Below are 217422 nucleotides of genomic sequence, written 5' to 3' on the forward strand. Positions count from 1 at the left end.
CTTTGTTCCTTAGCTGAGAGAAGAGGGTAAAAACAGAATCCCTCCTCATCAGGTTGTTGGGGACACCCGAGGCCACACACGGAAAGCGCTCCATGTGTGCCTGGCACCTACTGACCCCGAATCCTCACAGTCGCTCTTGGGTGGGCATTGATGGTGCCATTTTGCAGGTGCAGAGGTGGAGCCTCTGTTCTCATTGACCCACATCCAAGGCCCAGGCCACCTTCCCTCCCCAAGCCTCCCCGATCTCTCCACCCTACCATGACTTCATCTTTGAGGGAACGGCTGAGAGGTCAGAAGCTGACCTCCTGAGCTCTTCCTAGGTGCCAAGTGCCTTTCTTACACACGTCATCTCTGACTCTCACACTCTTCCTCTGGGCTAGGTGACACCATCGCCCAGATGAGGAAACTGAAGGTCAGAGAGGCTCACTAGGTCAGGAAAGGGTGGAACGCAGGCATTGTCCTTACCGTCCACTCCCTTTATTTGACACCTGGAACATGCCAGGGAGGGTTCATTACCTGTCCTCCATAGGGATCCCTCAGGACAGGATCCAGGCCTTACTCATCTTTAGCAGTGTTAAAAGGTAAACCAAGGAACAATAAAAATCTTACATTGATTTGAGAGAACAGCAATCCATGAATCAGGAAGCACCAAACTGAAAGAGGTCCGAGGCTCCCCTGAGGGAACCCAGACTTGTATAAGGCGGGTGCAGAAGACATCTCATTGTTGCAGTTAAGTAGCTGCCCTCTTTAGCCTAGGTCACTGGAGGTCCCTAGGTGCACAGAATAGTTAGCAGTTTCTGATTCGCGAAGATGAAGTTTTGTTTTTCTTTACTAGAGGCATTTACAAGAAACAGTACAAGGTAAGACGTGCTCATGTTCGTAATCAAGCAAGGTTGAGGTACTGGTTTTGTCTGCTTGGAGAGTCTCTGGACTGGGTCTCTGTTTTAATCCATTTAACAACACCAATAGTGTTATACACCATGTATAACACTAATAGTAACACTAATAGTATTAGTGCACCATGGGTGTTATACACCATGGGGAAAAGTCACATTTGGTTGTTGTGAGTTTTTTTAATTAAAAACTCTATTTTTTGGAGTAGTTTTAGGTTCACAGGAAATGAAGCAGAATGGGAGTGCCGATAGTCCCTGCTGCTCCCACCATGCTCAACAGTCCCACCCCAGCTCCCATCCTCCACACCCCCCTCCACAGTGGCCCATTTGTCACAATCAGTGAACCTGTTAATATGTCATCACCGCCCAAGGTCCTCGGTTTACAGCAGGGATCACGCGTGGCGTTGCACATTCTAAGATCTGACAAACGTACAGGGATGTGCATCCACTACCACAGAATCACACGGATCACTTCTGCTGCCCAAAGATCCCCTGCGCTTGCTTATCCCTCTCTCCCTCACCGTGATTCCTGGCCAGTCCTTTTCTTGTCCCCATGGTTTGGTCTCTCCCAGAATGTCATCAGTTGGAATCATGTAGCATGTAGACTTTTCAGAGTGACTTCTTTCACTTGGTAAAATGGATTTTCCTCCATGTCTTCTCGTGGTTTGATAGCACAGTTTTTTTTTAGCACTGGACGATATTCCACTCTCTGGAGTTTATTTGTCCATTCACCTGCTGAAGGACATCTTGATTGCTTCTCGGCTTCTGCAATTATGAATACAGCTTCTATAATCAATCACGTTCATGTCTTTGTGTGGACATAAGTCTTCAGGTCATGTGGGTAAATACCAAGGAGTCCAACTTCTGGGTCATACGGTAAAAGTATATGTAGTTTTGAGAGAAACTGCCAAGGTGTCTTCCAAAGAAGCCGTACATTTTTTTTAATTTTCTATGTATTTACATACTTAGTGCTGGAGGTTAGATCCAGGGCCTCACACGTGCTATGCAAGCACTCTACCACTGAACTATATCCTTACCCCATTTTTTCATTCTTAACATCAGTGAACGAGGCTTCCTGTTGCTCCACATCCTTACCAGCATTTGGTGGCGTCAATGTTTGGATTTTAGCCATTCCAGTAGGTGTGCAGCAGGAGCTCATGTTGCTTTAATTTGAATTTCTCTGATGACATCTGGTGTGGAGCATCTTTTCATATACTCATATGCCACCTATATATCTTTGGTCTTGTGTCTGTTAAGGTCTTTGGTCTATTTTTAATCTGTTGTTTATCTTCATACTACTAAGCTTTGAGTGTTCTTTGTCTACTCTGGGAGAGAGTCCTTTGTCATATGTATCTTTTACAAGTGTTTTTATAACACACAACATAATAATTTGGTCTCAGTTATCAACCCATTTTGACGGTCTCTGTCTTTTAATTGGTAAAATTAGACCATTGATGTTTAAAGTGATAATTGATATAATTGGATTAATAGCTATTATACTTGTTGTTTTCTGCTTTTGTGGTTCTAACTGGGAATTTTGTAAGACTTGATTTTTCTCCGTAACATATCTTTCCTTCCTCTTCCTCCTTTTTTCTTTCTTTTTTTTCTTTTCTTTTCTTTTCTTTTTTTTTTTTTTTTTTTTTTTTTTAGTGTGTGTGTGTATGTGTATATGTGATTGCCATAGATTTTGCAAGATAAATTTATAACTAATCCAAAAATCACTTTCTTCTTCTTTCTTCTTTACTGGGGATTGAACCCAGGTGCTCTTTACCACTACTCTACTTCTCTGGTCCTTTTCATGTTTTATTTTGAGACAGGTTCTCAATAAGTTGCTTTGGGCCTCACTAAATTGTGGAGGCTGGCCTCAAATTTGCAACCCTTCTGGCCTCAGTGTCCCAAATCGCTGGGATTACAATTGTGCCCCACTGCACCAGCTCTCCAAGGCCACTTTCAAAGGACAGTGGATAGCACAAGTGCTTCATAATAACAAAATATCCCTCACTTTCCCCTGCTATTCCTGGTATCCCTGCTGCCATCATTTATTTATTTTACTTACAATGGTTTGACTTGTAAGTTTTTAACCTTGTGATGATTCAAAAGCAATGTGAATTCAGTAAGAAACATACTTTGGATTTTTAACCGTCATCCTTACCCAGGCTGGTGATAGTGGTATAACACGCAGGGGGTGCCGGATGGGCAGCAGCAGTGAGCGGCTGCTCCGGGTCAGTCCGGCGGTTGTGAGCATGCGCAATGGTGCTCCGCAGTGTACGGTGTGGCTGAGCTCCATTCAGTAGCGGAGGTGGAAGAACACTTATAGCATTTTCAATTTACAATGGGTTCCTTGGGACAAAACCCCCCACAGGGTGAGCAGCATTCATAGACATAAGTATATACAGTCAAATGCAATTTTGCTATTATTATTTCAAACAAAACACTGTTAGATCAATTAAAATAAAAGAAAAAAGTTTTCTTTCATTTTGGCTTATTCATTCTGACTCTTCTTCACGTGGATCCAAGTTTCTGACTTTTGTCATTTTCCTTATCACTGAAGAGCTTCTTTGAACATTTCTTGCCAGGGAGGTCTATCAACAAACTCCCTCAATTTTTGTATCCCTGAGAAAGACTTGGTTTCTTCTTAACTTTTGAAGGATAATTTTTCAGAACCTAGAATTCTAGGTTGGTGTTTTCTTTTTCCTCTCAATATACTAAATATTTCCCTCTACTCTCCCCTTGCTCTCGTGGTTTCTGAAAAGAAGTCAATATCCTTAATGTCTGCAGATGAAGTGTTTTATTCCCCTCTGGTTTCTTTCAAGATTTTTCTTTACCTTCAATTTCCTGCAGTTTAGACAGGATATATATAAGAGCTGCTTTTTGGTATGTGTCTTTGATATTCTCTGAGCTTCCTGAATCAGTAGTTTGGTGTCTGGTATCAGCAGTTTGGGAAAATTCCTAAACATTCCTCCATCACTTCATTCCTCTCTCTCTTCTGCCTCTGGAATTCCCTGATGCACATTACACATTCTGTGGTTGTCCCACATTTCTTAGATAAGAATATTCTAAGTTTTTCAGCCCCAGTCTTTTTTCTCTTCACTTTTCAGTTTGGGAAATTTGTTTTCCCTCAGACATTCTTTCCTCAGCTGTGTTCAATCTACTAATGAGCCCATGAAAGGCACTTTGTGTTTCTGTTACACAGTGTTTGATCTCTAGCAATTTTTGGTTCTTTCTTAGAGTTTCCATCTCTCTGCTTTCATTGCCCATCTGTTTTTTCTTGCTGTCTACTTTTTCCAATAAAGTCCTTAGCATATTAATCATAGTTTTGTTTTTTTCATAAATTCCTGATCTAAAAATTCCAACATCTCTGCAATCTCTGGTTCTAATACTTTTTCATTCTCTTCAAACTGTGGGTTTTGCCTTTCAATGTGCCTTGTAATTTTTGGTTGAAAGGTGGATACAATGCACTAGGTAAAAGGAAGCAGGTTAGAGAAGACTTTGGTGATGTAGTCTGTGTCCCATGACAAGGTCTCAGTCTCTAGTGATGATGTGTCCCTGGACTGTGAACTTCAGACACACGAAATCTTTAAACTTAATGGAAGTATAAATTTAATCCCAAAGTTCTCAAACTTTTAAATTTGAGTTCTCAGTTTCAATTTCTAATAATATTATAAGTGTTGATAGCTATAACCCACATAAATAAAAGCTCTTGGGTTTCTCAATAATTTCTAATAGTGTAAGGGGTTCTAAAACCAAAAAGTTACACTCCTGGAAATTCAAATAGAAATTTTTAAAATATTTATTTGTCAGTTCATTCAAAATAACAATAACAAATCCATTACATATCAACATATAAACATTTCATTAAAATTAATCATATTCCCAAATAAAAAATAGCAAGAGGAAAAAAATCCATTGATTCACATTTTTGCAAATGTCTTTAATGTCTAGTCCAATAGAGGACCCGGGTCCTCATATCTGCTTCTGTATTCAATCTATTCTGATACACTGTTTTGGTTGATCTATATGAAGAAAATCCAACCTCACACAGATATGTAGTTGGCAAAAAGAAGAGTATTTTAATAACCTTTCAGAGAGTTGTGGGCATTCTCCTTTGATATTACACCACTTTCAATATTTTCCTGAAGAGTGTTACAATATGGAAACTAAAAATATATCAATGAATTTTCCATAACTTGTTCTATTCAAACCCGTTGATCAACTTCCCATTTTCAATGCATCTTTTATCCATGCATGATTTCATAACATCTGTAAAACACTGGCTCACCTAGGTGTGAAGATCTCCCAATTGTTGATACATTGCTTTACATATTTTGTGAAAATCACATTATTTTAATATTACCATGGTTATGAGAAAAGTCTTCAAATACCAGAAAACCATCAAGCTGCTAGTGACAGATACACTGGTCCAAAGTTCTGATTTCTGCTGGGCTGGGAAGCTCAGGTGTTACGAATTTACTTAGCAAAATACTTTCTGTGGTTTTCCCTGCTAGGCTTATTTGACTCATTTTTTAAGAAAACATTTACCAAATTACCCAGGTCTAAATAACTATGGTTTGTTGACCATTCTTTCAAGTGAAAAGGGTGCTCCAGGGACAAATCTCAGTGCATCTTGTGACACAGAGCACTAGTGCTTCCCCTTGGGACAGCCACTGCACACAGTGCTGTGTGCCTCCCTCCCAGTGCAGAAACAGAGCGTGAAGAGGAGGAGCACTCGGAGGTCAGGACTTAATAAAATCAGTAACTTCTACTGCTGCATCAAGGACAAGAGCCCAGCTGATTTTAGACCGTGAGTCCTTGCGATGGAAAGTATGGCGGCTAGCTCGGTTCAAGGGCGCTGCCTGAGCCCTGTGGAGCACCCTCAGTCTTGCACCACTGCAGGTGTGAACCTCAGTGTGAACCTCAGCACAGGAAGCGGCGATGCCTGAGGGTCATAGTGGAAGAAGTTTTCACCCTCGTATGGAGCGCCAGACCCCCGAAGGTCTGCATGTCACTTTGGGGTACAGTTGATCTAATTCCATTTCATCGTTTTATGTGATGGGAAAATGAGACACAAAAAGATTGTGACTCTTCAGAGAAGTTAAGCCTAAGTTCCTGACCCCCAAGAGTTCTCTGGGTCTCTCCCTGCCGTGTGAGAACACAAAAGGAAAATGACAATTGTCAAGCCAGAAGAGAGTCTTCAGGGGACTCCAACCCTGCTGGCATCCGGATCTCAGCCTCCCAGCCTCTACAACAGAGAAGCGAATGCCGGTCAGAGCTCAGCAAGATATTAGGGTTTTATTTATATGCCCACATCTAGTCTTACCAAATTCAATGACAGGAAATAAGCAGAAACTCCGGGGAAACAACCCAGGGACACACAGCGGTAAGCGGCAGAGTCCCACCCGACTCATAATACGGTCTGCCGCAGAAGGAGCCCGCTTTCCAGGAGCACGTGCTTCCCCAGGTGGAACGGAACCTGGAGGCTGAACTCGCTAGCAGGCTGGAGCTCGCGGCCCGCGTTTGCCCGGGAACTCCCTTCAGGGGCGGGTCCTCCTGTTCTGGAGGTTCGCAGAGGGGAGGAGGCGCTGGCTCACCGGGCAGCTCGCCCAGGCTCCGGGCAGTGAGAGGGAGGGAGCGCAGGCCGCGGGAGCGGATGGAGACCAGCAGCCCGCGGTCCCCGAGGCCCAGCCCCAGTCCGGGGCTCAGCCTGGACGCCCGGCTGGGCGTGGACACGCGCCTCTGGGCCAAGGTGCTGTTCACCGCGCTCTACTCGCTCATCTTCGCGCTGGGCACCGCGGGCAATGCGCTGTCCGTGCACGTGGTGCTGAAGGCGCAGGCCGGCCGCCCCGGGCGCCTGCGCTACCATGTGCTCAGCCTGGCGCTCTCCGCGCTGCTGCTGCTGCTGGTCAGCGTGCCCATGGAGCTCTACAACTTCGTGTGGTTCCACTACCCCTGGGTCTTCGGGGACCTGGGCTGCCGCGGCTACTACTTCGTGCGCGAGCTGTGCGCCTACGCCACGGTGCTCAGCGTGACCTGCCTGAGCGCCGAGCGCTGCCTGGCCGTGTGCCAGCCCCTGCGCGCACGCCGCCTGCTCACGCCGCGCCGCACCCGCCGCCTGCTGTCGGTGGTCTGGGCCGCCTCGCTCGGCCTCGCCCTGCCCATGGCCATCATCATGGGCCAGAAGCACGAGCTGGAGACGGCGGGCGGAGAGCCGGAGCCCTCCTCGCGCGTGTGCACGGTGCTGGTGAGCCGCGCCACGCTGCAGGTCTTCATCCAGGCAAGTGGGCGGGTCGGGGGAGGGACCTGGCCCCCTTCTTCCCCGGAGGGCAGAGGTTTTCAGCTCTGAAACTCGCGACCACCGGAAAGCTGGGTCTTGTTACCTTCTTTTACAAATGACGTGGGGAGAGTGTTGACCAAGACAAGGCACTGAGAAGAGTGCAAATTTGAACACAAAATTAACTCCAAAGTCTGTGGTCTTCCCAGTCTTGCAAGAGTGGTGCTCAGACGTTACTGGGTATGAGAATCTCCCCAGTGACCTGGGGAAATGCAGATTTCACGACCACCTGCTACAGCAAAACCACCACCACCACCACCATTGCCACACTGCTTTGGAGCCAACCTCCCGGAGGCGGGGCAGGGAAGGGGACCTGTTCTTCCTTCGGGAGAAATCAGAACTTGTGGGAACTGGCCAGGGCTTCACATTTCGTGGGCGTCCAATGGAGCCCATGCTTCCCCGTCCTTGAAAAGGGACTTTCCTCTAGGGATAAGGCGGCTATGGCCGATGAAGGTTTATCTATTTGTTCCTTTGTTTATGGATTTCTTTTAAAAGGAAATTGTCATTTAAAGTTTATACTGTGTCTGGGACGGGGATGTTTGGGGCAGTCCTGGGCACTGGGGAAGGAATCAGGTACTCACTGGCTCCCAGGAGTTCTCCTGCCCCTTGCCATCCTTATTGCATCCCTGACTCAGAAAATACGGTGTTCACATGTCAGTGAGTAGGATTTGCACACTCGGGTCTGTACACCTGGCAAGAACATGACGCCAGCATCCCCTTTGGTAATTAAACGTGATCATGTGAAGGTGTCCAGAATGCGGCTTAACGTGAACTCAGAAATGCTGCCTTCTTCTTCCCTTCTCCTACTTTTTTCCTCTGGGAGTTTATCTCTAGCTTTCCTTCCCAGACTAGTACACTGCCTGGCTCATACGTAGACAGTCAGGGCTGCTACCTGAGACGGAGTGTCCCCTCCACTCCCCTCTCTCTGCCTGCTCTCTTGTCCCTCCTCCCTCACTCCTTCTGCTCTGTTCTCACCAACTCTCTCCTCCTGCCTCCTTAAGGAGTTCACCTTCCTCCCATCCCTGGATCTTTCCTGAGTGCCCTCCGTCCCTGGATCTTTCCAGCTCCTTTTACCTTCTCTCTACATTTACTTTTTTTAAAAATATTTTTTAGTTGTAGATGAACACAATATCTTTATTTATTTCTTTTTATGTGGTGCTGAGGATCGAACCCAGTGCCTCGCACATGCAAGGCAAGAGCTCTACCATTTAGCTACACCCCCAGCCCTCTCTACATTTACTTTTAAGAGCCTTTTTACTTTTAAATGGAAGTTGTACATGTACATTTGTGTGTGTGTGTGTGTGTGTGTGTGTGTGTGTGTGTGTGGTGCAGGGCATCAAACCCGGGACCTCACACAGGCTAGCCAAGTGCTGTACTGTTGAGCTAATCGCCAGCACCTGTATATCTGCATTCTTATAAATTCGAAATCCTTGATGTCTGAGCAAATGGGCTAATGAGTTAAGAGATATGGGGTTGTGGCTGACATGAGAAACCCTCGGTAGCTGTCACTGTGGCCTCCAGGGCAGCAGCTGCAAGGACCAGTGAGAAGAGAGCCAGCCGGGAAGCATAACTCCCCACCCTCAGCTCTCTTTGTGAGCTCCTCCCACTTCAGCCCATGTCTCCTAGGTGCCTGGGCTCTCTAAGGGGCACTATCTTCCGCTGGCTGCATCCATCTGGATGCCGTCCGTTGGACTGGGAGGGGATGTCCCAGGGCTACAGCCTCTCCCTGCAGTGCCTTGCCTCAGCCTCCCGGCCTGGCTTCCCAGCCTCTGAGGCGGTGACAGTGGACTGCCACTTTAGAGTGAATCTGTCCAGCACGTGGGAGGCGTCTGAGGGCCTGTTTGAATACGAACACTGCTAAGAACGCTGAGGCACTTGGGTCATGTCTGCAAAGCCAAGAAGAAAGGAACCACTTTTTCTCTTTGGAAAGTGGTCTGTCTCGTGCTGCTAGGGAAGGATGGCTTCTGCATGAGTTCTGGCTTGAACAGTGTCATGGAGCTTCTAACTCGAGACGACTCAGTTACCTGGGAGAGAGTGAAGCCATTATTGCATCAGATCCTAGATGGGATTTGCTACCTATGTGCTAATGGGTATTGCGTAGGAATATGGAACCTGCCGATGTTTTTTGTTTTTGTTTTTGTTTTTTGTTTTTCGTAGGTTTTTTTTTTTGGAGGGGTAGCCTTACTGGGGATTGAACTCAGGGGCACCTAACCACTGAGCCACATCCCCAGCCTTATTTTGTATCTTCTTTAGAGACAGGGTCTCACTGAGTTGCTTAACACCTGGTTTTTGCTGAGGCTGGCTTTGAACTCCTGTCTTAGCTTCCCTCAGCCCCTGTGATTACAGACGTGTACCACTGTGCCTGGCCCTGCCAATGTTTTAACTATGGGGGAAGGTGCCAAGCAAAGAGTCCAAGGTGCCAATATGGGCTGTCCTTATTTTTCTTCGTGTGTCTTGAAATCTTTAGAATCAGCAGGTGTGACATTCTGGTGCAGAAGTCCCATAAGCACGCATTGCACAAGGCATTGTCCCGAAGTGGCTGGTACACGAGCTGAAGGATGTGTTTACAGAGTTACCAATGTCAGAACTAATATTTATTATCATCAAATCTAGTAATCTCTATCCCCCTGAAAAGTCAGACAGAACATCCAGTTTAATGGGATTTCATGCAGATATAATAAGGAGGCCAGATCATTCAACATTATAAAGGATTCAAAAGGAATTCATATGCCAGTCACAGCTTTGGCAAGAGTATGGAAGGATGTGCAGTTAACAACTCAAAAAGAACACCCCACTTGCTTTAGAAGGCACTTACTCTAGCCTCTATAAAGATGATTGACTCAGAACTGACCGGGCAAGATCCCTCGTTTTTAGAAGATTTGGGTAAAAGGGTAAAGGTCTAGATAAAAGGTCTAGGAAAAAAAAAAAAAAGCCAAAACCCCAGCAGCAGAGCAGTAACCAGACTCATGCAAACGCAGCCCTCCCCCTGCATCAGGTGGACCTTCCGTGGCCTCACACCTCAGTCATCCTGTCCGTATGCTGCCTGTCCCTGCTCTGGCCCAAGCACATCTTTGCAAGCACAGAGGATCATGGACTCTCCTATGCCCCCAGCAGCTCCATGTGTTTCCAGCCTGCCAGGAACAGCCGGAGCATTGCTGCTCAGGCCTGACCGTGCAGCTTTCTGCTGGGCAAGCCATGGCAATGACCTGGACAACCAAGTGCCCAAATGCCCAAAATGCCAGGTTCTGCCTCTTGTCACAGATGGGGTGTGGCTTCCATGCTCTATCTGTTTTGGAGTCAGACTTTTAAGAATGGAAGGACCCTACATAATTTGGGTTGGAATGTTCTGCATACACAATTCCCTGGACATGGGGCAGAGGCCCCTGCAGCGAAGCCATGAGATGAACCAGAGGCCAGCTCTTGACCTTATATGAAGCAAATTCTCTCAAAGTAACAGCATTATTCAGCAACTAGTACATAAAAAAAAAATAATAAGTTTAACTTTCAACATACAGTATGTGTTCATACAAAATTACCAGACCCAAATTAGGATTATCTTCACCCACTTTTTTTTTCATGTCTTATCAGTGAGTTGATTTGTTGTCCATATTAATGACTGGGTTTTTATTTTTCCCCCAAGAAAATTGCTCGTGGTTTTGAAAGTACAAAACACTATACAGTTTTCCCAGAAAGATTTCAAACTCCCTATAATTAAGCACTAATTTATGAATATATTTTTTTTCTTTCACTCTGTGTATTGACCAATATAAAAGCTACAATTTGATAGCAATTAAGTATGTTGCCGTTGAGATAAATCTTCGGTTCCTCAGCAAGCTACGATGACTGTCATTGTAGGGGTTTTATCTTTCCCTTGGTGTCGCTGATGCGTGATCACGCACTGAGATGAAAAGCAGGAGCGATAGCTCCTCAAAAAGTTTTGGTGCCCAATTCAGATACTTTGCACTGAAGAGAAAGCTGTTTAAAAGTGGTTTTTAAATATTGGCCAGTTTTTAAAGTCATCTTGCAAAGCGAAAGGCATACGAGAGGCTTAGAATTGAAGAGAGAAATCCTAAAACACATACCATTGTGTTTCAATAATATATACTGAATAATAAACATATCATTGTGTTACAACAAAAAAAATGATCTTTTAAAAATTAAACACTTAAAACACAGGGCATCATGTAATAAAGTCATTTTTTTCCTAAGTAAAAATAAAATCAAATAATAAATCCAGGCCTGGGATGTGAAGCAGCAGTCCCCGCCCACTGGCCCACACTGCCTCGATTTCCCTAGTGAAGAGGCAGGTGCCACCTCCGGGGCTCTTGCCGCCCTTCGCTGTGCGCGCATCCACTGTCCTCTCCTGCAGGAGCTGAGCCAGGCGCTCTCCACGCGACGTGCTCACCCCTCTCTGACTCCCTTCCAGGATAAGTGTGTCGCTGCTAGATCTGTGTTGTGTCTATACTCTTGTGACTGCGTGAAGATTCTTCACAGGGAGACTGTGACTTTCTTCATTGAACTTTCCTTCTAACATGACCTTTGTTTACCTCAACGTGCACATTGCAGTCTTTATTTCATTTGCTTAACTTTCTGAGTGTCTATTTCTAATTCATTTTCAACTTCTTTAACCAGAGGAATAATGACCATTCAACATGTTCGGACCCAGCAGAAGCCTCTGAGTTGCATCTTTTATTTCTGTCCTCCCAGGGGTCCTCTCTCCAACTGCCCATCCCTCCTGGTTGCTCCCCAGACTCCTGCACAAGAGGGCACCTGGGAACTCCCTCCATGGCCCTTCGCTCCTCTCGTGGGTACCCAAGCCTTATTCCAGTCCCTCTCCTGCTCCTTCGACAGGGTCTCACTAAGTTGCCCAGGCTGACCCCAAAGTCATGATCCTCCTGCCTCAGCCTCCTGAGTCACTGGGATGACAGGTGTGTACCACCGTGCCTGACTCCAGCTTTTCCTCTTGGTTTCTAAACTTATTTTGATGGAACATATGTCTTTGTGACCTCCTGAGACCTGAAGAAAGGCCCACAGAAACCTTGGCCTGGGTCTCTTTCCAGCCGTTATTCCGGCACTCAGGCAACCTTTCAGCCTAGACACTCAGATTCCTCAATTTGGGGAAAACTTTTTTTGAATGTGGGATTTTCCACATATTTCCTCCCTTTGTTTTCTGTATCCTTTCCCCTCTGAATCCCCGCCGTGTCCTTACCTTTTCTCTCCTCCTTGCTCACTCCCGACTTTCTGAGAGTTCCCCCAGACTTAGCTTCTGGCCCTTCTGACCCTGAGCTCAACAGATGCAGATTCTGGGCCGCAGGTGCCCAGAGCCACAGGCCCTTGCTCGGCCTCCATGACCCTGGAATCACCTCCACAGGTGAACGTGCTGGTGTCCTTCCTGCTCCCCTTGGCGCTGACCGCTTTCCTGAACGGGGTCACCGTGAGCCACCTGATGGCCCTCTACTCCCAGGTGCCATCAGCTTCTGTCCCGGGCAACTCCATCCCCAGCCGCCTGGAGCTTCTGAGTGAGGAGGGTCTCCTGGGCTTCATCGCATGGAGGAAGACCCTCTCCCCTGGGGGCCAGCCCAGCCTGGTGAGACACAAGGATGCCGGCCAGATCCGCAGCCTCCAGCACAGTGTCCGGGTTCTCAGTTAAGTCCTCTGTCATGCTTCCTGCGGGAGAGGGACCTGGGTGCCAGGGCTGCCTCCACCAGACCCTGGCCAGGTGACCAAGCAAGGCTTAGACCTCCTTTTCCTCTGCTTCAGGGGAGCTGTATACTCAACCACAGACTTCCTGCAAAGGCTCAGCGGGATGTTGCACTTTTTTTCCTTTTTTGTGGTGCTGGGGCTTGAACCAGGGCCATGTGCATGCTATAGGCAAGTGCTCTGCCACTGAGCCACACCCCCAGCCCATCAGAGGAATATTAAAGGAAGAAGTGGGAGATGTGTTCATGAAGCCCCATCTGCCCCAGGGGTACCACACTCAGACAAGCAGAGACCTGGCCTCTTTTTGGAGGTTGGACTGTGTGAATGAGTCCCAGGAGCAGCAGGAGTGAGAGACTGACTGGGTCCCCAAATCCAGCCCCCCTCGTCCTCCCTTTCCTCCCTGTGACACTGATCTGTCTGCTCGCTTGCTTGTTTGTATCAGGGTCTGGGACAGTTCAGCTCTGTAACATTAAAAGGCACAGGAAAGCAGGTCTCTTGGAGCACCCGCTACTCACCGAGTAGGAACTAGATCTGCCCTAGGCGACGTCCAGGTCTTGTGCATGTCAGAGAAAAAGAACTGGGCACCACGCATGTGCTCAGTAGCAGAGTCAGCACTTGAAGGTGTCAGGCTTTGCCGTAAAGACGACAGGCAGATATCAAGAGTCACTGTCCAGGAATGACAGGGGAGAGTCCATTGTGAGATCTCTTGCCTCAGCAGCTCTTTGGAGGACAGACAGAACAGTGCTTCTCAATGCAGGAGTGTTCTAGAGCGTACAGGGCCAACCCAGACATGCCGACTCCTGGTCTGGAGTGACCTTAGATTCTGCAGTTCTACCAGGATCCTCATGGTTGCTGCAGGGGCCGTGCTGGTTAGAGAAGGAGTTTTCCACTGGGGCAGGGGAAAGGAGGAGAGGGAGGTCGTGGACAGTTAGGAAGCAGTCATCAGAGTCCAGTGAGAAGGAGACAGGAGCCCCTTGGGGGATGGGGAAGGAATGGAGGGGAGAGATGGCGAGAGGCACTCTCTGATAGATGGGATTTAGGAGGAAATAGAAAGATAAAAGGACTTTCTGGAATGTGGCTGGCTGGGTGGCATGCGGTGCTGCGAAGGTAGTTAGCAATCAGGAGAGACTATCCAGCCCCGAGCTGGGGGCACGTTCTAATAGCTAGGAGGCGACTCTGGAAGCATGTCACGTCCAGGTCATGGTTGAAGTGGACGTTCACCCGGAGAACGAGGTGGTACCAAGTTCAAGAACAAATTCAGATGGGGGCGGGTCAGGTAACTGCAAAGTTCTCCCCCTGCCCTCCACTCCAGTTACAAGTCACAGGGAAGTGCTGCTCTCACGCTGGGGGTCTTCCTCCCGTGGAGATGGTGCAGCTGAGAATGTGTTTCTGTCTTGTGCTCTCCCCGCTGCAGGAGCCATCGTGGCTGTGTATGTGGTCTGCTGGATGCCGTACCACGCCCGCAGACTCATGTACTGCTACGTCTCGGACGAGGCATGGACTGAGTAAGTGTGGGTGGAGCCCTGGCCATTGTGAGAGATGGATGGCTGCGTTCAGCTGTACCTGGGTCCCCCACTGCTGCCCAGAGAGACCCTCCATTTCTGGAAGGACCTCTGGATCTCTGGCCTGCGTTCCAGCTGGTCCCGCACTCTCACGATCTCCCAGCTGGGGATGAGAATCACAGTATTCTCTAGAAATATTTCTGTCCCTGTTGGGCCCTGGGAGTGAGAAGCCTTGTAGGTGGTAGTCGTGGCTGTGGGCATCCTGAGTCTAGGGTGGAGAAGCCTGCAGGCCAGGGATAGGAGTGAAAGCCATATTAATACAGACAGGGCCAGTGGAAGACTCCAGATGTGGTTCCATGAGCTAACCAAATCTCCGTCCTGAGACAGAGACCAGGACATGCACGCCCTTTTACGACATAGTTGGAAAAGAGAAAATTCATTATCTTCCTTTTAGAAACCACTAGGCCTCTGATTACAAGTGGAAGCCAAACAGAATGAAGAACCCACGTAGGCTCCAAGGATACAGCTGTGTCAGTTGAGGCCTCCTTCTCAGAGCCCCCCGCACCCCTCACGCACACGTGCACACGCATGCACAGGCCGAGCCCTTACTACTGCAGAGAAGTCCTGCGAGAGGAGCACGGCTTCTCAGAGAGACTCAGCCCTTAGTGGAGCCGCGTCTCCTGCCGCAGCCATTCCCTCGGGGCTCCAGCATCTGGGTGGATACTCCCCCATCATTCAGCAGGGTCATCCTCACTGTACAGGTAGCCAGGAACTGCAGGAGAGATGGCGACGTGTAGAGGCAAGGCGGACTAGCTCAGCCAAGGGCAGCGGGGCGGGGGGGACGGAACGTTGCTTCCTGGCAGCAGAACACAGGCCTCCCTCCCCTGGGCCTGGGGGAGACGGCCCTCTGCAGAGGAAGGGCGACGGTGAGGAGGACGGCCCTCTGACCAGGACCCCGGACTTCTCTTCCAGCGCACTCTATGACTTCTATCACTACTTCTACATGGTGACCAACACGCTCTTCTACGTCAGCTCGGCAGTGACACCTGTCCTGTACAACGCGGTGTCCTCCTCCTTCAGAAAGCTCTTCCTGGAAGCCCTGAGTGCCCTGTGTCGAGAGCACCATCCCATGAAGCCATTGCCCCCGGAAGCCCCAGAGTCCCACCTCAGTGGGGACAACTTCAGGCCTTGGGGGTCCCCCCGAGCTCCTGACCTGGATGAAATACAAGAATGACCAGAGCAGAGAGAATGTCCGGGTGCCCAGTCGCCTGCATATCGGATGAACCCCATCATCACTAATAATCCCTGCTTTGCAGCCAGAGGGACTCCACTGACCCCAGCTCTGCCACTTACAAGCCATGTGCCTGCAGGCAAGTCACATAACACCTCTTGGCCTCAGCTTCCCATCTACATAACAAAGATGAAGAACAGAGCCCATGCTTAGTGACCCCTGAGGTCAAAGTGCATAGCACTGCGGTCATAACCACCCTCAATAAACTTCAGCCGGTGCTATTTTGTTATTGTTGTTGCATTACTAATGCTCTCCTGCTCTCCTAGGAGCTTTGGTAGCTTCATGCTCATGGGATTTACGCTCAGATGTCCTAGGAGTTTTTACAAGTGACAGACCAGTAGTGCTGTCTTAATGGTGACATCGCAGGGGCTGCACAAAGCTCCCCACACTCTTCCAGCTGGGGACAGCAGTTGACACCGACAGGAGCATTCTATAGGCTCTGGAAAGCTGGGGCATCACTGGCTTCCCCCTAAATGGCCTCAGGCCTGTGCAAGGCTTGACCTGTGGCAGCCGGGGCCATGGCAGCTGGACAATGGCTGTGTAGCTGACCGGGAATGGCCACATGCTACCTGCCTCAGAGGATTGGCCCAGTGACCTACAGCCAGCACCATGTTGAACAAGGGGTAGATTTCAGAATTTTGATTTTCAGAGTAGGACGCTCAACCTGTATAATCAGCACCATTTATAAGTGGGAAAATGGGAACCGGGAAGTTAATAAGGTTCTTCACACACTACTTGATAACTCAGGGCCAGGAACCCAGACTGAGGACCAGGGAGCTTCATGCTCAAACCCTGTAACTTGCTGCTTCCCAGGAGCTTGATGGCAAGAGATGCTAAAAGTTTATAGGGCCGACATTATGGAACTAAGGGAATCATAATAAAGTACTCAATATCCTACTTGTTAGGCCACCATTAACAAACTGTTGAGTATAAAACTTATTTCCTGACATAAACGTAATGTGGTTATATTGTTAACTAGAAGAGCTAACAGGAGACAAAATTATACCATGACGTTATGTACAGATCACACAGATGTAAAGAGGAAGTCGGAATGAAGCTCGTCCAAGTGGACACTGTGGGCTTGCTAGGGAGGTGAGCAACCCCAGAATAGGACTGGTGACTCCTGTCTTTGTCCCACACTCTGGATGCAATCATGCCAGGCGCTCAGAAACATCTGGAGAAAGAAGCGCTGTAAAACCAGTTTTGTTTTGTTTTACTTTGTTGACATAATACTATTTCTGTGATCTCTAGAAAACAAATTTCAAATAGAAATTGAGTTCCCCTGGCCTTGTCCAGGGAGGTGGCACTGAGCATTGTCAGGAGAGCGTAGGGACAAGGGTCAGACAGGTCTGGAGAGGAATCCTGCCTCTGCTACCTACTGGCTGTGGGATTAAGCGAGTTCGTCACCTGCTCAAACCCCTTTCCTACATCTAACCCGGGGTAACTCTCATGACAGCCGTGGGTTTTCAGAGTTAAATGACATCATAAATATGGAAAAATGCTTAGTGCTGCACCTCCCCACCCAGAAAGCTCACCGAATAGTAGCTGTGACGATTAGAGAAATGTAGACAATGGTCATGATTGCCAGGTCCCCAAGATGTGGGGACAGGGACAGGGCAAGAGGTGGGGATGGTTGTGAACATGTGATAAGAGGGATTCTTGTGGTGATACAAATGTTAAAATTCTATGGGGTACACAGTGACTCTTCATATTATTTTTTAAGACTACAAGTGAATCTGTCATTATCTTCAAATTTTAAGAAAATGAATGAAAGACAAAGATTGTGCCTAGTGCCACCATACAGATAACTACGATTAAATTTGGGGTATACATCCTCCGAAAAAAATAGTAGCATCATCATTTTAAAGGGATGCTGCAGGCTCCTAAATGCAAATTATAATTCCATATTTCAAGACCCTGAGCCACCCTGTTGCTGTGTGCTGGCTGGTCTGATGGTTCGCACACCTGGCCAAGATCAAGAGAGTCCCTACACGTGCCTGTTTCCTCAGACTTCACTTCAGGGCCCCTGGGTCAGTCAGAACCCTCCGTGGCCAAGACCAAACTGAAAAAGGAAGCCAGCATTTGGCACCTGGATTCCTTTCTTGTGCTGCCACAACAGACCAACACTGACCACCTGGCCTAAAACAACAGACATTCCATCCCTCCGAATCCGGGAAGCGACACATCTCAAATCAGGCGTTGAACCTCTGAGGACTCCAGGCAGGCGCCGCCTGGCTCCTCCAGTTTCTGCTGGGCAAACCTGGCTGCTCCCTGGCTCCACGCCCTCTCTCCATTCTTGGCCTCTGTTCCCACACAGCGGTCTGTGTCTCTTCTCATAAGGACACCTGTCACCCTCAAGTAGAGGCTCCCTGCTCTCCAGGATGATTTGTCTTCACTTAGCTAATTACACATGACATCCCTATTTCCAAATAAAGTCACAAGGATCCTAACCCCTTGAGGTGCCAGGGGTTAGGACCCCTGGGAAAGACCCTTTTATAGAGCAAGAACTAACACGAGAGTGGCCCCGAGTCCCAGGCAAGAAGAATGAGCGTGCACCAGCGTCCAGAGAGAAGGAAGGGAATCTGGGACAGCATGTTCAGCGAATGACAAATGCAGCCACAGAATTCTGGTATTTTCTCTAGACGCGAAAGGCTTGAGAAACCAGCAATGGCCTTTCCAACTGCTGGTTCATTAAAATGCTAATTCCCTCTGAGCTGGGAAGTCTGCCCGAGCAAGGAGAACCAGCAGACAACTGAAAGCTGTTGACACTGGGGCACCTGGGTTCCTGGTCCACCCTTAGAGCTGCCTGCAGGATCTGAAGCCAGAGCTAAGAGGGTTCGTGCATCTTTATTCAAAATGACTTCTGAACTTTCATGCTGGCATTGCCCGGACTCTGGATGGCACACGGTATGGTATATTTGGCGTATACCTACACCCAGCACCACCCCAACAGGCAGCCCAACCAGCTTCCCCAGTGAGAAAACCCTAGATGGTTCTTGTGTCCTGTCCTGGGGGGGCCTCAGGAGCCTCTGTGCCACAGGTTTTTTTTTATTTTTTTTTTTTTTTGGGGGGGGGGTTACCAGGGATTAAACCCAGGGACACTGAACCAGTGAGCCACATTCCCAGCCCTTTTTTGTATTTTATTTAGAAACAGGGTCTTGCTGAGTTGCTAAGTGCCTCACTAAGTTGCTGAGGCTGGTTTTAAATTTGTGATCCTCCTGCCTCAGCCTCCCAGCTGCCTCTGTGCCTCTAGTGAGTGGTGTTCAGTGGAAATGAACTGGTTGGTGGGAAGCAGCTACAATGGAACTAAGATCAAACCTGCAGGCACCATACTGGCTTTTCCTGTCAGTGAACAGCTGTATGACCTCAGACATGTCACTTAACCTCTCTGAGTCCTGTTTTTTTTCTTCTGTAAGATGGTCCCAAAATATCTAGAGTGTTGCTGTAAAAATTAAATAAAATAATGGCGGTATAGGCATGTGGCAAGGCCTGGTTCATGGCAGGAGCTCAGAAGGGTTTGCTACTCAGCAGTGCTCAGTTTCTAGCTAACACAGTCTCTGGGGGCTGGGTGACTAGCCAAGGAATAGAGGCATGAGCCCAAATCCCCTGATTCCCGATCCTGTGCCCTCTCCACTGCTAGGACCCCACCATGGGAACCCAGCATCCACAGATGAATGTTGCTCTGGCAGCATGATTTCTCCCTTATTGTAGCATTTCTTAAATTGCTGAAAATAGAGGATTGTTTTCTTTTGGGGAGCCATGTCAGATGACCAGCACAGAAGGAACTATGTAATTAACGGTGCCACTCATGTCACGCATCACGAAGACCCGCAGCCTCCCCCTGGGACCTGGAGTGCAGGCTGAGCTGACTTTGCTCTTTGGTTTGGATCATGACTCTTGGGCTTTGAAGATTTCCTAATTAGTTAGACTTGAACCCAAGACCTCTACGACTATGATATACAGACTCGGGTGAGTGAGGGCCCTGACACACCGTATTCTGGAAGGGTTCTCGGCAGGCCTTGGAGGGCTCCCCATGAAGAAATAGGGGGGCTAATAGCTATGCTTGGACTGGCAGAGAAGGGACCGGGCTTCCTGTCCCACAGGACATCTGGCTGAGGCCTTGATGCAGCTTTTAAAGACAAAGTAGGGAAGAGTCCAAATGTCGGGAAGAGCAAAGAATGGGAACTAGAAGCGGGAGTCTTCCTCTTAACTATAGACCTACTGAAAATCTTCAATTAATACTTAACAAATCCTCTATGGGCCACACAGCACACCTTCCAGCCCCAAATAAACTGGAAGTTGCTTAATTTCCTATCTCCAGAAGTAGAGATGGCAGCAGGTGTACCCCCAGTTTATGCCTCTCCCTCAGCTCCCCTTCAACATTACTTTAGAAAGAACCAGGTAAGAGCACACTGATCCAAAAGGACAGGTCTGGATCTGGACATAAGCCCAGGAACAGTGCACGCCAACCAGCACTGACCCACTACCAGCGGAGAAACCATCAGCTAATTAAAAAGCAAGGCCGAGGGCAAGCTCTGCCAGTTAGGAAAACGGACCTCAACCAGACTTGTCTTTGATTCATGAATAAAAGACTCAGCTACACATGGGACCCACAGGCAGGAGGTGCTCTGCCGGCCAGGACACGGATTTGCCCCCAGAGTCCAGCATTTCCTGGCCTCCACAGCTGGCAGGAGAGCATGGCTGCCCAGGCTAACTCCCCTCTCTCTATGAAGTTTCCTATACTTTTTCTGAGTCGTGCTTGTCCATCAGGCTCACCATGCCCCTCCTGCTTCAACCTGGGTGCAGCAGGCCAGCTGCACAGCCCAGCAGATGGCTGGCACTTGGAAGGTGGCAAGAGGAGCAGAGCGGACTCCGCCCCCTGGCTGGCAGCTGCTTCCCCTCTTCCTTATCCCGACAAGCCGGGGCCCCATCCACCTTCAGCCATTTTGAAGCCAGTGCCTCAAACCATCTGTCCTCTGGGAAGGGCTTCTCCGCAGATCTTGAGCTGGGTCCCCCGCCCCCCGTCGTCTTCCTGCACACCCCATTCGCCTGCCTTTCTCCTCAGGAGCTTCTCAACGTGCCACTCTCCCCACTTCTACGGCTCTATCTGATTCCATTTGCAAAACTGTCTGAGATTTTAAGCAGGGAAACCCCTGGAGAGCTCTGGTCAGGCCGCTTCCTCTCAAAACGATGCAATCAGTACCCACCAAACAATAAGTGCATGATAAGTTTTATTTAAAAGACAGGAACAGACAAGAGAATTTGTTTGGGTTTTAGGGTTTTTTTTTTTTCAAGTTTAAATTAACTAATAAAATGGAGAGAATGACACAGATCTGCTATTTACAAAAGGCAGGTTTAACTGAAGAAGGTCAGTTTTTATTCCAAAATAGGAATGATTACATATACAAAGTGATCATTTTATAAACATTGATCTAAATCCTTTATACCAGTAGACTTTCTTCCATGGAAAAAGAGATTAAAAGGAACTCTTTGGCATCGTTTTAAAAGCAGTTTCTGCTCCAGTTGTTACCGTTAGAGTGCTTATAAATGTTTAAGGTGGACACAGAAGAATGCGTTCTGATGATTAATTTTTTGATGTCTTATTTTTAGCTGTGGGCCACTTCAAACGCAGTGGGACATGGGGAAGAGTCCTGGACCGTGGGGTCCTGAGACTAGTAGCTAGAATTGTGCTTCAAGGTTGGGATAGCTCCCAACTCACAGGCTGTGGAGAGGATTCGGGATGACCCTGGAACAGCACCTGGCACGGAGGTGGCGCTCAAGGATGCTGGTTTCAGCAGCGCATCGGGGACTAGGAAAGTGTCACTGGGGGCACAGGCTCGCTTCTCTCTGGCACTTCCTCTCTGGTCAGGGGAGACTTTCCCCAGAGGAGCCATGGGAGCAAACAGGCTACCTAGGAGCTGCAGACTGGGCTCTGTTAAGTCAGTCCTATGTCTAGTTCTTAACTATGTCGTGCATTCCTTTGGCGATTTTTGCTTGTTTTTTCAAGTAAGCAACGCTGTCCTTTCCTTTGTAAGGCCAATTTTGGGTCAACTTCTAGAACTCTAATTTCCTCCCTAAAGCCTTTTCGTTTTAAAGACAGCTTCTTTTTAATTTTGCCCTTTCTAAGAGGTAGGGTATTTACCCGATCCTATTTTAATAGAGTCAATATTTGCTCTGAAGTAAAAGAATTCATTTCACCTTATTAAAATGATCTACTTCTTATTTCATCTTGTCGCCTCTTTGCGGATAAATGATCCCACGGAACACGGCACTGTAGGAAGTTGTGGGGAATCTGCCTGCGGCGTCCACGCCCACAGCCTGAAAGGCTGGCGCCTCTGCAAGGTGGTCCAGGACCGCAGAAGGAAGACATCAGGGCTGTCCATGGGAGCACCGGCGGCAGGAGAGTGGGCGAAGCCCCCTTCTTCACAAAATGGACTTCACAGACCCAGGGCTGCGGGTCGAGTGGAGCCACAGGGTCTTGGTTTTCAGTCCTGCCCACCAGGGACGCATCCCGTGGCTCCCAGTCACCGCCCAGCGTGCAGCCACAGGGCACCCGGACCCGGGGTGCTGCCCAGCGAGTCTCTGGGGCTTGTGTCAGCGCTAACACCCCACGGGCCCAGGATCTGTGGCCCATGGCAGGCGGGCTCTGCCCACCCACTCTCCGAAGCTCTGGGCAGCTCTCAGATATGCCGTCCAGTCAGAAAAAAGAGCGGCCTGTCCTCCTTGGCGTTGGCCGTCTGGAATTCATCCCGCAGCCGGAACTGCCACTCGTCTTCCAGCTCCAGGCGGACAACTGTCTGGCGGAGTGAGTTCCGGTCCTGACAGATCACGCACAAGGTGGCTCCTGTGGGGTGACGGCAGGACGGGAGGAGAGAGGTGAGTTTCTGCAAAGGGGAGCACCTGCCAGGCCCCACCTGCCAGGCCCCACCGGCGAGGCCCCACCAGCCTGGAGTCCTCCTCAGTAAGGAGGCTGCTGGGCAGGAAGGGCCCAACGTCCCGGGGGTCTCCCGCTCCTTTCTGAATGATGTACTGTCGCAGCCAGATGGTGCGACTAGAGTGGGCAGGTTTGGTGGGAAGACAAAAAGGCAGAGGGAAAGTTGAGGAGCAGAACACAGGAGGCGAGGGAGCGAAGGAGGTGGAAGGAGAGAAGAGTCTGAGCACAAGCCCAGCATCCTCCGCGGCATCCCTGGGTGCACATGTCCCGCCGCACGGCTGAACCCTGGTCCCACTCATCCAGGCCCGGGGCAGCTTCCGCCCTTCCCCACACCCCAGCCACGGAGCGTCTCTCTCCCCTTGGCTCCTGGAGTACAGCAACCCCATTCGGTGTTGTTCATATCTCGCTCTCTCCTTCCAACCCACACCCCCATCCTCCCTTCAGAGCAAACATCTCCCGAGGGCAGGGAGGGTGGTAGACACCTGGCACCGGTTCTCAGGCCTTATACCCTGCTGCTGCTCACTAAATGCCTGCCAGAGAGGAAGGTCAAGGCAAAGGACAACCAAGGGGACAGCAAGGTCAGCTAGGGATCTGAACAGGACTGGAAATGCAGGTTGGAAATCATCTTTAAAGGCATGGGGAGCAGGTGTTGGCCAGTCTCCACCACTCTGGCAGCAGGAAAGAGAGAGAGGACAAAGGAGCCTGCAGGACTCTCCTCCCAGGAGGAAACCTTGGGGACCCGGTGCTGATGCACATGAAGAAAAAAAGAATACAGAGGGGAAAGAATATCTGCCACTCACCCAGAGGAAAGGGCAGGTGTCTCGTTTCTGTTGAACAGGCAGAAGGGAAAGAGAGCCCCCGGGGTCCAGTCCCAGCTCTCTGGTACTTTCCTGGATGGTTGGAGCAGTCCCCGTCCCACCCTTAGCCTCAGTTTACCCATTGGCAAATAAGGACCAGGACGAGAAGCCCTGTTTTCAGTGACACCAGGTAACAACAGTCATTCAAGTCAAGGTCCAAGATAGGAGTATTACCTTTCAGAAAATGAAACTTTTTCAAAAAGCTAGCTCCCACAAAAGAGTCACAGAGGTACAGCAGCAGCCCACTGAACATCAGGTCAGAGCAGCTGATGTTCAAAGAATGGGGCCTGGAGCTCACGTAGCAGACAGAAATCTGCAAGAGAAGCAATCCAAGAGAAACATGGCTTTCCACAAAGTGACCAACAGTGCTGTGCCAGGGGTTCAGCTCTAACGGATTCCACCTGCTTAGACCAGCTGGCCATGGGAGGGAGGCAAAAGGCATATTCAGGGTATTTTCCAAATCTATATCCTAAAACTCAGTTCCAGGAGGTCTATCCAGATTCATCTATTCATAAATTTCTTTGAGAATCAGAAATATCTTGACATCAGAATTGGGTCTGATTTCTAACATCTATTTAGGCAAACTAACCTGCACTATTCTGTCAGCTCTCTAGTGGGGTCAACACCTCTGACCAAGTATGAGTGCAATCAGCCCTACGTATCTGAGGTTCCGTTGGTGTCTACAGATGCAACAGACAATGGATGGAAAATACTCGGGGAAAGAAGTTGTGTCTGTACTGAACACTCACAGACTTCTTTCCTGGTCATTATGCAATAACAATGCAGCGTAACAGCTACACACACAGCACTTACACTGCAGTAGGTGTGGTACGTCATCTAGAGATAAAACGTAGGAGGTGTGCATAGGTTACATGCAAATGCGACACCGTGTCACAGAAAGGACCCAAGCAGATCTTGGCACACAGGTTCCTGGAGCCAATCCCCAGGGAAACCGAGGCAGCCTGTGTTCATGGTTCAGAGTCCTGGATGCTAGTCCGCCTGACCTAGGGGTTCCTCTGCCTCGAGTTACCTGAGATCCCAGGTTAAGGTAGCAGTCCACGGACAGCACCGGGTGGCTGTGGTTCTTCAGGGACAGCGGGAAGAAGCGCTGGCTGTGGTACTGGAGGAACTTCTCCAGCAGCAGCTGGGCAGGGGCGGCGAGGAATGTGTGCTTGCTGTCAGGGGCGCAGATGTACTGGGCCGGCACAACCGCCGCGGAGCTGTCGGACACCTGCATGGGAGGGATGGATCTCAGGCACCCCTTGCCCCCAGAGCGGCACTGCCCACCCCCGGGATCCGGCCACAGGAAGCCCCGGGCTGAGGAAGGTTCTGTCCTTTAGGGTGATGGTGTGAGTTGAGAACACATACTTCAAGAGTAAAGTTCTGTTGAGAAAAATCAGGTTTCACCAAAGAAGGTCTGTGCTCACAGATCAGTAGGAGCTGCAGCCACGATCGTGCCACGCTGTCTGGTCAAGAGAGCCCGCGGACCTTAGGAACTCTTCCCCAGACTCATAGATGCAAGCGCCTGGGCGTGGCAGGCCTCGCCCTGACCCAGGATCCTCTCTGCTCAGCTCTGCCTCCTCACTGTCTGCTCATCCACTTGGTCACCAGCATGTTCTCCGCACTGCAGCCAGAGGGCTGCTCAGGACAACCCCCGGCTCCCTCGCTCCTCCTCAGCACCTCCGCCCTGGCCTCCTTCCCCGCTGCCGGGTGCAGGTGCTCTCGTCCTCCCAGTCTCTTGGGGACCCCCTACCACCCCGCCCCTGCTGCATTAGGTCCCCCTGCCACACACGCTCCACCTTTGTGGTGCTTCTCACAGAGACCTTGCACTGAAGGTCCATTTATAACTTCTGCCTCGGCTGCAAGGCCACGCTCTCCCAGAGGGGACTGAGTGCTCAGTATGTATTTAATTAAATGGGTAAAAATAACTCGGTGAAAGATCATAAACATCACTGGCTTTCCTACATATAATCAATATGCAATTAAATCTAGTAGACATAGGGTCATGTTCTATATAGAAACGAAAGTAAGAGACCTAAGAGTTTAAAAATGACCCAGAGAAGCAAAAGAAAAATCTGTGTTAAAGGCACATCAGGATCTTTGGTTGGAAGACTCACTGAGGTAAAAACTTGGATTCTCCATAAATCAAACCTCGAATCTAACACAATTTCAAGTTTAGATATCACAATTGTAGGGCTGGGGTTGTGGCTCAGTGGTAGAGCACTTGCCTAGCATGTGTGAGGCACTGGGTTTGATTCTTAGCACAATGTAAAACTAAATAAACAAAATAAAGGCATGAGTCCATCTGCAACTAAAGATATAAAACAAAGAAAGTCTCCACTGTGGCAGGAGTTGGGGTTTAACTCGTGACTCCCAGGCTCCTCTGTGGGACAGGCTACTCTGAAGGTCTCTACTCTGCAAGAGAACTAAGGATGGAGGAAGTGGCAGCCCTTGCTTGTGCTGGTCACTAGCCCCAGCTGGTGGCTGGATGCAGGCGTGGCCCTGCTCAGGGCAGGTCACCGTGCGGGGAGCTAGTGCAGACCAGGAGGGAGAGGCTGGGAAAGACGACTGGTATCAGAACTAGCAGATGTCATCAGTGAGAGATTTGAGACAGAGTGACAAACAGGAGACAGAAGAACCTTCAGGCAGAGACAGGTCAGCCTGCCTGGTTTCCTGAAGGCGGAACTCTCCAGCATCCTCAGTTACCAGGGCGTGGCCAGGGAGTGCTCCCTGGGAAACGGTCATACGTCTGTCCCACCAGAGGCGGGCTTGTGTGCCAAGCCAATGCTTCTCGGACGAGGCACCATCCCAGAGCCTGGAGAAGAGTGTGGAGCCACAGCCAGCCCTGCTGGGGCAGAGGGGCCTGGCGGTCACCTCCCGTTGGACAGCGGTTTACAGGACGCTGGCTAGAGCTGGAGTGAAGGGTGACTTCTGGGACACAGTGCGATTAAACATCTTTGCTGACACCACCTGGTGGCGAGCGAGGCATCCACGGCAGCCCTGGTGGCAGACCTACACGGCCTGCTGGCCACGCTCACCTTGGACGTGATGTGGAAGGACCTGTGGCCGCCCACAGCGATCTGCTTCTTCATCACGCTGAAGCGGTTGAATCGGCAGAGCAGGAGGCCGGCACTGTGCACCCGCAGATTGAAATCCACATCGTCACAGGTGAACCTGAGGAGGAGCAGATCTGACGGGCACAGCTCACGTGCCCCACCGCACACATGTGGAGATCTGGAGCGGACCTGTCCTAGGGGCTACAGAGGCGCAGTGGTTTCGTTCCTGCCTCAAGATCTTATTCTAGGAGGACGCAAGGCACAGCAGGCACCGTCTATTGCAGCTGAAGCTTCGACCCTTGGAAGTCCACGTGCTGAGTGCCAGGCACCACGTGGAAAGCTTCAGGCACGATTCCATTTGATTGTTGCAAAGGAAACAACCACAAACCTCCCAGGGTAAAAATGCCAGCCACTTCCTACAGCCCAGGGAACGGGCCGAGAGGGGCACCTGCCTGCTGCAAAGCTGCTGGGTAGCAGGTTCCAGGAGGTGGGTCAGCCTGGCTCCTAAGTGGACACTCCTAAGCAGGCCATCTTGGGCATGGGCCCACTACCCGGCATACAGAGACACTCGAGAAACACTTGGTGATGAATGATTCTCGAGAGGTGACACTCCTGTGACTAGACATAGAAAGAAAGCTTCCTTTAATGCTTATGCCCCTAAAAAGCTGTGCAATCAAAGGGGACGAAAACCACATGGTGTGACTCACTAAAGCATTCTGTGAATTGATGAAGTGACCCCAAGCAAAAACATGACATTATACAGCACTATATCCTGAGGAATGAGAGCTGGCCAGGCGAGTGCTGTGGGCAGAGCCTCTGCTTCGGTGGGCCCTGTGGGGCGGAGGTGAGGGAGCTCAGGACTCCAGGCCTTGGTCCCCACCGCGGGCAGGAGCTCACCGGTTCTGGTTGTACTGCACGTTCTGGGTCAGGTCCACGTTCAGGATGATGAAGTCGTGCACATGGCAGCGGGAGAAAGGCTCCCGCACCTGGCCGCCCCTGGTCTTGCTGGCCCACTTGCGCAGGCCGAGCAGGGCGTAGCGCGTGATGTTGGGGGAGGCCTCGATGTGCTGCATGATGTGCTTCAAGGAGACGTTCCTCTCTGACCAGGAAAACTCCCTGCTCAAAGGAGGCGGATGGTGACCCCCACGCAGGCCAGCCAGAAAACACCTTCCCGCCCAGTAGGAGGTGCTGGACCCGCTGATGAGGCCGGATACCAGCACCACCCCCAAGGGACGCCAGACACCTGCCAACCACTGCCTCTTACGACCACTTCTTTGTGTGAAATGCACTCATATTCTCTGTGCAGAACAGTTGACAGAATGCAACTTAGTTACACTCACAACTCTAGTCCAGATACTAACACACAAAGAGGAGGAAACCAGAACCCAGACAGTTAGTCATTTGCCTGAAGTCACACTGCAAATCCAAATAAAGCCCGAAGTTAGAAGTTAGGCTGGGGGCTGGACAAGGCTGGAGGGCAGCCATCGGGGTAACCCTGAGGGCTGAAAGGTTGTGAAATTTTCTAAATACATGACATACCTTCCTCTTTGTGTACATATGAATCACACTAAATCTACAGCATATGGTTTTCTGTATGGATTACACCTCAACGATTTTTAAAAATTAAAAGAAAGCTGAGCTTGGAATGTGGCCCACCTCTGCCACCTCCAGGGCTCTGGCCTTGTGACGTGAGGGGCCCTTAGTGGTCCTCTCGGGTGAGAGGGATTCCCTGTCCCAAGAGAGCATGCTCCTGCCTGATGTCCATGGACGGAGGGAGGCAGGAGCGCAGGCCACTCACCGGCTCCGCTCCCCCGCACAGTCCACGTCCACCACGTTCCACATCACGCAGGAGTCATCTGAGATCACGATGAAAGGCCAGATGTCCTGCGGCTTGATCCCAAGCTCCTCCTGCCGGTTCCGTTCCAGCTCCAGGTTGTGGTAGGACAGCTCCTTGATTAGGAAATGGGCAGCCCCTGGAATGGCAGAAGGACCCGGCTCAGGTCTGTCCCATACCCACAGGCGCCCCAGCCCAATAGGCACCCGCCCCACGTGTCCCCACGTACATCCCTCCTCCACCGACTGCTGCCACTGAGGAGGAAAACCCCTCTCCAATTCCTGTGCACATTTGTCCTTCCTTTCTAACAACTGGGAAAACAACTAAGTTAACAACCAAACTTTTTTTTTTTTTAAAAGAATATTCGTAAAAAGTCAAGTCAAAATAGCTTTAAGAATTGCAAAAGACTGGATATAAACTCTTTCATCTCTAGAATATTCTCTCCAGTCTCCATTCATGAAAAATTTTACTGAGCAGGGTCTGTGAGAAACACCCACCAACTCCAGCGCTGTTGAAAATGCTCGGGAGCACCAGCATGATGTGGTTGGGCCAGTACTTCTTATAAATGGCCATTTCGTACTCCTTGACCACCAGCACGTGCAAGTGACTGGCGCCATCCATCGCGTGGTACAGATTAAAGAGCCCGTGTTCGTGTCGACCAGTGGTTGGCGTGAATGTGGGGCTCTTTATGTATTCGTGACTCTGTAAAGTACAGGTAGAACAAGGTAGAGTGTTTGCAAATGTGACTGTCCCCCTCCTTTGAAATGTGACTTTTCAGTGGGTCCTATGGGAAGATGGAGTTGATTCCCCCTCTCTTTGAATGCAAGAGCAGCTTGATTTTACCAATAAAATGTAGGGAAGCTGCTGCTGAGCCCAGCCTCAGGCACCCCACTGAACCTCCCCTGAACAAGCCTGGGCCAGCCTGCTGGGGGCAAGATACCACATGGAGCAGAGCTGGGCATCCCACTGAGGCCTCCCAGATCAGCAGCCCTCCCACCAGCCACCAGTCCATCCAACGGCCAGCACAGACACAGAGTGAGCACAACCAACCAGAGGGACCGTCAGCTGAACCTCAGGCAAACTGCTGGAATCAGATGCTAAATACATCCTTCTCTGAGAATGGCTTGTGCAACTGAAACCAACTGGCCCACGTCAATCAGCCAAATCCATTCCCCTCTATGTCACTGTCTCATGCTGTACTCCTCTATGTCACTGTCTCATGCTGTACTCTGAACAGATGTCACTCCTGTTTATCTTCAGCATCCACATACAGTAAATGGAGGACATCCCCCAGTGGCCTGCCCATGACACCCAGCCGTGCATACGCTCCTGTTGGGAAGTCTTCTCTATAAATGACTATGCTTTCTGACCCCTTCCTTCATTTGGGCAGCTGGCTGAGCTGGGGCTTCTGCTGCCTCTGAATTCCTCAGAGCCCCTGCTACAAAGCTGACAGGGAGGAGACTGGAAAAGTGAGTGGGGTCATGGGTGAATGTGCTCCTGGGCTGCAAGACACCTATCCCAAAGCTCTGGCACTTTACAAATGTTTGCATTGTTTGGCAGCAGGCTTGGCAGCTGCCTGGCTCTCAAGAAGGAGAAAGAAGCAACCTAATCCACCGGGTGCATGTTGCTGGGCTAGGCAAAGAGCAGCCAGTCAGCTCTGAGGCTGTCGGGCTAAACCTGTTAAGCCAACAGCCCTGCAGGGAACATCTCCATTAGGAGAACAGTAGTCACAGGGACAAGGGATCATTAAGCACAATCTCTTCACAAGATAAAAATGTATTTGTTAGAGATATACCTGTAGTTACTTATGGGTGAAATGCTATGATATCAGGAATTTGCTTCCAAATGGCACAGAGAGGGAGAAGCAGAGAGAAGACAGATGAACATGGCCAGCTGTGAGTTAGTTAATTATGGAAGTTGGGTGACGGGCCTAAGGAATCCACTCTCCTGTTTTCTCTACCCCAGCTTATTCAAACGTTCCACAACAGCACTATAGGAGAGAGGCACCTGTCCTCTTCCAGGTGCCTTGTGCCTGTCATTTGTTATTTCAGATAATTCTCACAACAAGCTTTCTCAAGAATCATCACCCAGCTTTTCAGGTGAGGAAACTGAGGCTCAGAGACCCTAAGGGACAAGTGAATCACACAACCAGTCAGTGGTTAAGCAAGCCTCAAACTGGAGCCTGGAGGCCCCAAAGCCATGCACTGCACTAGCCTCCTCCAGTTCAGGCGCCATGTTGCTTCTGCACCACGTGCCCTTAACTTCAGACAGCTCATCGAGGTCCCCAGCTTAGTGATCACCTGAAGCCACTTTGATTTGCCCATAGAACTCAGACCCGGTACCTTGTCTGTGACGAGGGGAAGGCGCATGCTCTCCAGCTGGCCTCCAGGTTGGCTGAAGACAAAGTGGTGCTCCTTGGACTTGGGAATAATGAAGTGGAGCTGGATCTCCTCTCCCAGCATGGAGTAAGAGAAGGCAAAGGCATGCAGGGTGGATTCATACAGCTGAGGTGCGAGGGGAAAGGACAGAGCTTGTCATCAGAGTCAGACTCACTTCCTAGAAGAATCCAGGCCTAGCCTGGCCATGACCACACACAGGTCACACCAGGCCACTTCTGCCCCACGGTACAAGAAACCCACAGGGTGCCCCCAGCACAAAGCACGGGCACCCAGGTCTGGCTCCCGGGTAGGCATACCCGAGGCCACACAGCAGCTAGAGGCTGCCCTGTCCTGCATCCTGATGGTGCTTCACCTAGGCTTGTCACCTTGGCACCAAGTGTCTGAACTCTGGATTTGACCTGGAGTCCCAATCTGGATCGCCAATGAAAACATTCACACTACAGATCTCATTTCTAATTCTGATATATTTCCATCACAGGCGTGGGTAGTACCCATTGATCAGATGACAACACCCGCGTAGCTCGTACTCGGCAGCACCAGCATTCATCAGGGGCCGTTCTGTCCCCTTCCCGTCCTAATTAACCATCTTAGGAGGCAGGTGTGTTGTCATCCCACTGTACGGACAGGGAAGCTGACATTCAGGGCTTATTCCTGTTCCCAGGTCTAGCCTCGCTCTAGCACTGCCCCCAGCCCCTCCCCACAAGCCAGGCACCCCACACCCCATATCCATGCGCATACTGCTCTCTCTCTGGCACAATCCCCAGCCTGGCTTTGCCCTGGGCTCTGGAAGCCTTGTAGGGGACCACCCTGTGACCTCATCTCTCTCACCTGACACCCTTCTAGGTGGCTCCACACTCCAAGAGCTGGAGAAGGAGGTGGTGGCGCAGGACACACAGTGTCACACTCCCTCCAGGCTCTATTAGAGCCACAGAGCCAGTTGGGAACAAATATAAAGAAGTAAGAGATTGTAATCAGGTGCACACCTGTAAGCCCAGTGACTCAGGAGGCTTAGCCAGGAGGATCACAAATTCGAGGTCAGCCTTAGCAACCTAGTGAGGCTCTAAGCAACTTAGTGAGACCCTATCTCAAAATAAAAAATATAAAGGGCTGGGGATGTGGCTCAGTGGTTAAGCACCCTTGGGTTTATCCCCAGGTATGAAAAAAGAAAAAGGAGGAGAGAAAAAGAAATTCTGACCAGAGCAGTGTGGCAGATGGAGAGAAAAAGAATCATGTGAGGAAGTAAGTTTCATTCCAAGGACAGGGAGCCTCAGGAGAGGCAAGAAGGACACAGGAGCAGAGGAATGGGGACGTGGAACCTGCCTCAGGAGACGGCATTGCCTCAGCGTCGTTTGCTGGGCTGGCTTCACGCCCCCTCACCACCCCGGACACACTGCTCTTTGTGACCCCAGACCTCACACTGGGCTAAACAGGCCAGAGTGGCCCAGCAGGCGGACGGAGGACCACTCTCCTTCCTCGCCTGTGCTCTGGGCTGCCATTAATGCCATCAGAGGGCAGGAGGAAGTCTTTAACCCTGAATTTACTAGATTGGAATAAATTGCATGAGCCCTTTGCAGTTCTTTAAATTTCAAAATCAAGAAAACATATTCACATAGTTTTTCTTTAAGAAAGTTTTTCTTTAAGAAAGTTTTTTCTTTAAGAAAAACTCCATCTCCAAGAAAAACAAAGGTTAGAAGAGTTCATCTGGAGCAAATGGGATTACTGATTATTCGGATCTTTTAAAAAATTGCATATATGTACTTTCTAATTTCATCTCAGTAAAAGTGCACACTTAAATACATTAGCATCAAAGAGGCCAGGTGCCGGGGCTGGGGCAGTGGCTCAGTGATAGAGTGCTTGCCTTGCACGTGTGAGGCCTGGGTGCAATCCTCAGCACCACATAAAAATAAATAAATACATAAATAAATAGAGATACTGTGTCCATCTGCAACTAAAGAAAATTTAAAAAAAAGGGGGGGGGGCAGGTGCTGCTTCTTGGGCAGCTAGCTCAAGACCAGGCAGGCAGGAGAATGAAAGCCACTGGCTGCTGTTTGCCTCTGAAAAAGGGATGAAGGGAACAAGCAGGCACTGCTACCCCAGGCCTTCCTGGGAGCCACCATGGACATCAGCTATCCTGCTGGCCTCTGCAACCTATCTAGGTGCCCACTGGCTCCCGCCAGCTCTGGCTCTCTTTCCTACCCTCTTTCCCTCACTTGGGTGTGAAATGAAAAGAGACACTTCAATATGGTAGTATAAATACTACCATCTGCTCATATGTAACCACCCTCCCAGCCTCCTGGAAACCTCCACCTGGCTAGTAAGAGACTAGTCTAGACACAGCCTTGCCCTGGGTGGGCCTCACTTAGAGTTCTTGCTGAAGGTGCCCACGTTTCCCTCCTAGGACACAAGACCTCTGCCCCAGGCTCCTGGCTCCTCTCCTGAGACCACCTATCCCCTAGTACTCTATCCCCAACAACACTCAACCAAAGTCACTCCTTAGCCCCCGTGACCCCAGGCTCCCTATTCCTTCTCCTCTCATCTGTCTTGGCCCCTTAGCAAATCCTACTCATCCTCCAAAATCCTTTCTCTGCTCCCCACCTAAAATAGAGGTTGCATCTACTCAGGACCAGATTTAGGAGTTTTTGGATTTGGGAACACTAGTTCAGACTTTACCAGTTAAGCATCCCTAATCTGAGATCCAAATGCTCTGAAATCCGAAGGTTTTTAAGCACTATGTCAATGCTCAAAGAGCTTCAGATTTCAGGGCATTTCAGAGTTTGGATCTTCAGATCAGGGAAGCTCAACCTGTCCCTTCATTTATAAAACAAGGACAGTGAGCTTTGGTGAGAATTTAGTGGGAAACCGGACAGGACAGTTTCCTAGCCAGTGCACCTTGAATGGATGGTAAGTGTGGCTGGGACGCAAGCCCCCAGTGACCAGCAGGTAACCAGCCAGAGCCTGAGCCAAAGCCTTGTCCATTTGTGAACCCAGGACAAATGTCCTCTGTCACGTACGAAGGCTGGGAAGGACTGGCAGGTGGGGAGCGCCCAGGCCTGCCACCCATCCTGCAAACCCCCCTTAGCTGCGTGCTCTCTGCACCTCACCCACCCGGACCTCCCCACCTGCACCACACTGTTTGAAATCTCACACCGGTGCCTCTCCCTCCCAGGCCGTGAGCCCCGTGGACGGGGACAAAGTTTGTTCAAGTCTGTATCAGGGCACTCAGTGAATGTCGATGGCACCAACTAACGTGCAGAATCTCTAGGACCTGAATACGATGATGACACCCGCAGAGAGCATGGCCGCAGGTGTGCACCCAGCCCCAGGAATGCAGGGCATACACAGACCAGGAAGCAGGGGCTTCCAGAGCCCTCCTCTCCCACTCTGAAATGAAAACTTGGAAAAACAGGGAAACACAAGAGTAAGCCCAGGAGACACCACGGGAGCTGCCAGAAGCGGACTGAGCCGAGGACCAGCGCCCCTGCCTACCTGGTAGCGGGGGTGGAAGCCCACGTACTGGTGGCACTGCCTACCTGGTAGCGGGGGTGGAAGCCCATGTACTGGTGGCACTGCTCGCAGTGGTGGTACGTGTTGTATGCCGCGTACTTGGACAGTCTCATCCGCGCTGTCTGACGCCGCACGTAAAGTTCCTCGGGCTTCCTGGAGAGCCCCCTGTCTGCAGGAAATTCCCCAGTGTTAAGGAGCAGCAGGGGGCGGAGCAAATGTGTCGTCCCCATGGGCTGAACCTCGCACTAAGAGGAACCTCGCGGTGAGCAGCGGTGACAGGGCTCTGCGAGGACAGTGAGCCCTGAGGTGACATCCAGGCAGAGGACAGCAAGACACCTCAGTGGATAAGCGAACAGAGGCTCACACCATGTCCTAGCTGTGGACCTGGAAACGCCTTAAAAGCACATATTTAAGAATCCACATGGTAGTTTACATCAACTGCCCACTTACTATGCAAATACCGGAATGCCAATGAACTCTTTTTTCTTTTTTTTAAATGATGTGGCAGAATTAAGCTTTTAGCACTAAACCTTCATTAGAAGCCGGTCTAGGGGAAGGACCCTCATCTATTCTGAACGCAACGAAGGGAAGACCACTGGTCTGTAGCAGAGCAGTGTGCCGTTCTCTGGGGCAGCAGTGCCAAGCTCTCCCGATCTGCGCTCATAGTCCCACTGGCCAGTGACACGCACATTGACTTACGCTGCCTTGACCCACCATGGAAGTTACTGATGCCTAAGAAGGAAGGGGAAGGTGAGAGGCTTGGGCAGGAACACATGCACCCACTGGGCTAGGACAACACCAAACTCATAAGTAGAAATGCACAGCTTTTATCTTCCAACAACCAGAGAGTGCAGAACACCCGGCCATGACGAACCAGCAAGCAACTGCCATTCAGCACCTCCTGAGCAGTGAGTCTCCCTTTGGTGGGCTCTGGGGTGGTGCCCTCATTATACAGGCAGGGGGCCTTCTTCGTTCTGAACGGGGTTTTGTGGGTTGTTCACCACCAACATTCATCTCTAACAAGATGCTCGGCCCAGCTGCATTATGGTGACACAGAAGAGGTGACGCCCACCCACTTTAGAAGAAGCTGAAGCAAGAGATCCGAAGTCTGACCTTCGCTCTTGATGCTCTGATGGTGGGCACAAATCAGACTGGCATCCTCATACTTGGGATCATGAATGATGTAGTCAAATGGCATCTTCTGGAACAGCTCCAGGTCTGGCCAGGGGTCACTGAGCTGGAGGTAGTGCCAATCGGATTCTTCTCGGAGGCCTGCGGGATGGGTCGAAACACGATGTGCACAAAACATGAGAAAAGGACCCACTCTGTGCACGAGGACGATGCTTGAGCAGGAGTTTGTTAACATATGGGTCACTGGGGACCCTCTTCTTTCTCAAGGGCTTTCTAACATGGATCCACTTGGGGGAGGATCTAATGAGGCAAGAGTATGCATTTAGTCTGTCTGCACCCAGAAGAATAACGTGCACTCTTTCCTACAGACACCTCTTCCTGGAGTCCCGACCCAGCTGACCTGACACTATGCACTGTGGACTGTTAGGTTCCTTTCTTCTTCTAGCTGTGTAAACCCCCCCATCAACAGGGCTCAGCTCCTACACTTCACCCCTAGAAAGTGCCTGGGCCATTGATTTCCCCGATGCCAGCAACACTTGAGGCCCAAAGCACATTTTCACGTTCGCCAGCATCATCTGTCACTGTGACAGGCACAGCCTGTGGGGCTCACGGTTTTGCCAGCTACAAGAAAAAAGTCTAGTTGTCCAACTCAAACTGTGTGACACGTTGACATTCCACACCCTACGTTGTGTATGATATGTAGATGTGAATTTCCTTTGGTTCCTGTGCAGTACGTGTGTCCTGCTAGGTTGAACGCAGGGGCAGAGAACACGTCCCTGAGGAGCCAGGGGAGGAAGCTCACTGCTACCAACAGGTGCCCAGCCCGCCACAGCACCCAGCACAACAGGAATTATCCCTATTGCACAAGAGGAAACAGAGGCAATAGAGAATATTTAGGAGAACGAGCTTTGAAATTTGACTGAGTGGGTTCAAAATCCTGTCTTTATCATTAGTAGACCCAAGCCAGTGAGGCTGAGCTCTATAGGCAACGCCATTCCCGGTCATGGGGAAACTGTGGAAATTCCCCATCCTTCACAGGAAGGCGAAGGGCTGGGTGGGCTTCCTCCAGTCAACGTTTCCTCCAAGTTAAAATCAAGTGCTGCGGAGAACATTCATGGACAGCCACTGGGATGCCAACGTGGTCCCTGCCACAGACAAGGCCCTCACAAAAAGGTACCAAATCCATTTATCAGGTCAAAACTATGAATGCCAGGGGGCCAGAGGAGGAGATGGGGACATGCTTTCCAGCCAGCAAAAAAGGGCTGTCCAGGGAGTCCAACCTCACCCAGGGTAGGCCTGTTCAGGAAGCGAGGAGAGCAAGATTTCCCCATGTCCCATATATTTCTGTTTTGCCCCAAGATGCTGACCTGTGTGTTCAGCTGCCTGACTCAGAAACCTCGCTGATGGACAGGGCCATTTTCTGCAGGCCACAGTCAAATGCAGCTCAATTCCTGCTCGGCCCTCTCCCTGCTGGACTCCTCAGCATCTCACTGGTGGGAAATGGGATAACAATATCTATCCCACCGTGTTGTACAGATCAAACGTGGTGACTTGTGTAAAGTACCTAGCACGGTGCTTGACACATGGAAGGAACGTGGTGGGCACCCATTCCTTTAGCATTAGTCATTTTATCCCTACAGAGTTCTCCGAGGTGTGTTCTGATACTGAGAAAAATGAGCACAAGAGGAAGATAAAAAGTGACCAAGAGCTCATCAGGTCGAGCCAAGTTGGGAACCTGAGAGCTCCGTTCTGAACGTGGGACAAAGTCACCAGAGACGCTGTGACCTCAGTTACAGATGACTCACTGATATTGATCTCTTCTTCATCATAAACATCCACTTCCGTCAGCCGAACGAGCATCCTGGACAGGATGCTGAGAAATTGCAGGTAGGCGCCCGTCTTCCCAATCTGCAAAGATGAGCCACAGGCAGGGGGCATCAGAGTCGCAGGCAGGGAGCCCTGCCACGCACCAGGCGCCAGCTAGAACACAACTGCCTCCTGCCACCCATCTCACTGAACGGAGAGCCCACGACACCAAGACATTTGAGGGGAAACAGGGCCCAAAGCAGCGTGCCAGGTAGACAGACCGCAGGAGCAGGAATTGACCCATAGGCACTGAGCACCCAGCCCCTTTTCCTTTTTATTTTTTGAGACAGGATCTTGCTAAGTTGCTGAGGTTGGCCTTGAACTTGTAATCCTCCTACCTCAGCCTCCTGAGTCCCTGGATGACAGATGTGTGCCACCACACCAGCAACCAACTACATTTTTCTTTTCACATAAGGGAGCAAACAGAGTGTCTCCCTGCAGGGTAAGAGAGAAAATGAGAGGAAGAGAAAGGGAAAGAGAAAGGGCGCCCGCTAGAGAGAGTGGAAAAGGGTGGAGGATAGAGAAAGTGAGGAGGAGAGAGACAAGCATGAGAAAAGACGGCGGGGTAGCTACCGTGAAGCAGTTGAATTCCACCAACTACATTTTTAAGAGGAGTTTTCGCAAGCTGAAGTAAGTTTGCTTCCAAAAAATAGGAACTGACCATGTAAAACATGATGTCTTAAAAGAATCTTGTACAATTGCAAATTCCTGTCTCCATTAGTATGCCCACAGTAAGATATCACAATTCACTGCACAAAACATAAAAAGTTGACATCTAATTTCTCCTAAACTCAGGAAAAGAAAACATGGCTTTTTTTCTTCATCCTTCTCTTTTTTGCTAGAGCCCCCCTGCTCCCTTGGTCCTGCGCTGGGCTAGGGCACTCACTATTAATCTCAGTCCCTTTTGGTTACAACTGATTAAAGAGCTACCGGACAGCTGGCCTAGGTCCCCCGCATGCTCACCACACAGTCACCCGAGGGCATGTTTTCCTAGTACTGAACCCAAAACCTGGCTCACAGCAAGAACTCAGCAAGTGCTATTGAATGGAAATCACTAACTTTAACAAAGAAAATATACAACCAGGGAGGAGCGCCAGAGAAAATATTTGCAATACATATAATAGACAAAGGATGGAAATCTGTAACATTTTAAAGAGCCCCTCCCATCAACAGGCAAAGGTCAGACTGCCTAACAGACAAACGAGCAAGAGTAACAAACAGAAAATCATTGAGGAAGAAGCACCAATGACCAATGGATATGAAAAATACACCCCATCTCTCTAAAAGCACTACCATCTGCTATTTCTCTCCTACCCGAAGGCAAGAGTTCTAAAGACACACGAAACCCAACACGAGTGACTGTGGATAAATGAAGAGGCTCCCTTTTAAGAAATGTTTTCTTTTTTTCCCATTTTCTTTTAAGAAAGTCATATATGGTCATTTTAAACAGGCAAAAAATGCAGATGGATAATAAAGTGGAATGTTACAAATCTCACTCCCCTCTCCACATAATGATTTAGTAGTAGCCAGCCTCTCAGAGATTCTTTTAAAAGCATTTTCATATACAGACTTTTTTCCTGACATTACGCCATATATGTTATTCTCCAAATTGATTTTCATTTAAATATGTTGGAGAAATTTCAGCGATCTCTCTCAAATTTCTGCAGTTCGATTCCATGATACAGTTGTCCCCAAATTTATTCAACAAACACTTGACCGGTGAATTTGTCCCCAGTTTCTTTCTGATCTTTGTAAACAATGCTAAAATGAGCATTCTTACACATCTGTTGTGGGTCTGTATTTCTTGGATGGTTCCTGGACACGAACGGGCTACTTCAGAGACGCCTGTGGGGAGCTCGGCCAGTATGGCCGGCAACAGTGATGTGTTTGGCGTGCTGCTGGCAAGGCAGGCCACAGTCCAGGAGTCCTACACCTACTCTCCGGTGGCTTCCTACGTTGCTATGAGACACCATTATACCTGTTGTTCTCAGGCAGACGCTGAGGCATGGAGAAAGCTAAAGGAGGAGCCCATGCTGGTCCGAGCCCTCTCTCCAATGCCCACCATGCTGGACACACCTGGAGCTTTCTGCAGCTCCGTGAGATGCAATGGCCGGCTAGGGAAACAGGGAGCTGATGAGGGCTGAGACGAGGAGACAAAGCCCCAAGATACTCAGTTAAACCATCTCTATTAACCAGTCACCAAGATCTTCCTGTGCAGAACCAGGGAGTTTCTAGTTGTTAGGTGGCGTGGAGACCGCAGAGTGGCTGTGAGAGCCGAAGCGATCGTGTGAGAGGTAAGTCCTAGTCTGAGATCGCGAGAAGCACCCACAGAGACGTCCCCTCTGCCCCCACAACTCGCCATTGAGGAAACTGAAGTTGGACGGTGGGAGTAGTCTAGCTGTTAGTGATGGGTGAATCCTGCTCGCCAATCACCTGCCTGCTCCCAGCTACCACAGAAGATTCCACCACAGGGACCACAAAAACAGAATATGGCCAGCCTGAAGCCTGACCTCTGGCTGTGACCACAGGATAACTGGAGTTTAGGGCCACTCAAGAGGACAGGGGGCACAGCACACACCTGAGGGGGCCCGCTGAGCAGCAGCCTGCGGGGGTGGAAGCTGTCCACACGGCCTTCAGCCCGGTTTCCATAGTCCATGTGACTGGGCCGGGGAACCGTCCACTGCCGGTAGTAGAGGGATTGCTCTGTGGACGTCATGGTCTTGCTGAGCAGGGGACGGAAAGAGCTGGTCCACATGACTGAGGGGGCCGGCAAGAGTGAGGCGGCCTTGGGCAAGCCGCTGCTATCGGTGGACAGGAGCACGTCGTACACCAGCTTGGGCAGGAAGACGGTGGGCGGCTGCCGGCAGGCCTTGGTCACAGAGCACTGTGAGGCCTGCAGGACGAGCGTGCCCGTGGCTGGCGCCGTGGACATGGAGGTTGCGCCCAAAGAGGACAGCTGGGAGGAAGAGGTGACCGACACCTGCAGGCTCCTCTGGCTGGTCCTGAGGCTGCAGTCTGGTTGGGGGGTGAGCACAGGGCCATGCCTGCTGATGACCGTCGCACCCTGACTTGCTCGGAGCCACTGCTTCTCCCCAGTGGCCTTGGCTTCCTCTGCAGGGCCGCAGGGCAGGGGTGATCTGGCCTGCTCTCCCTGCGGGGGACCAGGGACCTGAGCCAAGGTCTCACTACAGAGCGCTGAGCCTAGGGAGAGATGAACCTGGTCAGCACCATCCCAGGGACGACCTTGTGCAAAACCTGTTGGCCCTGCTGCTTCTCCGCTGGCTTCCTGTGCTGCTTTGGCCGAAAGGATGGCAGTGGCGGCAGCATCTGGCTCTCATGACCAACCTGTGACTCTGAGCCTCCTTCAGTCGGAGTGCCAGGCTGAGCCAAGGGGCCACATTGAGCTGCAGGTGAGCAAGACCCCCACCCACCCGGCTCATGGTTGCCACGGGCTGCGGGAAGCAAGGAAGAAACCAAGACGCTCCCCGCCAAACCTCCAGCTGGGCTCTGAGCTCTTTCCAGCCCTAGATCACACACGGTTTCTCGGAACCCCCAGACCTCAGTCAGGCCCCACTGTTCCCGGCAGCCACCGCTGGACCCCTGCCTGCACCCTGAGCCCCTCAGCCCAGAACACGTGCACGCTGGGAATACCTCCTCCTCCATTGCCCAGGCATGGGTGAGCGGCTCTCGAACTGTGGTGAACACACCTCCCCCTAAGTCACCTACCATCGGAGACGAAGTTAATTACGTCCTTGTGCACGCACCCATAACACACACGTGTGTGACGGTGCCCTTAGGAAGTAAAGGGTTAAAATCCTGCAGGATAACCTGGCTTTGAGGAAAGCTGAATTGATGGAGGGCAGAGTCCATATCAAATTTGTCCTTCAATACTCAGATTCAGATTACAGTGGAAGTCCCAGTTTGATAAATGCTTCTGGTGGGTGCGTGGGTCTTGGCTGCTCTTGGAGACCCAGGGATCCCTCGGGTAGAGCCCCATGAGGTTTCTAAGCCTCTTCCCTCCTCCTGCACAGTTTGGGTTCAGGGTTCAGGGCTCTCATTGCTGGCTGCTGTTCTCCCAAGAAGCGTCCTGGGTCTGCTTCTCTGGACAAGAATCCCTCACCTCAGCTCACATCCTCCCCAGGCAGGGATTACTCAATTCAACAGCTGCCTCAAGGCCACCCGAGGACACCCACACAGCCAGGACTCGACAGGCCACGGTCACGAGAGCAGCTGGAACTTGCAGTCAGGTACTCTTCAGGGTCTCCGATCCCAGGTTCACCCCGTTACTCCCGGGAAAGCTCATTCTGCCCAGATTTTCTTCCCTTCCAGTTCTGATTAGCGCAAACAGCCCTCTGTCTCCTCCTATTCTCCGAAATCAGACTACCAATTATGTCACAGAGCCCATGTGGAGACTTACTGGACGCTTTGGAGGACAGGGAGGAGGACGCGGAGTCGTGGGAGCAAGACCGCTCCCTCTTCACGGGGCTCCTCTTCTCTGAGGTGGAGCCTGCTTCAAAACACACTGAGAATGCACTGGAGTCACCCTCCTTCCCTCGCCCGCGCCTCGCGGCTTATAGAGTGCAGGCAAGCACGCAGCCGTCTCTCCAGTTCTTTCACCCATTCCTCCATTTAGCTGCCATTTTCCATCCCCACCCTGACCCCCATCTCTCTCTCTCTCTCTCTCTCTCTCACACACACACACACACACACACACACACACACACAGCGTGCTCTTGGCCAGACTGAACTCACAGTGGAGTTCGGAGTCACTTGGGACCCACCAGGGAGCACACTTACACCACAGGCACAGGGACATGGGACACATAAGACCTGGGCCACGGTCACGTTTTGAAAGACGGCTACAGCAACAGGGAGGCCAACGGGCAGCCTCTGTCCCGTTTCTACAGCTCCTGTCACATAGTGAGCAGGCAGAGGAGGACGGGACTCTATGTCCGTCTTTCCTTTCTGCTATCCTGCGCAGATCCCTTGTATCGCTAATATCATTGGCTTATTTTTTCCTGCCACACTGTTGGGTACAGCCCAGTGCCTTCCTCTACTCTCATCTATGTGTCCCATGAAAAATCAGGCATCAGATTTTAAGAGTCTGCAAATGAAACTGGACTGTTTTCATGTATTTTAATAATGGTCAGCGGACTGTTGAGCTGATTCATACACAGTTGAAGGGATCTTATCCCACCAACAAACTGAATAAAACATGAACTTGAACCCTAAGAATTGCAGTTTTTCTTCCTATTCTTGAAGGACTCTAGAGTTTGGAAGCACCTCCAGGGACTTCCATCTTCCCATACCACCAAAAGGGGGAAGAGCCAGATCTCATCTTGACAGGTCCCTGCACCTGGAAGGTGGCAGTGCATGAGTGGAGAGCGCCCTCACCTTCTGTCCCTGGCTCCTCGTCCTCATTGTCCGTGCTGCTCGGCTTCTCCCCGTCACTCTCCAAGGCCTCATTCTTGGCTCCCTTCTCCAAGGGAATCTCACTGCTCACAAAGTAGGCGGCCAGGCCCAGCTCCTGCTCCAAGGCTGTCCTCACCAAGCAGGAGGAGTTTATTAGACGCAGGTCACAGTATCTCAGGGACCTAGGAGGTCAAGTGAGGTGCTTACCCTGTGCCTTCTGACGTAAGATGTTGCTCCTGGTACCAAATGGTAGCGAGATTGGGAACATGCCTGCCTTCCTCAGTAGACCCCAGGGCTCACACACCTGGGAAAGCGCTAATGTGAGCTCTCAGCAAAAAAGAGGGCTTCAGAGTAAGTCTCTGGGGCACCTACAAGGTATTTTTGCCCTGCGGATTATGTCATCAAAAGAGCACTTTCAGGTTAGAGAGGAGTGGGGCTTGAACCTTAGCCCTGCCACTTCCCAGTGATGGAAGCTTGGACCAGCTTTGCAATCCTCCTGAATTTTATGTTCATCTGAAAGACAGGAAGGAATATGAACCACCCAAGAGCGCTGTTCTGAAGATTAAATGTATTCAGGGGATGTTCAATCACTCAATCCACACTGAACACATGCCAGAGGGTTTGCTGGATACTGAGGATATGAAGCAACCAAGTCAGGCAGGCACTGCTGTGTCGGCCTTACAGGAGGCCCAGTGACCTTCCGTCCCAAGTGCCTGGCTGTTGTGGCCTAGAGGTCCCTGGGAGTTGCCTAGTGGACACAGCTACAGCGGCCTTCCACTCTGTGTCAAAACGACTGCCCCTTCCTGAGCAGCTTCACTGCCTTCCCTCCAACCACAGGAGTGAACTGCTGGCACAGCAGTCTAGCCCCACCCCCAAGATAATGCCACCCTAGGCCACATGGGTGCCCTCCCTATCAGTGACCCCCAACTGAGCTCAGGAGGCCCTAAACCCCAACTCTGTCTGCAGGCCCTCCCTCCACAGCGCCTGGCAACAGCCCCCCACCAGCCCAGTGGTGCCTTCTGGGAATGGAGAAAGCTCTCCACACCCAGACCCACCACACTGCCATCTGCTGGAAAACTGTTGTAAAGACACAATCGCACTGACCAGAAGTGTGAATGACACCACCTGGAGGGGGGCGTGGCAGGCCAGCCTGGCTCCTCCCCAGCTGCAGCTGCAGGTCAGGATGAGCCCCAGCACTCACCTCGGCAAGGACTCTCCATGCGGGTCCATCCCACTGAAGATCAGGATACACGGCAGGCCCTCCAACTCCAAGTACGTCTGAGGCCTCCACTCTGCATCCTCAATTTTCTGCCACATCTGCAGATATTGAAAAGAAAGCCCTGTGTTGCTACTCTCTAACTGGACCAGCTCCAGGGGAAACCTGAGGTCCTCCACTGATTTATCATGTCCTCTGATAAAATGGGAAGTTCTTTTTGCTGCAAATAAGCACTTTGTGAGCTAAGTATTTTCAGTTAGGTGTGAGTGTTCTACTCCTGAACACCTCTATGTGTTCCAGAAGCATCTGTAGACTGACTGATCCTCTGGAGCAGGTACCGCCCCTGCGTTCTCTCCTGGTGTTCACATTTTCCACTCATTTGTTCCTTCAAGTCTTTCCCTGACCCTTTTGCATGCCCTGTCATGGAGGGTTAGTGAGAGCCCACCAAGGGCCAGGCGATGTGCTCAGCTTTGGTGGCTGAGAAAGGTGGGGTGGATTCTGCCCCTGCCCCACTGCCTAGGGAGGCGCTGAATGATGGGATGGGACCTGGCCCCAGGTGTGGGGATGGTGGCTTCCTAAAGAGGGAAAGGACACCCACTCAGTTCTGTAGGCAATAAGCTAAACAGGACAGATGCACCCTCAGGAAGAAAGAAAAGTGGCTACAACCCAAAGGGCTGAGACTGCGTTGGGGGCACACAGGAGTGCCATGGGGGGAAGGGGAGCAGAGGAGGTGGAGGAGGCTACACTGGCCATCCCCAAGGGTCTGCCACCACCCCTCCAGAGCCCAGGCCCTGTGGCTCCCTGGCCACCCTCGTGCCCTCCTGCCCCTGAGCACATGCCCACCTTGAGCTGCTTCACGAAGTGCTTCCCCACTGTGATGCCCGAGCTGGGGTTGCCCAGGATGATCTCGAAGTGGTCCTCCAGGGCCAGCCGCGCCCGCACGTGGGCCAGCCGCTCATAGGCCACAGCCGCCAGGGGCGAGCAGGGCACCCGCAGCAGGACCATGAGGCCGTGGCCGCAGGGACACTGCTTCGGGGCGTTGAGGAGGTTCTGCGTGATCTCCAGCGTCTCCACCGACGTGTGGTTCTTCATCTGCGGGAGGCCGCTCACGGCCATCATGGCGGCGGCGTAGTGCTGCACGAGAACAAAGGTCCTGATCACCGCGCTGTGCAGGCGGGGGAACCTGCGGGAACAGAGAGACCAGGCCGTGACCCCAGGCCCGCAGCCTGCCCGCCTCGCCTCGGGACCAGGGTCCGCCAGATCAGACGGGTGTGCGCCCAAGAGTTGGCTCTGGGGAACCTGAGACCCAGGACACGCTGTTTCTTCCAGCTGGGGAGCTACAGCCTCAGTCTGCAGCTAGAAACAGCATCCCCGCACTTGCTCTTTGCAGCTGCTCAAAAGCTATCTCCACGGCCTGAACAGATGAATTTATGAAACAAACACCTATCAAGTATCATCAGCTTAAGGCAGAGGTCCCTGAGAAGGCAGGGAATTTGCCCCAGGTGCCCACTAGGAAGAGGAGACCCCCAGCAATCAATGTGTAAATGTAGCTACCACAACTCCCAGATTTGGGGGACAGTCCTAAAGGCACCGCTGTGTTCATGTCAATTACAGTGAGGTCTCGGAAAGATGAATGAACCTGATTTAACTCGAACCAAGAGGCCCAGCTTTTGCTTTGGACACATGGTTACCACGTGTCCCCACATGAAGGTGGCAGCTGCTCCTATGGCCATGTGCACTACTGGGGTCAGAAAGAGACTCCCGGGGTACCACTGGAAAAACCCAGGTCACTGCAGAGCACGGTTTCCCAACGGAAATAAATAAACTGACATCCACTTTATACCTGATGCTCTTGTGGGTTTTTCTAGCTGGAATAAGTCCCCAGGAGCCACACCACGGAGGGCCAACCCGTGTGTTCTTTCAGGGCAGCCAGCTCAGCTTGCACGGCACTCTGACAGCACCCCCGGCCTCCTGTGCACCACCTGCTCCCTCTCCCTGCCCAGCCTCCTCACCTGCTCCCTCTCCCTGCCCAGCCTCCTCCTTCCCTTCGTGCCAGCCTGACCACCTCAACCTGGAGGGCTGGCCTGGCAAGCATGCCACTCGCACTGTTGTCTCAGGAAAGGACAGTTGGCCCTAGAATTCTTGCATGAAAGGGACATGGTGGCCCAGGGACTGTTCTGCCCTGTCCTGGAACCCTAGCCGAACAACACCCTGAAAGAAAGTGAGAAGGAAATGTGAAAATGGGTTCTGCTCTGCAGACAAGCAGCACTTTTAGCCAAGACAGAGCGACAGAGATCAGACTTGCCTCCCGCGTGTATGAAACGACAGTGCTTCAAAGCACAGGGCGTCAGTCGTGAACTCTGAGCCCGGTGACGCAATGAGGTGAGCTCCTGCCTGAAAAGAGTTTCTGGGACGCGCTCAGGAGGGGAGTCCAGCCGAGGCTCAGAGGTCTCCCCAGGTTAGAGGCAAAGGAGCCCCAGGAAACAGGCGGCAGAGAGCGCAGTGCAGAGGACCAGAAGGGCAAGAGCTGCAAGGACCCAGAGTTCCAGACACCTGCAAAGTCTCCAAATCGGCGCGGACCAGAGCGAACACACGAGGAGACTACCCAAGGCCAGGAAGAGAGTCCTTTGGCTGCTAAAGTATTAACAATGCCTTAAGCTCGCACAGGGCAGGACTGGTTCCTGCAGCCACAACCAATGGGGAGACCTGAGCTGGGGACACTGCAGAGGATTTCCTCAGAGGGTTTGCTCAGTGGTGGGCAAAATATTAGAGAAGGATCACTCTGCTGCAGCCTAGCAAATCTTAAGATCAAGACCTGAAAGGATTATTAAAGTGTTTCCAAATAACTGAAAACGCAAGAGTAACAGGAATGAAGCATCAACACCTGACGAGTTTAAATTCATAATATCTGGCATCTTCTCAAAAATTACCAGATGTGGGCCGGGCTGTAGCTCCGTGGCAGAGCATTTGCCTAGCTTGTGTGAGGCACTGGGTTCGATCCTCAGCACCACATAAAAATAAAACAACTAAAATAAAGGCATTTGGTCCATCTACAACTATAATTTTTTTAAATTACCAGATATACAAAGAAGCAGGAAAATATGACCCAAAATAAAAACAATCCACAGAAACTGACTCAGGCATGATGCAGATGATGGCATTGGCAGACAAGAACAGTAAAACAACTGAATCACTTATGTTTAAAAAGTTAGAGAAAATGTTCAACATGTTAAATGGAGATATTAAAAAAAGAAAACACACAAATTTAATTCTAGATATGGAGACTACGACATTTGAGACAGAAGATAAAGTGGATCTGGATATTTCTGGAAGACACTATCTTTGTAGATGACCTTGTCCTGCCAGCCACAAGAAGTGGGTTCAGGGAACATGACCCAGGATGGGGGCCAGTCTTTCCTTGATATTTTTCAAAATAAGAAAAATCAATTCTCTCTGGAAGCTGGAGATTATGTGGCTCAGCAGTAACCAGGGGTGATATTTTTAGCACAAGGAGAAGGCTGGTGTGCAAGACATACCATGAAGCCAACAGAGACGCCACAGACGAGACAATGTGTTCTTGAGACTGTCTGCACACCTGACTTAACCGGTTCCTGCTGTTCTATGACTTACGTATTCAGACTTTTAGATCATGAGTCAAGACATCACCCTTTTTCCTCAAGGAGCTCAAGCTGGGTTTCTGTTACGTGTACCCACGAGTCCTGACCGATAACCCAGCACAGTGATCCCATCGGCCCATCAGTGTGATGTGTGCGGATGCACGTGCTGCCTGGAATGGTCTCTTTTCTCTTAGGAATCCTGTCACAACACTACTCTGCCTTTGTAAAAGTTAAAAGTAACTGCATAGGATTCACACCAGACTAAACACTGTAGAAAAAATTGATAAACTTGAAAATGTGGCAATAAAAACTAAAATCAAACAGAAAGAAAAAATAAAGAATGGAGCCTCAGCAAGCCACAGGACAGCTGTGAGCAGCCTGATACATGTCACAGGGCAGGGGTCGGGTAGAAAGCAAGGGAATTTTTTTTTGAGGAAATAAGGCTGAAATGTTTTCCTATTTGATGAAAACTCAATCAACTCAAGAACATGAAGACTACACAAAGACATCTTAATCAAATTGCTTAAAACCAGAGATAAATTTAAGTTTCTTTAAAGCAGCAGGGGGCAGGGGAGGGAGCATTATCTAGAGAGAAACTTAGAAGTGAGGAGAAAGCAGATGGTTTGTTTAAACAAACATGTCAGAAAGCAAGGAAGCTACATCCTTGAGGTACTAAGAAGCAAAACGAGAAGAAAATTCAAACTAGAGTTTTATCCTTCAAAGACGAGGCAAGGTCTGAGCTGGGGTGTAGCTCTGCAGCAGAGCGCACACTCAGGGTACACAAGAACATGAGTTCAGTCCACAGCAAAGCAAAATAGGGACTTTTTCAGACACACAAAATGGGGAAAGAATACAAGTTGAAGACACATCTGTAAAGCAAACTAAAAACTGTGAAACGTAAAAACTAAAAACTGTAAACTGTAAAGCGACCACTAAAATTCACGAGTTAAAACAAGAGACAGAAAAAAAGGGATTATGAAAAACAGATGGTACAACATGCAAGATGGTAGATAAAAACCCAGCGATCAATAACCACATTACATGTAAATGAACTGAATATCTCAACTAAGTAGAGATTGCCAGACTGGATAAATAGGAAGATCCTACTATAAACTGACTATAAGAAAACAACTTCAAATACAAAGACACAGTGGGCTTAAAATGAAAGGACAGGATGTTATAATCTATGCTAACACTAATCAAAATCAAGGCAGAGAAACTCAATTTTAGACAAAGTAGATTTTGGAGCAAAGAATATTCGGATCATCTCATAGTCGTGAGGGAGTTGATTCACCCAGAAACATCAAAGTGTCACAAATGGTGACATTCATCACTGGAGAAATTCAGATTAAAACTATAATGAGATACCATTTCATACCGACTGGAGTGGCTAACACCAAATAAAAACATGGAGCACACACATGCTGGACAAATGTGAAGCACTGGAATTCTCATACACACAGCTGTGGGAAATAAAAGGAATCACTCTGGAAAGCAATTTAGCAGTTTGTTAAAAAGTTACATGCTGCATGACTGTGATTCAAGTTACTCAGAGGCTGAGGCAGGAGGATCACAAGCTTAAGGCCAACCTGGGCAACTTATCAAGAACCTGTCTTAAAACATAAAAAGGTACTGGGGATGTAACTCAGTGGTTGAATACCCCTGGGTTCAATCCAAAAATAAATAAAAATTAAATTAAGCATAATAAAGAAAATAGTTAAACATATAACTACCACATAACCCAGCCATTCTATCACTGAGTATTTACCCAAGAGAAATAAAAGCATATGTCTAAACCAAACCTTGCACTGTTTCTAGAAGCTTCATGTGGAATAGCCAAAACTGAGAAATAACATAAATGCTCATTAGCCAGCAAGTAAGCAAACTATATAAAACCACACAACAGTACTGTACCCTGGAATACCAGCAAACAGGAACCACTGATCCACCAACAACACAGCTCCAGCTGAGGAGGAAAAGCCAGACCAACAGAGTGCCTGCCATACGATTCCATTTACATAAAACTCTAGGAAACACACACTCTGTGAGGAGGAGAGGGCAGGAGAGAGGAAATGCCCAGGGCAGGAGGGAACGTGGGTTCCTGTCTTAACTGTGGTGAGGGTTTCCCAATGTGTACAAAGGTCAAAACTCTCTGAGTGACTTAAGCAGGTGTGGGTCCCTGGATGTCACCTATTCCTCAGGGAGCTGTGGTTTGGAATAAGACAAGCACATGGGAGACAGGAACTGCTGCCCAGCTCTATACAGCAGCCCCCTGCCAGGCCCAGTGACGTGGCCAGCCTGGCCCAGCCTTAGGCCCTGTGGTTCACCCTAACAAGGATGCTCCACAGAAAACATGCCAGGAGAAAATGACTAAATGTCTAATATTTCACTTTGAAGTTACAGAGGTTGGTGTCAGGTCTGTAGTCCTTCCATAAGCGAGTTTCTCAGCCTCATGCAGGTGTCTGTGACACGTGGCAAGCTAACAGGCTGTGACCTCTGTGTTTTCACTTTCATCTCCTTCCATTTACCAATTCTGGGAGAGTTTTCCAGACAGATAATTCCTAGGTAGGACAGCTTGGCATAGTGGAAAGAACCCCAGACCTGGCTATAGTCCGGACTGCCACAGATAGGCCAGGTGAACTTGGGCAGACCACTCTCCCTCTCTGGGCTTCTGTGATTGGGCTGAATGATTCCTAGGAGTTCCTATGAGTGCACACACCCCAACATTCCAGGGTTTACATTCTCTTCTCACTCCCTGAAACATAAATGTAATCTCCAAGCAACATTTCTAGGTTAGCAGAGGGGAAGAGAGAAGAGGGGCAGAACCAGGACTCAGACCCAGACACTGAAGCCCGAGCTGTCTGCATGCACCTGCTACTGAACCTGTGAGGTGCTTATAAGAAGCCACTGGGAGAGAAGGTTCACTCTACAGGTCAGGGAACAGAGGTTTGGGTAAATTAAATGATTTGCTCAAGGTTAAAACTAACGAAGGGCAGAGTGCATATGTGTGGATACAGTGGTCAGAATCTGGCTTTTTACTAGCGTGAGACCTTGGTCAGTATGGCTTAGTGGTTATGTGGTTTTGGAGTCAAGTGACCAGGATCTGGGTCCAGTTTCACTAAAAACTGCTCACATGACCCTGGAAGTGATGTAACCTGCCTAGGTCTCAGTTTCTTCATCTACAATATGAAGATAATAGTACCTGTACTGTCAGAAGGATTGTTTTGATAAACATGGGATTCTAAACACAAGGTCTACCACACACTCCATCCTAGATTTAGACCTGCTGCAGAAGAAGCCAGGGAGTGGGCAGAGAGGCAGAGGCAGGCAAAGGCCAGTTTCAGTATGTGGTATAAGCTCTCCATGGGCTTCTTCACCCAGTGAGTTCATGAGAGCTCAGCGGCCAACCCGTGAGCCGGAGAACGGCCTCTCGTCTCCATCAGCACCACAGAACTGCAGTTAGCAAAGAGATGTTGCTTCTCAAAGGGTATTCTGGGGAACGCTGATCCCAAGAGGTACTGGACTTCTCCAGCAAGGGCATGTGTGGGCACAGACCGCTCTGAGAACTTGCATGGAAAGAAAGTCTATTGTTAACCATAATGTTTCTCCAGCACCCATGGCCCTGGAACCCCTCCAGGCTTAAAAGCTGTAAGTATCCAGCCAAAGCAGTGGACCTCAGAACACAGCTGGAGAAGCATGTCTAACTCAGTCCCTATAAAGGGGACACATGGGCACAGTGAGAGGCAGATCCACTCATGCTGACAGCCAGTGGCAGAGCCTCTGGTATTGTTCTGTAACAGAGAGGCCAGAGAGCATGGCCCGGCTCATGAGGCACAGGCTCTGCGGACATCATTAGGAAGCCCAGACTGAACAAGGCCTAGTCTGTGTGGACGTCATCAGACAGTGCAGGAGCACAGGCATGGGCTCTGTAGGCTCTGTCAGAGGACAGAGGACACAGCCCAGCTCATGAGGCAGCCTCTGTCCTCGCTTTCCTCATATGTAAAGAGGGACCCTTTAAGACAGCATTAAAGGGGCTCACTGTGCAGCCAGACTCACTCTGGGTTCTCCCTTGCTTCTGCCACTTGCTAGACCTTTGGTCCAAAAAAGTTATGGTGTCTGAGTCTCAGTTTCTTCATTTGTAAAATGGGGATCATAATAGCAGCTGGCTGGGGTTGGGGGGACCAAATAAGATGAGGGGCTTTTACAAAAGAAGCACTCGCTAGATGATGCACATTGAAATAAATATGGAAGCCAGCTGCAAGGCCACCCTGGCTCCCTCCACACCTTCTGGTACTTGGCTTCCCGCTGTCCTGCCCACCATTGATGTGCACACACAGGCCCACATTCCAGAATATTTCTGCCCATTCTTATCTCCAAAATTTCCTGGAGCAATAGCATGCCCAAGACATCACTGACCCAAAGTGATTCAAACACAGAAGAAATAAACAGGGTCCCTCCAGCAGAGGGACCCAGTCACCAGGGAGGGAGGGACATGCACTCCCTTCCCAGAACTCCCATGCACGCCTTCACAGGAAGCCGCTGAGCGCTTCTCATAACTTCAAAAAGAGACACGTACCTTTTTCCTAATGCTGTGACCATGGCTTCAAAGGAGCTGTCATATCTGAGCAAGGGAAGGCTGTGTCCTGAAAGGGTGGATTCGATAAACTCCGACAGCCCGAAGTACTTCTTATTTTCGTGGTACAAGTCCACTCCCTGAAACAGACAAGAGTGTGACTCACTCAAAGGCTGCACTCTCGGGAAAGGACAGGGATGCAGGCCAGGCCTGCGGACATCCGGGGCTGGCACCTTGAACTAGACTGTGCTCACTGCAGTCCCTGGGGCGCACCTTAGAAACCTCACCCTGCAGCCCTTCTTTGGGGGCAGTGCACCCCATTCACTGAGTTTCCCATTCTTTTGGCCCCCTTGTATTCACCAGGGAGAAAAATCCAAGATGTGGGTTTTTTTTTTTTTTTTTTTAAACATGCAACTTTCTTTGTTATAAATTTTTCCCACAATTTTAATTTGGTTTTAGGAACAGGTGAATCAACCCTCTTGCCATTAAAATCAGTAGGGAAAAAACCACATTTATCTAACCAATCTTACAATGACATAAAATTCCTCCCAAACCAATATCGGAGCTTCTCTACCCTCAGAGCAGAGCACAGCTGGGTGTGAAACTCGAAGGCGTAAGTTCTACCCTCACACAGCAGGGTGACTCAGGGCCAGGGTCTCAGGCCAGTGGTGAACCCCTGCCTCATTCTCCCTGTTGGTCCATCAGACACCTTCCCAGCACCTGGGCTTGCATGTGCTCAAAGGCAGAAGCCCTCAGGGTTCAAGGCAAGTGCCACGTCAACGGTGGCTGTCACCTCACTGGTTCGGAGCCCATAGGTCTGCAGGTGGGTGAGCATTTGTGTCTTTAAGTGCCTCAGATGACTGAAGCACTCTGAAGAAGTTCAGAATTCTATGATTACTTATTCCCTGTGTAAACAGCTAGAATCCAATCACCCAGAATTCTCAAACTACCAGAGCTGGTTTGGTCTTCCACTTTGATGAGAAAATGGCAGGTGATAAACAAAACCTACCAGGTTGGAGGGCATGTGTTCAGTTTGAATAAGGAGATTTGGAGCCTGCCAGGCACAGCGGCACACACCTGTAATCCCAGCTACTTGGGAGGCTGAGGCGGGAGGATTGCAAGTTCAAAGTCAACCTCAGCAACTTAGGGAGGCCCTTAAGCAACTCAGCGAGACACTGTCTCTAAATAAATATTAAAAAGGGCTGGGGATGTGGCTCAGTGGTTAAGTGCCCCTGAGTTCAATCCCTGGCACACACACACAAAAAAAAGTGAAAGCGTTTTGGAGTCTGGCTGCATAAGGATGTGGAAATAGGAAAAGCAGGAACATCTCTAAGGCTGCAAGCTGCCCATAGAGGTGTTCTGCAAGGACCCACACCCCCCAGCCCCCGAGGCTGGATTTTCAACATCTCCACCCCAAGCCACGAAAGCAAGTGTTCAGAACACTGCTCAGAGCACATGAGGGGAGAAAGGGCCACCCACCACGCTGCATTACTGAGATGGGTGCAAAGTGACGGACCTCAGGAAGGTCTCCAAACAGTACCAAGAAGGCTGTAAAACTAACCCTCGGGGGAATCACAGATCCAAGGCGGGAGCCCCCGCCTCACTCCAACCACACAGGTCGACTTTTGCTAATTGTGACCACTTCTCTCAAGCACCCTCGGCCATGGCACTCACGTTGCTGTAGGAGACCGGCCAGTGGATCTCGTTGTAGGGGCTGATGAGGGTGTGCTGGGTCTGCAGCGCGTAGGGGAAAGAGGTCACGTGAAGGGTCACGATGTTGGGGGCTTCCTTCACCTCCCTGCAGTTGAGTAACCGGTCCACCAGGCCCGCAGGTGGGTCACTTTGAGAATAGAGGTTATGAACAGCGCTACTGAGGGGGAATGGAGAGAAAACAGGAGAGAGCATGACTAAGGCTGTTGGCAATTTTATAAGGATACAGCAATTAAATACATTCTCAACTAGAAAAAGACAAATGCTTGGACTTCAGACACCTGTCAGGGACTCCCTGACGCTCCCTCCTTGTGCAAAGGTGGACTGGGGTGGGGACAGTAACTACAGAGGATTCTTACAAGACACCTCGCAACAGCGACTCGTACCCAGGAGTGCCCAGGGTCACACTTCCACCTTCGGCCCAATTTGACTGTGTACTATCCCCTTCAGGAGATGGTAGCAATGCCGGTGAGGATGGAAAGAGGCTCAGGGGCCAGAGGAACCTCCCAGGTATCCTCCAAAGAGGACAGACAACGGCAAGTGCCATGCCACACTTAGAAGAGAGCACTACTGGGACAGAAATGGGAAGCTTTGAGGCCAGGGGTCTGGAAGACAGGCCCAGCGTGGCCTGGCTGTGAGACATGGCCTCAGCATACTCTAGGGGAGAGAAAAAAATCAGTGCTTCACCTTTTGGGTGGCAGGAAGCTACTGTGAGAAATCTACCTCCAAAATGAAGATTCAGAGAGCTTCTGCTATCATTTCAGAATGATCAAACTCAACGAGCCCACAGCCAGATGATGCATTATGAACCTTGACCCATGTGGTCCTCCAGGCCCTGGCCAGCCTTGCTCTGTGACCTTCACCCACTTCAGCATAATATCCCCGGCATAACCCCAAGGCCAGTGCCCCCGAAACAACACTTCCCAGTGAACAATCAGCAGATCCTGCAGTTTCTGGCTGACCTATTCAACATTCATCTGAGTTGACATTCATTTCAATTTGAATAAATTTCCCCTCGAGGACACACACCGGCCATGACCCATGGTCCGTCACCGAGGGGTGGAGCTGGGCTTCTGCTTGTTGCCATTGGGTCAGGGAGAAATGTGTCAGGCTGCAATTCAGGGGCCCTGACTGCAGGCCCACTCTGCCTCTAACCCCTGAGCCAGCCCGGCTCTGGGTTGGTCTCTCCTTTCCAGCCCTCAGCTTCCATGATGGTGAACTTGAGAAGCTGTGCTGATGATCCCTGAGATGATGCCCTAAGATTCTGGAAAGCACATGGCACCTGCCTACAAACACCCTCTGTCTTTTCTAAGACGTTTTGCCTCGGCCCCAAGCATCATCTGTATTTCAAAGGCAGCACATGTCAACTGTCATAGACCATTTGCTCTGACCTCACAAGATCCCAGTGGGCATGATCATGGATTAGCACAAAGAGCGTATGTGGGTTCTGGAAGGAGTTTTGCAGAAAGGCCTTAAATTTTGTCTGCGCCTCTGCATCTAGCTTCAGAACGTACTGCTCCACCCGCTGCTTGGTCATGGGCTCCTTTTCCAGGCCAAGTTCCAGTAAAACACCTGCAACACAGTGAGCACATCAGCAAATGCACACATTACAGGCTTCATTCACTGCAGCCAACTGATGACCATCACCTACACAGCAGGCCCTGGGCCAAGCCCCAGGCCACAGGGATGCATACTGCAGAGATGCTTGGGCAGAGGGCTGATCCGTAACTGCTCTGCATGGAAGCCGGGAAGAGGCTCCGCTGTGTGTGTGGCAGCCACCTGGGGCACAGCAAAGCAGGCTCCATGAAACCAGGTGAGACAAAAGGGGAGGCAGAAGTGTCACACCCAGAAGTCACCTCTCTTCTGAATGCATAGATCCTACACCGGGTGATCCCAACAAGTGACTGCATGGTGCTGAGACACCAGGGAAAACATGTTAAGTCATTGGCTGGAGGGACACAGAGGAGGTTCAAGTCTTGGCTCTACCTTGAACAGATTCTAAAATCTTAGGCAAGTCTGAGCATCAGTTTCATGATCTACAAAATCGGGGCAAAAATACTTGCTCATATTCTCAACAGCAAGGGACACTCTTAACACCCAAATTGGGAGTTTAGGGGGATACGAGCTCCTCCATGCAGGCCCCACAACTTGTCCCTGAAAGGCCCCATACCTGAATGCCAGACATGGAACAGGGTCTGCTGGTAGGTCACTTCTGATGGTGGAATGCAAATTAGAAAGTCCACCTTCTCAAAGGAGCCCAGGTCCAGGTTCTGGGAGCTGGAGTCCGCGATCGAGCACACGTGGGAGAGGAGCTTCTGGGCCACTGCCAGCTGGAAGGGCCGGACGCCTCGCGGCTCCAGGTGGCAACCTGCAGCCAGAGCCCCAGGCGCCAGGTGAGCCCGGAGCAGGGGGCTGCTGCCAGCCCTCAGCTAGGGAGACGAGGAGTGAGCCCCATCGTGGGGAGGCCCACCCAAGGCCAGAAGGGAAATCACATCTGCCCAGTGCCACTCTGTGCACCAGGGAATCACCAACGCATCCCTCTTCCTTGATAATGCAAGTATCGGCCAGGAGAACCTCAAACAAAGAAGTGACGACTCTGCCTGGAGGAAGGACGAGGGCAGCACCCAGGGGAGGGAACAATGCAAATGGACTGTGGAAGAAGTCTGCTAGCTCCCCAGGAAGGAAGGGACTATCAGAGCTCCTGAGAGCTCAATGTAGATTAAGAATCTCAACAACACAACGAGAGGGAGGAAATCGGCACAGAGCAAGGGGCAAACTCAGGAGCAGCGCACAGGTGGCTGCGGCAGGAAGAAAGGAGGGCCTTTAAAGCCCAGAGTTAAAATCGAGCATCAGGTTCCCTGTGAATCTAAGGAGACGCTGCGCCGTCCATAAGCACCCGGATGTCACCTCCTCGAAGCTTCTGGAGCCCTTTGAGGGCAGCTTCAAAATGAAGCCCGAACGAGCAGCTTCCTTCATTGCACACTGTACATGCCTGTGCTCCCCATCACCCACTGTGTCACCTGAGTCCTCAATCACCCACTGTGTCACCTGAGCCCTCCATCACTCACTGTGTCACCTGAGTCCTCCATCACCCACTGTGTCACCTGAGCCCTCCTTCACCCACTGTGTAACCTGAGCCCTCCATAACTCACTGTGTCACCTGAGCCCTCCATCACCCACTGTGTCACCTGAGCCCTCCATCACCGACTGTGTCACCTGAGTCCTCCATCACCCACTGTGTCACCTGAGCCCTCCATCACCCACTGTGTCACCTGAGCCCTCCATCACCCACTGTGTCACCTGAGCCCCTACATCACCCACTGTGTCACCTGAGTCCTCCATCACCCACTGTGTCACCTGGGTCCCTCCATCACCCACTGTGTCACCTGAGCCCCTCCTTCACCCACTGTGTCACCTGAGCCCTCCATCACCTACTGTGTCACCTGAGCCCTCCATCACCCACTGTGTCACCTGAGTCCTCCATCACCCACTGTGTCACCTGAGCCCTCCATCACCCACTGTGTCACCTGAGTCCTCCATCACCCACTGTGTCACCTGAGGCCCTCCATCACCCACTGTGTCACCTGAGTCCTCCATCACCCACTGTGTCACTTGGGTCCCTCCATCACCCACTATGTCACCTGAGCCCCCCTTCACTCACTGTGTCACCTGAGCCCCTCCATCACCCACTGTGTCACCTGAACCCCTCCATCACTCACTGTGTCACCTGTGTCCCTCCATCACCCACTGTGTCACCTGAGTCCTCCATCACCCACTGTGTCACCTGAGCCCCTCATCAACCACTGCGTAACCTGGGTCCTGCAATCACCCACTGTGTCACCTGTGTCCCTCCATCACCCACTGTGTCACCTGAGTCCCTCCATCACCCACTGTGTCACCTGAGTCCCTCCATCACTCACTGTGTCACCTGTGTCCCTCCATCACTGTGTCACCTGAGCCCCTCCATCACCCACTGTGTCACCTGTGTCCCTCCATCACTCACTGTGTCACCTGTGTCCCTCCATCACTGTGTCACCTGAGTCCCTCCATCACTGTGTCACCTGAGCCCCTCCATCAACCACTGTGTCACCTGTGTCCCTCCATCACCCACTGTGTCACCTGTGTCCCTCCATCACCCACTGTGTCACCTGTGTCCCTCCATCACCCCGTGTCACCTGTGTCCCTCCATCACCCCGTGTCACCTGTGTCCCTCCATCACCTCGTGTCACCTGTGTCCCTCCATCACTCACTGTGTCACCTGTGTCCCTCCATCACTGTGTCACCTGAGCCCCTCCATCACCCCCTGTGTCACCTGTGTCTCTCCATCACCCACTGTGTCACCTGTGTCCCTCCATCACTGTGTCACCTGAGCCCCTCCATCACCCACTGTGTCACCTGTGTCCCTCCATCACTCACTGTGTCACCTGTGTCCCTCCATCACTGTGTCACCTGAGCCCCTCCATCACCTACTGTGTCACCTGTGTCCCTACATCACCCACTGTATCACCTGTGTCCCTCCATCACCCCCTGTGTCACCTGTGTCCCTCCATCACTGTGTCACCTGTGTCCCTCCATCACCCCGTGTCACCTGTGTCCCTCCATCACCCACTGTGTCACCTGTGTCCCTCCATCACTGTTTCACCTGAGCCCCTCCATCACCCCCTGTGTCACCTGTGTCCCTCCATCAACCACTGTGTCACCTTTGTCCCTCCATCACTCACTGTGTTACCTGTGTCCCTCCATCACTCACTGTGTCACCTGTGTCCCTCCATCACCCACTGTGTCACCTGTGTCCCTCCATCACTGTGTCACCTGTGTCCCTCCATCACTCACTGTGTCACCTGTGTCCCTGCATCACTCACTGTGTCACCTGTGTCCCTCCATCACTGTGTCACCTGTGTCCCTCCATCACTGTGTCACCTGAGCTCCTCCATCACCCACTGTGTCACCTGAGTTCCTCCATCACCCACTGTGTCACCTGTGTCCCTCCATCACTGTCACCTGTGTCCCTCCATCAGCCACTGTGTCACCTGTGTCCCTCCATCACTCACTGTGTCACCTGTGTCCCTCCATCACTGTGTCACCTGAGCCCCTCCATCACCCACTGTGTCACCTGAGTCCCTCCATCACCCACTGTGTCACCTGAGTCCCTCCATCACTGTGTCACCTGAGTCCCTCCATCACTGTGTCACCTGAGCCCCTCCATCACCCACTGTGTCACCTGAGCCCCTCCATCACCCACTGTGTCACCTGAGTCCCTCCACACCCACTGTGTCACCTGTGTCCCTCCATCACTGTGTCACCTGTGTCCCTCCATCACTGTGTCACCTGAGCCCCTCCATCACCCACTGTGTCACCTGAGTCCCTCCATCACCCACTGTGTCACCTGTGTCCCTCCATCACTGTGTCACCTGAGTCCCTCCATCACTGTGTCACCTGAGCCCCTCCATCACCCACTGTGTCACCTGAGTCCCTCCATCACCCACTGTGTCATCTGAGTCCCTCCATCACCCACTGTGTCACCTGAGTCCCTCCATCACTCACTGTGTCACCTGTGTCCCTCCATCACTGTGTCACCTGTGTCCCTCCATCACTGTGTCACCTGAGCCCCTCATCAACCACTGCGTAACCTGGGTCCTGCAATCACCCACTGTGTCACCTGTGTCCCTCCATCACCCACTGTGTCACCTGTGTCCCTCCATCACTGTGTCACCTGTGTCCCTCCATCACTGTGTCACCTGAGTCCCTCCATCACCCACTGTGTCACCTGAGTCCCTCCATCACTCACTGTGTCACCTGTGTCCCTCCATCACTGTGTCACCTGTGTCCCTCCATCACTGTGTCACCTGAGCCCCTCCATCACCCACTGTGTCACCTGAGTCCCTCCATCACCCACTGTGTCACCTGAGTCCCTCCATCACCCACTGTGTCACCTGTGTCCCTCCATCACCCACTGTGTCACCTGTGTCCCTCCATCACTGTGTCACCTGAGCCCCTCCATCACCCACTGTGTCACCTGAGCCCCTCCATCACCCACTGTGTCACCTGGGTCCCTCCATCACCCACTGTGTCACCTGAGCCCCTCCTTCACCCACTGTGTCACCTGAGCCCTCCATCACCTACTGTGTCACCTGAGCCCTCCATCACCCACTGTGTCACCTGAGCCCCTCCATCACTCACTGTGTCACCTGAGCCCCTCCATCACCCACTGTGTCACCTGAGTCCCTCCATCACCCCCTGTGTCACCTGTGTCCCTCCATCACCCACTGTGTCACCTGTGTCCCTCCATCACCCACTGTGTCACCTGTGTCCCTCCATCACCCACTGTGTCACCTGTGTCCCTCCATCACCCACTGTGTCACCTGTGTCCCTCCATCACCCACTGTGTCACCTGTGTCCCTCCATCACCCACTGTGTCACCTGTGTCCCTCCATCACCCACTGTGTCACCTGAGCCCCTCCATCACCCACTGTGTCACCTGTGTCCCTCCATCACCCACTGTGTCACCTGTGTCCCTCCATCACTCACTGTGTCACCTGAGCCCCTCCATCACTCACTGTGTCACCTGGCTCCCATCCATCACTGTGTCACCTGGGTCCCTCCATCACTGTGTCACCTGGGCCCCTCCCTCCATCACTCACTTGTGCACACAGGTATCCTGCTCCCGTCCAGGCCTGCTGCTTGAGTGACAGAGGCAGCAGTACGTGCAGAAGAAACATGGCCTTGATTTTCCTGGTGAAATTTGTCCAGCAAAATGTCAATGTCACCCTCTGCCCAAAACAGAGAACAAACAGAAATGGTTTCGGTGAAATTCAGCAAGCATCTCTGGGCCAGCTGCTGTATGTCTGGTGTCTTCCTGGGGCCCCGGTAATGGGATATGGGCGTGGCCATCCATGGAGGAGTCCACAGCCCCGCAAGGATGCAGGTATCATACCATGACGGGGCAGCTGCTCCGGCAGAGTAAGAATGGAGCTTGAAAGGACAGAGAGGAAGGTCCCAGCCCTTCCTGAAGGAGGGAGGGCCTTAAGGCTCACTAGGGGGACAGTGTAACCAGGCTGGGGGTGGAGGGCGGCTGCTGGCAGCACAGAACTCGTGGGAAGAGCTCTCCAGGGAGAGGGAGGTGGGGTGGCTGGAGAGGGGGTGCAGCACTAAGACAGGAAGCACTTTCCCAGTCCCCTGGAGAACTCCACAGCCCCAGCAGGAAGATATAGCCCACACACACAAAGTAAGGGACGTCAGCACTAGTGCCCAGATCGGGGACTGCTGCACCCATGCTTAGCCCAAGGCGGCCAGGGACACCACGGGAGCACCCTCGTGCCCACCCTGCACTGACTCCTGTCTTTTCAACAGCATCACACTGGCCTCGCAAGCCTACCTGGGCAGAGGGTGCTAAAAAAGGCCCCCAAGGAGTCCACCTTCCCTGTCACCAGCTCGTAATGGACTTCTCTCTGGTACTCTGCTGGGCTGAGGAGACTCTCGGAAAGGATCCGGGCTTGGTATTTTCCTGGAAAACAAACCACAGCTTCTACTGGGCCCTCCACTTGGAACCTCTGATGGCAGGGTCCTGCCTTGGCATCTCTCCCCCACCCCACGTCCACTACCACACCTGGCAAAGAGCAGGTGCTCCTGTTGGAAAAGGAATCAATGGCTTATGCCATCCTGTCCCAGGGTGATGGGATAACAGGAGGTCTGGATATGACCATTGCCTTCATCCAGGTGCATCACCTTGAACTGGCCACCTACCCTTCTAGACCCACAGACCTCATCTGCACCAGGTAACTGACAGCAACCTTGGCCTCACAGCTTCCTGCCAGGTGGCGCAAGACAAGGGTGGCAGACACACAGAGACTCCAGGCTCATTACTGACTGCACTGCTCGAATTCAGGTGAAGAATTAGTAAAAAAAAAAATGAGTTTGGGGTCAAGGATATTAAAGGTAACTGAGACACTGCATAGGAACAAGGTGCATTTTTTAGGCACACAGAGATACAAAAAACTCTTGTTGAAAATACTCAACCTCTGGGGAGCTAGGAACCAACCCAAAAAACCCTGCATTTGGTGCCAACTTCCCCACCCAGAACCTTCACTCCAGGAGAACACTTGGATCCCCGGTCCCTGAAACAATGGCGTGACAGTAGGTTTTCAGAGAGTGTTTTTATACTTAATCAGCAAGTTGGATCATTAACCCCCAGTACTAAAAGGTCATTGTGGCTTATCTCCACTTGACCCTTGAATACACTGAGGGCCAGAATCTTGGTCAGCCACAGTGCCAGGGTTTGGTGGAACTAAGTTTCCAACCAGATCTCTTCCGACTCCACAGCTGGCCCCGCTCTCTCCAGGGAAGGGACAGGAGCCAGAACGGGACCAGGGTGAAGCACAGCCTCCGGCCTTCGGCAGAGCACCGACTGCCCTCTGAAGCCGCAGCTGGCAGACTGCAGGAATCACCAGCTCTTGCAAATCCAGGGTCCCCAAGGAAAAAGGGAAGGCCCCACCAAGGACAGGGCCTGGGAAAGGGAGGCAGCTGGTTTCCCACCAGCCAAGAGGTGGCCAGCTCACCGGTGACAGCGATGCAGGAGTCGATGGCGGCGTTCCGGCAGGCGCAGATGATGACCACGTAGTTGGTCTTGGCGAGTTTGCCCTCAATGAGCAGCCGGAACATCTCAGAGAGCCCCTCTGCCAGGGAGTAGGCACACTCGATGACGTGCACGCTGTCGTTGCAGGAGCTGGCGGCCAGGCCGGCCAACCAGGGCAGCTGTGCAGGGGTCACGGGGGCAGCAGTGCTGGGCACAGGCGGGTGGGGCTGGGCCGGCGCCTGCTGGTACTGCCGGATCTCAGTCAGGTGTGACTCACGCCAGGAGCGCAGGAAGATCTGCTCCAGGTCCTCCATCAAAGGCACCTGGTCCGCCGCTGCAGAAGGAGGCGGAAGGCGTCAGTGCGGGCGTGGTGCGGGGCATGGCAGCCTGACACCAGTGCAAGGCTTCTGGGTACACTGGCTCACTGAGGGCAGCACGCCACGGTCAGCACGGCTGAGCAGCAGCTCCCACAGCTGGAGAACCGCGCCTCTCCTCCCTCCCCAGGTCCACAGGTGCTGCTTCTCCAGGTCCAGGTCTCCACTCAGAGGCTTTTCTTGTGACCCTCAATCACCCCCCGCAGACCCACACTCCTGCCTTCCGTCTCTTTCCATTTGCTTCTGTGTCTCTCACACTAGAACAGAATCCCTCACGAGGGCCGAAGGCCTTTTCTCCTGACAGCAGGTGACCGGTTTGGGAGCCCATTTTTCCAACTCTCTTCCACCCCGCTGTGTGGTGACCGCTACAGTGACCCCTCGCTGTCCCCCTGGGGCTGTAAGCACATCCCCGTATTTCATCTCCAGCTGCACAGGGTCCTTGGGATAGGCAAGGTGTGCATCTGGGCCGGACGACTCCTCCCTGGCCACCATCCCTGGGTGGCAGGAACAGGGCTCACCCAGCTGGACGAGGTAGTAGACAGTGAGCAGCAGCTGCATCTCCTCAGAGATGGGCTGGATGGTGGAGGCTCCGTACTGTTCATACGCCCTGGAGATGGATTGGGAATTCTGGTAGCACGTGTACAACAGCGGGCTGACCACCACGTCGCTCAGGTTCCCGCAGAGGTAAGGGAAGTTCCCGTGGCCTAGGGGAGGGACAGAGGCCACTTGGTAACCAGCCTCGGAACGCTGTGGCTCCACTCACGCAGGCTCTGAATGAGATGGACAGGTGAGCTGCCCTGGGGTCTCTCAAGTGCCCCTCTCCAGGAAACCTCAGGCTCTCAGCCCTGCAGGATTTGGTGCACCCGCTCTGCCCTCCTGGAATCTAGAATGACAGTCATGACCTCTGATAACCAACCATTCACCTGTTCACTTAGGCCAAGCACAGAGAGAAGCCACTCCTGTGGAGCCTACAGCCGTGGCCAATGTCACTCTTGGCAGTGACTTTGGAGCACCCTGTGCCCCGACTGGTCTCTGGTGGTGCTGCTTACCTTCCTGACACCAAGCTTTGCAACCGCCCCCCCCCCACACACACACACATCTGGGGCTCTCTGGCCAGCTGAGTTAGGAAAATATGTCACACTGTCCAGGCAAACTGAAAGCCCTTGACATAGACTTCAGCAAATATCAGAAGATTCACTGATGTCAACTCTCAGGGACAGAACTACCCAGCCAGGGTCAAAGCCTGGCTTCATGACCCAATGCACTCAATTCGCCTCTCTAAGCCTCAGTCTCTGCATTTATAAAATGCAGTAAAGACATGGATGTTCATGGAGTGGCTGAAATATCAGCTGTACATGTGGGTGGTGTCTTGTACTCGGAAGGTTCCCCATCTTCACCAAAATAATACTTAGAGTCCCTCTGTGTGCTAGTCACAGATCTTGTGCCAGACTCCAGAGTACATCTGGTGTCCAAGACACACGTTGTGTCTTTGAGGAAACTGCTTCTCAACACTTGCTAAGACACACCGAGTTTTTGGTTCAGAATTTGGACCTAGTTCTCACTGAGGTGGATTGCCAATTCTCCGCTCTGCTGGGTTACTGACAGGGAACACAGTTGGTCACAATGCTCACAAACAGGGTGGCTTGTAAGAGACAATGTAAAAGAACTGCCACAAAAGGATGTGGCATTTGTCCTAAAAGAGGCTTAGAGAAGCTTCCCTGGGAGCCAGATGAAAGGGAAACCAGCAAGACCTCATGGAGGAGGTGCTGGGCTGGGCCTTGAAGCCTGGGGGTCAGGAATCAGGAGCAAGCCCTTCACAGGGAAGGCCTCAGCTTACACAGAGGCAGAGACAGGGAACAGCATCCATGAGAACAAGGGAGTCTGTACTCTGAGGCCCTTCAGGGTCTGCAGGGCTCCCTCCTCTGGACTGCAGGCTCGGTGGGTGAAGCCCCGCCCCTGATCTGAGCCCCTCAGTCTCCCCCAGCTCTGCTCAGCCCCGAGATCTCAGCACCAACCGCACTCACATAAGAGCCATGCGCAACAAGACCAAACGCCAGCCTTCATTTTGGTGAGCCGATAGGGGTCCAGCAACCCTAAACACTGCCCCAGCCTCCTGCCCAGTCCACAGCCTAGATTTGCACCCCTGAATTTCATGTCCTTTTGTTGTTCTTGGGTTTTTTTGGGGGGGGCGTGTTTTTTGTTGTAGGAAAATAAAGAAAAGGCCTCTGTTAATGAGCAGTAGGCTGGTATCCAATGCCCCACGGAGGCCCCGAAGGTGTCCTCTGTTCCTGTCTGTGCTGCTTCATGCAGCACACTGCCCTTGGGGCAACATCACCAAGTGACCCCTGCTAAATCCTCATGCAGCTTCCCATTTCAAGGTCTCTGACTTCACTGGAAAGGGATTTCCTTGATGGAGTCAAACATCTACTTCCCTGTAGCATCAGTTAGCCACCGCACGAAACACATCAATCTAATTTGGTTTATAGCTCAAACAGTGGTGGCCAGGGCTGTCCTCGCCGGATCAGAGTCAGGTGCTACTATGGTGGGGCCTCAGTGGAGCTGGGCTGGTGAAGACAGGAAAGGACACACGAACAAGCCAGCAAACGGCTGGCATGGAGTGAGACCCCTGAGCTCAGGCCCATGTGGAAAACCAGTAAGCTCTAAAATTCTTGGCATGTGACGGGGGCTAACCTAGGGGTTGGCTCTGCTTCCTTCTTTCACTGCCCTGGGAAGAGTGTCAGGTTTGTCTCAGGAGGACACATGCATAACCAGGTCCCGGTTTGGCCTGGTTCTGGTGGCTTTTCCAGGCTCCTGCCGCCACAGCCGGTGCACGCCGCACTTGCCTTTAAATATCACTGGCTTGGCTTCACATATCTTCAGCAAGTTGTCAGGAACCGACACTGGTTCTCCAGATGCCACGACAGGAAAGGAGACTGAGGCTGGTCCCACCAAGCCCGCTTGAGGCACACAGGACACGCCTGCACTCTCTAGGAATACCACAGAAGTGTAAGAGAGACAAAGCAGACAAGGTGGCTGTCCCCAACCAGCCCCATGCCGGGCCAGCAAACAAAACCGCCAACTGACCCAAACCCACCACAGCACACCAACACCTTCAAGCTCATCCAGTCCAGTCTTCCCCTCCCAACATCCTGGTCTCCTCCTCTTCAACTCCCTATCAGGGGGAGTGGCATAGAAGCTAATCTTTAGACCTCCCTGGGATCAGGGCCCTGCTCTCCAGGACTCTGGGCCTAGTCCAACAACTGACATATAAGTAAGAAATCGTTTTGCTGTGCCACCATCTGTCTCCCCAGAACCTGCTCCCCAACGCAACGCACAGGTGGGCACATGCACACTGCAGAAGCAACACCATCCCAGGCGCCCAGGGACTTGGTTTTGGCAAGACAGGGTCACTTACCGTACTTAGCTCTGTTCCCGCCACCCTGAGGACAGGTGCCATCTGCAGCTGACGGAGACTCTGGAGACCACCCTTTGTGGCGTTTTTTGGGGGGCCCGGAGTTCGACAAGATACCTAGACAACATTCAGAGCATGGGTTAGGTTAAGCTGCCACCAGAAATGAACCTCAATACAACTTTCTTCTGATTTAGAGAATACTTATTTGGTATTTTGGTGGATGATAATCACAGTTTTAAAATGGATTTTAAGTATCTAGCGAAGTATCTAAGTGAAAGGGAACATTCTGTCAATTTTCACAAACGTTCCGCTCCAAAGTCATGCAGGAGTTTAAGCTTTATCTCTCTGACCTGAGCTTCAGAGTAGGTCTGCAAAGTGGTTTGATCAGGACTATAGAGCGTATACGTAGTGCACTTCATACAATCCCTAGCAGAGAGTTGGGGCTCAATAAATGGCAGCCACCACCAACCCCATCATCACGGTCTTCATTGTTACATAGATTGCATGTACTTTTTGAAGAGCTGGATTTTTTGTAGACCCGCAGCCGCAGCACTCAGTGCACCACCACACTATCACCACGTGGGGGCAGTATTGATCCACCTGTTACTGACACCACCCCACCCCCACCCCAGACAAGAAGTCTAGAAAGCTAATTTCAGACTGAGAAAAAAAATCAAGGAGGGAAGCTGGACCCACTGCAGCTCACGAGTCAATCCTGCCCACTCCAGGTAACAGCATGTTCATGACTCAAGCTATGTACGTGGATTCAAAATATCAAGAATTGGTTGCCATAGTTTCTTGAACAATCTGACACAAAATGTCCTCTACATCCGGAACTCCTTGTCTCAATCCTAGATACACATTAAACTCGCCTGGAAACTGCAGTCTCTCTCTCTGAAAGCAACCCCATCTCAGGTCACCCAGTTCAGTACAGGGAGTCCGGGCAACTTGACACCTAGGAGCTCCCTGGAGACTCTAACCCACGGCCAGGGTGGGGACTAGCCACCCGGGAGCAGCGGTCTCCTCAGCCTGGTAGAGGTTCCTGAGCCTCTCTCTGAGTTAGGGAACAGTCTCTGGCAGTGACTGTAAGAGAAGGATCCCCACAGACTCCCAGTTATTCTGAAGCTCACTGCAATTTGAGAATGACTGCTTCAGAGTCTCTTGGAAGGAACCCCAAAATATTTCTACCTCTCCTTTAGACTGACCAAAATAGAATAGGGAATAAAAAGTCAGAAGCATAAAGTCCTTTCTGACAAAGAGCTTTCAAACTTTCATCAGCCCTGCCCCCAACCTTGGGCAGGACGGCCATCATTGTTCCCATCTCATCTCCAAGCATCCATCCCAGACCAAGTGGCCAGCTCCTCAGGACTACAGAGGGGGCCTGAACTGAGCACCAAGATGGAAGGCTAAGATAACCCCCTCACTTTGGGAAGCTTAACCCTAAATGTCTCCAAGCAGACTCTAAGCCCACGAGCCCTTTCAAAATATCACCAGGAGCAACCACTGGTATGGGAGGGACCAACTATTTCTTACACTGTCTCTTGAGGAAGGGGGCACAATCTGGAGTTTGGGGGAGACGGCTCTTACTGCAGGACACTCAGCACCCTGCCCACCCCATCTCCGCAGTGGCGTAAGACAATCACCCAGCTCTCAGAAACCTCTCATCCTAGAGAGCCACTGGCCAACATCCACAGCTGGCAGGGGCAGGGGGGGGCCTGCAACCCCAGAAGGAGTCCTCATGCAGGGAGAGGGCCCCTGAGTTCAGGTGGGGAAGCGGGAGCAGGATGTGGGCGGGGGCAGCCATCACGGGAAACGAGGTTCAACAGCTGGCTGTGGACAGGGTCCCGAGGGCTTAGGTTCCCACAGGGATTTGGGGGATCTCCATTTCCCACAGCACTGGAAAGTTCCTTCGGTCCGGCCAAGAAGGAAACTCTGCCTGCTGGCTTCCCCAAGCCAAGGGCATAGGATCCCGGGCACGGGGCGGCCTTCGCTCCCCCATGCAGGCTGGAGGGTAGGCACCCACAGTCTCAGCTACGAGAGGGAGCCATCTCCTGAGCCACGGCCACCCCAAGTTCAGCACCTAGAGGAGAACACCACAGAATGAGGGCGGAAGCTGGCCGGGGTTCCTTGTGCATTTCAGGCTCCAGAGGGGAGCCCCGGTCAGGACGGGAGCCCCAGATTCAGCTCAGAAGAGTTCTCCCCCAGGGAAGGGTTAGGAAATTCACAAGATGAATCCCCTGCACAGTGGAGACAACTCCAGCTCGGCCCTGCCCCTCTGGACCTCAGCCCCCTCAGCAGGTGTGGGGCTGGATGCCTCCTAGGGCCTTTCTTCCTGGGAGGTGGCTGGGGACCAGCGATCGCTCAGGGAGAGCACAGCCCCTCCCGGCCTCCCCACCCCACCTGTGAGGAACACTCCCAACGCATGTCGCAGCTCCGCTATCACCTCCTCTCCTCTGTGACCCGCTGGCATGGATAGCAATGCCAGCCAGCACCAAGGGGAGCAGCCAGGTGGGTGGAGAGTTTCAGCAGTACCTCCCCATCTCTCACCTGCCTCCAGGCTGAGCCTCCTGGAGTCCTGATCCTCTGACTAGTGGCCACAGAGCTGGGTTTTAAATTCAGATTCAAAACCTTCATCAACACCTCTGCCCCTTTGTCTCCAAGATTCCACACCCTCCTGACCTGTGGCCTGAGAGATCACTCACTGTCACCACGGGGGTCTCACACGTCTCCCGCATGAGACACACAGCACCAGGGCCTGGCACACCCCAGACACAGGAGGCACTGCCAACCTGGCCTGATGCTCCCCAAAGCAACAGAGGACTCCAGGAGGCTCAGCAGCCCCAGCTCTGTGGCTCCTGTGTCCACGCAGGCCTGGACCCGGGACCCCAGGACGGGCAGTGCTACCTAGGGCCGAGGGCCGCGGCAGGGCCGACAGGCTGTTCTTCGCCAGCTGCTGGTGCTTGGGCGAATCTTTGCCATTGAAGACAGCTGGGCCCAAGGCTGAGGTCAGCGAGGGGTGATCGGAGGCTGGTCCTGAAGCAAAAGGAAGGCAGGGAGGAGGGTCAGTCCACAGGAGGCTCCGTGCCCTGGGCGAGCCCCACCAGGAGGTCAGACTTTTTATTGGTATTTTTTATTTATTTTTATTTGGTGGAGGTGGTGCTGGGGAGGGCACCCGGGCCTTGTCGTGCTAGGGAAGCGCTCCACCACTGAGCCACATCCCCAGCCCTAGAGGCCAGGACCCCGCATAGGGTGAGTCTGCCTCGCTGGGAAGACAGACACAGGAGCATGCACAGGAACACGTGTACACACACCATGCACACACAGTGGACGCCAACTGGGTGAAAGGACCAGGGGGACATGAGCAGCCAGGGGCCACTCCAGGGCCATGCTTGAAACAGATCTGCCTCCTTCCACCTTCCTTTTCCTCCTGGATCCCAGGAAGGCTGTGGGGTTTGCAGCCACCTGGGTCTGAGCTGCTTGTGGGTCCTGGCTCCCCATGTCAGAGATAATTCTGGGGACAATGTGGGTTCAGGCCTCCGGAGGCTGCCTGACGGCACTGTTTGAGTTGTCCAAGTCTCCAGAATGTTCTAGAAGGCTCCAGAGCCAGGAGAGGCACTGAGCCTTTCCTATGGGGGCAGCAGCATGTAAGGGGGTGTTCTGAAACCAGATGACCTATAGCCGAACCCCAGTCCCATCACTCATGAGCTAAGAGACCTGGGTCACTTACTCAACCTCCCCAACCTCAGCATCCCCTCCGTGAACGGGGGTGGTGATCACAGCAGCCCAGGGAGCTACTGTGCAGAGGACCTGAGTGAGCAGCCGTCCAGCACGTGGACAAGAGCCTGGCACGGAGCAAGCACTGCGCATGCCCACTCCCACTCTGACCTCATCTAGTTCTTACGACAGAGGGTCCGAGAGCTCAAGGAAGTTGCTACAAGTCATTCAGCAGAGGGTGGCGGGCTAGAATTTATGCACAGGTGCTCAGAGGGCAGAAACAGAACACGCCTCAGTCCAGGTGGCAGAGGGGAGGAGCAAGTAGGCCAAGGGACAGCAGCTGCCACGTGGACTGGGCCGGGAGCCTCAGCAGAAGGGCACATCCCAGCCCAGGGAAACAACACATGACCTTCCAGCGTCCTTGAGAAGGCCAGTCTCCCTGGATAACAATCATCCTGTTTTGAAGGTCTGTTCAGCGTGGCACATGCCAGGCACAGGAAATAGAAATGCCTGCCGTCAAATCTTGGCTGCCTCTGCCTGGGAGGTCCCTGCCTAGGCACTCGCCTGCCTGAGCCTCGGTTTCCAGTCACTGAGCTGCTCAGTGTCCGATGAGACACATGCCGGCGGGAGCCCAACCAGCACCCAGCAGGCAGCAGGGGCCTGGGCTCCCCTGCCCCTTCCAGAGATTCAGCTCAAATGGGACTTCGTACCCATTATGTAATGAGTTCTGTGCTGCGAACTGGGGATGCAGAGGAAACCGGACACATGACCCCACCACCAAGGGATTGCATTACACATCAGAGGGCAGAAACCATAGATTACAAGTTCAAAATGGCACATGACACGGTGCTGGGGGAGACAACGTGCCAGCCTGCCCTGCATTCATTTTGCAGAATGCCAGACTCCTCTGTGAACAGGCTCGCAGAGACATGCCAGGCCTGTGGCCTCGGCACCTGGGGCACTCCTCCACCGCCTCACCTGCCTGTTGGGCTCCCATCAGGACGCCGGGGTTCGTCCCAGGAACAGACTCGCTGGGGAAGGCAGCCAGAGACCCCGAGCTCTCCAGTGGTGGGAAGAGAGAGCTGGAGCAAATGCCAGCAGAGGCGGGACGGCTTCTGAACTCTAAGGGGCAAGAAGCACACGTGAAAACCAACCAACCCACTCTCTTCCAACAGTTAGGAAACGATTTCCTCGACTAGTGTGTGTCCCACAGGAGAGTGGGATGTGCAGACCCCGAAGACGCCACAACCATGCTAGCCTTCACTGAGACAGGAGGGGTGTGGACAGCACACCACTGCACCATGGTCCCTGCCAAGGGGCAACAGGCAGGGGAGGGCACCACAGCACACAGAACGAGCAGAGCATCCAAGCGCACCCTCTGAAGGAAGGAACCGGACACGCGGGAAGGAAGGACGGCTCTTCTGGCCATGTCACTGGAGAGGCCCTCCAAGACATGCCTGTCCACCTAGGGTGGGCCTCAGAACGCCCGCTCTTTCCTCTCTCCCTGAAAGCTGACTGGGGTGCAGGGGAGGCCAAGAAGGGCCACAGTGGAGCCTCTCCTGAGGGTTCAGGAGGCCGGGCCCTCAGTTCCTCAGGAACCAGCAGAGATAGCTGCTCTTCCTGGACAGAGCTAACGGGGTCCCGGGGTGCAGTGGGGTGACGTTATTCAAGCCAAGCCTCCTCTGATCGGGGTTTCTGGGCCTCGGCTCTGTGACATTCTGAACTGCATCCTTTGTGCTGGAGGCTGTCCAAAGCATTGCAGGATATTTAGCAGCATCCCTGACACTCGCCCAGGGAGCCAGGAGCACCTTGGCATGATCAAAAAATGTCTCCAGATGTTGCCAAACATCACCTGGGGACAAAAATCACCCCCAGTTGAGAACCACTGCCCCAAACACTTGCCACAAAGAGGCACAGTTGGCCTTCTGTCAACTTCTAAATGTCCTGTGCACTCTCTGTTGCTCTAATAGACACCGGTAGTATACAGGTGTGTCTTCCACTTCACAGGCCTGGTCTATGTCACAGGATGGCAGCCCCTCACACTGTCAGGCACCTGGCCCACTGGAGACATTCCCAGCACCCAACACTCCCTCCAGAGCCAAACTCCTCACCTGAGCCCTTCCAGCAGATCAAAGGTCCCTTGGTCAGCGTCCCCTGTGCATTGCGGACCAGGTAATACTTCAGGTGCTTCTGCTTCTTGGGCTGGGTGGTCAGTCTCAGGTTTATGTGATTGGAGAAGTCCGTGAAGTAACAGAAGCCTTTCTTTCCACAGCCCACGCAATTCCCAGAGAAACCTGGAGGCGGAAATGAGCTGTGAGCCTTTCCCACTTACCTCCAATGTCCCCTTCAAACAGTACCTAGTTCTTCAAAACCCAGAACATTTGCATCCTGGACCAGCAGCTGGAAAAAGCCACCTGCCAGTCAGACCAGCCCAGGAGCCCAGACAGCCTGGACTCAAACAGAAGGTGAGAAGACCTAGCCCCGGAAGGGAGGGCAGTGAGCCTGGCAAGCTTGGAAGACGAGGCGGCGTAAGGGTGGGTGGGTGTGTGTGTGTGTGTGTGTGTCTGGGGGTCCTCTACAACCAAACTACATCCCCAGCTCTTTGTTCTTATTTTGAGACAAGGTCTCATAAGTTGCTAGGCTGGCCTCAAACTTGCGAGCCTTCTGCCTCAGCCTCCCGAGTCACTGGAATTGTAGCCATAAGCCACCATGCCTGGGTTAAGGGCGTATTAAAACCTATCTTTGGAGTAAACTGTGAAGAACAAGAACAGTCCCACTCAACTGTCTGCAGTGAGGGAGTACAGGCTTCGTGTGCCCCTACTTCCTTGGCACTGGCCAGGTACGGAATTTCCAACCATTGGCCCTGAGCCTGGCTATGGTGGGAGACCTCCTGGGTCCTAGCGCCCATCCTGGAGCGGAGCTAAGCCGATAAGTTGCTGAAAAGAATCAGAGAGCCTCATGATGCGTGGAGGGGACCCAGCTAGTGGAGGCGCTGCCCAGGAATATGGCCGTCTATGGGGTCAGCATCCTCCTGCCTGGCAACAGGCCTTCCCAGGAGGGCATGGAGGTTCCCTCCAGCTCTGATGCTCTGGGCAGCGTAAGGACAGGAACCTCCTCGTATGAATGGTCAGCGTTCAGAACACACACGTGAGAAGATTTTACGGAGTGTGAAGCCCACTGGAACTGCACTCACAAGTGCTTGGCCAGCAAGACTTCTCTCCCATCTGTTCCTGTCTAAACTATCACCAGGCCTGCTCTGCCCACTGATCTGTCTGGTTTCTATGGGTCCAAGGTCCTCCGCTGGGGGAGACCCTGAAGCTGAGACGAATTTACTGTCTTATTCTCGGCTGACACGCCTGCAAGATCGTTCCACCTTAGGACAGTCACGTGTCTCTGCACAGCTCAGCCCCGAGAGCATCCCTGGGTCTCTGGCCAGAGTTCCCAATAAGCCCCGGGAGTGAAGGTTAAAACATCCACAGCAAATAGGACGCTCGCCTTCGGAGTCTCTGAACTATGGGTTTTAAGTTAATTTAATATTCCTCCAAAGGCCTCAGGAATGAGGACAAATCTGTAGCCTAACCCTAGGACAGGTCCAAGGCAAGCTCGCCTCCACAAGCCCACCCCAGAGCAGACAATTAAACCACTGGATTCCACATTTACTCGTTCGGATGGGACTGGGAACTGATGTGCAGAGAGAACCAGGGTGTTCTCACCCTCATCTTCAGCACACGGGACACTCAGCCCAACTAACCCCCACAGCCAGCCAGTACAGGGCCCCATCTCCAGAGCAGAGCAACTCTTCCTGCAGTCACGACCCCTCGGGAGGGTCTGTAAGCGCGCTCTCCCAGGGACACCCACCGCCGCACCGCGGGATCTTCTGCCGCATTTGTCTAACAGGCCTGCCCTGAATGGATGTCTGCGCGTGCGCGCCACTGAACACAGCGCCGCTCCTGGGCCTCCGCTGCCCTCACTTGCAGTGGACCTTGCGCAAAGTGGAAGTAAGAGGGGCCTGGGTTCGAATTTTGACTTAAGGTGCGTGGCTCTGGGCGAGTGAATTACCATCCCTGAGGTTTTCTTTCCTTACCTGAACAGTGTGGCGAGGGCCAGCACGAGTGCGCACCCCTCCTGCCAAGCACCGCACGGAGCACTTTACGTGACACACGTGCTCTTCAGACCCTCACGGAGCCCTGCAAAGCAGTTCACGGCCCGGTCTCCAGTTCACAGTTGAGGGAATCTAGGCTCAGAGAGGAGGAAACTTACCCGCAGGTATAGACAAAAAGTGCTAGGCTGGGATTTGAACCGCTCTGCTAAGCCGTCTCCTCCAAAAATTCACCTCAAAAGAGCGCTTCAAGTGTCAAGTATGTGCTCGGGCTAACAGGTCCCAGAGCGCTCTAGGACCAAGCTGCATTGGGCAGAGGAGTGCAGCTGAGCCCAGCACAGCCCGGCACAGCAACGTGACATGGGGAGTGGTGCAGTCTCTCTGGGCTTAAGGCTAGTACTTCCGTCCAGGACCAGCGATGTGATTCTCCTTGGAAGCATCCACAGGTGGCTTTCTCTGCACTCAGTGGCAGGTCTCCACGCTCACAGCTCATGGCAGACTGGAGGTGGCCCAGGGTTCTTATTGCCAAAGCTACTCCCCTTTGCAGAGAGGGTCCCCTACCGACCCTCAGAAGGGCTTGACACCCTCAGAAGCCCACTGACACCTGCCATTTATCTCCTGAATCACAGTCCTAGGGTCCCTCCTGCACAGCCACCAAACTAGTTCTGAGTGACCACGACATAGGCGCCCAGGTGTGCTGCCTCACGGAAGCTTTCCTGGGAGTGCAGGTGCTCAGAACAGCCTTGACCTAGGCAGTTACTGCCGTGTGGATGGCCACGTGGCCGACTCATCAAGCCTCTATGAAACGCACACACATAGCAAATCTGTTCTGCTTACAAAAATGTTGGAAGCCCTCATTTGAAGAACAGTTACTAGGAATTAAACCAGGTCTCTGAGGAAGCCAGAGATTAAAAACCCAAGGCCCCTGAGAGTTAGGAGGATAGGACAGACACAGCTGAAGAACTCCCGACCCAGGGAGCGACAACAGCAGTTCCTTACACTTGGGTGTCATGCATAGGCTGGCTTGTCCTCAAACACGGTCGGGTAGAGCATGTGTCACTGTCCACTCTTTAGCTGGAGAAGTTGAATCTCCGAGACAGGAATCCTGTCTCTGCTAATCTAAAACTTGTTTTTCTAACACGCTGTGCTGTGGGAAGGAAGGGGAAAGGCCTCAGAGAGTCAGGAGGGATTCCAGGAGGACTTGCTGGCAAGCAGGACCTGACCTGAACTGGACCTCAACAGAGCCTCTGTGCTCCTTCCAAGGAATGAAGAGTCACAGGTGGCACACACTACACCTGGCAAGCTGGATGGCCACCCTCCAGGTCCCTGGAAATGAACAGGACAACCACTCCCATCTTTGGCCCACAGCAGCCCATGGCGTGATAAAGCAGAGCCCAGCATCAAGTCTACACTATAATTATCAGCTTGTCAAATTTACTTTAAACCCTACCAGGGTGCTGAGTGCAAAAGACAAAGGGTAAAATAAAATGGGATGCTCATTTTTTTTTTTTTTTTTTTTTTTGGCAGGGCGGGGGGGATTTGGGCAATCTGTCCTTCTTAGTTTTTGGATTTCCACTATCCCTATCACAATCCTATTTTGTGGAGGTAAATATGGCCTAACAAGTGAGAAAAAAAAAAAAAAAATGTCCTGCCTTGATTATTTTGGTCAAATCCCAACCAATGTTCAGCAATGGCCCACTTGTGCCAGGAAAGCACAGGGAGCCAGGTCCAATTCCAGATGAGACAAGAACCCAGCTAGGTCCAATTCCAGATAGACAGGCACCCAGCTAGGACAGTGATGGGGAGAGGGGATAGCGGAGTCACAGCAGGTACCTTAAATCCTCAATAGCTCAAAACTCAGCCCCCTGCCTCGTTTTCTCTTTTGATAAAACTCACATATGTGTGGGACAGCCAAGAGGGCAGCAAAAGCAAAAATTAAAACATGGCAGCTGCCTTATTTTACACCCCCCAGTTTTCTTGAAAGTACAAACTGTAAGGGGAAAACGAGGGAGAAAGGACCTATAGGTTAAGACTGAAGAAACCAACCAACCAAATGCTTTACAAGAACCTGTTTGGGTCTTGATTTTAATAAACCAACTGTTTAAAAAGCCAGGTGTAAGATAGAATTTGAACACACCAGATATTGGACAACATCAAAGAATGCTATTAAATGTTTTGATGTGAATATGGTATTGGATCTCCAACAAAACCCCTTGTCTTTTAGAAATGGATAACACTCTGAACCACTGACAGATGAAATGACATGATGTCTGGGGGCTTCAGACTCATCCTGGAGGTTGGGGAGGAGGGTAGAGTTCTGAATCAAACAGCCCCAGTCACCGTGGGAGAGGAAGAACACCACTGCTGCAGTTTGAAGAGTCTCCTGGCTACCGCACACCACCTTCCCAAGCAGGACCCGTCTGAAATTCGCGGCCTCGGCTCCAGCCTGTGCCCACGAGCCCAGCTCTGGCCATGGAGAGCTCTAGCCATCTCTCCAGCCTGCCAAGTTCATAACACAATTCCCTCTGCCTGAGATGCCCTTCATCCCCTAGGATGTGAGCAGAAGGACCAGATCGTGGGGATTCAAGTTCAGGGTCTACCAGTTACAGCCTGGGTGGACTTAAGCCAGTCAGTCAACCTTTCTGAGCCTTCACTGCTTCACATATTAATGCTAGGTTTTACTGTACCCACCTCACTTGTTATTTTAACCTACTTAGAACAGTTTCTGGTCATGATAAATCCTGGATAAATACCAGCTGCAATTAGCATTTAGCTGCTATTATTCTCCAACTAGCAAAATGTCACTCATTTTTCAGGACCCAGCTTAAACCCCACCTCCTCTGAAATACCATCCCCATTACCAGTGTTATGTGTGACCTTCAACACCCATGACCTTCAATACTACCATAGCCCTGTGTGAGACGCCACCCAAAGACAGGCTATAAGATTTATGGACCTGGTGTTTTGTCCTGGACCTCGGAGCTGGTTCTCCATTAGCCTGTGTTTCCCACCACCCTGGGGGCTCAGAAGGGAAAGGCTGGGTCCCACGTGGCCCCAGGCAGAGTTCAAGGGCCAGCCCTCCTTCTGAGGTTAGACATTCAACAAATGCTTGCTCAATTACTTGCCTACTGACTGAACAAAAAATGCATTTCCTGCTATCTAAGAAATGAACATTCTAGCAAGACACGTTTTCTTCTCTTACCTCTAAGCTATCACCTAATTTAGGTGAATTACTAGCAAAAACCTGGAAGACACCATGGATTTTAACCTCTCAGCATGACTTTGAGAGGACTCAAAGACACTCCTGAAATAATAGCTTCCCCTAGATATCCCACTGGCCTCCGTTTTATAGGTCACTAAAAAGCACTGAACCAGTCACTGGGGGCTTTGAGACCACCTCCCCCTGGCAGCCATCAGGGTTAACCTAAACACTGTTAAGTGTGCAAGCCCAGAGCCCCAGTGATTTCCAAAGAGGAAAGTGGCGGTTATTACCAGCCAGCCTTCTGACCCACCATGGATGGCTTTTTGCAGGCAATTAACAAAGCTCGCACTTCCCGGGCACTCGCCCATCACAGAGGAGCTGAGCATCCCCGCCTCCTCAGCTCCAGAGGCAGAACCCCCTGGGTTTACTACCCTGGCAATTCTCGTAAGCACAAGTGGCGGAATGCAGGCAGATCCCCAGCAGCAAGCACATCAAACGCCAAGGTGGGGTGGGGCACCATCTCCCCAGCCTGTGTGCACCCCGCAGCCTGAGATGCAAGCATCCCTCAGCTCCTTGGGTACAGTGACCTTTCTGGGATTACTCCTAGTGTGAAGAACAAGTGACGGAAGTGCACAGGCGGCCTAAGGACGGCTGGCCCTTGTCGCTGTCACCATGCAGGGTGGTACGGGCCTCCTTGGAAGGCTCGCCTGTATTATTTTGGAGTGTACACACGCAGGTCTCCACCCCTCCTCCTGGCAGGAACCACTCCTTTTCTCCCCGGCGGGCCCTACTCTTCCCTCCACATCCTTCACTCCTTCCACAGGACCACGAAACACAGTATGCTCAATAAATACCACAGAAATGAGTTTACCTCCCCAGCCACTGGGCCCACTTCAAGCACAAAACCAGAGGTTTCACATGCTGACGTGGGAAATAAGGAAGAAATTGTGAGGTTTTAACCAAGAAAGTTTGACCCACAAACTTCCTCACACTCAAGCTCACTTCTGCAGTGAAGACTGCTCCCGAGGCTCCATCGGGAAATAGATCCTCACCACGCCTGCCAGACTCCAGCCAGATGAAGGGGCCAGACCCAAAGGCGCAGGGCAAGAACAGACTGGCATAGTGCTCCGGGAGCATGCACGAAAACCCCCCACCGCTCACGGACAAGGACACCAAGGCCCAGAGGCCACAGGGAGACCTGTGATCAGACTCAGGACTAGAACCCAGATCTCTAGGTCTCAGCCCAAACCTGGGATCTCCCCTGACTTTGCCCCACATCAAGGAGGAAGCAGAGGGGGCCTGGCCCACAGCAAGAGCACAGTAATGTCATCTGGAAAACAGAAGCCAGGTTTGGGGGGGCCAAGCCTCAGCTCCCTTGAGGTCAGACAGGGCCCTAGTAGGCCAGGGACTGTTCAAGAGAACAAAGCCCAGAGGTGCCAGGAGCCTGGGAGGAAAGCTGCCCCATCCTGACCTCGACAACACACAAGCCTGTGCACAGGGGCAACTAAGGGCAGAACTTGGAGCCAGGGAGGCTTGAGTTGGGGCTGGCTCTGTCTCCTTCCCCACGTGCCCCAGGGCAAGTAAGTTAATAGGGCCGAGTCCACCTACAAAACTGGGACAATAAAGGTCGCCTCTGAGGCTGAGGACAGACACAGGGACAGCAGCTAATTAAGATGCCCACATCTGGGGCTGGGGAGATAGCTAGGTCGGTAGTGCTTGCCTTATGAGCACAGACCCTGGGTCGATCCCCAGCACCCGCAAACAAAAAAGAAAGGTGCCCACATCCTGGAGGCTGGAACCCATGCTCTGCCTCGGTCTTCATCTCCTGAAAGGGGTCTAGGACGGGGTCGTGACCACTACTGACAAGGGGCACTTGAAGAACAAATGCATGATAAACTTAATACTAAATGGTGGCCTTAAAGACAGTGGAATTCACTAGACAGCACCTTCCTATGTTCATATATGAATACACGACCGCTGTAACTCCACATCAAGTACAATCACAAAAATGGGAAGTTATACTCCATGTATGTATATGTCAAAATACATTCTACCATCATATATAACCAAAAAGAACCAATAGAAATTTTTATTTTATTTATTTATTTTTTTATTTTTTTGAGGTGGTAGTCTTTTACTTTAAGATGGAACTAGGCAGAAGATTCTCCAAGGTGATTTGGTTCACATGCATGCAGTATGCCCTAATGGAAGTAACAGTTTTAGACACTTTTATCACCTCATAAAAAAGTGAATGCCAGATATACAGAACAAGTATATTAACATATAGGCAACAATTATATACATCAGTTGGATCCCTGGTAAACTGAAAGCAGTTTTAAAAAATATTCCCCAGCATCCTTTGAAGACAACTTCCAGGATACCCAAGAATAGGAAGCCACCACATTAAAATGAACTAAGCTGTGAAAAATAAAAAGGGCCACAACCTTTATTTAAAAGTATGGAAAGGTAGTAAAATATGTACAGGTGGCACATGGAGCCCAGCTTATTTGCAGATACAGTATTCCCACTCATGTCTACAAGTTACACCTTTGCCACAGCCGTGGCTAAATCTTGAACTAGTGCAGAATTCAGCTGTGCAAGAGTGCTGATCTTTGCATGCTTAGATGTGGTATACTTGTGGAAAAAGAATTTTTTAAATGGTGGCTTTCCTACAGGAAGGCTGTCATATTTTAAACAAATCCCATTTTCATCCCATTCCACATAGAAATCACTACGAAAACATAAACAGAGCCATCTGACATCCAAGATGGTCTCTCCACTGCCATGGTGGCCACTGTCAAGGCCTCCCTGGTCCCTGCCCCACCCCACGCTGCCAGAGAGCCACACATAAAGACAGAGGAACTCACCAAGCAGAGCATTGTGGCCGTTGTCATCCGGCAAGAACCGCTTGTCAACTGCACACACCAGGAGGTGGTCCTGCAGGCTGGGGGACTTGGCACCCACGAGGAGGAAGCCTGCAGGGACGTCGATGGGCTCACTGGAAATGGAGACGAGGCGCAGGTCCTTCCCGGCCTGGCAGAACCCTGGAGAGTGGATGAGGCTCACACACTGCTCAGGACACCTAAGACCAGGGTCTCAGGAGCAAAGTGGGAACCCTCAAGGGTCTTCTCAGGAATAGCCCTCCCCTCTGGGCTACGGTTCACAATAAATTAGCTCTGAGGCCAGAATGAAGATCGTGGCTGTTCATGACGCTGATCGCCTTCATTATTTGTCTATCAGGTGTTACCATATAGTGCACGTTAATATGAAAATGAAGCTCAGCAGGAAAAAATTCAAGCAAATAATGACGAAATAAGATGGAGACAAGATGAAGTCCTAAGCAGCTGAGAGTAACTGACCGTCTTCTTCCATGCTGCGCTCAGCAGGGTGATGGACGGGCCAGCGCCCAGGATGAAGTGAGATCTGGGCTCCCCAGCTTCTGCTGGAGGGAACCCGGAGTCTGGACGCAGGAGGGCTCAGGACCATAGAGAGACTCTGCCTGTCTCTTTTGGAGCTTTTGTATTTCAGAACCTTAAAATATATTTCCTATTCAAACTCTAAGTTTCCAAAACTATTGGGACAAAAGGGAAGAAGAGGGAAGCAGCTGGGACTAATCTGGTCACGGCCTTCCGGGTCTTGCTCTGGATGAGGACACCCAGTCAACCTCTTGCTGCTGTTATGGCCACCAGACAAAGCTCGAAAGCCAAGGCTGGCCTTCCCACAGACTCTGCAGCAGTTAAAAAGACTCCGGGCTTTCCCGCCAACATGGCCAACATAGCATCTCCTCCAGGAGGGGAGCCAGGCTGTGCCCGAGCCAGGGAGGCTCCCTCCTCCACATGAAGGTAGCCCTGCCTTCTGGAGGGAAGCCGGCGATGGTGGCCACAGGACTCACTAGGGGACTCTGTGAAGACCACTCCAATGACCCCTGGAGGGTTCACCATCGTCTCATGTCACTCAGGGGATACCAGATGTCCTAACGCATGAACAGCCAGTGTACTGACCTGGCCACTCCCAGAGCAGCCTTGCAGAGAGACCAGTCCTGCCCCTGCCAGCCATCATGCTCAGAGTCAAGTCCAGGCCCCCAGTGGGGTCCGTGGGGCCGCTACAACCATGTCTGGTCGCTTCTCCAAGCCCAGCCCCACCACACCTCAGGCTATAGCCTGCGGTTCCCTGGGTAGACCTGTCGCACCCTCTGAGTTCTGTACACACCGTCTCATCTGGAAGTTCCCAGCCTCCCCGCCCTATCTGTCTCCTGCTCAACTCCTACTAATCTTCCAAAACCCAGACGAAGGACTGCCTCCTCCAGGGAGAGAGAATTGTCCGACAGTGTGTGGCAGAGCTGGAAGAGGGCACCAAGCCTCTCCGGATGCGAGTGCAAGCCCTTGCCCCTGGCCTGAGATGCCACCCTCCCAGCATCCGCTGGCCTCAGGTCTGCAGTCACAAGATGGGAAGAGGACTGCTGATTTCACAGAATTCCTAAGGCAACATTTACCCACTGTTCAACAGTGACGTGCTCACAGACATGAAAGATAATTCCTACGGATCAATTCTGAGTCAAGTATGCTGGGCTCGCAGGCCTGAGCAGGAAATGTATTCTAGTATTCAAAAAACCAACACAGAAAAATGCACTGTCGGGTCCCCAGCCATCTTCAAAGTGGAGGCTGTCTGGAGAGGCTGAGGGGATATGAGCCGACTTATCGTGCTCCACCCAGGTTGACGGAGCACAGCTCACAGGGCACGGAGGACCCCATGGCCTGGCACGGCGCAGCTGCAGGTTCTGGGCAGTGGCCCCCGGCGCCTTCCGGGGGAGGCAGAGCCTTACCTTCCGTAGTGCAGCAGCCTTCGGGTGCAGGGGGCAGCTGGTAGGGATTGGGGGCACCGTTGGGTTCTGGTCCTCCTTCCCCCTCTTCCTCTTCTTCCTCATTGTCCACACGGCTGCCACCTGGATGGGGAAAGAAGATCAATGATTCGTAAGGCAGTTGCTTCCCCGGGGCCTTTCATGGACCAGGAGCCTCAGGATCACACCGTTACAGGGTGTGTGGGGCTGACCCCCAGGAGTGCCGCCCGTCACCTAGTGCACTCAGCCATCTGGCAACCTCGGAATTCACCAGACCTTACCGACACTCTGGGGGCCAGGCCATCCCTCACTGGCAGGAAAAGCCAAGACTCCCTCGGGATGGGCATCCCCACTCCCCACTCCCCATCAGGCCGAAAACCCAGGGCTTCAAGTTCAAGTTCGCTCCTCTTCCACCTGCCACAGCTGTGCACGTCTGCACACGTGCTTGGCTTTAATACGTAGACAATTGCTTGGCGAGGACTGAGCCCCAAGCCGATACACAGTAGGCAGTCCAAAACTAACTAACATGTGGGGGCACCTTGATGGAACATGTAGGCCATTTTACAAGTAAGGACACTGAGGCTCAGGAGCTCCAATATGGCCAGTGCTGCTCAAGAGCTAAGCAACACCGCCTGGGGGGGTCCCTGTGGCACCTGATGCCCAAGCTGGTGTTCTTGCTGCTAAACTGCAGACTTAGTTCAGAAGATGGAAGCAAAAGTAGCGTGAGCTGCCTTCACGTGGCATGAAGGAACTTCACCATGGGAAGAATGCACGTGCACTGTTCTAGAAACTGGTTGTACGCATATGCAGGAAAATAGGCATTCCAGAACATTCCAGAAGAAGACCGGCAGGCTGTGGCTTTAGGAGACTCTTTAATCTTTAAGTAAAATAGTACTTCTGGGGGAACACAGCAGAGCCCAGAACTGGTCTTGGAAATGTCACCTCTCTGGCGTGCAAGGCAGCACTGCAGAGAGACCAGCTTCTCCCGACCTCCGGAGCTCTGCCAGGCAGGCCCTCTGTACTCGCTCACCTCCGCACCCCAGGCACCCAGCAAAATGCCCCATGCAGCCCCGCTCCCTAAGGATGCGCGGTCACTCCTCACCAGCCAATGAATTTTCAAGCCTTTGAAGTTTATCTTTTCGACCTCTTTCACTGAGACATTTTGGGGCAAAAACTGGTTCTCAACATGTCTATTCTTCAATGCCATGAATAGACATCAGACGGATTTCTTCGTGGAGAAGGGTCATTGTGAACATCTTTAAAGACCCCAGACTAGGGTACCATTTCCTCTCCTTTTGTTTCTCTGTCTCCTCTTTTACTGCTGTTTCTTTGTCGCCATGTCTCCCCTTACTTGGCTCTAACACCCTCCATCCATCCAGGGGTTTTAGGCTATGACATCAGGTGCGGCAGAAAGAGATTAGACTGGGAACCTGGGAACTTAGGTCTCAGTACCTGGGTCACTTCTGCCTGTGTGGCCACAGGACAGCTAATTTAACCTCTCTGTGCATCAGATCCTGCATCTTTAAAATGCGTCGCGGTGGCCTACAGAAGGATCCAGGCTTGGTTTGGCCACTACCAAATATAATCTCACAGTGGGGCCATTTTAAAGCTGCCTACGGGTCAAGAGGCAGAAGAAACCAAACATTTTGTGCAGATGGAAGCTGTGACCTTGGGAAGATCTCAGCAGCAAAGGCAGCAAGAATTCCCAGTGCCTCGGTCCCTCCCAGGCCAGAGGACAGAGGTGGAGGGAAGTCTGTACAAAGGGTAACCCAGGAGGAGCCAGAGGAGCAGGAAGAAGTCCAGACCCAGGCTCAGTCCCTGCATGAGCGGCTGGCACAGAGGCTGCCTGCAATGTAAGGCTGTTTCTGAGCCAGCTCTTCAGAGACTCGGGGGCTGATGGAGCCCCCAACCCCCAGGGTGGAAGGGGAGGAAGACCCCAGGAGCCTGAATCCAGCTCCCCAAAGGCAACACGGAGGGCGTGGCCCACCCAGGAATGGCTGCTCGGCTGAGAGCAGGAATTCAGCCTCAGAAAGAGTGGGAGGAGGGTCTTCAGCCTGGAGTCAAAGAAACAGCTCCAAATCCTGTCAGTGAGGAAGCAGGATTATAGGTCAAAGGTCTCTCCCTCAGACGTTCCGGGGCCTTTGATGGGATCCTCCACAGCCCAAACCTGACAGATGCCCTCTAAAGTGGCTTCAGACAAAACCAGTGGGGCTGGGGGCTAGGACGGAACCCTATGGTTCCTCCGGGAGCAGGAGGCCAGTTCACACAAATGTTTACCTTCAATTCCATTTCACAGCATTCCAAGCAGAAGGGACAGCGGGGCCTCACCTGCGCCCTGTTTCACTAATAAATACTCATCCAGGATGCTGGGTGGCGTCTGTTTGGGTAGTCTTTCTTTTTAAAAAGCGGATAATGTGTCAAAGTGTTTTCCCCTAGAAGGAGATGGTGGGTAGGAGCCCTAATTCAAAGTGATAAGGCCCCTGCTAAATCACCCTCACAAACAGATAAATGTCAACAGATCCCAGGGTGTTGAGTACACCAGCACCAGGTCATAAAAATCATCTTTAATGCTATTGTCTGAGGAAGGTCAGCAATAAGATAAGCGAGCCTGATGGAGAGGCGGACAGACAAAACAAGATAGGGCACGCCAGCCGGTCTGTGCCAAGGCTTACGGTGGGAAGCCGGGCGGGAGCCAGGGGCCTGGTTGACGGTGACACTGAGCTGCAACCCCTGGCCTCCACTCCAGCTCTGGAAAGACATCGCGACGGGCAGGACTGGGAAGAGCCCAGAGGGGCCTGGGGCTGGTTTTCATACCAACGTGGAGGCTGAGCGAGGAAACCCCTCCACTTGGCCCCAGGGGAACAAAAATGTGAGAGCCTCAAGGCTGAGCCTGGGGGCTGGCGCTGGGGCTCAGTGGCACAGCACTTGCCTCGCTCTTGCGAGGCCCTGGGGTCCGTCCCCAGCACTGCAAGCAGGAGAGAGAAGCTGTCCCCGGAAAGTGCCACATGCTGACCAGAAATAGGGCATCTGGAGTCAGGAAATCCCTAAACAAGAGGAAAAGCCAACAGGGATTCCCACGGGTCCTCTGCTCCTCTCTCCGCTGAGCAGCCCCATGGGAAGGTGATGTGCTGACTGTCCGTCCCCTTTCTATTTCAGAGCTGGGGCTCTCCTAAATGTCAGCAAGTCCATCTTCCTTCTCAGATCAAGGGACTCAATACTTCAGGAGGTAAACGCACTCTAGATTCAAATGTCCTAATTACCACTGTTACTGCCATTATTTAACATCAGCACCAAAGCTTTGCACTACTCTAAGTTGTTAAGGATGACCGCGTGATACCTATTTCACAGAGGTCTTTGAGATGGCCAAAAACAGTCTATAGAATAATCTCTAGAGAGTTTTCCACAGTGTTGCAGTAATATTTCCTATGCCAGAAAATGTTGGTACTCTCTGCATGAATAACAGAGAATTTATGGGTTTTTTTTTTCTAATTCGTAGTTTGAAACTATGAATCCAAGGTTTTCCTAGACCCAGCTCCAGCTAGGGCCTTAGCTGTGGCATTTGCAAGGTTTATTTACTGAGCACGTTTTAAACGGGACCCAGGAAAGCAGCCATGGGACTTCACACAAGCTCTGCGCCGGGCCCTTCGAGATGAGCACCCGATGCCTCGTTCTCTGCAGCCCACTGTCCCCACGCCCCGCGTCTCTCACCCAACACAAACTCACACACACCAAGTCCAACCCAGCACGAGACCTGCCACACCTCAGGCTTTCTGGTTCAATTAGTTGCTTAACTTCTGCTTTAACCCATCGTCCCCGCACCTCGGTAGCTAGGTGAGGTTTGCGGGCAACTCTGGGTCACAGGCAGAAACCCAGAGGGCACGTCTATCAGCCGCTGCCTCATGCTATGGGTTGCTGCAGGGTTACTGTTCACGTGAAAACACACAACCATAAAAACACAACCATTTTATCCTCTGGAGAGCTAAGCAAACCTTAAAGTCACCCCGGGCCTGAAGACATTTATTTATTTATTAATTATTGGCACATCATAAATTTGTAAACATCTCTTCATGGTTTTTAAAAGTTTCTAGCAGACTCTCCTGCCTGCTGTAACAAAGAGAAGCTACCAAGACTCTCGGGCAAACACACAACCATGAATCACAGGACAAGAAGAAAAATAACACCGCGGAGAGGGTCAAATGCAGCCTAAAACCCTCCACTCGTCAAAGCAAAAGTGTCAGACCTGCTAAGAGAATGAACATGGCCATCCAGAGCAGCCCAGCACAGCCCTCTTCCCTTCCCCTAGCAATCCAACCAACCACTCTGTCCCTGCGCCGTGACAGCTGAAGCGGATTTCAGTTTCAGCCAGGCAAGAACCTGCGAGCCATTTCCTTTTACTAGTTCTCAGCACCACGATCGCAGGGCAGAAGTGGGGCTTCACCCTCCGTCGCCAATACTAGCAGCACAGAAGAAGCCCGCGGGAGAGGAGGCGCGTCTCCTACCTTCCAGGGAGGACAGCTGCTGCTCGGCCTCCAGGTAGAGCTGGGAGAAGACGGGCCGCGGCACCAGGTTGTTGGAGCGCAGGGAGGCCTCGATGGAGTCGTGCAGGACCTCCTCAAACCGCGTCGCCTTCAGCTGGCCAGCGTAGGAGTTGCCCATCTTCAAAAGAGAGGACAGGGTGGAGCCTTTGGTTTAGAATGGCATTTCAGTTTCAGCGAGAGAGCTGACTCCACACAGGACACCAGGGCAGGTGACCAGGCAGCCGCCAGGAGGGAAGGGCCCCGTGGCCTCTGCTCAGCAAAGACCTGAGAGGGCGGCTCTCCCAGCTGCATCCACTGCCGGCAATTACAGGAAGTTATATAAGTAATAGCTTTCTCCAATTTAGCACTCGCAGAGTCTGGCACCTTAGAATGTTCCACCAGAAATTGCCTCTTAGCCATCCCCACTTTCCCCAGAGAAGAGGTCCTCTCTGTGAGTCCAAGTGACATTTCCTTTTCCATGACCCTTGAGCACTTTTGCATAGGTGACCCGTCCTCACATCTTAGGGTGGCAGGAGCCAGCCCCCACCTTCTCCATAGGTGGGCTAGTCGATGTTCCATCAGCCGTTTTGAGTACAAGCCTGAGTATTGGTGTTCTTCCTTTAAAACATGTTTTACTTTAGGAGATGTTTCCATGATACAAGTCATACAGAATTACATCTAGAAAACCTAGAAGACCTAAAAAGAGGGGAAGAAAATCACTGATATCTCCATCTCCCAAAACGACCGCTCTGATTTTTTTCTGTGGCAGCTGAAATGAAATAAAATTCACACACCAAAGTGCACACTCAGGGGTCTTTAGTAAATTCTCAGTGTCGCACAAGTATTGTACAACTTTAGAATATTTTATCACCCCAGAAAGACACCCCCTGGCTGCCACTCCCCGGCCCTCCAGCCCTACACAACAAGGAGTCATGTTCTGGAGCCACATCAAAAAGGCACCGGCTGGGGTTTCCAGGCCCCGCGGCCACGCAGCGTGAGTCAGGACTGCACTCTCTGTGGTGGTTTGCTATTTTGCTTTGCTCTGGGTTTTTTACGGTGCCACATGGAACCCAGGGCCTGGAACGGGCTAGACCAACGCTCCACCACTAAGCTGCACCCCAGCCCTCGGCTGCCATGTTTCAGTGCATTTTTACAGACTTCATTCTCCTCAGAGCCTGGGGCGGGAGGGATGGGGCCGGGTTCAGAGTTACAATCCTGCTATGCCACAGTTTATCACTCTCTCTCACCTGACTCGAACATTTCCCTTAACCCGCTTCTAAGTGCCTTCAAAGCAATTTTAATGCCCGCATAAAACCCATTGAGCGGAAGTGCTGATATTTGCTCAGACATTTCTCTCCAATGATATATGCAGTTAAATTTCTATTTTCAAGCCTTCCCAAGAATAGGTAATTAAACGACAATACCCTCCTGATGGCATTTATTGTCTATTTCATTAAGTTTAAGCTTTATTTATACTCCTCTCTGTTTCCTTGGGTTCAATTGTTTGCACTTTTTGCAGACTCTTTGAAACCCTGTCCCTATCACACCTTACTTTCCCTCTTACTCCCTGGCAGGAGAGGCCTTCCGGACACAGCTACTCCCCCAGGCAGCGCTTCTGCCACAGCACAAGCGGTTAGTACGGAGTGCTCATTTCTTCCCAGTTGATGATCTCCTTTTTGGTTCCCTCCCTCTTTGATCCAATGGTTATCTGACAGTGAGTGGGTATTTTTGTTTGTTTTTGGTCCCAGGGATTGAACCCAGGGGCGCTTAACCACTGAGCCACAGTAGGGCCTAGCTAAGTTGTTCAGGGTCTCCCTAAGTAGTGGAGACTGGTTTTGAACTTGTGATTCTCCTGCCTCTGCCTCTGAAGTCCTGGGATTACAGGAGTGTGACACCACACCCGCTTTGGGTGTTTAAGTTTCAAATAGTCAAGACTTTGGGGGGGGCGGTTAGGTGTGTCAGTCTTATATAATTTATTTCTCATTTTTATTGGGTTATAATCAAGACTGTAACTTGATTATAGTAATTCCACTTTTTAAACTTATTAACAGGATCCTGTTTAACCGATACCTGATGGAGCTTTACAAATAGAGACAACAGATATTTGAAAAGAAATGTATTCATTCTCTTCACGGGACAAAGGGAGACTTGTGAGCTTCTCAAGTCTCCTACAGCCCTGTGTATTTCCTGTCCGCTGTACTCTTCGCTCTTAAAGTAGCGTTTGACTTGGTAAATGGCGCAGGGTGCCTGGGCGCAGCACACAGCGCGTGCCAGCCAGGAGGCTGCTTCCAGCCAGGCAAAGTCTCACTGGTCACATTAACTCAGGAGCAGCAATAAATCCCCCTTTCCCTTGTTCCGACGGAGGCAGAGCTGCCTCAAGATCTCACCCAGGGTGCTCCCGGGTGCCCCAAGGAGCCCGGCTACCCTCCTGCGGGGGAAGGGAACAGAGGGGTCATGCTGATTTTCTGTCTATTGTAAGGAGTTCGCCTCTCCTCTCCCAAATAACAGCCAACGGAAACCATTAACCACTTCCTGCTTGGGGCAATAATTCCTGCCACAGGGCCCCTCGGCCAGCTCTGCTTACAGCCCAGCCGGGAAATGAGCTGTTGGGAGGATTGCTCCAGGAATTGGCCCGACAAAGAGAAAGTGCTCCTGAGTCAGAGGTCAGCGCTGCGACCAGTGGCCCCTGTAGAAGCCGCTGTGGCCCCTCCGCCCGTTTCCTTGACCTGTTACATACTTGAAGACATTGGTGAGGGGCCCCTGGCCACACTGGGGGACACTTGCACGATGCTCAGTTCAGTTAATATCACAAAAGTCTCATCCTTGTCTGAAAGGCACCAGGCACACAGACTTCTCCTGGGCCCCTTGCCACAGAGGCTGGAATCAGGGCCCTGGCTCAAAGCACCCGGTCAGGGCTCCAGAGCTGATTGCCAAGTCCTGAAGGCCTGCCTGGCAGTGACTGGCACCCGGAGCCCAGGAGACTCCACGCCTAAAGCTTACCAGTGCCCACGGCTAACAGGTAGGGAGGGGAAGAGAGCAGAGCAGGGGCCTTGTCCAGTCACCAAGCTCAGGCCCTGGCGGCCTCCCTGCAGCCGCGGGACATCTCACCAGGCAGGCCCAGACCTGGAGGCACTCGCCTGGAGGAACCTTATGAAGGAAACGAGGGAGGGCGGGGTGCACAAAGCAAAGCAGGACAACAGCAGAGGACAGCCTTCACCTTCAGAAGGACGGACGCCCCAGCTCACACCAGGAGCACGGCATTAGTGCCCGAGTGAACAGTGGCTGAGGACATGCACACCCCTCCCTCGGGAAGTCCTGACCACAGGGACTCCCTGGTGCACAGGAGCACGGAGGCAGCAGTAGATCCCCGCGGGACCACAAGGGGCCTGCCGCAACCCCTCCCCGGCTCCCCGGGCAGCACTCTGTCTCCTGGACAGGACTTGACCATGAGGCCACACCTGGCAGGTGAGGGAGGGCTGGGCCAGAGCAGGCCTGAGGTAGAAGCACCCCTGGCTCCCTGTCTGGCTAGAATCCCACACTCCACTCTTCCAAAGAGCCTCCTCAGGGCCAAACCCTGAACTCCCTGCAGGCGGCCCTGCAGGAAGGCAGACCTTGGGCTGATCTTCTGGGTCACCCAGCCCTCCATGAGCTGCCGCAGGACTTCCTCCACCCTGGCCTGGCCATCTGAGCAGGACCTGCTCCTCCTGGCCAGGCATAGGGTGATCTTCAACTGCAGGATCAGAGCCCTGCCCAGCAGAGACCAAGGCCCAGAAGCCTGGTACAGGCCATGCACTTTTCTCCCTGGCCTCAGTGTTCTTGGGTGTAAATGGGCACTTAGAGGCAGACTGGTTGTCATGGAGACCAGGCAGCATGTGAAAATGCCTGGCATCGACGTGTAGCTGAGTCCAGGCTCTCTCTTGAGAAAATAAGAATTTCAGATCCCAAGTGACAAGTGACGAAAGTGCCAGGCGTGTCAGTGCTACAACAAGAGGGGCAGGAAGTCAGTGAGGACTCGGGCCGTCAAAGGAGGCCGGCACTTGGAGCAGACCAGTAAGGATGAGGAGGACACTTGAGGGAAAACTGTGAGAACTGCAGTTGGGAAAGGGACTGGGAAGCCCAAGGGAACAGACACACTCCAGGAAACGGAGGAGGTCCCTGAGCAGCAGAAGAGGCTTATAGGATGGCACAGGGACGGGGTCACGAAAAGACGCCCCAGGGTGAAAATCAGACATTGCTTTTCACAGGCAACACACAGCTCTGAGCTGCAGAGCCAGCCATGTGCGGTGATAACGGTCCTGCTGCTGGAAGTCCACCTGACATCGGTGTTTGCAGTAAAGAATTTGTTTGATTTTAAGAGTGAGGCATGATGGGAGGCTGAGGCAGGAGGATCATGAGTTCAAATCCAGCCTCAGCAAAAGCAAGGCCCTAAGCAACTCAGGTTAGACCCTGTCTCTAAATAAAATGCAAAAAATGGCTGGGGATGTGGCTCAGAGGGTAAGCAACCCTGGGTTCAATCCCTGCGACCCTCCTGCCAAAAAAAAAAAAAAAATAGAGGCATGAAAAGTTGCTTGAAAACTCCATGTTCAGGAAGCAGCTGGGTGGCTGACAGGCCTCACAGGAAGTGACCAGATGTGGGTCTTTCCCACCAAATCAACCTCAACTACAGCCCTGTGTCAACTCAAATCCCAGAGTCCATGCTTCACCTCCACCAGCCCTCTGGACCCCACTAGCACCTGCGGACTCGACCAGATGTGGCAGGCTGGTCCAGGTAGAGTCAAGTCACAAAGATGACCTGTCTTCCCATGCTCTGGATGGCTGGGTCATCAGACCCAAGCCGTTCTCTTCCCAAGTCACCAAATTGTAAATCAAAATATTTAGGTTGCCTTGGAGGAAGACAGAATGATCCGAGGTGGGGACAGAGGAAGGAAAGGAGACTCTGGTTAAAAGGGACAGATCTAGGCGTTCTCTCCGCTCCCTCCAAAACCGCCCGGAAAGGACAGTGCAGGAAAACAGAAATAAACACACTAAGACCAAGAGTCCAGAGAGAAAATAACCATAGATGATTAGGCCAGCAAACTTTAGAGGATGCAAAGCAAGCGGCGAGGCCAGGCTTAGAGAGGCCAGGCTTTGAGAGAGCGAGAACCAAGGCCCAGCCCTCCCAAGAGGACCCCAGCCAAATCCACAACCCAAGCCAGAGCTGGCTCGGAAGGCCAGGCCACAGGGGAAAGAAAGCTGGGGCTGGAGAACAGAGGGCCCTCCCTCCCTCCCCCAGGGCCCCTCCCCCTCCTGCAGAAGCCTGGAGGTTTTCTCAGGATAAACTAAACCAAAGAGAATCTGGACAGAAATAGCAGGCGAGATGCAAGATGGAAACGGGAAGCAGCTCAAAGTCCACACCCTGAATGATGGAAGGCCCTCCTCCCGTTCCCGTTCCCAAAAGCTCAGTCGGGTTTCTGGACGGGCAGAGACTGGACCCTGGAAATATCCGCAATGTAGCAGATCCCCAGCTTCGCAGTCCCCAGAGTACAGCCTAAAGCCACTTTCTGTGCTTGACTCTTAAAAACACGCGGACATCAGACCGGGGACTTCACAAAGGCTTTTGATAAAAATCTTTTTTTCTTTTTTAGCTGTAGATGTACACGGTACCTTTATTTTATTTATCTATATGGGTACCAAGGATCGAACCCAGTACCTCACACATGCTAGGCAAGCACTCTACCACTGAGCCACAACCCAGCCCTGATAAAATCTTTTGACATAAAAGGTACAGACCAAAAAGAACAAAGAGATAAAAGAGATTTTTTTTTTTTAAAAGGCAAAGGAAACAAATCCACCACAATTAACCCTTTCAGAGGGATGCTGTATCTGCCAAACAAGAACAGAAACCTGTAATCCATAAACACTCCGGAAACCAGAATTAGCTCTTAAGAACTGCTTAAATGCCAGACACTTAAATTTTAGGAGAAAAATTGGAAGGCAAAGTTGAAGAAAAGGACACAAAGGATAAAAAAGATCAGAAATTTTAAATGTATCGTAGAACAACTATAATGTTAAGCTGGGTTTTTTCCTCTCTTATAACCATTGCTCTTTTTTAACCTCTCTTTTAACCTCTCTTTTACCAAATGCTGTAACCATTTGGAAGGTCAGGGAAGGGGAAGGAGTACGGGTATATGTGTTTGAGCATGTGTGAGTTTGTGTATCGGTGGGTTTGTGTGTGTGTAGGTGTGTTAGCATTGCGGTGTACCTTGGTGTTGGGTGTGTGCGTGTAATGGTACGATCTTTTTTTCTGGGGGGGCGCACTTATCACTGAGCCACATCCCCCGCCCTTCATTTCTATTTTTAATTTTGAGATAGGGTCTTGCTAAATTGCTGAGACTGGCCTTGAACTTGTGATCTTCCTGCTTCAGCCTCCCCAGTCCCTGGGATTACAGGCGTGAGCTACCGTGTGCCTAGCTGATGGCACAATCTTAGCACAGGAAGAAAGACACGTAAGAAAGCTGATTCCCGTCCCCGCCTCCCATGAGAAGCACGCATACACATCAAAACCTGAGAGCCTCCGTTTTGTCACGCTGCCTGTTACGCTGGGAGCCAAGAAAATCCTGCAGTTATTCCAAGAAGGTTCTGCTATATTCCCAGAACCACAGGACACAGGCTCTAAGTCCCCACTACAGAGCTTAAGTATTAGAGCTTCGTATCATGGTGAGCACAGAGGAGCATCAAAACCCCTGTTCACGTTGCTCTCATCTATTTACTGCCATTATTTTTCAGGGTATGTTGTATAATGTGGATAATACACAAGATATGGCCATGTATACAATTTGTATATCAATAAATATGCTATATATGTGTATCTTCTATATAGACATTGAGAGATTTAGAGAGAGAAAGAGACCCTAATTTGAATAGAAAAACAAGACAATCAATACTTAAATGTTTTTTATCTACTAAGTGCCATGAAATTTTCTCCCAGCAGCCTTTTGACCAAAGTATTATCTTCATTTTGTAGATGAAGAGATAAAGTCTGGCACTTGAAGCATTTACTGTGGGCTAATTAACACCAGTGCTTTACAGATTCTTCCAAGAAACTGCAGAGGAGGGACACCAGCTCGTTCTCTGATGCCAGTATGACTGATACCAGAGCCAGATTTTTTAGCACCTCTGAAGACGTGATCGTGGCCTGTGGCTGTGGCCATCGTCCCATCCCAACCCCACGCCTGGGGGCGGAGCTCAGCGAGGCAGTGCCGGCCTGGCACGCGAGGGGCTCGGGTTTGATCCCCCAGCACTGCACACAGGTGAATAAATAAGCAACAGCACTTACTGCTCCGTGTCTTTATTATTCTCTTCAGGAACACAGACCCTGAGGACACTGCAGGGAATCATCAGAATCACAGCTGGCATTTAGCAGGACTGCTCTGTGCCGACACCCTTCTTGCTACCTTGGTTACTTTAGGTCATCTTCATCTCGGGGAGCGCAGTTCTCATTTTACACATGAGGAAACAGGCTGCTGATGCAAAGGGACTGGTCCAAGTTCACGTTCTGGACAATTCTAGAACCTCCAAAGAGGAAGCATGGGAATCTTAGCTTTCGAGGAAGCTGATGACTTCAGAAAAGTGGATATTTTTAAAGTTTTTTTTTTTTTTTTTTTAAATGATGTTTCCTTTCCAACCATGTTTAAACTTTTGGTAAGTAAAAGGATCACCCTATATTTTTTAATGAGCTTTGCCAAAGGAAGGCTGCAGGGACAACAAACTACACCTCAGTACGTGGAAAGCCACATCTAAAGCACAGCTCCAGCCAGCAACGAAACCGAGAGCATCCTCAGAAGGCCACCCGCAGCGGCTGCAGAGGCACCCGGCACCATCAGCAGGCAGGGCCCGTCCCTGGGGATGAGAGCAAGGGACTCAGGACTAACTGGGCCACTCACAGGAAGACATTCTGCCTCCTCTTGAAGGGACTTCATTTCCTTCTCCTTATTTTTGAAAGGACAGAATAGCAGAGCTTTGCCCAAGAGGCTGAAGATCCATTTGTCCAGAACAGCTTCTTGGTGGAAGAGTGGCGTGCGTGCAGCTCAAGTACCGCCTGTGGTCACCCTCCATTCCTTTCTGAGCTCCTCTCCCTTTGCCCCTCAGCCCAGCAGTCTGGACCAGGATCCACCCTGCCCAGGCAGCATGGAGCTCAGGGTGGGCTGGAACTCACTTCCTGAACGCGCGCAGGGCCCTGGGTCCCCAGGCGCACGGAGGCTTGTCGGTTCGCTTGTAAACAATGAAGCCATGCCTTCTCTATGTCACGCTCCTGCGTCAGGCCCAACTCCCCGGCCCCTGGGCCACTCCATTTACGGGCGATCCTTAACACCTCTTCCTTCGTGCAGTAGCACATGTGGTTGACTCAGCCCTGTGCACAGGGCCAGCGAGATCTGTGATATGCAGTGGACACACTGCCCTGCAGGCCTGTCCCAGTGTCCAGTTAGATCAAAACCAGAAGGCCTCACAGAGAGGGTCCAGCCGCATAGAGTGTAAGATAATAACAGTATCGTTGGACTTAACCAACCTCAATAGTCTTTTTACACTCGGGCCATGCACAGTGGTCACTGTCTGTCTGCTGTGGCGGTGAAAGTATGTCTTTGAAATAAAATATCCAAAAGTTTGATTAATGGATATATTTCTCTCAAACTGTGTGACCTTGGGCAAGTTACCTAACCTCTCTGAATCTTCATTTCCTCCTCTATAAAACAAGGATAAAAAGAATTACCTTGGGATGAAAGGAATGAACAATTTAGGGCAATTAACATATAGTACATGTTAATAAGTTTCAGAACCCTCTTTGAAATGGGAATTAACTGTTCATAATTCCAATTTTTTTTTCAGCGTTGAAGGTCATACCTGCTGGGCCCGGAGCTGCACTGCAGCCCGGCTCATTCTAACTTCTAGACACCGATCACCAGCTTCGTCTAAGTCTTAATCTGGATTTGGCTTGATTAATCTCTCCCGCGCTCCAGCAGGAGCAATTACACCTCTGGCTTCCATGGGAGCTTGCACCTGAAACCTGCCTCTCCAAGTAGAGCTCACTGCACCCCCTTCCCCGCGCCCCCCACGCACACTCGAAGCTCCTTGGCAGCAGGGACCAGCTTAGCGGCCTATGCCATAGGTGCCCCCCGCTGTAGGCACTCCAGCCCCAGAAAATAACTCCTCTTGGGAGGACAGGGAGGAGAGGAGGGACCTGAGCAGGGTGACGCTGACCCGGGAGTCGTCCTGGACAGAGGCTCTCAGATCCAGACCCCGAAGCCCAGGTGCCCGGGGCAAACACATCTGCTGCTGTGATCTACCAGGAAGTCGCCTGTTCCAGCCCAGAAGGCCTGGTAGCCAACAACCCCCGCTTCACGGGCAGTCACCTTCTTGTTTTCTGCTCGGCCCGTGGAGGGAGCCTTCCTGGGGCGCGGAGCGAGCCTTCCTGGGGCGCGGAGCACAGAGCGTGCTTCCCTCTCCTCACGAGCTCGCTGCTCACCGTGCCCGTCCTCCTTCACCAACACTTGGGCCAAATCCAGCCCTCCCTCTCCTCCTCCCTCTGCCCCCAGCACTCTGCTTGCCCTTCCACGGGGCCCTGGGTGCACTCCCTCCGGCCACAGAGAGGTCTGCCTGCCCGCCCCCTGGGGATCAGCTGCAGGACACAGCGGCAAAGCGCCCCACTCCCTGGGCGAGGACAGCTTCCCAGGTCCCCCGTCCCCCAAGCTCCTAGAGAAGTGGAGGCTGGCCTTGAGGGCCTCAGGGCCAAGTTCAGGCAGCGGGGTCTGCCCAAGACACACAGCGGACTCCGCGGGCTGCAGCTGCTCTTCCGAGAAGCAGAGCCCCTTCTTATGGGGTCGGGGTTTTGCCCTTAAGTCCAGTGTTTACACCACAGCAGTTGGGGAGGGGCAGCGGTGGGGGGCACTGCACAGAGGCCTCCAGGGAAACGGGGCAGAGCTCCGTCCCGTGCATCTCAGGGGCCTCACGGAAGAGCTCCGAGGAAAGGAGAGTATGGAGAGAAGGGGTGCCGCGCACCCAGGCCAGGGCGACGCCCCACCGTGTGGCTGCACAGCCCGTGGGGAGCAGACGCAGGCAGGCTGGGATTCAGGAGGCCCCCAAGGTGTCTCCGGATTTTGCTGGAGAGACTGCGCAGGCATCTGAGGAAACTCAAAGACACCAAGGCCTCCATGGGGACAGAGGACCGGGAGGAGCCCAGTGGTTTCCAGCTTTGGAGACAGTGGAAGTGGGTGGCCTTCTCTAATGGAGCGGAGGCTGTCTCCAGGCCTCCCAAGTCCTCACAGGGGCTGCTGAGCCCTCTGCACAAAATCCCCAGGGGCCCTGGCCCAGCTATGGCTGCCCACTGCGTCATCTCACCCTCGCTTGGGAGTCAGGTCCTCAAGGGAGAAACCCTGCCCAGGCTTCCCGCCCGCTGGCCTCTCTCCCCTTGCTCTCTGCCAGGCTGCCCAGCTCGGACTCCTGGCCACCACTCACCTCGGGCCCTCTGACCCGAGGCTCCCCCAGAACTCTGTCCACCGGGCCTTCCAGGGCAGTGTACTGTGGTGACAGGACACTTCCCTGACCAGCAAAAGGGACACAGCCCTGCCAAAGCCTCAGCAGAACAGCCTGCACACCAGCCACCACTGACCCCCGCTCCTTCTCCCAGCTCCCTCTGACAAGAAGGGTGGAATCTTTCTGGGGAGTCCAAAGTTGTGAAAATCAGAAGCAAACACAGCTAAGCCCTCCCTCTGTCACGTCCAGCACCGTTGGAGGCCCGCTGGCTGGAGGGACAGCACGGTGGTGACCCAGCAGCAGTCAGCCCAAATATACGACATGGCAATCAGGGCCTTACGCCTGGGAATGGCATCCCATAAACCCTTTGACGTCTCCCTGGCAGGAAACGGGGCATTCTGATGTAGATTGCGGTGCCTTCCCCTGGAGGAACTCATAAACTCCGTGGGTGCTGTTTAGGGAAGAAAGGCAGGGGAGGGTGACCAGTGACCAAGCTGCCGCCATCTCCGGCTGAGACCCAGCTGCAGCTGAGCCCAGGCGCCCTGCACGGGCAGCTGTGCACGAGTGTCAGGGAGTCTTTGCAGATGTCTGAGTGCTCAGGGACAGAACTACAAAGCCAGTCGCCACGGGAACTAAAAGGGACCGAAGGACCTGCAGAACAAAGCCAGGAAGAAGCAGTGCCCCAAAGACCCCTCTCCAGGACCCACGGCAGTGGGTGGGGTCTCCTTAGCCCAGCCTCTATCTCTTCACCTGCTGTGGCCTTGTGTCCACCTTCTGCAAAACAAATTGTTTGCAACCTCTTTAGATACCATTCAAACAGTGAAAAGGACACAGATTCAGTAAATGGATTGCTTCCCTGTGTTGTCCCTGCGCCTTATCAAAAGCTAATGCTCGGAGGTTGCCAAGCACAGACCAGCGCTGCCCTGGTCAGTCAAAAGGCAGACGCACCCCTCCGCACCCAGAGCTCACTCCGGAAGTAACAACCGCACCATCGTACCTTACAGAAAGCTGGTCGTTTCAGGCAGCCCATCAACCAGCCCTCCAAGAGCAGGCAGAGCCCACGAGGGCGGGAAACGCCATGCTGCTGCCTCCCGGGCTGCACCTTTGATATGCAGAGAAGACTCCAGGGGCACCGGATGCCCTGCTGCACACAGAGCTGTTCCAACTGGAGCTCCATCTGCCAGGCTCCTGCTGGGTCAGGTGGCAAATGCCACAAGTCTCGTCTTGGGACTGAAGTGTTCTCTGGGTCAGAGTGCTCTCCGCGCAGGTACACAACAATCCGTCTAACCACTCGTTCAACAACGTGTAAGTTTTGTACTTGGAGAGCAAAACCACGTACGCTTTGCACAGAACAAAGGGGACAAAAGGAACGCGGCTGTGCCCAGGAGGCAGGCAGCCCGCAGCCTGGTTGGCCTCTTCGGGCCATGGGCACAGGCTGCCCTGCACATGACCACCTCCTCGACACAGGGACACAACAGACCGCAGGGACCTCCTGAGAGTCACCTGGGATATTCTAAACTCGCCTCATTTAAATCGTTTCTGCTACCATGGAAATCTTGGAGGAAACACCTGCCCTTATCCAGAGCTTTCTACTCATTCCTGTTGCCTCGGACTCCCACAAATCCCAGAATCCCGACTGAATCCTAGCTGAAAAGGGAAAGAAAAGAAATAATAAAAGCCAACTCTATTTGTGGTAAATAGCTCTAATTTTTATTTTTGTCATCTTGCAAGGGTCTTTTATTGCCCTGCAAAGATGACTTCAGTATGACTCAGGGGTTTTGATGTCATCTACCTTTTGTAACAAGGTCCAAAGAGCTGGATCATTCCTGTTGGTGCCCCAGTTGACAGAGTGCCCAGCTGTTTCTGGGTGTAGTCCTCAAAAGTATCAGGCGTGCCGGGCACCGTGGCGCATGTCTGTAATCCCAGTGCCTCAGGAGGCGGAGGCAGGAGGACCGTAAGTTCAAAGCCAGCCTCAGCAACGGTGAGGCATTAAGCAACTCAGTGAGACCCTGTCTCTAAGACACAAAATAGGGCTGGGGAGTTGGCTCAGTGGTTTCGTGCCCCTGAGTTCAATCCTCAGTTACACCCCCACTCCAAAAAGGAAGTACCAGGTGCTTCAGGTGACAGGATCTCCCCAGGAAGGAGAGCCCCACAATTTCACAGTAAGGGCAGGGCAGCGCCCCCTGGTGGTTCTACTTGACCCAGGATCCCTGGTGCCCTCTGTACTCCCCCAGGAAACAAGCCCAAGCCAGGTCAGCCAGGTCAGCCAGGTCAGCCAGGTCAGCCAGATCAGCCAGGTCAGACAGGAAGGAGAGGCCAGGGAGGAAGCCAAGCACCAGACGCACCTGCTGTTCCGCCACACAGAGCACTGTTGGTCATGGTGGGATACTGGGAGGTACGGAAATGCCCAAGGAGAAGGAATGCCTGACATAATCTGCAATATCCAAATGCACAAAAGCTATGTGCATGGAGAATTTGTGAACGATGCTGATGTTCATAGGGCAGAACATTTCACACGGAAAAGACTTAACATAGTTACGGCTGTAACTGGGTAACATGTCGTGACTTTGAATTGTTGCATATGTACACATACCTTTATGATGCATTTATACATATCATAATATACTAGGACATATACTATAATGTATGAATTGTAACAGTTTGAGAAGAGGCGTTTTTAGGAGGATGGGTTTGAATGCTGACTTACTAGACATTCAACCTTAAGCAAGATACTTAATCTTTATGTGTGATTTTCCCAATCTGAAAGACAGGATAAAAGTGCATGCTTCTTAGGGCTATTAAAAGGATTCAATGAATGACCATGCAGCATAGCATGCTTGGAACCAGGCCCCATACATATTTATTTATAATAAGTATATTTATATACTTATTTTATAAATAAGTATATTTATATACTTATAATAAGTATATTTATATACTTATACCCCATACATATTTATTTATAATTTATAGTATATTTATAGGCTCAGAGTAACAATTATCATCCTTGTCAAGCTGTCAGCCTGTATATAAGTAAATAAAACATTAAAAGGGACTCGCAGAAAATGCCTACAGTGGTTGTCCTACGTGAACGCATTCAAGGTCCTTTTATGCCTCTTTCACCTTTGCTATAATTTGCCAACCTTTTAAGTTGATATAAGTTGTCATTGTTGTGAAGAGAAAGTGAGCGAAAAGGATGTACTGCAGAGGCTGCCCTGTGCTTCCGTCACCCACGGCCCTGAGCAGAAGGGAGCCCTCGCCCCGTGCCAGCTCCTACGGGGGATTTGGAGTGGGTGTTCCTTCCAGATTAAAATCTGCAGCCCCTCCTTCGAGGACCATAAACTCCTTGCCACAGGCCCTTTCGTCTACTCCATGCCCAATGCTACTCTGTCCTGGAGAAACCCTTTCCGAACCCAGCATGACACCCACAGGCGGCGTCTCCGGTCAGCAGCCAACACCAGTGCCTGAGACTTGCAGGTCTGCTTCTTAACTTTTTTCTTTTAGATCAGAAAAGCCAGACGTGATGCCGCTCACAAAAGCAGACAAGCCTATCCCACAAAGCGTTCCAGAGACCACACTAACCTCCGTGAATGAGTAAATAGGTTCTGGCCTCCACCGGACGTGTCCCTGAGAGGTTCTCGGGTCCTGTGCGATTCGAGGTGCACCCTGTGAGGGGCTGGTTCTGCCGCAGCTGCAGAAGCTGACCACTGACCACCCTTCCCACTCTCCACACACTATTCCCTCTGCTTGGAAAACCCTTACTCTTCATTCATGATACAAACCCCTACTCGTCTTCCAAGACCCAGTTCAAGGTCAAGCATTGCTTCTACTGTGTGGTGGTTCCAGCAGCCCCAAATTAAACAGAGCACTTCATTGTATCCCTACTGTTCCCACGCAGGCTCCCCTACCAGAGTGGGTCTCCATGAGGGCAGAGAAGGTGAACGTGCACACCCAATGCCAGTCATAGGCCTGGGAGATGTCAAGTACTTAATACAGTGGTTTTGTTTGGTTGGTTACTTTTGTTTGTTTTTGCAGAGCTGGGTATCTAACTCAGGCCTTGCGCATGCCAGATGGGCACTCTACCACCAAGCTACATCTCAGCCCTGGTAAGAGTTAATTTGCAAGGCGGAGCTTGCCTTGTACAGCAAAAGAGAAAAAGAAAAACCTGCATTGTAATCCCAGCGGCTCGGGAGGCTGAGGCAGGGGGATCATGAGTTCAAAGCCAGCCTCAGCAACTCAGCAATGTAGCTAGACCCTGTCTCAAAATGAAATAAATAAAAAGGGCTGGGGATGTGGCTCAATGGTAAAGCACCCCTGGCTTCAATCCTCAATACTGAAAAAGAAAAGCAAGGGAAAGGAAAGAGCTCAAAGCAACCTGGGGAACAAACAGGAGCACTTCAGACGGCCGCATGTGGGCGAAACTTCCCAGCCTACAGAGTTAGTGAGCAGAGCCAGGAAGTGGGAAGCTAAGACCAATCGTGTAAGCAGAGCTAACAGGATCATTTTGGGAAAACCCAAGAGCCCCCGTTTCCCCTCTAGCTAAAGCTTTCCCTCAACCCTTGCCCTTAATTTACTGGATTCCAGAATATCAGAGCCAAGGGTCCCAAGGAATTCATTCAATTCATATTGCCAACAAATACATCGTATATCGTCAGTTACCAAGTGCCACCCTCCGTACTGGGCGCCGGGGACTCAGGAGTGGAGAACAGCGTCCTTTCCCTCTGGAAACGTGGTCAGACGAGGGGGACTCACAGAAACAGACTATGGTGTGAACTCCTACCCCACATGCACCTGACCCCCCTGAAACCACTTGTGAAAGATAGTAAAGTTAAAAAAAAAAAAGGTTCTAATGGGGAGATGTGTTTTAAATCACAATGATGAAGTAAAGGGAGGCCACCAACTAAGTGGGGTTCAGGCTTAATGAACCTCCAGAAGCCAGATGAGAGGGGACCTGTGGCTGAAGGATGAGAGGCCCAGCAGCAAGGTCCATACCCAGGGGACAAGGCCTGCAGCAGGCCTGAAAACAGGAACTCTCAGGAATACCATCGAAGAGCACGTGGCCCCTCCGCCTCCAACGGCGGCCATGGATGGGATCGAGTCTGGCTCTCAGAGGCCTCCAGAACACCAGCAGACTCTGTACTAAACACCCAAAGGGCAACACCTGCCAGTCACCATGCTCCACCTGTGGACCCAAAGCACCATCCCACCTCCCCTGCCTCATTTCTAAATGCGTGTGAAAACCCAAGGGCGACCTGCAATTAAAGGAACGAAACATAAAAACAACACCCAGAAGAAAAGACTCCAGGCAACCAGAGGAGCCAGGGAGGCATAAAGAATGCAGCTAATTACATCCCCAGAGGGACCGGGCCACACTCTGCTTCCCGCCCAACCATTCACTGAGGGGCTCTGGTAAATCCTAGAGGAGGAGCCATTGGTGGGGAGCTGGCTCCTCCGGGTCACTGTGGAAGGACCTGAGGCTAGACCGAAGAGCTAGGGGACATGAAAGTCAGCCACCTTCCGCAGGCAGGCAGGCAGGCAGGCAGGACGGCTTTGAGGTGTTCTATGATGCCATGCCCCACAGCCTCGATTCTGCTACAATACTTGCTTTGAAGTGCAAATTTGTACCAACAAATTGATTTATGACTGAACAAAATGAACACCTCATAAGTTTCCGGGGTGTTCAGGAGTGAGATCCTCTGCAACATGCACCAAGGCAGACGCAGCAGAAGGGGCCCCAGGGAGCGGAGCAACCCAGGAACACGCCCAGCCACCTAGAACACCACCGCTGCCCCCAGCCACCGGGGCCTTGTGTGGATTCATGCCCGTCTTAACCGTCTTCACGTGAGCAAAACCGTGCTGCCCTTTCCATGAGGATCTCGTCTCATTTTAAAATGTGTCGCCAGGGAAGTTTCCGAGTGCCCCTCGCTCCCCATGAGCTGCGGCACAGTGATCGCTGGGAGCCGGACTCGGGGAGCGACAGAACTGGCCACATTTCTGCAAAAAATCTAAAAACACCCAGGAGCTCTCTGGTACCTGGGAGGAAACCAAACGCACAGCAACGGCTCTCGTTCGCAAAGACGCCCCGGCTCTGCACTGCACCCCCGGCCCTCCTGATGGTGTTTCTGGGCGACCCTAAGCTTCCACCTCCTACTTGACTCCCTCCCTGCACTGGCCCAGCTGGACGCCTCTGGGGAGGGGCCAGTTGTTGGGTTTTGTTGCCACAGAAGAATTCTGCATGTCACTCGGAGTTTTTTTTCTGGTCAAAAACGAAATAAAATTCAAGCATAAATAATGAAAGTCATTCCTGGTTGTTGTTAATGGAAAAAACAGCAAAGTCTGGGGGAGGCTGCGGAGCTGGCCGTGCCTGGGTTCTGACCACTGTTCACTCTGACCCTGGGCAGCCCCGATCCTGAGTTCCAGCTTCCTCAGGCGTAAGTGGAGCGATAACTCCAACTTCAGAGGGGCTGTGTGGGGATTAAATAAGATAACACAGTATTTAGAGGTGACTGGCACTTAAGAAGTGCTTTCCCCCGTTCATCACGTCTGTTTTTGAGGACTAGTGCTCTCTTAGTGTCACAGACATATTCCCTCATCTGTCTCATTTGCCAGCATTGAAATATCCTCCCCTCCCCATCTCTCGAATTCATAGTTTAAACATTGAAAGAAAAAAAAAATTATTAGAAAGCCCAAACTTCTCAGTTTTTAGGACCAACTCTTTGGCTCATATTGGCTAGTCTCTTCCTTGGTCTTTCTCTTCTATTAACTTGGAGTTGTCACTCATTCCTTCCTTCAGTCAGTCATTCAACAAACATTTGTGGGTGCCTCGTATACAGTGGGGATATAAGTGACTTAACTTCCCAGAGCCTTGGTTTTTCTCAGCAAAAGGAGGATTAAAATACCTTTGTCACAGGTTGTTGAAAGACTTTAAATGACAACAGGATCATAAAGAACCTTTCACAATGCCTGGCACGTAGTAGGTGTTCAACAAAGAACAGCTCAGACGGGAATCTTCCAGAATGAAAGCAAGAAGCTGTGTCCTGCCACAGTGGGACCGAAACCTGTTACACAGGATTCCCGTCCGCCCCCTAGTGCAGAAGAGCACGTACGTCTACATCCTTGGAGGCGTCAAGACCTCTCGTCCCACAGACCCAAACACGCCTGAGCCACAGCCCCGCGGCTGCTGCAGAGCAATGAGCCTGATCATGAGCGCACAGGGGAAGCCGCCAGCTCGCCAGGTGACTCACCGCGTCAGCTGCAGTAATCAGAACTGTGGTTGGTTCTGGGTCAAAGTGACCCAGTTACAGCACTTTGTTTCACTTCTGTAGTTCATGCTGAATTTAAAACAAAAACCAAAGGCTTAGGAAAAGATTACCACTTGATAGCTTTGGCTCACCGTCAGGACGCTACGAACTCTGCCCTTCAGAAGCCCCTGCTCTCCCACTTCACTGGACACGGCTGAACACGGTGTAGCTTCCTGACCTTCAACCCTGGTCTAAGGACCACGGCCGCTGCAGGTAACCAGCACCCAGCACCCAGCACCCAGCATGGGTAAGTGCCCTAGAGAGTTTACTGATTAAGTGCTCCCAATGGCAGGTTAACTTTCAAGCAGTGATAAAAAAGAGAATTAATGACCCCAAACATCTGATGAGACACACATAATACGAAAACCAGAGAAACCTATCACTCACATCCTTAGCACCTAATCTAATTATGATTTTTTTTATAAATGCATAGAAACGGATTGGAAGGAAACACATTAAAAAGTTAACGATGGGTGTTTCTATAAACGGAACTGTGGAGATTTTTTTTTCTTCCTAAACTTCTGTATTTTCTATTTTTTTTCTCTTAACCAAAGGATCACATGCCATTTTCATAAACAACTTTGGGGAAAATCATAACCATGACCCTCTATCAGTCTTGAGTCCGCTTCTCGGCAGATCCACAGGAAAGACGGGGAAGGACTCACGCTGGGGTGGCTCCCACAGACACCTCTGCTGCTCTCCAGCGAGCAGGGCCTCACCTGCAGAGCTGGTGTGCAGCCGAATGGGCTCCTCAGCAGCCAGCAGGGCCAGCTCAGACTCACCCGGACTCTTCAGGTGGCAGCACCCCAGGGAGACTGGAACCCTACTGGGCCTCAAGTGTTCCCAGGGCTGAACCGCGCTGCGTGAGCTCTCCTCCAGGTCGGGGCCTGGGGCCTGCCTGGCTGCAGGGGTGTGCGAGGCAGCCAGCACACCTGCCCACCTGGGTGACCTGCATAGGGCTCCTGACAGGGCTAGGGTCTGCTCCCTCCAGGCACTTCCCCAGGCTGATCCCTCCTCAATGTAACCCTCCTAAAACACTGGTGTATTATCATGGGCGACCACAGGCTGGACCCTAATTAGAATAAAATGTACTCCCCGTTTGTATGGATATATGTCCAAGTATGCCCGACTGTCATGGGTAACTAAAAAGAACAAACAAACAAACATATAAATAAATGAAGAGCCGGTGTATCAAATCGAAGCAGATTCAAAGGAATATTGGTAAATTAGTTGTGTCACAAAGACTCAGGTCCCCACCGGCAGCTTAGGACAATCTCATCCTGGTGGTCTCCGAACACCCTTCTACACCCCCATCCCCCAGGAGAAGGTATCTTTAGTTCCATGAGTTCACTTGCTTTCCTCATAGTTTTAACATTTTCAATGTAAATGTTACTTTTTTTTTTTAGTCGTAGATGGACACAATACCTTTATTTCATTTATTTATAGTTACGTGGTGCCAAGGATCAAACCCAGTGCCTCACACGTGCGAGGCAAGCGCTCCACCACTGAGCCACACCCCCAGCCCCATGTTACTTCATTTTAACCTAAAGTTTAACATTGATTGAACTAAATTCTGTTTCCTATCTGGTGAAGATCAACCGAAACATGCACAGGAGTCCCCTGGGAGTCTTGTTAAAGTGCAGATTCTGGTCCAGTAGATCTGGGCTGAGCTGGAAATCAAGCATTTCTAACAAGCTAGTTTTACCAAATTCTCGTTTAAGCTTTAACCTAAGCAGCACATTGTTGAGTCCCCCACTACTCAGTCGTGCGTGCGTGGACCCAGGGGGGGAATATTTTACTTCTGCCTTATCTGCTCAGCACGAGCTCCTGAGGCTCATCCCAGATGTCCCCTCTATCTGGGTACCACTGGCTTCCCCTGCTGGGGACATGGCATGGTGTAAACAGACTGCACCCCGAGTTATTTTTCCAGCACATAGCTGAGGGCCAGTTGAGCTTTTTCCCGTGTCTGTGAGTTATTGCAAAGAACACTCATGTGAACATATCGTAGGACTCCTGTTTCAAACATAGGCCACAAAGCTGCCACCCAGCTCCGGGTGCCATGCACTTAGGTTACATAAATGGCATCTGCAGGAGCCAAGGGCTAGACCAACTTACGCTCCCAGCATCCGTCAGGCGAGTGGTGTGGCGGTTCCACATCCTCACGGCAGGCCGCGGCCAAACGTCCTCACTTTTGCATCTGGTGGCGTGAAATGGGATCTCGCTGTGGTTTTGAGTGGCTCTCAAGTTGAGCCTCTTTCCAGGCTTATTACCTGTTTCCCTCATGTCCCTGTTCAGATTTCTGAACCAGACCTTTGGTTCATCTTACCAAATCAAAAGGGAACATTTAATCCAAGCAAATAAGTCTGCTGCTTTGTGCTGGCATAGTGGACTTCGCGAATCCTCGCCTCCCATGGCAGACTCGAAGGGATATCTTCAGCTTCCCCGTACGTGGGTCTGGAGTGGACGTTCTCCCCAAGCACAGGTCTTAGTTGACAGAATTTGATTTCATGACCTGAGAAAGACTGATTCTGAGATTTTGTGTGTTTACCCCACAGTTTTCTGACTGTCAGTCAAAGAGAAGATAAGCCTCGACACAAGTCAGAGGGAAGGGAATTATGGGATGGAGGGGTATTGGAAGGCCCTGAAGCAGCTTGGGACTCTATCAGCAGAAACAGTAGAGGTGGCAGACCTCAGTGTTGGGGGCTGGGCCATGTTGGCGGCGCCGGGATGGCGCCTGATCACATCGGCAGCGAGGAGGCTAATTGACATAAGCACACTCAGGTGACTTTCTCATCCACACACACAATGTATGCGCATGTGTTCTTGAGCACTAATTGCCTGCTCGGAGCTTCTCGCCTAATCTTTGCGTAAGAGGCGTGGCCCTGCTCTCCGCCTCCTGGAGGTGATATAAGCGTAGGCCGAGCGAGACAGACACAGCAGCCATTAGCAGAAAAGCAGGAGAAGAAAGACACACCCAGCAGCAGCGAGTAGGGGCAGCGGCGGAAGGCAGATCGCGGAACGGAGAACTGAGACGCATCACTCGGGCACAGGGTGGACGTACCCTTAGTTCACAGGATGCAGGACTTTAAGGTGTAGCAAGTCTCTTCCTCTAAGCTCTAAGCAAAGCCTGTCCTTTCAAAATCTCTCTTAAGCAAAGTCTCTTTCTCTCTGATAAGCAAAGTCTCTCTCTCTCTCCTCTCAAAGCAAGTAAACCTCATTTCCTCTATCCTCTATAAACAAGCAAGAAAGCAGCGCACTAAAGAGAAAGATAGAAGTGCCTCAGTTTCCACTCCACCACCCATAAGACCCGTGCAAGTTGTTGCTGCAGGCGGTGACAAATATCCACGGATTTTGGAACCGCAAAGAGCCAGCGACACCTCAGGTTAGGAGGCGGCCTGCTCGCTTCCTTCAGAGCACCCATCATGCCCACCATTGCGCTCAGGGTCTCTCTTCCTACAAAGACCACAGGACCTCAGGAACCTGGCCAGGCGGCTGCTCCAGTGAGTACTTCCCAAGCGAGTAAATGCGCACAGTCCTGCCATTCAGAGAGGCGGCCATCAGAAAAGGGGGCCCAGGAGGCAGGCCATCTATCCAGTCCACCAGGTGCTCACGTGCTACTCCGGCACCAGGTTTCACCACAAGACACTTCCAACCCCATTAGCTCAGTCCCCCACAGAGCCATCCTCCCAGAGTTACACTGTAAGGTTACAACCTTGGCTCCTTCCCAAAACCACTATGAAAAACAGCCATACAGAATGAACGGGTTTTGGCATTTGCTGACAATTTAAGTCCTCCATGTCATTTATATGAGGTTACACAGTAGAAATTATTTGGAGATTTTCATGCCAGGGAAGAAAGTCCTTTTCCCTGAAGAACTGGTATGCCTCTTCCTTCCTGATAATAGGACAATTAGTTCTTAAAAACACTTCCTCCATTTGTTTTTGAACACCAGATTGTGATAAATGCATTTAAAAAAAAAAAAAAAAAAAAAAAGCAACTACTAATTTCACAAGAAAAAAAAAAAGAAAAAACCTCAGGAGAAAGGAAAACCGGTGTAGTCCATTCACTGCATGGCCCAGTTGTTAAAGTGTTCACAAGGCCATAATGATGTAAGCATTGAATTGAGCTCTCAAAACCATAAATAGCTATAGCATCTGTGGATGGAAGGAAGATAGAGGGGCAGGTGTGAAAGCGTAAAATCCTCACCTTCCATATTAAGAAGTTAACATATATTACGTAAAATTCAAAAATCAAGAAACAGAACATGTTATTTAAGAAATATCAAGATAACTACCAAATGAATCAATTCAGAAGACTGAACGTCATTGCCTCTGGAGAACAGCAAAGGAGGAAGCAGCAAGTGGACGACAAAGTGCCTGACATGCAACGTCCTATTGACTCTTCTCCAAAAACTGTGCTTTACTTTTGACAAAACTGAGGCTCAAGGGTCTTCAGAGAGCAAGATCTTGTGGCTGGTCAGCAGCTAAACTGGGACACTGAGTCAGGTCCCTCAGTTCAGAGCCGCTGGCCCGTCCCTCTGTCCTCCCACATCAAGGGAACCAGTGAGATGAAGAAGGGGCTCGGCCCCCAGGAGGTGCCAAACGATGTGAGGACAGACAGACTGTGGCAGAGCGGAACCAACAGGAGGGCAGGGCCACGCGCAGGACCGCTCCCAAAGCCAGCGTGACGTGGCAATTGGTGCACAAGAACTCGGGCCCTCAGAGCATCTGTTCCACTAGAACAAACTACAGCGGCATGATAACAGGAGAGCTTCTGTAAGACCTGGCTGAAGGTCTCCATCTTCTAAAGCCTTCAGAAGTGCCACCAGAGGATCAGGATCACCGTTCACGGGGCAAAGCTGCACTCAGAAGGGCCTGTAACGCCATGTTTTATAACCAAGGGTCCGTCAGGGACCTCAGAGCATCTGAAAGAAACCATGCCAATGGACATCAAGTCCAGATGGAAGGGAAATGAGCAGAAAGACCGAGTTGGGGTGAAGAAAATCCTGATGAGATGCTGGAGCCCCATCTCATGCCACATCCCACAGGCTAGACTGTCCCTGGGTGGGCAGCCCTGTCCTAGAGAGCAATGGCTGCTCCTCATCTGAAGAGGCAGAGTCTCTGTACCAGTGCAGCCTCCTGCGTATGGCCAAATGAGGCCCAAGGAAACCCACACCAGAGGCCAGTCCACAGGGGGGCCGCCACAGCATGGGACGAACCTTCAGAGCAGGTCACTCCACAGGGGAACCCGCAGAGGATGTAACTCACTCCACAGGAGACCCTCAGAGCAGGTCACTCCACAGGGGAACCCACAGAGCAGGTCACTCCACAGGGGAACCCTCAGAGCAGGTCACTCCACAGGGGAACCCTCAGAGCAGGTCACTCCACAGGGGAACCCTCAGAGCAGGTCACTCCACAGGGGAACCCACAGAGCAGGTCACTCCACAGGGGAGCCTCAGAGCAGGTCACTCCACAGGGGAACCCACAGAGCAGGTCACTCCACAGGGGAACCCACAGAGCAGGTCACTCCACAGGGGAACCCACAGAGCAGGTCACTCCACAGGAGACCCACAGAGCAGGTCACTCCACAGGGGAACCCACAGAGCAGGTCACTCCACAGGGGAACCCACAGAGCAGGTCACTCCACAGGGGAACCCACAGAGCAGGTCACTCCACAGGAGACCCACAGAGCAGGTCACACCACAGGAGACCCACAGAGCAGGTCACTCCACAGGGGAACCCACAGAGCAGGTCACTCCACAGGGGAACCTCATAGCAGGTCACTCCACAGGGGAACCCACAGAGCAGGTCACTCCACAGGGGAGCCTCAGAGCAGGTCACTCCACAGGGGAACCTCAGAGTATGTCACTCCACAGGGGAACCCACAGAGCAGGTCACTCCACAGGAGACCCTCAAAGTAGGTCACTCCACAGGGGAACCCACAGAGCAGGTCACTCCACAGGGGAACCTCAGAGCAGGTCAGTCCACAGGAGGCCCACAGAGTATGTCACTCCACAGGGGAACCTCAGAGCAGGTGACTCCATAAAGAAGCATGCACCAGGCCAAGGCTGTGCCCTAGAACCTGACATGGAAACACACACAGTAAACCAGTTTAAATTTACAGAACAGGGTTGTGGTAAGTCAGAAAGCACCCACGTATCAACAGTCATGTTTGCGGCACATACAGAACCGCAACCCAGGGGCATGACCCTGTTCTTCTGTGTACCAAGAAATCCACAGTGACTTCCAAGACCATGGCTCCTTCTGCTGTTTTGAAATCACAGACTGCAGCCTGCATTCCAGACCAGAAGGGAGAAAGGCAAAGGGTAAAAAGAACAGGGCCTCTTTCCCCAGAAGTCCTGCATAGGCTTCTGTTGACAACACACTGGCCAGAACTTAGCCTTTTGGTCCCCCCAGCTCCAAAGGACCTGGGAAGCCAAGGCAGTTTGCCATCCTAACACAATCAGGGTTCTGTCCAGAAGATGGAGGGGTGGACAGAGCCGTCTCCACAGGCAGCTGACCAGCATCTGTTCAGCCAGTGACGAGGAGACTTTGGAAAGCACAGCATGGAGAGCAAAGATAAGACCCAAACAGACCAAGGCCAAATCTGTCCCAGATGAGGGGGTCACGCTGACCTGGGGAGGAGAGGACGCTCAGCAGGACCTAGCACTGCGAGGCCATCAAAGTGCGTCTGACCAGCCTGCAGAGGTGACTTTTTCACCCAGGAAGGACGGCACACAGAAGGTCCTTAGGGGACACCCCTGCCACAATTCCACACATCACCTCACCTTATCTCATGGAGTCTAGGAGACAAAGAGGAAGGAAGTGTGAGAGCCAGGGAGCCTGGTAACGCCAAGGCCACCCTAGTAGGAGGCAGAGTTCTTGGCTCAGCCTGTCTGAGCACCAAGAATAGCTTCCCCTTGGTATGTAGGCAAGGAGCTCATCTGCTCCCAGCAGACGCCATTCTGTACTGGGCACTTGGAACTAATGTAGGTGAACCGGACAGTGGTAAGTGCCAGAGACAACCCCCCCCCCCCCCCCCCGCCGCAACCATGAGCTACACAAGCTGCTGAGCAGAGGCAACAGGGGACAGAGAAATGACAAAGGCTGTGCCAGGCTGAGGGGCAGTGCTTCCTGTGGGTCTGGAGTGGCAATGTTCTGAAGCAGGAAGGGAGAGTCACCAGAGACTCAGGCAGCACCAGGGCTGTTTGCAGGGCCTCCATCCTTCTGGTTTCAGTTTGAATCACAACATCAGGACTTCTGCTTGAGACACCAGACATCTACCCAAAATGTACCTTGGAGCCCCAGGTAAGAGCTGTGCGAATCTGAATCAGCTCGGGATGCTCATTTACTGTGTCTGAGGAAAGACACACAGTACCAAAGCCCACATTTCCTATCATCCTGAGACTAATAGCAATTAGTTTCCAAAATAAAAGTGGCATTAAAACCAAAAATGCCCAGAATGAGACTTTTTTTTTTTTTTTTTTTTTTTCTGTTTGGAAGATGTCAGACAAGGTGTACGGGCGTTCAGTGAATCCAGGCAAGATGTGCTGAAGACAAAAAAACTTTGCTTCATGAATACGGAGGAAAGGAAAAGGAAGCGAAGGTGAAGGATCTTCCTATTAAAAACACACCCTCTATACTCAACAGCCCTGTCAACTGATCACAATGCACAAAGGTATCACCCAACTCCACACAGCTGCTAAGCTCCCCAGAATAAGGGCCCCAGCACAGCCCGCACGCGTCTGTGACCATCCGGAGTGCTGTATCATCAGGCCCAGAGATGTGTTCACCGACCTGAGCGTGCTCCAGCAGGAGCTGGGCCACAGCTGGCAAAAGTGTGAGAACCACATGTTCAACGACTGTCCCTTCAAGGCCAAAGGCTCCAAGCGGGCAGAGACCGTGTACGCTGGGCTCTTGCTGTGAGTCCAGGGCAGTCACCCTCTGCCCACAGACTCTACATTCATGGATTCAACAACCTGAATAATATAGCACAACAACTATTTACATTGTACCAGGTCTTTTAAGTAATCTAGAGATGATTGATTTGAAGTGTCCAAGAGATGCACACAGGTTATATACAAACATGGTGCCATTTTCTGTAAGGGACTTGAGCTTCCACAGATTTGAGCATCGTTGGGGGTCCTGGAACCAATCCCCCTAGACACTGAGGGACAACCATATTAGTCAATAGTTGTGAGGGACTCAGCAGAGTTGGATTTCATGAGCTTCTTCCAAATATGGAGGCTTAAAAACACCCCCATTGTAGGAAGGAACTCAATTTAGAATTAACACTAACATATAAAATTCTAATTAAAAGTCTAATCATACGGGCCACAAATTCCACCACACTATTGGTGGTTCTCACCGTGCAGCTTGGAGAAGGCACAATACTCTCCAGCTACACGGTTACCGCTATATAAGTATGATGTTTGTAAAATTCATACCTAATAAACAATTTAGGACAGTCAAAAAAAAAAAGTCTAATCATACAAATACCATGTACAAAGGGACTGACTCTTCCGACTTAGAAGCTGACAAAGCTTTGTGGGCCTCCCTGTGAGCGATCACTCCTGCTTCCCCTCCCAGGCACAAATCAGACTTACTGCATACAACTCCAAGAGGGCCAAGATTAATGATAACTGGAAAGGGAAAACCGGAGATTCAAACAGATTACGTCAGGTCACCTCGGAGCAGCTGAGGGAAAGATGCCTGAGACAGTGAAGCGTCTGTACCAAGAGGACCAGCATCAGCACCACACACGAACCTGCGGCCACAGCATGGTGACAACCAGCGTGGACCATGGCACACAGGAGCCAACAGGAAATGGTACGTGTGGTTCAGCTTTTATAAGATTTTCAAGCAAAAAGCCAAGCATTTATTTATGTGTCACCATGAACTGTGAACACGAATGAGTCCCTTCACGACAAAGTGGAGGCTTTTGTCGCTGATTCTTTAGCCTCAGTATTTGAAAGAGGAACCACTGTACCTAAGGGACAAGAGATGAATACAAGTGAAAAGCAACTGTAGGGACTTACATACATTCTGATTTTTTTCCCTTGAATATTGATCAGTTCTGTCATAAAAACAGAGACCAGCATAAATTCATCCATTCCTGGGTAAGTGTTGTCTCCACTCTGTGCCCAGCACTCAGCTCAGCCTCTGAGTGGACAGTGGAGAGGACAGGGGTGCATGCTGCAGAATGCTACACTAAAGTCACACTGCTGGCACCTGTCACCAGATGTGCCACCGGCAAACGGTGTGACTTTGAAAAGCGCACTTAATCTCTCTGCACCTCAGTTTCCTCCCCTGTGAAGATCAGAGTACCTTCCTATGGCAAGTTGGATAATGGCCCCCAAAGATGACCACAGCCTGATCCCTGGAATCTCAACGTGGGAAATGGCAATTCCATGCTGCAGCTACGTTAAGGTTGCAGACGTTGCAACTGAGAGGTGATCCTGGTACTGGCAGTCCAACCTGATCATGTGAGTCCTTAAAAGGGGGACCTTTCCCAGCCATAGTCAGAGAAGAAGGAAGAAGGAGAACAGGAGGAAGGGAGGCTTGAAGCATGAGAAGAACTTGATCCACCATGTTGGCCTTGAAGATGGAGGAAGGGGAGCAGAGGCCAAGAACACGGGCAGCGTGGAGAAGCTGGCGGTGGCTCTCAGCAGACAGCACAAGGGAACCGCACTGCACACACCCCGGCCTCTAACCGCTTCCAGCCCGGACTTAGACAAATCACGTCCTGTCGCAACACCCTGACCCAGGCTTCTGGAACTCACGTGTCTCCAGGGAGAAGCCTCGGAGAGAAAGCAGAGACTTCCCCCCAGAAAGAAAGGGAAACACAGTCACATCATGGAGCCAGCCCCAATTCACCTTGAAATGAGCATAACTATGTCCTCCTACACTACAATTTTTTTTATGTGTTTAGTTTCAGTGTTCAATGATTGGAAGCCATAAACTCCCAGCAGGTCAGATCTCCACGCTCCCCCTGATCGCGGCTCCAGACACCTGCCTGGAAGAGGCCCCTCTTCTCAGCAGGTTGTCTACTGATGAAAGACAGCAATTGCCTGTAATTAAATACACAGGTGCCCATTTGTCAGGGTGGCTCCTTTCCTCCTTTGCTCTTGAAGAAGCACTAAATCCCCTCACTAGTTAAAAAAAAAAAAAAAAAAAAAACTTCCTTGGAAAACTCTGTCTTGTGAAAAGATGAGCACCTTTTAATTACTCCTTTGTTTCACCACTCACTGTTCAATGTAACAAAAAGAATTACATTCCCACATCTAAAACAAGGAGATCTTGAGTCCAGGCTGGAGTTGGACTAAAACAAAACAAGATGAGCTCCTGGCCAAGGCTGAGCCAGGGCCACAGCCGCAGGAAGCAACCTTGTTCCGGGCACCTACAAAATCTTGACTGCAGTCTTCAATAACTGAAGGGGTTAGGTCACACTTTTTTTTACAGAGAAAGACATTGAGGCCGCTCACACAGGCAAGAAATGATAGTAGACTCAAAAGCTGATTGATGGCAGACTTAAGCGTCCCTGCTCTGCTGTCATACACAGAAACAACCCACAAATGGAAACATCAAGGAACATTTGTTTGAAATAGCAGATTTTCCAAATGCCGGAAAGGTCCTAATAAAATGTTATGACGGATATTTTAAAAGAGTCTGCAGGGAGCCATGACCTTTTAGGGATTTTCAAAACAAGAAGCAAGTAGAAAAGTATTTACAAATATGATAAATAAGTTTTGGAAAATGTTACTCACCCCCTGAGCACAGTTAGTCAGAACTTATGCCAGACAAAAATTGCTAATGCACAGATTTTTGTTAATGGGAAAATTTCTTGGGGCAAAGAGCAGACGGGCTTTCTAGTGAACTAGCAATGGTGAGCTAGGAGGTCAGAGCGGGGACTTCCTTGCTATTCCACCAGCACACAGAGCCTGACAAGGGATTCGTGCGACAGTAACCATGGGGTCAGCAGCAGGGCAAAGGGACCCCTGACAGGAGTGGCAGAGAGCTCAAGAGCCACCAAGCATGGTCTCTGGTCATTTGCAGGACTCTGACCAGTTATGCAGCTCATTTCCTCTCTCTCTCACTGAGAGCAGCTGTGCCAGGGAATGTTCTAGATGTGCCACCCATGTGGTAGATGAATGTTGGAACCAGGGAGCCCCCACCCAAGCCCAGCACAGAGGGAAAGTGTCAAGAGCATGCAGCAAGCGAGTAGTTCCGAAAGTGAGGTGTCAGGGCAAAGTGACTGCGGGCAAGAGACCAGGGTGCCTGGAGCAGACAGGGGACAGGAGGTGGAAAAGGAGCCACACGCCATACACTCTGAGGGTGCAGGGTGGAGGGAGACCCCACGTCTGTCCCATGTACTATACATCTGTAAGACAGCCCGTGTGAGTGGCACCCAAGCCCCTGGTGAGGGGCACCAACTCCCAACAGTGCCACTTTCCTCCTCGAACATCTGCTCCCAGGAAAGGGAGCACTGGATGGGTTTGATCTATGGAGAAGGTCAGCTCGGAATCCAAGCTGAATGTCTGCTGCCCCTGTAACCCAGTACATAATGCAGTCACCACGTTCCCAACCCCCTTGGACCCAGGCTGCTAAATGCCAAGGAAGGCATTTGGAAAGGCCTCCAGCCAGCAGGGCTGAGGCCTCAGACCTGAACTCACGTACGTCACAAGGTGCCCGTGGTGTACACGCTTCTGGTCATGCAGTGATCAGAACACAGGGCACATGGTGACCGCCTGGGGGAAGACAGAGCCACCCGCCTCTCTGCTTTGTCACGAGCTCGGCCCTACCCCATCGTCTGTCCCTCACACCTTCAAGTCAGAAGGCCACTCGATGGGTTCGCCTGTGCTCCCCCAAGTCCCAACCCGCAGGACCTCAGGATGCAACCTTACCTGGCAGCAGGGTCACTGCAAGTAATTAGCTAAATGAGGCCACAGTGGAGTGGTGAGCCCCTCATCCAGTGACCACTGTCCTTACAGAGAGGGGGAAATTAGACAGACACTCAGGGAGGACACCATGAAAAGCAGAGCGTGGTGCTGTCAGGAGCTCGGAGCACATCCTTCCCAGAGCCTGCAGATACCTGGACCTTGGCACCTCGGGCCTCCGACTGAGAGGACACGTGTCTGTTGCTGAAGCTGCCCAGCCGGGGCAGCCCCAGCACACGGGTACATTGACGGAACCCCCATGGTCACCAGGAGGACGGTCCAGAGTCTACCAACATGGGACTTCCCTGCCCCTGAGCCCTTTCAGAACAGAACATCCGAATTCTGCAGAGGAGGCAGGAGGAACTCGGTGGAAGGAATCCAAGGCAGTCCCCGGCAAACCCCTCTGTTGCCAGTTTGAAACCTGGGGATGCAGCTCAGACAGGAGCAGACACAGTTTGCTGCCAGCTGATTGGCACAGGACCAAGTGTTATGAACCCAGGGCAGCCTTCCCGTCAGGCAAGGTCACCTCAGCCCCCTGCTGCCAGCTCCACCAGCAGCAGCTCTGAGTAGCAGGAAAGTGATGCGGAATGAACAGGCCCCTGGGTAGCTCTCAGACCTCTCCCCCGCCAGCCCCACCTCAGAGAACACAGCGGGGTCTCAGGTGTCGGTACACTTCCACGGTGCTTGACAAAGAGCCTGGCAGCCAACGACACCCAGCCAACACCGTCCTCAGACAGCATGGCCACAGACCTGCAGCGGGCCCCCACCCAGTCGCCGTCTGAGGGTCTTCGTAAAGGCTTCAGGGGTGGGAAAGCCACAAACACCTGTCAGGAGACTGTGGGCCACACTCTGCCATCTGGGAAAGAGAGCTAGACGTGGCACTTGAAGTAGTAACTGTATTCTTACTGCATTTCAAGGAGGCAAGATCATTGGGGGACAAGACCAGACAGGAAACAGGAGAACGCTAGATGAGAGGAATGGACAAGGTACCAGTGAACTGATGGAAAAGGACAGCAACAAGAGTCAGGGGGCTGAGTCCAGTGGGGTGACGTCCCCTCGCAGGGCCCCTCGCCAGTATGCCCCACACTGTTGCGGCTCACACGCCTCCTGCCTAAGAATTCACCTGGAGGGCTTGTTCAACCACCTTCACCTCAGCTCCTTTCTCTTTAAGAAAAAGCCCCTGAGCCAGCAGTGAGGAGGTGGTCACAAAGGACAGCCTGAACAGCAGGTGCCTAGGGCCGGGCACAGGGGACCAGAGAGCACCTGGCAGGAGCAGTAAGCAGGTCCTGGAAAGAGGGTCACAGACTGGTGCTGGAAGGCCAAGGACAGGCTGAGCCAGCGGGGCGAGGAAGAAGCGCAAGCCAGGCATTGGAGGGGGCACCACCAGGACATGAGCCCGCCCTCACCCACAGCTGGCACATCCAGGTAGCCCTGGGCACTGCTGCACCTTCACGACATACCCACAGGGAAAGATGCTGGAAACAAGCAGATCCTAAGGGCTGCGCGTTAAGGAGCGTGGACAGATCCAACAGGCTCCATCCTGTTGTTTCTGGGAGGACAGGCTCCCCAGAGCAGCGCCCCCAGACTCCCGGCCTCACTGCACCCCTGCCCGGGAGAAGGAGAGATCTGTCTCATCAGGGAGGGCAGCCCTGCCTCTCCTCCCACAGGTGGGGCCACTCCAGTCAAGCCTGTTAGCCTGGGGACTTTGCCCGTGTTAGCCCCTAGTGTGAGGCAGCTTCCCAGGGACTTCCCTTAGAGCGCCCCTCCTGGGGGCAGGGAGCACTAGAAGGCCATTTGGGGCTCACACCTTAGCTGCACAGGCCCACAGCAGTGACAAAGGTGAGGCTCTGGTCTCCACCCTCCTGACCCTACAGCTGTGCGGCTGAACTTGGGGAGGGGAAGGAGAGTGCCTTATTAGTTCCCGAGGCCTCACAGGAAACCAAAGCAGGGCTTGAGGGCCCTGAGTCACATGGCCAGACTCATGCTCTGGAAAGCCCAGGAGGCTGCGTGGAGGGAATGTGGCCCGCGGGGAGCCCTGGAAGGGAGCCCGTTCAACAGCCCAGCGGAGGACCCACACCACAGCGGTCACGAGGAGAAATGGGAGAGAAGAAACTGCCCCCACCGCAGAACCACGTGCACACTAAGGTTGAGGCGGGAGATCTACAGCACTTGGCCATCAGCTGGTTGCAGAGGCAAGGATGGAGCCCCAAGCTTCAGTGTCTGCTGGCAGACACCCAGCCAACGGGCACATCCAACTCGGGAGACAGGGTGCCAGACACAGGTGGTGCTTGTCCGGCCATCCGCCTGCTCCCACAGTGTCCTGCAACACAGGTCGTCCTCACATTTCTCTGAAAACGAGGCACTGAGCTCTTAAGAGGTTTTCTGCAGCTGTGTTTCAAAGCGTGCCCGATGCACTGCCTTACGTGACTACATGTGATGACCTACATCTGTACCCACACGGGCCTCTCGAGCACAAAGCCCGGAGAAGGTGAAAGAACATACTCTACCCCGCCCCAGGAGTCTGAGTGCTTCACCAACACTAGCAGGCTGGATCAGGAACAACGTCAGAGGACTTAGCCTTTGCTCTCAGAGAAATGTGCTGTCACCTCCTGTCCCCAGAGGAGGGGCTGATGAGTGATCACTGGCCCCAGAACATCTGCTCAGTCCTTTTAGGCTGCATTTCTCCTGGGACACTCAGGAGGGGATGGAGATGTGGCCACCTGGAAGCCGGCAGGTCAGCGCCCCCTGCCCTCCGCTGCACACTCAGGCCACCAGGAGAGCCTCACATCTCACAGGGCTTCCAGCAGAGGAAGGGGCCAGATGGTGCTGGGACAGCTGAGGCAAGAGACTGCCTCCTTCACATCTCAGTCGTTTAAGATTTAAATTTTTTTTTCTTTTTCTTGGAGTCCTGGGCTGGGACTTTCTATATTATTTTCTTCTGATTATGCGAAGACTGAGAATATGGTCTGTATTGGATTCAGTCACTGTTACCTCAGCACTGGTCATAATTCCTGGCACACTGTTCTGTTCAGAGAACACCTAGTGAAGGACTGAATTAGTGAGCCCATGCAGGGATGGCTAAATGACAGATGGTAGGTGGTACATGAGTGGTGGATGGATGGATGGATGGATGGATGGATGGATGGATGGATGGATGGATGGATGGATGGATGGATGGATAGGTGGGTAGATGGATAGGTGAATGGATAGATGGATAGGTGGGTGGGTGGATGGATGGATGGATGGATGGATGGATGGATGAGTGGATAGATAGGTAGGTGGATGGATGGATGGATGGATGGATGGATGGATGGATGGATGGATGGATGGATGAGTGGATAGACAGGTGGATGGATGGATGGATGGATGGATAGGTGGGTGGATGGATGAATGGATAGTTAGGTGGGTAGATGGATAGGTGGGTGGATAGATGGCTAGATGGATAGGTGGGTAGATGGATGGATAGATGGATAGGTGGGTAGATAGATGGGTAGATGGATAGGTGGGTGGGTGGATGGGTGGATGGATGGATGGATGGATGGATGGATGGATGGATGGATGGATAGGTGGGTGGATGGATGAATGGATGGACAGGTGGGTAGATGGATAGGTGGATAGATAGATGGGTAGATGGATAGGTGGGTAGATGGGTGGATAGATGGATAGGTGAGTGGATGGATGGATGGATGGATGGATGGATGGATGGATGGATGGATGGATGGATGGAAAGATGGATAGGTGGATGGATGGATGGATGCATAGGTGGATGGATGGATGGATGGATGGATGGATGGATGGATGGATGGATGGATGGATGGATGGATAGGTGGGTGGATGGATGGATGGATGGATGGATGGATGGATGGATGGATGGATGGAAAGATGGATAGGTGGATGGATGGATGGATGCATAGGTGGATGGATGGATGGATGGATGGATGGATGGATGGATGGATGGATGGATGGATAGGTGGGTGGATGGATGGATGGATGGATGGATGGATGGATGAGTAGATTGGTGGGTGGATGGATAGGTGGGTAGATGGATGGATAGGTGGGTACATAGGTGGGTGTATGGATAGGTGGGTATATGGATAGGTGGGTGGATGGATAGGTGGAGGGATAGATTCAACAGATGGCTCTTAAGTGTCTGATGTGTGCCAAGCACAGTGCCAGCCACTAAGGATAGAAGGCTCAACTTAGAGGCACTCACAACCCAGTGGTGAAAAATGCCATTATTAAATCAATGCAAGATAAGTGGTATGAAGCAGAGGAGGGAGCAAAGGACTCAGCACAGAGAGGTTGTGTAAGTGTCTCTTGGTCACCAGAGTCAGCATGTGCCTTCCCCATCCCCAGTGGCATTCTTTGGCCTTGTTCAAAATCTCCAGAGTTCATTCCAGTTCTTTTCCTTATCTAACAAGCCCTCTGCAGTATCCCTCCTCTTTTTCTTAACAAACATTGCTCTGGGTCACTGTCTCCCAAAGAAAGCAGGTAAATAGCAAAACCTCTGAGGACCCCACACACTGACATGTGACAACAGAAATATGACGTGGCACGACGATGGTGTTAGCAAAGCAGGTTACTTAGTGGGAAGGGTGTAGACTCTGGAGTCACAGTCTCCCAACTGGCGAATTCCAAGTTCAGCAGTTCAGCAACGTGATCACTAACTTGGAAAAACAATTTACTTTCTCTGACCCTCAGTGTTCCCATGTGCCAAATGGGTACCATAGCAATACTGATTCAAGGGCATTGTTCAAAGGATTCAATGAGAACTGTACGTGAGTACACAAACCCGCACGGTTCTGGCACACACAGGTGGCCCTCACTGTGTCCCTGGGACTTGACCTGCCATTCATTCCCCCTTGCCTTTTGCTGGCAAAGCCAACTCTGTTCCACCTGATCCCGTCGCCTAGTCAAAACTCCTCAGTCCTCCACCCATTCCCACTGCCCACGCCAGTCTAGCTCCTGTTCTGTCAGAGCAGGAGACCCACCGCCCCCTGTCCTGGCTGTAAGCTCCCCAGGGCAGGGCCAGGCGCTCAGCTCTGCTGCCCCTAAGCCACAGAACATCACTAGGAAGTTGTGGGCCCAAGGAACCACAGAATGTGCTGATGCCATCAGTGCTACTGTAGCCCTGGAGGTCAGCTGGGATCACCAGCCAGGAAGCCCCGTCAATATGTCCACCTCAGGACCCAGGCAGAGCAGGGTAAGCCCTGCATAAACACTGGGGACTAAATAAGTGTAAATTATTGCAAGGAGGCCACTGTTGTTTCATTTGTTTGAAAACTATCAATGACCTAGAATGACCAGGAGATAGTGTGTTCCTATTAATTTAAATTCCTAGGAACCCAGAATGAACCTCCAACTCAGGGTTTCAGAAGTTCAGAAAAAAAGGAGAAAACTCTGTCAGTCAGGGATATCAGGAAAGGCTTCCTGAAGATAATGGCTATGAAGGATGATGAAGAAGGTCCCCATGGCCCTGGTTCTGTGCTGCCAACTAAGCATCATATGCGTGGCAAAGATCTTGAATGCTGATCCAGGACAAATTAACTGCAGAGACCTGACCTGAGAACTTCTTTCCTGAGATCCTGTCCTCCGGTTCAGTTCCTGGATGACAGAGGCTCTTGCTCTTCCTGTCCCAGGACCAGGTGACAGATGCCACCCACTCCTTTAGGAAGATGAGCTGTGGGTCCTAATGGCCCCCCAGGACCACTGAAAAGAGATGAAATCTATGGGGCTATCTGAACCACACCCTGCCTGCTTACACGGTCCTGTTTATGAACACAAGCAGGAAAACAGTCAGACCCGATGAAACCTACTGTCTCCAACCTTTCCGTTGCAGCTTATGAAGAGAGAGGCTCCACCTTCACCGAGTTCTCTGGGGACAGCAACGGGCTGCAGGAAGCTTGGCTCCCCGCATCACAGCCGTGGGTGCCTTCAGCAGCTGCCGGACTGGAGGTCATTTTGACCTGATTGTTTTTGTCTGTAAAGCTTAAATAGTAATTGCTTAAGTAAAACATAAAATTTGTTGAGCTGCATAAAATGTCTCCTGAGGCTCATTCTTTTCCTGAGAGGGCTCTGCAGACCCCCCAGAAAGTCACTGAGCACCTACCATGTGCCAGGCAAAAGCTCGATTTTGCAGGAGCTTCCCACTGCCTACAACAGCTGATGGGCAGACGTCCCAGCCCAGGACACATGCTCCAATAGACTGTACCTTCCGCCCAAGCAGGGCGATCCTCAACAATCCTCCACCCTAAATGTCCAAATTCGTTTTTTTCCAAAGTTTTAGAAATATGCAAGTCTCCCCTAGCCCTAGCGTTGCTAAGAAAATCTTGGCAGAAATTGCACCGGTATAATCAGGGCACTCTCCACACAGAGTAGACACTAAATATATATATTTGTTGCATAAATTAATTTTTATTTATGGAGAGAGTCCATATTTTTAATTTGCTATTTCAGCCCCATAAGAATTATCATTTCTTCCTTTGAGTTTTATTAAAGTAACTGATGTTCTCAAGAAACAAACCCATCAGTCCCCACACATACACACACATCCCCAGGGGCCAGTAGTAGATTGAACACGGAGGGGGCAGGGAGATGGCCTTTACTGTGGCTGGACTGTTGTCCCTTGTCATCATGGTTGAAAAGCAGGGTGTGGTCAGCCACCTTTGGCAGAAAAGAAAGGGGGGAGAACAAATATAAAACAGTGCTACTTTCTCACTCTGATGATTCATAGAAATTTAGCACTTCTGTCTCTTTTTAAAACTTTTTCAATAAAAATAAAAGAATTTGAAGACAGCTTTGCTAGAGGTGGTTACACTAAACCCACTACTACTAAATCATGCCTTTAAGATGGCTGACTTTACGATGTGTAAATGTCACCTCAACTTGAGGAAGAGAGTGCCTTTCTCACGTTGTTTCCAAAGGGAACTCCGCTGCTTCGTGTAAGGGAATCCCACAGGCTGCAGGCTAGAAGTCACCTGGTGACAGAGAGCAAGTGAGACTGGGCCATGACTTTTTTAAGAACACAAATGGCAAAGTCACAGGCAGGGAGAAGGGGGGCCCCCCATCGTGACAACAGCCATATCTGAGGAGGTCCCGACGGGGGGCAGGGGTTGGGCCACGCCCCTGAGGTGTATCTTCTCAATCCCCACACGACCCTGCCAGGCACAACTGCTGTTGCCTGGTCTCCAACCAGAATGGGTGTCTCCAAAACTCAGTCACAGATCTGGGTGTCTGCTTCCGGCCAGATGTGGGTCCATGGGCAATGAGGAAGGGTCCCATTCTCAAGGTACTTGGGTCTCAAGGCGGAAGGGGCTGCAGGCCCCTGGTGAGGAGCACAGAGAACTGGGAGCTGCTCACACGGGCAGACCCCTCACTGCTCCTCCCGCCGCGGGTCACCTTCATATTTCGCTTCTATTTTGTGGTGGAGGTGGTCAGCATCTCCAAGATGGAGTTCCTGTTGCCTTCTCCACTCCACATGCGGTGTGCTTGGATCCAGCCAGACTCACCCAAATCCACACTCCTACCTGATCTCCACGACGTCACCAAGGCTTCCTCCCACATCTGGAATGCCATCCCCTGCCCTGTCCCTCTTCCCTCATTGACTCTCAGGGACACACAGTCCAAGTGCTGGTCTATTGTCCCAGTTCCACCTTTCTGATACATAGTTTGGGGGAAATTTAACTTTTCTGCTTCTTTGCTCTAAGCTCTAAAATGGGGATGACTAAGTGACATCAAAAACACTATGACCGGCTCACTGTCAGGCGTCTATCATCCGCCATTTGCCTGCCTCTCGCCTGTCCATCGCCTGCCTTACACCTATCCATCACCCAACGCTCGAGGTTCACCTCCCGATCGTCCGACAACAGTCAGCAAACTGATCGCCAACCAGCTGCCTGCTGCTGCCTGGAAGTTCACTGTTACAGTACCTGCAGGTTTGATTACACATGGCTGCCACCATTTTGAGACAACAGCCAGGCCCCGAAGTACCCCTGGCCGGACTGACTGAGCCCCGTCTCCAGGATCCCTCAGCTCAACCGATCACTCCCTGCCTCTGGGGCCCTCACATCGACTGACTGCTCCCTGCCGCCAGGACCCCCAGACCAACTGACTGTGCCCTATCACCGGGACCCCAGACCGACTGATTGCACCCAGCCTCCAGGATCCCACAACCACACCAAACACACCCAACCTCCAGGACCCCTGCCAGACCAACTGCATCCCGTCTCCAGGACCTCCAGCTGACCACGTCCACCCCTGAGCTGCAGCTCCCCATTTGCCAACACATTTCGAAGCCAGAGCGGCCATCTTGGATAATCCTGGAAGCCGTAGCTCCGATCTTCGGGTGGGGCAAAACCCATCCCCAGACGCCTGCTGGAGGCTTGAAGCTCATTGTCAGGTACCTCTCATGCATCAGGCTACTGAAGACTGGGAGGTTTCATTACTATATGACTGTTACACAGTAGATTTTCTTTTTTCTCCTTTTTAAAAAATTTAAGTTTTTATTTCTTTACTTTTCTTGCTCTCTTTTCCTTTTGTTTACCTGTTCCCTCAGAGTCTCTTTCTCCCTTTTTTGCATGCTAACGTCAGATTTCTTTTGATTACACTCTCACCCTTTCTATTTTCTAGAACTTCTGTATATTCTTTTCTTATCCCATTAACAGCCCCATTCTACATCCCTCTACATCCTCTTTGTCCTCCATTAGAAACTGCAGACCTTATTGCAAACCTGTTTGTTTTACTGAAGATAATATTTGAACTCATTTTGTTTATTATGACAATTTTGTTATTGTCCCCATAGGGGCTATTTGGTCTAGGATTGCATAGTGTCTGATTTGGGCACTGCTAGTATTGATCTCCCCTTAAAGAAAGGGTTTTGGAAACCTATAGGGCCACTATAAGCCTATAGGGGGAAATCTGCAATATCCCCGATCTGCACTGCTAGAGGGGAAGATACATGAACAACATGAAAAACAAGGGAAGAAAATGATCCAAACAAATCTAGATTATATAGTAATAGAATCCAATGACAGTATGTTAGAAGAAATGTCAGAAAAGGACCTCAGATTATACATGATTAAGATGATTCGCGAAGCAAAGGATGAGATAAGAGAGCAAATGCAGGCAATGAATGATAATACCAATTGGCTGAAAGAGCACCTGCAGGAAGCAAAAGATCATTTCAACAAAGAGATAGAGAGTCTCAAAAAAAAACCAAACGGAAAAACACTATGACCCCTAGAAAAACACGTTCTGGAAAATAGATAGAGTGACCTTCTGACACTACTTCATCAATGCCTGGCTCCCCGTGGTCATTCCCCAGGGAGAAGCTTTGCCCCCAAATGGACTGTTGGACAAAGGTGAGCCCTACACCCCAAGTCTGAGCTCTAAAAAGAATAATTTGATTGAGCACACTGAATGCTAAAAGTCCACACATTCATAATCATATTTAAAAATTTTAAAGCAGAAATTAACGCTCATTAATTAGCTTCGGAAGATGCTACAGAACCAATTCATTATTCTGGTGGATAGAGGAGAAGACCCAAGCACTACTTCTGCTTTTCTGTATTTTAGGATAACCAAATAGTTGATGATGCAAAGTCCCTTATAAAAGAATTCCAGCACTAAATGAAGAAGGAATCACAAACTAGGTATCATCAATTTATAATCCTAATGAAATCAGGGACCGTGGCAATGTTCATTAATTGCAGCTCAATCCAATGGTTAAAGATTGATGGAGAAATTTTTAAATGGATAGGCTGACGATACCTGAACCCACTGGCCAATCCCAGCATCTCACAGGGAGACAGCAGACATGACGATCCTGCCGTGATGCCACATTAAGGCACAAGGACCATCACTCCCACATCCTCTGGCCAAACAGCGAAACTGAATCTGATCAGATATTCAACGACACAGGAACAAAGGTACATAATAAACAATAACCCAGTGACAGAACCAGCAAAATCCAGAAAGTGGGGAATTCCAAGAGAACAACAGCCTGGTGTTTCCAACAAACAGATAACAAGGAAAACCAGGTACAGATCAAAAGAGGCTTAAGAGACGTCTCAGCAAAATGCAGTGCTTTGATGAATCCTGACTCCGAGAAACCAAGTGCAAAAGCACAATAATGAAACTTCAGGGAAACTGCACACTGTCCTAGTCCACTGGGGCTAAGGACTTAGACTAGGCAATTTTAAAACAGCAGAAACTTACTGCTTACATTCTGGAGGCTGGCAAGGCTAAGATCACGGCACCAGCAGATTCAGGGTCTGATGAGGGCTCAGTCTCAGTTTAAAGATGGTGCCTTCTTGCTGTGTCCTCATGGCAGAAAGGACCAGGAAACTCCCTTAGGCCTCGTTTATAAGGGCCTAAGATCCCATTCGTGACCCAATCGGTTCCTGAGGCCCCACCTATTAATGCTATCACAGTGGGTATTACATTCCAACATGAGTTTGGAAGGACACCAACTTTCAGGCTAGGGCAAACTCTAACTGGACATTTGGGATAGAAAGGAATTACTAGGGCTGGGGCTGAAGCTCAGCGGTATAGTGCTTGCCCAGCATGCACAAGGCCCTGGGCTCTATCCCCAGCATGACAAGTAACTAATAAACAAATAACTAAAAGGAATTACCATTGCTTTTTTATTTAAGATGAGACAATGGCATTATGGTGATTTTTAAGAATAGAATACTTTTAGAGATACATACAAAAGTATTTTGGGATGAACACAATACACCTGGGGTTTGCTTTAAAATAATCCAGCAGAGAAAAGAAAAATGGAGTGTACAGACAAAACAGAATTGTTCATATGGGGCTAATTTTTTAACCTGAGAAATCCATATGAGTGTTTATTAAAATATTGTTTTCCTTTGCATACATTTAATTTTTTTCCATAATAAAAGGTTAAAATGAGAAAAAAATGTGGATTTTGTCCTGGAACTTTTGGATATAGGGGAAATGGCAATTTCTGGCAAATAATGGTAAACAGTCTGGATTTGCCTGTAGGGCAGATTCCTCTGCTTTTGGAGGACACCTCAGGGGACAAGTCGGGCAGCCAAGGGTAACAGCGGAGATCCTGTCCTGATAAGTAATGATTGGAAATGGTGAATCTGGACTAAAAAATCATCTCCAACATGGCCAGAGCCACATCTCTATAGTTTATATTGACTTTAAAAAATGTTTTCTTTTATTCTAAATTTGGGTTTAGAGTACAGTGTCCTGGAAAATGACTGCTGTCCTCGGGAGGACAGCATGTGTTCTTATTCAAGTCACCGCACAGAGAAGGGAGTGGCAACCCCACGCAAGGAAGGCTGGGACAACCAGCCTGGGCCCAGCTGGTGAGGACCAGCAGGGGACAGGGCAGGCGGCCACGCCCGTCTGCCCAGAGCCCAGTGGTGCTGCTGTCCTCTGCTAAAACCAAGCCTGGGAACCAGCAGGGCCAGACTCCTGTGTCCCAGATACACAGATGGGGAGGAATGGCTGAAGGGGAAGGCCAACCCCTAGTCTCAGGGGATGGGTTTAGGGGTGGGGGTCATGAAGAAAATCCAAATTTCAGCTGCCAAGACCCTTGGAGAGGAGAATCCAGGGCTGCAGCGAGACTAGGAGAGTCGGCCCGGGTCAGCGGGTGGCAGCCTCAGTGGGGAAGGCCGGGGAGAGGCTGCGGTCTACCCTCCACCACCTCAGCAGACAGCAGAGTTCTGCTATGGGGATGGCTGGACTCTCTCTAGGGGCCTCCGAAAACAATCCTTCTCATACATGGTTTTATGTGTTCTGGGCTATAATTCTCTCCTGAGATAATTTCTTTAATACATTTTTGTAAAGCAACTTAGCACAGGTCTAGGTGAGCTCATGGAAAGATTAAAGGGAAGGCCCAGAATCCTCAGTTCAGAAAAAAAGAAAATGGTCTTTCCCCACCCACTCCCAGGCCAGTGTGGCAACATAGCAAGAGCTAGATCAAAGTCCATGGTCTCAGGATCCAGCACCGTGGGGGCCACAGCTGGTCCAGGGCATTCACATCTCCACAGGAAGAAGTGCTGAGAAGTGGAGGCCACCTGGAGAGGGGACCTTGCGCCCAGAGAGCCCAGGATTCATTAGGATAGTGCCCACTCCACAGAACTGCACGTACTGGGGCAGGTCTCTAGGCTGGCGAGGCATGGTACGCATGCTCTCTGCTGGTTGCTGGTACCAGACACAAGGCAGCGGATCCAGCGCCTAGACCAGAGCAGGGTCGCTTCTGTTCCTACTATTGTCATTGTCACCGTGACTCGTCGTGAGGAAATGCCAATGCTTATTGTAATACCCACTCGGCAAAACTGGCATACAGGGAAGGACTACCTCCTCTGCAAATTTCTTGGTTAATAAGTTCTTAATTTTTATGTACTTCTGTGTCAAAATCAGCATATTCCTTCATTGATTCATATAAAACATGAAAAGGAACATAAATTCTTTGTATTTAAAATGACGGCGTCGGTGGGTAAATCCTGATCCTGAAAGTTCTAGAAACACAGCTTATGTCCACCCAGTGCACAGCCATGCAGCTGCAGTACCTGAGGGTGAAGGGAGAGAAGAAGTCCCACATGCACGGGGGAAAAAGGACAGGATGAGGGTTCCAAGCCCCGGGCCCCAAGCTCTGTGTTCTTGTGCCAGTAACTTCACCTCCCCAGGCTGCATCGGCACATCCAGAAATAGCTAAGGCAGTCCTCCTGATGAGGCTTGCTAGGGCTAGAAACCCTGCGTATAAAGTGCCCCGTGCTCCTGGTGTCCAACAAGAGCCAAACAGCCAGCGGCTGCAAGGACGTGGCCCTGGTGTGCCTGGTCACTCCCGCCCACCCTAGTGCTGTCTGTCTGCTGATCTGAGACCCTGCACCTGCCCTGAGTGACAGCTCAGAGATTCTGCGTGAGGCTCTGGGTTTGATCCCCAGCACGGGAAAAAATGAAGCTACCCAGGGGCCCATCATTAACCCCATGGATAAAGCTAACCTAAATTTCTTAAAAAGGGAAAATCAATAAAAAATTTTAGAAGACAGTCACATATAACTTTAGAAACAGTACATAACTTTGGAGCATATTTAGAAGGCATTTGGAAATGCCTCACACAGCTGCTCCTGGGATTGTTCCTCCTTCTTCAAAAATCAACAATTCTGGTCTTTTTCAATATTAACTGAATGCCTCAGGTGCTTCGCAGCAACCAAGCAGGAAGGGCTCCTCCCCACCTGTACTTCTACACACCCTTCTGGGACTTCTGCCTTCCAACCACCAGCCACGCTGCAAGCTCTGGACCATTTATGTCCCTCTCCAGTGTCCATTGCCACGTCACAGCAAGATAAGCTTTCAATAAATGAATGGAAAGAGAGAATCGCATGGTCACTTATAACTACTCTAATAGAGCAGAGTCCCCTGGGCTCATGGAGACGACAGACACACCAGCTAGGCCCCTGTGTTTTGCACTTGGCCCAGCAGGCTTCTTACCACTAGATCAACGAGACACCACTGGCATGGCAGGATGTGGGAAAGGCCTGTCAGAAGACCATGGAGCTGAGGGCCCTGGCCACCAGCCTCGGACACGCACTGTGGGTCTTTTTCCCAGAGTGGATTGGTTCCCCTCAGGCCATTACTGCAGGATCGGGCCCAGATATACCCTCTGGGTACCCCATGGTCATCCTGCCCTGGCTCAGCACCTATTAACACCCTCCCACACATGTCCCTGTCCCTTACCAAACCACACTTCCCAAGGACAGGAAATTCCAGCATCCCTGCTCCATCAGGAAGGAAGAATGCACCAGAAGACCCAAGGCGGCTGGAAACTATCCCAGGCCACCAGAGCATTAGGCTGAATGGAACCACCATCACCTGGTCTCACCCCATCGTTTTCCAGATGAGAAAATTCTCATCCAAAGAGGCTGCCTAGAAAGCCCAAGGAACGCAGTGGCAAACCCTGCCCAGCTCCTGACTCCAACCCTGGCCAGCTCAAGGGAGTAAATACATAAGAATAGTCACAGCACGCACACCTGTATCTTCAGAAGACACTTTCTTACACATACGTGAAGTGGTTGCACCGCTCATGTACTCAAGCAGAACTGCTCTGTTGTTGGACACACCACAGGCACCCAGGCTTAGGGAGAAAGCAGGGATACATATGCCCCTCCTACTTGACCTTCCCAGGATTAAGTGAATTTAATCTGTCAGCTGACCCCTAGAGCAGTTATTTCCTAATTATGCATCCATTTGGCAGTCTTGAAAAACGTCTGTGTCCAAATAGCAAGCCCTGTGCCTCTCAAACCTGGGAGGTTTGAGGTGAGCCGCAGAGGGTCCTTGCCCCGTTGGCCCCTGCTGGCGGGAGGGGCTCTCCTGCCCTCCTTCAGGCTCCACACAGATGTCCCCACACCTACGCACACTACCAACAGGCAGAGAAGGTCAGGAGGGAAGGAGGGGATCCCTATCTTACCCCAGCTGGTACATCAGAGAGGGAGACAGAAAATCTGAATTTGGCTTCAGCGTCTCTGAACACCAGACCCTCAACTCATCAGAGTCTGGAGTCAGAGACCTGCAGTGCAGGAAGGCAAAGTGAGAGGCAGCGCTGGCTTCTCTCCAGCTGTGCGTGTCTCGTATTAAGCACTTGCCAGGTGCTTTGGGTCACAGAAGTGTGTCTCCTACTCTTCCATCAAGGACGGGGGCCTGGCTGTGTCAATGCCCCTATAATAACACTATCTTAATATTGCATGTCCATGCACTAACTTATTGAATGGACAATAAGCTTCAAGAGAGAACAGAGGGACGGGCAAAGCTCTACAAACACAGAGGTTTCTTAGGAGGCCTAGGGCTGTGGGGCTTCCACATAGGGGGGTGTGGGTAAGCAAGAGGAGGGAAGTCACCCCACTAATGGGGTTCCCATAGGCTACAAATGTTGTGTTAAAAGAAAGTAAGATGGAGATGTCAGTTGTGACTATCACCTTAAAAGTTCACCAGGGACTCCCAGTCCCCGTGGACGAGTCTCTACTGGAGGTACTCAAGGAGGCTGCTTGATTGCCAGCTTAAAGGACAGCAAAGAGTCCCAGCATTGTCCCTGCAGAACCATAAATAACTCCCTCCGCCCTGCGTCTCCAGTGAGAGCTTGCCAATGCCAACCTCCATTATAACACATCAGCCAACGTTTTGTCTATTCTGTAGAGAATTTTCCTACATGCATTTTTTATAGTTCACATCTATTTAAAATTATTTAATTAGCATTTACTTCCTGGGGGTTCGTGGTCTCTGTACTGTTCAGGGTAACACAGTTTTTCTGTAGGCAGTGAGCCTTCAGGTGTTTGATCACTTTCTCATCATCGGCTGCTTTGACACCCAAAGTCTCCACTGTGTTTTAGTATGTTGGAATGAGCTTTGTGAGCTCTGCCGCTTCTTAAAGATTTAAATGTTGGTCTAATCTTGATTTTGGTGTCTCTAGTTCCTCTTTTGTTCTTGGCAAATCATTAGAAGAAGGACAAAAAAAAAAAAAAAAAAACCCACAGAATTGGTTGAAAGTGTCCTATTGGCACGGAAAGAAAATATTAGTCTTCTGATTTGCTAACCTGGGATTTTATTTCATTTCTCTTTCTTATTTTGCATAACCAGAGAGTCTCAGCCGTTGAGAGAAAAAACAGTTTCCCAAATAAGAGGGAGAGAACTTAGTATTGAAAAATCTACCACCTTCCAAGTGCTTTTTAAATTTTATATTATTAATGAGTCAGAAAAACCCACAGGGGCAGGTATGATTCCTCTCTCACATATGGGAAAGTTAGGCTCAGTTCGCTCAGTTTCCTGACCCACACAGCTAGTCAGTGGCAGTGATTTCCCTATTTTCCCAACATTTTAAACAGCTGTTATACTGGCTTTAACATAATAACGAAAGTTTAATCCCATGGGATTACTCCCAAATCCAGGGGTGGAGATTGGACTACGCAATTACACCTGAGCTGGAGTCCCACCACTGCATTAGCAGGAGTGCTGTGGCATAGTGATTAGCAGGAGGTACTATGGCATAGTGATTAGCAGGAGTGCTGTGGCACGGTGATTAGCAGGAGTGCTGTGGCATAGTGATTAGCAGGAGGTACTATGGCATAGTGATTAGCAGGAGTGCTGTGGCACGGTGATTGGCAGGAGTGCTGTGGCACAGTGATTGGCAGGAGTGCTGTGGCACGGTGATTGGCAGGAGTGCGGTGGCACGGTGAGCAACAGCACCAGGTCTGGAGCCACTTGCACTGGTAGGATTCCCGTTTCTGCCATTTAGCTGAACTTGGACAAGTTATGTATCCTTTCCTAGCCTCGCTGTACATTATAGATAGTCATATATTTACATCATAAGATTTCTGTGGCAATGAAGTGAATCAAAGCATATGATATTAAAACAATGCCTGGAATACAGCAAGACGTGGAGAGATATAGACACATACACGTATGTGCATGCACCCGAATGCAAATGTGTGCACGTGTGTACGTGGGTGGGGGTGGGGGTGTGTTTGCTGTTAGAAGAGGTGTTAAACGTAGGAAAAGCACGACTGAATTGGGGTTGGGAGGGTAACCTCACTACCCCAAGCCTGGGTCTCATCTCTGCAGCGCGAGCACAGCATCTGTCTATCTTGCAGGGCAGTTGATGCTCAGGGCCAATAAGGAAGCATAGGGCGCTGTGTCTGGCCCAGGAATGGAAGCTATCAGCACCGGAAACCAGAGATAACCCAAGGTCCCTCTGCCGATGGAGGGAGAACCAAATCGTGACATAGCTGCCCAAGGGAATGGTATTCTGCCATAAAAAGGGACGAAGTGCTGCCACCTGCCACCACGTGAACCTTGACGACACAAAAGTAAAAAGAAGCCAGACACAAATACACAAAATGTCTGGAATGTGCAAGACCCAGAGACAGCAAGCAGAAAACTGACTGCGAGGAAAGAGCAAGGGAGGCACTGCCTGCTAGTGGGCGCGGGGCTTTGTGCGGTAAAGGGGACGTTTTGGAATTAGCGACCAGAGATGCACAGCCTTGTGAACATGCTAAAAACCACTGAAGAGTACTCTCAGTGAATTCGTGCGAAGCGAAGCACCTCACATTCAGAATCATTGAAGAAGCAATGCTGTGGCCCCAGGCTGCTTGGGAGGGACTAGGACGGGAGGAGGGCAAGCAGCAGGCCAGCCTGGGCAACACAGCGAGGGAGGGAGGGAGGGAGGGAGGGAGGGAAGGAAGGAAGGAAGGAAGGAAGGAAGGAAGGAAGGAAGGAAGGAAGGAAGGAAGGAAGGAGGGAAGGAGGGAAGGAGGGAAGGAGGGAAGGAAGGAAGGAGGGAGGGAGGGAGGGAGGGAGGTAAAGAGGGAGGGAGGGAAGGAAGGAAGGAAGGAAGAGAAAGAGGGGAGGGAGGGAAGGAGGAGGGAGGGAGGGAGAGAGGGAAAGAAAAAATAGAGGAAGGAAGAAAAGAGAGAGAGAGAGAAAAGAAGAGGAAGGGAGAAAGAAAGAGAGAATGAAAGAAAGAAAGAAAGAAAGAAAGAGAAGGAAGGAAGAAAGATGGCGAATATTATGTAAAATGTTTAAAGTCTGGAAACAACAGATTGTGAACAGGAAGGTAACCTTGCTCTAATCCTAAGAGAAGCAGAGGTGTGAAGTCTCACCAGTAACCGGAGTCAAACTACCACCGCACCTTAGAGTGACGACACAAAGCAACTAGCCACATGTGGTACCGGCAGCAATGTGGGGGGAGCATCCCACTGATGAGCGCGGAGATCAGCACAGCCAGCGAGGGGGCCATGGGACCACCCGGCGAAGCCGAAGGGCACACACCACAGCCCAGCAATTCCATCCCTGAAACTCCTCTGCTCAGACACAAAGAGAAACCAAAGGGCGTTTAGAGCAATGTTTGTCATAACATTATAAAAGAGGAAGCAAGCAAAATGTCAATCATTTGGGGAAGGGATAGAACGTAAACTATGATACACCACGCCACAGAAGACCAGAGGTCAGCTAGAAGGAACGTTATCAATAATGTGAATTTTTACTAGCCTATTAATTAATTTACTAATTTATTTATTTATTTATTTATTTTTGGCACCAGGAATTGGATCCATTGGAGCTTGACCACTGAGCCACATCTCCGGGCTTCTTGTTTTGTTTTGTTTTTGTTCTGAGACAGAGTCCTGCTAAGCCACCTAGGACCTCGCTAAGTTGATGAGGCTGACTCTGAACTTCTCCTGCCTCAGCCTCCCAAGCCGCTGGATCATAGGCGTGCACCACCACACCTGACTAAACTAGGCCATTTATCATCGGAAAATTTTAAGCACTGAAAGCAAGAGATAGGCATTTACGTAGTAAATGTGTAAAAACTGGAGCAGAAGGAAGACATGCCACACACATGACAACAGCCCCCTGGACAAAGGGACTTCGCCTTCATCAGGAAAGTTTCTTTCTATTTCTGTGCAAGGCCCTGCGAAGCCTCGTCCGAGCTGGGGAACTGAAATGAGAAGACAGTGTCCACCAGCCCCACAGCTAGGATTGGCCTCTTCATCCTCCAAAAACCTTCCTCTGCGGGGGCCTCTTTCCTCCCCCTTCTTTCCAGGTGAGCAGTGAAGCTGGCCCCTCTCGGGTGGAGAGCCCGAGAGACTTCAGCTCAAATCCTAATCCACCTCTTCCTCCTGCAGGGCTGGTCATCAAAGCTCTCTAAGCTTCCACTTCTGTACAGTGAAACAGAGGTAATAAAACTTACCTCGTGGACTTTTTATAATAATTAAATTATGTATCCATGCAAACTGTGACATCACTATGTAAACGTGACTGATAAAATAATACATAAAATAGATGCAGACACAAAGTGTGGGGTACAACATCTGGCATCACATCTGTAATTATTATTTTCATCACATTTGTAGCAATCATCTTTATTCAGATGACCTATTATGGGAGCAAATGTATAAACTAAGGAAGGCCCAAGCTGGACTAGTCCTATAAACAAGAAATTCAGACTCTACTAAGAGTCAGTTCAACACAAACATAAATGAAAAGAACATGCTAAGGGCTTGATTTCTAAAAATAAGCAAAACATAGCAAGACCCTAAGCAAGAATTTGGTACTTCATATGTGTTTGTGCTAGGACACATTTCAAAATCCACTTTCTACAAGGTACAATAGAAAATAGAACTCAAAAGCACTAGTGTCTTGATGTACTGCACCACTGCCACAATTTACTGAAAGAGCTGGCAAAGATGAATAAATTCAGTCAATAAGGAACACAGCTAAATTAAGCAACATCCTTTCATAGGAAAATTGAACACGTTCATTAGCCAATTCCAGGAGGCTACAGGACTCACACCAGGTCCCTGGGGCGCCCAGTTGATGCAGCCCTGATTCCCGCCTTCAAGGGCTGGGCAAGCAGTGGGGTGCGTGTGCGGATAAACACCGGATGTTGATGCAATGTGGCCAGCACAAGACAGCCGTCACTGCTGATCTAAGACCCCGAGAGGGGAGCCTGGCCTTTTTCACATTGAGGTCATGTCACAGATAAAAATGCAGAGTGAAATGGATCTCATGAACTGCTTATACTTTCTTTTATCTCATGCTAACATCCACATCAAACAGCAGTTTGCCAATAATCTCTCAACTTTCTTCTTCGTTTCTTCTGCTGTCCTCTTACTCTTTCTTCCCCAAAGGGGCTGCAGTGGGTACAAGTCTTAGCATGTCTTGCTATAAAGATGGAAAACACCCATTACTTGCTCATCAAAACTGAATAATGCTGGCGCTGGCCGTGTGGCTCAGTGGTAGAGTGCTCACCTAGCATGTGCCAAGGTCCTGAGTTCCATCCCCAGTACCAAAAAAAATTTTTAAAGAACAGCTGAGTAATTCTCAGTGGTTTAGCTTTTCCAGTCTCTGTGACCATGTCACCCAATGAAGTAATAATGTTACTTAAATGATACTTTTGAACAGTTCCTATAAGCAAATCTGGCGATTTTATTGTATTATTTTAGGTGCTGCAATAGGAATACTTGCCTAACCAGAAAAGGCAACAATAACCATTTCAAGTTTTTTAAGTGATATCTCAGATTCCAAAACTTGTGTGGAACGCAATGTGTAATGTGAAACGTGCAATGACATAGATAAGAGTTCCCAACAAACACGCAGGGAAATTGTTTGCATAGTGAACAACTTTTTCATAAACTGTTTGTTTCATGTGGTCCATTAAATAGACAGGAAGACCCCCACCAAAAAAAAAAAAAAACAACCATTGGCTCCAGGGATGGAGTTTTTTGGTTCGTATGTTTTTCCATTTTGTACACTTTCTGCAATTAACACACATAATTTTTTAAATTTGAAGAAAACGCTTTTGATCTGTCAATCAAATAAGGAAATCGATGAGTTTTCCTCAGAACAAAACAGAGACTGATGCAAATGCCTAATGCAAATATTATTGATCAGCTCCTGCCTGGAATTCCCAGCGTGATGTCTGCCCGGCTCTGCTGCCCCAGCTCCCCGCAGGGAGACAGGCAGGGCAAAGGGCAGGGCCAGAGAGCAGCACGTCACGTGTCTTTGATGTCCTGGCCCTGGTCCTGCACAGCCCACCAGTGGGAACAAAAGCTCATTCTTCCAGCGCTGGCTGCAGTGGCCTCGGGGCTCCCCACCTTCTGAGGCTCTTGCTGCCCAGCCTGACCTCTGCACCCGCACACAAAGGCCTCGTTCCCAGCCTGGTCTGCAGTGTCAAAAATTCTCTCCAGATTCAGTCGGTGAGAGAAAAAAGTCTTGTTTTGTTTCGTTTTTATCCAAACCAGCTTTGTATCTTCATGACCCAACCGGAGTGAGAATGGAGTTTTCCAACGAGATGAACACAAAAAGACAATCTTCCCTCCACCGTGAGGGCGTTGCTAGGGATGTGGGGATAACAGATCAACTTCGCTAAACGTTTTAACTTTTTCTCTCATGAACATTTCTGTGCAATAAAAATGTTTAAAAATATTAACAGTAATTTTAAAACATGGAAACCCACCCTTGTGACACCTCACCGAAGCTCCACGGGCTTTGTACACAGGTTTTTAAACAGCCAGTCGCTAGAAGCCACACTGGGGGTGGGGAAGGCCCCACAGGAGCCAAGAGTTAAAATTAGCCAGCAGTTCAGGCCAGTCTGCAGCTGACAGAGCCTAGCCAGGCCTTGCCCATGCCTACCACAAGGTCAACTTCACCCTGCAGGTCAGTGTGCCCAAGGATGGCCCAGGGCACCAAGTGTTATCACCCCTGCTTGGAGGCAGGCTGCCCAGATGCCAGCACAGAACTCCACAGGAACTCACTGCCCCAGCTTCACCATGTGCTCACTCACACCTCCACCCAAGCCCCACACAGTCCTGGCCCACAGAGGCCCTAAGCTGGGCAGTCCCTCTGGGTCTCTTAAAGCCTCGAATGAGCTATATGAACATCACAAATTTATCATGCAAACTTTAGGCATTTTCAGTCTCAAAACATTTGACTGGATCACAAAAAGCATGTTTTTTTTTTTTTTTTTTGGTACCAGGGATTGAACCCAGGGGCCACATTCTCAGCCCCTGCTCCCCTTTTAAAAATATTTTTATTTAGAAACAAGGTCTCACTGAGTCATATAGGGCCTTACTAAGTCACTGAGTCTGGCCTTGAGCTTGTGATCCTCTAGCCTCAGTCTCCCCAGCCACTGGGATTACAGGCGTGCACCACACCTAGCACCAATTCTTAAATCTAAAAATCAGTCAGTGCAAAAGCGATTCAGGAAGACAGGAAGCCTGTTCAACAAAGAGTGCTAGAACAACTGGGTATCCATAGGCCAAGGAACAAAGCTTCACCCAGACCTTCACATCTCACACAGATATTAACTCATAATGAATCAAAGATCACACATACAACAAAATGATGAAACTTCTTTCTAAATAGCGACATTTTCATTGTGTAGGACTAGACAAAGAATTTTTAGATTTGACATCAAAAACACAATCCGAAAAAAGGGTGATAAACTGGACTTTGTTAAAATCCAAAAGTTTTGTCCCATAAAAAAATCCTGTTAAAAGGATGAAAATACAAACTATAAAGTGGAAGAAAATGTTTGGAAGCCACACAGCCTAGAATTTTTTAAAACTCTCAAAATATAACAATCCAACTAGAAAACGGGCAAGAGACATGAAGGGGCATTTTACCAAACAGGATAAAGATATGGCACGTGTACCATGAAAAGATGTGCAGCATCATTAATCAAAAGAAAAATACAAATTAAAACCACAAAAAGGTAACACTACACACGTCAGAATGACTAGAACAAAAAATAATGACGATACCAAAAGTTGACAAAGAGGCGGAGAAACTGGATCCTCATATACTGCTGAGGGAATGTAAGACAGTACAGTCACTCTGGAAAACCATTTTATGGTTTCTCAAAAAATTAAATAGTCGGGCACAGTGCTCATGCCTGTAATCCCAGGAGCTCAGGAGGCTAAGGCAGGAGGATTTTGAGTTCAAGGCCAGCCTCAGCAACTTAGTAAGATGGCCTCAAAATAAAAAGCAAAAAGGGCTGGGGATGTAACTCTGTGGTAAAGTGCCCCTGGGTTCAATCCCCAGTACCAAAAACATAAAACAGAACATAAAAAATTAAATTAAATATACAACCATCATAAGACCCACTCTTGACCATTTATCCTAATTTCCTAAGTTTTAAGAAATTAAAACTTATACTTATGCAAAAACCTGTACACAGGTGTTCATACAAGTTTTATCAAAATAACCCAAAACTGGAAAAACCCAGATTGTCCTTCAACAGGTCAGTAATGAAATAGATAGTGGTACATCCACTCCATGGAATACTACTCAGCAATGCAAAGGAATGCACTACTGACGTTTAAACAACTCAAATGGATTTCCAGGGACCTGCACTGAGGTGTGGAGGGAGGCAGTCTCAAAGGACCACAAACTGTCTAGCTCCATTTATATAAGTTTTTAGTTTACAAACTTAAAGAAATAGAGAACAGATCCAAGATGGTCAGGAGGCAAGGATGGGGAAGAGAAGTAACGGTGGCTACAGAAGAGCAGCCTGGGAGGATTTTGTTGAGATGAAACCATTCTTCATCTTGACCAGATCAAGGTTTTGATATTGTATGACAGTTTTGCAAGAGATCACCTTTCAGAGAAGCTGAGCAAAGGGCACACAAGATCTCTGTATTATTTCTTATAACTGCACATGAAACTACAATTATCTCAAAATTATAATTTTAATACAAATTAGGAAATAAGTAATATCCTATATTACTTATCCTGAATTACTTATTTCAGCATTTTTTTAAAAATGCTCTACTTGCTGGCAGCTTGCCCTAACACAGCGCAGCCTGGACAGCAGAGAATCCTCCAGACCTTGCTCATCGACTTCAAGCCGGGACGGTGGGCAGGCGGCTGCTCTGTGCCACCGTCTCCCTGTGAGACATCTCTCTGGGAATCGCGAGCTCTCCACAACAGTAACAGAGATCAGACAGCCATCTCGGGCCGGGTCTGAGCTGTCCTTTTCCCTCACGATGACTGGAGAAGCATCTACCCAGGGGCTTCGAATCCTAACAAGGATTTTTTGTTCCTGCCCGTGGAGACGAAGTCACTGAAAGAAGAGCCGGGTGGCCAGCCCGGCTCCAGCCCAGAAACCATTTCCTCCCAGTGAGCGGAGACCAGCGCGCTGACGCTCCACAGACTGAGACCAGGGGGTTGGGATTTCCTGGGAGGAAGAGCGGCTGGAGCAAGAGTCTGCTGGGCTCCTGAGAAAAGTCACGTTGGCTCCTCCACCCTGTGAGGCAGGAGGACAGGGGAGCAGCACAGAGGTGAGAGCAGCACTGTTCCCATCCCCCAGCAGCACAGATTGCTGGGACTTGAGCAGGACCCAGGGCTGGCACGCCTCATGGAGGTGCTCACAGTCCAGTGTCCTCCCATGTGCCCACATTCCACAGCGCTGAACATCCTGCTGCAATCCGGTCCTAACCAGCTGCACCCCAGGCCAGGGGCTCAGAACCCAGGATCCACAGCCTGGATCCAAATTCTGCTCCAGCCATTTCCTGGGTGTGGACTTGAACAAGCCACTTAACCTCTCTGGGCCTGTTTTCCACTCTGCAACATGTGGGTGATAAAAACATCGGCTACCTCAAGGTTGTTGTGGGGCAGTGAGTTATGTGTACGGTGCCTGGAACAGTACCTGACTCCGACTTTTTTTTTCTAACTGGAGATTGAACGCCAGGGGCTTTACCACTTACCTACATTCCCAGTGTTTTTTTATTTTTTATTCCAAGAAAGGGTCTCACTAAGTTGTTGAGGGGCTCACTAAGTTCAAGGCTGGCCTCAAATTTGTGATCTCCTGACTCAGCCTCCTGTATCACTGAGATTGCAGGCATGCAACACAACTTCCAGGTCCTAGCTGATTTTTTAATGTGTCCTTTTGGGAATGTGTCCTTTTGGTTAGAAGAAATAAGAATATCTTGGGGGACCATTTTTTTAAAATTTTAATGAAAAAATACTATGTTGTATGATAAAATTATTAAGTTAAATGACATGAAATTGCCAATATACTACCATTTTGACCTACGAATATGGCAAGTCCACATGCTTCCTCCACCTCCCTAGTAAACCTCAAAGCCTGTTTATACATCCATAAATACATGTCCCCGTCCTTGCAGGCTGAGGCTGTGTATAAGCTTGGTGATGATATGAAGTGTTGGTACAATGGGAATTTAATAAATGGCAGCAGCCAGTTATGCAAAACCACAGAGCAGAGTCCCAGCTAGATGTTCAAAGCACTTGGCTTCTCAGCAACCTCTCCAAGGAAAGGGAAGTGGAGGGAAGCAGATGACGTCACAGGCCCAGTTCCCCATGCAGACCAGCAACGTCAGGTCACGGAGCAAGGAGGCAGGTCCTCTCCCCCAAGGTCATGGAGTGTTCCAGAGCAACCCCCGCAGCACCCGAGCAGGAGCTGTGGATGACTGTGAAGGCACCTCCAAGGCCAGGGTGACGATGACAATGAAAATAACAACAATAACAAGTTTGGGGCTCTTCCTCTGGATGAGGCAATGGTCAGCACACCTGAGAGGTGACCACTGGATTCTTGCAACCACCCTGTGAACCATTCCTTACTACTAACCCCATCTTGTAGACAAAGAAACAGACAAGAGAAAATTATGTAGCTTCCCAAATGCTGCCAAGTTCAGTGTGACCCTGGCTTTGCATGACTCCAGGGACCCGGTCTCAGCTGCATGCCCATTAGCTGAGCCACTCAGATCGTCCCCATTTAAAAAGAAGTGTGAGTCTCATCACTGAAAGGCAAGACCAGAACTGGGGTATAGCTCAGTGGTAGAGAGCCTGCCTAGCCTGCACGAGGCCCTGGGTTCAGTACCCGGTACAGAAAGACAAACAGACAGACAAGACCAACTAAGGAAGACAGAGGTCAGCAGCCACCAGGAATGGGCTCCAGATTTCTAGCCCCAAGTTCCCCTCACTGACTCCTCCCCAAGGGCAGCTCAAGAGCCACACCCGGACCAGGGCTACCCAACTTTCAGCCTGCATAAATCTCAGGCGGGGAGCGTTTGAAAACACAGATTCCCAGGCTGCACCACCAGGGATTCTCATTCTGAAAGTTTGGGAAGCCTAAGGATTTATATTTCTAACCATCTCCCGGGCAGTACTGCACACTGGTCCATAAACCGCCCCAGAAGATCCATGTGTCTTACCGCATCAAAGTTCCATGAGTATAATTCGTAAGACCTATTTATACCATTGAAATAAATGTTCGTCAAGGCCTTGCAATTTGATAACACATCCAAACTCAACAGCAAGGAGTGCACCTAATCACCCAAATTTGCAAGTGCTTACTTTCTGAAGGGCCTAGCAATTATCTACCTTTCCAGTCAAAACTTTTATCAATATGCAACAAATACCTACAGGTCGGCACCTCATCGTGTGGAGCAGAAGTGACCCCCAAAGGTGCTATGCTAAAGGCTTGGTCGCCAGCCCATAGTGCTATTGGGAATCGATAGAAAACTTAGAAGGTGCAGCCTGGTGGGAGGAAGTCAGGACATGGCGGGCATGTCCCTCCGGAAGGAGATAGTGGGACCCCGGCCCCTCCCTCCTTCCCTCTCTCTCTCCTGCTCTCTTCCCACTTCCTAGCCACCATATACTCCCACACTGTGATGTTCTCCCTCACCACAGGCTCCCAAACAAGCGAGCCAACCAACCACGAACTGAAACCTCTGAAACCCTGAGCTAAAATAAACCTTTCTACCTTTTACGGTGATTTTTCTGAGGTATTTTGCCACAGCAATGGAAAGCTCACTAATACACCAGGCATTGCTCTGGGCTGGCACAGTGACGTGAACATATCCAGCTCCTGTGCCAGGCACCAAAAGGTCACCAGCAACCTATGTGTCACCTGTATGTGCTCCAATCTTACCAACTACAGGAAGAACAGCTGGTAATCTTGCAAATCACTCCTCTAACTGTGGCCTCCCAAACAGAGAGCACTCACCTCAGGGGCTATCAGAGGCAGTCTTGGAGTGTTACAGACAATGTTTGTGTCAAAATTCATAAGCTGAAACCCTAACCCCAGGCAACTATATTTGGCATGAAGGCCTGTAAAGAAGAAATTTAGGCAAAATGACATTACAGAGGTGGGGCCCTGATCCCATAGGGTTAGTTTTCATATGAGAAAAGACACCAGAGAGCTTGTTGCTGTGTGCATGCACTCTCTGACTCTCCCTCACCTCGCATCTCACAGCAAGAAGGTGGCCATTTATAAGCCAGAGAGAAGGCCCCTGGATTGGCCCAAGCATTCAGAACCATGAGAAAATAGATGTTGCTTAAGCCACTCAGTCTGTCGTGTTTTGATACAGCAGCCAGAGCTGACTAACACAGGGCACAAGAGGGCCATGCTAGATCTTGATTAATATGTATCCCTTACTCTAAAATCAAAATACATAAGGCCATGCAAATTCATTGGCCCTGGTACCCTCCTGGGTGCCTGCATCACACCTGACAGGTGAGGCGTCCTAAGGAAACAGCGTGCCACAGATGGGGGACTGGCAGAATACCCCACCTGTCTACCCATTGCCCAGGGACTACAACCATGGGCTACTTCCTGATTTACTAAATAAATAAATATGTACTAAATAAAAATAAATGAGGTGATTTTGTTGCTAAAACATCCAGCTATTACAAACCACCATGTCTGCAGATTTTTAAATCTTGGAAGTAACTTGATAAGCCCACTTAAAATTTCTCCAAATGAAGATTTCAGTGGGTGTGAACTATTAGTTGACATGAAGGAACAGATATTTACTAGCTGAATTTCAACCAAAACTCTTACAAAACTGGCAGATGGGATTGAAGGTAAACATCATGATTTAATAAGTATAGCCAATGATGTCTAGCTTTTATTTATGTAGAATATCTTTTCAATAATTACAGTTTTTAAATCAATGTCCAAATATACTGAACTTAGGACAAGACCTTTGAATCTCTGTATCATAAAACACAAACCAAGATTTCCAAAAATAATAAAACATATTCAATATAAATATAATAATATTTTGTGGGAGAAAAAAAGACTTGTAAAATCAGTAAATGATATTTGCTTTTTCTAAATTTATTTTTATTGTAAACAAATGGAATACATGTTGATATTTGGTTTTTAAACAGCATTTATTTCATCTTTTTACCCTCTAAATTTTCATTTTATTTATAGTTTTAATAATTTCCTACAGTACCACGTGTACACAATCTATAACTAAGCAGAAAATTACATACTTGGGGTGCCTATTTGAGATGTCTTTATAAATAGGTTTGTATGATCAAAATTTTTGGAGACAACTGTTCTAGACCACCACCCGGCATTAGTCTTTTTTGTGACGTGGGCTCTATTCCAGAGGTGACTCCTCCAGCTGCTCTGAGCCTGTCTCCCATCTTCCAAGTCTAACATTGCTGGTTTGCTTCACTCCTGTTGACCCACTCCCAGCAGATGAAGAGCCATTTCCCCCACAACTTATCTTCAGAGGCCACCCAGCAGGACCGCCTTGGAGAGAGTCAGAAGAGCCTGATGGACACTTGGAGTGACTTTCTCACTGCAACGTCCTTCCTAAGTCTCCCACGTGAGTCTCCTGGGGGCTGGGCTGAGAAAGGTCTCCATGACAGACCATCTTTCTCAAACCAAGCTCTTTCCCATCTCCCTTCCCCTTTGACTCTTGCAAACTATGTTCTTGAGAGTCAACCCACTGCCCAGGCCCCCATGCTCTCCTGTGCCTCAGTGGACCTCACTCAGGATAGACCCCATCGCCCCAGACTCCTCACAGCAGGAAATGAGTCTCTGTCATGTAAAGTTTACTCCATGTCACAGATTTTGGTAGCAGCTGAGCTCAGTTTACCAAACTCCTTCTGGGAAGGTTCCACGCTCACTGTCAGGAAGCACGGCTGGCTAGGCTGTCGATGACCAATCGAGAAACTAACAAACAAACAAACATTTCTTGACTGGGCATACTGGGAGTTCAAGAAAAAACTATTGGAGATATTTCAGCACAAATTTAAGAACCAGACGAACATGGCACAGTTGCTTCCAACAAGTGGAATGGCATCATGGAAGGGCCCATGTAGCCTGGGCATGTCCACTAGGATGCTCCAGAGACAGGAGAACCATCTTGGAGTGACCAATGAAATGACGCATGGAGACCGGGCCCAACGCAGTCATATGGCTGACAGGGCAGTAGGGTAGTAGGGCAACCAGGGTGAGCACCACAAGACCAGGCAGGAAGCCAGTCTCCAGGGAATCTGTCCCAGGAAATGAGAACTGGTCACCAAGTCTGGGTGCAAGCCCTAGAAGGAAGTCTGTAAAAGGTGCTCGCAAGATGTCCAGGCCTCAGATGCACGAAGAACGGAGCACAAAGCAACACTGGAAGCAGAATTAGCAGGAGGAGGCACAGAATGAAGACTCCGAACAATGCAGAAACCCTGAACCCAAATGTGCCAGCGAGCTCTTGGTAGAGGAAAGAAACAGAAAACTGGCCCCTGGGCCCTGAACCAGGAGAAAGCTGCTGAGATCCTGCAGCCTCGCTCCCAGGAACTGCAGTGGGGGCCACTAGTATTCCTCTTGTCCATACTGTGTGCCAAGAACACCTCTCGTGGACAACACGCTCAATCTTAAGACAATTACGAGAAATCATTACTGTCAGTGTCAGATGACTGACTAGAGGTGAGGGCAGGTGAAATAACTTTCCCTCCGTCAAACAGCTAGAGGCAAAATCCGCTTTGAGCTCTGATCTCACTCTTAGCAGCACCACACCTTTAGGTAGTGGGTAATTTTTTTCCTTGAAAGTTCCAATATTTTATATGCTGTTCAACCCTAATGAGACACTTTAAGTCTGTTCCTCCTCTAAGAATGGGAACAACAATCCCCACTTTGCTGGGTTGAAAGGAGAGTGCGGACCTGCACCACTTTCGTGTGGTAGATGCTCAGAGGCTGGTGGCGCTAATGAGTACTGAGCTGATCTTAAGGTGCAGGCCCTGGAACAGGGGGCAGGTATGAATCAAGGAACTCCCCTCCCCGCAGGCACGCCTTCCATTTCTTCTCTGTATTGCCTCCGTATCACCTCCCACGGTTGACCCTGCTAAGCACATATTTCATTTGACAAATATAAAACTAAATGGCCTTTTGGTCTCAAAACAAAACCCTTAATTTTGGTGAGGGGGCCGGGGTAGGAAAGATGGTGGAATGAGACAGACATCATTATCCTATGTATATGTATGATTACGCAAATGGTGTGAATCTACAGCAAGCACAACCATAGAAACGAAAAGTTGTACCCCATTTGTACAATGAATCAAAATGCAGTCTGTAAAAATAAAAATAAAGTTTTTTAAAAATTTTAAAAATTGAATTTAATTTTTAAAGAAATCTTAATTGTTCTCTGTTTCTACCAGTATTAGGCTTGGTTGTTTTATCCAGAGTTTCATAAGTTCCCTAAAGAACAAAAGCTCATTCATGCATAAAGTATTTGCTGAACACCTTCTAGGGGCTGCATTGTGCTGGGTGCTGGGACAGCACCATACTTATGGTGAAGTAGGGGACATAAGACATTAAACAAATAAATGTAATCACAAATGGGGTGTGTCACACGAAGTGCTTCTCCATCTTTTTAATTTGAATGAAAATTGCCTACACATGCCCCAGTTCAGAAAGACTATATTGAATAATCTCGTCCCCAAATCGTTATGTGTCAAGAACACGTTAACTGTCAATCAGAACTCCTGATGAATAAAAGAGCCCCTGTCACTCCACAGGTGATGATGTTCTGCCAAAAGGAAAGAATTCTAACATCGGATTGACAAATAGAACTGAATGGCAGGTAAATATACAATTTTCAGGTTTCATCTCCGCTTTTATTTTCTTAAGAGCTTATTCACACCTCAGTTACCTTCAGTGTCACTCATCAGAGACACATAGGTGTGTCTACTGATCAGCCCAAAGTTCCTCAGTGGGTCTGGGTCTGGGCCTGAGAATCTGCATTTTGTTTAAGTTCCCTGGCAATGCTGTTGCTGCCAGTTCAATAACTACTATTTGTTTGTTTGGTGGTTATGGACTTGAACCCAAGGCCTCACACATGCTAAGTAAGCACTCTATCACTGAGCCGCATCCCCAGCCCCCAAGAACAAGTTGAGAAGCGTCACAGTAGACTAAAGGGCAGAGTATGCTTCAACAAACTTAAAGGGAAGTTCACAGATAACATAGGCCAACTTCCCCAAGGGACAGATGACAACCTCAGTCCTAAATGGAGTAGCTGCTCTTTCAAGGATAAAGTATAAAAGTCAGGCAGTGACGTAGGTCCAGGGCATAGGCCTCTGCTTGACACAGCATCTGCCAATCCACTTCCTGCCAAGTGCCCAATGACATTCCCTTCCCACTGGCCTCTGAGGTGATCATGATCACAGTCACCGGGGGTATAATATAATATCATGATATAATGTCTCAGACTTATTTCAGAGTAATCCAGCAGGCGTATGGTGTGGGAAGACAGGAGATGCAGGAAAGAAAACTGACCAAATGTGGTCAATCATTGAACTGGATGATGATCACTAATCCTTCTACCCTTGGAAGTGTTTGAAATTTTCCATAGTGAGAAGTCCCACAATCAGCTGGACCAAGATTTGAACTGCACATTTCTAGGAAGACCCGGGTTTCCTACACGGTCCCTGAAATAGGCACCTTTCCCTGTACATTGTGAACATCTGCAGCATGCTGAGCCCTGGCAGGGCACCAGAGGGATTCAGACAAAATTAAGACACAAATTTATGTCCCCCCCAAACCACAATTTGGTAAATAAAATACAAATTACCATATTCCAAGGATGAATAAGAAATGATTAAAAGCGAGTGAGAGTATACCCACTGAGATCCACAGGCTGAGGCAAGGGGTCATCCCCTCTGCTTCATGTCCCCTCCTGCCACTTCCTAAGCAGTCAGATTTTAGAAATGTGCATTCCCATCAGTCAGCGATACTTTATCAAAATGGAAAGAACCTCAAAAGCACAGATAGGAAAAGCCCACCAATCTGCCACAGAAACAGTTAAATTATAATTGATCCACAAACAGAATATAAAATCATTGTCTTAAATGACAATATTGAAGAAATAATACAACGAGCAATATTCATAACATAATTATTACGTGGAAAAACAAGACAGAGTGACAAAATATATATCATACAATATACAGTCTTGACCAATTTTTACAAGCATAAAGAATTTTATTTTTATACCAGGAAAAAAATATGCCAAAGAGTTCACAGTAATTCTATATGGATCTCTGGGGTTTTTGAACTCTTCTGTATGTTCTTAAATTTTATGTCACAAATATGAATTGTTCTACCATAGCCTTCCCCTGACATTTTTTCAGTGTAATTATCTTTAAGGTACTATAATTTAGCTATATATATAGAAACTGACCCAAAAGCCAAGAATACCCATTAAGCATTTTATCAGTTAAGAGGATTAACTACTTGGAGTCTCAGTTAGTCCTAATAATTAGCTGCCCCCACAAAACCCCTAAAGGTTTCCTTTCTAAGTCTGTAACACCAGGTCAGAAGAAGAAGCTAGACTGTTAAGCAAGCGCCCTTTGCTGTAAATATCCTCCCCAGCCTTTGCTGTAAATATCCTGGTCCCTCCGATTTGATAACCACGCCTGAACATGGGGCAGGGGGCTTGCCCTTTCTCTTACATCCCACTCTATCTTCTTCCCATTTGGGTCTTCTAAACTTTTATTAGCTTTACTTTGATATTACCTCAGAAGAATCTGAAATCCCTACATAATTCAAATGTTGAAGCCCCAAACTGGATACATTGTTCATAAAAAAAAAAAAAAAAAAAAAAAAAAAAAAAAAGCTTTCTAATGGCAAGGAAAATTGTAGTCCTAGAACAGCCATGTACAATACCCCAGGAGCTCAGTGAATTTCTCACTAAATGAAAGAAAGAGCTATTGACTTTGTATTAAGCACAGGAGCCTTTAAACAGACTCAATGAGATTATAAACTCTCTCTCACATTAAAAATAGCAAGACAAAAATACCAATATTTTTTAAGTGTAGCTTCAAATTACCTAACCCAGTAAAAGATTTCAGGTATTGGTGAGGAATGTAAAACATTTTAAACCGCAAATAAACCATTTCAGCAATCTGCAATACAAGCAAGGCTAAGGAGGGAGAAGGTGTCAGGCCAAGCTCACCTTTTGCTCCATAAAGAGTACGTGCCCCGGAATGAAGAGCGGAGCACCTCATGCCAGCAGGGCTAGTGGGGGCTGAGAACGTCACAGATCACACTGCAAACTTTAAATGAACCAGGCAGATTCCTGCCTGAAAAAAGACTCGTAGAAACCTCCCCTCACCTGTGTTTCACGTTGTGGTTTCACATTTTTAATTTAGCTTTGTCTCCTAAAACAAACTTCCCTAAAACAAACTTTTTTGAGAACTCAGAAACAGTGCTTTGGAAACAATGGATTGGTTATAAACAAAGTCAGCACATCTGCCCAGAAATTAAAGAAACCTAAGGAAAAAGTTCCGGGTGGGAGCTAACCAACTTTAAAATTCTCAGCAACATTTTATTTTTAGAGCGCTGCAAACGAGACCCCAGTGAACGCAACATTAAATAAGATGAAGCTCAGAATTCCCTTGCCTAACACCCCCCAATAAATGAGAAATTAAAGTGCTCTCACTGGGAATCAGTGTTTATTCGAGTTAAATTTACACGTTTATTGTTTTAAAGCGATAATAAAAACGCTTTCAAGGTCTGTAGTAGCACTGAACTCTATAATAAAGGCTGATTAAAGAAAAGCTTCAGTGTATAAAGTAGGTGTTTCCGCTTTTCTTCTGGTCCTCATGACCAAGGATCAAAAGAGCGTTGACAGCAAAATGGCCTGGCATCCTTCTGAGTGAATGGCGGGTCTCCTGGCCTGGCCCCCTGCCGACGCCCCGGCGGCCACACACACACACACACACACACACACACACACACACACACACACCCCTCATCTTGGACTTCAGGGAAGCAGCCTTTGTTCCCAAGTCCCCAAATAGGATTCAGTTACGAAGCCCCCCTTCCCAGACACTCTGCGAGTGTCTTCAAAGCCTGCCCAGGGCCGCTCTTGGTCCCATTTTCTCCCATGTCCCAAGTGCTGCGGGCACTGCGGCTGCCACCTCGGGCTCCAAGCAGCCTCTCTGAAATACAGCGAGAGACCGACACGCGCGCACGCTCTCGGCACCGTAACACCAGTGCCATCGCTGTCAGGTTTAAAGCCCCCGCCCACCGAGCGCTCACCCAGCGCCCGGCGGGTCGCCAGCCTCTGCGCGCGCCAAGCCCATGTGTCCCTGCCTGCACCCCGCCCGGCCCCGCAGCACCCAGTCCCCACACTCGCTCGAGGCTGAGCCGGACAGCTCCCCGCTCCTTGCCCGGGGCAGGGATGGAAGGGGTCCCGGGCCGGCGTGCGCCCCAGTCCCGCCGGAGCTGTGTGGCGGGGCCAGCAGAGTTCGAGCGCGAGGTTCGCACGCCCCGCGCGGCCCCGGTCGCTCCCGGCGGCCGCTCTTACCTTGGGCCCTTTGTCCTCCGGCCGCCGGACCTCGCCGCCCAGCGCCGCCGCCGTCGAAGGGTCAGCCCAGCCTGTACGCTGCGCTCCCAGCCGCCTCGCCCGGCCGGGCCCGAATGCCGGGCGCTCGGCAAAGCCCGGATCTCCGGAGCCCCGGCGGCGCGAAGGACTCGACCCCTGACCCCGGCCGCCCCCTGCAATCCACTTCTCCGGGTCTTCCGGGCGGCCGCGCAGGAGGGCCGGCGGGTGGGCTCGGCCGCCCCGGGACCGCGGCCCCGACGGGGTTGGGGGCGAGGGCGGCTCGGAGCGCGGGGCCGGGGCCCGGGGCGGCGTCGGGCGAGGGGCGGACGGCAACAGCAGCAGCGGAGCCCCCGCCCGCCCCCAATTTTATCCTACCGGGTCCTGGTCCCCAAGGACGCAGTTCCCCTCTGCAGCGCGGGGGTTCCCGCGCCACCGGGCGGGACAGCCGCCGCCCTCTTGCTGCTCCGGGGCTGCCTGGGTCCCGCGCCAGCACCCACCTGGATAAATCCAGAAAGAAGGGGACGCTCACACCTGAGGCGCCGGCCTGGGCTGGGCGCCTCTGCCTCGGGCAGTGTCGCTTTCTCCTCTGCCCTCCCCCGCGACTCCTCCCAGCCTCGGCCCTTCCTGTGCCCAGGTACGCGCACCCCGACATCCTCGCGGGGCCACGGTGGACACCCCCTCGACTTAGCATCGGAGGGGTCTGCCGGAAGTTGAAAGGAACCTCGGAGGATAGAGGTCATTTGGTCGCCTGGGACTCAGGCGCCTGGAGGGGCACAGCGCGTCTAAGAGGCAGCGAGAGCAGAATCCAGGTTTCCTGACCGCTGCACCCCTAGAGACCCGGAGCCTTACCCAGGCGGTCCTGGCGGAGTCCTGCAGACCGCAGCGCCCGCGGGTCCCCTAGGTGCAGTCCTGGGCTAACGGAGGGACCTTGTGCGGCCCCTGCCCTCTCCTACCTAACTCCGACCCGTTCAAGCAACGCGCTATGCGTAGGGCGGAGCAGGGAGGCACTTGGGTCCCCAACCAGTCAAGATCCGCCAGCTGCCCACGAAAGGGAGCCTGTCTGACGCCCGTAGAGTGAAAGGAAGATTCTGGAACGATGGGCACCTGTGGGTGGAATCCGGACAACTTTTCCTGTTGCCAGTGTCGGTCAAAAGGGTGAGTGAAGGAAGGAAGAAGCAAACCTCACAGTGTGTTGCTGACCTCGCTGGCGGTGGCTGCAGAGGTGGCCCGAAACAATGAGCACAGGGAAGCTGCTGACAAGAGGGAATTTCTTTTTCTTCCTTTTTCAAAGCAAAAGATGGACCTCTGTGTTTTCAGGAATCTGCCAGCTGCAGAACGGAGTCAGGAGACCCACCCTGTACCTTCCTGCCACTCACTCTCAGGACCCCAGGGGACTTGGACCAGGCTAAGGGCCAACTTTCTTCCAACCGAGGAGATGGTCACAGAGTAGGAAGCTGAGTGGTTGAAGGAGGAAATGGTGGGGTGAGAATACGCCAGCAAAGGCCAGCACAGCCAAAGTGTTGCCAGAGTGGATCTCTGTCAATCCGGACTGATTGACAGCACCATCATTTTCCTTTCCTCATTATGAAATATTTCTAACACACTAAACTAGGTGGAGTATCATAATGAGCCATGAGCCCAAGAACCTAGTGCTAATATTTTGCCATACTTGATAGAAGTATTTATGCAAGAAAATCAATATCGAAGTCAGTTAAAACCCAGGACAGCCCTCCCACCCGTTTTCCCCTCCCCATTCCATCCCCTAGTACTCTTCCCAAATAGCCCATCCCTCCATGTTTCTATGCTATTAGTTCACATGCATGTGTTCATAAAATACAGAGCATTTTTACCAGCTTTACAACTTTCTCTGTTATCATACTTGCTCATACTGGTTTCATTTTGCCTAGGATCATGTTTGTAAGATCTATCTGATCATACACGCAGATCTAGTTTATTCATTTTACAGCTAAATAGTATTCCATTACATGAGAATGATACAATTTATATTTACAGACTTTTGTTGATGGATATTTGATTTGATCCAGTTTTTCAAGATTATAAACAAGACAGCAGTGAAAACTCTTGAAATTGCATTTGTATCCATTGAATCACTCTAGTAAAAAGGCGTACAGAGTAACTATGTTGCATTAATATTAACCAAAATGTTTGCTTTGTGGTTTGGGTTAGTTATTATCGCAATTCCTAAGCCAATTATCACTGTAAGAAATGCCCTTACATTTTTCCCCTTTACAGTTGGACAGCTTATCTCTTTTCAAGCAAATAAAATCATATAGAGCAGGAGTCAGCCAACTTTTCCCTAAAGGTCAAGAAGTAAATATTTTAGACTTTGCCAGTCAAGAAGCTAAATTGAGGTTAAGTAGCCATAGAACTATTTAAAATGTAACCTTTTAAAGATGTAAAGAGGATGGGGAATAGCTCAGTGACAGAGCACTTGCCTACTACATGTGAGACCCTGACTTTGATCCCCAAGATGGCCAAAAGAAAAAGGAAAGCGCCTCCCTAGTTAGGCTTATGGGCTGTAAAACCAAACCAAACAAGCAACTGAGCAGAGCAAATTTGCCCACCCCCACTATAGAAGAAAGGCATTCCAAAAGTTACTTCCTTTCATTAAAAAGGCACTCACCTTCAGTAAATACAAAATACAATTTGGCTCAACAGAAAAATGAAAGTGAATATGATGTTACAGTTAAGAAGAATTTCTTATGGAGATGTCCTGTATACCTTATCTAATTATTACGAAAACTTTGGGGGACAGATTTAATCGAATTTTAGACTTTTGGAGAGAGATTTAATCTTATTCTTATTTTTGAAGATCCATAATGAATTTTAGAAATGAATGGACTCCTGCCACTTAAGAATTAATCAGAAAAAAAAATTGAGATTCAATGGAAAAGGTGTTATTTTCTAGCTTAATTAATCATTTCCCTGTTCCGAGCTTATTCGTTTAAATAGCAACACACAAATACAGATGTTTTGGTTTGTTTTTCCTGGAAGTGAACCTGATCCACTTATTTTATGTCTTCATTGAACTTGAACCAACACTTGAAAAAGTAATTTAAAGATAGATTCTTAAATGAGTTGAATCAACTTGGTTCAAAATGTTATTGATAAGAATGGGGCCAAATTAAAAAACTTGGAAGCCGACCTGAAACTTACAAAGGAGAGGTCAGTCTCCAAGCCCATTCAGTAAATGGAATTCTTCTCCAAGAGACTCTGGGGTCAGCAAGGAAATTAGACATGGCTTCTGGGCACCAGGGCTCTGCCTGGCATTATCCATAAGAAATGCACACATTCCCTCTCTCTCTCCCTCTCTCTCTCTCTCTCTCTCTCTCTCTCTCTCTCTCTCACACACACACACACACACACACACACACTCTCTCTCTCTCTCCTCTCTCCCACCCACACCTCTTCACATACCATTTCCCCTTCCATGTCTGTCCATGTGCTACACAGTGACTCCCTTCACACACACTTAATGCATACGAGACACATGCTTACATACCTATAAAATGCACTCTGCTTTATGGCTTTACACAGAACTCGTTTTCACACATACCCATACCTTCAACATGTTTCTTCCCACAGAGAGCAAATTTTTTCCTCTCCTTGCACCTGTATTTCTGATTTTGTGCAGTCCCCTCTTCTCATACCTTTTTCTTTCTACTGAACACACATTTCCACACCACTCCACCCAGACACAAACTCGCCCGGTGGTGTGTTTGTGTATTTGCACACCTCGTGACACATGCATGAAGATCCCCGTGTCCTTACTTTCCTGCCTTCACGCAGCTGCTCCTTCTCATGGTGGCACTCGCTGTAGCTGCCTGAAGTGCACAGGGAGGCTTGGGAAGGCGTCATCTGGTCCCACGTGGTGGAGTGTGATTGTGCAGCTGTGCTGCAGCACAGCGAGGAACTGGATGAAGCCTTTAGGACCCCATTTGGGTACTTCAGGCTGTTTGGAATTGTGTTATTTTCCTGCTACTTGTTTCCATGTAAAAGCAGGCTTCTAAATGGCTTGAAAATACTTCAAGTTTATTCTCTCAGAATCAAATGTCTCAAAACTACATATAACCCAGTTTATGTTGTCAACTAACACTTCCTTTGGGGCAAATGTGTCTCTCAACATAGGGAAATGCTTAAACCCAGTTTTAGTAAATTGTCTTCAAATGTGAATGGGTAAACGTGTTAGTTTGCTAGGGATGTCATAATAAAGTACCAGGCTGGGTGGCTTAAGAACAGAAATGTATAGTCTGGAGGACAGACAGAAAGAAGTTCAAATCAAGGTGTGAGCAGGTCTGGTTCCTTCGAATGGCTGTGAGGATCTGTTCTGAGCTCTCTCGTTGGCTTGTAGGTGACTGTCTTCCTGTCTTCCATTGTCTTCCCTCTAAGGGCACCTGTGTCCAAATTTCCTTTTCTGATAAGTACCCGGTACACATTGGATGAGGACCTACCCTGATGGCCTCATTTTAATTTGATTATCCTTGTAAATACCTTTTCTCCAAATAAGATCACATTCTAAGGTTCTGGTTAGGAGTTGTGGAAAAGGGTACACTAGACTGGACCCAACAGCAGGGTTCTGCTCATTTCTGCACATGGTGATTCAGGCCAGAAATACTAACCTCCACCTTGCTCAACAATAAATCTGAGACCTGGATGTGATGCGGTCGCTCTTCACTTGAAACCTTAAACTCAAATCCAGCTGTACCCGCTCCACTCCTCCTCACAAGCATCTTGAGGGGGATCTTGGCCACCCAAACTGAGATCCTATTTTGTAGACTCACGAAGGTGAAGCTGCTCCACCTGGTGGAGAGTCAAAGAACTTGACACACTTTGGATTCCCTATACCTGGCGTAGAAGACCAGCTGGAAACAGCTGGGTACATGGTATTAGCAGATGACACAAGAGAGGGAGTCAGAGGGGAAAATGAATTTGGTGCAACCAATTAGTTCATAGAGGTATGGACACTCAAACGGACACATATTTGTACAGAATTCATGTAGAATCGAGAGTAATAATTCAACTCTGATGTGACTTTCCCTGAAAACCTGGTTGGAAGGTTGGGGCCCACTGGCAATTCAGAACTGGACCACCAAATCAAAGAAGATGAAGGTATGTCAAGGTTCAAATGAGAAGATGCTCTGTTCCAATAACACGTACAGAAACAACAGTCCTGAGTGTCATCTGAGGATCACTTTCCTAATTATAACAGCAGCTGCAGGGAAAAAAATGGATAGGACTGGAGAAAACGCAGAGGGCATAGACAATGTCTCCAAATGATTGTCCCATCGCTCCGAACCACCTCATTCTCTTTCTCAAAAAAAAAAAAAAAAAAAGAAAAGAAAAGAAAAAAAAAAGAAAAAACTATTGAAGTTATTCCTCTACAAAGGTAATATTGTATGATATACATGAGAGGTATTATGTACATTATAAAGTACCTACACTGTTGAAATATAATGTAAAATCATATATGTTGCATATATATGTGTGTGTGTGTATATATATATATATACCAACACCATGTTAGACTTTTCACGAAAATGATTGGAAAACCTTTGATAGTATCGATCAAGAAAAATTACTGTTCTGGCAGTTGGTAGCCTTTCAATGTGTAGTTTCTTTCTGTCCAAAAACACAAAGCAACTTTGGTTGGGGAACTGCATTAATATGGAGTGAACGGTACTGTTTCTTAAAGGCTCAATAGAAATACATTTGCTTTATCGTGTTTCCACATTATTAACTCTTGCTAGACAGAAGGCAAACTGGAGGACAAGTTTGAGAATATCTTTCAAAATTGCCATTGCACACACCTCTGACCCAGAATTCCACTCCTAACCATTTTTTTAAAGCTATTTCCCACTTATGAAAAACAACATCTGAGGCCAGGGGCATAGTGCTTATGCAGCACGTGCGCAGCCCTGGGTTCAATCCCCAGCACCGTGAAAAAATAAAATATCTTTAAAAATCTGCACAAATGTTCTATATTCATGATTGTTGATGGTGGCAGAAAACTGGAAATAATCTGTGTCCCTTCAGGGAACAACATAGCTGATCTGTGGTGCATATGCACAGTGCAATGCTACGTAAACATTAAAAAGTGGGAAAGATCTTTATTGCACTGTTGAGGAATGATCTAGGCTAAGAAATATTATGGCCATTAGTGTACAAAAGGGTGAAAGGGTAACACCAACGAATATCTGGGTATAAAACATCTCTAGAAGAATACGTGAGACCAGTGAGTAACAGCCTCCAAAGACAAGGTTTGCTCTTGAAAGATAGGAATGGAAGGAGCATCTTCACTGTCATCCTTTTGTACCTTTTGAATTTTAAGCACTGTAAATACACCTCTCAAAAAAATTACAGCTGGACATCGTGTTGCATGCCTGTCATCCCAGCAACTCTAGAGGCTGAGGCAGGAGAACCACAAGTTCAAAGCCAGCCTCAGCAACTTAGTGAGGCCCTGTCTCAAAATATAAAATGAAAAAGGGACTGAGGCTGTGGCACAGTGGTTAAGCACCCCTGGGTTCAATCTTCAGTACCAAAACAAAATTTAGAAGTTTTTGTTTGTTTGTTTGCTTAATTTGACCAAAATCTCTCAATGGTCCGACATTTAAAACTGTTTGTATCATAAGACTGAAACTGATGTGATAGGATTATTCTCTAATATTTGGTAACTTTCTTTTAGAAGGCACTCCTTCTCATTATGTAAAAGATATATAATTACCTAAAACAATCCCCAAGAGGTTGAAAATTTGCTGAATTTATGTCCTCTTTCAACACAGTGAAATAATTTTGTGTGTGTGTGTGTGTGTGTGCGCGCGCGCATGCACGCATGTTCTGGGAATAGAACTTAGGGCCTCACACATGGTAGGCAAGAATTACCACTGAGCAACAGCCCCCTGCAATATATTTTTAAAACATACTCATATATAGAAAATGCAAAAGAAAAATTCATATGAACCATCTGAATTATTATCAATGAAACTTTGCTTTGGTAAAATCCCTAATAAATTATATTTTGAATCTTGCAAATTTATGCAAGATAAAAATTACAAAAATATTATAACTGCATAAGTTTTCCTGAAAAGGGTTCCATTTTAATTTCATTTCTAAGCATTCACAATGCTATCTACCACTTTTTCTTCAAAATAAAACTAATTTAAACCAACAATATTTAAGACATATTAAGAAAATTAATGTTATTCAGCACAAAACTCAAGGAGGAAAAAAGTGAAGCTGTTGAACTTACCAATAATTTGATGATACTGAATCAAAACAAAACCTGTTGTAAGATTTGTTGAATATATTTAAGATAAAATATTAACTTTATATTTTTAATGTATCTTTTTGCTTTGAACTTAACATTACCAAATCAGCATAGTTAAGCTTTGGTTTTATACTTTCGAATACTGTCTGGTTATTTATAATGTTAACACACCTAGTGACAGTGAGGCATCTTTAATATCATTGGTCCAGGTTGCAGGGCTGCCTGAGACTGGGGTGCTAGCCTCATCTGGGGTTGTAGAACGCTGCCTAAAGGGAAAGACAGCTCAAATGAGGACGAGTTTGCTAAAAGACGCACCGAAGGGACAATGTTCTAGGCAGAGAAAGCGTGTAAAAGACTTAGTGGGGAGGAATGGCTTCTGGGCGGTGGAACAAATATTGGCATGATGGGACCAGAGAGAGCAGTACAGCAAATGGCCTATGGTAAGTAAGGTGGCTGGGAGCTCCCAAGTGTCCAGACACAGCCCCTGCCCACCAGCAGCAGGCAGCATGATGAGGGACAGCCTGGCAGGCAAGCGAACGCTCTCGGGGGGGAAAGAGAAACGTGGAGCATAATTCAAAGTGTGCTGACCGATGCCAAGCAAAGTGAAGAGGTCAGAACTGTGCTTTAGAGAGATTCCTTTGGCAACGTGAGGTCAACAGTAGAGAAAGAGATAAAAAAGGCAGCGGTTGACAGTGACAGCGTGGAGTCAGTTGTAGGTGGAAAGACCAAAGACAAGGAGCTGAATTAGGAGGCAGCTCTGGTAGTCCAGGGCCCTGATGCCAGAGCAGTGAGGGCAGAGGCGGGCAGTGGGACTGGGGAGGGGAGGCTGCACTTTTGAAGAGGAGCTGAGGAGCCTGCGCGCTGGCCACGTCCTCCCTTTGTGGCTTTCTCATTGGAGTTCACTGAGGCGGACCTGGTAGCTCATCTTTCCCACAGTCCCTGTCGACAGACTCCTGACGATTTGCCCTTGTGGGTATTTGACTGCAAACTTCCCTCTGTTTCCTTTCCAAAGCAGGAAGCAGATACTGTTGCCAAGTATGGAGACTGGATCCATTGCCTGCACCAGTGAAAACTTGCGTGAGCTAGCATCTTCCTGGGACCACTCCCGAAAGCCCATCCGGGTCCCAACAAAACCTCAGAACAAAGGGTTCATTCACTGCACCTCTCTTGTTTCATTTGATGACTTGAATCACTAGAGAAGGGAACTCTGAGGCTGGATCAGAAATCACCCCTGTAAAACTGTAAAGTTCAAGAAGCCACTGAAGGTAGATTTTGCACAAGAGACTTAACATCTGTTATCTCTTGTGCAACGGAATTGCAGGGATGTCTCCCGAGATTTACCAAATATGTACACTGGGTCCAAAAGGCTAAGTCACCTGTCAATCACAGCGAATGGAGGCTGATGCAGGAGGAGTGTCCCTGGCCAGCTCTTATCTGCCTCTTTTTTTCATTATTCTAATTAGTTATGCAAGACAGTAGAATGCATTTTGACACATCATACATAAAAGGAATAGAACTTCTCACTCATCTGTTTGGACATGGTGTAGAATTACATAGGACATGTAATTATATATGCACCTAGGGTAATAGCGTTCAATTCATTCTACTATCATGCTTACCCCCACGCCACTCCCCTCCCTTCATTCCCCTCTGTTTAGTCCAAAATAGCACTATTCTCCCCACCTCTCTTATTATGAATTAGCATCCACACATCAGAGAAAACATTCAGCCTTTGGTTCTTTGGGATTGGCTTATTTCACTTAGCATAATATTCTCCAGTTCCAGTCATGTACAGGCAAATAACATAATTTCATTCTTCTTTAAGGCTAATATTCCAAGGTGTATGTATACCACAGTTTCTTTATCCATTCATCTGTTGAAATGCACCTAGGTTGGTTCCACAGTTTAGCTATTGTGAATTGCGTCGCTATGAACACTGATGTGGCTGCATCATTCTAGTATACAGATTTTAAGTCCTTTGGGTATAAACCTAGGAGTGTGATAACTGGGTCAAATGGTGATTCCATTCCAAATTTTCTTAGGAATCTCCATACTGCTTTCCATCGTGGTTGCACCAATTCACCATCCCACCAGCAATTATATGAGTGTACCTTTTCCCCCACATCTTCACCAACATTTATTGTTGCTTGTATTCTTAATGATTGCCATTCTGACTGGAGTAAGATGGAATCTCAGTGTAGTTCTGATTTGCATTTCTCTAATTGCTACAAATGTTGAACATTTTTTCATGTATTTATTGATTGATTATAGTTCTTCTTCTTGAAGTGTCTGTTCAGTTCCTTAGCCCATTTATTGATGGGTTATTTGGGGTTTTTTTTTGGTGTTAAGTTTTATGAGATTTTTATATATCCTAGAGATTAATGCTCTAACTAAGGTGCAGGTGGTAAAGATTTTTCTCCCATTCTGTAGGCTCTCACTTAATGTTCTTGATTATTTCCTTTGCTGTGAAGAAGCTTTTTAGTTTGATTCCCTGCTATTTATTGATTCCTGATTTTATTTCTTGTGCTTTAGGGGTCTTGTTAAGGAAGTCAGTTCCTAAGTTGACATGGTGGAGATTTGGGCCTACTTTTTCTCCTGTTAGGCACAGGGTCTACTCTAATGCCTAAGCATTTGATCCACTTAGAGTTGATTTTTATGCAGGATGAGAGAATAGGGGTTTAATTTCATTTTGCTACATATAGATTTCCAGTTTTCCCAGCACCATTTGTTGAAAAGGCTGCCTTTTCTCCAATGTATGTTTTTGGCACCTTTGTCTAGTATGAGATAACTCTATTTATGTGTGTTTCTTTCTGTCTTCTGTACCATTGGCCTACGTATCTGTTTTGGTGCCAATGCCATGCCATTTTTTTTACTATGGCTCTGTAGTATCATTTAATGTCTGGCATTGTGAGGTCTCCTGCTAAATTTTTCTTGCTAAGGATTGCTTTGGCTATTCTGGGTCTCTTATTTTTCCAAATGAATTTCATTGTTGCTTTTTCTATTTCTATGAAGAACGTCATTAGGATTTAAATAGAAATTACATCACATCTGCATAACGCTTTTGGTGGTATGGCCATTTTGACAGCGTTAATTCTGCTTATCCAAGAGCATGGGAGATCTTTCCATTTTCTAAGGTATTCTTCAATTTCTTTCTTTAGTGTTCTGTAGTTTTCATTGTAGAAGTCTTTCACTTCTTTTGTTAGGTTGATTCCCAAGTATTCTATTTTTTTGAGGCTACTGTGAATGGGGTAGTTTTCTAACTTCCCTTTCAGTGCATTCATCACTGGTATATAGGAATGCATTTGACTTATGGGTGTTAGTTTTAATATCCTGCAACTTTGCTGAATTTATTTATTAGTTCTAGAACATTTCTGATGGAATTTTTTGGATCTTCTAAATATAGAATCATGTCATCAGCAAATAGTGAGAGTTCGAGTTCTTCTTTTCCTATCCATGTCCTTTTAATTCCTTCTGTCTAATTGCTCTGGTTAGAGTTTCAAGGATGATGTTGAATAAAAGTGATGAAAGGGGGCATCTTTTACAGTTTTTACAGGGAATGCTTTCAATTTTTCTCCATTTAGAATTACATTGGACTTGGACTTAGCATAGATAGCCTTTACAATGTTGAGGTATGTTCCTACTATCCGTAGTTTTTCTAGTGTTTTGAACATGAAGTGGTGCTGTATTTTGTCAAATGCTTTTTCTGCATCTATTGATATGATCATATGATTCTTGTCTTTAAGTCTATTGATGTGATGAATTACATTTATTGATTTCTGAATCATATTTTTGAACCAACCTTGCATTCCTGGGATGAACCCCACCTGATCATGGTGCATTATCTTTTTAATATATTTTTGTATGCAATTTGCCATAATTTTATTGAGAATTTTTGCATCAATGTTCATCAGGGTTATTGATCAGAAGTTTTCTTTCCTTGATGCGTCTTTGTTTGGTTTTGGTATCCAAGTGATACTAGCTTCATAGAATGAGTTTAGAAGGGTTCCCTCCTTTTCTGTTTCATGTTATAATTTGAGAATTATTGGTGTTACTTCTTCTTTGAAGGACTTGTAGAACTTGGCTGAAAATCCATCTGGTTCTGGGTTTTTCTTGGTTGGTAGGCTTTTGATGGCATCTTCGATTTCATTGCTTGAGACTGATGTGTTCAAATTGTGTATGTCCTCCTGGTTCAGTTTGGGTAGGTCATATGTCTCTAGAAATCTGTTCATGTCTTCAAGATTTTCTATTTTATTGGAGCATAAATTTTCAAAATGGTTTCTAATTACCTTCTGTACATCAGTAGTGTCCGTCATGATATTTCCTTTTTCATCATGAATTTTTGTAATTTGAGTTTTTCTCTTTCTCTTCATTAGCATGGCTAAGGCTTTATCAATTTTATTTATTTTTTCAAAGAACCAACTTTTTGTTTTGTCAATTTTTTAAATCTTTTTTTTTTTTTTTTTTTTCAATTTCATTGAGTTCAGCTCTGCTTTTGGTGTTGTTCTTCTTTTTCTAGTGTTTTGAGTTGTAATGTTAGGTATTTCGTTCATTGACTTTCTATTCTTTTAATGTAAGAGCTCAAAGCAATGAACTTTCCTCTTAGCACTGCCTTCATGGTGTCCCATAGATTTTGATATGCAGTATCACTATTCTCATTTACTCTAAGTATTTTTTTATTTCATCCCTGATTTCTTCTGTTATCCATTTGTCATTTAATAGTATATTATTTAGTCTCCAGGTATTAGAGAAGCTTCTATTTTTTATTCTATTGTTGATTTCTAATTTCATTCCATTATGATCTGATAGGATGCAGGGTATTATCTCTATTTTTTTTTTTTTTTTTTTTGTATTTGCTAAGAGTTGCTTTAGAACATAAGATATGGTCTATTTTAGAAAAGGATTCATGTACTGCTGAGAAGAAAGTGTATTTGCTCATTGATGGGTGAAATATTCTGTATATGTCTATTAAGTCCAAATTATTAATTATATTATTTAGTTCTATAGTTTTGTTTGGAGAATCTATCCAGTAGTGAGAGAAGTATGTTAAAGTCATCCAGTAGTATTGTGTTGTCGTCTATTTGATTCTTGAAGTTGAGAAAAGTTTGTTTGATGTACATAGATGCTCCATTGTTTGGGCATAAATATTTACAATTATTATGTCCTGTTGATGTATAATGCTCTTAAGCAGCATGAAATGTCCTTCTTTGTCCCTTCTGAGTAACTTTGGCTTGAAGTCCATTTTCTCTGATATGAGGATGGAAACCCCTGCTTGCTTACCCAATCCATATGACTGATATGTTTTTTCCCAACCTTTCACCTTCAGTCTGTGGATATCTCTACTATGAGGTGAGTCTCTCAGAGACAGCATGTTCTTGGGTCTTATTTTTCAGTCCAGTCAGCCAGTCTATGTCTTTTGATTGATGAGTTTAGGTCATTAATGTTCAAGGTTATTATTGAGATATGATTTGTGTTCCCAGGCATTTTGGTTTATTTCTAATTTTTAATTTGAATTAGTTTCTACTTTGATTGACTATTTCTTTAGTGTAGTTCCTTCCTTCACTTGTTTTTCACTTTTTTTTTTTCATTTCATCTTCATGGAATATTTTGTTGAGAATATTCTGAAGTACAGGCTTTCTGGTTGTGAATTCTTTTGATTTTTGTTTATCATGGAGGGTTTTAATTTCATCTTGAAATGTGAAGCTTAATTTTGCTAGATATAGGATTCTTGGTTGACATCCATTTTCTTTCAGAGCTTGATATATGTTATTCCAGGACTACCTAGCTTTGAGGGTTTAGGTTGAAAAATCAGTTGAGATCTGACTTGGTTTTCCCCATATGTAATCCAATATTTTTCTCTCACAGCCATTAAAATTTTATCCTTATTCTGTATGCTAGGCATTTTCTTTATAATGTGTCTTGATGTGGCTCTGTTGTAATTTTGCACATTTGTGATCCCGTAAGTCTCTTGTATTTGATTTTCCATTTCATTCTTTGGATTTGGGAAACTTTCTGATATTATTTCATTGAAAAGATCGTGCATTCCTTTGGTTTGTATCTCCACACCTTCATCTATCCCAACAAATCTTAAATTTAGTTGTTTCATGTTATCCCATAATTCTTGGAAGTTCTGTTCATGGTTTCCTAACATCTTCTCTCCCTGGTCAACTCTATTTTCAAGATTTTATGTTTTGTCTTCATTGCCTGAGGTTCTGTATTCCAAGTGGTCTAGTCTGTTGGTGATGCTTTCTATTGAATTTTAAATTTGGTTTATTGTTTCCTTCCTTTCAAGGATTTGTATTTGGCTTTTTTTCACAGCCTCTATCTCTTTATTGAAGTGATCTTTTGCTACCCATATTTGCTCTCTTATATCATCCTATACTTTGCAGACCAGTTATAACTATGTACATTCTAAATTCTTTCTCTGACATTTCTTCCCCTGTGGTGTCAATGAATTCTATTATGGGAGTATCTTGGTTTGCTTGGGGCAATTTGTTCCCTTGATTTTTCATGTTGTTCATGTGTCCAGTCATCTAGCAGTATGGGGTACAGTTTCTACCCTGTGCACTTATAATGTTCCTGAAGGTTTCCAGTACCTCACTGTTTAGGGGGAGACAAGTAATAACACCAGCCAATGCAAACAATACACAATATATAGCATTTAACCAAATAGTTCCTAATATGATGTCTACAATGTTAATTATCACAATAAACTGAAATGATATCATCAGCTATTGACTATAATAAAAACAGCAAGTTTGCAAAAGGGTTTACATTTTCAGATGATGGACAGGGAGAGAACAGAAGTGACATAGGATATGATTGTGAGGGAGGAGGGGAGAAGACAGAAGTAAAAGATTAAAGGAAGAGTGAAGGAGAGAACAATGAAGATTAGCTGTTAGCAGAAGAAAAGAGAATCAAGGGAAACAGGTAGAAAAAATATATATAAAACAAAATTTTAAATAAAAAATTTTAAAAATAATAAAATACAAAACAAAACTAAAATATACTAATCAAACATTGTAGTTCACAAAAAACTAATCCATGTACGATAACTGGCTTCAAAATTACTAGAGATGAGAAGAAAAAAAAAAGGAAATTGTATAAATCTCCATGTACCGTTAAGGTCACAATTAAACAGTGAAAAAGAAAAGAAAAAAAATCTTGGTGAAAAGTTAAGAAATTCTTTTTGTTGGAGTTCAACATATTCTGCTTCTGTTCTCATTAGTTAGGTGGGGTCTTCAGGCGTGTGATGCTCCACTCTCCAGATTGCTGGAGTGACAGAGGTGGTCCCGTGGGTGGGCTTCCTGGAGGCAGGCTCTAGACTCAGGTGGGCTCCAGGTTCTTCTCTGAATGCCAATTGGTCTGGAGACTTTTAACCAGTGCACCTCCAGCCCCCAATTCTTGCCGATCCACGCGGGGAGGCTACACCCCAGGGATCCGCCCTGGGTCCCACGTGTGGTGGGGGAGCCAGTTCTTCGTCCCCTACATCACCTGCAGACCCCAAGTTTCCTGGTTCTGGGCTCAGTCTCCACACAATTCCTCCCACCCCTGCCCTTCCGAGTTCCCAGCCGATGGGTTTCTCCCAGCCAGTCACACGAGCAGCTGGATTGGAGGGGAAGGAGTAGGGCCAGGAGGGTTTCTACGACCAGTTGTCTCCTGTGTAAACCTCTCTCCACGTCTGATTTTCTTCTGGTCACTTAAGCACACTCTACGTCATACAGCGTGTGTTTATTGGATCTGTATTTCGAGCCAAACTCGGGTTTGTCTGGAATCAGCTCCCTCGGCTGCTGGCCCCCACACCGCAGCTACAAAATGCTCCCTTCCTTTGTCCTCCTCACCCCACCTAGAGAGATGGCAGCTCTTTCCCCACACACGGACATCGTGCAGCATGTCCTTCAGGTTTGATGGTCAACGTCCTTGGTCTCTAAACGCTCTGTACCCAGACACGCCTTGGGCCTCCCAAAAATGCAGGTTCCTTCAATTCCCTTATCCCTCCTCTGTGCTCACGGAGGGGCTGCTTGGCTGGAGCCTCTGTGGGGCTGTGGAAGCCGCTGTGTCCCTGGGGATGTTTTCCTTATTCTATTATATCAAACGCCTGTGCCCCAGTCTGCTCCGAATGTCCGGTTTCAGGTTCCAGTAAAGTACCCCATGCACCTTTACTTTGCTCACCCGACATGCAGAGCTGTCGGCTTTCCTGGTTTCACACCGCGGGGCCGCCAAGACCTGTCCTCCTCCATTGCGCCAGCCTGGTCCTCCTCTGGTCTGCCGCTTCCTCACTCCCTCTTTTGTCATCCTTGACGCTGGCCAAGGGAGTTTGTTCTGGCACTTTCTGCTCAGCTTCCCCAGAGTGGACCATTTGGAAGGTAAAGGCCAGCATTACTCACGCGGCTCCTCTGATAAGGACCACCTTTACGTCGTAGGAAAGCCACTTACCCTCTCTGCTCTCAGTGGCTTCCCCTGGGAAATGGGAGGATTGTACCCCTCAAGGCCCAAGACTGCTTTCCGCTCTCAGGTTCTACGACCCAGACTGTGACTACAAAACCTGAAAGAGACAGTCCTAGTGCCGCCATTTCTCCTTGGTCACCCTTAACAACTGCCTGCGTCCCCCCCCCCCCCCCCCCCCCCCCCCCGCCACTCTCACAGGAGAATGTGTACCATAAAGACCCCGCAAGGCAGCCTCGCGGGGCAGCGGCCTTCTCCAGAGAGACCACACAACCTCACCAGCTTTCCCAAGCCAGTGCTCTCAACCACCCATGGTATTATGGACCTCTCTGCCTCCCAGATCTCCGTGCCTTACTCTCCCCGTGGGTGACTCCCTCTCCTGCTTCACAGAGCAAAACCTCTCTTCACTTCCTGCCAAAAGATCTCACAAGCATACCGGCATCTGTCCTCACACTCTCCTTTCTTCCTGTGGTTCTGGAGGTAAGGTCCTTCTGGTCTCCTGTCTCCTCCTCTCTCTGTGCTGTGGCTCATTCTTAAGAGTCAGCCTTCTCAGGGACAGCAGTCCATCAGTCACCCCCTTCTTCTCTTGTATCCTCGAGCTCTTCCTTTCCAGGAGCTCTTTCTCATCAGCATTTTAAAAGTCAAGGTCTTCGGTCTTAAAGAAAGGCAGGAAGAAAAGAAGAACTACAGAAAAGGGAAGAGGGAAGTCAAGAAGGAAAGGAGAAAGAAAGTGAGAGAGTTAAGGAGGAAGAAAGGGAAAAGGGAAGAAGAGGGAGGAAGGGAAGGGGAGGAAGACTAATCTTGTTTTTAACTCCTAAGGCAATCACAATCTGGAATCGCTTTCTATCTCTCTGGCGCTACCTCTTAGTAAGCTGTTATTGGTTAGTTTGGAACCCAGAGCAAAATAGGCTTATTATAAACAATTATAAACAGCATCTGCCAGTCCCCTAAATCTGGGTGCCCTCTTGGTTCCATCCTCTGGTCTCACCCCACATTTCTATGCTCTTGTTCCCTGAATGAATTGTTCCTGGACTTCATGTCCCCAAATTTCCATCTTCAGGCCAAATCTTTCCACGAAGTCGATCAGCTCTCAAACTTTGTTCCTTCACCTTGGCCTTCTGTCTCTTGAGCCTCCTCTTCTTTCCATTTTCTTTCTCTTTTTAAATTTTAATACAGATTTTTCATCAAAAGCATATTATGCTTATAGTAGATTATTTGGAGAACAGAAGCACAAAGAATAATATTAAAATCACCTATAATTATGCCACCAAAGAATAACCACTGATGACACTTGCAAAGTATGTCCTTGATCATATTTTTTAATATACTCATTAAATATTTATTCATGGACAGCCAATGGGGTATAATTGGAGGGTTTTAGAAACTTTCCCATCAGGTTGGTTACATTATAGGAAAATACCATCATATATACACTGTTATTTTTCTGACAAAATCTAAAATGCACAAATTTATTTTTTTCTTTTTTTAAATTTTGGGGTTTTTAAGATATACATGACAGTAGAATGTATTCTGACATATTTTACATACTTGGAGTGTAACTTCCCCTTCTCGTACATGATGTGCAGTTACACTGGTTGTGTATTCATACCTGAACATAGGAAAGTTAGGTCATTTTTTTTAATATATTGGGATTCTTTTCCTCCAATATTATGTAATGAGTGTATTTTGGTGACATTAACTGTTTTTAAAACTATAATTTTTATTCATATTTTATTGGTGCATTATAGGTGTACGTCGCGGTGAGACCGTCGCGGTGAGACCGTCACAGGTGTACGTCGCGGTGAGACTCTCACGGCTGTACGTCGGGTGAGACCCTCACGGCTGTACGTCGCGGTGAGACCGTCACGGCTGTACCTCGCGGTGAGACCTTCACGGCTATACGTCCCGGTGAGACCGTCACAGGTGTACGTCGCGGTGAGACCCTCACGGCTGTACGTCGCGGTGAGACCGTCACAGGTGTACGTCGTGGTGAGACCGTCAGGGCTGTACGTCGCGGTGAGACCGTCACAGGTGTACGTCGCCGTGAGACCGTCATAGGTGTACGTCGCGGTGAGACCGTCATGGCTGTACTCCCGGTGAGACCGTCACGGCTGTCGGTGAGACCGTCACGGCTGTACGTCGCGGTGAGACCGTCAGGGCTGTACGTCGCGCTGAGACCCGTCCTTACATGTTCACGCATGCACACACTAGAACGCTACAATTTGGCCAACATTCCTCCCCAGGGGCTCCCCTTCCCTCGCCTCTTCCCTCCCCTGGTCCCTGTTCTGCTGAGCGCCCCTCACGCCCTTCTTGTCCTCTCTCTCTAGCTTCTTTCCATTTCCACTGCTCCAGCACAGGCCCAGCCGCCATCAGCCAACCTTGCGGTCAACCCGACGGCTTGTTCATGCCTCCCACTTACCAGCCGTGTAACAGTGAGAACAAGCGTGAGACCTGTGCAGGAGAGTGCCGACGCAGGAGTGAGCAGCCCACAGAAAAGGGGTAGCACCTGCCTAATGGGACATCGCAGAGGTGCCACGGTTGAATGTGTCCCTCAGGATTTACAAGTTGGAAATTTAATACTCATGTGACAGCAGTGGGCAGTGGGACCTAAAGGGAGGCCTTGAGGTGACAACACAGCAAGTGTGATGATGCAGCAACAAGGCACTTGCCAGATGACAGCACACTTACCTGGGACTTCCCAGGTCAACTAAGGTCAACTACGACCAATTATGAGACAATTAATGATTATCCGCTACAAACAAACCAGTCTCCGGTGTGTGTTATAGCAGCACATCAGTCCATTCTGTCGCTAATAACAAAATGCCAGAGGCTGGCTAAGTTATAAGGAAAAGAGGTTTATTTCCACTCACGGCTTTGATCCAAGGTAGAGGGGCTACAACTGGTGATGGGCTTCTTGCTGGAGGAGTCCTGAGGCAGTGCAGGGCATCTCATGGCAGGAATGAAGGACCCAGCCAAAGCCTTCATTTCTACCAGACCCTATCTCAGAATATCCCATTAGCCCACTGAGCACATGAGCTGGCCAATCTATTCATAAGGGCAGAACCCAAACCACCTTACAGACATCACACCTATTTCCGCTTTCTAGTATCTCATAATAGGAATTAGATTCCAACAAGAATTAGAGAGGAAGAAGGCGAATTCAAACCATAGCTTTCCACCCCTACCCTGGCAGACCTCACATCCTCATACTCAGAATATTATCATTCCCCCCAAATAGTCCCCAAGTTGTAACTCATTCCAGCATCAAACTCAAGTCCAGGCTCCAAAATCTCAATCTGGAATGCAAGCTCGTACCAGCTATAACCTGTAAAATCAAAACACACTATTGACTTCCATACACAATGGTGGGACTGAAGCCAGGTGTGCACTCTATGGCAATGTGGAGAAACAGGCAGGTGTAAGGGAGTAACTGGCCCAACGCAAGTCCAAAGCCCAGCAGGACAGGCTGTTAAATCTCAAAGCTGCACGTCTGGCATCCTGGGCTCTGAGGGGGCAGCCCTGTCTGGCTTCACTGGGTCTAGTTCACACTTGGGCTCCCTTGGTTTGGAGTCTGGGGACACGCCCAGGCTGAGGTCGCACCCTGGCTGCTCTGTAGTTCTGGAATCCCAGGGGTGGCTAGGTGTGTGGCAGCTCTGCTCCCGGGGCAGGCCTTTGCCGGGTCTCCCAGGCGTTCCTTGGAAGTCTCCCAAAGCTACCGTGACCCCATAACTCTTGCATTCTGCAGACCTGAAGAAATAGCGCCAGGTGACACCACCACATTCTGCGCTTGCTCCCTTCACAGCGGCAGCAGGAGCTGCATCCGGGTGCAGGTGAGCCCTGCAGGTGAGCCCTGGCTAGAGCAGCTGTGGAGCACTGTGCTGACCCGGGGAGCAGTGGCCCGTGGCACGAGGTGGCCCTGGTCAGGGAGCACTCAAAGAACACTCTGGGTTATTTCCTAAAACTATCTGCCCTCCTGGGCCCTTGGGGCTGTGATGGGACAGGTGGCCTTGAAGATTCTCAAGATGTCCTCTGGCTTCCTTCCCACATTCCGATGTCCTGGGTCCTTTTTATTCATGCTAATCTCTTTAGCAAGTGATTGCTGAGCTGCATCCTTGGTTTTCTCTCCTGAATACTTTCTCCTTTTCTTGCTCTTTACACAAATAAGCTTTGAATTTTCCAAATCTCTGCACTCTGCTTCCCTTTTCCCCTGAATTGCATTGGAAGTGGCCAAAACCAACAATGCAGTAGCCTGAATGCTTTGCTGCTTAGATTTCTCTTCTGCCAAAGACCTTCACTCTTCAGTTCAGCCTTCCATAAAGTCCTAGCTCACGGACACAATGCAGTCAAGTTCTTTGCTACCATGTAATCAGGACGATCTTTTCTCCAATTTCCAATAAGATAGTCCTCATTTTCACCTTGGACTTCATCAGATCATCACCGCTATGCACATTTCTACCAGCCTTGTGGTAGAACTACTTAGCCAATCTCTAAGTTCCAAAACTTTCTCTTTCTGTCTCCTTCTGAACCCTCAATGGAATCACCCTAAATTCTCCATTTATGGCAGTTCATTTCAAAACTATTTCCATTTCTACCCATTACCTAGATCCAAAGCCACTTCCACATTTTTCAGGCATTCATTACTACCAACAGCCCCACTTCTTGGTGCCAATTTTGTCTTTTCCCTTTTTCTGTTACTGTAACTGAATACCTGAGAGTGGGTAATTTATAAAGAAAAGAAATTTACTTCTTACAGTTCTGAAGCTGGGAAGCCCAAGAACCATGATACCAGCATCTGGTTGGTTTCTGGTAAGGGCCTTCTTGCTGGGGTACCACATAGCAGGCAGAGCAAGCCTGCTAACTTGCTTATCTCTTCCTGTTATTACGAAACCACAAATGCAATCATGAGGATCCCACCCTTATGATTCCATCTAAATAAGTATCCCTCCCCAGGCTTGAACTCTAAATACCATTAACCTACGTTAGGGATTAGGTTTCAACAGGAGTTCTAAACCTTCAACCCCCAAACAGTGCATTAGAACTTGGCTTCAATTTAGCCAAGAATCAATTTTGGGGTTTTAGGCACTTAGAGACAGGGTAAGGATTAGTTTCCTCATCTAGAAAATAAGGGACTGGGCCAGGACCTTGTAGAATACAACCAAACTCTCAGAGTTCCCAGTTCATGGGTCTGGGTAGGGCCAGGGTCTGCTGTTCTCAAAAGCTCCCGTGATGGTGAAGCTGAGGTCCGTGGGCCACACTTAGACTAGCCCTGGTAATGAGTGTGTCCAGGCTGCTATAAAGAACACCATAAATTAGACGACTTACATACACGAGAAATTTATTTCTCACCATCCTGGAGGCTGGGACGTTCACGGTCAAGATGCTGGCAGATGTGGCATCTGAGGGCCCACTCTGCTTCCTGGTTCATGCATGGCCGTCTTCTAGCTACAACTTCACGTGGGGGCTTGTGGAAGGGCACTATCCTATTCCACGGGTGTCTTCTCTCATGACCCAACCACCCCCCAAAGTCCTCACTCCCCTGCCACCACGCTGGGAATTCAGTTTCAACAGGCGAATTTTGGTCATGGTGCACAAGGCAAAGGATTCAGTGGCTGGAGTCCTATGTTTAAGTCCCCTTATGACCTTACCACATCATTAAACCTCTCTGAGCCTCTGTACCCTCATCGATATCCCAGACACACCCAGCCTCACAGGGAGAAGTGTGAAAAAGCACCTATAATCCATACCGAATTCAGTTGTTTTTCCTTCTTCCTCTCTGCAACTGCAGGTTAGACACATTTGACTTTAGTTCGCATGCTTTCAGGTTGTGTCCACGAGGCTGGGAGTCCCTGGAACACTAAGCCCTGTTGAATTTAGTTCTCTCCTCAGCACCTGCCCTACCATCAGGCCCGTGATAGATGCTCAAAAACATATGAACAACTGCTGCAGGTACAGTCAGGCCACAGGTGAAGCGTCTGCAGGCTGAACCGCTGCCATGGTGCTCCCTGGTTGTGCTCTCTCTCTCCTCAGTCTGGAGAGCCTGCCACTACATCCAGATTGACATTCCACCTTCACCCGCCCAACCTTACTCCTGGTTGTAGAAAATGTAGCGCCCTTCAAAAACGTCTCAATGATTCAAATATTCAATTAAATCAATCATCTGTGGAGTCAAATTCTGCCCCTATCATGCTCCACCTAGGACACTGGGTAATTTCTGCAATCTTGCTAATCTTAATTTTCCTGATCTGGAAATCAGGCAGAACAGTACTTATTCTTTAGTTTTGATATGAAATTTATATAAGGAAAAGCATACAGCATACCAGATATTAAAACAGAGCTCACTGCTCTTGGGGACTCCAGTTGGTAAAGGCTCTCCTAACTCTTTGGGGCAATTCTCCACTCTGCAACAAAATGCAATCTTACTAGAGATTATATCCAGTAATTCCTTTAGCAAACATCTGCACTTGCCAAGTGCCAGACTCTGTGCTACATGCTCATAAAAATTAGACAGCCTCTGACCTCGGTAAACTTATAGTCTAGTGGAAGCCAACTTCCTGGGGAAGCCTTCATCGCCACCACCTTGGCTGGCTACCTAGAAGCCCCTGATCTAGCCATGGGAACTTTGGTGTTTCCCTGCAAACCTTGAACTTCTGTGTATGGCCCCCAATCACATACACACTGGGGATCCTGGGGACCCAGGATATCACAAATGTAGGTAAGCACTTTACCACTGAGCTACATCCATCATCCATGTTTTATTTTATTTTGAGCCAGGGTCTCATTAAGTTGCCCAGGTTGGCCTCAGACTTGTAATCCTCCTGCCCAGTCTACCCAGTAGATGCGACTGCAGTACAGATGTGGGCCACCGGCGCCCTGCTGTATTGACTTTTTATTCAAATATGCTAGCCCCTGTTTAATTTATTCATTAAGTCATTTAATCTTTGCACCCTTGAGGTAAGTACTATCGTTATTCCAATTTACAGATGAGAAAACAGACGAGAAAGAGGCTAAGTAACTGGTTTAGCCTTCTAATTTTAAGTAGAGGCAGCCAGAAAACACAGTTTATAAATTCAGCTCCAAGTGTTGTTTATTCGTCTGTCTGCTCCACTGGAATGTGGGATCGAGTTCATGCCATATTACAATAAGCATCTCCCGAGCCTAACCCAATACCTGACACAGTAGGTAATCAGTAATTGCTTCACTGGGTAAAAGGAAGAGAAAGGAGCACAGAATCCCACGACGGTGTGGTTACCAACATTTACCAAATGTCCACGTGGGGCGAGCTCACGAGATACGTGAAAGAAGCTCAAGAATCAGATGACATTCCTGCACGCTCAGAACCCGCATCCTTAACATCAAGAATTCGGAGGAGATTGCGCTTCCCCGCAGCCGCTTTTCTCTCGCCCGCTCCTTGCCCCGGAATGCCCCGCTCCACCTCTTCCTTTTCCCTCGCCATCCTCTCCGTGGATTCCACTCTCCGGGTTTCCCGTATGCCGGCGCACGGATAGCTCCAGTGCAAGGGAGAGCTCCGGGCTAGAGTGGCGGGCATGCGCAGACCGGGCGGCGCACTGCGCATGCGGAGAGATGGCGGGCCCGGCGTCCTGACCGCCGCGGGTCACCCTCCTCCCCTCGTGCCGGCGGCGGGAGCTCACGGGCTGGTGGGGCCGCGGCGGGCGGGGCGGCCGAGCCAGGCGGCGCCCCCCAGCAAGCCGCGGGCCCGCTCCGCGCCCGGCACCGAGAAGCCGGCACGTCGGGGGTGGCGCTCGAGCCCGCCGCAGAGGGCGGGAGCGCTCGCGGGCGCGAGGGGCGCGGGCCGCCCGCTCGGCAGCATGAGTCAGCAGCGGCCGGCGAGGAGACTGCCCAGCCTTCTCGTGGACCCGGCGGAGGAGACGGTGCGCCGCCGCTGCCGCGACCCCATCAACGTGGAGAGCCTGCTGGTAAGCGCGGTCCGGCGCGCCGGCACGTGACGCGCGGCCCTCCGCCTGCTCCGCACCTGCGCGCGGCGCCCGGGGCGCGCGGCCGAGGAGGCGGCCCCGCTGGGGTGGGCGCGCCCCGCCTTCCGGACGCGGCCCGGGCCTCGCGCTCTCCTCCCGCTCGCCGGTTTCCCCCTTGACCGCAGCCACCCAGAACCCTGCCCGTCGCGCTGGTTTGCCACACGCAGCTTCCCTCCCGCGTGAGGTCTCTGTTCAGTGTGACGGTACCCAAAGGAAGTTTGAGTCCGATCCCCTGTGCTTCGTGGTTCTCTTAGCTCTGGGTGCATCCATTCTTTTCCCTTCCTTTGCCCATTTTCGACTAATCGTCTGGTTTCTCCCCATCATTAGCAATAACTCAACATTGACCGAAGTCATCCTACCCAGTCCCCACGCCCAGTAATTGGTGAACATTATCTCGGTTCCTCACAGTCCTAAGAAATAGTTACTCCTGTTTTGCAGTTGTTAGAACAGACTTGAAGATGTTAACGGACTTGCCTGGTTAGACAGTAAGTGGAGAAAACCTTCTGAACCTCAGTGTCTGACTCAAGATAATAAATGCTTGACTACTTAAACTACATCCTGAGTCCATCTTTCCTTAACTCCCTGTCTCCTCCCATTCACAGTATCTCTTCCCCTTCTCAGTCAGACTTCTGGAAAAAGTTGTTTGTGTGCACTGCGTCCACTTGTTCACCTCCCATTGCCACCATCCCACTTCTGGGGACTTCTGCCCTAAGGGTAATGTTAGACTGCCCTAAACAGGTTCCCCCGCAGCCATGTCAGTTTTAACATCTGTTTCACTCCTGTCTTTCTGTAGTTTGACTTGATTGACCACACTCTTGCTGAAAACTCCTTTGAGTTCCTTTGATACCACATTCTCTGTGCTCCACCTGCTTATCTGACCTCTCCTTGTCCACCTCTTCCCCTTCATATCCTGTTCCTGTTATTCAGGATTTTTTCCTACATTCCACTCACTCTCTTCGTGTGGGAGGTCGTTCATTACTCCTGTGACTTCTGATACCATCTGTATTGGTGTTCTTAATCTTTGAGAATTTGGTAAAAGCTCTAAATTCTCACTCCTGGAAAAAATCACTTAACTTTGCAAGTAGAAGATGCACACATGCCTTGAAGTCTTATTCACTGTGGTCGTTTCGCTCACATCATAACAATTCTCAGATCTGTGAACCCAGCTCAATGCTTTCCTACTGTCCGTTAGGCATTCCTATTAAGATTCAAACTCCCGAGTTGAAACTGAATTCACTTTCTTCTTGCCTAAGCAAGCTGCAACTCTGTCATTTCCTATTTTAATAACTGGTGTCACCCCACCACATTGCCAAAGCCAGTGTCCTCGGCATCATCTTTGCCTTCTTCCTTATACACTGACCTTCAGTCTCCCAAAGCAAAAGTACCTGTCACTTCTGTTGTCTATCTTTCAGATTGTTGTAGTGCTTCCTGACCAAACATTTTCCTGCTTCCAGTCTTGCCCTCACTTTCCATGTGTGCTCCACATATAACTAACGATCCTTTTAAAAGTCTGTTTCTAATCTTGACTCTTGGCAGAAGGATTCTATTATGGTTCCCTAGTGCTCTAAGGATAGAATAGAAACATCTTAACAAGCTCACTCTTTCCTTAACTGTTTATAGTTGCTAAATTTTCCATATTCTTTCAATCCCCTGGGTCTTTTGCTTTCTTCTCGTCTGGGTAGAACTGCCTACGTATATCTAGGCCATATAGCCTATTCTGCCTTTCAAAACAAAACAAAACTTTTTTTAAACATGCATTTTCTTATTACTTCCTATGGTGTTTCAGATATAGATTTTTAGGTTCTTTGTCTGAGAATCTTCCTGAACTCAAGACTGGGATAGGCCCATTTCCGTTCCCATAGCCCTTGTGCTTACTTTGCAGGTTCCTGAGTGTAGTGACGGTCCTTTCATTGTTGTATAGCATGTTTAGTGCCCCTTGAAAAGATTCGGCAGATAGTTAATGAATAAAGTAAGTCCTTTAAAACTTGTTCAGAAATTAGTTGTATATCTTGCTGAATGTTGCCTGGATAAGTGACTCGAAAGTTGTCTGGAATTTTGAGCAGCAAGACACTAGTATTGATTAAAGATGAGCTTAGCTTGCAAATTGTAAAATAAGGAAAATCTGAATGGGTGAGTAGAATGCAGTCACCTCAGAGAAAGTGTATTTCCAAAGAGCTCTTGAAGAAGTATTTCTTCCCAGACAGGGAGTTGGTACAGAGTGGCATCTATACAGAAGTTTTTGACCAAATTGGAGGAATTCTTAGAATATTAGTCCTTAAAATTCACCTTTTACTTTTTTCTCCCACCTTTAAAGATGTTTCCTAGATCACTTCAAACTGTAGCCACAAATAACAGGGGCAAAGATGGCATGCTGTCCTTTGAGATCTCAAATTTAGAAGTGTAGGTCCTTATACATGGGATTTGAAGCAGTAGTGAAATAACTTGGAAGTTGTCAAAATATGCTGATTTGCCCGTCAGTTACTGTGGGTTCCTAGGGAAGTGTGTGATGTCCAGTTTGAAGGCTTCCACTTTCCCTGAATGGGTTGCAGCTAAGATACAGACAGACCACCTATAAAGAATGTCTAGTCCTGGGGCAGACAGTTTTGTTATTCTGCCAAAAGAAAGAGTGTTTTCCTATTCAAAGAGTAAAAAAATGAATGAACGTGCTCAGAACCTGTTTTCCTACATGTGTCATTGTAGTTGGCATGTAATGGAACTGCATCTGTGGCAGAGTGTGGGGAAAGGAAAGCATTTATGTCGTCATGCCTCATTGGGGGGATTGACCCTGTACCAGGTTGTGAACAACAGGAAATAAGGGACGGGGAGGGGGTTTAAAAAGCAGAAAAGGATGCCCTTCTAGAATATGGGGATAGCAGATAATGAGGCAGTCTATTTGGAAACCAGTGTACACTACTTTAAGAACAGAACCTCTGCCAGGGGTGGTGGTGCACACCTGTAATCCCAGCGACTCAAGGGGCTGAGGCAGAAACATCACAAATTCAAAGCCAAGCCCCAGCAAAAGCAAGGTACTAAGCAATTCGATGAGACCCTGTCTCTAAAGAAAAATACAAAATAGGGCTGGGGGTGTGATTCAGTGGTCGAGTGCCCCTGAGTTCAATCCCCAGTATACACACAAAAAATGAACAGAACCTCTGCTGGGCATGGTGGCACATGCCTATAATGCCACCGATTCAGGAGGCTGAGGCAGGAGGATCAGGTTCAAAGCCAGCCTCAGCAATTTGTCAAGGCTGTAAGCAACTTAGTGAGACTGTCTCTCAAAATTAAAAAGGACTAAGGATGTAGCTCAGTGGTTAAGCTCCTTGAGTTCAATCCCTAGTACCAAAAACAAAACAAAACCAGAACCTCTGCAACAAGTCCCTATGAGCGCCTGTGTAACAGTTTATGACATTTGTTTATGTGAGTTTCATATCTCTGTGATGAGGATGGGTTTTTCATTCAAAAATCTTGCTCTAATAGTTATCCCTTATCTCATACTCGGAGGAGAGGGGTTAAATGTAAAAGTAGCATTGACAGTTGGTCATACTTTTCTGCTGTTTGACTTTCATCAGACTGCTCCAGTGTTCTGCTGTTGGATGCTGTGTTTGCAAATCACTGTCATTAGTACTGTTGAAGAGAGGTAGGCATAGTCCCTGGCCCCCAGGACGGGCATTCCCATCACCAGTGTTGCATGCCCAGCAGATCCACATTCTCCTGTCAGATATAAACTATAGTCTTACAGTGGATCTCTTATCTACTTGGGATTACTCTGTATCAAAGTAACTTCCTACCTGATGCTATTGTCTGGTTATAGAGGATAAGGAAATCATCCTGCCAAGGGTTTGTTACACTGATATAAACAGCTTCTTAACTGCTCATCAGTTTTAGTCAGTTTTTTTCATTGTTGAGACCAAAAGATATAACAAGAACAATTAGAGAAGGAAAAATTTATGTCGGGGCTCATGGTCTCAGATCTAAGTCCATAGACGCCCAATCTCATTGCTGTGGTCTGGATGTGAGGCAGAACATCATGATGACAGAGTATAGTAGAGGAAAGTGGCTAAGAACATTGCACCAGAAGGCAGGGAGAGAGCTCTGCTCCACAAGGACAAAACATACACCCCAAAGGCATACCCTCAGAGACCCACCTCCTCCAGCCACCCCCTATTGCCTATAGTTACCACCCGGTTCATCCCTATCAGGGAATTAATGCACTGATTAGATTACATCTCATAACCCAGTCATCTCACCTCCAACCTTTCTTACATTGTCTCACACAGAGCTTTTGGGGGACACCTCATATCTGAACCATAACATCATCTGACCTCAGGCCTCCCGCACCCCAGTTCTTTCCCCACATTTCTCCCCTACTCGTGTTGTGTTTTTAAACTGATTTTGATTATATCGTAGTCTTGTTCATAGATCTTTGGTGTTTCTCCACTGAATGTGACCTGAGTCCAGACTCCTTAGCATGATCTTTGTATGGTACTTTCATGCACTTCACCTTCAAAAACTGAGTCACTTTTACATGGTCACACAGGTGGGTTCTTAAAAAAAACTCTGTGTTTTATATCCTCGTACCTTTGTTTGATTTCCTGTGCTAGGAATCCTATATTTTTTTTCTTTCCCAAAGTTTACTATTCAGGCAAAATCTGGCTTACCCATCAAAACTTTTTCCCTGTGAAATCTTCTGTGACTCCTCTGGGTGCAACAGTACTCCTGTTGATTCTCTCCTTGCAGCACCTGTGGGATCCACTACCCCAATTGTGCTTCATGGGACAATTTTTTCACTAAGCAAGAACTGATAACAGCCTGTCTGGAAACACACCTCTTGACACTTCTTTCCAAGACAAGGCTATTTTGGGTTTCTTCTGACATGGCTTTAATCATAAGATTTTATTTTTTGCAAGAAAATAATTCCTAAATGTGTTGCAGACATATATGCAAACTTTGATCATCTCTAACTGGCTCAAGCGGTGAGCCCTGCTGAGGTGCTACTAATTTCCTAGTGGTTGCAGGAATTGAAAAGAAATTTTTTATTTCTGTGATATCAAAGTTTCTAGTATGCATTTTTCCATTATTAGAAATACTGCTGCTCTTATGTTAATTATAATGGAAATGCATAGCTGACTGTTGAGAATTTGTGAGCACATTTTATGGAACCATCCATTTAAATAGCAGGGGGTGAGCATTTGTGATTGAGACGGTCTTCCACCTCTGCTGAGCTTTCCAGTCTTAATGATCACTGTACTCCTTTTGATCCTTAGTACTTGCAGTCAGAACATTAGCATCTATTCAGTAATAAATTCTTATGTACATATTCCCATCCTCTCCCTTCCTTTCTTTCCTACTTCCATACTTATGGAAGCCATGTGATCTGAGAAACCTAAATCTGTGATCATTGTCAGATGTGATTATAGGCAACATAGATATAGTTTGGACATACTATTCTCATAAATTAATTACTAAATTAATTACCTCTAGGTGAAAAGGGGGGATTTTGTATATAGAATAAAATGCTGTTTTTAAATTGCTAAATTAAATTTTTTATGTCTTTTTTCAGCCATCGAAAATAAGAATTAATTTAGAAGATAATGTACAATATGTATCCATGAGAAGTAAGTTGATTCCTGAATGGGCTTTAGATTTTGTAGTCGAATTTAATATAGTTAAAATGATTTACTATACGAGACTGTGAGAACTGAAATAATAAACAAAATGTACTATTTGAACACTGAAATGTGATTTGGGAAATTTTATTAAAAAGTCCTGAAAGTTGTGAGTTGAATGATGTGCACAAAGGCTAGTTTATTCTCCGTTGCTTTGGACATGTCATTTTAAAAGAACAAAGTAGCACATGATATTATTTACAGACCGAATCTAAAAACATCAAACTTATGGAGATGGTAGAATGGTGTTTACCCAGAAACTGGGAAAGGGGTAAGGTTGGTGGGAAGGGGAGACCTTGATTGACAATTGAATTAGAGGAGAGCAATGGTTTCTGGTGTTCTGTTGCACACAGGTGACTATAGTTAATGTGTTTTAAAATAACTGAAAGGACTTTAAATGTGCTTACCACAAAGAACTGATAAATATTTGAGGCGATGGAGATGCTAATTAGCCTGATTTGAACGTTCAGCAGTTTATACATGTATCAAAATGTCACTTGTACCCCATAAATTGATACAATTACTGTTTCTTAATGTAAAATAAAATAAACTGAGTGTGGCAGCACCTACCTATAATTCAGCTACTCAGGAGACTGAGGCAGAAGGATCTCAAGTTCAAAGCCAGCCAGGGCAATTTGGTGAGACCCTGTCTCAAAAATAAAAAACTGGGGATGTAGCTTAGTGGTAAGATTACTTACTTAGTATGTGTGATTCCCTATGTTCAATCCCCAGGACTGCAAAAATTAAACTGAAAAAAATCTACATTTGAGAATATTTCCCCAAATTCCTCTGTGAGGGATATTATTTGTCCCCTGCAGAATTGAAGACTTTTAGCAGTATGCATGAGGACAGTCTCTTGCCCTGTAATTCCTTTTATTCTTTCCATCTAAACCTCTGCATGGGTTAACGCCATCAGGTACCCTAGGTCCCTGTTCTTCAGGAGGTCTTTGTGATGAATTGTCCCACCCCTGATTTCCTCTTAATTTGATCCCTAGTGGGGTCTTAGTGCATAGGTGTCTGAATATAAATCTTATAAGCATCCTAATTTTCTTCAGCCCCTGCCACAGTCTCACCTATAATTGGTCACTAGGTTTGGTCAGCTTTACCTTTGAAGTGTTTTTTCACCTGTCCCATACCACCAACTCATAATGCCATCTGACATTTATTGATCTCATACAATGCCTGCTGTTATATTAAGCTCTTTGCGTGAATTATCACACCACTTCAAAATACATGTATCAGACTGGGGATTGAACCCAGAGGTACTTTACCACTAAGCAACACCCCCAGCTTGTTATTTTTCATTTTGAAACAGGGTTTCACTAAGTTGCTTAGGGTCTTGCTAAGTTGCTGAGGTTGGCCTTGAACTTGAAATCCTCCTGTCACAGCCTCCTGAGTCACAGGGATTACAGATATGGCACCACTGTGCCCAGCTATAATCCATATTTTGTAAGTGAATAATCTGAGGCCCAGAAAGGTTAAGTAACTTGCTGAAAGTCAGGATTCAGGTCCACGTTCCTGGCTGAAGAGCCTAACTCTCAGTCTACCCCTTTCCTCTGCAGCCAGTGTAGTTTTTCTAATGCAGAAATGGGATTATAACATCACTCAGTCTGAGTTCTTCAGTGGTGCTCTATGACCTATAGAGAAACCTAACTCTTCACATACTTGATTTTGTTTATTTGTATTACATCTGTAAGGCACCTCCTGTATTTCAAGATGACAAGGTAGTAGAGAAGGGGTGGACAGAAAGACAGGGCCTTCACGTGGCCCCTTGCTTAAGGCTGCAGCCTCATCCCCAGTGCTCTGCTGACCTCATCTGTCCCTGAGGCTGTGCCACCTGCAGATTCCATGACTGCTCCCTGTTTGCCAGTGCTGCTTTGTCCTTTGACCTGGTGTTTTCTCTGCCTCCCTCAGCAGTAGGGACACCTCATCCTTCTGTGCTGTGCCCAGCTTGCTCCTATCAGGTATCTCCACTTCCCACTCCAGTAAAGGTGGTATTTCATGTTCTCAAGTAACTTTGCACACCTCTGTGCACTTAGCTCAGGCTTGTAATAGAGCCCCTTATTAGACTCTGAGACACCCTTAATTTGAAGACTTTCTTACTCACATTTATATCCCCTTAGCAACTTTCATGGTATGGGTGTTCAGTTAGATTTGTTCTTTATTAGCTGATTGATATCCCAGGAAAGTACTTATCCTAGATTTGTAAGACCCTAATTTTGTTAGTAGTGTAATTAAATATATGATTTTTAAAGTTAGAATTTCTCATTTAGAATCTAAGTTTTATTATGAAATTATGACTTTTTTCTACTTCCAGTTTAAAAAACTTAAATTCCTAATTCATCCCTGTTTAATCTTAAGTCTAGGAATTGAGTCATAGGGAAGACATTAATATAAAATATGTGCTTTTGTTCTTAGAAAACTACCAGTGGTCTTGTGAAAAATGGAGCAAGACTCTGGAGGGGCTCTGAGTGAGGGCTGACTGTGGAGAGGTGGGCATCTCTTTGAAGCATATTGACATGGATACAATGGAGTAGAGAAAAAGAGAAGTCATGTATTCCATACCAGATTAACAACTATTTTAAAAATTATTTTCTCTGTGAACCAAAATGATAAGAACATTTTTGGGTGCTGGGGATGCAACCCCAGGCAGGGGGCACTGAGCCACATCCTCAGCCACCGCCCCCTTTTTTTTTTTCTGGTGTTGCTGGGGATTGAACCCAGGAGCTTGTGCATGCTAGGCAAGCTCTCAACCAGCTGAGCTATATCCCTAGTCTCCCTCCCTCAGCCCTTTCTGTTTTTTAGTTTGAGACAGGCTCTTGCTAAGTTTCTGAGTCTGGCTTTGAACTTGTGATCCTCCTGCCTCAGCCTCTTGAGCTGCTGGGATTATAGGCATGTGCCACCACAACTGGCATGAGAACTTTTTTGTAGCATCAAATTGGAAAAGATAAATGGTAATATTCAGGCACCTGAGATGAAGCCCTCATATGCTATGTAATGATAGAACCCACAAGTTATATAGCAGGTTAGCACAAATCAAAATTCCTTAAAAATAATCTCACTCAGCAGTTTCACATCTTGGAATTTATCTCTAGGAAACAATTAAGGGTACATACAATAATTTTGTACAAAGGGGTCCATTGAAGTAAGCCACATAGTAAAGTTGGAGATGGTCTGAATCGCCGTGTGAGGATCCCTTCAGCAAATACTTCATGTGGTCAAATACGCAACTGTTAAGAACTTCTTGGCATATCAGAATGTGCACCGCACTAAAAGGGCATGTTATAGAATGGTGCCTTGCTGTTTCTGCCTGTAAAAGCCGTATCTGCATATTGACACACAAGCGTGTTGGGGATTGTGTGTGTGAAGTCCCCAGATTGTCATAGTAGATGAGTAAAATGAAGAAGAGATTTGTTTCCCTTCATGTTTTTTATTACAGGGTAATGAATATTTTTAAAAACAAATGCACCACTTTTCCTCAAAATGTATCGTAATTGTTCTAATAGAAAACCAGTTGCGGGCTGGGGTTGTGGCTCAGTGGCAGAGCGCTTGCCTAGCATGTGTGAGGCCCTGGGTTTGATCCTCAGCACCACATAAAATAAATAAATAAAATAAAGGTATCATGTCCACCTACAAAAAAATTAAAAAAAAAAAGAAAAAGAAAACCAGTTGGGACTTTCAAAAACTTCATCAGACATGGTTATTCTATGAATAGAAACATCAAAAAAAAAAATAATAATAAAAGCTGGGTCTCTGCCTTTCCTGTCTAAAGTATACTTTAACTTAAAGGCCAAAGGAAAAATTTAATTTTAAAAATCATTTTTAATCCTGTTCCTGAAAAATGTTGTGGATACAAATATATGCTTACTGCTTTGATAATAAACAGTAGACTTCTAAAAATAAATATGTTCAAGGGAAACTGGTTGCATGTCTCAAATACTCCTTTATTGAAACCAAAAGCTTTTGTTTAACCTGGGATAAGCTCATAAATTTTTTGTCCAATTTGAGAAATTTATTTCATAGAAATTAGCCGTGATTTGGTCTGTGTAGGAATTTCTGTAGGGGTCTGTGCTTTCTGATCAAGAGAAAATGAATATTTAAATGATTTGAGAAATGTTACTTGAAATTTTGTGAATGTGTTTGTTTCCCAGAAGCTCTAAAAGTGAAGAGACCTCGTTTTGATGTATCACTGGTTTATTTAACTCGAAAATTTATGGATCTCGTCAGATCTGCCCCCGGGGGCATTCTCGACTTAAACAAGGTTGCAACAAAACTGGGAGTACGAAAACGGAGGGTCTATGACATTACCAATGTCCTAGATGGAATTGACCTCGTTGAAAAAAAATCTAAGAACCATATTCGATGGATGTGAGTTGGCCAGAAATGTTCCATTGTGTTTGTCAAGTAACAATCCCATACTTGAACCAAGTGAGGTATTAGCAGTATTGGTGATATGAACAAAGTAACATGATTCTTGTTAGAAAAGGGTTCTTTTAGGTCTTCTTTGTCCCACAAAGTGCATAAGTTTTTTGTTTTTTGTTTTGGTTTACTATTTGGGACTAAATAAGAGCCATAATATAGACTATCATTCAGATACTGTGGAATAATATGATTTAAGTGTTTGCTTTTCAAGATCATAAGAAGGATTATGTAGGAGTTTGTTGTTTTTAAGTATTTCCATAATTCTACTGATATCAGGGGAAAATATAATCTGTTAAGGTTGTAAACAGTGATTCTCACAGAGCATTGTAATAAACACCCAGAGGCCTCCCGGGAGTTGTCATTTAGTAGTCTAGGGGGAGGGGCAGGAATCTGATTCTTAGTACCCCAGATAATTAGGATGCAATTCAACTGTGAATCTCCTTCCATAACACGATCGTCTGAATATCTCAAGGAGAGGGCCTTGGGATTTCGGCATACATGAGGCATATGTATGTGTGTACACGTGTGCATAAGAAAAAATACTAAGAACAGGCAAGTATTTTGGATCAGGATGAAAGGGTAAATGAAAAATGCAAAGATCATAAAATAACTAAATGTTAGAAGAGGTTATTCTTCAATAACAGTACATATTGAATTCTAATACAAATGTGCTCGCTTCAGGGATCCATGTCAGATTGAATTCTGAACCACTGATTAGAATTAGATTTGAACAACTAGGAGGCAGAGAATACAAGTAGAGGTGACAGTCTTTTCCCCTATTTTTGTTCCATAAAGATTAAGGGGGGGTGCACATCAGATGTTCAGTCATAACCATTTTGCAGTAACCACCAATAACAAAAGATCTTTTAAGAATAATGAGTAGGCATTATATTCAGAAAGAACATGCATAGTAGGACAAATACAGACCCATTCAATTTTAGCAGAGAAACTCATGTAGCCAGTACTCTTGTTTTTCATGTGAGGGATTGCAATTATCTGTTATTAATGGTGACTTTTTTTTTCCCCTTCCTTTTGAAGAGGATCTGATCTTAACAATTTTGGAGCAGTGCCCCAACAAAAGAAGCTGCAAGAGGAACTTTCAGACTTATCAGCAATGGAAGATGCTTTGGATGAGTTAATCAAGGATTGTGCTCAACAGTTATTTGAATTAACAGATGATAAAGAAAATGAAAGATATCCTTTAAGTATATGCCTTTTTAAAATTTCTGCTTCCAGAGCAGATTAAGTGGTAAGGTCATTTGGAGGATTTAGTTTATATTAATTAGATGTTGAATTGGACTTCTAAAAATTAAAATAAAGCCAGGCATGGTGGAACACACCTGGATCCCCAGCTCCTGGGGATGCTGAGGCACAAGAATCATGAGTTTGAGGCCAGCCTGGGCAGTGGTTACTGAACAGAGTGAGACCTCCTCTCCAAAAAAGGAAAAAAAAGTAATTTTAGTAAAATATGGTAGTATCGCCTCTGTTTTACACAAGCAATAAATACATTGTTGCTTTTGGCATCTTTGTGTGGCATTTCTTAGGTTAAATTCTGCATGGTACATACAGGGACAAATCCAGTTTAAAGTTTCTACTTAAAATGACGAGCTCATGGTGCTGGGGTTGTGGCTCAGTGGTAGAGCACTTGCCTAGCACATGTGAGGCACTGGGTTCAATCCTCAGCACCACATAAAAATAAATAAATAGAGGTATTGTGTCCATCTACAACTAAAAAAATAAATAAATGAATGAATTTATTCTTGTGGACTCTACATAGTAAAATTTTCATTAGCTTCCATGAAAATCCTGTTTTCCCTAATTTGTGAAGTAAAGTTATTCTGAAAGAAAAGGAATTCCATTCCCATCCACAGAAGCCTGCTGCTACTGAATGTCTGTCCTGCTCTACAGCTCAGTGTGAGACTGGGGAGAGGCTTGGTTTTGGTGCTGACCTCCTCCTGGGTCCTCTGGACATTCATGCTGCTGTTCCCTTGGGGTGCCTTTTGTGAGAATGGCACTTACTCTTGAGCTTGCCCCATCTCCCAGCTTGCTTACAGTTTCCTGGGCAGGCACAACTCCTCTTCTTCATGATACAGTTACTAGAAGGAAAATGAAAACCTGCTCACATCACTGCAGCCAGCCAAAAGTGTATAGTAAGGAAGGATGCTGGAGAAACTGAAAGAAATTGCTTAAGGAATGAAATTTTATATTTCACAGATTTTTTTCTTTGATGTTAGGGGATTCTTCAGATCCAGAATGTTTTCCTGAAGGTCCCATAGTAAGAACTAGCACTGAGTAGGGAACAGGTGTGAATTTGAATATAGTAGTCTTCCATTATTCAAGGTCTTACTTTCTGTGGTTTCAGTTACCCTAAGTCATCTGTGGTCCAAATATGTTAAATGGAAAATTCCAGAAATAATTCATATTGTTTTAACAACTTTTATGATAGTATATTGTTTTAATTATTCTATTAGTCATTATTAATCTACCTAGTCTGTAAAAAACTTCATTATAAGTACACATGTATAAGAAACAGTATATTTGGGGTACTATACTATCTGTGGTTTGGGGCATCCACTCAGGTCTCAGAATATATCCCCCTCAGATAAAGGAGAATGACTGTACCTTTGTGAGTTGTATTCATGTTACAGACTCAAAGTTTATTAGTGTTTTCCTCTAGAGGTTGTTGTCATGACTTTCTTTTTTTTTGGGTGGTGTTGGGAATTGAATGCCAGGCAAACTCTACCAACTGAGCTATATCCCCAGCCCTGTCATCCTGACATTTTAATTTTATTTATTTATAATTTTTTGGGTTGAAACTAAATATATTTTAATAGAAAACAAAATACAAAATAACTTTTCAGAAAACAAATATTTAACCCTTTTCCACACATCAGAACTTGCTTTGCCCTCAGCACAGCTGGACACAGCGTGGCCATGGAGTGGGCGCTGTGGGAGGCAGATGCTGAGGGCTACCTTGACACAGTCTTGTGGAGACTCCATGTCTTGTGACTTATTCCACTTTTATCATAATTTGGTCTGGGGACTAAACTCAGGCTCGCGCCTGCTAGGCAAGCATTCTGCTGCCGAGTTACACCCCAGCCCCCCCATGCTCTTTCTCTTCAAAGACAAGACTGATAAAAGTGCACCTGAGAAAGAAATGTTCCCTTCCCAGGGCCACCACAGAGCCAGCACTCAGCACCCCACCCACTTCCAGAAACAGGTCCCTGGCACATCAGGCTGCAGAGAGACTTCCCTTCTCCTGACACACTGTGCTGCCATTTTCTCTGAGTTCCCTCATCATGACATTTTAAAAAATGAAATTTTTTTTTTTACTGCTTTCCTTAGATGTGAGTTTGCATTTCATAAGAACTAGAGATATTTTAACACCTGTATTCATGTATTATAAGAGCTGAATTATCTACCCAGTATACAGCACTCTGCTTAGAGATCCTTGACTAATTTTTACACTGGCATATGTGACGTATCAAGATATTCATAGCATTCAAGCCTTTCATGAACAGATTGTTATTGCAGTTAAAGCTCCAGAGGAAACCAGGTTGGATGTTCCAGCTCCCAAAGAAGTAGGTAGCCCTGCCTTTTACAAAATATTTAAGGAGAGAAGTGGGCTAACTGCCAGGCCTATGATCTACTGCAATCACAATAACTTACTGGGCGTTATGTTCTGGTTAGCTATATATCCAATACTAGTCAAGCCACTTCAGACATTATAACTTGTTTTGACTAACATGCCTATAAAGTAGTCATTGTGGCCTTAAAATGAACCAGTGCACATAAAAATGCATTCAGTCCGAACATCACGCAGTAAATGACAGAACTAGATTCCAGTGCAAAAAGTTTGGCCTCAAAGTTCATTCTTAACCATGGTGCCATAGTGCTGCTTGGAGGAGCCACCAAGAATTGGCCTTAGTCTTTTGCAGAAGTGAGTTTGGGTCACAGCCAAGGCTTCAGGGAATTAACTTATTAACAAAATTCATAAAAGACTAATTATGAACAAACTAGAAAACTAAGTTACAAATTTAAAACGGAAATTAAAATCTCAGCATAAATGGAAATCAACCACCCACTGCTTAGCTCATTCCTTCCCTTGCAGGAAAGTTTGTACTGAAAGATAATTGTCACCAGAAGGCTGCTTGGTAAGGATGGAGTCAGAACCAGGAGGTGGCCATTCTTGGGACAGACCATCAAGTCCTGACAGCTTGATAGACCCATCAGTTCTCATAGCGAGTCCTCTTCATTGCTGTAGCAAGGGATAGTCCATCATCCTTCTTTCCTCTTATCCCCAGCAGCACGCTATGCAAGTGGGATCCCATGATACCTGACAGTGTATTCTAAATTCATTAACAAGCAGCTTGGTTTTGCCAGTCACAGCTAGGTTATGACTTGTTGGTGATATTGTCTAGTTGTTTTCTTTGGATTTAGATACATGCCAAGTATCCAAGTATCATTTATATTTAGTATCAGTTTCACAGATGTTATAACTTTTTCAATAAAATAGTTAAATAAGTAACTATTACTCCTTTGGTACATCTTTCTTTGGGGCATGATAATCCATTCTGCTGGAAGTGATGCGGTTTGGATTTTTACCCAAGGTTCTGAATTGCTTCAGACTATAATTGCCAAGCCTTCAATCATACCAGAACTTTCTCTGAAGATCCGTATAGAAGTCTGCTCTTGGGCCCTCTTTGGGCCATTCTCAGTAGATGAGAGCTTGCTGGTTTCAATGGAGTCTTAAATCCACAAAGATCTTGGGGAGAGTTCTGGAATTGGACTTATAATTTTCTCAGGCATAGTCACCTGGCCATTTGTTTAACTATTGCTTTTAGATGCTTTTACACTACAATGGCAGAGTTGAGTAGTTGTTAAGGGACAGGGTGGCCTGCAGAGCCAGAATTGTTTACTGTGTCTCACCCTCTATAGGAGAAATATGCTAACCTCCAATTTAATGGAATGTGATTCCTCAGCTGGCTGCCAGTACAGAGTAACATATTGATTTGTTGTGTTGTTTAAAAATCTCTCTTGAATAGTACAGAGTTTACCATGAAACCAGGCCTGATCTGGCACTCCAGCCCTGAGCACAGATGTTCTGTCCTCTGGCCCACCTTCCTGGTACCCAGAAGCCACAGCAAGTTGACAGATGAGGTGCAGAGACCTTCTGAGATGCTCCATCTCCCAAACTCACTTGTATGAGATCACAGAGTGGTACAAGCTGGTCGGCGATCTGCATTGTTTAGCCTGACCTACCCTAAAAAAGTGGAGAAGATGGACTTCATTCAGTCAGACCAACTCCCAGTTAAAAAGACAAGGAATCATAATAAATAGAACTGCTACTTGCAAATTTAGCATGGAAGCACCCTGTTTCCTGATTTCCTATGGAAAAAGTATTGTAGTTATTCCTAATAAGCCTGAAGCCAAAGGATGTGAAAAATCCTAGTAAATATTCCTTTACATGCAGTTCTTTTCTTCGTGCACTTGAGGTTTTAATTTGCCTGAGGTGTACTTTGACTTGATTTTTTTCCTCGTTTCTTTCAACTGAAGGACAGCCCTTTCTGTTGTCTCAGTACTTCTTCATTGTCCTGGAAATCCAAACACACCCTTTCATATGGGACCCTAGGATCTTCCATAGTTCTTGGTCATCAAAACACAGATTTTTGACTTTAAAATTCAGCCTCCTAAAGGGTGAACCCCTAATGTAGAAAAAGGCTCTTGAGAACCAAGGTATTCACATGACACCTCTGAAGCTGTTACTGCATGATCAAGTAGCCGTTGTAACTATGAATTTACCAATGGTCTGACGTGACTACAGCTGAGGGCACACTTTTTCTCAACAATATGGTAGGAGGAAAGCTACCAGAATTTGAGTGTTCAGGAACGTCTGCAGTCCTAGTAAGTGAAAAACTACATTAATGACTGCTCTTGTTCATCTTGATGTTTGTGTTCTTTATCAGGACTCTATCACGGTACACATAAGGAGCACCAGAGGACCCATTGATGTGTATTTGTGTGAAGTAGAGCAGAACCATTCAAATGGCAAAACATCAGACAGGGTAGGGACCTCTTCATCTAAAAGCAAGCATCCAGAACACCCAGAGAAAGGTAAGCATATCAATTCTGTGATTAGAGAAAGTTAAGATTTTAATGACTTTTTGGTATATAATATGAATGCATATTATATAGCCTTAGGATTATTTTTTCTCTTCCTATCCACAAAAACATGAGTTTAAACATAATTGCAAAGTCATTGTTACAGTAGTTAAGAGGATTCCTAAAAACTTCAGAGGTAAGTTCCACATAGTTTTAATTGCAGTGGAAATAGCAATAGTCAGTCCGTGGAGGCACCAGCTGGTAGTAGCCTTTGAGTAGGGAGGACGTCCTGCATTCTCTGACAGGTGCTTCCAGCTACAGGTGTAAGTTCCTGTGTACTCTTGTGAGTCTGAAAAAAATTAGCCTTCTGCCATTGAGATACGGGTGCCTGTGCCTGGATCTTCTTTTTTGTAGTAGTGGAATTGCATGCTCTGTTGGCCACCTGCCTTTTAAGAAAGATATCACTTAGAACTCTCTCATCCATTCTTTTGCAGGAGAAAATCCTCCTCAGCAAAGTGAAGATGTGCTTGAAGTGAACAACTGATAGCATTTGAGGATTGATGGATTGAAGTTTTTCCTTTTCACTTTAGAGCATCCTGTGTGATGAATCATGCACCGATCTGAATTTCAGAGCAATAATCATCCAGGAAGTGCTCTCATTATCAGTCAGTAGCAGCATCAAGGCCAGTAGTGTCTTCGAGTAGCTCCCCTATTAGATTACTGGGTAATTATGGTTTCTGCATTCAAAAACAACTTTTTTTAATGATTGTTCACTGCATTTTGTCAGTGAAATAGACATTTCGCCTCCTAAAATAACTTCATCACAAAGAGTACCACGAAACAGACAGTCAGGCCTGGCACGGACAGTTCTTCGTGGACTCTGCCTTCCTTAAAGGATCATGTGGTATATCACAAAAATAATTGCCTTACACTGGTTCACGTTTGCAGTTAAGTGTTGTACATTGGCTAGGTGTACACACAGATCTAAATGTGATGTGTTTGTATATATCTGTATAATGTTTAGATTACTTATGAAATATGTCTAAGTGACACTTTTCACCCTTGTACAGCCAAAATAATGTATATATGAAAAGTGACAGACAGATGCTCTAATTTCTTTGGAACCTATAACTTATTAGAATCCTCTGGATGAGGGTTAGAGGAGAGTTTTTCCAAACTTCTACATGTAGAAGTATCACAGCGTGCTATACATTTAAGTTCATAATACTAATTCAAGTATTTTAATGTGGTTCCTAGCACTAAAATTGGAGTCGGATGCTTCTTGATGTTGAGCTGCCTACAGAGTTATTGTGTCCCAGCAGATTGGTGGCATGCCCCAAATCCTTGGGGGAAAGTATAGAAATGCCATCGTGGAGTAGCCTAATTCACTGAGACATGAATTCAGTCATGTGAAATTGGAAACTGTGTTAAGCTTTTTGTGAGCAGATTTTATAACATGTGTCTGTGTGCAGCCTTCCTCCTCGGTCGGAGGGGTTTTACTTACCATGAGTTGTACCCTGCCCTCTCTCCAGCTCTAGTCCCCCCTTCCCAAGACCTAGCTATTTCTACCTCAGTGGGTAAGTCATTTACCACTCTGTGCCTCAGTTTACTAAGTAGTGTACCATTAGACTGTGACGCCTTGAGGGACTTTGTCATGATCATTGTTATATCCCAGCACCTTGCACCGTGCCTGGCCCACTGGGAGTGCTCAGTGAGTGTCGGACAGATCAGGGAGTGCATGACTGCAGAAGGAGACTGATAAAACCTGGCTTGTCTGCCACACAGGTTTCCCGTGAGCATCATTTGAAGCCTCTCTTGCTTTCAACGAAAAAATCGAAGCAACTTAAAATTAAGACTTTGTATAAAAAGACTTAGGGTGCGGATCCAAAATCAAAATATTACAAAATAATGGATTCACATATTCTGAGCTCAGTAGCTTTTGCCAGTCCTGTCCTCTGCTGGACACCAGCTCCTCCCCCACAGTCCCTGCTTTTTAATTTCTTTATGCTTGGGGACTGCTAGTAAATGGGATGGTTAGCCTTGAGGCATCTCCTTCTGTTTTAGACAAAAAGTTGTCTTTTGAAATAAGCTAAAGAAAAGCTACAGGGGGCAGTGGTCACTGGGCTTGTTGGAGGAACAGCAAGGGTGGGATAAAAACTAAGTTTGGACGTGAAAGTGAGAGCCCAGGCAGGAAGTTGGAAGTGTGTAGGTCAGTCGCTCTTGGAAGGAGCTGAGCTCTGTGTAGCAGATTGGGCAGATATTAGTTGATGTGTGATCTTTTAATCGTGAGAGTAGAAGAGGGCATCTCAGAAGAAAATAGAAGAGGAGAGGCCCAAGAATAGCTATTTTAAGGGGAATACAGAAGAAGGAGCCTTTCCTGAGAAAAGAATGGGGGAAAACCTAAAGGAGATAGTGTCCCAACCAAGGAAGCATTGCCAAAGGTAAGCAGCAATTCCTGACTTGTGAAATGTGATGAATGTTCTGCCTTATACATTGTTCTGAGGGAAAAGTGAAATCATGTCAGCAAAAATCTTATGTAAATTGTAAATGTGTTACATAAATGAAGTAGCTCCGCCACTCCATCTTCTGGTGTTCAGTGTCTTCTTTTTAGAACCGACAAGTGTCCGGGGGTTGGTTTCCCAGCCCTTCCTCCGTCTCCGACTGCACGCTTCACTGCTAACGTCGATGGGTATGGCTGGCAGCTCCGGCAGCCCTCCTCTTCTGAGCTCCCAAGGGGTCAGGAGTCCTGGTCTCAGGAGGCGACACACAGCTCACTGGTGGTAGACATGTGGACCTGGAGCAGTGACCTGCCACTTGGCCCATCGCTCTGTCCTTGCTTGGGGGGAACTTTCTCATTCACTGGCTTGACTTCAGGGGAACTGACTACACCCAGCCAATCGTTCACCTCATCTCCAGCTAGTGTTTGTGAAAATTGAAGCTATGGGGAAAATGACTTTCTGTACTCAGCAATGAATAACAAGAGAGCATCTACCGGAGAGGTGCACTGAGGTCTGCACGTGGAAAAACTTGGGAAAGACTACCACTCTTCGCCTCTTCCACCGCCCCCAAGCCACCTCTGCAGAAGAAAAAGTGGGTGGTTTCTCCGATCGAGTTTGGAGAAGGGAACTGAACATTAAAGGCCCAGTTCCTTTTGGGTTTCCTCTCTTTGGGAACTTCCTGCCTACGGGAATGCACATTTTTACACCCAAGGGGCACCCTGCAGTTGTTTAGTTAGGTCAGTTTGGCCAGGTGGGCATTGGGCAATGTCTGCAGGCATTTTGACCCAACTGGAAGGTGCTGCTGGCATCTAGGGGCAGAGGATGGGCAGCCAGTCAACAATGCACAAGGCAAACCCAGGCGAAGAAATACCCGGTGCGGTGTCTGTGGAGTTGAAGCTGAACGACCCATTATACCAGTACAGGCAGAGATCTGTCCAAATTAGGAGTGGAGTGTTAAGCCCAGTTGCCAGTGGATCTAAAGGCATGTTCCCAGTCACCTTTATTAGTAAGGGGAGCTTCTCATTTCTGTCACGGACGGCTTTGCCTGCCAGCCGATTCTGAGCGTGAAAGGTGGGAGTGTTGCCTGTTGGGAAAAGCCACTGTAGATCTCGTGTTGGGGCCCGCGCTAGCAAGGATGGAATTCGCCTGCAAGTAACACAGCCCCACAATGACCTCTTCAAGCAAGCTTGCTTCTCACAGGATGTGCAGAGAGGGTCCAGGGTAGGTATTTCTCCCCAAGGAGTCAGGAAGCAAGGCTCCAACGGGTCGTCGTTCATCATGCTTGGTCCCATGCAGACTCCCAGGGAGCCTCTGGAGCCCAGCCATTCTGCCTGCATGCTGGCCAGCAAGAAAGATGAAGACAAGAAAGGTACACCCAGTCAAGGACACGCCTGCAAACTGTACCTCACTAACCTGACAGATTGACCACAACTAGCCACTGTAACCTGGGAAGGTAATCTTAGGGGTGGGGTCAGCAAAGGACCAGGAGTTGTGCCACCAAAGATAAGAAGAAGAGATGGTGTGAGATGCATTGCAAGCATTTATCAAGATCTGGCTCCTCGCCCCCTCTGAGCACCAGAAGACTGAACCTGGTAGTGAGGCCGTGAGACTAGCTTTAGTCAGTGGCTCTGGGGGAAGCGGTGTGCAGTCTGCCATGCCCCTCCCTGTGCTGCAACCGAGAAAGCCCCGGTTCCTGATGCAGCAGCAAGGCTCTGGAGCCCTGGCTCGGATCCCTGAGAGACCCCCAGTATTGACGTCATGGAGTGTCACGTCATCGCCCAGTCTATCTTCAGTGATATGTTCAGGGACAACTAACAGTCTTTGCTACAGGCCAGTCAACATCCTCACACCGAAACTGTCACAAATACCTTTGAGACACTCAGAACTTTGTCAGTTGCTTATGATCAACAAAGTTGAAATACGGGTCATTCAATAAAAAGTGACAATCCATTTGTTCACCACTAGTAGAATGGGAGTTAACACAGATTTGTGTGAGGATTGCCATCTAGTGGAGAATTAATTATTCAAGTTATTTGCTTTTAAATAATCAGATGCTACCAGAAAATAGCATGAACTTTAAACATTTTCAGATCCCATTCTTGTCGATAAAGTGAATTCACAATAATTTTTACATATTAAAACCTAAATGAAGTAACTTGGCAAGAAATGTTACTGTTCAGAAATCAGCATGCTATCCTAACTACATAAAAATTTCCATTCTTGCCAGAATCTAGTCTGCAGAGATCTTGATTATCTTGACGCCCCTCAGAACATCACATTGGTCCACAGCACTGGAACCGCTGAGCAGGAAGACATCAGACACCTTAAATATTTTAGTAAGACATGGGCCACCGGGTGGCAGATGAACCTACTTTTGATACCAAGTACTCTATATCAGTCAAGATCCCATAGGAAAACCATGGTAGGTGTCACCCAGAGGCAAGTTAGCGCAAGAAGTGGATTACTCAGGTGTCAGAAGGCTGCAGTAGCAAAAAGGGATATTGAGGTAACATTCATAAATTCAGGAAGCAGCCTCCCGCCTTAGGAAAATGTAGAGGCACCATAACATAGGGGCTCATAACTCAGGTTCCCCTCATGGTTGGCCCTTAGACCCCAGAAGGAGATGCCACGTAAGTGCTTGGAATTCTAGGGAAGGAAAGCCCCCCACCAAAGTGAGGCTCAAACCTCTGAAGGGCGTCTTTTGACATAGCTAGTATGCAGGTCACCAAAAGAATTACAGCCACCTAGCACTGGTACTTCCCAAGGAACACATTGTGGTTGGCATCAGGGTTGCCAAAAGAATCCGGAGCCTTCACTATCATCTGTTGCTATGGTATTATTGAAACAGTTGATGAAGGAAGAGCCCCTTCTGTCTTGCCCTCCATCACCAGCTAGTGTCACAGTCCCCCAGCTAGCAAGGGAATGTAGTTTGCAGAGCTCCTGCTGGGGTCACAGCAGAAAGCAGAAGGGTGAGCTTGGATCTGAGCGCTTATGCTTCCTACCCATAAGAGCCTCACGCACACCCAGCGTGCCCCTTCTACCTGACGGCCCATGGTATCGTAATCCCAGCTCCATCTCTGGCACACTATGGCATTAGACGCATCTTACAAATAGAAATTATTACTTTGTAATTGTAAAATGTCTTTGTGATTCTCTTATTCTAAGGTCCTAGGTTGACAGCTGAGTCCAAGATGATCTTAAGTCCAAATTGACAACTGGAATATGAATTGTTTCTAAGAGATGCGTGTTCCCATGGTACCTTGTGTCACATGATCTGAACTGTATGAATACACACCAGCCCCACTGGGATCACTGCCCTCTTCCTCATCGCCCTGATCTCACTCTCCTTTATTGTAACTAAAACAAGAGTTTGCTGTAGCACTGTTCGATTTTCCACTCCTTCACCCCCAAGATCACCCACCATATTCTGTTCGCATTTCTTGTGGGCTCACATGTTGAGGGAATAGCACTGACCTATTTTCTGCTCATAGCCTTGAAACTAAAATGAGAGGAATTAAAGCAGCCTCCAAGTTGGGCTGGAGCTGTGGCTCAGTAGTGGTAAAGCACTTGCCTAGTATGCACAAGGCCCCAGTTTCAATCCCCAGCAAAAACAGCCTTCGAAATCCTGGCAGTGGGGTCTTTAAAAGTGGCAGTATCAACACTTTACATTCCCAAAGTTCTGTGCCAACAACGCAAGCCCACTGGTCTTAAAGCCAAACGTGTCTGGACACAGAACCAGGATGCTCAAAACCAGGATGCTCGCAATAAAGCTGTCACATGGCTAGAGGCTTGGAAATTTTCCCAAGCGTTTCTAGGACCTTTCAGTCATGAAACACAGCACCTGTGAGACTGTGTAGGTGGAAGGAAAAGGAAACCAACCACCCCACATCCGATTAGTAACCAGATCACTTCACACTTTTCTTCTAGAATTTTAGGTGTTCCCAAAGGCAGCTGGAACATTAAATGACTAAACGAAAACCTAAAGAACATGGCAGAATTGAAGAGGGGAGAAGTGGTTTCAAACAACAAGGAGTCCAGGGACTCAGGATGCCAACACAGTGCTTCTCAAACTTGACTGTGACCTTCAGTGAGGAAGACTTTTTAGAAGGTTTCCAGTGCACATACCAATGTTTCTCTAAACCACTGTCTGACTGCTTCGTTGGACACCCTTCTATTTATTCCATTTCACTTGTGGCCCTGGGTTCAATCCCCACACTGCAAAAAGACAAACAAAACCACCACCTCTTTATAATTCACCTCCTCTGTGCTACTGTGCTATTAGCAACAGGAAATGGACTAAGACAACAAGGTTGCTATAAACTTTTATTATGGCATCCCCCAAAAGGGTTCACACATCATAACTAATATTTGCTCATTATATTTAATTATTTAAAATATGTAATCAGAGATGTTTTGGTGTCCAAGAGTAATTACAGAGATTTTAATCAGAAATTAAGCTACTAAAATAGCAAAGTTGATTTGTTTAAGCACAGCTATCAAAACATTTTAGTAACTAACACGGACAAGTATGAAATGCATGCAAATGAGATGCGAATTCAACCATTAGCCCACCATTTGACTACATTAGGGTTGGCTGATAACACTGAGTTGGAGTTTTAGGCACTCACATCTTGACACCACACGGCCACTAAGCTGACACGATTTTTTTAAAATCTCTTTATTTTTCAAAAAAAAAAAAAAAAAAGGAAATTTTATCACTATGTACTGGTGGAAAGAGAATAAATTAAGACCTTGAGAAACAAAACTTGCCTGTTTCCATGAGTGAAACAAACATGGTTAATCACTTCTCTTATCTGTAGTGATAGCTTATTGATCTTTTCCCCCAGGACTGTGTCACAGTTCACATTAAGAATACAAAGAGTCAATTAGTGTTTCTATGAGAAGAAACAAAAAAAACTGCCACAGAGCTTGAAGATCCTGGTACTTCTTAATTGAAAACGTATCTCTAAGACACTTTAATCAAAGTAAATATAAAGGGATTTAACATGATTATAAAGAAAATACATTTTTACATGTTGCTGCTCTAAGTTTATAAACATGGCTGTTGCAGAAACTTTGGAAAACGCAAGGAATAAGAATCACCCGTAGTTTTACTTCTATCCATATATTTTTACACCAAGAGTTGGATGAGGCAAAATAAAGTTCCTGTACAATATGAACTGTTGAACTCAAAGTTTAAAATAGAAAAAAATTACCACTCATACTCTTTCAAGAAAATGTTTTTTAAAATTTCATTGAACATTTTAAAATCATGTCATGAATGTGTTAATTGACATCAGTATCTCATTCTTCCAACATAAATTGTTGCAGATGGACTCCATGATATGGGACAATCTATCCTAAGATTATGTAAAATCCATGGATTAAACCTTTGCTCTAGAAGAAATAAAAATATATGGAACAGCTATGAGGACATGGGATTGGTAATTGACTGGAAGGAGGTGCAAGGGTATAGGAAACTGGTGAAATGTTCTATAACTATTGTGGTTAGTGATCGTATGAACGAGTGCAATAGCCAGAATTCACTAAACTGCACATTTATGATCTGTACATTTTATTTATTAATAACAACTTTTTAGAAAACCCTAACCCTATATCTTAGTCTATTTGCCATTCTATGACAGAATATCTGAGACTGGGTAAGTTATAAAGCACAGAGATCTATTTCTTACCATTCTGGATGCTGGAAAGTTCAAGGTCAAGGCCTTCCTGCATCATTCCATGGTGAAAGGCAGAAGAGCAAGGGGGAGAGAAGAGGAGAGACTCATCCTGTTATCAGGAACCCATTCCCACTAAAATGGCATTAACTCATTCACAAGGACAGAGATCTCGTGACATAATCTTAAAGGTCCCACCTCTCAGCACTGTTGGGGATTAAGTTTCCAGCACATGAACTTTGGGGGACACATTCAAACCACAGCACCTTACTACTTACTATCACAGTTACTCCAAAGAATTAAACACAGGTGTAGGCTTAATGAAACGCGAACGTGATCTGTATGCTGAAAATTGCCAAATTCTAAGGAAAGAAGATAAGCAACTAAATGGTTATCTTATGTCCATGGATTTGAAAACAACGTTGTAAAGATGTCAGCTGCCTCCAAATCAGTCTGTAGGTTTAAAACAATTCCTTTTAAAATCCCAGCAAGGTTTTTTTTTGGTTTTTTTGTTTTTTTGTTTTTTTTGGTAGATATAGACAAGCTTATTCTAAAATTTACAAGTAAAGCCAACCATTTAGCAACCAAGAAAGTGTCATGTTGGCAGAGAAAGAGATGAACAGAAAGGAATTGAGAACCAAGAAATAGACCCATAGTAAGTATAGTCAACTGAGGTTTTTGTTGTTGTTGTTTTGTTTTGCAGTGCTGGGGATCAAACCCAGGACCTCACACATGCCAGGCAAGCGCTCTATCACTAAGCCATATGCCTTTCAACTGATTTTTGACAAAAGAGTAGAAACTGTTTAGTGGAGAAAGGACAACCTTTTCAACAAAGGCACTATGGCACCAGAACAATTGGATGTTGGTAGGCAAAAAAAAAAAAAAAAACCCTCCTCCTAAACCTCACACCTAGCCCCCAAATTCACTCAAAAATCTGCATCGTGGACTTACATGTAAAGTATAAAAGTATAAAATTTTTAGAAAAAATAGAAAATCTTCAGTCTGGAGGCAAGCAAAATTCTTGGACTTCTCACCCCATGCACAAGCCATAAAAGGAAAAACGGGACATGTTGGACTTCATCAAAACAAAGACTTAGCAAAACACTAGCAAAAAAGAGGCAAAGTTGAATGCAGACTGGAAAAAATACTTGCAAGCCACATGAAAATGTCTCGACTATATAAACACGTGATAGTTAAAAAAAAGAAAAGAAAAAAAAAAACTTGAGCATAGTGGCACACCTGTAATTCCAGCAGCTCAGGAGGCTAAGGCAGGAGGATCACAAGTTCAAAGCCAGCCTCAACAACTTAGCAAGAACCTGTCTCAAAATAAAAAATAAAAAGGACTGGGGATGTGACTCAGTGCTTAAGCACCTTGGGTTCAATCCCTAGTACTCCCCCGGCCCAAAAAAAAAAAAAAAGGAAAGATAAAAAAGAAAAATTTCCAACTGGAAAATGTGAAGAAGGCATGAGTAGATATTTCAACAAAGAGAATATACAAATAGCAAACAAGCACAAGAAAAGACATTAATACTACAAGGAAAGATAATATTACAAATGCATGTTAAGATCATAATAGTTTTAATCATTTCATGCCTCTTGGGATGTCTAAAATTTTAAAAAGTGCTAACATTGAATGCTTGGAAGGACATAGAAAAGCTGAATTATCAGTTGTATGACATTCTTTTTTTTCTTTCTTTTCTTTTCTTTTCTTTTCTTTCTTTTTTTTTTTTTTTTTTTGGTACCAGGGATTGAACTCAGGGGCACTCAACCACTGAGCCACATCCCCAGCCCTTTTATGTATTTTATTTAGAGACAGAGTCTCACTGAATTGCTTATCACCTCACTACGTTGCTGAGGCTGGCCTTGAACTCCAGATCCTCCTGCCTCAGCCTCCCGAGCCTCTGGGATTACAGGCGTGCACCACCACACCCAGCTGTGTGACATTATTTTTAAAGATTTTTTTGTTTTTAAACATTTTTTTAGTTGTCCGTAGACCTTTATTTTTATTTATTTATATGCAGTGCTGAGACTCAAACCCAGGGCCTCGCACATGCTAGGCAAGTGCTCTACCACTAAGCCACAACCCCAGTCCTGTATGACATTCTTGAAAGAACAAAATGATAGAAGAGGAGACCAGATGCATGGGGATGTGAGCAGGGCAAGTGGGCAGGACAAGTGGGCAGGGCAAGTGGGCAGGTGTTGCTTTTTGTGACCAAGCAACACAGACAGCTTGGTGACATTGGAGACATCCTGCACGCATGTCAGTATCCCGGCTGTGACGCTACTGTGTGCTTTCCCAGGAGCTCACCACTGCAGAAACCGGCAAAGGACACTCGGGCAGTGCATACTACACCTCACAACTGCAGGAGAATCTGCAAGTCTGTCACAAAGGAAAGCTGATCTGGACCAAGCTCTTCCCCTCAGCTCAGACCTTCCAACCCATTGTTCCTCTTCCCTTCACAGGAGCTTCATGAATGAATGGTTAAAAATGGAGCATTTCCATTATCTGAGAGCTATGAGGGGCTTTCCTTTTTCACTCCTTTCTGTCTACCTACACATTGGCTTATTTTGCTGGTGGCGTCATTGGCAGAGTAAAAGCATAAGCTAGCTGAGAAAAAATGGAAGCCTCTTCCAAAGAAGAAAAAGAAAATAATCAGTACGTATTGCAAATGTGTACATACCTAAATGTTTTGGACACTAGGCTGCTCTTTCACCCCACGACCTCTCCCTGTCACAGATGCCCACGGTACTGTGGAGCTAATACTGCCGTGGGACATTTTAGTAGTTCAGAGATGGCATCCATCATCTGCTCTTTTCTGCATTTCCTGGCCGCTCCTCCGTTCCTCTTCATACTTGTGGACCTTATTATTACAAAGTGGTAACAGAAGATGAAACATGAGGTGGAGAGGCTGAGTGATAAGCCCTCCAGTGCCCTTTCCAAATGACTGAACTCTTGCACCTGAACTCTGCCCACGTGCAAGAAGTGGGTAAAAGCAGATGAGCCAGCGGAAGACCATTGGGGAGTAGGGACTTCGGTCCCGGAGACCGGCTGGTACAGACATTTGCAGCATTTGGAATGAGGCCTCAAACTGATTTGGCACTGTTTTGTTCAACACCGTGTACTCTGGTTATTCCTTAAATAGCTTTGGATTTACTTAGGTAGTAACGTTAGAATAAAGATGTATTACTGGTGAAAAAAAAATCAGATGTAAAAAGAAATCTTAAGATGCTGTTTCAAGTGTTTTTAAATGTGTTTCCATCGAAGGTATGGTTATCTAATCAATCACAATCTGATGACTGAGAATAAATATCATGACTCTGACTTGCTGTTTAAAACAAGGCAAGTGACTGCCTGGTCCTCGCTGGCTTTCTGGAGAAGCTGAACATCATGTCTAGTACTTGGCAGAATTCTTCAAATCCTCTAATGATAGCATCAGGAAAAAACATCTTCATGTTCCAACTCAGTTATCTGTAGACAGGCTCTCATTTTATATTTAACTTGGAAAATATATTTGTAACTGTTCAAAATACATTTACAATAATTTAGAATCGTTCTTCTCAGTTGTACACCTGGATTCTGTTTGAAGCAAAAATGAAAATCAGGGCTGGGGTGGAGCTCCATGGGAGAGAATTTACCTTGCGTGCACAAGGCCCTGGGGTCCATCCCCAGCACTGCAAGAAAAGAGAAAGTCTCAAAAGGGAGAATTAGGTTGAGGTAAGCATTATATCATGCTTGGCCAGGGATTGTCAGCAATTTCAAGCTATCCCTGGATCTGTAGTGCTTTTATGAATCTTCTTACATTGTATCACTGTTATAATTATCTTCTACTCATGATAATGACGGCCACCATGTCCTGAGCCCTCATCCTGAGGGCCGCCAGCAGGAGGAATAGGCTCACCACCGTGCTACCGGATCAGGGCGTACCCGGAGGGTGAGTGGCTCTCCTGCCAGGGCGCCACAGCAGGGAAAGACAAGCCAGGATTTGGGCTCCAGACCAGAGCGTGTGATTCATGAGCCCACACTCCCTTTAAAAACCAAGGTGACCTCTCGTCAGGTAGGTGATCTGAGGTTCTAGGATTCTTCCAGTTCATATTGTAGCCTCTGAAGTTTGTAATTCTTAGACAACTCTTTAGAAGGTGGGTCAAATGTTACCTATCCAATTAGGTTGACTGTGTTATCTGGGCTCATTTCACCTACCACTGACCACTTCTGTCCTCCCTTGACCAGCATGTGCAGGTGTGTAAACATGCAGAGTGGGGAGACGAGGTGACAAGATGTCTGACCCAGTCCCGGGGCTGGCCTCTGAGGCTGGTTCGGTAGGTCACTGATGAGGCTGTTTTGTCTTGTCCATGAACCCCTGGAACTGTATTTGGGACCATTTATATTATATGCCCCATAAGACATATTCTGGAGTAACTCTTCAGATATTGACTTCAGAAATAATGAGTCATAATGGTACTCAACTAGGAAATATGATTGGGGGAATTTTAAGTAGAGTCACCAAAAATAATCTGTCACTGAGTTTAGAAGGTCATCAGTAATACTGAAAATATGGCATTTTTACTTATTTACATTTCCCATTGTATCAAATAGGATTTCCAACACATCTTGTGAAAATACACCAATATTCTTTTTAAACAGAGAGGTAAGGAATTGGGGCAGAGGGTAAATAAGGGTAGACATTACCACGGAGCCAGGGAGGGTTCGTCCAGAATACATACTGTACAGTGTGCGTCATCAGTGACATCGCACTTTAAAAATAAGCCCGCACAGTCACTTTCCTAAAAATGTGGCTTCTTGATCAGGAATCTCCACCTCTCTTTCAGCTCTGGGACGTCTTGTCCTTTTTTATCCTGTGTTCTTTCAGCTCTGCATTAGGAAATATTCCACTTGATTCTGTCCTTTCTCGTCCTGGTTTGTTTTCCCAACAGGCTACCTTCCACGGCATCTGAGACAATGAAAAATCACTGGCACTTTTTGAAACAAATGATGGCGAGGAAGCTTTGGGGATCCGTTGCCAAGTCCATTGGAGCCTCTTCTGCGGGCAAGCTCATGTTTCCAACCCGGGACGCCGGGCCATGAGCTGCACCGCATTCTCACATCCGCCTGACGTCAGTGCTGAGCCCTGTGGTATCTTTAGCAGCTCCGTGCGAACGCAGGACCGAGGGGTGAGCGGGCCTCCTGGGAAACACTCACCTGCCATATGTCCTTGAGCCAGCACTTGGCAGTGGTACCAAGACCTTTCTTCTAGAAACCGCCACCACCACGCCACACCATGGGCAAATCTGGAAGGGGGCATTGACTTTCCCACAGGCTGCCCCTTTCCTGTGAAAATCATGCAGAAACCTTTCCTAAAACCATGACTTAGGACGTAAAAACACTGGTCGCATTCTTTCCATCAGCATTTCAAATACAGGAGCTGAATTTGATTTTTAAAAAATGCAATGTAAATGCCTCTACATGGAACTGTGACATGTTTTAGATGAAACATGCTGTGCATTATTTTCCCTTTGTGTGGGCGTAAAAACAGGTTCCATCCTCAGCACCACATAAAAATAAGTAAGTCATTAAAGATACTGTGTACACCCACGACTAAAAAATATTTTAAAAAAATAAAAATGAAAGAAGGAACCACACACACTAGACAGAGTTGCCGGAGGAAGGAGGACCTACGTTCAAATATCAACTTGTGCTGAACTTTTTACTTTGCCTCCGGTGACTCATTTTAAAATACATTTTATTTTTTAAAGCAGTTTGAGGTTTACAGAAAAATGACACAAAATACAAATTTGCTAGAGACCTCCTTCTTGCATATAGGTTCTCCTCTCATTAGTATGTTGTGTTGATGTGGTACCCCTGTTACAATTGAGGAACAATATTAATACATTAGTATTAACTTAGTAAGTGTGCATTAGGATTCACTCTAAGTTTATTGCACATTTCGATGGGTTTTGACAAGTGCACGATGCATCCACCGTTGACAGTGTCATGCAGAACAGTTTCCCACCGTCAAGAGTCCCCTGTGCTCTGCCTATTCATCTCAATTTCCCTTCCCCTCCTCCCAGGCCCTAACAGTCACTGACACTTTACTGTCTCTCTATGTAGTTTTGCCCTTTCCAGAATGATGTATGATTGGGAATCATACAGTGTGTAGCTTTTCAGACTGAATTCTTGAATTTAGCAATATATTTAAAGTTCTTCCATGTCTTTTTGTGGCTCAATAACTCATCTCTTTTTATTGCAGAATAATATTCCATCGCATGCAGGGGTCACAACTTGCACAGGAGCCGTGTGCTTGTGCAGCTGCACGCACCGCAGGAGCTGGCTGGGTGCAGGAGAAGCTGCCAGAGGCCTGCCGGTCGGCCCCCTGGAATCAGTGTGCTTCCTACTGCCCCATCTCTCACGTCCTCTACTGACAAATCTTAATACTGCACCAGCTGGCAAAGAATATTTAAAAGGCCCAGATTCATTTTCACAAAGCAAGCAAAAAGGATGATTATGAGGCTGGAAGGCCATAAATCAATAACTTGTAACAATCGTCTAACCTACAGTGGTAGGGACAAAGGACAGATAACACCCCACCATCAGAAAAGAGGTGCACATTCCACAACCCTGTTGTAACACTGTTGCAACTCTGTACTTATAGAAGTAAAGCCCAATCGGAATGTGTATTACCTTATATGGGAGACAAAGAGCTTGCAAGGAAGAAGGAACTAACAAAAGGTACAAGGGGCCTCTGAGGTGCTCAGCCTTTGGATTCAAATCCGCTGGGCTGGTGCTGGCACTGATAGATGCTGCTTCCTGTTGGATGCCCTGGTGTCCTGTCTCTCTGTGTGAGAATCCCACAACACTCCCGCAGATAGTTAGACTCAAGGGAGAGCACCCAGACAAACTGAAACCTGGTTACTCGTGAAAAGCATGCAAGCTCATTCTGAACCAAACCACTTGTTCTGCAGGACCCATGAGTCTCAAAGGCCCTCCTCAGATCTGTGATGCCGGAACAACCCCAACCACCCCAACCACCCCAGGTGCTTGTTACAATGCAGATCCCTGGGCTCCAGCTGAAAGGAACACACTGAATTAGAAGCAGGGAGGACAGACAGGAATCTGTGATACTCCAGCCTAGCATTAAGCATCCTAAGGAGGAACAGTCATGAGCTCCTTAAGGAAAAGCTTTTTTATTCATTGTTACATCCTTGGCTCTTAGCCCAGCATCTTCCTCTTGCAGGACGTTGCCACAGGTAGGTTGGTTCCCAGGTTGGATGGCTGGAGGGTTGCTCAGTTGAAATATCTGATTGAAAGCCAACCAGTTGTAGCTGGTCATGAGCCACCTCTCAGCCCTGCTTAAGGGTACCGGCTGACGAGCATGTCCCTTCACCACTGTTGGTGAAACATACTCAGTAGGATGGCAAATTGTACCCCCAAAGTTGACTGCAGCAACATTTCCCACGCCACAGGTTCTACTGCAATGTGACCTTGACCTTACCACCCTCCCATCAAGTTGCAGGGCCTGTTCGCCCTACCCTTAAATCTAGGCATGCTTGATTTGCTTGTAACTGAGAGACTATGGCAGAGTGACGTTCTCTCAGGTTAGTTTCAAAAGGCACTGCACGGACTGAGGTGTGGCTCAGGGCTAGTCCTCACTAGTGGCCAGGGCCCAGGTTTCATCCCAACACCAGAAGAAAAGCACAGGGAGCGGGCCAGGAAGAAACAGAATAGAATCCCCTATTCTCTGGGATTCTTGCTTTTGGAGCCCTGGATCTTCATGTAAGAAGTCCAGCGAATCAGAAGGCTCCGTACTGTGAGGATGCCTAGACTGTGTGGAAAGACCACATGTGGATTCCCAATAAACAGACCTAGCCGAGGTTCAACCCCACAGCCATATCAACCGCCAGACATTTGCGGATTCCATCCCGCAGTTGTTGAGTCACTTCCAACCACAGGTCTTCCCAGCTGAGGTTTCAGAGCCATCCCACCGCCTTGTACAAATTCCTGACCGTGCAATCTATGTGAGCAGTAAAGTGGGTGTCTCAAGACGCTTGGTTCGAGGCAAGTTGGTTATGCAACAGTGGTAACCGCAACAAATCGTAAAGCAGATCTTGATCAAAATCACCTGGCTGTCGACCCCACAACTAAGCTACACCAAAGTGTAGGAACTTACATTTGAATCTTGTTCTACCAATGGTATTTCTGGAAACTTCCTTCTCTTCTGCCCAAAATGGTCATTGTAGGAAAGAAAACCTAATACTCCCAAACTTCCAACATGGTCTAATGGTTCTATTCGAAGGTTCGGAAGTGCATGGGTTTCAGTGCATTAGCTGTCAAGGAGGCTTAATAAAGCAACAGGAAGACTTAAACCGAAGACAATTTAATATTATTCCAATATAAAAATGAAGGCAGAAAATAATCAATTGTGCCCTACCAGTTTCCAGAAATTCGCCAACTGATCCTTAGGAAGCTTCACAGTTTGCGAGGTTGAATGGAATACAGGAAAGAGGGAATATGGAGGGACCCATAAAACCTAGGTTCAGAAGCGGGTTCATCCGTATGTTGCCCTCGTGGACCTGAGCAAGCGATGAGCCTCTCTGAGCTTCTGAAATAGGACCGTCTCATAGCGAGCACAGCCCACGTGACCCTGGGCTGCCTAAAGGAGATGCCGAGAGACGCACAAGCACTTAGTAAGGCCACAGACAAGACAGGACACACACGGTCCTACAGCTCTGCATTGAAGACTGCTTTCGAAAAGTGAGAGATGAGGCATAAGGAAACAAAAATGTACCCCCACGTTTAGGATAGTTTCCAAAAAAAGAGGTACAGCCAGAAGCAAAACAAAGTCTTCCATGGACACTTCCTTCTTGGTTGCAATGTCCCTGGCAGGCACAGGCGTCCATATGTACCTGCTGTGCCGAGAGAGGAACTGGACAGTGACCACAGCACCACTTCCCTATCCTTCCCGGCCGAGGCCGAGGCTGCTCCACTCTGAGCAGGTTCACCTTCTGCCGCTGAAGTGTTTCCTCCCCAGCACCCCCACTTTCAAAACAAGCCTGCAGCTGCTTTGCAAAGACTCATTTCCAATTCAGATTGCTGACAGAAGCCACCAGACTTCTTTGGGTCTTCCATCTCTTGGTTCTACATCCAAACTGTGGCAGATCTAGCTCACTTCAGTTGCTCAGTGAATTTAAATGCTCGTGTTCTATATTCTACATGTGTGGCTGAAAGGCCCTCGAGGCCAGCCTGCCCATCATTTTACAAATGAGAGGACTAAGACCCAGGAGTGGAGCAGGCACACAACTAGATGTCACAACATATTATAGAACGGAGCTCCTCTTTCCATAAATAGTTCCCCCTAGTTATTCCTGCACCACGCATGTGTTCCAGGTTCACATACGCAACTGCCTGCTTGACATCTCCAGATGGATGACTAAGAAGTTTCTGAACCTCAACTTGTCCAAGCAGAACTCTTGGCTCCACTCATCCATCCCACTAGTTCCTCTCCCACCCACCCAGTCTCAGTCCACTGCCCAGTTATCCAGCCCCAAAGCCCAGGAGTACACTTGATTTCTTTTTTTCTCTCATTCCTACATCTAATCCACCAGCATGTCCTATGGAATCCCTCTCCTTTTACGGTCTCCTAACTATCCCAGGCACACTGGCCCTTTTGCTGTTCCTGGAACCCACTAAGCTCATTTCTGCCTGGGGCCTCTAAACTCACTGTTTTCTCTCCTGAACTGCCCTTTACACACATCTTGGTATGGATGTTATCTCACTTTGTTTAGATTTCTAATTGAGCCTACCTTAACCACTCTATCAAAAGTGGTTACGCCCATCATTTAACCTGCTTGATTTTACAGCACAGTCGACACATGAAACTGTCTGATACATTTGTTCACGTATTGTACTTGTTTATTAACTGTCAATATCACTGGTGCTTAAACTCTGTGAGAATGAGATCTAGCCCATGTCCGTCTCTTGAATTATCCAGAGTGCTTAAAACACATATCAGGCACATGTCACAATGTCTATTATAATAGTTATTGATTGGAGGAATGAACAGGTGAGGAATGAATCAGAAAATTAGCATATGAAATTTGGGACAAACCAGAACTTCTGAAGAAACAACTCTTAGACTTATTGCATGTAATGTTTCTCAGCACATGGTTCATGTAGAAGCAATCTTACTTATGATAAATTTTCCAAAGGGCCACACTTACAAAGGAGCTAGAGAACACAGCATTTTAAATGCATGTAGAGCAAGGAATGCGCTGGCTGAGCGCTGGAGTCCTGGCTGGCTGTCTGTTCTCCTGTGCTAGGTTCATAAATCCATAGGCTGAGACCTTGGTGCATTCTCAGGACCAGCAGAAAGATAAGCCGCTTCTAAGCAGTTGAAACATTCCATCTGTGAAACAACCTGCAGTCTCTCCAGAATCCATGTTCATGGTGGACCTCCAAGAATTTCTGGCAGGGAGGAATCAGCCCTGCAGGGGGAGCTGATGGCAAAAGACCATTCTGGAAAGTCGTCCTTTCTTGTGTTCAGAAATTTAGCTATTCCTTCAAGTGGAACAGATCAAAGAGGTCGTTGAATTTTATAAACATCAGAGATTATGCCTGCCAGAGTCCAAGAAATTGAAAGATTCTTGATAAGGGCTTTGGTGCTGGGGATTGAACCGAGGGGCTTATGCATGCCAGGCAAGCATGCTACCAACTGAGCTATATCCCCAGCCCCGAAATTGAAAGATTCTTAAGATTCAAAGTCTCAAGTGATCAAATTGGGTTCGTATAGGCAGAATTTCCCCTGAACTCTGGGACTACTTCCTCTTCACATAGATTTCAGTGTCTCTTACATCATGTCCTTAGACATGGCCAAGGTGGCAGCTCTGAACAATTAAAAATGCCCAATAAACACCAGAAATTCTCTGCCTGGAAAAACACAAGTCAGCTCTCATCTTCACAAAGGAACTGTGGGTTAATTAAGAGAACCCCAGAACTCTGCTTCAAGCAAAGTTCACATGCACACAATGTGATCTTCAAGTTTAGAGACCTAAAAACACTAAATAAAATGGAAATTATTCTACAAATTCTTCTTTATTTACAATGCTTGCTATGGTTTGGATGTGGGGTGTTCCCCAGAAGCTCATGTGTGAGATGATGCAAGAAGGTTCAGAGGAGAAATGACTGAGTTGAGAGGCTTAACCCAATCAATGACTTAATCCCCTGATAGGGATCAACTGAGTGGCAACTGAAATAGGAGGGCGTGGCTGGAGGAAGTGGGAATTGGGATGTGGTTTTGGGGTATGTATTTTATATCTGGACAGTGGACTCTTTCTGCTTCCCTGATCATCATGTGAGCTGCTTCCCTCTGCCACACTCTTCTGCCATGATGTTCTGCCTCACCTCTAGCCTAGAGGAATGGAGCCAGACTTCTGTGGACTAAGACCTCTGAAACCATGAGCCCTCAAATAAACTTTTCCTCTTCTATAGTTGTGCTGGTTTGTTCTTTTAGTCACAGCAGTGAAAAAGCTGACTAGAACAACATTATAGCTAGGTTGAATTCTACAACCTTGCTTCTGATTTCAGAGCAGGAACTTCATGAAGTGAAGGAGTGAGCTCCCCTTTCCATGCACCATATGGGCTCTATCACTCCAACTCCAAATCTTCAAGACAACCTTTGAAAATGACACCACATCCTGTTCCCTACCCTACTCCCACACTGACAAGGATCAGTACTCAGGAGGAAAAGGGGGACGGTTCCTCTTAGCCTGCTCTTCTGTGGTGGGTCTGGAGAGGACGTTGTCCCCTGCACCACAGGGAAGCTCAAGAGTGATGGGGCCTTTTTTCGCTTGGTCTGGATGGCGAGGAAGCGGCGTTGAAGATGAGGCAGAAGCACTATCTGGAGGCTGCGGCGCGAGGCTTACTCAAGAGCTGCCCAGGCCAGGCCCGCTATCTCCTCTGGGCCTACAGTTCGTCACACGATGACAAGAGCAATTTTGAAGAAACATGTCCATACTGTTTCCAGCTATTGGTTCTGGATAACTCTCGAGTGCGCCTCAAACCCAAGGCCAAATTGACACCCAAAATACGGAAACTTCTTAATCGAGAAGCAAGAAGTAGTACGCTCAGTTTTAAAGAAGCAAAAATAATCAAAAAGTATAAAGACTCCAAAAGTGTATTGTTGATTACTTGTAAAACATGCAACAGAACGCTTAAACATCAGGGTAAAAGCAGAAGCTTTCTGTCAGCATTGAAGAGCAGTCATATTACTCCTACAAGCAAACTCAGCCCCAAGAGACCAAAGAGACAGACTCCAGGTTCTGCAAACTTCAGTCCTAATATGCCTGGCTCCAAAGGCAAGAGCCCAGCATTGATTGACAGAACACCTACATCTGGACGATCAACACCCATTTGCTCCTCAAAGAGTGTGACAAAAAGAAAGAAACACTTCTCTCAACTAAAAATGTTGCTTAGTCAGAATGAATCCCAAAAGAATCCAAAGGTAGACTTCAGAAATTTCTTATCCTCTCTATGAAGTCTCTTGAACTTTGAGAAAAAGAAATTTTTCTGATACAATTTCTGAAACTAAGTTAACAATTAAAAAAAAGAAACTTTTATTTATTCTTTGAATACATGAAAATTAGGTCCAAGGGCAGACTTTCCTTGGCATCCTTCAGTGTATTAGGGAAAACATCTCATTAGAATGAATAACTAAAACATCACAGGTGGTCATTGAGAATCAAAAAATATATGAAAGGTTCTTATAAATAGTAAGGATATATGTGAACCTTGAGTGATAGTATTTTTTTCCTCCTTTAGTCTTAACAGTTTTCATTATGTCATTTTCTTTCAAAATAAATTTGAGAAATTAAGGAGAGGGTCTGTCACTCATGAGGGTTTCTTCTGTATATGTGTAGCCCTATCAGAAAAGGAATCCAGTGTGTATTCTTATTTTCTCACTCATATACATAACTATGAGTAAATTCTTAACATTATTCCTATCTTGAATGCAAAAATAAGTATCTAGCACATTCTTTTTTGTAGTATTGGATTGAACCTAGAGCCTCATGCATGCTAGGCATGCTTTCTAGCACTGAGCCATACTACCAGCCCAACACTCTTGATTTAGGTGATCTACAGGGTACTGAAATTTCCATTTTACAACTTCTTTTGTTACTGTAGTAATATTTTGCCTTGAAGCGGCATTTTAATTTGCTCTAGAGATGACTCATTTCTAGGTCTGAAAACTATCAGAACATAAAGAGTAACAGTTTTGCTACCTTAAATCTTTCTGGAATGAATATATATACATACATACATATACATGTATGTATATATACATACATAAATACATATACATCTGGAATATATACACACAGACACACATATATATAATTTCATTTTTTAATGATAAAGTAGGACTGTATTCAACCTGTCTTAAGCTCTTTAGAAAAGGGAACCTTTAGCTGGGCATGGCAGCACACACCTATAATTTCAGCTACTTGGGAGGCTGAGGCAGGAGGATTCCAAGTTCAAGTCCAGCCTCAGCAACTTAGCAAGACCCTATCTCCAAGTAAAATAAATAGGACTGGGAATATAGCTCAGTGGTAAAGCACCCCTGGGTTCAGTCCCAAGTACCACAAAAATAAAAGAGAAAAGGAACTGTTACACAGTACTGTAAGTTGATATAGCCATTTGGAAAACAATATGGAAGTCCCTATAAAAACTAAAAGTAGAACTGGCTTAATGGTAGAGTGCCCACCTCTCTAAGATGTGAGAAACCTGGAGCTCAGTAGCCAGCATGCAATCCCACTTCTGGATATATATCCAAAGGAATTGAAATCTATATGTTGCAGAGATGTCTGCACTCCCATGTTTGTTACAGGTGTTATTCACAATAGTCAAAATAAGGAAATGACCCAATAGCCATCAATGAACAAATGACTTTTAAAAAACATACCTTTATTTTATTATCTATGTGGTGCTGAGTATTGAACCCAGGGCCTCACACATGTTATGCAAGTACTTTACCACTGAGCTACACCCCAGTCCAATAAATAGACTTTTTAAATGCAAAATACATAATGGAATACTATTTAGCCTTTTCGAAGCAGGATATTCTGTCATTTGCTACAACATGGATGAACCTGAAGGATTATGCTATATGAAATAAGCCAGGCATAGGGAAAAAAATCTCTTATCTTGTCATATGGATCTAAAACAGTTGAACACATAGAAAAGTAAAGAATAGAATGGTGGTTACCAGAAGCTGGGAGATAGATTGGTCAAAGAATACAAGGTTCCCGTTAGAATTAAGTTCTGGTAATACATTGCAAAGCATTGTTAATGTATGCTTCAAAATAACTGAAAGATTTTAAATATTATCACCACAAAGAAATGATAAATATGTGATATGATGCATATGTCCGTCAGCTTGATTTAATCCACAATATACACATGTAATGAAACTCACATTGTACCTGTAGTTATATACAATTACTTGTAAGAATAAAATAATAAAATGGATGCACAAGAATGCCCTTGGTGAATCTGATAAGTTGTACTGAAAGAGAAAAATAAGTAAAAAACAAAATCTTTTGAATAAATCATTTTAATACTTTGAAAAAAAAAAAAAAAAAGAGTGATGGGGTCACATAGCCCTCCAAGAGGCAGATCTTCAGTTTTCCTCATGCAGATTCAGCATTTCCTTTCCAAGTTTGTAAATTCCCTGACTTCCTTCTCAAGGTCTTAAACCCAAAACTGGTCCATAGAAAAATACACTATTAACCATCGCTCAGACTCACAAAGTACATGTCCGGGTATCTGACAGGTCCTCAGAGCTCACCAAGCTGTGGCTACCATAAGGATGGAGCTAAATTTGGGTCTTTACTTGCCCCAAATAGCAGAAAATCCAGGCTGCTTCCCTTGACCTCCTCCTCAAGGTCCATATTTACATGATGAGCAGCTCACCTTTCAATGTCAAAATTTACAACAATTCTCAGAGCATCCCCAGGCAGAGGTGTCGTCTGTTGTTAGCTGTCAGACGGCCATGGCTGCCCCATGCACAGGTGCGTTCCCAAGATGGACTCACTCACCCGGTCTTCCCTTCAGCTGAGTCATTTCCTTTGGTGCCATCCCACATGACAGACTCTCACTGACATTTAAAATGTCACCATAAGGTCACACTGTGCTGCAGTATTGAGACAAGAAGTTATCTCTCCGACAGACTGCCTCTCACACACCAATACAATTGAACGCAAGGAAAACTGCCGAATCTTATGGGGTTACCCTAAGATTTTTCTAAGTTAAGCAAGGTTAATGTAATCAGTCCTTGACTAAAAATGGAACTTTTCCTTAGGCTGCAAAACAACTATGCATCAAAATCTCCTGATTGATTCTCAAGAAAATTGGTTTAATTCCAGTAATCAGTAAGTCAACTCAGGAAGGGGATGAAGCTAATTTAACCCAATAAGAAATGAGGATATATAATCCCAGCATGCTCGTCGGTTTTGAAGGTGCTCAGGAGGTCAAGGTTATTCAGGTTAGGAAGGCCCACTTCACCTGAGTGTGTGCATCCCTGAGGAAGGTCCATGTCACCTGAGTGCGTGCATACATCCTGTCAATGGCAGAGGGAATTCCAAGGAATCTTCAGAGTCTGGATGTGAAGACTATTTAAACAACACTTTTAATTATACACTGAAAAAGAAAGCAATCTGTAATTAACTACAGTCAGTCCTTATCCATGAGTTCTGCATCTGTGGATTTGACCAATTTCTGATTGAAAATATTGAGGAAAAAGTTCAACTACTGAACATGTAGATTTTTTTCTTGTCATTATTACTTAGACAATATGGTATAATAACTTTACTTACATTTACATTGTTTTAGGAATTATTAAGTAGAGATGATTTAAAGTATACCAGTAGATGTGTGTGGATTATATGTAAATTATATACCATTTGAAATAAGGGACTTGAGAAAGCTTGTGAGATACTGAAACCAGCCTTCTGTGGATATCAAGAGGTGACTGTATGAACCAGGGTCAGTCTGACTCTGAAGTCCGGACTCTGTCCATTCTGCCATTAGCAGCATCAGTATGTACAGTCTAGTATAACAAATGATGTGCCTACCCGGGACCCTGAGTCACTTCATTTCCTAGACTTAGAATATGGAAAGATGTGTACTACCATTCAGAAAGGGTCTTCCCCAAGTGGTCCAAACTCAAATGTCTTCGTTCTCAATTGGTTACTCTTCAACCACCTGGAAAACTCACTTATATGGAGATTTTATCCCCCACCAGTGAAACAAATGAGGACTTATAGTAGTTTTCTTGAGATTAAATCACAGACAGACACAGATTTCCAGGCAAAAATGCACCATGACTCCATGACTTTACACAAGAAAAGGGTGATAAAATCTGGTTTGTTTCTAAAACCTTAAGAAATCATGTCCCAAATAGTTTAACCTTTTGAGCCATAAAACCACATGGCCTATTGAGTTTAGAGAATAATAAAAAATGACTCAACACAAAGTCCCACCCCTGGTTTCCTGTCAAAAGCTGAATCACTGATTTGTCTATACTAATAAATCGACTGGTGACCACCCTCCCCCCGCCAAAAGACTTTCTTTTTCATTTGCCCTCTATGAGGCCACTGCTTGACCCAAATTGTCCTGAAGTGATCAACTTAATCTCTTTTGGGTTGTTCCTTCCCAAGGCTCTGCAATTAAATGTACTTGAAAGTAAAAATTGTGATTCAAGGTTAAAGCTCAGGCCTCCAACATGCTACACGGTGACTTTTCCTTTTGTTCTTTAACCTGACCTTCTTGGATAGCCATGAGTCACAGTAACTCACTAAACTTTCATGCTAACTTTTTCTTTTCTTCTAAGCCAACATAGAGGCCCCATCCCCTCAGAGCAGATTGCTCTGTACCTTTATTGAGCTGCACCTGCAAAGAGGGACTGGACCGCCTCCCTTCCCCACCCCTCCCTCTCCTGTTATTTTCCTTACTTAAGAACCTCGCTTGTGAGCAGCCAAGGAGAGAGGCTAAGCTCGAATGAGATTTCAGCACAGTTCTCTTATGTAAGTTCTCCACAGAGTGGTTATTCTCATCATGAGGAGGGCACAGGGAGGTGGGCACAGGGAGGTGGGCTCCCAGGCAGACCCAGGTATAGCAGTGCCCATCAAGGCCCCAGGACAGTCCTAGGAGCCAGGGCTCCATAGTTTTAACTGACATAAATTATGGAGCACCAACTGGCTTTGGTGTTGGTCAGAGTAGTTAGTCAAAGAGTGTTTCCTCACATTTATATCACCCAGACCCTTATTTGGAAAGAGGGTCTTTGCAGCTGCAGTTAGTTAAATATCTTGAGTGGAAATTATTCTGGATTTAGGGAGGCCCTGAAGCCCAGTTACTGGTATTCATAGAAGAGGAGAACCAAGGGGAAGGCCAGGTGAAGACAGGCAGATGGGAGTTAAGGTGCCTTAAGTCAAGGAATGCGCCCAGCAGAAGCTGAAAAGACAAGGAAGGATCCAGCCCTAGCATATTCAGAGGGAGCATGGGCCTGCTGACACCCTGTTTGTGGGCTTCTAGCTCCTATAACTGTGAGGGAGTTGAATTTTTGTTTTTAGCCAATCACTCGGTGCTAATTTATTATGACAGCTTTAGGAAGCCAATCACACCCTGATTTTCACCTGCACATTCTTTGTCCTACCTTTGCTATAAAGTTTGACCCACAATCCTTTGAACAGCAAAAGCCAATGCAAAGAATGAACTCATGACACTTGGGAGGGGACCTGAAATAGAGCGGAACGATCTTCCATCACACCACACAAACACAACCTGCAGGTTAAATAAGAATTCCCAGGGTGTCCTTTGCTATCCACCCTGTTCTAACCCGGCCCAATCTTTCCAGAGTCAGCTTAGTTTGTCCTCCTCCATCTCTCTGGCTCGAGTGCTACGCATTATCAAGTTTGAGGTTGTACACCACCTCCTCCAGGAAGTACACCTGAATCCATCCGGATCAGCAAGGATGCTTGCGACTGGAAGTTGAAATACACCCAACTCAAACTGACTTAAAGTCGTGGGGAGGGTACCGGGGCTGAAAAACCAAGAAAAAGAAAGGAGAGGTCAGGAATAGGTCCAGGGACTAGTTCTTTCTGTCTTTTCATTCACCTTCTGCAGTCAGCCTCACTGGAATGCTGACGCACCTCAGGTAGCCAAACAGCTCTGTGTGGCTCCCGGGGCTCCCTTCGCTGCAACTCAGAGAACAGAGTCTTTGTTTCAGCATTTCCCCCGAAAGTCTTGATCTTCACTCTGATTGGTCCAGCTTGGAGGGCATGGTCACTCTTGAACCAATCACTGTGCACAGGGGAGATGGCGTGCACTGATTGGCCAGGTTAGGTCATGTGTCCAACCCCGGAAGCTTGGAGGGAGAATCTACTTCCATGGAACCTCACCCGCAAATGGACACCTGGGGTTGTGGCAAAGGGGAAGAGGAGAAGCCTCCAGAGACAAAATCAGATGCTCATCACATCCCTCCCTCTTCTGTGTGCCCAGTGCATTGACTAGCAGTCCCACTAACACGAGGATTATCCTTGTCAGGTATTAGTATCTGCACCTTCCTCAGAAAATTGCCGGTTCCTCGGGACCAGAGGCTGTCTTGCACGTATCTATGGTCGGTGCTCAATCAAGTTTTGTTGAAGTGAACTACATTTTTAAAAGGAAATAAAGACAAAGCTAAGCACCAGGGTATATATTTATTTGTGCCTGAGAGTCTCATTTCTTTTTACACATGGTCGGTGCTCAATCAAGTTTTGTTGAAGTGAACTACATTTTTAAAAGGAAATAAAGACAAAGTTGTTTTCATACTTCCAGATTCCCAAAGGATCCTGTTACTCCTCCCCCTCCCCCATTGATTAATCCCTTCTCCAGTGAGTCAGGCTAATCACAGGCGGC

At 48.3% G+C, this 217422-nt stretch overlaps 3 protein-coding genes, 1 long non-coding RNA gene and 1 pseudogene across 18 annotated transcripts; 3 read left to right on the forward strand and 2 right to left on the reverse strand.

Moving 5' to 3' along the window:
* Positions 1–6470: 6470 nt before the first annotated feature.
* On the forward strand, positions 6471–18547 carry NTSR2 (neurotensin receptor 2). The gene is given in 5 exon segments (XM_079111546.1): positions 6471–7164; positions 12593–12866; positions 14336–14426; positions 15396–15570; positions 15572–18547. Coding segments are annotated over 5 exon segments (1299 nt in total). The 5' UTR covers positions 6471–6540; the 3' UTR covers positions 15707–18547.
* A 3453-nt stretch (positions 18548–22000) lies between these two features.
* On the reverse strand, positions 22001–151646 carry GREB1 (growth regulating estrogen receptor binding 1). 13 transcript variants are annotated; one of them, XM_079109658.1, is made up of 34 exons: positions 151596–151646; positions 151245–151499; positions 86533–86689; positions 82019–82138; positions 80064–80240; positions 72007–72189; positions 70874–71017; positions 69086–69214; positions 66185–66298; positions 65613–65756; positions 63288–63473; positions 62379–62729; positions 61199–61327; positions 60465–60593; positions 55994–56191; positions 55215–55395; positions 53788–53983; positions 52117–52253; positions 44767–45106; positions 43909–44024; positions 42690–42889; positions 41713–41817; positions 39874–40496; positions 37235–37337; positions 35412–35570; positions 34325–34467; positions 30738–30899; positions 28893–29097; positions 28360–28534; positions 27459–27677; positions 26544–26679; positions 24536–24736; positions 23680–23818; positions 22001–22558 (listed from the first exon to the last, which is right to left on the reverse strand). In XM_079109658.1, the coding sequence occupies exons 3-34, from the start codon at positions 86687–86689 to the stop codon at positions 22395–22397; spliced, it is 5865 nt and encodes a 1954-aa protein (XP_078965784.1). In that variant the 5' UTR covers positions 151245–151499; positions 151596–151646; the 3' UTR covers positions 22001–22394. The 13 variants fall into 13 exon arrangements, with proteins under 13 accessions (XP_078965784.1, XP_078965788.1, XP_078965781.1 ...); XM_079109662.1 differs by lacking the exon at positions 151245–151499 and having other exon boundaries at positions 151596–151618; XM_079109655.1 differs by lacking the exon at positions 151596–151646 and having other exon boundaries at positions 53788–53980; positions 55338–55395; positions 151245–151589.
* Positions 151647–173184: 21538 nt separating this feature from the next.
* E2F6 (E2F transcription factor 6) lies at positions 173185–190879 on the forward strand. 2 transcript variants are annotated; one of them, XM_079109834.1, is made up of 7 exons: positions 173185–174056; positions 179674–179728; positions 183934–184147; positions 185240–185395; positions 187668–187782; positions 190168–190315; positions 190798–190879. In XM_079109834.1, the coding sequence occupies exons 1-7, from the start codon at positions 173667–173669 to the stop codon at positions 190845–190847; spliced, it is 1128 nt and encodes a 375-aa protein (XP_078965960.1). In that variant the 5' UTR covers positions 173185–173666; the 3' UTR covers positions 190848–190879. The 2 variants fall into 2 exon arrangements, with proteins under 2 accessions (XP_078965960.1, XP_078965959.1); XM_079109833.1 differs by having other exon boundaries at positions 173186–174056; positions 183931–184147.
* Positions 190880–208441: 17562 nt separating this feature from the next.
* On the reverse strand, positions 208442–216777 carry LOC306643963. The gene is made up of 3 exons (XR_013759132.1): positions 216675–216777; positions 213564–216565; positions 208442–209028 (listed from the first exon to the last, which is right to left on the reverse strand). It is a non-coding gene; the product is annotated as an uncharacterized lncRNA (long non-coding RNA).
* On the forward strand, positions 210313–212244 carry LOC306643962 (UPF0711 protein C18orf21-like; annotated as a pseudogene). The gene has a single exon. The product of its transcript is annotated as a UPF0711 protein C18orf21-like (transcript).
* Positions 216778–217422: the final 645 nt, after the last annotated feature.

The sequence above is a fragment of the Sciurus vulgaris genome (genome assembly GCF_902686455.1).
Source record: "Sciurus vulgaris genome assembly, chromosome: 14".
Classification (NCBI taxonomy): domain Eukaryota; kingdom Metazoa; phylum Chordata; class Mammalia; order Rodentia; family Sciuridae; genus Sciurus; species Sciurus vulgaris.

What these genes read in the sequence shown, in the direction of transcription:
- GREB1 (XM_079109658.1), bottom strand. Translation starts at nt 86,689, where the DNA reads ATGGGCAACTCCTACGCTGGCCAGCTGAAGGCGACGCGGTTTGAGGAG. An exon ending in GTCACAGCATTAGGAAAAAG is followed by an intron (nt 45,107 to 52,116) that starts GTACGTGTCTCT and finishes CTGTTCCCGCAG; the next exon opens with GTTCCCCCGCCTGCACAGCG. An exon ending in AAAGTTTCATTTTCTGAAAG is followed by an intron (nt 22,559 to 23,679) that starts GTAATACTCCTA and finishes GTCACCCCACAG; the next exon opens with GAGCCACCTTGTGCGTGATC.
- E2F6 (XM_079109833.1), top strand. Translation starts at nt 173,667, where the DNA reads ATGCGCAGACCGGGCGGCGCACTGCGCATGCGGAGAGATGGCGGGCCC. An exon ending in AAGAACCATATTCGATGGAT is followed by an intron (nt 184,148 to 185,239) that starts GTGAGTTGGCCA and finishes TTCCTTTTGAAG; the next exon opens with AGGATCTGATCTTAACAATT. An exon ending in ATGTTCCAGCTCCCAAAGAA is followed by an intron (nt 187,783 to 190,167) that starts GTAGGTAGCCCT and finishes GTTCTTTATCAG; the next exon opens with GACTCTATCACGGTACACAT.